Source organism: Trachypithecus francoisi, unplaced genomic scaffold (genome assembly GCF_009764315.1).
Source record: "Trachypithecus francoisi isolate TF-2019V2 unplaced genomic scaffold, Tfra_2.0 Lachesis_group17, whole genome shotgun sequence".
NCBI classification, from domain to species: Eukaryota; Metazoa; Chordata; class Mammalia; order Primates; family Cercopithecidae; genus Trachypithecus; species Trachypithecus francoisi.
Genome location: NW_022681462.1, coordinates 82,435,515 through 82,644,215, shown reverse-complemented (window position 1 = coordinate 82,644,215; position 208,701 = coordinate 82,435,515). Strand labels below are relative to the sequence as shown.

General features: G+C 41.7%; 1 protein-coding gene and 4 pseudogenes across 3 annotated transcripts; 3 read left to right on the top strand and 2 right to left on the bottom strand.

The window, feature by feature from the left end:
• Nucleotides 1-252: 252 nt before the first annotated feature.
• Nucleotides 253-162,385, bottom strand: ASXL2 (ASXL transcriptional regulator 2). 3 transcript variants are annotated; one of them, XM_033176342.1, is made up of 13 exons: nt 161,992-162,385; nt 119,447-119,529; nt 118,683-118,685; nt 77,478-77,586; nt 70,002-70,152; nt 42,114-42,214; nt 38,753-38,879; nt 37,589-37,732; nt 21,961-22,124; nt 18,808-18,904; nt 16,258-16,363; nt 12,108-12,825; nt 253-6,807 (listed from the first exon to the last, which is right to left on the bottom strand). In XM_033176342.1, exons 1-13 carry the CDS (start codon nt 162,046-162,048, stop codon nt 4,360-4,362), a joined length of 4,308 nt encoding a protein of 1,435 aa, XP_033032233.1. In that variant the 5' UTR covers nt 162,049-162,385; the 3' UTR covers nt 253-4,359. The 3 variants fall into 3 exon arrangements, with proteins under 3 accessions (XP_033032233.1, XP_033032234.1, XP_033032235.1); XM_033176343.1 differs by lacking the exon at nt 118,683-118,685; XM_033176344.1 differs by lacking the exons at nt 70,002-70,152; nt 77,478-77,586; nt 118,683-118,685; nt 119,447-119,529; nt 161,992-162,385 and adding an exon at nt 65,125-65,709.
• Nucleotides 39,036-39,197, top strand: LOC117063190 (annotated as a pseudogene).
• Nucleotides 81,382-83,327, bottom strand: LOC117062612 (annotated as a pseudogene).
• On the top strand, nt 95,040-95,765 carry LOC117062613 (annotated as a pseudogene).
• LOC117063103 lies at nt 131,791-131,891 on the top strand (annotated as a pseudogene).
• Nucleotides 162,386-208,701: the final 46,316 nt, after the last annotated feature.

The following is a 208,701-nucleotide window of genomic DNA, read 5'->3' as shown; positions in this document are numbered from 1 at the left end:
TCAAGATTCACCAAAAAACTCCAAGGTTTTTATTTTCACTTTTAATGATCTTTTACTTAATAATAAAATGAAAAATAAGAATATAGGAATACATACAATCTATATACATATATTTATTGCAAATACTTAAAATTCTTATGTAAAATGATTTTCTATATTTGTGAAAAAATATGACTTTTTAAATGGTGTTGACACCAACTTCTCTGTACATACCCTCAATTCCAATGTTAACAATTCCTTTAAAAAGGCAAAAGACACAAAAGTTTAGCATTTACCAAACCAGTCTGTACAAACCTTATAGCCAGAAGGGAAAAAAATAGCTTGTGGTAAATAAGTCAATTTTCTTTTAAAATAAAAAATAAACCCCAAAACTATTCCCCTTATTGCATTTTTCTGAAATAATCTGAGTGTCTTTAGAGTAACTTCCTTTGAAATAATTTGTGCCTTAACAGAGAGGTCCTACATCAAACATACCATATATGAGAAATTCAAAGTCTTCCACTGTCACTTTTTACAGATATTAAAATATATATTACTTAAAATATATTACTGGAAAGCTATTTTTAAAATTGATCTTCAATAGTTGTATCAAATGTAAAGCATTAAAAAAAATAAAGTAACCAAGAATCTACGAAGCTATTGCTTCAACTTTAGGAAATGTTTTACCTACTGTTCTCTTTCAATAGGTGTGTAGGTATTGAAACATGGTAGGAAAGGCCCCTGCCTATCACCATGTTTCTCAAAGTCTCTTTGGACTATTCTATAAATTTAGCTGAAAACTACCCTTGGCCAAGTTACTTACGTAGCACACTGTTGTAATGAGATGGGGAGACTTCCCTCCTCGCTATGATGTGAAACCTCTAGGTCAAAGAGAAAACTCTGGCACTGCTCACTGATAGTGAGTTCTAGAAATAAAAAGCAGTGTAATGACCAGAGAAGCCCCCCCCACTCCTCACCCCCATTACAGCAAATCACTTCACCAGAGAGTTATTTACGGCTCTCTAAGGTGGAGAAAGGCAATAATAAGCAACAGAATGTTAACTGTCAGGTCATTAACATGTATGACTTTGCACCTTCACCTGGAAGGCAATGAGGTCTTCCTTTGGCTATTTAAATCTGAGATAAGCTCTAAAACATGTACATCTGTATGCTTTCACAGCCCAATAAGTATGCTCTCTCCACCCCAAGAAAAGTTTCCCATTTGCCAGCTCTTATTCTTAGAAATGTTACACGAAATACCACAGAGAGCTTCAGTGTCTTGCGCATAGGGGTCATGGAACAGAAGTAGGACAAACAACTCCAGGCTATTTGGCTTTACTTTCTGTTTAATAGGATGGAGAATTCTAATTCTTCAAAATTAGTTAAGATTCAGGGAGACTTCTTTACTAAACAACTTAGAATCTTTATAAACAAGACTGAGGCTATATTATTAATGCTGTCTCCTGGGGTGACCTGCAGTGGAGGACATCTGAAGGCTGGAGAGGGGTGCTCGGGAGGCGTATGCATCAGGCATAATGCCTGACTAGTCACTGGAAATAATGCCAGGTCATACCCTAAGAAGAAGCTCAGCATTTATTAAAACTTTTCACATCGGGTTGAAAGGTAAAACGACTCAAAACTAAGGTAAAGATTGCTTTAAAGGTGCTGCTGGAGAACCCTACCAATAATTTAAAGGTTTTGTTTCTACTGCTTCATTCTCTAAAAGGCCAGATTGTAATGTGTGTTTTTTCTGTTGTTGGTGTTTTTAATTTTTCTGTTCAGCTTTTAAGATGAATGGCTTTCCACTTGAAACCTCTGTGTTGAAACAAACTGATAAATAGATTGGTATTCAAGTTACTACCCAACTAAGAGAATTTACCTGTTCTCTTGTCTGGTCAAGATTGAGGCAGTGTATCTAGTTGGCAATATCTGTTTTAGGAGCATTCCTAAATGCAAATATTTAGCTGAGTATTATTTGTTAAGCTGGTGAACAGCAATGTTTAGGACCTATCGAGAAGAGCCGGGGTCAAGATGAAGAGGCACAATATGGTTTGCTCTCTAAATGGACTTAAAAATCCCTGATACCTTTCCTCCTTTCCTAGTTACAGTCTGTTCATCCTTAAGTTAAGGGAAGCACAGAGGAAAACCTTTCTGACAGGAAAGGGGTAAAGCAGAAAAATCACTCTCATCAATCCAAATTGGTAACTGACATTTAGCATGGAGTCAATTCCAAAACTCTCAACCTCTTCCAGCACGCTGACCGGCCCTCAGCCCTGGCACTAAGGTGCAGTGAAGGGGTAGGGCAGGGAGAGTTATACTCAGCAACAGATCTCTTTAAACCCTTATTGGATTGCCCAAGGTACTGAATGTTTGGGAGAACCATTATTTCTGTTTTCTACCGGTTCTTGGCTTGAAGATACACTCCTTATCCCCAATCCTTGCAGCCTTCTTATCTCTTAGCTGTGTGTGTGCTGGAATAAAGGGGGAAAGATGGACAGACATATTGTACTGACTGAAGCTGGAACACAGATATTAATCCTATATTGGCCTTGGGCCACAAAAAACCCAGAAGTGAAAAGTGAAGAACAGTGAAGTGAATTTTTTATGGGGCGGAGCAGGGGCTGTGGGAAAGCATTAAAGAGTGTGTGATGTGGCAGTGGGGTGGGCAGGGGTAGGTAGTAGAATAGGGGCAAAACATAGATTATTGCCTATTTTCTCCTAATCTGGAATGTGACTTAACAAGTTTAATCTGTTCTGCATTTTATAAATATCAAATCCTAAATATGAAGGACGAATACAACTGTACTATGTTGCATTAACATTTGTACTTTACACATTCCAAATCAGGAGACTTGAAATCAATATGCAAATGATGCAAACTGACACACCCCCAATGAATACAAAATTCTGTTAAACTGCAGGTTTAATGTTCCTTAACCATGACCTAAATATTATGTACTCACAAATTCTTCAGTCACTAGAGAAGGATTTAAAAACAAAAAAGGAAACAAGAAAGAAAAAGAAACTAAAACCACCAACCAAAAAACCTTTAGGGCTCATTTTCCTTCTTTTCCAGTTGTTCCCTTAGCCATTCACTGAGGCCCCCTTGCATTAGAAATTTCTAGTGCTCAGATAGCAGTAATCCAAACAAGGGCTATATTTTCTAAAACAGGAAAAGTGTCTTGTATTGTCTATGTGTGTGCACATACACGTATGTGTAAAGTAAGATATAATAAGATGATGTCATCCTGTTCAGATGCCTGGGAGGTCAAAGCAGGTTGAAGAGAATGAACAAATGTGGCATTGGTGAGCTTTTCTACCTGCAACAACAGCTGACTATCAAGCACTAGGTTAACAGGTTGGGAGACGAGGAAAAGAGAGGTGACCTTGTTCTAGTGTAAAAATTGTTTTCCAAAGTTCTTCACGTTCAGTTTAACAGTTTCTGTGGTTTCACTCCCCTTGCTCAACAAGATGTAGCTCAAATCACCCAATCACTAACACTTTTCTGTTCATTTTATATTAGTAGTTCAAAACTGTTAGTTACCACGAATGACTAAGTGCGGGGGTAGGGTATTTTTGCTGGAACTGTTGCACTGCACAGCCTGTAACAACACAGGGGTTCCCAGAGAGGCACTCCCTTCACGCACGGACTACATTCACTGTCTCAGGGCAGGGGGTGGGATCAGGGAACAGCAGGGATCCATAAATTCCAAGCAGATTGCTTGGCAACAGTACTAGACCATGGAAGCCAAGAACCAAGTCAGGGCTTTCTGAGTCTGAGACACTACCTGTGAAATGAATTCCTTACCAAAAATTTCAATTTAAGATTCCACCTAAGGTAAAGGGACTGAGTAAAACCCTGAATCCAAGTCCTGCAAAGGCTGAATAATCTATGAACAAGCTGCGGCCAGACTGTCCAGACAAAATCAGTATGAATGGCCATGTCTTTAGACCATTCCTTCACTTTCCTTTTCCTAGCTTCCTAGGAAATGTCAGAAGGGAGACAGCTTCCTTTTACCATGCTGGCATTAAACTTTTCTCAGTCACAAGTAGTAGAACATAAATCTGAATTCAAAGTAACACATTATTACCTAAACACTTGGAAAAATGTTAAACAAAATGTGACATATTTACATGATTTTGTAAGTGCAAACTTGTCACAAATTCACAAAGTCTTGCTTGACTTAGACTTACTATACAAGGTGCTCTTCCTCTAAAATGTTAAAGATCTGTACTTCGTATTCCTGATTAAGTAACATTTGTCTCTGAAGACAACTGAAACCTACTTGTTTATTTCTGTGATTCCAAAAGGATGCAAAAAACCCAACTGGTCAACCCTTCCCTTCCCGCTCCTTTACAGTGTATCTCTTTCTAGTCTCATTACCGAACAACAAGGCAGGAGACGCACAGTTTGGAGGGGCCAATGCAATCATCATGGCAGAAAGCGCCACAGCCTTTGCACATGATCATGGCTTTCAAGCGGCAGTAACATTTCGAAGGCGTGCCCTCTATGCTGTTCTCCTCAGGGAAGGCCTGAACAGGCATGGTCTGGCCATGGCTGCTGGGATTCATAGCTTGGCTAGCAGGGATGGTAGTGACAGTCACTGAAAATGACATGACATCACCTACATTGCTAGATACCTGGCTACCTGGTACAGCAGAGTTATGGTCCATGTCAGATGAGGTGGAGACATTGATCATGCCTCTGTAGCTTGGCCCTATCTGGGTGGGGCTTCCATACAACTTCGGGGTTTGCAGGGGTGGAAGGAGTAGGGGCTGGTGGGTGGGGCTGTCTGCAGGCAGAGGAAGAACAGTAGAATTGAAAAGCTCGGGGCTGCTACGGATTGTCTTACCTCTCACTGCATGAGCCATCTGCTTCTGTGCTGCCTGAATTAAATCTCTGGCTAAGGTCTTTTCATCAAATGTCTGGCCTCTAGGGAACAGGTAATTCTCCTTACTTAAAGTGGTTTGCTCATTCACTGGTATCTCAGGCTTCACATTCTTGCTAGCTAAGCAATCACTGGTAGATACAGTTTCCCTGCTGTGGGGTGCTGAACTTGTGTCACCCTTGCCAGCACTCTGGGAAACCTGGGGCTCCTCTTTCACCATGACAGATTCCTGCTCATCACCAGTACTTTCCTCATCAGTGTCATCTTCTTTGCTGCTGCTACTCTCTCCTGTTGCATTTTTACAGTCTGTATATCCCATTTTCAAGGCTTCAGTGGGGCTGCTTAGACAAAAACGGTCTTCAGGGTTTACAGAATGGGTCCTCCTAAAGCTCTCTGAGCCCCGGCCATAGGTAGAAATATTCAGTAAGTAGTGCCCTGCCATTGCAGGTTTGGATGTCCTTCTGCCAGCAAAACCCAGCATGAACCTCTGGCTTGTGGAGATGTCTTCCAGCTGGAAACCTGAGTGAGCGAAGTTGAACTGCGAGGGCGGCACAACTGAGAGAAGATTCTGCCTCCGAACCCTCTGAATGAGAGTCTGAAGGATCTGATCTTGGGTTGCCTTACTTAGTCCTTCTTGGTATTGGTGTGTGTCAGCGCTGGAGTCCCTCAGCTCCTTAGCTGAAAAGAGCTGAAGGGGCCTTGGAACCTGGGGGAGCTGCTTACTTTGCAAGGTTTTGCCCAGCTGCTGCTGTGTAGCTGGATGGGACTGTCTCTCATTAACTTCCTCTCTGGTGCTATTTTCTGTTGTGTTGGTACCTATAAGCGCTCCCATCCCCCTTTCCTCTTGAGTAGTCAGTGGAACCATTTTCATTTCAACTTTGGTGAGAGGTTTAGGCAGAATTTGCTCCATGGGAACATCTTTGCCTTGAAGCAGCTGAGTCACTAAAGGATTATTAGCAGGAATACTAGAGGTTGGTCTTAAAGTGGGTCCATTCATGTTTAAAGAAGTTCCTGGGGTTTTAAGGCTAGAAGCTGCTGGCAAAGTGCTCGAGGGTGGAGCTGATCCAGCAGGTGCTGTAGTTGCACTGACCTGCGGTACAGGAAACTTTTCTAAAGTGGCTGTGGTCAATAAAGATGTTAAAGGGGAGGGAGTTACAGCCACTGGCACACTAGCATCTGTCTTTGATGAGGCTGAAGGGTTAGGTATATTCTTACTAGGACCTGCTTTGAGCTCGACTGTGCCATCAGCTGCAAAATGAACAGGTGAGGCACCTGAGATTAGAGCAGGACCTGTTGGAGAAGGTGCTTTCTCCTGTCTGCAACTACTGGGCCCTTGTGGATGGCTGAGAGAGGCCACTGTGGCTGTTGCCCTGGTGGGGTTCAGTTTTTCATTATTCAATTTCTCTATGTGGGCTGGTGATGGGACACTTGTGCATGCTCCACTGATGGCAGGTGTTGGAGGCACTGCGGGGGTTTGCTGTAGTTGTGCTCCAAAGACACTATGAGGCTGTGCCTGGCCTGGGGTGGTCTTGGTCTCAGACTGGGGCTGAGTCTCTGGACCACAGGGTAAAAGCTCTCTCGTACCTCCCCTGCTTCCAGTTCCTGCCAGTTCCAGTGTGGGGCCCTTTCCAGTTTCACTGACTCTGTCTGAGCCTGGACTGCCTCCTCTAGCAGTCTGCCCTTCACCACCCTCTCCTGGACCCTGTCCACCCCCTGGGCCAGGTCCTGGAATGGTCCCTCCAACTGAGGCGGCTGCAGCAGCTGCGGCGGCAGCGGCAGCTGCTGCCCTCTGTGCTTTGACCAGTTGAGCTTTTGCTTTGATGTCTGCAAGAGTTCTGGCTCCTGTTCTGTTAGGACTAGTGATGGAGACTGGAAAACGAGCCCTGGGAGAGACCTGCGATGGATGAAACGGCATGGGGGAGATTCTGGAGACCGGGATCTGAAAGAAGTAGAGGGGAAAAAACAACAGAGCTTAGTTTTCATTTCTAAGAATAACAAAACTTCGTTAGCCCTCACATTTTAAAAACAGATGAACACTACAGTACCTGTGACAAACATGGGTGGTCTATGGCCGAGAGGCCAAACCTTGGATTACAGTAACACTAGTTTGTCTCTAGAGTCCTTACATCCACTTTTTCTATTGGTACCAAAGACAACTGCTTCCACTTTCACCCCAGATCCCCACACCTCTTTTCCTATCTCAACTCCCTCCTAATGTCACTATTACAAGTGCTTATCATGATACAAAGCTTTCTAGGGCATTTGCATTTTTTTAAAGTGTATTTATGTTTGAGAAAGGAGAGAAAAGCAAGCAAGCCAGCCACCCATACCACTACTGTCTTTTAGTTCTTAGCTTTACTACCAAGGTCCAGGGGGAAAATACTTGCTCTTCTCTGTTCTACACACACACACACACACGCACACGCACACACACACACTTGGGCTGGATTATCTCAAATTACACAGGCTTCTAGATAGCACTGGAAGGAAAACAATGTGTGATGCATAGGAGCCCCCACCATGCCCACACATATAAAGGAGTATGTACATAATGTTTACCAGCCATTCTCATCTCTGGCTGGTATTATATTTACTTGTGCAACCTTTTAAAAATATATATGCTCTGGGTCCTATCCCAAAAACTACAAATTAGAATCCCCAGGACCGAGGAATTTTTTTTTTTTAGACAGGATCTTGGTCTGTCACCCAGGCTGGAGTGCAGTGGTGCGATCTCAGCTCACTGCAACCTCAGTCTCCTGGATTCAAGTGATTCTTGTGCCTCTGCCACTCGAGTAGCTGGGATTACAGGTGTGGGCCACACGTCTGGCTAACTTTTGTATTTTTAGTAGAGATGGGGTTTCACCATGTTGGTCAGGCTAGTCTTGAACTCCTGACCTCATGTGATACACCTGCCTTGGCCCCCCAAAGTGCTCAGATTACAGGCATGAGCCACTGCACCTAGTCTGAAAAAGTCTGGCCTATGGTAACTCCTGTGGGACACTCCAGCTCAAACAAACAAACAAAAAAATGTGTTACTAAAAAGCTACTTGTGAGATTCTGATGTCTATCAGGTTTGAAACCATTGATTTTCTTCTTTTTTTTTTTTGAGACAGAGTTCTCTCTGTCGCCCAGGCCGGAGTGCAGTGGCACAATCTCAGCTCACTGTAACCTCTGCCTCCCAGGTTCAAGTGATTCTTGTGGCTCAGCCTCCCGAGTAGCTGGGATTACCGGTGCCCGCCACCACGTCCAGCTAATTGTTTTGTATTTTTAGCAGAGATGGGGTTTCACCATGTTGGCCAGGATGGCCTCAAACTCCTAACTTCAAGTGATCCACCCACCTCGGCCTCCCAAAGTGCTGGGATTACAGGCGTGAGCCACCATGCCTGGCCAAAACCAATGATTTTCATACAATAAAAACAACATGTCTGAAACAAATCTGCCTTCTGTCCTGAACAATACTTTGAAAGCTATTAGAGTTACTAATAATGCATCAAGATGTGGACCCTTCTAGTAACTGGTTGAGTTTAAAGGAGCAAATAACTGTTAAGATGTTCTAAAGCATTTAATTAAAAAAAATTAACCCACTAAACCCTAAGAAAATGCATGCCATTTTTCTTAATGTTCTTAAATTAAGAACAATAAAGTCACTAAACATTTTTCATTATTTGCAATACTAATTTCTCAAAATGTCAGTAGTCCTCAAAAATTGATTATAATTCCGAAGTTAGAGCCACGGGACTTTATAACAGAGTATATGTCTTACATCAGGAAATCTACTTAATCTCTCTAAGAGCTAAATCTATTTCACATCCAATTCGAACAAGCCTAGATAGTATATTTACTCAGCACATAGTATTTTAGAGGCTGCCTACAGTAAGAAAGCAGCAGTTATTGTCCTTTATTTTTATCATATGAAAGAAACTGCAGGCGAAAAAATGAAAAAAAAAAGATAAAACTAAAAAAGTAAATACAAGAAAGGTGTTTAGGGGAATTTATATAGGGACAAACAACTTTACATAAGAATACTCTTGAGAGTAACACTATACCTAGCATAATACATGGTATCATAATAACACAATCATTAACAATAACATGTTGAAATCAAATAAGAACCATTAAAAGTGGTTAAAATGAAAGGTTTCAGTATCTAAAAATAAGTTTCAGTTACTTATGTGAATAGCCCTATTACCTGATTATGCAGAATAAATCATATCTTCTTTTTAAGTGCAAAACCACTCAAAGTTGTCCAGGCACTGATAACAATTTAATTTACTGAGAAGCCCTACCCCGGGAGAGCAGAGAGATTCAATCCTTTTCTTTTTAAGTGTACAGTCATCCCTTGGTATCCATGGGGGATTGGTTCTAGGACTCTGGAAGATATCAAAATCTGAGGATGCTCAAGTCCTTTATATAAAATGGCATAGTATTTGCAGATAACCTCCACATATCCTCCCATATATTTTAAGTCACCTCTAGATTACTTATAACACCTAACATAATGTAAATGCTATATAAATCATTATACTGTATTTTTACATTGGTATTCTTTTCCAAATATTTTTGATAGGTGGTTGGTTGATAATATAGAATTAACCTTGAGGATGTGGAACTTGCTGATATAGAGGGCTGACCGTATATGGAATGTAAAACATATAATGTGCATGTGTGTGTATATAATTTTTATAAACATATGTATGTATATAAAAGTAAGTAAGTTGTAACATTTATACTACGTTGCAAATTTTGTTTTCTACTACTACATTGTGAATTTTGTTTTCTACTTAAATTTCATTTCAAAGGTTTTGTTCTGTTATAAATTACATTAAGCTTTGTCTAAGACAGCAGTACTTGAGATAGGGTCTAAGGGAAGAGAGTTACTAAAGACACTTCTGGAAAAGTCTTTTTTGAGGGAGATGAAGAGGGAGAAGAAAGGAAACGAATGGAAAAAAGTAAAATTATATTAACTTGGTCACAGTGGATTAAAGTTTCTGTGTAATCCCTCTGGACTAGCAGAAAGCAGACAGAATATGATGTTTACAGGTGAGGAAATAGAAATGATGGGTCTTAGCAACATTTATAGCAAAACCTAAACAGTTACTCAGCTCTTAGGTCTGGAGATAAGCTGTGAATGACATTAAAGAAAAGTTTCTAATATTTTTATAAAAAAGAATAGTAAAAGTGATTAAAACAAAAATCAGAATCTCTGGCAATGCATGTTAATGGTAGAAAAAAAAAACAAAAAAACAAACCATAGATTCTTAAGTGCTAAAATCACCAATCTTAAAGAGCAATGAACTGGCTGGGCACGGTGGCTCACGCCTATAACACTAGCACTTTGGGAGGCTGAGGCAGGTGGATCTTGAGGTCAGGAGTTCAAGACCAGCCTGGCCAACATGGTGAAACCCCTTTACAAATAATTATTTTAATTACTTGTAAACATACAAAAATTAGTTGGGGGTCGTGGCTTACGCCTGTAATCCCAGCTACTTGAGAGGCTGAGAAAGGAGAATTCCTTGAATCCGGGAGGCGGAGGCTGCAGTGAGCCGAGACTGCGTCACTGCACTCCAGCCTGGGTGACAGAGCAAGACTTCATCTTGGGGGGGAAAAAAACAAGCAATTAATAAAAAAGTAATCAGAAGTACAGACGGTGGCCCATGCCTGTAATCCCAGCACTCTGGGAGGCAGAGGAGGACAGGTGACTTGAGGTCAGGAGTTTTTGAGATAGGATCTAAGGGACCACTGGTCAACATGGTGAAACCCCATCTCTACTAAAAAATAAAATTACAAAAATTAGCCAGGTATGGTGGTGCATGCCTGTAATCCCAGCTACTCAGGAGGCTGCTGAGGCAGGAGAATCCCTTGAACCTCGGAGGCGGAGACTGCAGTGAGCCAAGATTGTGCCACTGCACTCCAGCCTGGACCACAGAACAAGACTCCATTTAAAAAAAATAAAAAAATAAAAACGAAAAAAATACAATGAGAATGGGTCAAGTTCTAGTAAGTGAATCTTTCCAAGGAATACTTCCTGACAGGACTAATTTTGGTTCACCTAAGTTAAATAAAAAGGGGAAAAAGTACCTTTACTAGGCTTATTTTTCCATTTATATCCTAATGAGTATATCCAGTGCCTTGGCTCTTAAATTCCTTGGCAAGAAAAATAAACTATTTATTAAATGAATGAACTGCAAGCTGATATTAAGCAAAAGCCAAAGTATTAATAAACCTTTAAGATCAGAAGTAAAAATGTGTTTGGGTTTTAAAGGGCATTATATATTAAGATAGTCAAAGATACTGCCTAGAAGAATTTGGAAGATTTGACATGCAGCAATATACGGCTACCTGGAAGTTAATCACATGCTAAGCAGTAGAGCTTATCAAGACTATTCCATCTTATTAGTGTCCCTCAAGTAACCAGTAGTGACAGAGGATAGCCACACATATTTCCTTTAATAGGAGGGAGCTAAACGTAGTTCCTGATTCACAGAACATCAAGTCAGTTATGGTAGCAAGAAAAGGGCCAAAGTAAACTAAAAAATCTTCGTACTCTTGGTACAGAGATAGGATCCTTTGATTATACCAATAGTCTCCTCATGCTTAGTCTCACATTTCTTATTTTGTCATATCAGACAATAATTTCCATGACAGTTATAAGATTTCCATAACTGTCTTAAACTCAATAATGGTGGTTATTGTTAAAAAGGGGCCACACTGTCTGGAGGCATGCATCACAGACTCCCTGTAAAGGAACTGAAGGAAGCCCAAGACTCTTCCACCCTGGGATTGTGATTGTGTCAACTCTTCTCTGCAATATCTGCGCAAATCCTGGCCCAAAAAATCTAAGAGGTCCTGAGGAGACAGTAGGATAGCTGCTGTCAATGTTCTACAGAGGCTGAGAATTATAACTAACTTTTTGGAAGTCCATTTAAATTCTATTTGGTCTAACTCTTAAGATTCTGAGATCAGTTGCCTCTGAGCTCGAGTAGTGAGAATGGGGCTGGTTTACATTAGATGCCCAGGTACCTTCCTTATGCAAACACCAGTAAAGACCTGTATGTAGGACTGCAGTTCTAAATGCCTGTCTATCATTTTATTTGTGTAAGGCCATAGTTACATACTTACCAAATATATCCAACTGCTTCTGCATTAAGAACTACCACAAATTACTTGAAATTTAGTAGGTATGACCAAAAACATAGGGTTCACACCATCTCTCCTTTTCAATTCTCTCCATTCTCTTACCTTGAGAGGTGGTACTTTTCGCACCTGGACTCTGTCCCCTCTACTGAGAAAGGGCTGTGGTGAGACCTGAAATGGCTGCTGGTGCTGGCGATTCTCAGTGACACGTGGCCTCTTCTCCCAGCTCACAGGGGCCTCTTCTTGGGTAAGGGAAGACTTCCTCTTGAGGCTTTCTGGGCTCTGATCAACAACAGTTGTTAGAGGTTCTTTCATAGTGGTCTCTTGCGGACCTGCTTCTGCTGTGGGCTTCGTTATTGGTTTTTCAACCCCAGGACTCTTGGGTTTGCTTGGCGATGTAACTAAAGATTCTTGGCTTTCACTTTTGTTATAATTAGAAGCTGTGGTGAGATGATTCTTCCCAGATTCCTGTTCAGCAAAGGCGACTGGCTTCTGCTCCAAGAGATCCTCATCCTTTGGGCACTTGATGGGAAGAATGCTGCTAAACTCATGTGTGTTGAGAGCTGAGGAAAGCAGGGGCTCTGTAGATGTGGAGAAGTTCGGCTGCACTTCACCTTGGCTTTCACACTCTTCTCTTCTGCCTGGTGATGACATTTGCAATGCTTCTTCTTTACACTCTGACTGGGGGACTACTGGAACTATTCTGATAAGAGAGGCCTCTGACACAGGCATGGATTTTGGTTGTTCAGCTGGGGTTTTCTTTACTTTGGGATCGCTGGGAGAAGCTGTCAATTTCTTAGAATCTTCAAGGCTCAGGCCAGAACTAAAAAGGGGAAAAAAGAAATATTCTAGTTGAGAAATAGCCCATGTTGTTGAAAGCATTCATTAATAGAGATAATGGGGCCGGGCGTGGTGGCTCATGCCTGTAATCCCAGCACTTTGGGAGGCCGAAGCAAGCGGATCACAAGGTCAGGAGATTGAGACCCTCCTGGCTAACACGATGAAACCCCGTCTCTACTAAAAATTAAAAAAACAGCCAGGCGTGGTGGTGGGCACCTGTAGTCCCAGCTACTCGGGAGGTTGAGGCAGGAGAATGGTGTGAACCCGGGAGGTGGAGGCTGCAGTGAGCTAAGATCGTGCCACTGCACTCCAATCTGAGCAACAGAGAGAGACTCTGTCTCAAAAAAAAAAAAAAAAAAAAAACTAGAGATAATGGAAGATGACAATGCCTAGGAAAACCCCTGAGACAGCAGGTATTCTTCATGTATTATCTTCACTATCATTAGTAGTGAAAGCTCTGGAGTCAGAGTGCCTGGATTCAAATTCTGGCTCTGATACCTACCATCCCTGTGATATTAAGTAGATGACCAGCCTTCTTTACTTCAGTTTCTTCAACTGTTCACTAGGTTTAATTACTTCATAGTGTTGCTATAATAATTAAGTTAATCCATATAAAGTACTTACCTAACACATAATGAAAGCTCAGTAATGGTAGTTATTATTATTACTTCTGCTTATAAAGGGGCCACATTGTCTGGAGGCATGCATCACAGACTACCTGTAAGGGAACTGAAGGAAGCCCAAGACTCTTCCACCCTGGAATTGTGATCAACTCTTCTCTGCAGTATCTGTGCAAACCCCGGCCCAAAAAATCTAAGAGGACCTGAGGAGACAGCTGGCTATCAATGTTCTATAGAGGCTGAGAATTATAGCTGAGTTTTTGGAAAGCCCATTTAAATCCCACTTGGTTTAGCTCTAAAATTCTGAGATCAAGTGTCTCTAAGATATTCTGAGGGTACAGTTCCAATGAGATTCCCATAATGTGGCTTGGCTAAAAGCTAGGCTAATCTGTAAAGGTCATTAGTAACTCTTCTTAATGTTTTAGAATATTGTACAACATGTAAAATCAATGAGCCTTCTTTGGTGACTTTGAAGAGTCAGTACTATGCTTCTGAGATGGAATGACTCGGGACAAAACTGGGCAATAATCAAAAACAGTCTTTCTATAAATGCTGACAGAAATTAACAGTTGACAATAGAAAGACCCATGAACTGTTGTAATGCTCTATCTGCTTAAGAAGGAGAGATGGGCCAGGCACAGTGACTCATGCCTATAATCCCAGCACTTTGGGAGGTGGGCAGATCGCTTGAACACAGGAGTTTCAGACCAGCCTGTGCAACAGGGCAAAACCCCACCTCTACAAAAAATACAGTAATTAGCTGGGTGTAGTGGCATGCACCTGTAGTCCCAGCTATCGGGAGGCTGAGGTGGAAGGACTGCCTAAGCCCAGGAGGTTAAGGCTACAGTAAACCATGATTGTACCACTTCCACTGCACTCCAGCCTGGGGGACAGAGTGAGACCCTGTCTTTAAAAAAAAAAGAAAAAGAAAGAAAGAAAGAAAAAGAGAAAAAAAAAAGGAGGGAATGAACAAATATTCGTAGAATTACTGCTACCTGCAATAATAGTCTAAATGTACAAAACATCACTTCTATAGCTCAATGCTCATACCAAAAATGTAGAAAAATCAACTTATAGAACTCTTTTTTGAGACAGGGTCTCGCTTCGTCGCCCAGGCTGGAGTGTAACGGTGCAATCTTGGCCACTGCAACCTCCACCTCCCAGGTTTAAGCGATGCTCCCACCTGAGCCTGGGTCTACAGGCACGCACCACTATACCCAGCTAATTTTTTGGTATTTTTTGTAGAGATGCATTTTGCCATGTTGCCCAAGTTGGTCTTGAATTCCTGGGCTCAAGTGATCCACCCACCTCAGCCTCCCAAAGCACTGGGATAGAGGTGTGAGCCACCCCACCCGGCCACAGTTTATGGAACTCTTAATCTCAATAGGAGTATTTCCTAAATGACTGTGAAGGAGATGGATAAATACTACTTGGAGACAAGGAAAAGGAGCACTTAGTTTTCAAGCTGTGGTTACAGGTCTCCTTAAGAGCTGCCACTGGTGTGCAGAAGGAAGGAAGGGAGACTAACAAGTAGGAGTCCAGGTGTTCAATCCTATTTCAAACAAAACATCTCCCTTATCATCTATTTAAATGTCCTATTACAATTTCATTGTTGGACCTTTTGTTGAGGGGAAAAAACTGATTTAGGCTACAGCCTCTTTTAAACAGAATTTATATCTTTATTCAGCTATGTACATCTCCCAGAGTGCCTTTTACAGAGGACAGGCTGTTTAATTACAGGTTGGTTCTAATAGTCCACATTAAAGAATTCCTAAGATTCCTTAGTGATTCTAGATAGCTACATTTTGGGATAATTAACTACTATAAAAAGTGGACAGAAACTCAGCATTCTGACCAGGAGTGGTGGCTCACACCTGTAATCCCAGCACTTTGGGAGGCTGAGGAGGGCAGATCACCTGAGGTCAGGAGTTCTAGACCAGCCTGGCCAACATGGTAAAACCCCAACTCCACTAAAAATACAAAATTTTCCAGGTGTGGTGGTACATGTCTGTAATCCCAGATACTGGGGAGGCTGAGGCAGGAGAATTGCTTGAACCCGGGAGGCGGAGGTTGCAGTGAGTCTGAGATTGCACCACTGTACTCCAGCCTGGGCAACAAGAGTGAAACTGTCTCAAAAAAAAAAAAAACAAAAAATGAACTTCAGTATTCTTCTATCTTATAAAGTAACCAGAAGAAAAGCCAATCTTTTCAAAGAAAGGGACTCCTAATTCAAGGTTTTTTTTTTTTTTTAAATGTTTTTTTTTTTTTTTTTTTTTGAGACAGAATTTTGTTCTTTTTGCCCAGGCTGGATGGAGTGCAATGGCACAATCCTGGCTCATGGCAACCTCCGCCTCTCAGGTTCAAGTAATTCTCCACGCCCAACTAATTTTGTATTGTTTTAGTAGAGACGGGGTTTCACCATGTTGCTCAGGCTGGTCTCAAATTCCAGCCCTCAGGTGATCAGCCCGCCTCGGCCTCCCAAAGTGCTGGGATTATAGGCGTGAGCTACTGCGCCCGGCTAAAAAATTTATTTTTAAAGAAGCCATGTCACCTACAATGACAGTTTTAAGGGTAAAGGATTATGAATAATCTAATTCTGTGAATCCGTGATTCATAATAAGAAAAAATTTCTTCCAAAGAAGAATCAGTGAGACAAGAACAAAAACAAAAACAAAAACAAAAAAAAACAGAAGGAAACTGGGGCCTAGATCTTCTCTGAGGGTAATGAGATAAAGCACTATATGACATATTTACAGGAATTAACACTTGGTTTATAGAACCTGTCTTAATATTACCTCTGCCCATAGTAGCTTTCAAAGAATTGTTCTTTCCATGGCTCCACTTTTTTCTCCTTCTCAATCTCTTGTCGAATTCTCACCTGCATCTCAGGTGTAAACTCACCTGCAATGTACCCAAAAAAGGATATTCAATAGAAAAATGCTATTTGCAACATGTAACTATTTATAAATCATGAAAGACTCATGCAGGAATCAGAATACTATCACGTGAAAGTAACAGCAACTCCCCAAACCTCCTCACTGTGAAGGAGGACCTAAATGCCATTAGGTGAAATAAAAATATGTTTGCACACCACTCCATGTAGCTTTCAGTACTCAGCTGAGGCTGACACAGCCTTTTCTCTGGGCTTCCCTGTGGTACCTTCCTCACACTCCAAACATCACATTCCATACAGATTTATCTCTTACATAGAACTTCCAATTTATTTTCCACTAAAAGAAAAAGTGATGTGCTTTCAATAAACTATGCCACTGGGCATTTTTACTATTTTAAAGTTCAGTTTCTCCAAGGCAACTTAATTTTAGGCTTTTTATGTCTAACTGCATAAAGAAAAGCTATGGTCCTACTTAAAAGCATTCGAGATTCCAGTAAAAAGGTAGGGAGTTATTCTGGAGTTGTCGGTTTTCTAATTGTTCCAGAAATGGTACCAGGCTAATGCTCTAGCAAGAAGATACTCAACATGCCAAAGACCCAGCTGCTCTGAATATGCCATTTATTTGCATATACTACCAACCACCTCAATCTTTCCCACTCCATCAGCAGAGAACAGTGAATGTGCTTGGTAGGCCATCTTCAAACTTGTGGCTCAGATAGGCTGCTCCCTTTTATACTCTAATACCCAGGACATCAAGGAATAAGAGGTAGAAATGGCAGAATTTGAAGTTTAAGACCTCCTGGGGGTGAGAAGAAGGAGAGGAAAAGTGTTAGAGGACCGTGGACATCACAGTCACGGGCAAAGGATTGGGAAAAGAGGGATTTGGCTGTCAGAATCCAACCCAGAACTCCTGCTGTTGAGTCTACTGTGTATCTGAAAATGAGGAATAAAATGTACTGAACCCTGTTCACATATATACAGTGTTCCAAGTTGCTGTTCATAAAATATGATCACATGACTATAGGTACAGCAGTCACTTGTTTGCATGTTTAAAAAAAAAGTTAACACTGATAATAATAATCGCAGTATCACTGCTGACAGTGCCTACTTGCAAAAAAGTGGGGACTGAGGAAGTAAATGCTTTACCAATTTATTGTTAGTTAAAGAAAGGTACCGGTAGAAATGGTATGTTTTAATCTTTCCAAAAAAAATGGGGGTCTCTGCCCCAAAAAAATCTGTAGGAAAAAGAAAGGTCCAAAGTAATCAGAGCAAGAGATCCCTCCTACATGGAATTTCTTCTAAAAGAAGAGGATGGGAAAAGTCAACAATTTCAAAAAACAATCTAGATTATATATTAGCTCTTCATTTAACTTAATTGTTACAGAGCTGACAGAAAATAAACAATGAATAGCATTCCTAATGCGTTCCTTACAAATGTATATATTTTAAAGTCTCTCCCACTTGTTTAAGGCTATTCTTTGGTATACGACTTTTCAAGTGCTATTTTTTATTCCATGTATACTGAAAACAGATATAATAAAAATAATTCAGCCAGTGGTTTTACTTACGTCTGCGTATTAGAATCGTTTGGGAAAACTTTGAAACAAATCAACAAACAAAACCAATAAAGCTCTGACACTAACCCAGAGCAATAAAAACAAAATCATTGACAGTGGCGTCTGCACATCAGTATTTTTAAAAATACCACAGGTGTTTTTCAGCTGTAGAGGTGAAGAACTGCTAGTACTGACAGATACTACATGCAGTGCCCACACACAATCAGTCATTAGAAGCATGGCACACATGGCAGACCAGTGACCATAGTCAGTAATTTTTGGTCATGATCCATACTTACTACAATGTTCTGACTGCCAATTAACTGTCCATTTCAAAAGGCTGAATTTTATATTATATGAAATATAAAATATGATATATATGAAATATATGATTATATGAAATATAATATATGAAATATACCTTAATGAAGTGATCTTTTAAAAAGCTCTGATTGCTTTTATTGTTAGTTTTATTGAAGCTAGGTAGTAATAAACAGGTTATCTCACTGCTTACCAAACTGGGATGCAGAGCACCATAAAGTGACTAGTTCTACACTCTTATTAGGGAGCCTAATAAAATTTCAATTCCTAGGCATTAATGTAGAATTGCTGAATCACAATCTTTAGGAGCAGGGCACAAAAATCTGTATTTTTTAATTTCTTGGAAGCTTTATATCATTAAAGAAACATATTGCTGGACTCCATCTGGTGTTAACCTGGTAACATAAGCACTAGATAAAAGTCTAACAACATGTTTCACACAGGATAGTTGATTCTATCCTATCGTAACATCCTGTTGTCCTTTACCTTCCAAAACTGCTTAAATTACCTGATGAGGAAGAGAGGTGTTCTGGGTGCACACACCACCTGGGAGACATATTAGGTAGAGCACTTACCTTCTGAGAGTCTTTCCTTCCAGCCTTGGGCTGCTGAAGTGAAGAATTCATTGTTAAGGGCTGAGCCATTTAACTTCATTAAACCATCTGGACCAACCTGGGTCAAAGAATAAGCCAAGGAAAGTTTACAAAGAAAGTGAAAGGTATCATGTGGTATTTGACTTTCCTTTCATTTTAGAAAAGAATGTATATATATTTAATTTTATAGAAATATGAATATCTCATCCTATGTGCTTATTCAGGACAACTCTGTTATTTAATGTAATATCACTTTGTTCTAAAACATTGCTTTCCTATTCACCTCTCCTCACTCCTCTCTCCATTCACACCCATTCCCTAATAATTAAAAATCTACTCACAGAACCACACATAAAGTGCTGGAACAACTGGCTATCCAATCAGTAGAAAATAAAGCTGAATCCCAGATTCAAATAATGTAAAAAAAAAAAAAAGGATGGATTAAAAATCTAAATGTAAATTTTAAGTCAAAAACAAGTTTTTTGAAGAAAATTAAGAAAACGATTTGGACATCCTCGAGACTGAGGAACTCTTCTTAACCCAACTTTACTTTCCAAACCTATGTGGGTCAACATCATTTCCCCCGGCTCTACAGCAGAAAATGGTAAACTTTCTGTAAAGGGCTAGACCACAAATACTTTAACTGTGCAGGCCATATGGCTTGATTTCAGTTACTCAACTCTGCCACGGTAGCACAAAAGTAGTTATGGACAATATGAAAACTAATAGGAGTGGCTTTAAGCCAATAAAACTTCATTAATCAGGCAGTCAGCTGGAAATTGCTTAGTGGGCTGTAGTTTGCTGACTGCTGATTCATACTCCAGAGAACTGGTATAAGGGTAATGGTGTTCCTATAAAAGCAGTTTATCCAGTCTCTACTTGAGTATTACAGTGATAAGCAAGTTACTCCACTACAAGATAATATATTCTGCAGTTTAATCCTCCAACTGTGAAAAAGTTATTTTAACCCCAAATCTGCTTTCTGTATAACAAAAGTTTACCTCTTCCATATCATGGGCCTTCAAATATACTGAAAGAGAGGTGTTTTGATCCAAACCTATGTTTTTCTCTGGTCTAAATATTTTTCTACTGCTCATTGCTGGATACTCCACACAGTGAAGTATGGCTTCAAACTTTTCATTCTTTAAACACTCTAAATTTCATCTGATAGTAGTTTGTATTTCACTTAATCGAAATTCCATATTCTCTACACATAGGGACAATGTTAATCAGATTACTGTAGGCTCCAATCATGTTAACAAATGAAAAACTAGCCAAGTAACCTCCTATTAAGAATACCCGGGCTGGGCACAGTGGCTCACATCTGTAATCCCAGCACTCTGGGAGGCCGAGGCAGGCGGATCACGAGGTCAGGAGATCGAGACCATCCTGGCTAACACGTGAAACCCCATCTCTACTAAAAATACAAAAAAAAAAAAAAAAAAAAAACTAGCCCGGTGTGGTGGCACACGCCTGTAATCCCAGCCACTCAGGAGGCTGAGGCAGGAGAATTGCTTGAATCCGGGAGGCGGAGGTTGCCGTGAACCGAGATCCAGCCAATGCACTCCAGCCTGGGGGACAGAGCGAGACTCCGTCTCAAAAAAAAAAAAAAAAAAGATGAGCACAATCTCCAAGAGGTTCTCTTAAAACTGCTGAAACTTCAGTCTCCTAACTTGTTCTAACCAAGAACTGGCATCCTCAAGCTATAATTTCTACAAGAGTTATGGTAGGGAGACCAGTCACCAAGAAGAACCGGGTTCACTTCTTTGCCCCCACCTCTATAAGAATACCTCATTTATTTGGGCTCTCTGGACAATGGACTCTGAACTCCTTCGACATGTTCTGATTCATAACACTATGAAATTGTTATCAATGATGTCTAGTAGAAAGATGATTTTCAGAATTAGAAAGATTTAGTTTTAACTCAATAAGTCAATTAGCTAATAATGAATTCTGTAGCTTACTTATTCTGTTATCGTCTTACTATGAACAAGAGTGTAACTAGTTCTTTTACTGTGTAAACTAAGGAAAACATCTCCCTCTCATCATTTTAATAAACATTCTTAAAAGTTGGAGGTTAGGGAGACCTATCACATTACTTGGAACACAGTTGAGATTTTTTAAAATCTCACAAGTGAAGAAAGCTTAAAAAATCGTAATTCTTCTATCTTCCTTTTCCAGAGGGAGGAAACAGAAGATCAGAAGAGGGAGTGACTTGGTACACTGTTTTCCTTGATGAAAGCCAAAGTCTCAGACCTTTATTTCTGACCAAGGTAAATCACTAAAGTTCTCTGGTCCCTGCCTGTATGCTTGCCAGACGTTTGGCATTTCTTTTTGCTACTTTTTTTAAAAGTATAACTTGTATTGGGTTTTAAGTTCTCTATTATGGAAGTAATAAATGTTTCTCTTAGAAAAATGTAAAAAAAGAATGCAAACTGCGAACATTCTCAAGTCCACCACTGTTCATACCATGTTGCATTGTCTTTCCAGCTGTATTTATTTATCTGAACCTATGTTTTTGGCTTATTCCTGACATTTCCCACTCCACTGAGGCACTGGCCCACATCCTGTTGATACTGGACCAAGACAACTCTTTCTCCTGAAGTTTACGTTTTTTTTTTTTTCTTGAGATGAAGTTTCACTCTGTCACTCAGGCTGGTGTCCAGTGGCACCATCTTGGCTCACTGCAATCTCTGCCTCCCAGGTTCAAGTGATTCTCCTGCCTTCACCTCCCGAGTAGCTGGGATTACAGGCACCTGCCACCACACCCAGCTAATTTTTGTATTTTTAGTAGAGACGGGGTTTTGCCCTGTTGGCCAGGCTGGTCTTGAACTCCGGACCACAGGTGATCCACCCTCCTTGGCTGCCCAAAGTGCTGGGACTACAGGTGTGAGCCACCATGACCGGCCTCCTCCTGAACTTCATTCTATGGATGTCTACATCCTAATACAGTCAAAATAATTCTGTAATCTTGAAATTCTGGCAGGAGAATTTTTCTTTTTTTCCTAAGCCTTAAAAAGCTCACCTATTAAGAAACTTATGTAAAAATATTCTTACTTCTCAGTACCATTAATACCACTTTACAAGTATATATAAACAGCTATTTTTAAAATCTTAAGGAGTTCAATGACGCACCTGTCGATCTACCTCTGGGAGTAGTAGAAGCAGTCGCTGTTGGCAATCTCCAGGAAGGACTGAAAATGTGTGCTTGTTGATCAGTGCTCGCAGATTTGTATTAACCAGAATGGAGTCCGGTGTCTCAACGTCAATGTCGGCACATTTAGTTCTTTTCATTTGTCCTACAAAAATGGAAAAGGATTGTTTGGGCCTCCTTCACAAGTCCTGTTTCTATATAAACTGTAGCTTTCTGTGCAGTATAAAAAATCCACAATTGTAAGCATTTAAATATCACACTGTGAAGAAGGTAACACTTAAGATCTTAGGATTTCCTTCTAAGACTAACAAAACAAGTATTGTTCATTTATAGAGGATAAAAGAATACAATGTATCTATCTTCTTTGCATAAATAGAACAAAGTCTGTAAAAATGGGTCTTCTACCATACTAAAACTGCATTTTATGTTTGACACTAGATTATTTCCCCCAAAAAACTGAGAAAGTTTATGATAAATGATAGGAAGAATGTCTAAGAAAGAAAATCCAAATCTACAAATCATACTGACATCCTTTGCCTCTTTTCATGACTTTTTTTTTCACTGATTTTAATTTGCATTGGCTAAAAATGTTATGATTTAATAGCTTAGCAGTTTTAGGAAATCTGTCCACAACCAGAAGGTTACAATCTTTCAAAAAACTGAGTACACAAAGGATTAAAATGTAAATAAAAATTTATATATATATACAAAAGACCAACTTGGAAAAAATATTTGGAAGCCATGACAAAGGGCTGCTATTCTTCATATGAAAATAACAATTACAGCTGGGCGTGGTGGCTCAAGCCTGTAATCCCAGCACTTTGGGAGGCCGAGACGGGTGGATCACGAGGTCAGGAGATCGAGACCATCCTGGCTAACACGATGAAACCCCGTCTCTACTAAAAAAAAATACAACAAACTAGCCAGGCGAGGTGGCGGGGGCCTGTAGTCCCAGCTACTCGGGAGGCTGAGGCAGGAGAATGGCGTGAACCCAGGAGGTGGAGCTTGCAGTGAGCTGAGATTCGGCCACTGCACTCCAGCCTGGGCGACAGAGCAAGACTCTGTCTCAAAAAAAAAAAAAAGAAAGTAGCAATTACAAATTAATAAGAAAAAGACAAATACCACCAAGAGAAAAATGAGCAAAGAAAATTAAAAGGTAATTCAGTCCACTAACCTTAAGTAGATGCTAAGATATTAATATTTTTTTAAAATGCAAATTAAACCAATGAACATAAAATATTATTTGTCTATGAAATGGCAAAATATTGCAATATGGTAATGGGAATATGCAGGCGAAAAAAGCAAAAAGCACTTTCAAATACTGCTGATGGGGCTGAATCAGCATAATCTTATAAAATAAAATCTAACAATATCTAGCAAAATGTTAACCTACATAATACTCTGGGACCCATACAATCATACACCCTCTGCCTCCTGGGGGAAGCACAAACAAAAGAAAGGATTTCCCTCAGATTAATCCCATTGGATTCCTACAAATTAAAATCTAGCATTACTATTTCAGAAGGATTACCCAAAAAAATGAGAAGTTATGACACTACAAGAATCATTAGAAACTAAAAATAACAGATGGAGACCTAGAAGTACTGAAGCTATCAGATATATAGAATACAGAATTGCTATGTACAAAATGTTTAAGGAAATAAAGAATGTAATTACAAAAATAAGGACAAAACAAGAATACATAGACTTTAAAAAATGGGACATCTAGAAATGTAGAATAAAAATTGATGAAACTGATTAAACAGTAGTTTCACATTAAAGAGGGTCTACACTATATAGCCAAACAATTTACCCTCAATTTACCCAATTTATACTCTCAGAATGTAAGAGAAGATAAAATATTTTTAGAGGTTTAGCAAAAACATAAATGACAGAATGAGAAGGTCTAACAAATACGTGACTGAAGATCAAGAATGAGAAAATGAAGAGAATGGAAAAAAGGCAATATTCCAAGAACTGACAGTTGTACGTTTACAGCAACTGATGAAAACCACAAACCTAAAGCTCTAGAAGTGGAACATATTCCAAAGAGGACAGAAAGAAATCCATGCAGAGACCCAGCATAGCAAAAGTGTTTATCAAAGACAAAGAGAATAGCTTGAAAGCATCCACGAGGATGGGAACAATCACATAAAAAGGAATGAAAGAACAGCAGTAAACTTCTTAATACAATGGAATTTAGAATAAGGTAACAATATCTGTAAAATGCTGAGAAAATAATCACTAACCTACAAATGCATGTCCACCAAACGATCCTTTGAAAATGAACACGAAAGAAGGACATTTATAAACCAAAACTGAAGGCATTCACTACTCAGAAACCTGATACAAATACAGTTCTTACTGTACTTCAGGAAAGAAAATCATTGCAGAATGGGTTGAAATACAATAGAAAAGGTAAACATGTAGATAAATATATGTACACATTGTTTATATAAAATAATAGCATTCTAGTGTCTGATGTGTGAGGTTAAAAACAAAACACAAAAAAAGACAATTAATATTTATTTAAGTCCAGATATAAAAGATAAGCGCTGAACTGTTGTATTTCCACTGTTCTGGAGGAAAATCAAGATGGTTACTTTTAAGAATTAAAGACATAGGCCGGGCGTGGTGGCTCAGGCCTGTAATCCCAGCACTTTGGGAGGCTGAGACGGGAGGATCACGAGGTCAGGAGATCGAGACCATCCTGGCTAACACAGTGAAACCCTGTCTCTGCTAAAAACTACAAAAAACTAGCTGGGCGAGGTGGCGGCGTTTGTAGTCCTAGCTACTCAGGAGGCTGAGGCAGGAGAATGGCATGAACCCGGGAGGTGGAGCTTGCAGGGAGCTGAGATCCAGCCACAGCACTCCAGCCTGGGCAACAGAGCGAGACTCCGTCTCAAAAAAAAAAAGAAAGACATATCACATTTAACTAAAAAATATTTAGAACTATGATATATCAATTTTTTAAAATGTGTGGTACCATTTAAGGAATCACTAACCACTAAAAGAGAAATCGAGTGCATACCAAACTCAGTAAAGAGAAAAAAAAGGCTACAAGAGAATTAATATGAATATACCAAAAAAAAAAAAAAAATTAGTAAAGCTAAAACCTTTTCAGAAATTTAAAAAAAGAGTAAGAAAGAGACTGGGAGCAGTGGCCCATGCCTGTAATCCCAGCACTGTGGGAGGCTAAAGCAGGCGAATCACTTAAGGACAGGAGCTCAAGACCAGCCTAGCCAACATGGTGAAACTCCATTTCTACTAAAAATAAAAAATTAGCTGGGTGTGGTGGTGGGTGCCTGTAATCCCAGCTACTCAGGAGGCTGAGACAGGAGAATCACTTGAACCTGGGAGGCAGAGGTTGCAGTGACCCGAGATCGCGCCACTGCACTCCAGCCTGGGTGACAGAGCGCAACTCTTTCTCAAAAAAAAAAAAAAGAGTAAGAAAGGAAACAAGAAACATAGCGATAGGATAAAAAACTAAGACTGTAGAAACAAGTCCAAATATTAACAAATACAGTAAATGTAAATAAATAAAACTCATCAAATGAGAGCTTGTCACTGGGTTGAAACCAAAACAAAGAAATTTCAGCTAGTTATAAGCTATTTAGAGAGCGATTATGTAAAGCACAAGGACACAGAAAAGAAGTCACACACAAGGCAAAAACAAACCATGCATTTATTAACATCGAATGAAAGATTCTTTTAGTAAAAAGACTTACTGATGATTGATAAGGTAAATAAACATTCAATCCATCAGAAAGATTTTAAACATGAAAACATCCAATATAAAGTAACTTCAAAACATGTGAAATAAAAACTGAAAGAACAGGGAAAACTGGACAAACCCACTATTTGGATAGGAAATTTCAACACATCTCTCTCAATTATTAATAAATCAAGCAAACCAAAAGCAGCTATCACTCACTTAAAAAGCTGATTTCAGGCCAGGTGCAGGGGGCTCATGCCTCTAATCCCAGCCCAGCACTTTGGGAGGCTGAGGCGGGTGGTATCACGAGGTCTGGAGTTCGAGACCAGCCTGACCAACACGGTGAAACCCTGTCTCTATTAAAAATACAAAAATTAGCCAGGAGTGGTGACATGCGCCTATAATCCCAGCTACTCAGGAGGCTGAGGCAGGAGAATTGCTTGAACCTGGGAGGTGGAGGTTGCAGTGAGCCAAGATCATGCCACTGCACTCCAGCCTGGGTGACTGAGCAAGACTCCATGTCAAAAAAAAAAAAGCTGATTTCAGATTAACAAGCTTGCTCTAACAAACACAGAACTCTGTGTTGAACGACTAGAGTATACCTACAAAATTCAGTATCATTAGGTCAAAAAAAGGAGGTCTCAGTAAATTTTGAGTAATAGTAGTGCGGTAACAGCAACAACAGCAGCAGCAAACTTACACAGGGCTTCCTAAGTGCCAGACACTGTTCTAAGCATTTACATATATTCACTCATTTATTTGTCATACAACCCTATGAAGTAGGTAACTATTACGACCCCATTTCACAGATGAAGAAAGTGAGACCCAGATATAACTTGCCCAAATCACATTATTAAGTTAGTGTAGGAATTTAAACCCAGGCAATTTGATTTTAAAGTCTTTTGTTCATCAATATACCACATAGGCATAAGCATCACACAGTCCATGCATGATATCTGACCAGAGGCTTCATAACAAAAAGATAAACAAAAATCCCTATATATTTGGAAATTAACAACAACAAACCAAAAAAACTTCAAAATAACTCCTGGGCCAAAGAACAAATTACAATAAAATTTTAAATCTTTTCAAAGTGAATAATAAAAACAGTGTCTAAGAGGTAAATGTTATCTGTAAATTCAAATAGTACCTAAAGATACAAATTAAAAACAAAGGTTTCTACATTCAAACCCAACCTTCCTGCCAGAAATGACATTTTAAATTGGATGACATGAAATCACAATGTACATGTTAATCATATTTGGTTTTTAATCTCACTAAATATCTTGAACATTTTTCAAATTATCACCTACAAATTAATCTTTTACAAAAAGCTGCATCACATTCCAACATACACACCAGGGATGTCCATTTTTCTGGCTTCCCGGGGCCACACTGGAAGAATTGTCGTGGGCCACACATAAAATACACTAACACTAACTAATGAGCTGTAACAAAAAGGTAAATAAATAAAAATCACCAAAAAAAAAATCTCATAACGTTTTAAGAAGTTTATGAATTTGTGTTGAGCAGCATTCAAAGCCACCCTGGGCCACATGCAGCCTGTGGCGGGTTGGGCAAACTTGCTATAAACCATGATGAATTTAAATGGAATACCACTGATGATAAAGGTAGGTGGCTACCAGTTTTTGTTTAATATAAACAAAGTTGCAATGCCTCTATAAACTTTTGAAAAGCAACAGCTTTGTTTGCTTTTCCCATATAATTAATGGAACTGGACTGTCAACCTTTCTTGAATAACTTTTACTATTTATGCATTCATTGTACCTGCACATCACAGTCAAACTTCAGTTAAAACATTGACTTCTTTTTTTTTTTTTTGGCATTTTTCAATTTTATTATTTCACTAGTGTACAGTGGAGTTTTCCAGAGACCACATTACTTATAAGATCATAACAGAATGCAAAAACAGATATGAGAAACTAAATGTCTTCTATTAATCCAAACATTAAAGAGATTTCTTTTTTTTTTTTTTTTTTTTTTGAGACGGAGTCTCGCTCTGTCGCCCAGGCTGGAGTGCAGTGGCCGGATCTCAGCTCACTGCAAGCTCCGCCTCCCGGGTTTATGCCATTCTCTCGCCTCAGCCTCCCGAGTAGCTGGGACTACAGGCGCCCGCCACATCACCCGGCTAATTTTTTGTATTTTTTTAGTAGAGACGGGGTTTCACCATGTTAGCCAGGATGGTCTCGATCTCCTGACCTCGTGATCCACCCGTCTCGGCCTCCCAAAGTGCTGGGATTACAGGCTTGAGCCACCGCGCCCGGCCAAAGAGATTTCTAAAAGTCTGAAACAATAATAATCTTCTAATGAAATAGTTTTGTTTTGGAAAATACAGTTATTTATTATTTTTTTTTTTTATTATACTTTAAGTTCTAGGGTACATGTGCATAATGTGCAGGTTTGTTACATATGTATACTTGTGCCATGTTGGTGTGCTGCACCCATCAACTCGTCAGCACCCAGCAATTCATCATTTATATGAGGTATAACTCCCAATGAAATCCCTCCCCCCTCCCCCTCTCCATTATAGGCCCCGGTGTGTGATGTTCCCTTTCCCGAGTCCAAGTGATCTCATTGTTCAGTTCCCACCTATGAATGAGAACATGCGGTGTTGGTTTTCTGTTCTTGTGATAGTTTGCTAAGAATGATGGTTTCCAGCTGCATCCATGTCCCTACAAAGGACGCAAACTCATCCTTTTTTATGGCTGCATAGTATTCCATGGTGTATATGTGCCACATTTTTTTTTTTTTTTTTTTAGACGGAGTCTCGCTCTGTCGCCCAGGCTGGAGTGCAGTGGCCGGATCTCTCAGCTCACTGAAAGCTCCGCCTCCCGGGTTCCCGCCATTCTCCTGCCTCAGCCTCCCGAGTAGCTGGGACTACAGGCGCCCGCCACCTTGCCCGGCTAGTTTTTTTTTTATTTTTAGTAGAGACGGGGTTTCACCATGTTAGCCAGGATGGTCTCAATCTCCTGACCTCGTGATCCGCCCGTCTCGGCCTCCCAAAGTGCTGGGATTACAGGCTTGAGCCACCGTGCCCGGCCAAGTGCCACATTTTCTTAATCCAGTCTGTCACAGATGGACATTTGGGTTGATTCCAAGTCTTTGCTATTGTGAATAGTGCCACAATAAACATACGTGTGCATGTGTCTTTATAGCAGCATGATTTATAATCCTTTGGGTATATACCCAGTAGTGGGATGGCTGGGTCATATGGTACATCTAGTTCTAGATCCTTGAGGAATCGCCATACTGTTTTCCATAATGGTTGAACTAGTTTACATTCCCACCAACAGTGTAAAAGTGTTCCTATTTCTCCACATCCTCTCCAACACCTGTTGTTTCCTGACTTTTTAATGATTGCCATTCTAACTGGTGTGAGATGGTATCTCATTGTGGTTTTGATTTGCATTTCTCTGATGGCCAGTGATGATGAGCATTTTTTCATGTGTGTGTTGGCTGTATGAATGTCTTCTTTTGAGAAATGTCTGTTCATATCCTTTGCCCACTTTTTAATGGCGTTGTTTCTTTTTTTCTTGTGTATTTGTTTGAGTTCTTTGTAGATTCTGGATATTAGCCCTTTGTCAGATGAGTAGATTGCAAACATTTTCTCCCATTCTGTAGGTTGCCTGTTCACTCTGATGGTAGTTTCTTTTGCTGTGCAGAAGCTCTTTAGTTTAATCATATCCCATTTGTCAATTTTGGCTTTTGCTGCTGTTGCTTTTGGTGTTTTAGACATGAAGTCCTTGCCCATGCCTATGTCCTGAATGGTACTACCTAGGTTTTCTTCTAGGGTTTTTATGGTATTAGGTCTAACATTTAAGTCTCTAATCCATCTTGAATTAATTTTCGTATAAGGAGTAAGGAAAGGATCCAGTTTCAGCTTTCTACTTATGGCTAGCCAATTTTCCCAGCACCATTTATTAAATAGGGAATCCTTTCCCCATTTCTTGTTTCTCTCAGGTTTGTCAAAGATCAGATAGCTGTAGATGTGTGGTATTATTCTGAGGACTCTGTTCTGTTCCATTGGTCTATATCTCTGTTTTGGTACCAGTACCATGCTGTTTTGGTTACTGTAGCCTTGTAGTATAGTTTGAAGTCAGGTAACGTGAGGCCTCCAGCTTTGTCCTTTTGACTTAGGATTGTCTTGGCAATGCGGGCTCTTTTTTGGTTCCATATGAACTTTAAAGCAGTTTTTTCCAATTCTGTAAAGAAACTCATTGGTAGCTTGATGGGGATGGCATTGAATCTATAAATAACCTTGGGCAGTATGGCCATTTTCACCATATTGATTCTTCCTATCCATGAGCATGGTATGTTCTTACTTTTTTTTGTTGTTGTTGTTGAGACGGAGTCTCGCTCTGTCGCCCAGGCTGGAGTGCAGTGGTCGGATCTCAGCTCACTGCAAGCTCCGCCTCCCGGGTTTACGCCATTCTCTCGCCTCAGCCTCCCGAGTAGCTGGGACTACAGGCGCCCGCCATCTCGCCCGGCTAATTTTTTGTATTTTTTTTAGTAGAGACGGGGTTTCACCGTGTTAGCCAGGATGGTCTCGATCTCCTGACCTCGTGATCCGCCCGTCTCGGCCTCCCAAAGTGCTGGGATTACAGGCTTGAGCCACCGCGCCCGGCGAGCATGGTATGTTCTTCCATTTGTTTGTGTCCTCTTTTATTTCACTGAGCAGTGGTTTGTAGTTCTCCTTGAAGAGGTCCTTTACATCCCTTGTAAGTTGGATTCCTAGGTATTTTATTCTCTTTGAAGCAATTGTGAATGGAAGTTCATTCATGATTTGGCTCTCTGTTTGTCTGTTACTGGTGTATAAGAATGCTTGTGATTTTTGCACATTAATTTTGTATCCTGAGACTTTGCTGAAGTTGCTTATCAGCTTAAGGAGATTTTGGGCTGAGACAATGGGGTTTTCTAAATATACAATCATGTCATCTGCAAACAGGGACAATTTGACTTTTCTTTTCCTAACTGAATACCCTTTATTTCTTTCTCTTGCCTGATTGCCCTAGCCAGAACTTCCAACACTATGTTGAATAGGAGTGGTGAGAGAGGGCATCCCTGTCTTGTGCCAGTTTTCAAAGGGAATTTTTCCAGTTTTTGCCCATTCAGTATGATATTAGCTGTGGGTTTGTCATAAATAGCTCTTATTATTTTGAGGTACGTTCCATCAATACCGAATTTATTGAGTGTTTTTAACATGAAGGGCTGTTGAATTTTGTCAAAAGCCTTTTCTGCATCTATTGAGATAATCATGTGGTTCTTGTCTTTGGTTCTGTTTATATGCTGGATTACGTTTATTGATTTGCGAATGTTGAACCAGCCTTGCATCCCAGGGATGAAGCCCACTTGATCATGGTGGATAAGCTTTTTGATGTGCTGCTGAATCTGGTTTGCCAGTATTTTATTGAGGATTTTTGCATCGATGTTCATCAGGGATATTGGTCTAAAATTCTCTTTTTTTGTTGTGTCTCTGCCAGGCTTTGGTATCAGGATGATGTTGGCCTCATAAAATGAGTTAGGGAGGATTCCCTCTTTTTCTATTGATTGGAATAGTTTCAGAAGGAATGGTACCAGCTCCTCCTTGTACCTCTGGTAGAATTCAGCTGTGAATCCATCTGGTCCTGGACTTCTTTTGGTGGGTAGGCTATTAATTATTGCCTCAATTTCAGAGCCTGCTATTGGTCTATTCAGGGATTCAACTTCTTCCTGGTTTAGTCTTGGAAGAGTATAAGTGTCCAGGAAATTATCCATTTCTTCTAGATTTTCTAGTTGATTTGCGTAGAGGTATTTATAGTACGCTCTGATGGTAGTTTGTATTTCTGTGGGGTCGGTGGTGATATCCCCTTTATCATTTTTTATTGCTTCTATTTGATTCTTCTCTCTTTTCTTCTTTATTAGTCTTGCTAGCGGTCTGTCAATTTTGTTGATCTTTTCAAAAAACCAACTCCTGGATTCATTGATTTTTTGGAGGGTTTTTTGTGTCTCTATCTCCTTCAGTTCTGCTCTGATCTTAGTTATTTCTTGCCTTCTGCTAGCTTTTGAATGTGTTTGCTCTTGCTTCTCCAGTTCTTTTAATTGTGATGTTAGAGTGTCAATTTTAGATCTCTCCTGCTTTCTCTTGTGGGCATTTAGTGCTATAAATTCCCTCTACACACTGCTTTAAATGTGTCCCAGAGATTCTGGTATGTTGTATCTTTGTTCTCATTGGTTTCAAAGAACATCTTTATTTCTGCCTTCATTTCGTTATGTACCCAGTAGTCATTCAGGAGCAGGTTGTTCAGTTTCCATGTAGTTGAGCGGTTTTGATTGAGTTTCTTAGTCCTGAGTTCTAGTTTGATTGCACTGTGGTCTGAGAGACAGTTTGTTATAATTTCTGTTCTTGTACATTTGCTGAGGAGTGTTTTACTTCCAATTATGTGGTCAATTTTGGACTAAGTGCGATGTGGTGCTGAGAAGAATGTATATTCTGTTGATTTGGGGTGGAGAGTTCTATAGATGTCTATTAGGTCCGCTTGGTGCAGAGATGAGTTCAATTCCTGGATATCCTTGTTAACTTTCTGTCTCGTTGATCTGTCTAATGTTGACAGTGGAGTGTTGAAGTCTCCCATTATTATTGTATGAGAGTCTAAGTCTCTTTGTAAGTCTCTAAGGACTTGCTTTATGAATTTGGGTGCTCCTGTATTGGGTGCATAGATATTTAGGAGAGTTAGCGCTTCCTGTTGAATTGATCCCTTGACCATTATGTAATGGCCTTCTTTGTCTCTTTTGATCTTTGATGGTTTAAAGTCTGTTTTACCAGAGACTAGTATTGCAACCCCTGCTTTTTTTTGTTCTCCATTTGCTTGGTAGATCTTCCTCCATCCCTTTATTTTGAGCCTATGTATGTCTCTGCATGTGAGATGGGTCTCCTGAATACAGCAGACTGATGGGTCTTGACTCTTTATCCAGTTTGGCAGTCTGTGTCTTTTCATTGGAGCATTTAGTCTATTTACATTTAAGGTTAATATTGTTATGTGTGAACTTAATCCTGCCATTATGATATTAACTGCTTTTTTTGCTCGTTAGTTGATGCAGTTTCTTCCTAGCCTCGATGGTCTTTACATTTTGGCATGTTTTTGCAATGGCTGGTACCGGTTGTTCCTTTCCATGTTTAGGGCTTCCTTCAGGGTCTCTTGTAAGGCAGGCCTGGTGGTGACAAAGTCTCTAAGCATTTGCTTACCTGTAAAGGATTTTATTTCTCCTTCACTTACGAAACTTAGTTTGGCTGGATATGAAATTCTGGGTTTAAAATTCTTTTCTTTAAGAATGTTGAATATTGGCCCCCACTCTCTTCTGGCTTGTAGTTTCTGCCGAGAGATCTGCTGTTAGTCTGATGGGCTTCCCTTTGTGGGTAACCCGACCTTTCTCTCTGGCTGCCCTTAAGATTTTTTCCTTCATTTCAACTTTGGTGAATCTGGCAATTATGTGTCTTGGAGTTGCTCTTCTCGAGGAGTATCTTTGTGGTGTTCTCTGTATTTCCTGAATTTGAATGTTAGCCTGCCCTACTAGGTTGGGGAAGTTCTCCTGGATGATATCCTGAAGAGTGTTTTCCAACTTGGTTCCATTTTCCCCCTCACTTTCAGGCACCCCAATCAGACGTAGATTTGGTCTTTTTACATAATCCCATACTTCTTGCAGGCTTTGTTCATTTCTTTTTCTTCTTTTTTCTTTTGGTTTCTCTTCTCGCTTCATTTCATTCATTTGATCCTCAATCGCTGATACTCTTTCTTCCAGTTGATCGAGTCGGTTACTGAAGTTTGTGCACTTGTCACGTATTTCTTGTGTCACGGTTTTCATCTCTGTCAGTTCGTTTATGACCTTCTCTGCATTAATTAGTCTAGCTGTCAATTCTTCCACTCTTTTTTCAAGATTTTTAGTTTCTTTGCGCTGGGTACGTAATTCCTCCTTTAGCTCTGAGAAGTTTGATGGACTGAAGCCTTCTTCTCTCATCTCGTCGAAGTCATTCTCTGACCAGCTTTGATCCGTTGCTGGCGATGGGCTGCGCTCCTTTGCAGGGGAAGATGCGCTCTCATTTTTTGAATTTCCAGCTTTTCTGCCCTGCTTTTTCCCCATCTTTGTGGTTTTATCTGCCTCTGGTCTTTGATGATGGTGACGTACTGATGGGGTTTTGGTATAGGTGTTCTTCCTGTTTGATAGTTTTCCTTCTAACAGTCAGGACCCTCCGCTGTAGGTCTGTTGGAGATTGCTTGAGGTCCACTCCAGACCCTGTTTGCCTGGGTATCAGCAGCAGAGGTTGCAGAAGACAGAATATTGCTGAACAGCGAGTGTACCTGTCTGATTCTTACTTTGGAAGCTTCCTCTCAGGGGTGTACTCCACCCTGTGAGGTGTGGGGTGTCAGACTGCCCCTAGTGGGGGATGTCTCCCAGTTAGGCTACTCAGGGGTCAGGGACCCACTTGAGCAGGCAGTCTGTCCCTTCTCAGATCTCAACCTCCGTGTTGGGAGATCCACTGCTCTCTTCAAAGCTGTCAGACAGAGTCGTTTGCGTCTGCAGAGGTTCCTGCTGCTTTTTTTGTTGTTGTTGTTTAGCTGTGCCCTGTCCCCAGAGGTGGAGTCTACAGAGACAGGCAGGTTTCCTTGAGCTGCTGTGAGCGCCACTCAGTTTGAGCTTCCCAGCAGCTTTGTTTACCTACTTAAGACTCAGCAATGGCAGGCGCCCCTCCCCCAGCCTCGCTGCTGCCTTGCGGTTAGATCGCAGACTGCTGTGTTAGCAATGAGGGAGGCTCCATGGGTGTGGGATCCTCCCGGCCAGGTGTGGGATATATTCTCCTGGTGTGCCCGTTTGCTTAAAGCGCAGTACTGGGGTGGGAGTTACCCAATTTTCCAGGTGTTGTGTGTCTCAGTTCCCCTGGCTAGGAAAAGGGATTCCCTTCCCCCTTGTGCTTCCCAGGTGAGGCGATGCCTCGCCCTGCTTCAGCTCTCGCTGGTCGGGCTGCAGCAGCTGACCAGCACCAATTGTCTGGCACTCCCCAGTGAGATGACCCCAGTACCTCAGTTGAAAATGCAGAAATCACCGGCCTTCTGTGTCACTCGCACTGGGAGTTGGAGACTGGAGCTGTTCCTATTCGGCCATCTTGCTCCCAAAATGCTGACTTCTTAAAAGACTGGCAAGTAGCTGTGAATTATTTTCTACTACTGATTGAATTGTGTACCCTGAAGATACTTTTTTGCTTCAAAGTGGTCAGTTTAAGTCCTCTAATTTTAGTAAAGATGACTTACTCTAGTTTTTCCAATTTAGGTTGCCGTAATCTATTATATTATACTTGAAATCTGAAGCATGTTTATTCTTCTGACTGAATCTGGGATGTAAAAATATATATTATCAATTTTACTGAAGTTAATAAAAACGATACCAATGTCAGGTAGAAAGTATTTTATATAAATTAGCTAATTTAGTTTTATCATTTATGTTTTACACAACTTCTTCCGCGTGTTTTGAAAATAGTCATTGTGTGGCCGGACGCGGTGGCTCATGCCTGTAATCCCAGCACTTTGGGAGGCCGAGGCTGGCAGATCACGAGGTCAGGAGATCAAGAGCATCCTGGCTAACATAAGTGAAACTCCGTCTGCACTGAAAATACAAAAAAATTAGCCGAGCATGGTGGCGGGTGCTACTTTGGAGGCTGAGGCAGGAGAATGGCATGAACACGGGAGGCGGAGCTTGCAGTGAGCCGAGATTGGGCCACTGCGCTCCAGCCTGGGCAACAGAGTGAGATTCCATCTCAGAAAAAAGAAAATAGTCATTGTGGCTATTTTACAAAAATTTCCACACTATTTCCCTTAATGCTCATTTGCTTGAAAGAAGATGGACTTTTGCTTACTTCTCAGCCATCAGGTCAAACTTAAATAAATGGAAATGGTGCTTTCTTTTTTTATGGTCAATTTTTCCTAGTTTTCCATGAAAGTTAAAAATTCCTGGTCCATAATTTCTCAATTTTGTACCTCTACATTTCTTTTGCAATTTACTAAAATTTCAATTTTAACTGATTTTAAGTAGAATATGGGCTCCATAAGGAAGAAATACTGTTCTGTTCATCATCATAGCCCTAGGACTCTAAATCTGTGTTTGGCTTATTAGCATTCCTTCTATAGATATTTGTTTAATAAATATTTTTATTCTTAGCAGTGAAACTAAGGATCAAAGGGCACATTTGGTTTAAATATGTGATATACTACATTAAGAAAAATGTATAATCCCCTCTAGAATCAAACTAAGGTTTTTTGATTTTTTTTTTTTTTTTTTTACAAAGCATTTGTCTGAAATATTGTTACTTCTGTTCTCACACTTAATACTTTAGATCAGTCTGGAATATGTAAATGAATACAGAATAAATTTCCCTCAGAATGTGTCAGCACTGCTATACTTTTAGCTTCCATGTTGCTGCTAAGGATGTCTGTACTCCCAATTCTTGAATCTTTCTATGTGAAGTATTTTTCTTCTTTCTGAAGGCTTTTTGTTACCTTTTCATGACCCTGTATGTTTCAAGATTTTTTTAAAAAACGTGCCTTGGTATAGGTTTCTTTTCACTCATGTTAATGCCTATTACACACTTTTAATCTGGAATTCTGTGGCTTTTTATTCTAAATAATGTTCTTATATTATTTTTATCACATCCTGTTCTTCCTTTCTGATAGTCCTACTATGTGAGACATTGTACAACCTAGATTGTTGTTCCAAGTTTCTCACTTTTTCTCTCCTACTGAACCTCTTTTTCACTTTGACAGATTTTTCTAAGAAATTTCTTCAACTTTACTGAAACATTATCAAGATGATCTCTGCTTAGCTGGGAACCTATATATTTGCCTGCAGGTTTTTTTCTAAGACTATTCAATGTCTTTAGGTACCAATCCACCAATCTCAAGCTGGACCATGATGGGAGGAAGAAGGAAGTAGTGGTGTTAGAAATATGTCTTGCTAGCATTTTGAAAGCGAAGAAGGAGAATCCCTATTCAGTATTTACATTTTACTTGATTTTCCAGATTTCAGTACAGTGCCTCCTCATCTGCCCCCAGCTATGTTTGATATCCCTGAATTTGGAGTTTCTCTGGTTCAAATTTCACCTCAAAATAAACCTCCTGTCTCCTGCTGGGGTAAGGCATCAAACTGCTTCTTACTAACTTTCAAACAAAATTTCCCCCTTCTCTTCTGTAATACATCATATCTCCAATTCTTGAGCCTTCCTGGTGTTCTGCAGCTTTATGTGGCTGGTTTATCCCTGGCAACTGCTCTTCAGCTCAGTGAAAAATTCTATCCAGTTTTCATCTCTCAAAATTTGCTGACGTCTCTTGCCCAGCTGTGGTCTCCCTGTTTTCTTTGTCTGTATGGATTTGATCTTTTGTATGTCCATACTATCATTTCAATGGGATTTCAAAAGGAATAGAGAGAAGAAATTTCAGTCTGTCACATATATTTAGTTGTAAGCCCTTCTTTCTTTACACAGAAATAAAACATGAATAATGCTGGACAAAGCAACCTATTGGCAGAAAGGGAAATAAACCACAAAATGACTGATAATAGATCTTTCTCTCAAATAAAGTTTGTTAAGAGGAAGACAGGAACAACATAAATACAGTCAAGAGCTCAAAGGTAAACAGGGGATAACAGAAGAAAGACATACTAAACCAATTCTGTTCCTGTTACTTTTCATTTCGTAACAGTAATTATGTTAGCAACAACAAAAGTTATGTCTAATCTTTGCTATGTAACTCAAATCTAAGTTGTAAGTACCTAAGTTAGGTAGCTGATGAATTTCAAACGTGCAGCTGATAAATCATGGCAATGAAAACTGAAGTCTTTGTAAGCAAACTTACTGGTATGGAGTCTCTCAGATCTCTGGAATGACTTCTTCCCCAAGCCTAGCAAAGTATTTTCCACTTTAACTGAAGAAGAAAAGCTGGAGTTTGAGTTTTGAGGGCTGCTTGACTGTCCATCAGATTGCTTTCCCTCCCATGTTGCTAGGAGAAAAAAACACGTAAAGACTGGTAGCACTGAGATTATAGACAGAATCAATTAATCAATCATTCAACATTCACTAAATGAAGTTATGTATGAGGCAATGTGACCCTCCCTAATGTGTTTTGAGTTTGAGAATTAAAGTCAAAGAGTAAAATAAAACTCTGTTTTTCCTCCCAGCATACTATTTGCTTCTAGTGGTAAATTTCCTTTCTCATAAAAATGCAGTTCTGTAAGATTCAGATTGAGTCTGGCAGGCCCATAGAATCAGCTTATGGTATCAAACTGAATTATGTAATACAATACAGAGTCTGTATGTAGAAAGTTTAGAGTAGAAACAAACACACAACCACAACAAAAGATTCAAAGGCCTTACAGACATGTCCAAAATAAACTCAAAGGTTGTATGTATTCTTAGGAAAACCTGTTATTTTTACAGAAAACTGGCTAAGAATTTAGTTTGAGCCTCTTGGAAACATCAGATTTTAAGGTTGTTGATTAGAGGTTTCCAAACATTTATTTCTCAGATTAGACCATCTTGAAAGTCAGTCATTTATTTCCTTCTTACATGCAAATCCCAGTGCTAACATTTTTTTTGGAAACAGGGTCTCGCTCTGTCATCCAGGCTGCAGTGCAGTGGTGAGATCAGGGCTAATGGCAGTCTTGACCTCCCAGGCTCAACCAATCCTCCCACCTTAGCTTCCCGTGTAGCTGGGGCTACAGGTGTGCACCACCACATCTGGTTAATTTTGTTTGTTGTTGTTGAGACAGGGTCTCACTATTTTGCCCAGGCTGGTCTTGAACTCCTGGGCTCTGAGTTACTTTTTAATAACTGCATGATTATTTTGCATACAACTTCTCCCATTTATCCTGGAAGGATTTATATTGATGTTCTGGCAGTACAAGGATTGTGTAAGTAAATGTAATTTAAAAATAAATGATGTCATAAACAAATTAGGAAAACCAACACAAAAATACTGGGAAAAAAAAACTTCCATTGAAAAACTGCCCAAACTGCTTACCAGGTTTGGCAGGTACAGAGTCACTGGCTGCTTTGACAGTCTTGAGAGAGAGATGCTGGTTGGAGGAGATGGATATGCTTGGCTTGCACTGCTGCTGCTGCTTCTTCTGCTGTTGCTGCTTTAGAGCCTATAAAGATAAAACAGACTATAAGAAACAAAACAAATCAGTTTTTTAGTAATAATATAAAGTAAATTACTTCTTTTTCAAATGGCAAGAAGCATGCTGATCGTTCCATTTCTTTGAAATCTATCAAAGCAAACAAAATCCTAAATTAAGCCAACTCTCGCTTCTTGGCCTTTTGGCTAAGATCAAGTGTAGTATCTGTTCTTATCAGTTTAAATTAAAACAACTAAACAGGCCGGGCGCGGTGGCTCAAGCCTGTAATCCCAGCACTTTGGGAGGCCGAGACGGGTGGATCACGAGGTCAGGAGATCGAGACCATCCTGGTCTACACGGTGAAACCCCGTCTCTACTAAAAAATACAAAAAAAAAAAAACTAGCCGGGCGACGAGGCGGGCGCCTGTAGTCCCAGCTACTCGGGAGGCTGAGGCAGGAGAATGGCGTAAACCCGGGAGGCGGAGCTTGCAGTGAGCCAAGATCGCGCCACTGCACTCCAGCCTGGGTGACAGAGCTAGACTCCGTCTCAAAAAAAAAAAAAAAAAAAACAACTAAACACAAAGCCTAAATGATTCTTAGAGTTTGGATAGTTTTTGCCAGTATCATTCCTTTATATAAATGTGAAAAACAGTCATTAGCATTTTTTGGAACTTAAAAAAATAATTAGGCAAGCCAAAAACTTTCCAGTCTTGTAAGCAGAGATTGTATGTTTTCAATCATTTCTAGAAATGAAATTCTAAGCCTTATAACAAAAAGAGCCCTATCTGCATCAAACCTATGTAGAAATGTAAATATTTAGTTTATGCAGGCTTCAGAGGTACTATATATTTACAAAAGTTTGTAAATAACTACATCAGTTGTCTTGGGTGGCAGCAATGAGATCTGTCCCAATTATCAAATTTCAGCAATTTACAGCAATGCAATAAACAGACGGGGAAGACTAGACAATACTGGTTCTAACAACAGTGTGGTTCCTTCTGTCTACTTCAGAATATTTTGATTTCTATGAGGTTCTTAATTTATAGAATATACTTGATAATACTATTTAAAATCAACAGAAAAACAAGAAATGCCTAAATTTTAATCACAAAAACATTATGAAGGCAACTTTTAACTTAAGGTTTTTTTTTTTTTTAAAAAAGATAAAGAAACCAAGAAAAGTAATTTCAGGGAAAAAAAACTGAAGTTTGACTTTGCTAGGTTGCCAGTTTCAAGCTCTTAAGACCGTCGTGTGGAAAAGTCTGGAATAACTGGCTACTTCTGGATTCCTATTCTCTTTTCCCAATATAGTTTCCTCCTGCTTAACATTTCACACGTATCTCTGGCTATGCTATAGGCACAGTGGCAACAAATCATCTCCTCACTCTAAGTTGCCAATGCAGAAAAGCAACTGAGAGAGCTCTATGTCTCGCTTAGACTCACCTACATTTGTAATAGGTGAGGCAGAAGCACAAAGTACATAAAAAGGCTGTATTGACTGACCATTGATTATGGCTTATTCTCTCACTCTTTGCAATTAGCTCGGAAGATGTTCATAGACTTGCTGCAGATGCAGTCACCAGTATTCATTCCTTGCTCCTCACAGGACCCATGTAATTTCAGATTAATGTAAAATTTAATAGAACCACTTGATTGCAACTATTTCTGTTGTGATCGTGTACATTTATTTATTTATTGAGAACTATTTCTGCTGTGATCGTGTACATTCATTCATTCATTTATTTATTTATTTTTCAAGACGGAGTCTCACTCTGTCGCCCAGGTTGGAGTGCAGTGGCCAGATCTCAGCCATTCACCAAACCCAAGCTCCGCCTCCCGGGTTTACGCCATTCTCCTGCCTCAGCCTCCTGAGTAGCTGGGACTACAGGCACCTGCCACCACGCCCGGCTAGTTTTTTGTATTTTTTAGTAGAGACGGGGTTTCACCGTGGTAGCCAGGATGGTCTTAATCTCCTGACCTCATGATCCACCCGTCTCAGCCTCCCAAAGTGCTGGGATTACAGGCTTGAGCCACCGTGCCCAGCCCATTTATTTTTTATTATTTAATTTTTTTTTGAGACGGGGTCTTGCTCTATTGCCCAAGCTGGAGTGCAGTGGCATGATCTCGGCTCACTGTAACCTCCACGCCCTGGGTTCAAATGATTCTCTCATCTCATCCTCCAAAGTAGATGGGATTACAGGAGGTCTCTGAACTCCTGACCTCAGGAGATCCGCCTGCCTTGGCCTCCCAAAGTGCTAGGATTACAGGCGTGAGTCACTGCACCCAACAAAGTTAAGTATAGTATAATATTAAAAAATCCAGGCCAGGTGTGGTGGCTGTATACCTGTAATCCCAGCACTTTGGGAGGTTGAGGCAGGTGAATCATTTGAGGTCAGGAGTTCAAGACTAGCCTGACCAACATGGTGAAACCCCGTCTCTACTAAAAACACAAAAATTAGCCAGGCAGGGTGATGAGCACCTGTAAGTAATCCCAGCTACTCGGGAGGCTGAGGCGGAGGGTGCAGTGGGCAACAAGAGAAACGCTGCCTCAAAAAAAAAAAAAAGAAAATTAAGAAAAAGAAAATCTAGCTGTGTAATTCTGTGTTAGTAGATTAAAAGAGAACAATCTATGTGATCATCTCAATAAATCCCGAAGAAAACAAACCTGAAAAATTCAACACCTATTCATGATTTAAAAACACACACACAAACAAACGAAAGATTCTGAGCAAACTACGAACAAATTAGACACTTCAAAAATGTGATAAAAAGAGTATCTACCAGCCAGGTGCGGAGGCATATGCCTGTAATCCCAGGACCTTGGGAGGCCAAGGTTGGTAGATCACAAGGTCAAGAGATCGAGACCATCCTGGCCAACATGGTGAAACCTTGTCTCTACTAAACACACAAAAATTAGCTGGGCGTGGTGGCAGGCGCCTAGTCCCAGCTACTTGGGAGGCTGAGGCAGGAGAATCGCTTGAACCCGGGAAGCGGAGGTTGCAGTGAGCCAAGATCATGCCACTGTACTCCAGCCTGGCAACAGAGCAAGACTCCATCTCAAAAAAAAAGAGTATCTACCAAAAACTTATAACATGTGTTACAAAGAGGTGCATAAATTACTAAAACCACATTGGGCTACTGCATGAAAGTTCCACTGACAAGGGCCCAATGTAAAAAATTTTCAAAAAATATCCAATGACTGCTGAGGTGTGCGTTTTTAATATAGGAAATTCTACTTGATAAACACAGACTAGCAATGCTTACCTGCTTTAGTGCCTTCTTGCTGTGCTTCTGTGATGGAGAAATGACTTTACCTGCTGGAATGGTGGGTGATGGGCAGCCTGACTGTGGGGAGGACGATGATACTAGGGAAAAAAAAGTGACAATAAAAGATTTTTGTTAACAGAGATATCAAGCACCATTCCTTCCCCAATCATATGCTGCTACCTGGAATAAGATCTGTGACCAAACACTTTTGGGAACGATGTACTTTTTGGAGTTTTACTGCAAACAGCCTCCCTTTTCAGTTTTTTTCCTCAGAAAGTTCTAGTGAAGGATGATAGGATTGGGAAGGGATGAGTGTTAGTATTCATTACTTTCCATTTATTAGTTTTTCAATAGAATTGACTGAAGAATGACTCATCAAATCAGATAAAACTTAGAAAAGATTCTAGGGCCTTTTAGACAGTATCTATGGTCTCACAGTAAATCTAATGACAACATGATATGTTGTGGAAGGGCCTTGGGTTGGCAGTTTAAAATAAAGACATTAAGGCCATTCGACCTCAAAACTCTACCCTAGTTTTAATCCTTACATTCCTTCATCCTTTAAAGCGATAGTTACAGGTTTACCAATGTGAGAGGGCATTTTAAGATTTCTCTAATGGAAGCAATTTGAATTTGCATAGGATGTAACCACGCTCTACTTCATCACCAGCTGTTTTATATAGTCTGGCAGAGCTCAGTCAGACCTGAGTGGGTCTTATGTGAATGAGGGTTCTTTCTTTAAGAATCTATACCTCTTAAACAGCAAGTAGATATTTATGTTCTATAAAATTAAACAATATGTGAGTAGTGTTTACTATAAATACAGAAATTGCTGATTCAGTATCCTTATTAAAAAAAAACAACAAGAAATTATAATCACTACTGCTAGTGATGACTCTTGAAGAATGCATGTTTACTAAAGTCTTCCTCTATTCATAGTAGTTGGACAGAAAAGGCCCAAATAGCAAAATGATATCCCATGGTAAGGGCAGTAAGCTTTAAGATGTCATAAAAGTACATACAAGGCGGTGCGCGGTGGCTCACGCCTGCAATCCCAGCACTTTGGGAGGCCAAGGCGGGCGGATGACCTGAGGTCGGAGTTCAAGAACAGCCTGACCAACATGAAGAAACCCCATCTCTACTAAAAATACAAAATTAGCCAGGCGTGGTGGCATATGCCAGTAATCCCAGCTACTCAGGAGGCTGAGGGAGAAGAATCGCTTGAACCTGGGAAGTGGAAGTTGTGGTGAGGAGATCGTGCCATTGCACTCCAGCCTGGGCAACAAGAGCAAAACTCCGTCTCAAAAAAAAAAAAAAAAAAAAAAAGGCCGGGCGCGGTGGCTCAAGCCTGTAATCCCAGCACTTTGGGAGGCTGAGACGGGCGGATCATAAGGTCAGGAGATCGAGACCATCCTGGCGAACACGGTGAAACCCAGTCTCTACTAAAAAATACAAAAAAAACTAGCCAGGCGAGGTGGCGGGCGCCTGTAGTCCCAGCTACTCAGGAGGCTGAGGCAGGAGAATGGTATGAACCCAGGAGGTGGAGCTTGCAGTGAGCTGAGATCCGGCCACTGCACTCCAGCCTGGGCGACAAAGACAGACTCCGTCTCAAAAAAAAAAAAAAAAAATTACGTATGTACTGATAGGTAGGCTAGCTACTGGTCATAAAAATGTAGAAGCATATTTCATTGGTGTATCCAAGTTTTGGACTACGGTATTTCAATTTACTTAGGCATCCTAAGAAAGGAATGCACAGTAGATGCATTTAAAGAAGACAGCAGCAAACAAGATGATGACTTGGCCGGGCGTGGTGGCTAACGCCTGTAATCCCAGTACTTTGGGAGGCTGAGGCAGGCGAATCAACTGAGGTCAGGAGTTCAAGACCAGCCTGACCAATATGGTAAAACTCCGTCTCTACCAAAAATACAAAAATTAGCCAGGTGTGGTGGCAACATGCCTGTAATCCCAGGCACTTGGAAGGCTGAGGCAGGAGAATCCCTTGAATCCTGGAGGCGGAGGTGGCAGTGAGCCGAGACCGCACCATTGCACTCCAGCCTGGGTCACAGAGCGAGAGCCCATCTCAAAAAAAAAAAAAAAAAAAGATGCTGACTTATCGTCACACTTAGTTTAGTTCTGTATCCCAACCTTTATGAAAAAGTATATAATTTATATATGGAAAAGAGCTGATGTACAAAAAGCTTGATGTTTAAAAATGGAGTTGAATAATTCAAGACAGTTCAGATGCAAAAAGAATCATAGCCTCGGCCGGGCACGGTGGCTCACACCTGTAATCCCAACACTTTGGGAGGCTGAGGCTGGCAGATCACGAGGTCAGGAGATCAAGAGCATCCTGGCTAACACGGTGACACCCTGTCTCTACCAAAAATACAAAAAAATTAGCCGGGCATGGTGGCGGGTGCTTGTAGTCCCAGCTACTCTGGCATGAACCTGGGAGGCAGAGCTTGCAGTGAGCCGAGATCACGCCACTGCACTCCAGCCTGGATGACAGAGCAAGACTCTGTCTTAAAAAAAAAAAAAAAAAAAAAAAAAAAATCATAGTGTCAGTATACTTTGATACTGACCAATTTTTTAAAGATAGCTTTATTAAGACAAAATTTATATACTAAGCAGCTGGGCATGGTGGCTCACACCTGTAATCCTAGAACTTTGGGAGGCTGAGGCAGGTGGAACACTTGAGGTCAGGAGTTTAAGACCAGCCTGGCCAACATGGTGAAACCCCTACTCTACTAAAATACAAAAATTAGCGGGGTGTGGTGGCACACACCTGTAGTTCCAGCTACTCAGGAGGCTGAGGCAGGAGAATCACTTGAACCTGGGAGGCGGAGGTTGCAGTGAGCTGAGATCACGCCACTGTACTCTAGCCTGGGCAACAGTGTGAGACTCCATCACAAAAGAAAAAAATATATATATACACACATATATATATAATTCATATACTATACATCTTGCCTAAAGTATAAAATGTGAAGCCTACTTGAGGGTGGAGGTGGGAGGAGGGTGAGGATCAAAAAATTACCTATCAGGTACTATGCTTATTTCCTGGGTGACAAAGTATTCTGTACACCAAGCCCCCATGACATATAATTTACCTGCATAGAAAACCTGCACATGTACCCCGAACATAAAAGTAAAAAAATAAAATAAAATATTTAAACATATGCACACAGATCACAAGTGGGTAGCACAATGAGGTTTTTTATATTTATATTTTTTAAAAAAGGATATTTTAAGCCCACAGCTATCTTTTTGTGATCCCAGCCTGTCACTATCCTCAAGGATGAGCACTACACTGACATCTAACAGCAGAGGTTACTTTTACCACTTTTACACTTCATATAACTATTGTGCAGCAGAAACTCTTTTGTACATGTCTTTTGACATTCTGTAGGCTGTTTTGAATTTATATGTAGTTTTCCATGTTGCGAATCATTAGCACTGAATTCTGTTGTGAAAATATCACAGAATCATTCCACTGCTTAGGTACATGTGTTTTTCATCTGGGAATATTAGAAATAGTACTAGTATGTAAATTCTAGAAAATGCATTGATGACACATAAAAATTTGGGGGTATATATGTAGTAGTGGACTTGTGTTTTATGTTTTACATCTCTTCAGTTTTAGGTGACACTGCCAGTTTTTCAAAATGCTTGTACAAAATTTTGAAGCCACCAGCAGTATATGAGTTTTCTACATCCTTGCCAACACTTGGTATTTTCTGTCATTTTCATTTCAATCTCCTGGTTGCTGTGTTTATATCAGGCTTTTCTCAGATTGCTAAGAAAGTTGAACACTTGTTAACACTTTTTTAGTCACTGAATAATCTCTGTTTTGAAGACTGTTATTTTGCCTATCTTCCTGTGGTTTTATTAATAGCTATCTTTTTCTTGTTGACTTGTGGTAGTTCTTTATATATGCTAGATAGACGTCCTGTTTTAGTCTTCTGATATGGTTTGGCTCTGTGTCCTCACCCAAATCTCATCTTTTTTTTGCTTTTTGAGATGGAATTTTGCTCTTGTCGCCCAGACTGGAGTGCAATGGCACGATCTCAGCTCACTGCAACCTCTGCTTGCCAGGTTCAAGCGATTCTCCTGCCTCAGCCTCCCGAGTAGCTGGGATTACAGGCGCCTGCCACCATGCCCAGCTAATTTTTGTATTTTCAGTAGAGACGGGGTTTCACCATGTTGGCCAGGCTGGTCTTAAACTCCTGACCTCAGGTGATCCACCCACCTCAGCCTCCCAACGTGCTGGAATTACAGGCACGAGCCACTTCGCTGGGCCCCAAATCTCATCTTGAATTGTAATCCCCACGTGTCAGCAGAGGGACCTGTAATCCCCCATGTGTTGAAGTAGGAAGGTGACTGGATCATGGGGGCAGCTTCCCCCACGCTGTTCTCATGAGATCTGACGGTTTTTTAAAGGCAGTTTTCCCTGCTCTTTCTCACTTCTCTCTCCTGCCACCATGTGAAGTTCGCTGCTTCCCCTTCGCCTTCTGCCATCATTGTTAAGTTTCCTTAGGCCTCCCCAGCCATGTGGAACTGTGAGTCAATTAAACCTTTTTCCTTTATAAATTACCCAGTCTCAGGTATTTATAGCAGTGTGAAAACAAACTAATACACCCTCTCTCAGTCTCTTTCTCCTCTTTCTGAGAAATACTTAAAATATATTTAAATAATCTCATTTGTTATTTCTCCAGTATATTAAATATCTTTTGTTTTATTTAAGGAATCATTCTCTATCTTAAGACCACAAAGATGTTATTTTCTGTTTTCTTTTAAAAGCATCAGGATTTAGGTTTAAACTTTGGTTTTGCAATCCATTCAGAATCAATTTGTTGTGTGACTAGTGATTGAATTTTCCCTGGTAAGCTAACAAAATTAAATTTATTCTGAAAATGTTTGGGGAAAAAACATAAAATTCAATGGCTTTCAGTATATTCACTAAGTTGTACAATCATCACCCCTCAAAAAACACCATACATGTTAACTGTTACTCATTTATTACCCCATCTATGTCCGTAGTCCTAGGTAACCAGTAATCTACTTTCTGTCTTTATAAATTTGCCTCTTAGGGATATTTCATATAATGAAATCATGTATTACTGCTCGTTTATAAATGACTTTTTCAACAACGTGCTTACTTTTGAAGGTGCATCCATGTTTCAATGTGTATGGATACTTTATTCTTTATCGTAGAATAATATTCCATTGCATGCCTATGTCACATTTTGTCTATTCATCAGCTGATGAACATCTGGATTGTTTCTACCTTTCGGCTATTATGAACAATGTTATGAAGAACATTTGTGTGCAGATGTTTTAAGTATGTGCTTTTAGTCTCTTGGGTTCATTCCTAGGAGTGGAATTGCTGGGTCTTACAATAACTCTCTGTTTAACTTGAGGAACTGCCAAGCTGTTTTTCAAAATGGATGTACTATTTTTACAATTCCACCAGGAATGTGTGAGGCCACTTTCTCTATATCCTTGCCAATGCTTATTATTGTCTGTCTTTTTTACTTTGCCAATGTTTTTAAAGAAACAAAAGTAAAAGTTAAAACTATTAATATTTTCTTAATAACGTCTTGCAGAAATCTCAAGACTATATATTTCTTCGCCTACCCCAAATACTGCCTGATTACAAACAGAAAATAAAAAGCCAAAATAACTCCACTAGAAAATATAAGAATTCTACTTTGCAGCCCAGAAAAGTGACAATAAAGCTATCTGCAATTACCAGGACAAACTGCTTAGGATGTTTACCCTTAAGCCAAACACCTTTTTTAACAAATTAAACCACAGCATTTAACTAAGCCAACCAAAACAAATCATGAAAATTACAGGACCCACCAGTATAAACATTTCCCAGAGTTGACTTAATGCTAAGTACTGGTCTATTAAACTTGAACAGTACTCTAACTTTTTAAATTATTTTATGTTATTTTTGAGACAGGGTCTCACTCTTGCCCAGGCTGGAGTGCAGGGACACGATCGCAGCCCACTGCAGCCTTGACCTCGCAGGCTCAAGCAGTCTCCTACCTTCACCTCCTGAGTAGCTGGGACCACAGGTATGTGTTACCACATCCAGGTAATTTTTTTTTAAAGTCTTTTTTTTTTTTAAGAGATGGGGTCTTGCTATGTTGTCCAAGCTTGTTCTAACTTTTAAAATATTAAAGATTTAGTATTACAATCAGCAAATAAGACTTAAACACAGGTCTGGCACAGTGGCTCACACCTATAATCCCAGCATTTTGCATGGCGGAGGTGGGAGGATCACATGAGGCCAGGAGTTCAACATCAGCCTAGGCAACATAGTGAGACCCTGTCTCTAGAAAAAAAAATTTTTTTAATTAGCTCGGCATGGTGGCATAAACTTGTATTCCCAGCTACTTGGGAGGTTGCAATCCAGCCTAGGGGGTGACAGTATGAGACCCTATCGTTTTTAAAAATTAAAAAAAAACAAAAAAACACTTATAAGATTTAAACATCTCTGTTGAGAAACTTATCTCTTATAATTCCTTTTAGTGACTATGCTATCTTCGAAGACATATAATTTTATTATTAGTAACAGCAGACAAGTATCTTCTATGTGCTTAACACTGTACTAGGTTCATTTTAACAGGAGTTCATTGAACTCTCATAATTACTCTCTCTCAGGGTAGTTTTCTTTCTACCCCTACATAAACTCCTCAAATTATACTTCTAGAAATAACTAAGTAAGACAGTTTGATTGGCATCCTTATGATATTTTTCTATGCAAATAAAAATACAAAAAGTTTCAAGGCTATATATTTATATACAAAAATAAATTTCAAAGATACATATTCATCTGCATATTACGATGGTAATATCTAAGTTTTACATATCAAGAAATTCAACTAGTTTGCCAAAAGATATATAGCCAGTAAGGAGCAGAGCCAAGATGTGAACTTCATTTTCAGAGTAATGAATAGGCAACCTATAGCTGGCTGATAGGCCGGGCACGGTGGCTCAAGCCTGTAATCTCAGCATTTTGGGAGGCCGAGACGGGTGGATCACGAGGTCAGGAGATCGAGACCATCCTGGCTAACACAGTGAAACCCCGTCTCTACTAAAAAATACAAAAAACTAGCCAGGCCAGGTGGCGGGCGCCTGTAGTCCCAGCTACTCGGGAGGCTGAGGCAGGAGAATGGCGTAAACCCGGGAGGCGGAGCTTGCAGTGAGCTGAGATCTGGCCACTGCACTCCAGCCTGGGCGACAGAGCGAAACTCCGTCTAAAAAAAAAAAAAAAAAATAGCTGGCTGATAATGGTGGCCACCAAAAAGATATGTCTACATTCTAAGCTCCAGAATCTGTGAATGTTACTTTATTTGGGAAAAGTAAGTACTGGTCTATGAAACTTGAACAGTACTCTAACTTTTTAAATTATTTTATGTTATTTTTGCGACAGGGTCTCACTCTTGCCCAGGCTGGAGTGGCAGCCTGGCAGGTGTAACTGAGTTAAGGATCTTCAGACAAGAAGATCATCCTGGATTATCCAAATGGATCCTAAAGCCAATGACAAGTCTCTTCATAAGAGATGCATAAGGGAAGACACAGGCAGAGACTGGAGTAATGTGTTCATAAGGCAAGGAAGTCAGCAAGAAAAAGTCTAGAGAAAGCAAGGAGCAGATTCTCCCGCAAAGTCTCTGTAGGGAATGCAGACATGCCAACACCTTGCTTTCAGAGTTCTGGCATTCAGAACTGTGAGAATAAATTTGTTTGCTTAAGCTGCCCACTTTGTGATAACCTGCAACTTCAGAAAACTCATACAATACCTAAAATCAACAAGTTCTCATAGATGTTCACATATGTGAAATATTTAAATCAAATGCAATTATCAAAGATAGGATACTATACACCAAACTACATGTAGTGTTTTAAAAATATATATTTAGCACCCAAATTGTCCCATTTTGACCTAGTGGGAGCTCCTTCAAGTTGTAAACTGTCTTGGGGATATGGCTCCACCCATATTTGACAGCTTTTTTACTATCTGTCACAGAAAGTTGTCCCAGGCAAATCTTGCATAACTTTTGGCCCAGACCTGGATCAACTACTTCTCCAACAAGCTCTGACATCTTTAAATTGGAAATGGTACTAAAAGACTATGGTGTGCACACCACACTAGGAGTGCTCACTGTCAACAGGTTACCATTAGTTCTAGAACTTTTCAGTGGCCAGAACAAGAAGTCATCATTTAGAAAGAGAAAATGAAATTCATGCTTGGATACCAAATTTGAATTGAAGATTACAGAGCTGTCACTTAACTTTTCTGATTTTTTTTTTTTTTTGAGATGGGCTGGAGTGCAGTGGTGTGATCTCGGCTCACTGCAACCTCTGCCTCCTGGGTTCAAGCAATTCTCCTGTCTCAGCCTCCCAAGTAGCTGGAATTACAGGCGCCTGCCACCATACCCGGCTAATTTTTTTTGTATTTTTAGTAGAGACAGGGTTCCGCCATGTTGACCCAGCTGGTCTTGAACTCCAGACCTCAAGTAATCCACCTGCTTCAGCCTCCCAAAGTGCTGGTATTACAGGCATGAGCCACCATGCCCAGGCTGATTTTGTATTTTTATCCTGTTTCTTCCCGCCTAACAATCCTGGTTCCTAATATTACTACAATTATTAATTTGCTTAGTATTATAGATATAGTTTCAAAGAAACCATACAATATAATTATTGAAATTAAGACTATTGAATGAAGTTTAAGATTTGTCTCCTTCAACACCTGTGAAAAGGGAGGAAAAAAGGTTTATGTCTTGTCTCCCATACCTAAGCTACATCCCACAATAACTTATCTATGTCATTACACCACAAATTTGATATACTTATTTGTTTTATTTCTTATTTCTAGGAAGTACATTAAAAATTTTAAATTATGTAACGTTACAAATCGTATTACTTTCATACAAGTCTAGCTCTCTTCCTTAACTATACTACTCTACAGAAAATCATTTTAATAGGTTTTTGTTTGTCCTTTCATTTTTATTCATATTTTTCATTTTGTTAAAATACAGTATACATGTTTTAATACTTTTGTTTTTCCTTTTTAAGACAGTTTTGTTCTTGTTGCCCAGGCTGGAGTGCAATGGCACAATCTTGGCTCGCTGCAATCTCTGCCTCCCAAGTTCAAGCAATTCTCGGGCCTCAGCCTCCTAAGTAGCTGGTATTACAAGTGCCCACCACCACGCCCAGCTAATTTTCGTATTTTTAGTAGAGACAGGGTTTCACCATGTTGGCCAGGCTGATCTGGAACTCCTGATCTCAGGTGATCTGCCCGAATCGGCCTCCCAAACTGCTGGGATTACAGGCGTGAGCCAAAATGCCTGGCCTGTTTTAATAATTTTACTTATTTTTTTTTTTTTTTTTTTTTGAGACGGAGTCTTGCTCTGTCGCCCAGCCTGGAGTGCAGTGGCCGATCTCAGCTCACTGCAAGCTCCACCCCCTGGGTTTACGCCATTCTCCTGCCTCAGCCTCCAAGCAGCTGGGACTACAGGCGCCCGCCACCTCGCCGGCTAGTTTTTTGTATTTTTTAGTAGAGACGGGGTTTCACCGTATTAGCCAGGATGGTCTCGATCTCCTGACCTTGTGATCCGCCGTCTCGGCCTCCCAAAGTGCTGGGATTACAGGCTTGAGCCACAGCGCCTGGCCACTTATTTTTTTAAACAAAAGATCATATACCACTAACTGTCCAGTACTTCGATTTTTTTTTTTTTTTTTTTTTTTAAAGACAGGGTCTTACTCTGTTGCCCAGGCTGGAGCCACTTTGATTTGAGTGAAAAAATTCAGTGTATCCTGGAGGATATCCTAGAACAGAATATGGAACTTTTCTCTGCATTCCTTTTAATAGTTACATAGAATTCCACTGTGTATATCAACCGTGATTTCTTTTTTTCTTTTTTTTTTTTTTGAGACGGAGCCTTGCTCTGTCGCCCAGGCTGGAGTGCAGTGGCCGAATCTCAGCTCACTGCAAGCTCCGCCTCCTGGGAGCCGGGCCAACCATGATTTCTTCCACCAGATTTTGTTGATGGGTATTTTTGGGGTTGTTTCTAGTCTTTTGTTTTCATGACTACATCTTAACCAGTAGGTTCTAAAGTATGGTACCCAGAACAACATAATTACTACCTAAAAACGTACTAGAAATGAAAATTATTGGTGCAAGCCCAGATTACTGAATCAGATACTCTGAAGTGAGGCCCAGGAATCTGCACCATACTTTCTCTAGGTGATTCTGGTACAAGCTTGAGTTTGAGAATCATTGATCTTAATCTCTGCCATTTTGTATTTCTGACAGTTTATCTCTGAGGTTGATTCTTAGAAGTGAGTTTGCTAGACTAAAAGATAAACACATATGCTTCAAGAAGCATCAGAGAAAAATATTTCTTTATTCTCAGGTTTTAAAAGAAATTCACCCATGTTTGGCCGGGCATGGTGGCTCATGCCTGTAATCCCAGCACTTTGGGAGGCTGAGGCGGGCAGATCACGAGGTCAGGAGATCTAGATCATTCTGGCTAACACGGTGAAACCCCGTCCCCACCAAAAATACAAAACAGCCAGGCGAGGTGGTGGGCGCCTGTAGTCCCAGCTACTCGGGAGGCTGAGGCAGGAGAATAGCGTGAACCCGGGAGGAGGAGCTTGCAGTGAGCCGAGATTGTGCCACTGCACTCCATCTCAAAAAAAAAAAAAAAAGAAAAGAAATTCACCCATGTTTTCCTGTAGTACTTGGTTTCATATTTTACATTTATTATAACTTTAATTTCTTTCGAATTTATCCTGGAGAGTGAGAAATGAATGCAATTTCATCTTTTTGGGTATTGAGTTGTTTCAACATCTTTTTGCACGTCTTAAAAAAGTAATGCTCGGCCAGGCACGGTGGCTCACGCCTGTAATCCCAACACTTTGGGAGGCCGAGGCAGGTGGAACACCTGAGGTCAGGAGTTTAAGACCAGCCTAGCCAACATGATGAAACCCCTTCTCTACTAAAAACACAAAATTAGGCCGGGTGCAGTGGCTCAAGCCTGTAATCCCAGCACTTTGGGAGGCCGAGACGGGCGGATCACGAGGTCAGGAGATCAAGACCTTCCTGGCGAACACGGTGAAACCCCGTCTCTACTAAAAAATACAAAAAACTAGCCGGGTGAGATGGTGGGCGCCTGTAGTCCCAGCTACTCGGGAGGCTGAGGCAGGAGAATGGCGTAAACCCGGGAGGCGGAGCTTGCAGTGAGCTGAGATCCGGCCACTGTACTCCAGCCTGGGCGGCAGAGCGAGACTCCCTCTCAAAAAAAAAAAAAAAACAAAAAACAAAAAAAAAAACACAAAATTAACTGGGTGTGGTGGTGCATGCCTGTAATCCCAGCTACTTGGGAAGCTGAGGGAGGAGAATCGCTTGAACCCAGGAGGCAGAGGTTGCAGTAAGCCGTGATGGTGCCATTGCACTCCAGCCTGGGCAACAAGAGCAAAACTCTGTCTCAAAAAGAAAAAAAAAAAGAGAGAGATGCTCGGATTTTTTTTGTTGACGTTGTTAGCGCAAATATATTCTTTCTTCATTATTATTTATGCACATAGTGGCTGACTGCTACATATTAATGTTATTTATATCTATTTATTTACAATCCCAAATTCTCTTTTTTTAAGACACAGGGTCTCACTCTGTCACCCAGCCTTGAATTCCTGGGCTCAAGGTATCCCCGTCTCCTAAGTAGTACTACAAGCCACTGTGCCCGGTCTTGTTTTTTTAATTTTTTTTTAAATTTTTTGTAGAGACAGGGTCTCGCTATTTGTCCAGGTTGGTCTCAAACTCCTGGTCTCAAGTGATCCTCCTGCCCCACCCTCCCAAAGTGCTAGAACTACAAGCATGGGCCACCAGTTCTCTTTTTAATCAGTATTTATCTCCTCTGATTCTTTTGTGTTTGTCAGACGCAAAATCATATCATCTGAAAAAAAGTAGTTTTACCTAATCCTTTCTGATTCTTGTCGCCAGTTACTCAAACTGCTTTCTCTTGCTTACCTGTGTTGACAAACAACTCTAGGCCAGGCGTGGTGGCTCAAGCCTGCAATCCCAGCACTTTAGGAGGCGGAGACGGGTGGATCATCTGAGGTCAGGAGTTCGAGACCAGCCTGGCCAACATGGTGAAGCCCCCGTCTCTACTAAAAATACAAAAAATTAGCTGGTCGTGGTGGCATACACCTGTAATCCCAACTACTCAGGAGGCTGAGGCAGAAGAATTGCTTAAACCTGGGAGGTGGAGGTTGCAGCGAGCTGAGACTGCACCACTGCTCTTTAGCCTGGGCACCAGAGGAAGACTCCAACTCAGGAAAAAACAAAAAACAAAAAACACCTCTACATAATGTTAAATAAGAATGGAGATAGTGGACATCTTGTTCTTGACTCGTTCTGGCTAAAACAGAAGCCACTAGTGTTTCCCCCTTAAGACACTGGTTTCTTAACTAAGTTAAAATGTTAAAGAGGAATTCACTAATTCTCAATTTTATTGAGCATAAAATTTATTCAAAGACCTTTTCAGCAAGTATAGAAATAACTTATTTTTCACATAAGCTTTGTTAATGTAATTAATAATAATAGAATTCATAGTAGTGACCATACTTATAATCCAAAAACCTATTTATGATATTATCATTTAAATGTATACTTGGATACTATACAGTAAACTTTTATTATGATTCTGCCTCAATATTCATAAGATAATGCTTAGTATTCATAAAATAACATAATCTTTGGAAAATTTGTTTTCAAAAATAATCTAGACTTTTTTATTCTAGCTCTGGAACAGTGTTTAAAACATTAAGATTATTATCTTTAAACATATGGTTGAATTATCGCTGGGCATGGTGGCTCACACCTGTAACCCCAGCACTTTGGGAAGCCAAGGTAGGCATGGTGGTACACACCTGTAATCCCAGCCACTCGGGAGGCTGAGGCAGGAGAATCGCTTGAGCCCAGGAGGCGGAGGCTGCAGTGAGCCAAGATCGTACCACTGCACTCCAGCCTGTGGGACAGAATGAGACTCCATCTCAAAATAAATAAATAAAAATTTAAAAATAAGCATATGATTGAATTCCCCTGAAGAACATGTGGGTATAGTGTTCTTTTAAAGGGGAGTTCTATTACAGGTCTACTTCTATGGAAATGTATTTACACTTTCTATCTCTATTGGGTTCAATTTTTGTGCACTGTATTTTCCTAGAAAAGTATACCATTTCATCTACATTTTGAAGTACTGTGAAAAAGTCTGATGGTTTTTTAATTTTGTTTTGAAATTTCAACCTGAATTTATATACTCATGGTTTTTTCCTTTAAAAAAAAGTACGTTAACAAAGCTTGTCTATTATATTGATTCATTTTAAAACCAACCTTTTCTACCATTTTTCTCTTTTAATTTAGTAATTTTCATTATTTATTTTTATTATACATTATTTTCTTCAGCTACCTATTGGTTTACTTTATTCTTTTTTTTTCTAATTTTTTGAGTAGTTTGCTTATTTTAGTTTCTCCTTACTGACAGGAAGTATTCAGTATTATAAACTGCCTTCCAGACTGGACACAGTGGCTCATGCCTGTAATCCCAGCGCTTTGGGAGGTCAAGGCGGGCGGGATCACTTCAGTTCGAGACCAGCCTAGGCAACGTGGCAAAACCTTGTCTATATAAAAAAAAAAAAACATGGCCGGGCGCGGTGGCTCACAGCTGTAATCCCAGAACTTTGTGGGGCTGAGGTGGGCAGATCACGAGGTCAGGAGTTCAAGACCAGCCTGGCCAACATGGTGAAACCCTGACTCTACTAAAAATACAAAAATTAGCCGGGTGTGGTGGCTCATGCCTGTAATCCCAGCTACTCGGGAGGCTGAGGCAGGAAAATCGCTTGATACCAGAAGGCGGAGATAGGAGTGAGCTGAGACTGCGCCACTGCACTCCAGCCTAGGTGAAAAAGCGAAACTCCACCTCTAAATAAATAAATAAATAAAAAGTTAGCCAGGTGTGGTGGTGTGCTGTAGTCCCAGCTACTTGGGGGGCTGAGACAGGAGGATCACCTGAGCCTAAGAAGTTGAGGCTGCAACTGAGTTGTGATCACGCCACTGCCTCCAGCCTGGGTGACAGAGTAAGACCGTGTCTCCCAACTTAAAAAAAAAAATCAAGAAAGTAGGTGGCACCAAACCCTTGTATATATAAGCCTCCTTCAGCTCTGGCTGCAAGTCTCACTTAAGGAAGATGATTAAAATGCTAACAGAAAGATTATGGCAGCAGAGATGATAACTATTCAAGATTTTAAAAGATTTCATGAGAATATAACGTATTGAATGCATTGTATAATGAAGAATGAACTTTACTCCCTGTATTAATTCCCCAGACCTGTCATTTTAAAAAGTACACAACCTAGGTGACATAAAACAAGACACTTATTCTTTCACAGTTCTGGAGGCTGAAAATCCAAAACTGATGTGTCAGCAAGGATGGTTCCTTCTGTGAAATAAGCTATTCCATCCCTTTCTCTTAGTTTCTGGTAACATCCAGCAATTTTTGGCATTCCTTGGCTTATAGCAGCATCATTTCAACCTCGTCTCCATCATCACACGGCACTGTCTTCATGTCTCCATGTCTTCATATGACCCATCTTATAAAGACACCAGTCTTAGAGGACTAACGACCCACCCTACTACAGTATGACTTCATCTTAACTAATTAATTCTGTAACAACTCTGTTTCCCAGTAAGGAGATCCTGGGGTACCAGAGGTTATGATTTCAATATATCTTTTTGAAGGGGACACAATTTGAAGCATAACACTTGCTTTTATTTAGCCTATTTTCCAGAGCTATACAGATGGTATGAACTTAACACTGTCATTCATTGAATATAAGCTATTATTATTATTAGTTAAAAATAGGCCGGGCGCGGTGGCTCAAGCCTGTAATCTCAGCACTTTGGGAGGCCGAGACCGGTGGATCACAAGGTCAGGAGATCGAGACCATCCTGGCTAACACGGTGAAACTCCGTCTCTACTAAAAAATACAAAAAACTAGCCGGGCGAGGTGGCGGGCACCTGTAGTCCCAGCTACTCGGGGGGCTGAGGCAGAAGAATGGCGTAAACCCGGGAGGCGGAGCTTGCAGTGAGCTGAGATCCGGCCACTGCACTCCCGCCTGGGCGACAGAGCGAGACTCCGTCTCAAAAAAAAAAAAAAGAAAATAAAAAATAAAAATAAAAAATAAAACTATGTATAAACTAATAGATTTTAAAAATTAATTTTGCAATGTTGTTACATCCAGTGTCAATGTTCAGAGAGGCAATCCACCACAGGCCCTGAGTGCTGTCATGTGTACATGCAAGCAAGGCCAGCAATGTTTTAAGTCCCAGAACACTCTTTACCTGAGCCATCTTTCAGGGTTATGTTTGCAGCTGCAAGAGCAACCATGAGATGAAGCAATGTCTTTTCCCAGGCAAAATATGCTTGCTTCTGCTAAAAGCAGTGAATCCCTCAAACTAATGTTTCTTGGCTGAGATGCAAACCCACTGCACGAATAGGATACATCTGGGCCTGTATCTCATCACCTGAGTCTTAGGGTAAGTGAAAGCTGACACAAAAAGTATGCTGATAGTCATATTGCTTACTCTATCATAGGTAATATAGTACTTTTTCTATGACCCAGGATTCTTGTTTCTTCTGTTAACATCCTTGAGAGGCTAATTTGTTCACTTACAAATCAGGTAAAATCCTAGACACTTCAAAGACACAGTCAATTTATAAAAACTATATTTCTATATATCAGAAACACATAATTATAAAGTAAAAAAAGTTAAAGCTATTCACAACAGAATAAAAAATGTCAAGGAATAAATCTATTAAGAAGTGTGCAAAGACCTGTAAGACAGAAAAATCCATAGCATTAATGAACAAATTGAACTGCAAAAAATGCAGTAATATATTTTTTTAAAAGTCAATAGAACTAAAACTGATCTATAGATTCAATGCAATCCTAACCAAAATCATAGCAGGTTGATGAGAGGGGACATGTGGAAACTGACAAGCTGCTTCTAAAATTTACATGAGGATGAGATCAGTCAGAAAAGCCAAGAAAATATTAAAGAACAAAATGGAAAGAATTAAACTATTAGATATCAGGACTAATCATAAAGCTAAAGTAATTAAAACAGGGTGGTACTGTTACAAGGAAAGACAAAACACAATAGAGCAAAGCAAAGTCCAGAAACCAAACCATAACTATATGGTCAATTGACTTATGGCATAGAGAACACTACAATAAACTAAAGAAGTCTTCAAAAATGGGTGCTAGGTAATCAAACTATCCCTACAGGGTGAAAGGAATAAAATGATGATCCTCATCTCACATAATACAAAAAAATTCCACATGGTTTATAGATCTAAATGTAAAAGATAAAATAATAAAGCTTTCATTAAAATGTGCACACGCACATGCATATACATGAAGACAGTTTCCTCTCTGTGTGTATATAGTATTTTCATTGCATAAACATCCACCAGTACCCAAATTCATTTATCCTACCACTGATGAACATTTAGGTTATTTTTGTTATTACGATTAATTCTACTTTTTAAAAAAGTTTCTTTCTGTACTCCTTTCTGTTGGGTATATACTCCAGAGGAGAATTAGCTATACTATGGACAGCCGAGCAGTTTTCCAAAGTAACTGTACTAGTTGTACTAGTTTAAATTCTCACCACCAGTTTATAGGAATTCCTATACACTGACATGTTTCCCTATACATGATTTCACATGATCACTAACAGTTGGTACCATCCGTCTTTTTAATTTTGGACTTTGGTGGGTGGGTAATGGTATTACATGTGGTTATAAGTTGCCTTTCTGTGGTCGCTAATGGAATTTGACTTTTTCATTATTAACCATTTTGATATCATCTTTGTGCAACGCTTGCTCTAGTCTTTGCCCATTTTTCTATGAATTCTCTTTTTCTTAGTAACTTGTAGGAGTTCTTCATATATTCCTTTGTTGCATATATTTATTGCAAATAACTTCTTTGTGGCTTGCCTTTTCACTCTCTTAAAGTTATGTTTTGATGAATGCAACTTCTTAATGTACCCAGTATGTTTTTTTTTTTCTTTAGAAAATTGCCTAGCTTTATGACTAATCCTGATATCTAATAGTTATACTCTTTCCATTTTGTTCTTTAATATTTTCTTGGCTTTTCTGACTGATCTCATCTTCAAAATTTTAGAAGCAGCTTGTCAGTTTCCACATGTCCCCTCCCCCATCAACCTGCTATGATTTTGGTTGGGATTGCATTGAATCTATAGATCAATTTTAGTTCTACTTTTTAAAAAAATATATTACTGTATTTTGTGCAGTTCAATTTTGTTCATTAATGCTATGGATTTTTCTGAGCTTCCTTCTGGTCACACCCATTGCCCCAAAATAACCACTCTATATAGTTTTAAGAATCTGATGTATTTCTGTGTACCAGAAGGTGAATGATTCTTACACACATGCAAATAATGTAATAGCAAAAAATTATTTAAGTACGACTTGATTATATAAGTTTAAAAATTTATCTGGACATTATTCTGTTCCAGTCATGTCTTGTTTATGCTATTGGAAGTTGTTAGAGTGGTTATTTTGGGGTAATGGGTGTCACCAGAAGGGAGCTCAGGGCAATATTTTGCTTTTTTTTTTTTTTTGAAATGGAGTCTCGCTCTGTCGCCCAGGCTGGAGTGCAGTGTCACGATCTCAGCTCACTGCAAGCTCCACCTGCCGGGTTCACACCATTCTCCTGCCTCAGCCTCTGCAGTAGCTGGGACTACAGGCATCCGCCACCACACCCCGCTAATTTTTTCTATGTTTAGTAGAGATGGGGTTTCACCATCTTAGCCAGGATGGTCTTGATCTCCTGACCTCGTGATTCACCCACCTTGGCCTCTCAAAGTGCTGAGATTACAGGCATGAGCCACCGCACCCGGCAATATTTTGCTCCTTAATCTGGTTGATAGTTCATAGTACTGTTCTGTTTGTGAAAATCCAACAAGCTGTATACTTATGTGTACTTTAATGAATACAGGCTGGTCATTCCAAATCAGAAAATATGAAATGCCCAAAATCAGAAAATTTTTTAGTGCCAACATGATGCTCAAAGGAAATGTTCATTGGAACATTCTGGATTTTGAACTTTCTTAATTTGGGATGCTCAACCCAAATAATGCAAATATTTCAAAATCTGAAAAAATCCAAACTCTAAAACACTTCTGGTTCCAAGCATTTCAGAGAAAAAGTACTCACTCCATATGTATTATAATCTAATTTAAAATTTTACAAATAGGCAAAGTGACCCAAATTGACAGAAATCAGGACAGCAGTTACTTTTGAGACAGGACCAGCAGTGATTTGGAGATGACAGGATGTTTTTGCAATGCTGATGAAGCATCGTAGTAGTTAATTATTTACTAGGAAGATGGGGTTATTTTCTGTTCTGAATTTTTAAAAAAAGGGACAAGATCATCTCATATAGTTTCTCCTTTAAAGATAAAATTTGGCACACTCTCACCCTTTTTAAAAGTAAAGCTGAAAAATCATCTAAACTATTGCTGTTCAAATGTCCACAGACTGGTCTGTGATAAGATAAGCATAAAAGCAAGAACATTTAGGTACTTTCACAGAAATCTGACATTGCTGGGTCATTCTGAGTCCACAATGGACTAGAGGGAAAAAAATGGTCCTTGATGATGAATAATTTGAGAATAAACTAGTTAACTTATGAGGTGGTGGTGATATGAGTAGGAGGGGTGTGAGAAACATATGAGCAAGATTTCGTAGGACTACATCTTAAAAAAACAACAAACAAACAAACAAAAAAACAAAAAAAGAACTATTAAAAATAAGACCTTGTTTAAAAAATAAACATAAAAAAAGAAAACAATTAAAGCTGCATTTTAACTATATCAAGACCCTGTTTATAATCTTTTCTCACAAAGTGGCACTTATAAAAAAAAAATCCCTCATACTTCTCTATCACCAGTTTCACTTCAAATGAAATTAATAAATGTCACCAATTAATGTCATCCCACACCAAGGACGTATACTACCTACAACAAATGATTTTCAAAAGCAAAACAGAAATAAATTTTAGCTTATATACCAGTGATGAGAAATTGAGCTAACTTAAACACTAATGAGTAGAACAACAAAAGAAGCTAGTTTATTAACTCAGAAACTTAATGAACAAAAGTATGAAACCAACAAAAAAAAGGGTCAATAAACAGTCTTTTGTCATTTATTTATTTATTTATTTATTTATTTTTGAGACAGGGTCTCTGTCACTCAGACTGGAATGCAGTGGCATCATCATAGCTCACTGTGGTCTCAAACTTCTGGGCTTAAGTGATCCCCCCACCCTGGCCTCCCAAAGTGCTAGGACTACAGGTGTGCACCACCAAAATCAGCTGTTTTTTATTTAGAGCCAAGGTCTCACCATGTTGCCCAAGATGGTCTTGAACTCCTGGGCTCAAGTGATACTCCTGCCTTGGCCTCCCAAAGTAATGGGATTACAGGTATGAGCCACCACACCTCCAGCCTATAAACAATCTTGATCTTCCTGGTGTCTGGCTATGAAAATGTGGAAGAGTCGTCAGTGTCTCCATTCTCTCTCCTCTCTGATCTACACCTTAATTTTCCTAAGAAACTTAGTGAGGCTGGGCGTGGTGGCCCACATCTGTAATCCCAGCACTTTGGGAGGCTGAGGCAAGCAGATCACAAGGTCAGGAGTTCAAGATTAGCTTGGCCAACATGGCAAAACCTCGTCTCTACTAAAAATATAAAAATTAGCCAGGCATGGTGGCGGGTGCCTATAATCCCAGCTACTCAGGAGGCTGAGGCAGGAGAATTGCTCGAACCTATGATGGCGAGGTTGCAGTGAGCTGAGATCGTGCCACTGCACTCCAGCCTGAGCGACAAGAGCAAGACTCAGTCTCAAAAAAAAAGAAAAAGAAAAAGAAACTTTGTGCATACCAATATCTGGTAAATAATAAGACTATCACTAAAGGTTAACCGTATGATCCAAATTTCATTCCCTCCACAAATCCCCTCTCCCAGCCAAATTTATCTTCTTATGGCTTCCTGAGAACACTATACACATTCCCACCTTCTTGCCTTTATATATGTTTTCTTTCCATAATACATCCTGCCTTCCCTAGTGCTTAAACTCTCTAGAGAAGAATAGTATCTTAGGACTTTTATAGCTAATACTTAGTAATCCAGGCAAAGTTAACTTAGTATCCCTTCTCTAATGCTGTCATAACATGATAAATACAAACACATGCGATTTATGAAGTCATGTGCTAATTATCTACTTATTTTTCTATCCCTCTAGATATGCTGAGACAACTTTAAGGGTGGGGTTGACACCTCATTCAAATTTGTTTCCCAAATACCTGGCAAATAATACAGACTGGAGAAGGCATGAGTGTAACAAGTAGCTTCTTTGCTTGTTTATTCATTCATTTTTTGAGAGAGGGTCTTGCTCTGTCACCTAGGCTGGAATGCAGTGGTCCCATTATAGCACACTGTAGCCTTGAACTCCTGGGCTCAAGCAATCCTCCTGCCTCAGTCTACCGAGTAGCTGGGACTATAGGCACACCCCACCACACTCAGCTAATTTTACTTTTTATTTTTTGTAGAGACAAGAGTCTCACTATGTTGCCCAGGCTGGTCTCAAACTCCTGGGCTCAAGTGATCCTCCCATCTTGGCCTCCCAAAGTGCTGGGATTATAGGTGTGAGCCACCACAGCCTGCCTAACAAGTAGTTTAAACAGAGACATTACTTTGGTTGTTACAAATAAACTAATGCCTTAAACAACACTTTTCAGGATTATAACTTTATCCTCTAATGTGGACTGCTCAACAGATTAAAACAATTCTTAACAACACATTTTTTTGTCTAGTTAGAAACAAAAATGCTTGCTTCTATATAAACATATAGAAATAAAAGATTAACAAATTCTGATCAAAAGATCAAGTTACTATTATTTGATTTAAAAACAAAAAACAAAAATCATTACATAAAAGAAACCCAAAGAGTAATCTAGTAGGTAATTTTTTTTTTTCCTTGAGACAGCATCTCACTTTGTCACCCAAGCTAGAGTGCAGTGGCATGATCTTGGCTCACTGCAGCCTCCAAGGCCTCCTGGGTTCAAGTGATTCTCTTGCCTCAGCCTCCCGAGTAGCTGGGAATACAGGCATGTGCCACCATATCCGGCTGATTTTTGTATTTTTAGTAGAGATGGGGTTTCACCATGTTGACCAGGCTGGTCTTGAACTCAGGTGATCCGCCCTCCTCAGCCTCCCAAAGTACTGGGATTACAGGCGTGAGCCACTGCAACCAGCTGATAATTTTTTTTTTAAAAGCTTAATATCAAGTGTTTTCAGAAAAATATTTAAAACAAATTTTAGGCCGGATGTGGTGGCTCACACCTGTAATCCCAGCACTTTGGGAAGCTGAGGTGGGTAGATCACACTTGAGGCCAGGAGTTTGAGACCAGCCTGCCCAACATGGCGAAATCCCAGCTCAACTGGTGTGGTGGTGCATGCCTGTAGTCCGAGCTACTGGGGAGGTTGTGGCAGGAGAATCGCTTGAACCTGGGAGGTGAGGTTGCAGTGATCAGATATCATGTCACTGCACTCCAGCCTGGGCAACAGAGCAAGTTTCTGTCTCAAAAAATAAATAAAATAAATACAACAAAACAAATTTTAGAACTTGAGGCTTATCAGTCAGTTTTACATAGTTCACTGCAGGCTTATCAGTCAGTTTTACATAGTTCACTGCAGTAGTTTCAGGTTGCTGGATATTTACATACTGCTCATTAAGTCAAAAGGTACTACTTTTCACACACATTATTACAGCATTGATAATCTTCCATTTCAACGGATGATTACAATGTCGAACAAGGTCAAAAAGATACAGACTATTAATATTAGATGCATTTGAGTTCAAAGCTTTAGTAAATAATCTCCGACTTAAATTTTTATTTTCTCCCAAAGACATTTAATGGACCCCTATGAAGTATTAGGGAGGTATCAGAAACTGAAGGATTGATAACAAAATTGAAACTTAAGAACTATACATAGTTGAAGAACTGATTGCTGAAGGACTGGTAACAATCGAAGTTTCCAAAATGATTTTGTCCTTTAGAAACAGTTACGTTTCTCTTGAGGGAGTTTTTATCCTAACAGGTCTTTCTTTAGAGGTAATAGATCCTTTTTAGTTCTAAGTCCCTTCCTCCGACACCAAGTGCAATCTACTCCAAACTAGGCAGGCAGTGTTTCCTGATTATATTGAGTCCCCTGGCCTAAATGGGAAAGGCCACACCTGAACACTTTCCTTGCTTCTAACTATCCAAAGTCCTAACAATGTAGCCATCTTTAACACAACACAGAGCTAAAACCTCCAAGTCAGCCACCACTAATAACCCCAGAGGAAAAGAGAACATCTCCTAAAGGTCTCTCTCCTCTCCCCATCTAAGTCAACTTGCCAAAAAAAGTTTTGCCTCCAGTACACTTTTAAAAGGAGACATAATCATACCCATTCAGTAACTTAACACACATATAAATGTTAGAAGGTAGGTAGGTTTATGGTATTTTAAATAACTCCAGACACAATATATATCAAATTCCTCATTTAAAGTAGTTCTGAACAAGCAGTAAAATTAACATTAGTTCACACTAGAGGAAACAGTGATTCCTTAGAGAGAAAAGGTACACTTCATGTAATTAATTTCATTAAGACACTTAAAAGCAGACCAAAGTCTAACAAAACTTTTTCTATCAGAAGATAAAAATAATAGTCCTACAGTTGCTTCATAATTCAATATTTTGTTTTGGGGAAAAAAAGCAGAGACTTCTCTTAGCTATGATCATAAAAAAGCAATATAAGTAGTTGATTCTAGTTATTCGTTTTTCTGAAGTTATTATTCCACCTTACCTTGATTTGGAATTCCATAAAACTCTTCTCTGAACATAGTGTTTCCTGTCTGAAAACTAGGAGCCAAAACTACTAACTTTTAAGTTCTTCCACTTTACATAGAAATCAATAAACTAGTTTTAATATTGGACTGAATTTCAAAGTTCTATTCTCTGTTCCTATTTGGCTGAAAGGTATACATATATCAAGAAAGTTTCTATCGATTTTCAACTAGAAGTATCAGTTTTGCTGTCAGAGCTCTTTATTTTTGTACATAAAAGGAAGTGGGTTTTGATACTATCTCAGCGTTCTTCCTGTCTTACAATGCATTTGAAATGAAGTGATGTCAGATTGAGAGTAAAGGCCCTAAATAAGAAAAAGTAATAGGCACAATTAGCTTGCTTTACCTTTATTGATAACTAAGATTTAGAACTGCTTTGCTGCATGCTCACTGCTGGCTACATGTCTGTCACTTTAATTTGCACTGGACTATAAAAACATCCATAAATACATAATATATACCTACAAATTATACGGTATCTATACCACATGTATGACCCATGAATGACAGATGCATATTCTATGAGAGACTAAATCATTTTTCATTATCGGTAGCTTGGCATTCATTTCTTGAGAATATCAGAGCTGCTTAAACATGAATCACATGTGACATCATGCGCACCTCTCACCCCACCTTCCTTCTAGGCTTTATTATAGACTACCTGCAACCAGAAAAGAGCTTTACAGAGCATCTCATCTTATTGTAAACTGAGGACAAATAACCAATATTATGATAATTTCTAGAAAAAGAATAAATGAAAAGCAGCTCAAAAACAATTGGACCCAACATTCAATTTGATATTACCTTACTGTTCATGTCTTCTATTATTACGCAGAGTGTGGAGCAAGGTTATGCTATTCATATCTACCTATTCGGCTACTGACAACAGGGTTCTATGGTTATTTCTCGGATCTTCCTACATCTTAATACATTCACCTCAAACTCTGAGAGATAGTCATTAATAACCGTTAGTTCTGAGCAAAAGAAACACAGATACAACAGCCACTATTCAAAGAGCAGCATATGTGGCTCTTGAAAAGCAAGCGCCCCAAGTATATTCCCATTTCATAAGACTTTCTTTAATATTGACTTCCCTGTCCCAATCCCATCCAGAAAACATGAATCTTGCTAATTGCTTCCCTTACCTGATGACCTGGCTCGGTTCCTAATCTTAGATCTACAATTCCAAACTTAAAAGGAAAAGCTTACAATGGGGAGTATCAACACTTGTGAAAAGAAGAAAAAAAATTAAAAAAAAATAAAATAAAATGAGGGGAATCAGGGGATAGACAGAGACAGCCCTTTCTACTTTCGGCTACACCTTTTCAAAAATAGGTGCTTAGTGGACCCCAAGGAAAGGAGGGCCCTAGGCTACACCTCCTTTCACTACTGACAGGGATTACTTTAAAACCACACATCAACAATACTAGTCAGAAGCACCCTCTTTGTCTTGCTTTCATTCCATTTATTCCTAACGATTGAGGTCTGGGTAGCTCTCTAAGTGGTTACCAACTTAAAGGTAAGATTCTCTGATTACAAAGTTCTCTAAAATTATGAATGTAGTAGCTATAGCAGAGAGAACAGATGAGGACATCAATTATCTCAATTCTCTCCAGAAGTAGCAGAAACATTACCAGAGGGATGGCAGTGAATCAGAACTATTTTTCTCATATAGGCATAGTAACCATTCTGAAGGGACTTAAATGAATGAGTCTAGCATTCCAACATAACCTGAGCTTCTAGCTCCAAAGACAACTCACCTATCATCACTCAAATCTAAGAGGATATTCAAGTTAGAAAAAAATCTCGAATGTCTGTTTTGCTCTGGAACATAACTATAATATATAAATATATAATATATAAATATAACATATAAATATTGGGATAAAAAAGGTTTGCCCTCTTTGAATAGACTCTGACAAAAAGCTAAGAATAATTAGCAGTATTAGGTAATAGTTCATATCCTTAACTGGAAAATCCATTCCAGGGAAGCTGCAGCAACAGACATTATTCCTTAAAGAAAGATTTTTGGGTGAGCTACGAAGTAGACACCAAATGGAGTGAGAGCAAAGACCAGCAGACTAAATTCAGTGTTTGTTAGTAGAAATGAAAAGCATTCTTTTCCTAAGGAGGGTTGTTAGAGCATTAAGTGCTCAAAGTTTAGGCAAGTAAAATAAAAGCATCCTAAAAAGGCTATGAATGACTTAAGACCTTAAGAACAAATCCAGGTAAAACCTAGAATGTTGTCTGGTGTGGTAGCCACTATCCTCATGTGGCTATTTAAAGTTAAAATAAAATCAAAATTAAATTCCTAACAAGAATTCCACATGTAAACAAGAAAGGAAATCCAGATACAGGTCTCATACCCTACACAAAAAATTAACTCAAAATGGATCCCAGTCCTAAATAAAAATGAAAATTTCTAAAACTCCTAGAACATAACATAACAGAAGAAAATCGAGGGGTTTTATGACTTTCAGATACAAGACCAAAGACACAGCTCACAAAAGAAAAAAATTGATACACTAGACTTCATTAAAAATTTCTGATCTGTGAAAGAAAATGCCAAGAAAATAAAAAGACAAGACAGGCCAGGGGCGGTGGACTGGCCGGGCGTGGTGGCTCCCACCTGTAATCCCAGCACTTTGGGAGGCCAAGGTGGGTGGATCAAGAGGTCAGGGGTTCAAGACCAGCCTAGCCAAAATGGTGAAACCCCGTCTCTACTAAAAATACAAAAATGAGCTGGACGGGGTGGCAGACGCCTGTAATCCCAGCTACTCGGGAGGCTGAGGCAGGAGAATCCTTTGAACCTGGGAGGCGGAGGTTGCAGTGAGCCGAGATCGCGCCACTGCACTCCAGCCTGGGCGACAGTGTCAGACTATGTCTCAAAAAAAAAAAAAAAAAAAAGATAAGACACAGAAAATATTTGCAAAAGACATATGATAAAGGATTGTTACTCAAAATATACAAAGAACTCTTAAAGCTCAACAATAAGAAAACACACAACCTGATTTTAAAATAAGCCAAAGCCCTGGTGAGACATCTCATCGAGGAAGATATGTAGATGGCAAACAAGCAAATGAAAAGGTGCTCCACAACATATGCCATCAGGGAAATGCAAATTTAAACAATGAGATACTATTACACACCTATCAGAAAGGCCAAAATCCACAACAATAACCACAGTAAATGCTAATGAGGACATGAAGCGACAGGAACTCTCATCCACTGCTGGTGCAAATGCAAAATGGTACAGTCACTTTGGTAGATGGTTTGGAAGTTTCTATAAAACTAAACATATTCTTAAACATATGATCCAGCAACCCCACTCTTTGGTATTTACCCAAAGGTGCTAAAAACTTACGCACATACAAAATCTGCACATAGATGTTTAAAGCAGTTTTATTCATAATTGCCAAAACTTGGAAGCAATCAAGATATCCTTCAGTAGATGAATGGATAAACAAATTGTGGCACATCCAGACAATGGAAAGAAATGACCTATTGTAAATGAATACCAGAACAGAAAACCAAATATCGCATGTTCTCACTTACAAGTGGGAGCTAAATGATGAGAATACATGACACACAGAAGGGAACAACACACACTGGGGCCTTTCAGAGGATGGTGTGGAAGAGGAGGGAGAGGAGGAAGAGAATCAGGAAAAATAACTAGTGGGTACTAGGCTTAATTCTTGGGTGATGAAATAGTCTGCATAACAAACACCCATGGCACAAGTTTACCTAGGTTACAGATCTGCACTTGTACACCCCTGAATTTAAAAGTTCAAACAAAAGAGAAATAAATGACTTATCAAGCCATGAAGACAAAGGAACCTTAAATGCATATTACCAAAGGAAAGCCAACCTGAAAAGGTTCCAACTAGACGACATTTTGGGAAAGGTGAAACTATGGAAACAGTAAAAAGTCACTGGTTATCAGGCTAGGCACAGTAGCTCAAGCCTGTAATCCCAGCATTTTGAGAAGCTGAGGTGGGTAGATCACCTGAGGTCAGGAGTACGAGACCAGCCTGACCAACATGGTGAAACCCCATCTCTACTAAAAATACAAAATTAGCTGGGCATGGTGGCAGGCTCCTGTAATCCCAGCTACTCGGGAGGCTGAGACAGGATAATTGCTTGAACCCAGGAGGCAGGGGCTGCAATGAGTTGAGATTGCGCCATTGTACTCCAGCCAGGGCCACAAAAGTGGAATTCTGTCTCAAAAAAAAAGTCAGTGGTTGTCAGGGCTTAGGAGGCAGGAAGGGATGAAGAGCTAGAGTACAGATTTTAGGGCAATGAAACTATTCTGTTTGATACTATAATGGTGAATACACATCATTTTACATTTGTTCAAAGCCACAGGACGTACTCTCCCAAGAGTAAATTCTAATGTAACTATGGACTCTGGGTGATGATATGCCAATGTAGGTTAATCAACTGTAAAAAATATAGCACTCTGGTGGAGAATGTGGCTAGTGGGGAAGGCTGTGCATGTGGCGGGGAAGGGGTACATGGGAAATCTCTGTACCTTCCTCTCAATTTTGTTGTGAACCTGAAACAGCTCTAAAAAATAAAGCATTTTTATTAAACTCCTTGGTCATAATAACCATATTTCAAGTGTTCAATAGGCCCATGTAGCTAGTGGCTACTGTGTTGTGCTGGACAGTAAAGATATAAACATCTCCATCATTGCAGAAAACTCTCCTTGACAGGACTGTTATAGAGGGTAAGGGAAAGTGACGGACTGACCTGGGGTCTGGGAAAAGAGGAACTACTAACAAGGGCATTTGTCCTACAGCATTTAGTACTTTATTGAAGGATCAGGTGGATTTACCTTTCCTTTTCCACCTGCTTTTTTTTCCCTCCTTGTTGCTGCCACCATCACTGCTGCTGCTGCTGTTCTCAGAACTCTGGGAATCTGACTGACCATCACTGCTTTCTTCTGAACCTTCTGATAGCTCTTTGACCCCATCCGGCACATCTTTCTGAAAATGTAGGCATCCAATTAGGATTAATCATTACCATTTCAGCAAACAGAAATTAAACTTCTGATATGCAATGTTGCAACTTAATTGCATTAATTTTTGTTACTATAGGATTCAGTAGTAGAACCAACAATATTTTCTGAATTCCTATCATCTCTTTGAGGCAAATAAGCTAATGTTTCCAACTACATCCAAAGATAAAAATCATATAAAACATTCATATGCAGGCACAACACAGGCTTAAATTAGACAAAAATTGGGTAGATATGAGTCCAGGTAAATGATTAAATACGCTAGATTTTAAAAACTACATAATTTTATTGGCTGGGCGTGGTGGCTTACGCCTGTAATGCTAACATTTTGGGTGGCTAAGGCAGGAACAATGTTTGAGACCAGGAGTTCAAGACCAGCCTGGGCAGCATGGTGAAACCCCATCTCTACAAAAAAAAAAAAAAAAAAAAAAAAATTAGCTGGGCATAGTGGCACACTCCTGTAGTCCCAGCTACCTGGGAGGCCAAGGTGGGAGGACTAAGCCCAGGAGTTCGAGACCACCTGGGCAACATGGTGAAACCCCATCTCTACAAAAAAAAAAATACAAAAATTAGCCAGGTACAGTGGCATGCACCTGTCGTCCCAGCTACTTGGGAGGCTGAGTTGGGAGGATCACCTGAACCCAGGGAGTTTGAGGCTGCAGTGAGCTGTGATCCCACTACGGCACTCCAACATGGGTGACAGAGTGAGATCCTGTCTCAAAAAACTAAATAAAATAACTTCATTAAATATATGTATATCCATGTGTGTATGTAAGTACCATTATGTACTCTGAATTCAATTACAGAATAAGAGTCTAGACATAAGGGATAGTACATTATTTGAATCTAATTGGTTCCTGAATATTGGTTAGTAAGTAGCAAGAATTAAATAAAAAAGAAATCTTTTTTTTTTTTTTAACGAAGGTCCTTCCTGACAGAAAAAAAGAAATCATTTAACAAATCATATGAAACTCTTTGGTTTCTGTACCTAGAAAGAATGCTAATCAGGGCCGGGCGCGGTGGCTCAAGCCTGTAATCCCAGCACTTTGGGAGGCCGAGACGGGCGGATCACGAGGTCAGGAGATCGAGACCATCCTGGCTAACACGGTGAAACCCCGTCTCTACTAAAATATACAAAAAATTAGCCGGGCGAGATGGCGGGCGCCTGTAGTCCCAGCTACTCGGGAGGCTGAGGCGAGAGAATGGCGTAAACCCGGGAGGCGGAGCTTGCAGTGAGCTGAGATCCGGCCACGGCACTCCAGCCTGGGCGACAGAGCGAGACTCCGTCTCAAAAAAAAAAAAAAAAAAAAAAAAAAAAAAGAATGCTAATCAGAAAGGATAACTATGTCAGCTTAGTATGTGAGAGATATAACAAGATAGTTCCAAGACCAAAGACTAGAAAACAAGATTTCCTGGCTTTACCCTCTCCTAATTGTACAGCCTCGGTTAAAATCTTAACCTTTCATGCTTCAGTTTCCCCATCTACAAGGTGGGGATAATAGTACCTACCTTAAAAGTTCATTCTTCCATTAGCTCAAGTTAAATGAGCTAATAAATGTAAAATGCTTAGAATCGTGCCCAACATAAGAGGTCAAAAAATATTAGCTACTATGTGTTTACATAATATATAAAAATACACATGTATGGCTAAACACACTAGTGAGTGTTTGTGGTTTTTTGTTTTTTATTTTGGGAGATAGGGTCTCACTCTGTCACCCAGGCTGTAGTGCAGTAGTGTGATCACAGTTCACTGTAGCCTCGACCTCCCAGGCTCAAGCAATCTTCCCACCTCAGCCTCTGGAGGGGCTGGGACTACAGGTGTGTGCCACCATACCCGGCTAATTTTTTAAATTATTTATAAATCCAGGGTCCTACTATGTTCCCCAGGCTGGTCCTGGGCTTGAACTCCTGAGCTTAAGCAATCCTCTTGCCTTAGCCTCCCAAAGTGCTGGGATTATGGGCATGCGCCACTGCACCTAGCCTGTGAATGTTATTTCTAAGCTATAAAACTATCAGCGGTTCTTTTTTCCTCCAATAATTTATTTTCCCACATTGTTTTAATAATCATATAAAAAATAATTCTGACAGACAAAAAATGTGACCCTCCTACACAAAACTGACACCCATATGACATTATAGCCAAGACTATAAATTTTGATCTAGTTAAGTCAGCTATTTTTTATTTATGTTCTAGTGCCATTTCTCTCTGAGCTGTCTCTTATGTCATACACACTTTCTTAAAATACACACCCCATATTTTTCTATTCTTTCCTTCAAAATGCAGGACAGCTTTTACAGAGTTAGTTGTCAGCCAGACATCTTGACTTGTAGGTTCAACAAGTATCTGAAATATAAATATAATTATCTTCTTTTCTTTTTTTTTTTTTTTTTTTTTTGAGACGGAGTCTCGCTCTGTCGCCCAGGCTAGAGTGCAGTGGCGGATCTCAGCTCACCGCAAGCTCCGCCTCCCGGGTTTACACCATTCTCCTGCCTCAGCCTCCCGAGTAGCTGGGACTATAGGCGCCCGCCACCTCGCCCGGCTAGTTTTTTGTATTTTTAGTAGAGACGGGGTTTCACCATGTTAGCCAGGATGGTCTCGATCTCCTGACCTCATGATCCGCCCGTCTCGGCCTCCCAAAGTGCTGGGATTACAGGCTTGAGCCACCGCGCCCGGCCAATTATCTTCTTTTCTTAAAATTTGTGATCCGTACAGGATCAATTGCTCATGCCCCAAATTCTAGAATCATTTCAGCCCCTTTTACCCACTCCAAATGCTACGTATTTTATTTATTCCTCTAATGTCCCTTGTCTCCATCTCTTTTACTAGTCTCTTAATTCAGGCCCTGAGTATTTCTTCCAAACAACCATAACCACCTTTCTGACAAATTTTCCTGCTTCACTCTTAAATCTATCCTACTAGTTATCCTCTTAAACTTGGATTTGATTATGCTTTTCTCCTGAAAAACCTGTGACATCTACCACCCCACAACCCATAAACAAACTACTCAGTCAGGTTTTCAAAGGCCTCCAGTGTTTGATCTCTACATAACGTTTACCACACTGGAATCTTTACCACTTAAGCCCACGCAAAGATTATGGTCTAATCACTCCAATTTACTCTACTTTCAAGTCCACTCTAAATCTTTCCAACTGTGCCCTTGCTTAAGCTATTCCCATGTCCTGGAAGGCCCTTCTTATTACTTATCTGACAAAGTCCAGCTCAAATCTGAAAAGTTAACAACAACAAAAAACTTCCACATTCCTTTATTCAAAATTAATTCTTATTTCTCTATATTATCACATTATTTTTAAAAACACAGAACATTTTGAGAGTATGCAATTATTTTAGGAACTATAATGTGAACTTCAAGAGATCAGGGGCCACAGCTTAACCCTCTTTACAGCCTCTATAGTGTCCAGCATAGAGGTAATATTGTGATATAGTCTGAAATATATATTTGGTTCCTGACTACAGTTCCTGGCCTATATATTTGGTTCCTGACTACAGTTCCTGGCCTAGAGCTCTTTTTAGCTGTTATAATTTCCTAAGCAATAGTGCTACTAGTAGAATCTTCTGCTCTTATATTTGGTCTTGACCCCAGCTTCTGACACAGCGCTCCTAAGACCTCTGCAATTTCCTGAGTAAAAGGAGCATCTGACACAGCTCCTATGTCCCTTGGTATTTCCTGGGTGATAGAAGCATCTTTTCTTCCTCTTGCTGAGCTACTGCATAGTCTCAGGATGGGGGTTGGTTTCCAGGGGAACCAACTATGTGACTAGAGGGTTGGAACTTTCACTCACTCCCCAATCTCACGGAGGGAGGAGGCTGAAGGTGGAGCTGATCACCAATGGCCAATAATTTAATCAGTCATGTGTACTGAAGCTTTCACAAAAACCCAAAGGATTGGGTTCTGAGAGCTTTGAGACTTAGCTGATCATGGCCGGGTACGGTGACTCATGCCTACAATCCCAGCACTTTGAGAGGCCAAGACAGGCAGATCACCTGAGGTCAGGAGTTCGAGATCAGCCTGGCCAACATGGCAAAACCCTGTCTCTACTAAAAATAAAAAAAATTAGCTAGGTGAGGTAGCAGGCACCTATAATCTCAGCTACTCTGGAGGCTGAGGCAGGAGAATTGCTTGAACCCAGGAGACAGAGTTTGCAGTGGGCTGAGACTGCGCCACTGCAATCCAGCCTGGGCAACAGAGTGAGACTCCATCTCAAAATGAATGAATAAATGAATGAATGATTTAGCTGATCACATGGAGGTTCCTGGAGGGTAGCAAGCCCGGGGAGGGCACACAAGCTCTGTGTACCTTCCTACAAACCTCACACTAAGTATCTTATCCATCTGGCCATTTATCTGTATCTTTTGTCATATCCTTATAATAAATGGGTAAATGTAAGTAAAGCACTTTCCTGGGTTCAGTGGGTAATTCTAGCAAACTAATCAAACCCAAGGAGAGAACCCCAATTATATAACCAGACAGTCAGAAGTACAGGTCACAACCTGGGACTTGCAACAGTTGGCATTTGAAGGGGATGGGAGGGTACCGAGCCCTCAACCTGTGGAGTCTGACACTGTCTCCAGACAGATAGATAGATAGCATCAGAAAGGAGTTGAATTAGAGCAGTAGTCCCTAACCTTTCTGCATCAGGGACTGGTATTGTGGAAGACAATTTTTTTTCACAGAAGGGTTAGGGAGTGGGGGTGAGGGATGGTTTCAGATGAAACTGTTCCACCTCAGATCATCAGGCATTAGATTCTCATATAGAGTGCACAACCTAGATCCCTCACACGCACAGTTCACAATAGGGTTTGCACTCCTATGAGAATCTAATGCTGCCACTGATCTGACAGGAGACAGAACTCAGGCAGTCATGCTTGCTTGCCCACCAATCACCTCCAGCTGTGCAGCCGGGTTTCTAATGGGCCACAGACTGGAACTCTAATTGTTAAAGGACATTCAGCTGATGTCTGCTGGAGACTTGCTTGGTATGTGAGGAGAAACATCCACACATCTGGTGTTAGAAGTATTGTACTTAATGGTGTATGAGAATAGGGAAAACACTTTAGTATTTTTTTTCCCCAATCTCTACAATAGAATAGGCATTTAATAAATTTTTTAAACAGTATAGAAGGTCTAGAACAGCTAAAACCAAAAAGAAATACAGAAAGGTCCATATGAGAACAAAGCCCTGTAACCCTACGAAGTTCAACAGAGTATATAAAAAGGAAGCAGGTAGGTAGGTAGGTAAATAAGTTAGATCTTTCTAATGTTAGGCTCCACACAACTACTGGACATAGTGATGACTACAGCTCAAAGCTAAAAAAGTAACACACATATACATGGACACAGTCACTGTATACCAAACATTCATTCCCCTTTAGCTGATAAATTTCCTTTGGGGGAAAACTCACTCTCCTCAATTCACCCGGCTTGAGCAAGCTTAATCTCAACCACATCTACAACTGGCCAATCACAAGACTACATACTTTTGACAAGCATGATAATTCAGCTATACTCATGTGAGCGAAGCCAAACCAATTAAGCCAAATCAGAATAAAGTCAGAGGCTCCTGCTTTAGTTCTTATCTCTTTTCAGATTTACAGCTTGCAGAGTGCAGGTTGGGGGTGAAGTTATATATGATGAGGAGAGACTGACTGAGAACGAAGCCAAAAGAAAGTGGAGACACCAAAGCCTGATGATGCCAACTGAGCTTCTGGATCCAGCCTGGGTTTCCTTAGAATTTTCAGTTACATAAACTAATAAATTGTCTTACTCAAACTCATTTGAGTTCATTTTACAGTTCGTAAGTGAAAAGTTATTGATAAGTAAAGGTCCTTTCTCAGTGCAGGAATTTGAAATTAGCAAGCCTGAAGGCCGGGCACAGTGGCTCACGGCTATAATCCCAGAACTTTGGGAGGCCGAGGCGGATGGATCACCTGAGGTCAGGAGTTTGAGACCAACCTGGCCAATATGATGAAACACAATCTCTACTAAAAATACAAAAATTAGCTGGGCACCTGTAATCCCAGCTTCTGGAGAGGCTGAGACAGGAGAATCACTTGAACCCAGGAGGCAGAGGTTGTAGTGAACTGAGACTGCGCCACTGCACTCCAGCCTGGGCAACAGAGTGAGACTGTCAAAAAAAAAAGAGAAAGAAATTAGCAAGCTTGTTATGCTAGAAAGAATATGGACTTGAGAATTCAGTCAGATCTGGGTTCCTATACTGGTTCTGATACAATATGGGCAACACTGGGCAAGAAAATCGAATATTCTGAACTTTGACTTTCCCCATTATAAAAAAAGGAATAATAACCACAACTGTGAATTGTGGTAAAGAATGAACTGAGAATGTAATGTGAAGCATCTAGGCAGAATGCTCCAAAGAAACAATTATTATACAAATGCTGTGGGGCTCTCCATTATAAAAAAGGAATATTTATCATCTTTACTAGAATTTCAGGTATATAATAATCTATAGAAAAATATACATGTATTATTTTCCTAATTGTAATCATATTTCTTTTTCCTGTATTTTTGTACTTATCCAACAAAACAAACAGCAATAAAAAATTATGAAATGGTATTCACCCCAACTGTGAATTGTGGTAGAGAATGAACTGAGAATGTAATGTGAAGCATCTAGGAAGAATGCTCCAAAGAAACAATTATTATACAAATGTTGGGGGGCCCCTTAAAAGGTCACTGGAAGTCATTTATTTATTTATTTATTTATTTAATTTTATCTAATTTTATTTTTTGAGACAAAGTCTCACTCTATTGCCCAGGCTGGAGTGCAGTGGCGTGATCTTGGCTCACTGCAACCTCCGCCTCCTGGGTTCAAGCAATTCTCTTGCCTCAGCCTCCCGAGTAGCTGGGACTACAGGCACATGCCGCTACGCCCTGGCTAATTTTTTATATTTTAGTAGAGATGGGGTTCACTGTATTGCCAAGGCTGGTCGCAAACTCCTGAGCTCAGGCAATCTGCCCACCTCGGCCTCCCAAAGTGTTGGGATTACAGGCATAAGCCACCACGCCTGGCCGGAAGTCATTTTAATTTCATTCTTTCAAGATAAGATTATCATCAATAAAAAAAATAAAGTTACTTCTCTGATCTACCTATAGTTATAGTTTTAAAAAAATGTACTGGGTGCAGGTTTCAAAATATTACCTCTTTCTGAAAATAGGCTCTTCAATAACAGAATTCTGTCCCTATGAGTCAAATATTTATATGTGGTCACTTCCTGTTTTTTCTTTTTAAATGACTCCCCAACAAAATATTTACCTTCAAAGTATATACTCCCATTCTACCTGGAACCTTATAGAAGATGCCCTCTTCACCTCTGGAGTTTGTGTGAAGCATTGCATTGAGGCATGCAAGAGGAGAAGTCCCACTGCAAAACAAAGAGGAAATGTGATGAGGGACGCAACTATTAACTTCTGTCTCTGAATATCCTATGTAACACTTACTCAAGATAAAATTAATTAGTCAATACTCCTTTGACTTAAACATGTCTTATAACCTATAAAAAGTCTACCAATATAGAAAGCGGCTGCCATGGAGAAAATGGATGTAAAAATCATTCCCATGTATCTATAAAATAGTAATTCCTTAATGCTGATCCAGTATCTAACATTTAAGTCAAGAAAAATACAGAAGTATTACAAACATATTTTGTAAACATTCTATTTAGCACAAGCTTTACAAATGTCCAGAGGTAAAATGAGAAAAAAGAACACACACAAACACACACAGATTCAAACAAACAGTATTAATTCCCTTGCATACTGCTGCACCAGACTGAATCTTAGTTGTGAAACTAACACATTGCCATTGTCTCTTGTATTCAAACCTATCATGAGATCACTTAAAAAGGTATTAAGTATGCTTCTGAATATTTATTTTATATGTAGCAACTTGGTTAAATGTTTATTAATTCTAATATATATGTATCATCTTTACTAGAATTTCAGGTATATAATAATCTATAGAAAAATATACATGTATTATTTTCTTAATTGTAATCATATTTCATTTTCCTGTCTTTTTGTACCTATCTAACAAAACAAACAGCAATAAAAAATTATTAAATGGGTATTCTTGATTTGTCCCTCTGCCTTTTTTTTTGAGACAGGGTCTCACTCTGTCACCCAGGATGGAGGACAGTGGCATGAACGTGGCTCACTGCAGCCTCAACCTCTTGGGCACAAGCATCCTCCCACCATGGCTTCCCAAAGTAAGTGGATTACAGGCGTGAGGCACCATGCCTGGCCTGTGCCTTTCTTAAGAGAACAGCACCAATATTTCACCACTGAGCCCAATGTTGGGTTTTTGTTTAAAATAATTAGTCACATATTAAGAAAGAGGAAAGAGAACTATAAATTAGATGCATGCTTTCTGACATACACCAAATGGAATCATATGCATTAAAGAGTTAGTATAGGCCAGGTGCAATGGCTCACGCCCGTAATCCCAACACTTTGGGAGGCTGAGGCGGGCGGACCACCCGAGGCCAGGAGTTCGAGACCAGCCTGGCCAACATGGCGAAACTCTGTCTCTACTAAAAATACAAAAATTAGCCAGGGGTGGTGGTGCATGTCTATAATCCTGACTACTTAGGAGGCTGAGGCAGGAGAATCACTTAAACCTGGGAGGTAGAGGTTGCAGTGAGGCAAGATCACAACACTGCACTCCAGCCTGGGTAACAGGAGACTTGGTCTCAAAAAAAAAAAAAAAAAAAGAGTCAGTATAAAATATCAAATTATAAATTGACTAGCATAAAATTAATTAAAATGTTTATCTCTGATAATTAACCTTTAGTTTTTATATAACAGGAATTACAAAAAGACCAAGAAGTTGGCCCGGACAGCCTGGAGGACAGAGTGAGACTCTATCTAAAAAAAAAAAAAACCAAAACAGTTGGATAATATTTAAATAAGAGTTTTAGAATAAGAGCAGTATTAAAATATAGAACACAAAAGTACAGCAGTAGGAAAAATATTGTTAAAAATCAAGTATTAGCATAAGATTAAGAGCTGTAGTATTAGGTTGGTGCAAAACCACAATTAATTTTGCACCAACCAAATATTTTAAAATAGCGCTATAATACTAAAAGATAATGTTTCTACATCTAAGGAAAATAACAAAATCATTAGATAAAATATTATACTTCACGTAAGAAAAACATTAGGTAGCAAGCAAACACAGAGAAAGTTCATATGGAAGCAATGAAATGGAAACAGTGGTCTAGAGTCTCTGGAGATGTGGGGCATCCTTAAATGGTTTTTAAAAATTTCTCATAATACCTGAGGTTTAAGGCAGTTTACCCTCCATTTCCAGCTCTTTTCCCTCTCAGTTATCTGTTGATGCTACTCAATAACCAAAAATAAGCCTACTAGAAGAGGCTGTTGGATTCTTAGTCTATCTAAAGAGTTTGCTGGGGAGAGCTGGGACATGAGTCCACTGTCTTTTGGTACTGTGAAAGTGTCCAGGATCGAAAACTACAGAGAAGGTTTTCATCCCCCCAAAACACTGGTGAACAATAACAAAGGAAAGAAAAGCCTTTTGCAGAAGAAACTGTTGAGCATTTCCAAGCTGATTTCCATAGTCAACGTTTATCTAACTTGGATTTCCATGTTAAAAATATATATAATGTAATTCCAATCAGGATCCCAAAGTTTGTATCAAATAAATACATAAAAATTGCCAAGAAATTTCCAGGAAAAAAAAATGATGGGAGACTTACTTAAAATATATTAACATGTACTCTTAGCAACTATTATTGAAGCAGTATGTTTCTGAGAAAAAAATCACCAAATGAATACCCTCATAGACTGTTGGTGGAAGAAAACAGAAAATGCAAAAACAGATCATAATTTAAAAGGTACCATTTATGTTTAGTAGAAAAAACATGAGGTCATGCCATAGTCCCCTGTAGTTTGACTACCTGGTATCTGTTCCCTCTTCTTTGGAGATGGTACCTAAAAATTTCCTGTGAAACAAAACTTTTCTCACTTTCAAATCATGTGGTTGAGAGGGACTTAATCCCATGCCCATCCCAAGGGTAAATCCAAACTGGTTTAAATTAATCAGCTTTTACACACACACACACACACCCCACTCTCCACCCCAAAGAACAGATACATGACTTAGGGCCAAAAATCTACGGAGCTATTTACTTGGGTATGGGGGGGGGGGGACTTGTTCTCCAGGGAATCTTCAGAAAGGGATCCTTTTTCTTCCCTTGTGTGGTATTAGGAAGCAAGGCCTAAAACATTCACAGTCATTGCGTGAGCACAAAGGAAAAATCTGGAATTAGAATGGAACAACACACAAGACAGACTGAGGAGTGACACAGTACGAATCATAAGGAGAAATCCAACACCAAAAAGGGCAGAACTGAGAAAAGTCAGGAAGCAAATTTGTTTTTGTTTTTGAGACAGAGTCTCGTTCTATCCCCCAGGCTGGAGTGCAATGGTGCAGTCTCAGCTCACTGCAACCTTCGTTTCCGGGGTTCAAGAGATTCTCATGCTCAGCCTCCCGTGTAGCTGGGATTACAGGTGCCTGTCACCACACCCTGGTAATTTTTGTATTTTTAGTAGACATGGGGTTTCACCATGTTGGCCAGGCTGGTCTCAAACTCCTGACCTCAGGTGATCTGCCCACCTCAGCCTCCCACAGTGTTGGAATTAGAGGTGTGAGCCACTGCGCCTGGACAAAATTTTTAAAGTAGTATTACTTTTGCCTGTATCAAGCCTTTTTTGTTTTGTTTTTTGGAGGGACCAGTTCTTTATTTCAAAAAGACACTTGGGCCAATATCTGGTATCAAAAGAGTTGCACTATTGATTTGTCTTTCTCCCAATTGGCCCCAAAGAGACCACATCAAAGGAGTGTACATTTTAAGCCAAAAAGCTGCAGGATGTACCCCTAACAGACCTCATTGAAACCTTACCAAAAAATGGGAATTGGGTAGGGAAAGAAACTTTAAAAGATCAGCAAACTGCCAGCCCACACACTGCACAGGCTGTCACAGCCAGACAGGGTGGCCACGGTGCCACAAACCCAAAGAAGCAAAGCTTCAAAATAATAAAAAACTTTAAAAGTTTTGTACATAACCTATTCAAGTTTTCTCCGATACAAACCACATTGAGACAGAACTTTTAGCGAGAGCAGCTTCAAACCCAGAAAAGGATAATGAGATAATGAGATGAGTTTCATAAGGCTAAATCAGTGGCAAAACATAATCTTTCAAGAAGGGAGGATAGCAATTAAGTGGTCACCTCAACATAAGGGGCACATGATCCATTCTGCAGTCAGTTGAGAGTGGGTAGAGATGGGACAAAAATTTAGTTTCAGAGGTCTTACCAATTTAATTTTCACTTCTAATGGAAAAAAAAAAAATACAAATAACGTCCAAAGATATCTTAAAGCTGAAAACCTGAAAAGCACATTTTTGTTTTGTTTTTGTTGTTGTTTGGCTAACTCCTCCTGGAATCACCTTTCTGGTTTGGCTGGTACTTTTTACAGAGCAATGAGGTTTCCCATAGTGGATTCTTTCTCTGGGCTTGTTTGGTTCTCAGTAAGGCCTTTTCCTCTTCTCTATGGAAAGGGCAATATGCATCAAGCTGAAAAATCACTTTCCAAAAGTAAGAAAGGAATAAATTGCTGCTTTGGAGCTATGGAATTATTTGGAATGTTTTACAAATGGTTGCCACAAAACAACAAAAAAGGTATTACAAAATGTGTACATCACAACATGCTTTTAAAGGCATTATGCATTGTGCTCACATTCCCTTAAATGTTGTTCCCAAAGGTGTGCAGCCCCTAGTCCAGCTGGAATCTCTGAGAAGAGGCAGAGACAGTTTAGCGAAAAAGACACAGGGGAGGTGGGGGCAGCAAAAGGAGAAAGCAGCCTTCCAGTTAAAGATCAGCCCTCAGTTAAAGGTCAGCTTCAGGCAGGCTGGCCTCAGACGGAATCAGGGTCAGAGGGAGGAGCAGCAGCAGGGTGGGACTGGGGTGCTCTACATCTCATTCAGGTCAAGCAGAGTCTGGTCCAGCATCCTTTGTGTACAGAGTGCTCCTCTTTGTAAACATTTTCAGTTTATCTTCCAAGTCATCAGTTGTCTTTTAGAGCTTGGCTACCGATCTCTCAGCAAACTCAGCACAGGTCTCTGCCTCCTTGAGTTTATCATTAAGAATCTTGATCTCTTCCACATATTTGTCTTTTTCAGAGTACTCTTCTTCAGCAGCACTCAGACACTTCAGGTTCTGGTCCATCAGTCTGATCTGCTCATCCATCTCTCGGCAATGGGACTCTACCAGCTCAGCTGGTTCCTCTGTGCATTCCAAGTCTCCTTCAATGATCACCAATTTACGAGCCACCTCTTCATACTTCCTACCTGCCTATTCTGCAGTATGCTTGGCTTCTTTGAGTTGGATTTCCTCGAATTCCATCTTTTAAGGTTCAGTTTTCAATAACCTTCATATCTCTCTCACTCTCACCAGGAGCTTTTTTTGCTTCTTCCAGCTTTTGCAGGGCAGTGGCCACGCGCTCCTAAGCACAGTCCAGCTCCTCTTCAACCAGCTGGATCCTATGGTTCAAGGAGGCCACCTCAGCCTCAGCCTGTTCCCGGGCCCACCTTTTTCCCTCAACTCCTCGCTGGAGGCGCTTGGCTCTCTCCTCTGCATCATCTGCCTGCTGCTGCAGAACCTGGATCTTGTGCTTCACCACCTCAATAGTGGTGATCCCAGCCATGGTGCCTACCCAGCTACTGCTCACACTCTGGATCCTGCCTCCTCTGCTCAGCGTTGCAGCTGCTTCTCACCATTATATCAAGTCTTGCCTTGAGCCAGGACTACCTTTGGAATTTTGTTGAGATTTAAGTCACAAAAAGCTGAAAAAGTCCTAAATAAAACAGTTTAATAAAGTGCTAGAATATCTCATACATCTGGCGGGGGAGGAGTGCACACAGTATATACAACAAAAACATATTCCAAATGAATTAAAAGCCAAAGGCAAAATATAAAAGATTAAAAGAAAATAGTATAATCCTCTAGGCATGGTGGCTCATGCCTATAATCCAAGCACTTTGGGAGGCTGAGGCAGGTGGATCACTTGAGCCCAGGAATTCAAGACCAGCCTGAGCAATCCGTTTCTACAAAAAAAAAAAAAAAAAAATCAGCTGTGCATTGTGGCACACGCCTGTAGTACCAGCTACTTTGGAGGCTGAGGCGGGAAGATCACCTGAGCCCAGGAAGTTGAGGCTGCAGTGAGCCATGATCACACCACTGTACTCTAGCCTGGGCAACAGAGTGAGACCATGGCTTTAAAACACACACACACACACACACACACAAAACAGTATAACTTAGAAGACAGAGAAAGCTTTCCACCAAAGAGAAAAACCCAAAAACTACAAAACAAAGAAATATATTGACTGTACAAAAATGAAAATTTCTACACAGGAAAAAAATAAAAGCAACAAAACTATAGAACATATATGAAGCTAGAATAATTAACTGCAAAACATATGGCAGACAAAAGATTAATAGTCCTAAGAAGATATTCTTTTAGGAAAACAAACAGCTCATTAGAAAAAAAAGGAAAAAGGACGTGACAAAATGATTCATAAACCATAAATGTAAATTACCAATAAAATGTATAATAAGAAGCTCAAACTTAATAGTGGTTATAAAAAGGCAAATTAAATCAAGATGCCATTGGTCAGATGGAAAGAAATAAAATGATTCAAGCCATAGTTAACAGTTTTATACCAATTGTCAATTTCCTGGTTTGATATAATATGTATTTATATTTATTTTATATTTATTTATATATTTTTTGAGATGGAGTCTCACTCTGTCGCCAAGGTTGGAGTACAGTGGTGCGATCTTGGCTCACTGTAACCTCCGCCTCCCAGGTTCAAGCAATTCTCCTGCCTCAGCCTCCCGAGTAGCTGGGATTAGAGGCACACACCACCACATCCAGCTAATTTTTGTATTTTTAGTAGATGGGGTTTCACCATGTTGGATAGGCTAGTCTTGAACTCCTCCTGACTTCAGGTGATCCACCCACCTGAGCCTCCCAAAGTGCTAGGATTACAGGTGTCAGCCACAGTGCCCGGCCTGATATTGTACTATATTTACATAAGGTATTACCACTAAAGGAAACTGGGTGCAGTGTACATGGGATCCTATGTACTATTTTTGCAATTTTCTGTGAGTCTACAATTATCTCAAAAAAAAAAAAAAAAAAAAGGCTGGGCGCAGTGGCTCATGCCTGTAATAATAATAATAATCCCATAACTTTGGGAGGCCGAGGCAGGTGGATCACCTGAAGGTCAGGAGTTCAAGACCTGCCTGGCCAACATGGTGAAACCCCATTTCTACTAAAAATATAAAAAATTAGTTGGGTATGGTGGCAGGCGCCTGTAATCCCAGCTACTCGGGAGGCTGAGGCAGAAGAATTATTTGAAACTGGGAGGTGGAAGTTGCAGTGAGCCGAGACCGCACCATTGCACTCCAGCCTGGGCAACAAGAGTGAAAATTTGCAAACAACAACAACAATAACAAAAAATAGATTGATAAAATCCATTGCTGACAAGGTTGTGGGCACATAAGCACTCTTATAGACTGTTGGACAGAAAGGACAGAAAACTGCTGCCTTTTCTCACATTACTCAATTCTGCCTTAGGAAAGTAATATGGAAACATCCATTAAAACTAAAAATATGGCCGGGCGCGGTGGCTCAAGCCTGTAATCCCAGCACTTTGGGAGGCCGAGACGGGCGGATCACGAGGTCAGGAGATCGAGACCATCCTGGCTAACACGGTGAAACCCCGTCTCTACTAAAAATACAAAAACTAGCCGGGCGAAGTGGCGGGCGCCTGTAGTCCCAGCTACTCCAGAGGCTGAGGCAGGAGAACGGCGTAAACCCGGGAGGCGGAGCTTGCAGTGAGCTGAGATCCGGCCACTGCACTCCAGCCCCGGCGACAGAGTGAGACTCTGCCTCAAAAAAAAAAAAAAAAAAAAACTAAAAATATTTGGGACCACTGATACAACAATCCCACTTGAATCTGTCCTACGAAACCAAGGCCAAAAGACCTAGGGACAAATGTGCAAGGATTTACTCCATCACTGAAAGCATCAAAGCACTGAAAAATGACCTCAAACTCCATTAAGAGAACGTTGACCATGATAATAAAGTAACCAACAGGATAGAAATCAACAACAGTCATGTTGGCAGCTAAAGAAGTGCTAAGTTCCAGGAAGCATTTTGGTTAGTCCTCACAACAATCTATGAGGTGAGTAAAATTATTACACCATTTTTACAAATGAAGAAACTATAGGTTTTCAATAAACTGTTCAAGATATTATTAATAAATGGTGAAGCCAAGATTCCAGTAACAAGAAGGAAAAGAGAAACATAACTAGAAAGAGATTACTTTAAAAAGGAACATATAACCAAGAAAAAAAAACATTTTCAATAACCTACCTGGTAAATTAACGGTATTCAGTTCCAATATTAAGTACCTACTCTGTTTAGGGCAGTAAACTAGGATCAGTGGATCCATAGAGGGAAGCTTTCTTAGCTCAGAATCTAATAGAGAAGACAGGCAAGGGAGCAAACAGCCACACCACACTGTGACCAGTGCTATTAATATAAACACAGGTCCACAGTCCCTGATCTAAAACACTAAGACCAAATGTTTCAGACAAGAATTTTTGGGATTTTAAAAAGGTAACATGATATGCCATAAATGATATGACACTGCCATGGAGATTAGGGACAGCATCCCATAACCAAACACAATGAAACATATGAATACTCACTCACACTAAGTGGGATAAACAAAGATTATATACAGTCTCATGTCAGTTCAAGAGAACTGTTGTTGTCAAGTGAGTCTGGTGCTAAATGTATGAGGAAACTTAGTTTTTCAACCATTGTGGATACTGTAATTATGGATAAGAGACTGCAAAAGTGTGTACATAAAGTGCTTTAAGTCAGAGAGAAAAAAAAAATCAATCTAGTCTAGGCTTAGTACTTAGAACAATAACAACAACAAATAACAACAAAACAGTTATTAAAGTGAAACCTATAAAATGAAAGTAAATGTCACACACATCTGGTGAAAAGATGTGGTAAGAATAACTACAAACTGTCATAATATTTTCCTTGGCAAATCTGGATATAATTTTCTTTGAAGGAAACAAAGTTTTGGAAAACCTACAAGACATATAGGACACAGTACCATTTAAAACAAAATTTAGACATGATCTCAGGAAAACACAAAAAGTCAAAGAACCCTGGCAGTTTATTTTTACGAATAATAAAGCAATTAGAGAAGCAAAATAGGACACACTATCCATGATGGCTGGAATATATTTTCATGGGGAGGTAGAGCTCCAGAATTCTATAATTAGATAAATATGACTGAATGACCTGAAGAAATAAGACATAGTACTGAGATTAATAGCAACTTTAAAGTTCAAGTAAATTCAATAGGGTAAGTACTAACACCTGAAGCAGCTGTAGTAAGAACCACCTTAAAGATTATGTAACTATCACACAACAAGTCCGCTTCTAATTTTTCCTGTCCATGCTCAAGAAATTGGGGTTGAAGAGGCAGGGGTTCTTTCAAGGAAAAGAACTGTGCTATAATTTTATGTGGTAAGCACGTAAGCAAACATACTAATATGTTTTGAACATAAGGCCCAAAGAACTAAAGTGACTTTGATCATAATGCCAATGGCCCTTTTTAGTTCTCTCTGTATAAAAGCTAGCAGTAGCTAGTAGGGCTAAGAGAGCAGAAGTCAATAATCGCACTGCTTAGATGAAGCAAATATAGCAATTGAAAGCAGTCATCACTGCATAGTAAAACAGCCAGATTTAATGATTCATACCAATCTGAATACAGACCTGACCGTAGCCTGGGCAAGTCATTTTAAACACCCTTAATTTACTCATCTGCAAAATAGAGGTAATACTGCCTACTGTGTAACTCGATTGTGCAGATCACAGATCATGTACATGTATATGTATATGTCATAGAGTCAAGATTCAGTAACTACAGCAGTTACTTTACGAACTTACTACCCTACCCTAGTTAGGCAGTGTCCCAGTGTTCCCTATCTCAAGTGATAGTAATCTCACCCTTACACACAACCATTCTCCACTCTGAAGCCAGAGTAACCTTTTAAAAATAAATATGATCATACTACCTCCGGTCCAGCTTAAAATTCATCCATGATACCATTATGTTCTTAGGATAAAGTACAAAATTATCAAAATAATCTGACCTTGACCATTCTGCTATACACCCTCTTCTGTCAGCCTACTCTACCTTTCTTTTCATTTGGTAATTTAAAATTCTTCTGACTACTTGACCCGACACTCTGCTTGCAATGATAAGCCTCACCTCCTTTTCTCCTAACAACCTCCAATTCAACTTTTCAGATTTTAGCCTTAATGTCTCTTGCTAAAAGAAGTCACTTCTATGTTCTATAGAATCCTATACTTCCCTGAAACACATATTTATAACTGCATATACTGCAAGGAAAAAAATCGGACTCAATTGTAAGCCAGCCAGACTCAGTGATGAGTGATTTTAATGTCTCTGAAAAGCAGAATCTTCTCTTCTACAATTGAACCCAGAATATCCAGCTCTAAGGCCTGTGAGCAGTCATCTTGCAATTATGATGGATGAGCCTACTGAGAATGGAACAAAATTGAAGGAAGCAGAGCTGAGATACTGATGAAACTGACTGGAGCGCTTGGATAAAGTTTTGCCTGTTTTTTTCACTTGCATTAAATGATGAGTTTCCTTCAGTGTTTAAGCCAGTTTACACTGTGTTTCCTGTCATTTACCACTAGAAGTATCTTAACAGATACAAAGCACCTACATAAAAGCAATCAAATTTACAGAGATATGAAAGGGAAACAGAAGAACAATACAGGAGAATATTCACAGGTAAACCACTCTCTTCTGTAAATGAGAAAAGATTACCCTTATGAATCAATAATGTATATCACATGATAATGTAAGAGGCAAGATGCTATCCAAATCTGTACAGACTAACCCCAAGTACTCAGATACTCAGAAACATCTAAATTTTTCTTAAACCTTGTCTGGGTGCAGTGGCTCACACCTGTAATGTAATCCCAGCACTTTGAAAGACCAAGGTGGGCGGATCACAACCCCAGAGGCAGAGGTTACAGTGAGCCACTGCACTCCAGCCTGTGCGACAAAGTGAGCCTCCATCTCAAAAAAAAAAAGTTAGTATTTTCCTAAATCTTAAGCGTCAAGGATAAAGAAAGAATCAAACCAAGTTCCAGGCATTAAAAGCCAAAGTGGCAGCTTGAATTAGTGTTTCTATTTCATCATTCACACCATCGTGTGACCTTGCAGTACATCAGAGTAAGTGAAATATATTTCCCTGCCACAATGATGTTGGTCTTCGCCACAAGACTTGATTTGATCAATGAAATAAGAGACATGACAGAAGCAGAGGCTAAAATATGCTTGTTTGGCTGACTCCTGTGATTGCCATGAGAGCAAGATTCCAGCAGAAGAAGAGAACAATCCACAGCCTACAACAAAGTCTAGCCAACAATATCTAAGTCCCAGTTAACCTAAAGACATGAGAAAGAAAAAAAGTTCTTGTTGTTATAAGTCACTGAAATTTTAAGATTATACAGCAAAATATTGACCAATAAAGCAAGCACAGTATAATGAAGGAAACATTTGCTTTCTTAGCAATACTCACTGCCAAAGACAGCAAACAAAATTCGTAAAAGTATGAATGAAAAATTTTATATCTAGCCTAGATGGCATTCAAACAAAGAGGCAAGAGAAAACATTCTTGGCTGGGTGTGGTGGCTCACACCTGTAATCCCAACACTTTGGGAGTACAAGGTTGGCAGATCACCTGAGGTCAGATGTTTGAGGCCAGCCTGGCCAACATGGTAAAACCCAGTCACTACTAAAAATACAAAAATTAGCCGAGCATGGTGGTAGGTGCCTGTAACCCCAGCTACTCGGGAGGCTAAGGCAGGAGAATCGCTTGAACCCAGGAGACGGAGGTTGTAGTGAGCCAAGATTGTGCCACTGCACTCCAGCCTGGGTGACAGAGCAAGACTCTGTGTCAAGCAAAACAAAACGAAACAAAACAAAACATTCTTAAGCCCGCAAGAACTCAGGGAAAAAGATCATCCATAAATGTAAAAATTCTGATGATGAAATCCAGTCAAAAAGAAATGCACCAAAGTAAACAAGAATTGGACAAAATATTTTCTGAAAAAAAAGTGGAATACATTTGCAATTAGGCAATACATAAGAAATGTAAATGTTTTCTACTTTTTTCAACTTTTATTTTTAAAATGACAATACACTTTCAGAATTTTTCTATTTTCTTTTTCCTCAACTTCAGAGATCATTTAGGAATTAATACTACCTCACAGTGAAGAAACTAAAGCCTAGCAACTTTCTTGGTTTATTCAATTAAATGCAATAAACAATGGTTATTCCTATTTAAGAGTTTTTCAAGATATTTCTTCAGTATACATTTTTTTCACTGATTAATTTAATTTGGGTAGGGGGTTATCAGGCATCATTTCTACAGGAAATGTTGAAGTAAATAGTCCGGAAATATACAAATAAACTATTAAAACAAGGAAACTTCTGAAAGACAGTAGAGCTCTTTTTCAAAATCATTTTGTCACAGGGCATGCTATTAAAAACAAAACAAAAACTAGAATAGCAGGTAAGAGGGGAAATTGCATACAGATGGAAATGAAAGACTTTCACTTAAAAAGACATACTGAATAGCAAGGTACTTGTTCACCAAGTGCAAGATGATATACTGACAGAGAATGAGAACCCCAGATGCCCACAAATACAAAGGGGATGAAATACATAACATTCAAAGATCAAGAGACAAGCCAAAGATGAAGCTGAGAAAACCAATGGTTTTAGAAAGAGTGTTTTCAGATCATATCACCAAAACTTTTACTCATTTAAATTACATGGTAATGATTTTTAGGGGAAAAATTAGCTCTTCACTTAAAAAACATTAATATAAAAGTATTTTTAGCATTTTGATGGTAACTTGAAAGTCTGCTACATCAGAGTATATTTTCAAATAGAATTTCAAAGGCTTTGCAAACCTGTGATAGAATGGCTCACCTGCTAAAATGTATCTTTCATCTAGAGTATATTTGACAAATGACTTATTATACCTCAAATCCTGTTTAGAAGTCCATGCTGGGCCACGTGGTGGCTCATGCCTGTAATCCCAGCACTTTGGGAGGCCGAGATAGGTGGATCACTTGATGTCAGGAGTTCGAGATCAGCCTGACCAACATGGCAAAACCCCGTCTCTACTAAAAACACAAAAAACTTAGCTGGGCATGATGGCAGGCACCTGTAATCCCAGGTACTCCGGAGTCTGAGGCAGGAGAATTGCTTGAACCTGGGAGGCAAAGGTTGCAGTGAGCCGAGATCATGCCACTGCACTCCAGCCTGGGAGAGAGAGTAAGAGCTCATCTCAAAAAAAGAGAAACCCATGCTAAAGACTTCTCTAAATGCTGTTCTTAGAAGGATTAAACTGTTACTTATCCTAAAGCAATAAATGACTATAGTAGAAATAACCCAAAGAATAAGAATCCATGAGTTCATGCTGATAAGATTAAATGAACAAATCAACGAGTGGGGGAGAATTACTTGCAGCAAAATTTCAACAACAAAAAAAATATATACCAAGAATGATAGAATTAGAAAATCACCATATGGGGCAACAGTGACAGTAAGTTTCAGGTAAGATTACTGGATGCTGTGGTAGACAGACCTAAAACGGCTTCCAGTAATCTCTGCTTCCTGGTACTCATGGCCCTACATAATCCCTTCTGCTGTAGTGTGGGTAGGGCCTGTAATCTGCTTCTAATAATCGAAAAAGAACAAAGGTGATAGGGTCTCACATAAGTGACTATTTCACGTATCACTGCAGTGTTCTTGCTTGGTGACTCTTCTTTGCTAGCTTTGAGGAAGCACGTGGCCATGCTGGGGAAGGCCACAGAACTCAGGACAGTCTCTAGCCAACTGCCAGCTAGGAATCTAGACCTTCAATCTGATAACCCACAAGGACTGAATCTTTCCAACAACCACATGAGCTTGGAAGCTGATCATTGCTCAATGAAGTCTTCAGGTAAAAACTCAGCCCTGACCAACACTCTGTTGCATTGCCGAGGATCAGGTAAAGCCATGCTCAGACTCCTGACACATAGAAACTGAGATAATAAATGCATTGTTGGCCGGGCGCGGTGGCTCAAGCCTGTAATCCCAGCACTTTGGGAGGCCGAGACGGGCGGATCACGAGGTCAGGAGATCGAGACCATCTTGGCTAACACGGTGAAACCCCGTCTCTACTAAAAAATACAAAAAACTAGCCGGGCGAGGTGGCAGGCGCCTGTAGTCCCAGCTATTCGGGAGGCTGAGGCAGGAGAATGGCGTGAACCCGGGAGGCGGAGCTTGCAGTGAGCTGAGATCCGGCCACTGCACTCCAGCCTGGGCGACAGAGCCAGACTCTGTCTCAAAAAAAAAAAATAAAAAAAAAAAAAAAAAAAAATAAATGCATTGTTTTAAACTGCTAAATCTGTGATAATATTGTTAAGCAGCAATAGATTAATAACAACATGCTAAAATTAATGGGCAAAGGTACAATAAGAAACAACATGTTTACAGAGTCTCAGAGTATCTTCACCCCAAAATACTTATTAATTACAAAGGGGAAAAATGGTATCTTTACAGTGAAGAAACTTGGTAGACATTGCATAAACCAAGTAATCACAGTTACCATCACCAATACTGTGGTACACTGAAATCATGGGCCTCCAGATATATTGTGGTAAAAATGTCCTTTCAATCCTGTGACATTCCTGCCAAAACTGCACAACTTAAATCTAATCATGATTAAACACCAGAAATAAAAATTGAGAAATAATCTGCAAAATAGCTGGCCTGCACTAAAAAAAAGTCTAGTCATGAAAGATAAAGACTGAAGTACAATTCCAGATTAAAGAAGAGTAAAGATACATGAAAACTAAATGCAAATACAATATGTGATCCTGGATTAGGACATCAGTGGGAGAATAACCAAATTTGGATAAAGTATGATTAAATAATAATATTTTGACAATGCAGATTTCCTGTTAACTATTTTACCCTGTAGTTACATAAAAGAATGTACTTGCCTTTAGAAAATATATTCTGAAGTTTGCTTGCTTGACTTACTTATTAATTAATTAATTTATTTATTTAGAGACAGGATCTTGCTCTGTCCCCCAGGCTGGAGTGCAGTGGTGCAATCATAGCTCACTGCAGGCTTGAACTCCTGGGCTCAAATTTAATTCTCCTGCCTCTGCCTCCAGAGTAAGTGGGATTACAAGTGTGCACCACCACACCTGGCTAATTATCTTATTTTATTATTTATAGAGATGGGCTCACTTTGTTGCCCAGGCTGGTCTAGAACTCCTGCACTCAAGCAATCCTCCCACCTCAGCTCCCGAAGTGCTGGGATTACAGGTGTGAACCACTGCATCCAGCCTACTCTGAAGTATTTAAAAGTGAATGGGGCATTATATCTACGATTTATTATCAGACATCTCAGAAACACAAATTAGATAGATGTTAACATTTGGAGAATCTAGGTAAAGTTTATATAAAAATTCTTTGGACTACTTTTGTAACTTTTCTAAAAGTCTGCAATATATCATATAAATAAAATTAAAGTTAAACAAATGCATATGATTTTTTAAAAAGTATATGAGAGAAGTCTATACAACAATATGGACCAATGAAAAGAAAGAAATACTGATCAATGCTACAAACATGAACAAACCTTAAGATATCACATATTATATGATTCCAGTTATATGAACTTCCAGATATGGCCAAACTAGAGACAGAAAGTAGACTACAGGCTGTCAGGAGGAACCAGCATTATCTGTATCCAGTATGAGAGATCTCACTGGGGTGATGAAAATATTCTAAAACTGGATTATGATGCTAGTAGCACACCTCAGTAAATTTACTAAAAACCATTGAATTGTGCACTGAAAATGGGTGGAGTTTCCCGCCTGGTATGGTAACTCACGCCCAAAATCCTAACATTTTGGGAGGCTGAGGCGGGAGGATCACTTGAGCCCAGCAATTTGAGACCAACCTGGGAAACATATGTAGAACCTGTCTCTACAAAAAATGTAAAAATTAAGAAATCAGGCCGGGCACGGTGACTCACATCTCTAATCCTAGCACATTGGGAGGCCTGGGTGGGCGGATCATCTGAGGTCGGGAGTTCAAGACCAGCCTGACCAACATGGAGAAACCCCGTGGAGAAACTCCGTCTCTACTAAAAGTACAAAATTAGCCAGGCATGGAGGCGCATGCCTGTAATCCCAGCTACTCAGGAGGCTGAGGCAGGAGAACAGCTTGAACTCAGGAGGCAGAGGTTGTAATGAGCAAAGATCACGCCATTGCACTCCAGCCTGGGCAATAAGATCAAGACTCTGTCTCAAAAAGAAAAAATTTAAAAAATAAATAGAAAATTAGCCAGGTATGGTGGTGTGTGCCCATACTCCCAACTACTCCAGAAACTGAGGTGAGAGGATTGCTTGTGCCAGGAGTTCAAGTGTACAGTGAGCTATGATTGTACCACTGCACTACAGCCTGGGTGACAGAGTAAGACCCTGTCAGGAAAGAAAGAAAAAGGGAAAGGAAAGGAAGGAAAAAAAGAAAGAAAATGAGGTGGATTTTGGAGTTTATGGCATGTAAACTACACCTCAATAAAGTTGTTTTAAAAAGAAATAGAGGGGCCAGGCACGGTGGCTCACACCTGTAATCCCAGCACTTTCAGAGGCCAAGGTGAGCAGGTCACTTGAGGTCAGGGGTTCGAGACCAGCCTGACCAACATGGTGAAACCCCGTTGAAACGTGAGCCACTGCGCCCCGCCTGTTCCCATATTTTCTATGGACACGTATATATTCTCCCAGGGTCAAATAAAACAAAATGTATCCAGAAAACAAAGCACTTGATCACCTGACCAACCAAAGGAAAAGAAAACCATTCCAAAACCATTCCAATGGTTCCAAAACCATTCCAGTACCATAAATATCCACTTATCAAATAAGAAGCAGCAAGAAAATGAAAACACTGGAACAACTTAAGTCTTTCTGCTTTATTTAGAGTGTTCATCTTCCTGCTGTTCCTGGACCTGCACTAAGATGGACCGACACTAATGAATGGATTAAATATGGCACAAACTGATCTACCATCTAAAGAGTACAATAATGCCACTGCCACTCCTAGAACATCTCCTGCTTATCATGCAATGAGTTGCAAGTAATTCAGGTTATCTGGCGAACCAAAGATTTGACGGACTGAATCTCACTGGCAAGAAGCCTATCAACATTAATACTAAAAATGGAGATGGGGAGAATTCATCTTCCGCCTTCACACAGAAATTTTGAAAGCCCAAAAATGATTATAAAAGGTAAAAGAAACTTGTAGTTAACTCTTTACTCTGCAAGGTTTTCTCTACATAAAAATACAATAGGTCCTCGGGCCCCTTTTCCTACACTTTCCTCTTCTCTCCTACGGGAGGGGCCGCTCTTTCTGCGGAGTGCATTCGCAGTCGAGGTCGAGCCCGCCCTGCCGCCACCGCCTGAGGGGAGCAAGAAGAGGCCGCGACTGGGGAGAAAACGCAGCCATCACCGGAGAGAAGTCACTCCCTAGCAGCAGCCGACGCCAGAGGCCCGCCCACCTGTTCGCCTGTCCTCCTGCCCTGTTCACAATGCAGCCTGCTTCTGTAAAGTGGCACAAAGGGACTATGTCTTCATCGAATTTTGTGTTGAAGAGAGTAAGGATGTTAATTTAAATTTTGAAAAATCCAAACCTACATTCAGTTGTCTCAGAGGAAGTGATATTTTAAATATTTAAATGAAGTTGACCTTTTTCACAGTATTGATCCAAATGATTCCAAGCATAAAAAATGGACAGATCAATTGTGTGTTGTCTACGAAAAGGAGAATGTGGCCAGTCATGGCCAAGGTTAACAAAAGGAAGGGCAAAGCTCAACTGGCTTAGTGTGGACTTCAATAATTGGAAAGACTGGGAAGATAGTTCAGATTAAGACAGGTCTAATTTTGATCGTTTCTCTGAGATGATGAACAACATGGGTGGTGATGAGGATGTAGATTCACCAGAAGTAGATGGAGCAGGTGATGATTCACAAGACAGTGATGATGAAAAAATGCCAGATCTGGAGTAAGGAATATTGTCATCACCTGGATTTTGAGAAAGAAAAATAACTTCTTCGCAAGATTTCACAATTGAGAGAATTTCTGAGTTGACAGCTCTAAAGGCAGATGCTGTATTTGCCTACTTTCACCCATTTTCCAACCTGTTTGTTTTTTTTAAAGGCCTCACTAAGGGTTGATATGTACCATTGTATGGGGCAATTTTAAGTCAGCTAAGACAATAAACCTTATGCATGAACATTTCCTAGACTTTCATGAAGCTGCTGAGTGAGGTCCTAGGCAACTGATGCAGCAGTTGTGATAAATAAAAACATCTCACCTAAGTCTCCTTTTCTTCGTAACATAGATATTGACATGATAGGAAGCTCTCAGCTTAGGGAAAGAGAACTAAATTTTAGATTATAGAACATGGATTCAAAAGTGGCTGGAACAAATTGGCTGACACCTTACTGGTAAACTGCTATTCCTCTGGTGTTATACTTCTGGATTTTTCCAAGTTTATTTTTCAAAAAACTTACTTCACATTATTCATATAAGTGATTACTTGCCAGTGTTCCACATGTATCTTAGCTAAAAGTAGAGAATGCCCTAACTTAGATGATTTTTGAAGCCTATATATTTGGTATTGTTTGACCCTTAAGTGTTTTTACATCTCTTAGCATGGAAGACGAAGAAAGTTGTACATTGTTGTTTGAGAGTCTGTACATTTAGACCAGATTTGTATTTGCACTGTCAGTATGGCAAAAGAGTGAAAAATGTTTAATACAGTATTGGATTTTTTATTTCTTTTTTTGATTAAGCTTATACCAGGGCTTAAAACCTCAATTTATGTTCATGACAGTGGGGATTTTTTTTAATGTTCACATTCTTTCTAATAAACTGTTGGAAGACTTCTTGGCTGTCCTTTTAAGTGTCTGGCTTACTGTAATTTTTATGTATTTACCACTTCCTGAAATGGAGTTTTGATTTTTAATTGAGGAAAAATTTGAGATTATTCCTCTGTTTGAAAAAAGAGGCTTGCTGTAATGTCACAGGAAACCTTTTTAAAGTGGATCTGTAATAGAATATCGTAGATGCATTTTGCAGCAATTGGAAAAGAAAGTGTTGTGATTTGATTGAAATAAAATTAAATGTGTTGTCCTCCTCTAAAAAATATATATATAATATAGCAATAATTAGTAGTTATGATGCTGAAATTATTAATTTGAAACTATGTTTACGTATGGAAAGAATACATTTATAATGCTGTTTTGAACCAAGGGTTTCAATGTAAAAGAAAAAAGATACAAATATAAAATCAAATAATATTAAAACTCCACAAAGTTAACTCAGGAAAAAAAAATATGGAAAAGAAGCTGTCTTGGTTTCTCATTCATTTAATATTTACAAGGACCTATCATATAGCAACGCAGTGGTATGTGCAGGTGATATAAAAGAGGAAGCGGAGGTTTCCATAAGAAGGAAGTACTCATTCTTAAATTTTAATGTAAAAATAACTGAATAACTGAACTAGAGCTGAGCTGAGCCAAATGACACAGTCTCTTTGCTAGTGTGTACGTACAAATACACGTACACACACACACACTTGCCCCCAGAAAAATACGGCACATAGGTAGAAGTTTAAAATGTATACTATCTAAAAACTGTTAGCCATATTTGCAATTTTGCTATCAATTCAAGAATCGAACAAAATCAGAAACTCAGGTTTAGAGCTTATGTTTTTTGTCAGTCTCCACCCCCCTGGTTTACAAATAAGAGTATATTCAACTGTAAATGCAGCAGCACTTGCAGCAAAATTATGATTCTTAATGTTTCCTAATTGTGTACTTTTTAAAAAAGAGATCTCTTCCCAAAATTAACTGATAACTTTTCCCATAACTAATGATGTCTAATTTCCCCACTGAAAATCATGATATTTTCACTGTTCTTTCTTTCATTCTTAGTTTCTTTCTGGGGCTCAAAGACACATGTAAATGAAGTCCAGAATAAAGTTCAAGTATTCATGGCCCATCAACTTTCAAAGTTAAAAGTCTCAGCTTTAGCTTGCTTTGTCTTGTCTATAACCCTCCTCATTCTAAAGGCTCTTGCCAAAACTCTAAAACTTACTTGTTTTACCAATTCTGAATCATCACATTGTGAGCAGAAGCTAATAAAAATCACATTCTTATCCTTCGCTTTCTTAACCACCCATCACTGTCTAGATTTTAAATTTAACAAGGTAAAATGAACATTAACCTTCTTGAAAAAGTTAAAGGCATACCTCTGCTCATTCTCTTTACCTTAGGCAAATGCTCTCTATTTCCTACTAATATAACATGACGGCTGTTTCTCCTACGTTAGATTAAATTGTGCCCCATTCAAATAAATGCAAAATCCTACATTTTTATTGTGGTAAAATATACATAAAATTTACCATCTTACCTAAGTGTACAGGTTCAGTAGTGTTAAGTACAGTCATCCTGTTGAGCAACCTTTTCATTTTACAAAACGGAAACTCTATACCCACTAAACAACAACCATCTTCCCCTGCCCACCAGCTCCTGGCAACCACCATTCTTTTTGTCTCCATGAATTTGACTACTCTAGGTATCTTACATAAGTGGAATCATACAGTATTTGTTATTTTTTGTCTGGCTTATTTCACTTAGTACAATGTCTTCAAGATTCACTCATGCTGCAGCAGGTGTTGATTTCCTTTCTTTTTAAAGCTGAATATTCCATTGAATATATATGCTACATTTTGTTCATCCAGCCATCCACCCATCAATGAATATTTGGGTTGTTTCTTCCCTTTGGCTACTGTGAATCATGCTGCTATGAACACTAGTGTTAAAACTATCTGTTAAGTCTCTGCTTTCAATTCTTTTGTGTATATAGGCAGAAGAGGAATTGCTGGGTAAAATAAAATCCTACAACTTTTGATCATTCTTTACTTAATCCTCAGTTTACACAACTTTCTGTTTTCAACACCTACTAACAAGAATCAGATAAGATATAGGTTGACAAGGGAGCTCCATAGGTGACCTAGTCCATTTACCTACAGGTACTTGTACCCCCTCTAAAGTATCTAAACAGGTAATCATCCAAAGTCTTATGTAATCATACAATGTGGTGAATGGGCACTATGTCCTCAAGCATTTCCAATTATTCACAAATTCCTTAAGCTAAGCTAAATACTCTTCCTACAAGTCTATTTACAAGTCTACCTTTATGATGGAAATCAGTAGTATAATGCTGGGGAAATCGGGGGGGGGGGGCTCTTTTGTTTCCTCTGCAATGTTTGAATTTTGAAACTGATTTTGCAACAAATTATCTTCGAAGGGGGGGAGTGTTTGACATTATTTCTTACCATTCCAATGACAGTCATTCAAGCATTTTAAGACTTCATGAATTCTGAAATCTACTCCTTTCCAGATTATTTTTGGTCTCCTCACTGGCATTCCCTGCTGCACCCAATCCAAAGAATCTTTAATACAATAAGCTTATACCATCCATCCTCAAAATTCATCAGTGTCTGCCAATATTTGTTATCCCCATTTCAAACCTTTGATAAACAGGTTTAAGGGACACCATTAATCCAATTTATTTGATAGTAGAGATAATCTCTCTTGCAATAACAAGTTACTGCCTAATTCCGACTTTAATCCCCAATCTCTTATCCATTTTTTCCGTACTCCTTCCTATTAAGTACAATTGTCAAAACTTGGTAAGGCCACAATGATTAATCATCTTCCCTCTTCCTGGCTGAACTATACACAATCTATATTTATCCTTCAAAGCTCAATCCCTTGAACTTCAATAGGATTAAATAATAGACTCAGACTTTCAAGGTTAAAAAAAAAGAAGAAGAAGAAGAAGAAGTAATCTAGACCAGATGCTTAAATGCCCTCACTTCAAGTCGATTTTATTTATTCATTTATTGAGAGACAAGGTCTCACTCTGTAACCCAGGTTGGCTCAATCACATTGTAGACTTGAACTCCTAAGCTCAAATGATCCTCCCACCTCAGCCTCTTGAGTAACTGAATCACATGTCTGCACCACCACATGTGTGCACTCGGTAATTTAGAAATTACCGAATTAATAAATAGTCTTGGTAGATTTTAGACTTAAATTTAAATTTTTGTATTCCTGTACACTTTCAGTAAAACATTTTTCCTTCCCTTGATCATATTACCTACAATTCCACCAATGATTGATTCATTCAGATTAACAACTAATCTGCTTTTTAAAAAGAAATAATATAAATGTAGCTTTTAACTTTGATTTAAAAAGTAACATTTGACTCATTCATACTTTAATGAATTTGTTTCTTCATACTGTTTTCCTCCCCTAAACACACCATCAAACAAATGGGAATAAAAGCACTAAAGACATAAGGGAAAGGGTGTGTAGGAAAACTTTTAAACAAGCATTTTGGGGTAAGTAGATCTAGTTGGGGCCCCAAAATGAGAGGTTCTAGGTCAACAGAGCAGCAGATGGGCATAGAACAAATAAGGAGAGTGGTCGAGGAATCGCCTAGAGAGGGAGGTCATAGCAATAAAAGATTCCTTGGAAATTTTTTGTTGTTTGCTTTATCTTACACTTAACATCTAACTATAAACCTTCACTCTATCATTCCACTGTTGTCTTCCACTAACATCTTCTAAAAAGCATGGCTTTGTCCATTAGCAGTAACAAGTGGGTAAAACAGTTTCAAATGAAAAAAAAAAGGAGTCCAGTAATTCTACGTTATATATATATATATATATTTTTTTTTTTTTTGAGGCAGAGTCTCGCTCTGTCGCCCAGGCTGGAGTGCAGTGGCCGGATCTCAGCACACTGCGAACTCCGCCTCCCGGGTTCACGCCATTCTCCTGCCTCAGCCTCCCCAGTAGCTGGGACTACAGGCGCCCGCCACCTCGTCCGGCTAGTTTTTTGTATTTTTTTAGTAGAGACGGGGTTTCACCGTGTTAGCCAGGATGGTCTCGATCTCCTGACCTCGTGATCCACCCGTCTCGGCCTCCCAAAGTGCTGGGATTACAGGCTTGAGCCATCGCGCCCGGCCAATGTTACATTTTTAAGTAAACAAATGAAATAACAAGGTTCAATATTATAAATATTATTTAGATTAGATAACTACAAACTCTTGCTATAGAAGGGCCTTAGAGAACAATCTAACTTTTTACCTAAAGAGAAATACAAAACAGTTCATTAAGATCCTTGTCCAGGCCAGCTGGGCGTGATGGCTCATGCCTGAAATCCCAGCACTTTGGGAGGCCGAGGCAGGCAAATCACCTGAGTCGGGAATTCAAGACCAGCCTGATCAACATGGAGAATCCCTGTCTCCACTAAAAACACAAAAAATTAGCCAGGCATGGTGGCGCATGCCTGTAATCCCAGTTACTCGGGAGGCTGAGGCAAGAGAATCATTTGAACCCTCTGGAGGTTGTGGTGAGCTGAGATCGCACCACTGCACTCTAGCCTGGGCAACAAAGAGCAAAACTCTGTCTCAAAAAAAAAAAAAAAAAAAAAATCCTTGTCCGGGCCGGGCACAGTAGCCAATGCCTGTAATCCCAGCACTTTGGGAGGCAAAGGTGGGCAGATCACAAGGTCAGGAGTTCGAGACTAGCCTGGCTAACATAGTGAAACCCCATCTCTACTAAAAATACAAAAAATTAGCCAGGAGTGGTGGCGGGCACCTGTAATCCCAGCGACTGGGGAGGCTGAGGCAGGAGAATTGCTTGAATCCTGGAGACGGAGGTTGCAGTGAGCTGAGATCGTGCCATCGCACTCCAGCAGGGCGAAAGTGTTAGACTGTGTCTCAAGAAAAAAAAAAAGAAAGAAAAAGAAAAAAAAATCCTTGTCCAATCTCCTGAGTCCTACTCAAAAGTGAGGCAGCAGAAATAGTACTTATATTTTAGACTCACAGATGGGGATTCAAGTTCTATCACTAATTGGATATGTAATTTTTCACTGATTTGATGTGTTTATCTATGAGATAATGATTTCATAAGGCTTATTTAAGATTAAATAGACCATGTGAATGGACTCCCATCTTAGTCAAGGCCATTTCACTACAGCATCAGGCTTTTCAATCTTATGAGGAATAGGTAACAAAAAGTAGGCCAGATGTGGCAGTGTACACCTGTAGTACTACCTACTACAGAAGCTACAGTGGGAGAATCACCTAAGCCCAGAAGGTCGAGGCTGCAGTGAGCTATGATCACACCACTGCACTCCTGCCTGAGACAAACAGAGAGACAGAGACAGAAACACAGAAAGGGAGACACATACACACACCCCCATACAGAGAGAGAGAGAGAGAGAGAGAGAGAGAGAGAGAGAGAGAGAGAGAGGAGGGTATATTATCTCAGGTAAAAGGAGTATTAGTGAGGAAAACAAAATACTTATGAATGAATATAAACTAAGAGCATGGTTCCGAAAGAACTCAGCTGGAGAGAGAGAATAAAAATCAACAGATTCAATTAAGTAAACCAAAAGACAGAAATTTTGCAATTTTATACCTTTGTCCTACTTGGTATTCTTATTGATTTAGCAAGCAGAGCTTGGATATCTAAACAGCTAACACTACTTATTACAATTATTTTCTGCTTTGAACCAGAGCTATCAGTCCAGATGTAGCCATTTATATTGAGATTCAGAGTTTTGAAGTAGTTGGTTGACCCATTAATTTTACCAATTCCTGGCATTTCCCAACTAAGAGAAGTAACTTAGTTATGGTAGATCTTAGGAGATTATTAAACGACTTTCGTTGCAAGTTTACGTTCCCTCAAGTCTCAAAAATAAAGACTAGAATAGGGGAGGCCAAATGGCACCAGCAAGTGGGAGAAGATCACAAAAAAAACAGTCCAGCCCAGGAAGCCTCTTTGTCCTTGTGGGTCTGAGACTACAACACCTCCCCCTCACAAGATGCTGAGCAGTCAAGTAGCTCAAGCAAACGGGAACCTGCCAGGAAGCCTGTCTGTCCCCACAGGCTGAAGACTCCCTTTTGTCCACATCTACAGGCATCAGGCAGCCCAGCCTGTGAAAATTTCCACCCCCTCAGACAGAAGCAACAGAGATCAATAAGAAGCAGCAGAGGTCAATGGGAGCCTCTGTGGCACCAGATAAAATAAGCAGACCCAAATACCATTGCAAAGGATCTGAAAATTAAACTTGTTATTGGAACCACAATCCACTAAAACAGTACAGGACCTGCATGGTAAACCTAAGTAAATACAGTGAATGCCAGCTTAAATAAGACTGGACATCCCCTAACATGATAGCCAAAATATCCAGGGTTCAATGGAAAATCACTATCTGAATCAAAGAAGACAATTAAAGGACGCCAACACTGAGACAGATGTTAAAATTGTAAGAAAAATTTTGGAGTAGGCGGAATGCAGTGGCTCACGCTTGTAATCCCAGCACTTTGGGAGGCCAAGGCAGGTGTATCACCTGAGGTCAGGAGTTCAAGGCCAGCCTGACCAGTATGGTGAAACCCCGTCTCTACTAAAAGTACAAAAATTAGCTAGGCATGGTGGCACATGCCTGTAGTTCCAGATACTTGGGAGGCTGAGGCAGGATAATTGCTTGAACCGGAAGGTGGAAGATGCAGTGAGTTGAGATCATGTCACTGCTCTCCAGCCTGGGCGATGGAGCAAGACTCTGCCTCCAAAAAAAGTAATAAATAAACAATAAAAATTGGAATAGCTCTCATAAAAATGCTTCAAGAACTACTTAAAATTCTCCTGAAACAAATATATAGAAAATATCAGCAAAGACAGAACTTATAAAAAGAAATCAAATAGAAATTATAAAAACAAAAAATACATTAAGATATTTGAAAACTCATCAGTAAGAGAGTGGAGATGACAGAGGATAGAATCAGTGAGCTTAATAACGGGTCAATACAATTTACTCAATGTTAACAGACAGAAAAAATAACACCAAAAAAAAATAAACAGAATCTCAAGGCACCGTGGGATAATAACAGAAGATTCAACATTCATATCATCAGCATTCCAGAAATAAAAGAGAAAAAGAGTAGGGTGGAAAGAGTATTCAAAGAATTGACCAGGCACAGTAGCTCACGTTTGTAATCCCAGCACTTTGGAAGGTCAAGGTGGGTGAGTCACTTGAGGTCAGGAGTTTGAGACCAGCCTGGCCAATGTAGTGAAATCCTGTCTCTACTAAATTAGCTGGCTTGGTGGCGCACACCTGTGATCCCAGCTACTCGGAAGGCTGAGGCAGGAGAATTGCCGGATCCTGGGAGGCAGAGGTTGCAGTGAGCAGAGATCACACCACCACACTCCAGCCTGGGTGACAGAGTGAGACTCTGTCTCCAAAGAAAATTTAAAAAAAGAGTATTCAAAGAATTAACAGCTGAAAACTTCTCTTATTTGGTTAAAGAAATAAACACAGGATGGGCACAATGACACAGGCCTGTAAACCCAGCACTTTGGGAGGGCAAGGCAGGCAAACTGCTTGAGCTCAGGCATTGCACTGGGCAACATGGTGAAACCCTGCCTCTACAAAAAATGCAAAAATTAGACAGGCATGGTGGTGCACACCTGTAGCCCCAGCTACTCAGGAGGCTAAGGTGGGAGGATTGCTTGAGCCCAGGAGGCTGGGGCTGCAGTGAGCTGAGATTGCACCACTGCACTCCAGCCTGGGCAACAGAATGAGACCCTGTCTCAAAAAACAAAAAACCTGAAGATGTAACAGGATTTAAAAAGAAACAGAAAAAGTAATAAAGAAAAATGAAGAAATAAATGAACAGATTCAAGAAACTCAGCGAATCTAAATAGGATAAATCTAAATAAGTCCACCAAGATACATCATAATTAAACTCCTGAAAACTAAATCCAAAGAAAAAGTCCTGAAAGCAGTCAGAGAAAAACAATACATTACTACAGGGAAACACCAATTTAAATGACAATAGATTTGTCAACTAAACCCACATAGGCCAGAAGGAAATGGCATGACATTTCACTAGTGCTGAATGAAAAGAACTGTCAATTGTGAATTCTGTGTCTGACGAACCAGCTTCAGACTAAGTAAAACTAAAAGAAGTAGTTGACTAAGAGGAGTAGAACTATTCTTAAAGAACGACTAAAGGAAGTCATTGAATGGAATGGAAATGATAAAAGAAGCAATCCTGTAGCACCAGGAAGAAAAAACAGAAAGAGCAGGAATAGGTATATACCATAGACTATGCTTCTCATAAATTTTATAAATCACATTTGATGACTGAACACAAATTTTAATACCATCTCATACTCAAGAATCTAAATGGAAGTACGGTTTCCACACTTCACTTACAGTGGTAAAATGATATCAGCAGACTGTGATAAATCACATGTATATATTGTAATACCCAGTTGAAACAGTTTAGAAAACTATGTAAAGAAAGAAATACAATACTATAAATATAAATCAAGACAGAATCCTAAAATATGATCCATGAGGAAGTCAAGAAAAGAGAAACAGAGGAATGAGAAATAGAGGAAACAAACAGAAAACAAAACAAAACAAAAATGGCAGACAAACTCACCTATCAATAATTACTTTAAATATAAATGGTGTAAACACACAAATTAAAAGTCAAGGATTGGCAGCATGGACCAAAAAAAAAAAAAAAATCTAAACTATATGCAGTTTACAAGAAATTCATTTAGTTTCAAGGTGTCTTTAAAATTAAACATGCACGGCCAGGCGTGGTGGCTCAAGCCTGTAATCCCAGCACTTTGGGAGGCCGAGACGGGCGGATCACGAGGTCAGGAGATGGAGACCATCCTGGCTCACATGGTGAAACCCCGTCTCTACTAAAAAAATACAAAAAACTAGCCGGGCAAGGTGGCGGGCGCCTGTAGTCCCAGCTACTCGGGAGGCTGAGGCAGAATGGCGTAAACCCGGGAGGCGGAGCTTGCAGTGAGCTGAGATCCGGCCACTGCACTCCAGCCTGGGCCACAGAGTGAGACTCCGTCTCAAAAAAAAAAAAAAAAAAAAAAATTAACCATGCACTTACCACACAACCCAGCAACAGCACTTTCTGTACATTTAACCCAGAGAATGGAAAATGCATGCCCATATAAAAACATTTACACAGATGTTCATATAAGTTTTATTTTTAATAGCCAAAGCCTGGAAACAATTCAGATATGCAATGGATAGTTAGAAACTGTCGTACGTCCATGTCAAAGAATACTACTCGGCAATAAAAAAGAATGAACTATGAACACAATAACTTGGAGGACTCCCCAGAGACATACAACGAATGAGGGTTGCGGGGGAGCCAATCCCAGATGGTTACACACTCTATGATTCCATTAAACACTTGAAATGACAAAATTATAGAAATGTATGACAAACTAGAATAAGGGGGGCAAGAAGAGGTACTAGGGAAGTACATGTGGTTTTAAAAGAGGAACACAAAGGATATTCGTTGAAAGTATTCTGTATCTTGATTGTGGTGGTAGGTACATGAATCTATACACATGATAAAACCACATAGCACCCCATACACATACACACACCTGGGTACCAGTAAAACCAGGTGGATTATATCAGACACAGTATTCTGGCTGTGACACTGCACTATGGTTTTGCACAATGTTACCATTAGGAGAATCTGCATAAAAGGTTACTTCCTACAACTGCTTATGGCTTACATTTTTCTGTTGTACTTTAATTTTCTATAGGGAGCAATGGACAGCTGTTGCTTCTTCCTGGCCAATATCCATTCCCTCTTCTTCTGTAAAGAATGCTCAATTTTGGCTGGGCATGGTGGCTCACATCTGTAATCCCAGCACTTTGGAAGGTTGAGGTGGGTGGATCACTTGAGGCCAGGAGTTTGAGACTGGCCTGACCAACATAGTGAAACCCCATCTCTACTACAAATACAAAAAAGTAGCTGGGCGTGGTGGTGTGTGCCTGTAATCTGTTACTCAGGTGGCTGAGGCAGGAAAACTGCTTGAACTCAGGTGGCAGAGGTTGCAGTGAGTAGAGATTGCACTACCGCACTCCACCCTGGGCAACAGAGCAAGACTCTGTCTCAAAAAAAAAAAAAGAATGCTTAATTTTACTTTGGGGAACTATGCCCTACCCTACTGGAAACAGTCTCAGTAAGACTGTCCATTAAGATATCTCACCATCCCTGGGCACTAGGCCAACCAAGTTCACTCTTCCTTGAAGTTTAACCTTGAGCAGAGTAGACAATGACTAATTTAGCCCAACTGGAGTGTCTTGATGAGACTATGCATTAGAAGAAGTTGCCTTCCTTCTCCTAATTTCAGAGCCTGTTTCTTGCTTTTGAGTCTGAGTCTTGCCTCTGCCCCCATATTCTTCAAATAAATGTCATTTTGCTTAAGTTATTCACATTTGGTTCCTATCACTTGCACTTAAAGAACCCAATCAATGACCAGGCGCGATGGCTCACGCTTGTAACCCCAGCACTTTGGGAGGCCAAGGCGGGCAGATCACTTGAGGTCAGGAGGTCAAGATCAGCCTGGCCAACATGGTAAAACCCCGTTTCTACTAAAAATACAAAAATTAGCCGGGGGTAGTGGCAGGCGCCTGTAATTCCAGCTATAAGGGAGGCTGAGGCAGAAGAATCACTTGAACCTGCGAGGCAGAGGTTGCAGTGAGCCAAGACCATGCTGCTCCACTCCAGCTTGGGTGACAGAGTGAGACTTTGCCTCCAAATAAATAAATAAATAAATAAGAACCAATCAAATATACGCTCCCTTCAAACAAAAATAACACAAAACAAAATTTATCTAGTTTTTTAATTTTTTAATTATAATTTTAACTTTGTAAGACCTTAATTAAGCTTTCATCCACAAACTCTTGCTTACAATAAATAGGTTCTTACAAATGAACTTAATGGACTACAAATATAACTAGAGTTAAAAAGACTAATTAAGCTCTAATTATAACTCAAGCATGCCATGTCCAAGTCACATTAAAATACATGGACATGACTGTTGCCCTCAGGTCTCACAGGCATGTAACACGGTAACTGCTACAGTGGGGGTGAATCTAAAAGGCCACGCCCACACACAAAAATCCAATTCAGTAAAGGATCCAGATTAAGATTTTTAACCCATTCTGCCCTGTTTTTAAGTATCATGCCCCTAAAGGATTTACCAATTTTTTTTAGACGGAGTCTTGCTGTGTTGTCCAGGCTGGAGTGCAGTGGCATGATCTTGGCTCACTGCAACCTCCGCCTCGCGGGTTCAAGCAATTCTCCTGTCTCAGCCTCCCGAGTAGCTGGGATTATAGGTGCCCGCCACCACATCCGGCTAATTTTTGTATTTTTAGTAGAGATGGGGTTTCACCATATTGGTCAGGCTAGTCTAGAACTCCTGACCTCAAGTGATCCACCCACCTCAGCCTCCCAAAGTGCTGGGATTACAGGCGTGAACCACCGTGCCCAGCCGATTTACCAATATTTTATCTAAATTAAGAACATAAACATACATTTTGAATCTTACAGCCATAAAGCAAATGTTAATATACATGTTTCCAGTCTACTAAATATTTTCATTATTAATCTGCCTAATACTTGGCATCCCAACGCTTTTATAAGTCAAATGTTGATTTTAATAAACCTTAATGTAGATTGGATTTCTAAACTTATGATCAAACAATAAATACAAACTGCAAGAACCAAAAAAGCACACTTAATGAATAAACATTAACATAATAATATCAATATTACTTAGTTTCTGGACTAATTATTTAATTTTATAAAGTAAAACTCAAGCATTCAAAGGTAAGTTAAATTAAATTTATAAGAGTGTGCTTTATAATTGCATAATACTTCTTTAGAATAAAGTAATACTTCTTACCTTCTGGAGTTGGAATGCAGTGCAGGAAAATGAAAGAAGGGAAAAAAAAAAGCTTTTAATTTTTCTTACAAAGCAACAATAAAACCAAAAATTAAACTGTCCCTTCCCTTCCCAGCAATATCCACAATTCCCCAAATTAGCAACCCCCTCATTAACTTCTTCATTAAAATTTACAAGTTAGCAAAAAATATTATCAAAATATGTCTACAGATATACAAATTTAGCTAAACAGTCTAAACTACTTCAGAAAACAGTTGCAGTAATTTGATTGTGTAACAGAGTAAAACTTAGGGCAGTTTCGAATTAAATGTTGATACAATGAACACTACCCATTCTTTAATATTCTTCCCATGCATTTCAATTTCAAGGAGCCATCACAAAGCCATCAGCTTAAGGTTTATTAGCTTCCCTGTGATCCATAATGGAGCTCTTATGGATCTGAATTACAATAGATAAGAATACTCTTTTCTGTCAATACCCAAACATTTTGTTGTCATTTTTTTCATTACTAATCCTTCTTGACATCCCTATCAGGTTTGTGGGCTTGAAAGCAGATTGCAACTAACAGATAGGGAAGATGGCTGGGCACAGTAGCTCATGCCAAGGCCAAAGCAGGAGGACTGCTTGAGCCCAAGAGTTCAAGATGAGCCTGAGCAACATAGTGAGTCCTCATCTCTACAAAAAATATTTTTTAAATGTTTAAAAAGAAGAGGAGGAGGAAGATGCCGGCTTAACCACAAAGGTATCATCCAACCTTAGATATAGTATCAATACAATAAAAAATGTTCTTCATTCTAAAACTAAGCTGTTTCTAATGAAATCACTTCAAGGCAATTCAGCTTAGCAAATAATCAGATGATCTACTCTGCAGGGGTAAGGATTTCTGCTGAAAAGTAGTAGAGAATATTGACTTTATTTCCCTTGCTATATACTTTTGCATGGGAGAGATATGGGAAAAAATAGGTGCTCTGATTGGTTTTAAATATAATGTAAGCTAAAACATATAACCTTCAATACAGTATGAAAGAGATTATTTTCTTCATAAACAAATTGGTACTAATCAGATGTCATTAGGACTCCCCCAGACAAAGAGGTAAAAATCTCAATCTCTAAAATGTTTATTGAGCATAACCTTTGCTGGGTAGTTCCCAGAGTTCTTTACAATCTAGGCAGTTGGCCACACTCATTCATTAGCTATATAACTTACTCACCTATATTAATGTTATAGTGTGAAAGATTCAAATTCGCCAAAATTACTAATTATATATCATGAACCCTTGAGATCACTCATGAATGGTCTAATTCAGAAAATGCCAAATTTGTGGACGATAAATTCATGAACAAATAATCTTCCTATTTCCCCTCTTCTATTCATGAATGGAAAGACAAGAAAAACTAGTCAGAGAATAGGGTCTCAAGAACTGAATACTTTACTATTTTTCTCTTCTTTCCTAAAAACTCTATTTCTTTATTAGCTGATGTAAGAGTCAAGATAATACAGTTAATAAGATGAGCAGGCCAGACGCGGTGGCTCAAGCCTGTAATCCCAGCACTTTGGGAGGCCGAGACGGGCGGATCACGAGGTCAGGAGATCCAGACCATCGTGGCTAACACAGTGAAACCCCGTCTCTACTAAAAAAATACAAAAAACTAGCCAGGCGAGGTGGCAGGCGCCTGTAGTCCCAGCTACTTGGGAGGCTGAGGCAGGAGAATGGCGTAAACCCGGGAGGCGGAGCTTGCAGTGAGCTGAGATCTGGCCACTGCACTCTAGCCTGGGTGACAGAGCGAGACTCCGTCTCAACAACAACAACAAAAAAAGATGAGCAAAGCAGGTTAAGGAAACTCCAAAGGGGGAGGGGGTGGGAAGCACTAAAGGCAATAGCTACTTCAGAAGGAAGGCATTAAGTCCGACACTTAATGCTATAAAAGCACATCTGTAAACACTAATGGCAGCCACAGCTGAGGGAGGGGGAAAACCTACTGTATATCTAGCGTAAGCGTAGGAATAGTAATGAGTAGTAACAGTAAAGAATTAACAGGCATGGTTTCAAAGAATATTCAGGGTATGTATTCTGTCAACAGTGTGTAGGCTTAATGTGTAGATTTAATTGTTCTATTTTTTGTAAGCCAGAATACCTAAATTGCACACAACCAGTCTCAAGTTCTTATCTGTTTGATATATACTGACATATTCTTGCAATAAAATTACTGCAATTTATTTCAGAACAGCCCAGGGTATAAAGACTATTTACAGTTTATGATGGAGGATGTATACTTTTGTTTTTAGAATTCTCCAAAAGTAAAAATTTATAATTCAAAAAAGTGTCTTCAAACCAGGTACTGTGGCTCACATCTGTAATCCCAGCAGTTTGGGAGGCTAAGGTGGGAGGATCCCGTAAGCCCAGGAGTTTGAGACTAGCCTGGGCAACATAGAGACCATGTCTCTATAAAAAATTTTAAAAATTAGCCAGGCATAGTGGTGTGTGCCCGCAGTCCCAGCTACTCGGAAGCCGGAGGTGGGAGAATCACTTGAGGCTGGGAGGTTGAGGCTGCAGTGAGCCGTGATTTAAAAACAAAACAAAACAAAATCAAGAGGCGGCCAGGTGCAGTGGCTCATGCCTGTAAACTCAGCACTTTGGGAGGCCGAAGCAGGGGGACCACTTGAGTTCAGGAGTTCAAGACCAGCCTGGGCAACGTGGCAAAACCCCGTCTCTACAAAAAAAAAAAAAAAATTAGCCAAGCATGATGGTGCACGCCTGTGGTCCCAGCTACTTAGGAAGTCAAGGCTGCGGTGAGCCATGATAGTGCTATTGTACTCCAGTCTGGGTGACACTGAGACTGTCTCAAAAAGAAAGAAAGGAAACGAAAGAAATTACATTCACTCATGTGTTTAGCTGTACCTGTATATTTTTACCTATTACATAAATATGTAGTAGCTAATATTTATTCCCCAAAAGGTGGGACAGGTTCCCCAGCAGGGTACTTTTCAGCAAAGCTCTTCTAGTACCTAGTAGGCAGTTTCCTGCGGCCACCTCAGGCTACAGCACCAATGAACTTTGTCATCCGCTGAGCTAGAGCCCTGCTTTCTCTTTACCTTTCAATAGTTAATCCCTGGTTAATCTGTTAACAACTTCCAGTTAATAACTTTCCTGTTCAAATTACTGTGTACTTTCTGGTCTTCTGATCAGACCCTAAGAACTATAGAACTGTATAGCTCAGAGACTTACACAGAACATTTAAATAAACTCTTAACTTATCAATGCCCAAAATCCCAGAAACAGTTCCATGAAGCCATGTGGGAGTAGCCATGTGAGCATATTTGGGAGGCTGGAGTTTGAATCACCTCTGACACTTCCTGAAAAATGGCATAGTTTGTAATGACAAGAAGAAACATGGGCTCAAGTCAGGAGAAACTTAAAAACAAACTGGAGCACCAGGTGCTCTTTGTTTCTCTGCAAACTGTAAAATCAGCATCATCAGACAAAAAGGAAAGCACTTTTTTAAAAAGGCTATTTTATATACTGATGGCTAATGACAACCATTTTACTTTCATTCAAGGTAAAATAAAATTCTGAATTCTTTCCCTTAGTAACTGAAGTATATCGTCAAAATGTACACAAAAATGGACACATCTCTCTGAATCTTTGGTTTTATTTCTAGTGTCTCAGGAAGGAAACAAAATACCTAACCATTCCTTCAATATTTAGATTCATACAATGCACAGTATAATCCAGAATCAACACATGCGCTATAATAATGAGAATAGGGGCTCTTTAAACAAACAAACCCAGTAAACAAAATCTCTACCCAATGAATAATATAGATTTTTAAAAAGCAAACTGTCTACAGAAAAACAAATGAGTAACAGCTTACAAAATTGTTTTAAAAGTTCTAACAGTACTTCAAATTTGGAACAAGCAATTCTGTGCTGAAGAGCTCAACCCTAGGAAACAACTGCCACATTATCATTGGCATTTATGTAACAAACAAATTAGGTTATATTTCAGCCACAGAAAATTGAACAAGGAGGTTAGACATCTCAACAAAATTCTTTTTACTATTTTTGATTTTATGAAAAAACTGTTTATTGGTAAACAGTATGGGAATTAACTTTTCTCTATTTACAAATGACCAGATATCACAGCTACAGCATTTATCTATAGTATCAATAACTTTTCACGTCTTCTTGTTTTAACTGTTACAAAAAGAACTAAGCTAATTTAAAGAACTCCACAATGCCTTTGCTATCAACTCTGACTATTAAGCATAACAGAAACAGTTCTTGACCTCTCCTGGCCTAAGTCATGTCCTCCCATTTCACCTGAAACATCAAAACTTTTTTCTTCCCTATTACTCCTATGGGAAATTCTATCTTTTTTTTTTTTTTTTTTTAAGAGGTAGGGTCTTGCTTTGTTGCCCAGGGTTGGAGTGCAGTGGCCCAACCATGGCTCACTGCAGCCTTGACTTTTGGGCTCAAGTGATCCTCCTGCCTCAGCCTCCCAGCATATTTGGGAGGCTGAAGTTTGAATCACGTCTTGACACTTCCTGAAGTGATTATTATTAATATATGAGATACTAATAATACCTCATATATTCATAGGACATATATTCATGGGACTATAGGCCTGCACTGCCATGTTTTCTTTTCTTTTTTAATAAAGACAAGGTCTCGCTATCTTGTTCAGGCTGGTCTCAAACCCCAGGCCTCAAGTGATCCTCCCGTCTCAGCTTCCCAAAGTGTTGCAGTTACAGGCATGAGCCACCATGCCCAGCCTAAACTATCTTTAAAATTAGTGCTTTAAGGCCGGGCGCGGTGGCTCAAGCCTGTAATCCCAGCACTTTGGGAGGCCGAGGCGGGTGGATCACGAGGTCAGGAGATCGAGACCCTCCTGGCTAACACGGTGAAACCCCGTCTCTACTAAAAATACAAAAAACTAGCCGGGCGAGGTGGCGGGCGCCTGTAGTCCCAGCTACTCGGAGGCTGAGGCGGGAGAATGGCGGGAACCCGGGAGGTGGAGCTTGCAGTGAGCCGAGATCGCGCCACTGCACTCCAGCCTGGGCGACAGAGCGAGACTCCGTCTCAAAAATAAATAAACAAATAAAATTAGTGCTTTAATGCATAAAAACAACATAATGGAATATAAAAAGTCACAGATCATGGTGAGGGGAAAAATTTAAGGGCCTTTTTCTTCCTGTATTTTCTAAAATGCTGCTATGCTTTATAGTTATAAACAGGCATTTAATTTAAACATTGTACTGCTTTTGTAAAAAAAAAAAAAAAAAAAGGAATTCATGTTTCTAATTAATTTCCAGAATTCCATACTTTGGATAAATGATTTCCAATCTTACTTACCACCCAACTTCTTAAAGGGGCTAGTACTTGAATCTTTCACAGCTAGGAGCCAACCACTTCGTTTTTGTTTTTGTTTTTTTCTTTTGAGATGGAATTTCACTCTTGTTGCCCAGGCTGGAGTACAATGGCACAGTCTCAGCTCACTGCAACCTCTGCCTCCCGGGTTCAAGCAGTTCTCCTGTCTCAGCCTCCTGAGTAGCTGGGATTACAAGCATGTGCCACCACACCGAGCTAATTTTGTATTTTTAGTGGAGATGGGGTTTCTCCTTGTTGGTCAGCCTAGTCTCGAACTCCCAACCTCAGGTGATCTGCCCATTTCGGCCTCCCAAAGTGCTGGGATTACAGGCATAAGCCACTGCGCCCGGCCCACTTCTTTTCAAATATCTTATTGGTTGGTTGCGGTAAAACCCACATAACATAAAAGTTACCATTTTAACCATTTTTAATCAGTGGCATTAAGTACATTCACAATGCTGTGCAGCTGTTACCATCATCCATCTTCAGAACGTTTTCAACATCTCTAACAGAAATTCTGTACTCATTTAACAGTAACTCACTATTCCCCACTACTCTGGTCTATGGTAACCTCTATCCTACTTTCTCTCTATGAACTTACCTATTTTAGGTATCTCATGTAACTGGAGTCATACATTTGTCTTTTTGGGTCTGGCTTACTTTACTTAGCATAATGTTTTCAAGGTTCATCCATACTGCAGCATGTATCAGAATTTTATGTCTTCTTAAGACTAAATAATACTCCATTTATGCATATACCTTATTTTGTTTATTCATTAATCTGTTCATAAATATTTGTTTTTAATAAAAAATAAAATTTAATAAATTTTAAAATCAAACAAAAATGGTATTGAATAACCTAGGCAAAATTCTTCAAAATATGGGAGCCAAAGGAAAAATATAAAGGGAGAAGAGCTCAAAGTCATGTACTGAGGTCCGAGGAATGAAAATAAAACAGTAAGCAGTCACACACTTTTGAGAAGCATAATACGTGTTTCATTCTGTAATCTTTCTAAAAAACTTTTAAGAGTATAAGACTACCGGCCGAGCATGGTAACTCATGCCTGGAATCCCAGCACTTTGGGAGGCCAAGGCAGGAGGATCACCTGAGTCCAAGAGTTCAAGACGAGCCTGGGCAACATGGCGAAACCCTTGCCTCTACAAAAAATACAAAAATTAGCTGGGCATGGTGGCACATGCACCTCTTGTCCCAGCTACTCAGGAGGCTGAGGTTGTGGGACTTCTTGATCCCAAAAGGATGAGGCTGCAGTGAGGTAAGATTGCACCACTGCACTCAGGCCTGGGTAACAGAGCGAGACCCTGTCTCAGAAAAAAAGACTACCATTTGACACATCACTGCAGCAAGAGAATAATCTATAACTAAATACTAATATGATCTTCCAACCAATAATACCTCATATATGCATTAACAAGTAGGTTTTAAATACTTGTTATGCACCATATGCTGAGGGGTGGGGAAAGATAATGTCACTGCCTCTGGAGCTACCTTAAAAATGTAAGGTACAGAGAAATTGTATGATTTTTTTTATAACCACAAACATATATAATTTCAAACCTTAATGCTATGAAGAACACAGAACATGACGGGCACGGTGGCTCATGCCTATAATCCTTCCACTTTGGGAGGCTGAGGAAGGCAGATCATTTGAGTTCAGGAGTTCGAGATCGGCCTGGTCAACATGGTGAAACCCTGTCTCTACTAAAAATATAAAATTAGCCAAGCATGGTGGCACGGGCCTGTAGTCCCAGTTACTCGGGAGGCTGAGGGAGGAGAATCACTTGAACCTGGGAGAAAGTGCAATGAGCCGAGATCACGCCACTGCACTCCAGCCTGGGCGACAAGAGTGAAACTCTGTCTCAAAAAAAAAAAAAGAAAAAAAGAAAAGAAAAGAACACAGAACACTACAACCAACTAAAATAGGAAGGTATGATCAAGACCAGAAAGCCAAAATTCTCTCTGAAAAAGAGGTATACAAATGGAGACCTAGAAGACTTAACTGTCCAACAGCTGAGTGAAAGCACATTCCCAGCTAAGGGTGGTCAGCATGTACTGCTTTGTTGTCCTGTAACTGCATTACCACAACACAGTTTAACCAGGAAAAGCTACTTTCAACTGTCACTATGTGAACCAGAAGCTATCCGATGATTCACATACTTTACTACCTTTTTAAAAAAACTCTTCCATTTTTTCCTGCGGTTTGTTTGTTTGTTTTTACTAATCTTTATTTACTATTCCTGCTTGCTCCCTGGAAATGATCATGGTAAGTTTAAAGTCCCAGAGCCTTACTATGTTAGAGCTGGATGATACTGACATTAAGACCTCCTGGCCTCAAGTGATCTGCCTGCCTCGGCCTCCCAAAGTGCTGGGATTACAGGCATGAGCCACTGCACCCACCCACAAAAGGTACTTTTAAAAGTTAATTCTTCAAATGTGTATACATATATATACACACACAAGACTGTATATATATGTATATATGTGCATGTGCATATATGTATATATGTGTATATATGTGCATATATGTGCATATGTGTGTATATGTGTGTGTGTGTGTATATATATATTACACACAAGACTCGACACAGCGAGACTCTGTCTCAAAAAAAAAAAAAAAAAATAGAGACAGGGTTTTACCATGTTGGCCAGGCTGGTCTCAAACTCCCGACCTCAGGTGATCCACCCATCTCGGCCTCCCAAAGTGCTGGGATTACAGGCATGAGCCACTGCACCCGGCCTTCAAATGCATTTTTAATTAATTTTAATTAAAATGTTTAATTTTAAAATGTTTACACTCCATTTTTCAGGGCTATGTTATATAAAGTATATAAATATATATATATATATAGTTTTTTGTTTTTTTTTTTTTTTGAGACAGAGACTCGCTCTGTTGCCCAGGCTGGGTTGCACTGGTGCAATCTCAGCTCACTGCAACCTCCACCTCCTGGGTTCCAGCTATTCTCCTGCATCAGCCATCCAAGTAACCGGGATTACACACACGTGTCACCATGCCTGGCTATTTTTTTTTTTTAATAGAGATGGGGTTTTGGCAGGGCACGGTGGCTCACGCCTGTAATCCCAGCACTTTGGGAGGCCAAGGCGGGCAGATCATGAGGTCAGGAGATTGAGACCATCCTGGCTAACTCTGTGAAACCACGTCTCTAATGAAAATACAAAAAAATTAGCCAGACGTAGTGGCGGGTGCCTGTAGTCCCAGCTACTCGAGAGGCTGAAGCAGGAGAATGGCGTGAACATGGGAGGTGGAGCCTGCAGTGAGCCGAGATCGCGCCACTGCACCCCAGCCTGGGTGACACAGTGAGACTCCATCTCAAAAAAAAAAGATAGAGACGGGGTTTTACCATGTTGGCCAGGCTGGTCTCAAACTTCCAACCTCAGGTGATCCGCCCACCTCAGCCTCCCAAAGTGCTGGGATTACAGGCGTGACTCACTGCACCTGGCCTTCAAATGCATTTTAATGTTTTAATTTTAAAATGTTTACATTCAATTTTTCAGGGATGTGTTATATAAAGTAAGGCAGACTAATTTATATTTTACTTTTTCATGTCAATGAAGCAAACCTAATTTATTTCAGCCTACTGAAGTCTGACTATAAATCAAAAAAGAATTCAAACTGCTTTAGAAAGGGAGAACCAATAAAAAAAACCTCAACCAGAATTTCATGTCAAAGAGAAGAAAACAAGTGCCCATAGTCCCAGCTTCAGGAGGCAGAGATGGGAGAATCACTTAAGGCCAGGAGTTGAAGGCTGCAGTACGCCATGATCATGGCTGTGACAGCCACTGTACTCGAGGCTGGGCAACATAACGAGACTCCATCTCTTAAAAAAAAAAGAAAGAAAGAAAGAAAAAATGAGAAATAAAATTTAGAACATGCAATGGCTACTCAGCACTTTGGGAGGCCGAGACGGGCGGATCACGAGGTCAGGAGATCGAGACCATCCTGGCTAACACGGTGAAACCCCGTCTCTACTAAAAATACAAAAACTAGCCGGGCGAGGTGGCGGGCGCCTGTAGTCCCAGCTACTCGGGAGGCTGAGGCAGGAGAATGGCGTGAACCCGGGAGGCGGAGCTTGCAGTGAGCTGAGATCCGGCCACTGTACTCTAGTCCGGGCGACAGAGCGAGACTCCGCCTCAAAAAAAAAAAAAAGAAATACAATGTCCATTTACAAATATTTGGGCATAGTTTACTGTTTCTCAATGGGAACGCAATTGGCACCTGAGATGAAAAACTATTCAACGTGAAGCAATGTCCAGCACAACGCAAGACATTTAGCATTCCTGTTACCTGCCCGCTAAATGCCATTGTGTTCCCCTACCCCAATCACTGTGACAATCAAAAATAGCCCCCCAAAATTCTAAACTCTTTCTCTAAGAGTGTTACACAATGCCACTCATAGTTGAAAACCAGCAGTAGTTTGAAAGCACTGCAAACTTTTCCTAACTTAATGAAAATCTAACATAGACTCCCAAATTTCTGTCTTAATATACAGAGCATACCTAATATAATTTTAACATTTCTTGATGATAGAGAGTCTTAAGAACACTGACTATTGGCCAGGCATGGTGGCTCACACCTGTAATCCTAGCACTTTGGGAGGATGAAGCAGGCGGACTGTCTGAGCTCAGGAGTCCGAGAGGAGCCTGGGCAAAATGGTGAAACCCTGTCTCTACTAAAAGTACAAAAATTAGTCAGGCATGGTGGTGCGTGCCTGTAATCCCAGCTACTCAGGAGGCTGAGGCAGGAGAATTGCTTGAACCTGGGAGGCAGAGTTGCAGTGAGCCGAGATCATGCCACTGCACTCTAGCCTGGGAGACAGAATCAGACTCTGTCTCAAAAAAAAAAAAAAAAAAAAGACTATTAAGTATTATTGTAATTTTTTTTTTTTTTTTACAAGACAGCATCTTGCTCTGTCACCAAGGCTGGGGTACAGTAGCACCTTCTTAGCACTCTGCAGCCTCAAACTCCTGGACTCAAGCAATCCTCCCACCTCAGCCTCCCAAATAGCTAGGACTATAGGAGCACACCACCACATCTAGTTCATACAATTTTTTGTAGAGATGAGGTTTCACTACGTTGGCCAGGCTGGTTTCAAACTCCTGGCCTCGAGCAATCCTCCCACCTCAGCCTCCCAAAGAGTTGCGATCACAAGCATGAGCCACCATGCCTGGCCTGTTACTATAATATAATAAGATTCTTGGAAATTAAAGACTGTGTTATCTTCGATCCTGTATTAATGACCCAAGTCTATTATATTTGAACATGATAAGACTATTATTTGACATATACACTGCTTTACAGTTCTTTTTCATTTTATCCTTTTGAGCCAGCATTATTTCTTCTGGGACCATCTGTCTACCTCTAGGATTCTCCCTATATGAGAGTAATTTTTATCACTAATGACCAAGTTTATTAAATCAAAAAGCCTGAAGTGACAGATGAAGTCTTGAAGATGGCTCCAGGTCTTCCTAAAAATTACAGTGCATGGGCTTAAAGATAGCTACCCTCTAAGAATTTAACTTACTTTTGGTTTTAAAACTATGTAATAACTTAAAAAATTCCAAAGATCTGACAGCTGAATAAATCAGAACAAAGCATTTATTATTAAATAATTAATCTTCAGGACTAAAGTACACTATTATATATTACCAAATAGTCTGATCAAGTATTATAATTATTACTAATAATATTTAAATAACTCACCTGATTTCTTTTAGTCCTTCTCTCTGGATAACTTGAAGAATTTCTTTATGACTCATGGGTGTATTGGGGTATTTTTCTAAGACCTGAAAAACAAGCATATAATAATAAATTATTTCTTATCTCAAGTTCTTATAATTCTATATATATTTCTTATGTCTTAATAATTATATCCAGAGCATACATAGCCAGAGACTTTTCATCCCTTATATTTCAGAATAAATGAATAATTAACAATATATATCAGATCTTCTTTCCCTCAGTCATAAATAGTAAGTCAACTCCTGAAGCAGAAATTGACCAAAAAAGCTAAAATTAACAACCCAATTATTCACTACTAATAATATGCAACTGTTTACTTTCTACCTCCATCCCCACATCCCTTCACTACCTGTGACTTACTGCAAGCACATTAAGATTATCCATTTCCTGGTAAATGTATAGCAAAGCCTAGTAAATCACAGGAGCACAATAAATTCTTAACCAAAACAAGTAAACAATATGATTATAATAAAATTAAAATAATATCTGTGTTCTGGTTCTGGTAAAGACAGAGTTGGCATTAGTCCATTCTGTCTCTCCCACTGAATGCAACTAAAAACCTGGACAGAATGCATGAAGCAGCTCTTTGAGGACTCCAAAAATGGTAGCAGGTGGCCTAGGGAGGAAAGCATAACTAGGAGTACCACTAGTCCAGCAGTGAGTTTCCTGATTTTGTTTCCCTCTGGTAGCTCCCCTGAGCCTGGACTTAAAGGCAGCCCAAAACCCGGAACTGCAGGCTAAGTGCAGGCAGAAAGTGCTCTAAGAGAAAAATCTTCTTTGGTCTGAGGCACAGTAAAGAGGGCATTTCTAAATGTTGGATAGAGGGAGAAAAAATTCTCTGGGTCCCTCCCCCCACCCCGCTTTTCTTTTTCTCTGCCGTTGCCCCAGGCAATCGCATGGGAGCAGCTGTGGTAATACTAGCAGTAGCTAGACAGGGACCTAAAACTCCAAGAAAGCAGAACCTTGCAAGTGGTCCTACAAGCATGGAAGGAATTCCCATGATTTATCTCGGCCAGGCACAGTGTTTCATGCCTGTAATCTCGGCACTTTGAGAAGCTGAGGCGGGCAGATGACTTGAGGTCAGGAGTTCAAAACCAGACTGGCCAACATGGTGAAACCCCATCTCTACTAAAAATACAAAAATTAGTCAGGCATGGTGGTGAGTGCCTGTAATCCCAGCTACTCAGGAGGCTGAGGCAGGAGAATCACTCGAACCTGGGAGACAGAGGTTGCAGTGAGCTGAGATTATGCCACTGCACTCCAGCCTGGGCAACAGAGTGACACTCCATCTCAAAAAAAAAAAAATTAGCGGGGCATGGTGGTGAACCTGGGAGGCAGAGGTTGCAATAATCCGAGATTGTGCCCCTGCACTACAGCCTTGGCGACAGAGCCTGTCTCAAAAAAAGAAATAATGTCTAATAAACAATTCAAACTTACTCAACATAGGAATAGTAAGGAAATCAGCAACTCACAAGAGAAAACATAAGCTATATACAATAAACCTAAGGTAACAGAGATGTTGGAATTATCAGACAAAAGTAGCTATTACAACTATGCTTCAAGATATCTGGTGAATATTCTTGAAACAAATAGCTAAGAGTCTCAACAGATATATATGTATATTTCGTATATGTTTTATTTTGTTGTTTATACTTACATTTACATATGAAACAAAAATACAATAACCAGTAATATTTCCAAACATAATACAGCAAGATAAATGGCAGCCAAAATTCAAATCCAAGTCTTGCACCACTATAGCACACTGTGTCCTGTGTTTGTAACTATTTTCTCATTTGGTCAGTCATAAAATCCAATACATATTTCTGTGTATCATGTTCCTTGATCTCTCTGCTACATCTGACATTATTAACTGTTCCCTTCACAGACTTCACTCTCCCAGACTTTTCTTTTTCCCCAAAATATTTTTCTCAGTTTTCTTTGTAGATGTCTTTTTCTGTGCCCATCCCTCAAATAATAAATATCCATTTACCCCTTTTACTTTTCACTCCACCAAAATTTCCCTGAATAACATTAACCAGTCACCAAGCTTTCACCAATCACTCACATTTTGATGAATGAAGCGGCAGTCTGTTAAAAACTATTAAAAACCTGTAAAAATTGGATATCCCATAAGCATTTCAAATTTCAGATGTCCAAAGTTAAACATATTGCCTTCATCCAAGTTAAGGCCGATACAGAAAACTGAACCTTTATTTACTTATTGTCTATATACTAAAAATGTATTAAAGTACTGAAAATAAACAAAAATACGCCATGGACCTGGACAAATAACAGTTCACAAAAGGGTTAATATAACTGGATAATAACTATATGAAAAAGAATTTGCACACTGAAGTATTTATGGTGAAATCATATGATGTCTGGGACTTCAAAAAATATACAAGAAGTTATGGGTTTAAATATAGCAAGATTGGCCATAAATTGATAATTACAGAAGCTAAATGATGAACACAAAGATATTCACTATATTATTGTCCACTTTTGCATACAAATTCAATATCCTATAAAAATTTATGAAGCAAATGAAATACAATATTTGACTTTACTAGCAATCAAATATAATACATTTCAATGTGGGTTTTTTCCTGCCAATTTAAATGGCAAAAATGGCTACGTTTGCACATATACATCTGTCCAAGGAGCTAGAAAACTGAAATAAATATTTCTAGAGCGCCATTTCTCTGGCATATCAAATCTTAATTGAAATGTGACTATTAAATCATTATCAGAATGAGTCACACTCAGAACTGAAAATATTTGTATTATTCATGGTAATGGTAAAAATTAGTACTTTCTAATATATTCTGCAGAACAAGAAATTGAGTTATTTTAATATTTTAATGTGTTTGAAACATCATAAGACATTAAGCTATTAGAAGCGGAGACTGGTTGGGTGTGGTGGCTCACACCTGTAATCCCAGCACTTTGGGAGGCTGAGATGGGCAGATCACAAGGTCAGGAAATCAAGACCATCCTGGTTAACACGGTGAAACCCCGTCTCTACTAAAAATACAAAACAATTAGCCGGGCATGGTTGTGGGCGCCTGTAGTCCCAGCTACTCAGGAAGCAGGGTAACAGCGTAAACCCTGAAGGCGGAGCTTGCAGTGAGCGGAGATTGTGCCACCGCACTCCAGCCTGGGTGACAGAGTGAGATTCCATCTCAAAAATAAACAAATAAATAAATAAATAGAAGTAGAGACCAAAAATTGTGTCTTTTTAGTAAGGATTTCACCGATTTCCAAGATGTTCTGTACTTTAATCAAACAGAGTAAACCAGTTGGTTAAAACTACTGAAGGAGGCTGGACACGGTGACTCAGGCATGTAATCCCAGTACTTTGGGAGGCCAAGGCAGGTGGATCACCTGAAGTCAAGAGTTCAAGACCAGCCTGGCCAACATGGTGAAACCCCATCTCTACTAAAAATACAAAAATTAATGGGGCATGGTGGCGGGTGCCTGTAGTCCCAGCCACTAGGGAGGCTGAGGCAGGAAAATCACCTGGACCGGGAGGCGGAGGTGGCAGTGAGCCAAGATCGCGCCATTGCGCTCCAGCCTGGATGACAAGAGCGAAACTCCATCTCAAAAAATATATATATATTATATATAGTATATATATTATATTAATTATAATTTCATATGTGTATAAATTATATATAATTATATATTATATAAAAGAAAAATACTCCTATATGTATAATATATATAATTACATATATAATATGTATTATATATATAATTACATATATATAATATATTATATATTTGGAGTATTTATTTTCTTTAAAAAAAAAAAGTTTATCACAGGTTCCTTTAAATGCTAGGTATTTAGAACTAGTTTTTTTAAGGCCAGGTACAGTGGCTCACACCTGTAATCCCAGCACTTTGGGAGGCCGAGGGCAGATCACTTGAGGCCAGAAATTCAAGACCAGCCTGGCCAACATGGAGAAACCCTCTCTCTGCTAAAAACACACGCAAAAAGTTAGCCAGGTGTGGAGGTGGGCACCTATAATCCCAGTTACTCAGGAGGCTGGTTCAAGAATTCAAGAATCACCTGAACCCAGGAAGCAGACACTGCAGTGAGCCAAGACAGCGCCACTGTACTCCAGCCTGGGTGAAAGAGCGAGACTCCATCTCCAGAAAAACAAAAAAAAGGTTTTTGTTGTTGTCTTTTTTGAGACAGGGTCTCACTGTATTGCCCAGGTGAAGTGCAGTGGTGCAATCACAGCTCACTGCAACCTCCGTCTCCCAGGCTCAAGCTATGCTCCCACCTCAGTCTCCAGAGTAGCTAGGACTACAGGCATGTGCCACCACACCTGGCTAATTTTTGTATTTTTTTGTGCAGACAGGGTTTTGCCATGTTGCCCAGGCTGGTCTTGAACTCCTGGGTTTTTGTACTTTTTGTAGAGAAGGGGTTTAGCCATGTTGTCCAGGCTGGTCTCAAATTCCTGGGCTCAATGTTCCACCTGCCTCGGCCTCCCAGGGTGCTAGGATTACCAGTGTGAGCTACTATATCTGGCCTAGAATTAGTTTTAACATAGAAAAGTACTATACTAAATTTTCTCAGACTGCTTAAAGCTATAGTTTGGGGGAGAAAGAAAAATGTTTTTCAATTAAAGACTTACGTAGTACACTTTTAAAACTTTTTATTATGGAAATCTAAAAATATTCACCAAATTAGAACATTACAATGAACCACCCCATACCCATCACCCATTTTCAACAATTATCAACACACGGCCTATCTTGTTTCATCCATACCTTCAGCCACCCTCCGTCCACAAACTGGGTTATTCTGAAGCATGCCACTGATATTTCATTCATTATTATTGTGATATATATCTCTGACAACAAGGACTTAAAAAAAATTTTACACCTCAGAAAATGACTATAATTCCTTAATATAAAGTTATTTAGTCAATGTCCCAAATTTACAGGAAAAAACCACTGCTTTTAATACTTGATTTGTTCAAATCGATAGACTTACATATACTGGATTTGGCTAACACATGTCTTGAAGTATCTTTTAATCTACGGATTTCTCTCATTCTTTTTTCTTCCAATTTACTTACAGAAAAAAACTAGTAAACTACTGTAGTTACACATATTCTGTATCTTGCTAATCGTATGGTCCTCTGTCCCTTGCATTTCCTGAAAATTAGAACCGAAACCTAGAGGCTTGCTCAGATTCAGATTTTATTTTAGCAAGAAAACTTCATAGGCTTACGGTATACTTCCTACCACGCCACATCAGAACACACAAAATATCTATGATCTCTTTTTTGAGATGCTAAGATATATCAGTGGGATAGATGTGGTCTACCTGATCCACTTATTATAAAGCTTCCTATCAGCATTTCAATCTAATTGTTTTAGCAGCCACTGATGATCACTATCTCCATCACTTTATTTAGGGGTTGGAAAGTGCTGATGGTCCATCGTTCCTTTTTCATTTAAAAGCCAGAGCCCTTCTAAAAAGAAATACTTTCCACTATCTATTTGGTTACCCCAGGTACAATCCATATTGAAAAACCAGAATAAAGCTGCACACGGTGGCTCACGCCTGTAATCCCAGCAGGCCAAGGCTGGTGGATCACCTGAGGTCAGGAGTTCGAGACCAGCCTGGCCAACATGGTGAAACCCCGTCTCTACTAAAAACACAAAAATTAGCCGGGTGTGGTGGCGCATGCCTGTAATCCCAGCTACTCAGGAGGCTGAGGCAAGAGAATCGCTTGAATCCGGGAGGCGAAATTTGCAGTGAGCGAGACTGCGCCACCGCACTCCAAACTAGGTGACAAGAGCAAAACTCCTTCTCCAAAAAAAAAAAAAAAGGCAGGATAAGCAACTTATTTTTGTATTTACTGTTTTCAGAATAATTAGCTGGTTTTCTGGCATGCTGCAAAGGTGACGTTGGTTTTTGTTTGAAATACCACTATTATGAGTATCATTTTATAAAGTACCATTATGCATTTAAATATATTTTTGTGCTTTAATTACTATATTTCCTCACTTGTGAATTGGCTATTGATTGGCTATTGTCCACTGACATACCATTTGTGAGAGCTCTCTAATTTACATTAAATATATTGAAACATTTACTGTCACATTTATTACAAACCCTTTCTTCCAGTTTATACTTCATCTTTTTATCACTATTGATTTTCCATGAAAGTTTTTATTAATTTCATGTATTGTAACTGACTGGTCTTTTCTATTTCTTTAAGCATGTTTACACTTAAATGTAGTTTCCCTCCCTTTGATAACTTAATACTTTTTCTGTATTCGTTTACATTTAACTCTTATAATTCATATAAGAAAAAGTGCATGGGCCAGGCTCAGTGGCTCATGTCTGTAATCCCAGCACTTTGGGAGGCCAAGGTGGGCAGATCACTTGAGGCCAGGAGTAAGAGACCAGCCTGGCCAACATGACCAAACCCTGGTTCTACTAAAAATACAAAAATTAGCTGGGTGTGGTGGCACACGCCTGTTATCCCAGCTACTCGGGAGGCTGAGGGACAAGAATCTGAGGCATGAGAATCCTGAGAGCCAATCCCTGGGGCGGGGGGGTTGCCATGAGCCGAGATAGTGCCACTAGACTCCAACCTCGGCGACAGAGTGAGACTCTGCCTCCCCCACCAAAAAAAGAAAGAAAATGTGCATAGATAGAAATGAGAAAAATGTGCAGACACACTAGAAAAAAACCAAGAGGGAGAGAATGAGGGGAAAAAAACCCTGTCTTGGCCACATATATTACTGAGCAAACATGCTGTATGAACCATTACATTATCTTACCACAAGTGGAAAAGACTACAGTAGTTTTGCAAAACTGTTAGCTTACATTAACCACAGGAGGGCAGTGTTTATCAAACAAAACCTCATTCCACTGCTGCTCATGGAACTTCAAAGTACAATTTTTAGAAACTACTTTATGACTCAGAATAATTAAAATCAACACTACATAGATTTAAAGCTAGATTTTTAAAGGGTGCTTAATATATTTACTTCTTAGCTTGCAGATTCCCAATTCAGTTAATAAAAAGGATTTAAAAATTTTATTTTCTGAACACTCAAGAATTGAGTTACCTCTAAGATTCAAGTTTGATTCTAGCCTAAATAACAGGAATATTTCAATTATTGTTGCATTATGAGTTCATTCCAGATATACAGATGTGCAGAGTCTGAATTCTGTACAATCTATATGACTGTTACATTTTAAATGTCCAAATAAGTAACACAGTGATCTTTATATAGAGTTCTATCAGTGTTAGAAGGCTCATTTACTGCCCAAAAGCTTTATTTAGGGTAACTTGTGCCATACCAGTAAATCAAATCAGCCAACAATAAAGAGTGAGAAGAGACGAGAGCTTATGCTATAGAACAATATATCAACATTTAAGAGCCAGAGAAGAACAACTAGGAAATAAACTAAGTGACCAGAGGGTTAAGAAGAAAACCAGAAAACACTGCTGTTTCAGAAAAGACAGAAGTATTCTAAGGTTTAGGTGGCCAACAATGTCAAATACTGCCTAGAAGCTGAGATAACAACAGAAATGTATCCCCTGTATTTGGCAACAAAGGGATCTTTAATTAGCTTTGTAAATTCGGATTCCACTTAATGCAGAGGGAAGAAATCAGATGTGAGAGGATTTAGCACTGACTGGGAGTAGTAATAGGGAATTAAAACAACTCTTTCTAGGACAATAAAGAAAACAAAATGTGGAATTGAGGAATAATTGTTTCGTCAAATGAAGTTTCACTGAACCAGGATAAAGGGAGACCCAAACATCCCTAGATATCCCATATTCCCCCTTTCCACCATGAGAGGCAAGTAATTTCAGATACATTTTTTGACAAATCCCTCATTATCTGAGCTTGAGGTACTAGTTCTGATTTGACACTCAAGAACAAAATGAATTCAGAGGATCTGGTTTCCCTCAGTTACTAAACTCATGATACACTCACCTGAGTTCAGGAGCTCAACACATGAGAGTAACAAGGAACACATGGTATTTAGACAGAAATGTTATCTAAAAGAGCCTTCAGAGGAAAGAGGGAAAAAGTCCTTACCTGGCTGTTTAGCAGTCTGTTGATCACTACCTGTGTCCTGAGATGCACTTTTCTGTTCAGCTTCTGTCACACTAGACTCTCGTGGTTCACTCTACTCTACCTCTCTACTAGCAACTTCCTCATTGTCCAGTCTTTTAATGTTGGTCTTCTTCAGGATTCTTTTCTCCTCAGTGTTTACTCGCCTTGGACATTTTCATCCTCCCATGGCTTCAAAAATAGCTATGCTCCTATAGCAGCACCCTAATACATCCCCAGTACTGCTTATCACAGTGCACCAGTTTTTTGTTTTTGAGACAGGGACTCACTCTGTCGCCCAAGGTGGCGTGCAGTTCCATACCTGGAGTACATGATCACAGCTCACTGCAGCCTCAAACTCCTGGGCTCAAGGAATCCTCCTGCCTCAACCTCCCAAATAGCTAGGACTACAAGTGTGAGCCACCATGCCCAGCCTTATTCATCTAGTATTACTAGTGCCTATTATATGACAGATCTAAAACACTTAATGGTTGGCTGATGGAATTAGGAACATGGGTGGCAAGACTAGCTTTAGACACTAGTAAAAATGCCTCTTTTAAAAAAAGGATAAAAGGTGAGGGAAGGCCAGGTGCGGTGGCTCACACCTGTAATCCCAGCACTTGGGAGGCCGAGGTGGGTGGATCACCTGAGGTCGGGAGTTCAAGACCAGCCTGACCAACATGGAGAAACCCCATCTCTACTAAAAATACAAAATTAGTCAGGCATGGTAGCGTATGCCTCTAATCCCAGCTACTCGGGAGGCTGAGGCAGGAGAATCACTTGAACCCAGGAGGCAGAGGTTGCGGTGAGCCGAGATCTATACAGAGAGGCACCTACAGATATACAGAGAATATTACAGAAGCTGACTTTATAAGCTCATGGGCATAGTTTACCTAGGGGTCCCTCAAATCTGAACAGCTCTATCAAGTCACTTTGGTTTAGTCTTTCCCCGCTTGGATTCTTTTAATTATCCAAAAAGTCTGGAGGTTATACACACTCCCTAGTTCAAGAAAAAAAAGGTCTCAACCAAACTCTCTTCAAACTCTGAAGAACTAATAACACTAACAGTTAATACTTATTTAGCATTTAATTGCCAAGCAGTATTCTAAGTGATTTAGATATGTTAGCTTATTTAACCTTTACAATAAACCTATGCAGTAGATACTATCAGCCCATTTTTTTCAGATGTGAAAACTGAGGTGCAGAGAAATTAAATAACTTGTCTAAGGTTTCATCAGCTAATTAATGAAAAGAGCCACTGCTGCTGCTGAGTTGCCCAACTTGTCATCAGCAAAATCCAACTCTCAGCACTCTATGTTATAATTCCTCAAAAACAAGAACCAACCATTTCAGTGGCTCTGAAGGTGACAACAATTTGTAGCTTAACCTAGTAGGTGCTCCTTGGTGCTTCCACATCTAATGATAAAACGCAAGTGCAGCATATGACAAAGGCACGATAAGGAAAAGAGAAATAGGGGCTTAGACTCCTCAGGAATGATGGCCTCAGGCAAGCAACCTTGATCAGCTGCAGTCTGGCCATGAGTGAGGGAAATCTAGACTAGGCAGTGGCAGAGGGAGATGATGAATATCAATATGGCCTCGGAACCAGCTGCTGCAGCAGAGACTATGACCTATTCCACTAATCCTCTATAGTAAGCCATTTTAAGAGACCGCTGCCAGCGTCTGTCTTGAGGAACTAGTGTCAAGAACAGGCTTACTATGGAGCACAAGCCATTAAGAAACACATCCAAATAGAACCTTACAGTGTCCTGCAACACACACGTCCCTCAAGAACCTCCTCAGCTCTGGCAAACAGTGCCTCTCACACACTGTCAGCATGCCACCTTCGCTCATGCTGCTCTGTATCTGACATACCTTCCCTACTCCTTTTGACAGATACCTCAAAGTTTATCACTTAACAAAATAGCAAAGATTTTTAAACTGATAATATTAAATTCTTCAAGAGTTGAATAAGACAGGCACATACACACTAAACAGTGGAGAGGGTAAAATGATACACCTTTATAGACAGTAATTTGGTAATAGGCCAGGCGCGGTGGCTCACATTTGTAATCCCAGCACTACTTGGGAGGCCGAGGTGGGTGGATTGCTTTGAGCCCAGGAGTTAGAGACCAGCCTGGGAAACATGGTGAAATCCTATCTCTACTAAAAATATAAAAATTAAGCTCACACTTGTAATCTCAGCACTTTGGAAGGCCAAGGTGGGCGGATTCCCTGAGGTCAGGAGATTGAGACCAGCCTAGCCAACATGGCAAAACCCCGTCTCTACTAAAAACACAAAAATTAGCCGGGCATGGTGGTGTATGCCTGTAATCCCAACTCGGGAAGCTGAGGCAGGAGAATAGCTTGAACCCAGGAGGTGGAGGTTGCAGTGAGCTGAGATCATGCCATTGCACTCCAGCCTGGGCGACAGAGTGAGACTCTGTCTCAAATAAATAAAAAAAATATATAAATTAGCTGGGCATGGCAGCACACACCTGTGGTCTCAGCTACTCAAGAGGCTGAGTGGGTGGACTGCTTGGTCCCAGGAGGCAGAGGTTGCAGTGAGCCGAGATCGTGTCACTACACGCTAGCCTGGGTGACAGAGTGAGACCCTGTCTCAAAAAAAAAAAAAAAAAAAATGGTATTAACTTCTACAGCCTTTCAAAGAGTGACACCCTCTTACCCAGTAACCCTTCTTCTAGCAAATCTGTCAAAGCAAAGTAACAGAAATACATGAGGCCTAGGCACAAAAGTGTTACTGCAGTATTATTTGTAACAAAGTTATAAAAATAAATAATCTAAATAAACACCCAATACTAAGATAATCAAGTAATTTAACTCCCCTTCCAAAGAGATCGATCCTTAGCACATGAGCAAAGAGAGAGCACAGGCCTCTTTATCTTTGTGCTCCTCAAATTAGACAATACCCAAAACGTAAGAGAAACCCAATAAATTATTCCTAAATTGAAAATATATTGTTATTAAAAATGCTTTTGAGTTTCCAAAGATAAGGAAATGCTTATGAATGTAAAATTGAATACACAATAAGATTTCGATTAAATTTTAAAAACAGGATTAGGAATATGCAAATATTAATAATATGACGTTAGATCAGAGTGTTAATTTATAATTCAGGCCCACAGTATAAACAGGCTTCAGGATTCCATGAATCCCTTTGGAATCAGATATAGTATTTTGTGTTTATATCTTTTTCTGGGGAGAAGATCTATAGCTTTCATCAAGTTCCAAAGGGACAGTGGGCGCCTGTAATCCCAGCTACTTGGGAGGCTAAGGCAGGAGAATCGCTTGAACCCAGGAGGCGGAGGTTGCAGTGAACCGAGATCCTGCCATTGCACTCCAGCCTGGGCAACAAGAGTGAAACTTCATCTCAAAAAAAAAAAAAAAAGAAAACCTCAAAAAACATAAAGTGCCCCAACTTACTTTCTGATTAAAATGCAAGAAAACCGGCAAGGTGCAGTGGCTCACTGCTGTAATCCCAGTACTTTGGGAGAGAGAGGTGGGCGGATCATCTGAGGTCAGGAGTTAAGAGACCAGCCTGGCCAACATGGTGAAACACAGTCTCTACTAAAAGCACAAAAATTACCCAGGCATGGTGGCACACGCTTGTAGTCCCAACTACTTGGGAGGCTGAGGCACAAGAATCGCTTGAACCTGGGAGAAGGAGGTTGTGGTGAGCTAAAATTGTGCCACTGCACCCCAGCCTGGGTGACAATGTGAGACTCTGTCTCCAAAAACAAACAAACAAACAAAAGGCAAGAAAACCATAAGTTAGCAATAAAAAAAAATCCTTATAATCATTTTTCATCTCTACCCCCAGAAAGTCTTGGAACAAGAAAAAAATCACGACTATGGTATCTACCTAAGAGAAGAAGTAAAAGAAAGGTACAATTATGGAAAAGGAAACAATTTATTATTTGTAGATGTCTTTATGATACTCTTAAAATAATTGATCTTTTTACTATAGTTGATTTGAACAAATATCTAAGCACCTACTACAGCTGCATTTCCTAACAAATCATCCAAAATACAGCTATACTATGACTACCCAAACTTATACTCTACTATCCTCAATATATTAGCTCCACAAGATTAAGTTAGTCCAATTCCAAGGTCCCTCAAAAATAAGTCTCACATATGCCTTTGGTAATGAAGCTATCCTCTGTTAAAATGCCATTTTTGTGCTCCCTTCTGCAGCACACATACTAAGAACATGCAGAGAAGATCTGCACGGCCCCTGCACAAGGATGACATGCAAATTCATGAAGCATTTTGTATTTTTAAAATATAATAAATATTTAAAAAATAAAATGCCGTTTTCTCCCCAAACCCATTATCAATGCATAATCTTTTTTAAGGGTCCAGAATGACAGCTATAAAGACTGTTATAAGAGAAAGGCATAATTTTTACTGTTAGTTGCTGTGGGTCCATGAACTCCACAAAGCTTAAGGTAGATTTGTTTCTACCATTCAACATTCTTCTGCTAAAAAGGCCCTGATTTTCTTTTGGAGATCCATCCCCTACTCCACTCTAAATCCACACAGTGGAAACCAACGCTAGCAGTAACACATGAAACCCAATTAGCACTTCCCATCCTCTTGACCACAGTCAATGGTTTACTAATGGGAAGAAGTCTCAAGCCAAGGGTAAAGCGCAGAATAAGAGAAAAATTAAAACTTTGTTAACTCCAGCAACCACTAGAGTTAAGTCTGCATGATGTGAGGCTAAAGCTAACAGCTTTCTTGCTCCACAGAGTTTGAGGATCAAATTAACACCCCAAACACAAAGAGAAACACAGCCGGGCGCAGTGGCTCACGCCTGTAATCCAACATTTTGGTAGCCCGAGGTGGGCGGATCCCGAGGTCAGGAGATCGAGACCATCCTGGCTAACACGGTGAGACCACGTCTCTACTAAAAATACAAAAAATTAGCTGGGCTTGGTGGGCGGGCACCTGCAATCCCAGCTACTTGCAAGGCTGAGGCAGGAGAATGGCGTGAACCTGGGAGGAAGAGGTTGCAGTGAGCCGAGACAGCGCCACTGCACTCCAGACTGGGCGACAGAGCAAGACTGTGTCAAAAAAAAAAAAAAAAGGCTGGGCGCGGTGGCTCACGCCTGTAATCCCAGCACTTTGGGAGGCCGAGGCGGGCGGATCACAAGGTCGAGATCGAGACCATCCTGGCTAACGTGGTGAAAACCCATCTCCACTAAAAATACAAAAAAATTAGCCGTGGGTGGTGGCAGGTGCCTGTAGTCCCAGCTGCTCCGGAGGCTGAGGCAGGAGAATGGCGTGAACCCACGTGGAGGAGCTTGCAGTGAGCCGAGATCGCACCACTGCACTCCAGTCTGGGCAACAAAGCGAGACTCCGCCTCAAAAAAAAAAAAAAAAGGGAGAGAGATAGAAACACAATCTTGATAATGAATGTATTTATTTATTTAGAGACAGAGTCTTGCTCTGTCAGCCAGGCTGGAGTGCAGTGGCGTGATCTCAGCTCACTGTAGCCTCCATCTCCCAGATTCAAGCAATTCTCCCACCTCAGCCTCCCGAGTAGCTGGGATTACAGGCACGCGCCACCACATCTAATTTTTGTTTTCTTGTTTTTTGAGATGGAGTCTCACTTTGTCACCAGGCTGGAGTGGAGTGGTGCAATCTCAGCTCACTGCAACCTCCACCTCCTGGGTTGAAGCGATTCTCCTGCCTCAGCCTCCCGAGTAGCTGGAACTATAGGCGCATGTTACCATGCCCATCTAATTTTTGTATTTTTATTACAGATGGGGTTTCACCATGGTGGCCAGGCTAGTCTCAAACTCCTAACCTCAGGTGATCTGCCCACCTCAGCCTCCCAAAGTGCTGGGATTACAGGTGTGAACCACTGCGCACCTGGCCTATACCTCTTTTTGTTTTTTGTTTTTTTTTTTTTTGGTTGACACCAGTGTTTATTTCAGGAAGCAGGACCTCTAGACCTGGGTCTGTCCAGTGGAGTCCTGGAGCCTCCAGCTTCTCACTTGGCCTTTGGGTTATGAAACTTGTATCCAGCAAAAACAGCCTTGTCCCCAAGAGCCTCCTTGATCCTCAATGAATTGGTTGTATTTGGCCAGATGCGCCAAGGGGTAGGGGGTGCCAGTCTTGATCTGTCCTGTGCAGAGTCCCACCACAAGGTCAGCAATGAAAATGTCCTCAGTCTCCCCAGAGGAGTGGCTCACCATCACCCCTCAGCCGTTAGAGTGAGCCAGTTTGCACACCTGGATCTATTCGGTCACCGAGCCAATCTGGTTGACCTTCAGCAGCAGACAGCTGCAGGCCTTCTTCTCAAAGGACTGAGCAATCCTCTTGGGGTTGGTGACTGTCAGGTCATCCCCCACAATCTGGATGTCCACCCCTGAGAGGAATGAGGTCCAAGTGGCCAGTCAATCTGGTTAAAGGGGTCCTCGATGGAGACAAGTCTAGGTGGCAGCTGGGACAGTGTCCTATACCTCATTTTTACTACTACATAGGCTACAAGTTATAGAATAATGCCAAATAGTAGTAATGATAGAAATTTCTTCATCACATGTCTAATTTTTTCAAATACTTGTTTCTAGCAATTTGCCATCATTCTGTTATTGGCTGTTAGTTTGATTTTTTGGGGGGAGGGAGGGGAGATGGGCAGCTTTTCTCAATAAAGCAATTCAAAAAACAAGGCTCTTTCCAATGTGGTAAGCCATGTGGTAAGCCATGTGGTGAGCCATGGAGTTCTTCTGTATCCAACCCGAAAAGAGAACACATAGAAAAAGCACACCCTATTCTTGAGTACCTTGGCTAGGAAGTGACACGTATTACTTCTGCTCACATCCTACCGCAAAAATAGTCACTTGGCACTATCTAGACACAAGAGAGTCTAGGAAATAAAATCCTTGTCTGGGTAGCTGGGACAAGGATTGTACCTATATGTACCCATCTCTACATACAGTTTTCATCATTGACTTAGTAATTTAATGAATCAATAATTTTCTAATAACAAAGTAGCTTTGCATTTGTGGAATAAACTTCCAATTAATCATAGAGCTATATTGGCCACCTCATCATCCTAGACTAAGGCAGGCACTCTCCTGCTTCAGAATCTTTGCACTGTTTACTCCGTCCATGTAGAATGCTCTTTTCCTGGATGTATGCAAAGCTTCACTGCCTTCATGTTTGGTCAAATGTCAACTTCTCAGTGAAGTCTTCCCTGAATATCCTATTTAAATTACGAACTACTTCAAAACCAGCCCAGCATTCCCCAGTCATCCAGCTTTCCTTTTCCACACAGCATTTACCACTAACATACTATATACTGTAATTTATTTATTTACCATGTTGTCCATCTTTCATCCCTACCTACAAATCTGTTAAATTCCATGCAGGCAGGAATTTATTTTATTTTATTTATATTATTATTATTATTTTTTTTTGAGACAGAGTCTCTCTCTGTCACCCAGGCTGGAGGGCAGTGGCGCGGTCTCAAATCACTGTAATCTCTACCTCCTGGGTTCAAGCAATTCTGCAGGCAGGGATTTTATTTCTCCTCATTTTTTCACTGCTATATCCACAGATCCTACAGCAGTGCCTGGCATATAGTAAGTGCTCAATAAATATTTAACTTCATTCAATGTTGAATACAATGAATCTCCACATCTATGACACTGAGATTTAGCGTTTGCAAATTGATCCTACTCTAAGCCAACCTAAGACAATTACTAAATAACTGCTCCCTCCATTAGCTTACAGATGTAAACAACTGATTCTTTTAAATTGACAATATTTATAACATTTCCCCTGGTCTGTCTAAATCTCTTATCCTATATAGCAAAAGCCAGAAAAGGTTTCAGAACAAAATGACAAGATGGCCTCTCCATCACAACCCAGGGTATATTAGTTTGGTGTCTTCCTTTACTCCATAGCAGCCATGTCCTCCTCATCTCCATTGTGTCTACATTAAAAAAAAAAAAAAAAAAATTTGGCCAGGAGCAATGGCTCACGCCTGTAATCCCAGCACTTTGGGAGGCTGAGGCAGGCGGATCATGAGGTCAACAGATGGAGACCACCCTGGCCAACATGGTGAAATACCATCTCTACTAAAAACACAAAACTTAGCCGGGCGTGGTAGCGCACGCCTGTACTCCCAGCTACTCGGGAGACTGAGGCAGAAGAATCGCTTGAACCCCGGAGGCGGAGGTTGCAGTGAGTCAAGATCACACCACTGCACTCCAGCCTGGCGACAGAGCGAGATGCTGCCTCAAAAAAAAAAAAATTTAAAGCCTAATATACAGAGGGAAATTAATAAAGGGAAGAAATGGTGACAAATAAAGTGAACATAAGTAGATATCTAATTTTTTTGTTTTTTTTTTGAGATGGAGTTTCACTCTTTGTTGCCCAGGCTGGAGTGCAATGGTGTGATCTTGGCTCCCTAGAACCTCCGTCTCCTGGGTTCAAGTGATTCTCCTGTCTCAGGCTCCTGAGTAGCTGGGATTACAGGCGCCCACCACCATACCCGGCTAATTTTTGTACTTTTAGTAGAGACGGGGTTTCGCGATGTTGGCCAGGCTGGTCTCGAACTCGTGACCTCAGGTGATCTGCCTGCCTCGGCCTCCTGAAGTGGTGGGATTACAGACGTGAGCCACCACACCTGGCCTCTTCTTTTTGAGATAGGGTTTTGCTATGTTGCCCAGACTGGTCTTGAATTGCTAGGCTCAAGTGATTATCCCACCCCAGCCTTCCAAGTAGCTAGGATTGCAGGCACACACCACCACACCCAGCTAAGAAACCTGAATTTTATGTGAAAAACTTCAGACTGAAATATATATTTAATTACTTACATTTTATACTTTTCTAACCATTTAAGGCAATATTATTTAATTATAGCTGAACTTCCAAGCTGTCTTATAACTTTTAAGCAGAAAGTGTTACCCTTAAAATATATCCCTTATGTGGCAAAACTAGTGATTTCATACATTGCTGGTGGCATTACAAATAGGTATATACCTTAAATAAAGCAACGTAACAAAGAAGCAAATTACAAGTAACAAGTAACCGTATCTCTTATCTCTCCAAAAGAAATACCACAAAATACAGGGATGAGTTCCAATTCTTAAGATGGACTAAGCATATTCCACTCTGTCACTCCCACTGAATGTAGCTATACAACCTGGACAAAACACAGAGAGGAGCTGAAGACTCTGCAAAGTAAACAGACTTTTCTTAAGCTCACGTGGAATATCCACCAAGACAGACTACATCCTGAGCCATAAAATACACCTTAACAAATTAAAAAAAAAAAATCATACAATGTCTGTTCTCAGAGTACAGTGGAATTCAACTAGAAATCATTAAGATAGTTGGAAAATCCCTAAACATTTGGAAACTAAACAGCACACTTCTAAATAACACATTGGTCAAATAAGAAATCTCAAAATAAGTTTAAAATATTTTGCCAGGCATGGTGGCTCACCTGTAATCCTAGCACTATGGAAGGCCAAGGTGTGCAGATCGCTTGAGCTCAGGAGTTCGAGACCAGCCTGGGCAACACAGCAAAACACTGTCTCTTAGAACAAAACAAAACACCAGGCACAGTGGCTCACACCTGTAATCCCAGCACTTTGGGAGGCCGAGGCTGCCGGATCACCTGAGGTTGGGAGTACTGACCAACATGGAGAAACCCCATCTCTACTAAAAATACAAAATTAGTCAGGCATGGTGGTGCATGCCTGTAATCCCAGCTACTCCAGAGGCTGAGGCAGGAGAATCACTTGAACCCAGGAGGCAGAGGTTGCAGTGGGCTGAGGTCGCACCATTGCACTCCAGCCTGGGCAACAAGAGCAAAACTCCACCTCAAAAAAAAAAAAAAAATTGAAATAAATAAAAATACATATATGACATCAAAGCTTGTGGGATACAGCAAAAGCAGTGCTTAGAGGGAAATTTAAAGACTGAATGCACGTATTAGAAAAAGAGATCTGGATGGGTGCGGTGGCTCACACCTGTAATCCCAGCACTTTGGGAAGCCGAGGCAGGCGGATCACGAGGTCAGGAGTTCCAGACCAGCCTGGCCAACATGGTGAAACCCTGTTCCTACTAAAAATACAAAAATGCCAGGTGTGGTGGCACACGCCTGTGATCGTAGCTACTCAAGAGGCTGAGGCAAGAGAACTGCTTGAACCCAGGTGGCGGAGGTTGTAGTGAACCGAGATCATGCCACTGTACTCCAGCCTGGGCGACAGAGGGAGACTCTGTCTCAGAGGGAAAAACAAAGATCTATGCTGGGTGTGGTGGCTCATGCCTGTAATCCCAGCACTTTGGGAGGCCAAGGCTGGTGATCACTTGAGCTCAGGAGTTCAAGACCACCCTGGGCAACATGGTGAAACTCTATCTCTACAAAAAATACAAAAATTAGCCGGGCATGGTGGTGCATGCCTGTAGTCCCAGTTACTTGGGAGGCTGAGGTGGGAGGACTGCCTGAGTCCAGGAGGCAATGGTTGCAGTGAGCTGAGATCACACCACTGCACTCCAGCCTGGGTGACAGAGAACTAGACCCTTCCTCCAACAAAAACAAAACACAAAAAGAACTAAAATCAAAACTTAAGCTTCCATTTTTAAAAACTAGAAAAGCAAATTAAATCCAAAGTAACAGAAGAATAGAATAAAAATTATAACAGAAAACAATGAAATTGAAAACAAGAAATCAATACGAAAAAACTAACAAAACCAAATGCTGCTTTCTGGAAAGACCAATAAAATCAATAAGCCTCTAGCCAGGCTAAGTAAAAAAGAGAGAAGACACAAATTAGAAGTATCACAAATGAAAGGAGAAACATCACTACAGTTCCCATGAACACTGAAAAGATAATAAATTTTGAACAATTCTATGCCCACATACTTGATAACATAGAAGAAAAGGTCAATTCCTCGAAAAACACAATCTGACAAAACTCACACAAGAAAAAACACATAATCCTGAATAGGCCTATCATATATTAAAGAAACTGAATTAATCATTACTAACCTTTCAAAACAGAAACTCTCAGGCCCAGATAGGTTTATTAGTGAACTCTACAAAACACTTAAAGGAACTATACCAGTTCTCTACAATATCTTCCAGAAAACAGAAGCAAAAGGAATACAAAAATTCCCCAATTACAGTGATTTGAGTTTTCAAGTTTATGTTGCTGCAAAAGCCATACTCATTCAGTAGAAACCATACTTGTGATGCTGGACAGCAGCAGTGAACCCAAGCTCCCAGTCAGCCATGTATTTTCAACTTAGGATATCTTCAATTTACAATAGGCCTCTTGGGACATAACCCTATTGTAAATCAAGAAGCATCTGTACTTACTAACTCATTCTATCAGGCCAGTATTAAAAAACTACAGACCCACGTCTCATGAACATAGATGCAAAAATCCTCAACAAAACCCAACAAATCAAACTGAACAAAGTAAATGATAGCAGGCAGACCGGGGAAGATCAGACTCCAAAGTACTGTACTGTGTCAGATGGTAGAATGATGAGGGATTTTTTTCCTCTATTTTCCAGTTAAAGTCATATTATTCCTATATTTTAAAAATTCATTTAACTTTTGTGAAATGGAGGAAATCTATGCTACACATTCTCCTAACTAAATTTTAAATATCAGTATTAATAGAGTGAAAAAACAATGCATTAATCCTAACTTAGAACCAAGTTTCACAAACACTGAAGTGAAGTAAATCTATGTATGTCTAGGACATTAATAAGGAGGGCTAACAAAATGTTTGATTGGATATAATTAAGAAAATACCTAAAACGGATACAAAACAAAACAAACACATTTAGAAATTACAATGTTTTAAGGCACTGAAAAACTAAGGAGCTTCACTTATATTACAATGGCATGTATCAGGATATAAACAATTACAAAAGTATGATGGTACATTATACTTTTACTGATTCCATTCTCCAACCACTTAATCAATCTTCAATACATTAGACCTCCAAGATCTAAATATCCAGTTCCACAAGAAGGGGAAAAATTAGCCAAAAAATACATTTCAAAATAATTTGACAAGTATTTATTAAATGCCTATTATGTGCATACTACACAACAATTGTTAAGGATAAAGAATAATTTGTGAGGTTTTTTGTTTGTTTGTTTTAGAATCCCGCTCCGTCAGCCAGGCTAGAGTGCAGTAGCATTATCTCAGCTCACAGCAACCTCTGCCTCCCAGGTTCAAGTGATTCTCCTGCCTCAGCCTCCCAAGTAGCTGGGATTACAGGTACACACTACCATGCCCGGCTAATTTTTTTGGTACTTTTAGTAGAGATGGGGTTTTACCATGTTGGCCAGGCTTGTCTCGAACTCCTGGCCTCAGGTGATCCACCTGCCTCGGCCTCCCAAAGTGCTGGGATTACAAGTGTGAGCCATCACACCCAGCCAAAACATAAGATTTTTAGAAGACATTAATTCTTGCCCTCAAAAAAGCTCTTATTTTGGTAGGAAAGACAGATGGACAAATTCATTACAATACAATATTTTTAAATACAACCAAATTTTAAGATGCAAACTAAAGAAGCTCACGGCCAGGCATGGTGGCTCATGCCTTTAATCCCAGCACTTTGGAAGGCCGAAGCACGCAGATCACAAGGTCAGGAGATTGAGATCCTGGCTAACACGGTGAAACCCCATCTCTACCAAAAAATATAAAAAATTAGCCAGGCGTGGTGGTACGCCCATGCAGTCCCATCTACTCAGGAGGCTGAGGCAGGAGAATCGCTTGAACCCAGGAGGCAATAGTGAGCCAAGAGCGTGCCACTGTACTCCAGCCTGGCGACAGAGCGAGACTCCATCTTAAAAAAAAAAAAAAAAAAAAAAAGGCCGGGCGCGGTGGCTCAAGCCTGTAATCCCAGCACTTTGGGAGGCCGAGACGGGCGGATCACGAGGTCAGGAGATCGAGACCATCCTGGCTAACACGGTGAAACCCCGTCTCTACTAAAATATACAAAAAATTAGCCGGGCGAGATGGTGGGCGCCTGTAGTCCCAGCTACTCGGGAGGCTGAGGCAGGAGAATGGCGTAAACCCAGGAGGCGGAGCTTGCAGTGAGCTGAGATCCGGCCACTGCACTCCAGCCTGGGCGACAGAGCGAGACTCCGTCTCAAAAAAAAAAAAAAAAAAAAAAACTCACAGCAGGAAGTAATTAACAATTAACTTATCTGGACATGACTTCTCTGGAACTTAAAATAAAAACAGCGGCCAGGCGCAGTGGCTCACACCTATAATCCCAGCACTTTGGGAGGCCGAGGCGGGTGGATCACGAGGTCAGAAGATCGAGACCGTCCTGGCTAACATGGTGAAACCCCATCTCTACTAAAATATACAAAAAATTAGCCGGGCATGGTGGTGGGCACCTGTAGTCCCAACTACTCAGGAGGCTGAGTCAGGAGAATGGCCTGAATCCAGAAGGCGGAGCTTGCAGTGAGCCCAGATCACGTCATTGCACACTCTAGCCTGGGGGACAGAGTGAGACTCCACCTCAAAAAAAAAAAAAAAAAAGAAACAAAAACAGGTCGGGTGCGGTGGCTCACACTGTAATCTCAACACTTTGGGAGACTGAAGCGAGGAGATCACTTGCGGTCGGGGGTTCGAGACCAGCCTGGCCAACATGGTGAAACTCCATCTCCACTAAACGTACAAAAATTAGGTGGATATGGTGGCGGGCCACTGTAATCCCAGCTACTCGGAAGGCTGAAGCAGGATAATTGGTTGAACCCGGGGGGTGGGGGTTGCAGTGAGTTGAGGTCACGCCACTGCACTCCAGCCTGGGTGACAGAGCAAGACCCCATCTCAAAAAAATAAAAATTAAAAATAAAATAAAATAAAACAGAAGTGAACTCAATCAAGTGAAGAAAGGTGTGGGAATTTCAGAAAAAGTAAACAACAAAACAGGTATGTCTGGCCGGGCGCGGTGGCTCAAGCCTGTAATCCCAGCACTTTGGGAGGCCGAGACGGGCGGATCACGAGGTCAGGAGATCGAGACCATCCTGGCTAACACGGTGAAACCCCGTCTCTACTAAAAAATACAAAAAACTAGCCGGGCAAGGTGGCGGGCGCCTGTAGTCCCAGCTACTCGGGAGGCTGAGGCAGGAGAATGGCGTAAACCCGGGAGGCTGAGCTTGCAGTGAGCTGAGATCCGGCCACTGCACTCCAGCCCGGGCGACAGAGCGAGACTCCGTCTCAAAAAAAAAAAAAAAACCAAAACAGGTATGTCCAGAAGAAATGGCATGTTTCATGAACTACTCGTTAATGGTGGAGCACTGGGCACAAGAGCAGCAACAGTAAAAGAAAACTGAACAGAGAGGTAAGGGTAAGATCATAATAAAACACTCTTAATGCCAGGTAATGAGCCTTCAATTTACCTTACTGGCAGGTGAGGAGTTAGCAAAAAACTAAGGAAGAAACATTACAATGAGACTCATATTTTAAGATTATTCTAACAAAAATAGGGAGGTCAGATGGATTGCAGAGCTTTAACACACAGGTAATGAAATCCAGTTTCACAAACTACAGCAACTGAGGCACAGGAATTGGAAATGGAAATGAGAAAAGAGATTTCAAAAATCCATAAGACTTTTAGTGGCACGTGACCTTAAAAACACAGATGATGATTCTAGGTTTTTAAAATCTTGATAAAAGAAAGGAAAATGAAATATAAAAGGAAGAACATGTTTTGAAAAGTTAGATTTAGTTTTGGGCACAGGGTAATCTTTTACTTAATCACAGAAAACAACAAGTTAAAGTAGTATATCTCAAACTTTAGTAGCATTTAAAAGAAAAAAAATCTCAGGGCTCACACCATACCAGGTTAAGTTACAACATTTTATATGAACATACACACAAATGATACTAAATTATACTAGGTATAAATCTCTTAGGCGTATTGCTCTCACACAATTACAAAAATAAAACATATTTACAATTTACAATTTTTTTTTTTGAGAAGGAGTTTTGCTTTCATTGCCCAGGCTGGAGTACGACAGCACGATCTCAGTTCACTGCAACCTCCACCTCCTGGATTCGAGCAATTCTCCTGTCTCAGCCTACCGAGTAGCTGGGATTACAGGCGCCTGCCACCGCGCCCAGCTAATTTTTTGTATTTTGATTAGAGAAGGGGTTTTGCCATGTTGGCCAGGTTGGTCTTGAACTCCTGACCTCAGGTGATCCACCCACGTCAGCCTCCCAAAGTGCTGAGATTATAGGCGTGAACCACCGCACTGGGCTAAAATTTACAATTTAAATCCAATATCGGCCAGGCATGGTGGCTCACGCTTGTAATCTCAGCACTTTGGGAGGCTGAAGGGGGTGGATCACTTGAGGCCAGGAGTTCAAGACCAGCCTGGCCAACATGGCAAAGCCCTGTCTCCACTAAAATACAAAAAATTGTCCTGGTGTGGTGGCGTGTGCCTGTAAGTCCCAGCTACTTGGGAGGTAGAAGCATACAAATTGCTTGAACCTGGTAGGCAGAGATGATAGTGAGCTGAGATCATGCCGTTGCACTCCAGCCTGGATGACAGAGCGAGACTCTGTCTCAAAAACAAAATAAAAATAAAAATGATATAAAAAATTTTAAAAATTCAAATATAAAACAATGAGCTTCCATTTTAAATAAAAATTAAACTAACCTTGGACTGTTAACTACATCACAATGGTCTTAACTCCAACTGCATGAGACCTGAGATGTGCTCTGTGAACACATGTAACCACATTTTCTTATTTAAACTATGGTGAAACTTTCATTCCATTAATGCACCATGATGACAGCTGTGATCTTTGCTTGGTACAAATGCATCATTTCCCTACTGTCTGCCTACTCCATCAAATATGGATACCAAAATCACACAGCAAGTTAAAAATATACAATTTTTAAGACTGTCATTAAAGCTTAAGACTTCAATTTCTTGTCTTTTTTTTTTTTTTTGAGGCAGAGTCTCGCTCTGTCACAAGGCTGGAGTGCAGTGGCACCATCTTGGCTCACTGCAACCTCTGCCTCCCGGGTTCAAGCAATTCTCCTGCCTCAGCCTCCCAAATAGCTGGGACTACAGGTGCGTGCCACCACGCCTGGCTAAGTTTTGTATTTTTAGTAGAGATGGGGTTTCACCAGGTTGCCCAGGATTGTCTCAATCTCTTGACCTCGTGATCCGCCCACCTTGGCCTCCCAAAGTGCTGGGATTATAGGCATGAGCCACTGCGCCTGACAAAACTTCCATTTTCATAGACAACTTTCAGAATCAGCAAATGCCCTACAGGAGGTCTATAAGAAATCTAGTTTGAAAAAACATTTTATGGCCGGGCGCGGTGGCTCAAGCCTGTAATCCCAGCACTTTGGGAGGCCGAGACGGGCGGATCACAAGGTCAGGAGATCGAGACCACCCTGGCTAATACGGTGAAACCCCGTCTCTACTAAAGAATACAAAAAACTAGCCGAGCGACGAGGCGGGCGCCTGTAGTCCCAGCTACTCGGGAGGCTGAGGCAGGAGAATGGCGGGAACCCGGGAGGCGGAGCTTGCAGTGAGCTGAGATCCGGCCACCGCACTCCAGCCTGGGCGACAGAGCCAGACTCCGTCTCAAAAAAAAAAAAAAAAAAGAAAAAGAAAAAACATTTTATTAAAACTTTGTCATTTACTACCTTTTATCTGCTAGAAAACAGAGCTGAAAAGCACATATGAAGCAATCCAATACTAAGACTGGGAAATGCTTGCCCCTTTTGCCCCCCACATCTGTTCTCAAGATATGACTTTTATATTCCAAACCAGTAACAGCTTTTCACCTGGCAAAAGTATCCTTAATTTTTGTCAGAAATAAATATATCAATATTTACTTTTTAAAAACTGTTTGAGACAGAGTCTTGCTCTGCTGCCCAGGCTGGAGTATACAGGCGTGATCTCGGCTCACTGCAACTTCCACCTCCTGGGTTCAAGTGATTCTCCTGCCTCAGCCTCCTGAGTAGCTGGGATTACAGGCACACGCGCCCACATCCAGCTAATTTATTTATTTATTTATTTTTGAGACAGAGTTTCGCTTTTGTTGCCCAGGCTAGAGTGCAATGGCGCAATCTCAGCTCACCGCAACTCCACCTCCCAGGTTCAAGCGATTCTCCTGCCTCAGCCTACCAAATAGCTGGGATTACAGGTATGCACCACCATGCCTGGCTAATTTTGTATTTTTAGTAGAGACGGGGTTTCTCCATGTTGGTCAGGCTGGTCTCGAACTCTCAATCTCAGGTGATCCACCTGCCTCGGCCTCTCAAAGTGCTGAGATTATAGGCGTAAGCCACCGCGCCTGGCCCTTATTTTTGTATTTTTAGTTGAGACAGTGTCTATCTCAAAACAAACAAACAAAAAAGAATGAGAATTGTATTGTGATGTGGACTATTCCAAGACCTCTTTTATGTGTGGAAACGTCAGGAGGCTGGCAGAAAAGTACAAGGCCAGGCGCAATGGCTCACATTTGTAACCTCAGTGTTTTGGGAGGCCAAGGAACAAAGATAGAATGAGGCCTGGAGTTTGAGACCAGACTGGGCAACATAGTGAGACCCTGCCTCTACAAAAAAACAAAACAAAAAGATCTTAAGGTGTTGAAAAGCTGCAAGTGGCATAAGTATAGGTAAAAAAAGGTATGAAATGAGAAAAATGTGAAAGACAACAAAAGAAAGTTATCTCTCCTCCCACCAGTCCTTCCTGCCCTCTACAATTTCCACAAATGTCCCAATCTGCTTAAAACATATACATTATTATCTCCTGCCTAAAAATTCTCTATTACTCCTAGAAAATACCTGTCAGCCCAACTTCTACAACCCTTCGCATTTTGGCCCCAACCGACCTTTTCTGATTTTGTCTTCCATTATGCTACATGACACTCACAGGTTAATTAGCCATGCATTGAACAACCTGCATTTTTCAGTCTTTTCTCTTTTCAGCTCTTCCCTCTGCCTGGAATGCCCTTGCCTATCATTCACTTGTAAATACTTTATCCATCATCCTAGAATACCCAAGTCAAACCTTCTTTGAGACAACCCTGCTCCAACATACTCCCAAATTTTAGTATTACTATTAGATTGCTATTATGTAGCTTCAACAACACAGATTCATTTTATTTATAAGTTTTATTATCAAACAGAATAAAACAACACAAATTTATCTCACAGTCTCAAGTGTATCAGGATTCTGGGTACAGGTTAGCTGGGTCCTCTACTTAGGCTCTCACTAGTCTGAAATTGCAGCATCAGCTAAGGCTGTGAATTCACCTGAGTCTTGGGATGCTCTTCCAAGCTCACCAGTTGTTAGTTGCTGGCAGCTTTCAGTCCCTTTTGGATGCAGGACTGAGGCTCTATTTTCTTCTAGCTCTTAGACAGGAGTCACTCAGCTCCTAGAGGCTGCCTGCCATTCCTTGCCACATGGTCTTCTCCACAGACAATTCACAACATGGCTTGTTTGCTTCAAGACCAGAAGGAAAATCTCTCTTGCATCAAATTTCTCTTCTCTCTGACCTCTAAATTGTGTTTTAATGGCTTGCCTGACTAGGTCAGGTTCACCCTTTTGATTAAAGTCAGAGTATAGTCACTCCTCGATGCCCAGGAGGATGTGTTCCAGGACCATCTGCAGGTATCAAAAAACTCAAGTCCCAAAGTTGGCCCTATGTAACTTGTAAATACGACAAGTACCAAAAGGCAGCCCTCCATATAAACACAGTTTTCACATCCCTGGAATACTGTATTTTCAATACGCATTTGGTTGCAGATGTGGAACCCACTGATATGGAGGGTTGTCCATATTTAATGAAAAGAAATCCACCCATTAGTGGACCCATGCAGTTCAAACCAGTGTTTCTCAAGGATCAACTGTAATTATCTCTGCAAAACACCTTTATCTTTGCTGTAAAACAACCAAATCACAGGAGTTGTTATATCCCACTGTATTCATAGGTCCTGCTCATGCTCGAAGGATGGGTATTATACAAATGAGAATATTCTGGCCATCTTAGAATACTCTCTACTAAAACTAAATTCCCATGAGATTTACATATACACGTGTGTGTGTGTGTGTGTGTGTTTTTACTTGAGACAGGTTCTCGCTCTGTAGTCCAGGCTGGAGTGCAGTGGCACAATCTCAGCTCACTGCAGCCTCAACCACTTGCGCTCAAGCTATCCTCCCACCTCAGCCTCCTGACTATCTGGGACCACAGGCATGTGCCACCATGCCAAGCTAATTTTTTTATTATTTGTAGAGATGAGGTCTCACTACATTGCCCAGGCTGGTCTCAAACTCCTGGGCTCAAGTGATTCTGCTGCCTAGGCCTCCCAAAGTCCTGGGATTACAGGTGTGAGCCACTGTTGCCAGCCTATACATTTTTAAAAGACAGAGTCTCGCTACATTGCCCAGGCTGGTCTTAAACTCCTGAGCTCAAGAGATCCTCTTCCCTCAGTCTCCCAACTAGCTGAGATTATAGGAGGGCACCACTGCACTCAGCAATGTATTTTTTAAAATATTTTCATAAATATCAGTAACAACCCATTAAAAGTATAATGGAGGCTGGGCACAGTGGCTCACACCTATAAACCCAGTACTTTGGGTGGCCAAGGCAGGCGGATCACGAGGTCAGGAGTTCGAGACCAGCCTGACCAATATGGAAAAACCCCGTCTCGACTAAAAATACAAAAAAAAAAATTAGCCGGCGTGGTGGTGCGCGTCTATAATCCCAGCTACTCAAGAGGCTGAGGAAGGAGAACTGCTTGAACCCAGGAGGTGGGGGATGCAGTGAGGCGATCACACCACTGCACTCCAGCCTGGGCAACACAGAGAGACTCCCTCCCCATCCCCCCACAAAAAAAGTATAATGGAAAACAGTATTTTTAGTAACTAAAAACATAAAACTTGTATAAATCATCACCTCTTCTGTAAACCATTATTCTGCCTTCTCTTACATTGTGAACTCCAAGATGGCAAAGATAGTGTTCTTCATGTCTCCCATAAGCACCGACATATAGCACAGAATGAGTAGTGAAGTATTCAATCAACATAAACGGATGGGAATAAAATGAAGTGCAGCTGACCCAACAGAAGACACTCTTTTAAGTTCAAAAGCAGAAGATGAAAACAGTATTTTATTATTTACTCATGACCAAAATAAAATAATTTTAAACAAATAAGAAAATGCAGTTAGATTCAGCTGGGTGCAGTGGCTCACGCCTCTAATCTCAGCACTTTGAGAGGCTGAGGCAGGCGGATCACGTGAGGTCGGGAGTTCGAGACCAGCCTAACGTGGAGAAAACCCGTCTCTACCAAAAATACAAAATTAGCCGGGCATGGTGGCGGATGACTGTAATCCCAATTACTTGGGAGGCCGAGGCAGGAGAATCACTTGAACCTGGGAGGCGGAGGTTGCCATGAACCAAGATCACGCCATTGCACTCTAGCCTGGGCAACAAGAGCAAAACTCCATCTCAAAAAAAATAAATAAAAAGAAAAAAGAAAATGCAGTTAGATTCACACTCAAACATCATTGCTAAAATGGTGGCAGAAGGTAGAGAAGAAAAGAGGAGCTGAAGATACTTGTGCAAATAAGGGGAAGATCTAAGGTAGAGATGTCTGCAATTGAGATGTAAGGCAGGAGAGTGGGATTATGTACAGAATCTCCTGAAGGCAGCTGGGTTAAGTCTCTGTGTGATTCCACATTGACTCTTAGTAACAAGCAGCAAACGAGGCTTTCTTGAAATATAACAGGTTTTCATCAGAACTGTCTCAAACCTCTGCACTTGTTTGCTGCTAAGAAATAACATTGCTCTCCCTCTCTCATTTTTTTAAAAATACAGATGGTGTCGGCAGGCTCAGCGGCTCATGTCTGTAATCTCAGCACTTTGGGAGGTCAAGGCAGGTGGATCATGAGGTCAGGAGATTAAGACCATCCTGGTTAATATGGTGAAACCCTGTCTCTACCAAAAATACAAAAAATGAGCCAGGCGTGGTGGCATGCGCCTGTAGTCCCAGCTACCCAGGAGGCTGAGGCAGAAGAATTGCTTGAACCCGGGAGGCGGAGGTTGCAGTGAGTCGAGATGGTACCACTGCACTCCAGCCTGGGAGACAGAGTAAGACTCCATCTTAAAAAAAAAAAAAAAAAAAAGACTTCGTCTCAAAAAAAATAGAGATGGGGTCTTGCTTTGTTGCCCAGACTGGTGTCCAGCTCATGGCCTCAAGTGATCCTTCTGTCTTGGCCTCCCAAAGTGCTGGGATTACAGGTGTGAGCCCCGGCCCAGAAATAACATCTTTATATATTTAGTTTTTCTACTCAAAAGCATGAAATAAGTCCTTTTTTTTTTTTGGAACGGAGTCTCGCTCTATCACAGAGCTGGAGTGCAGCAGCGCAATCTCGGCTCACTACAACCTAGTGAGAGGCCTTCTAGATTCAAGCGATTCTCCTGCCTCAGCCTCCCGAGTAGCTGGGACTACAGGCACACACCACCACACTCAGCTAATTTTTTTTTGTATTTTTAGTAGAGATGGGGTTTCATCATGTTGGCCAGGCTGGTCTTGATCTCTTGACCTGTGATCTGCCCGCCTCGGCCTCCCAAAGTGCTGGGATTACAGTTGTGAGCCACCGTGTCCAGCCCCCATTTATTAATTTTTCAGTAATATTAAAAAACAGAGCTTACAATATGCCAGGCATTGTACAAAGAATTTTTTATACATTTTCACCTCATCACTTAACACCTCAAATGGAAGATTTTATTACTGTCCCATTTTAAAATTAGGGAAATTGAGACAGCTTAGAAAATGTAGTCGTACAACTCCAAATATGTTCCTTGGACCACAGCACCAGCATCACCTGGGAACCTGTTAAAAATGAAGACTCTGGCCACACCATAGACCTACTGAATCAAAATCTGTATTACAACAAGATCCCCAGATGATTCTTATGCACATTAATGTCTGAGCCTGGTTTAAGTAACTAGCCCAAGCTAACACAATAAACAGTAAAGCTAAGATCAAATCCAGATCTGTGTGATTTAAAGTCCATGTCCTTAATCACCAGCTAATAATTCATTTTCTCAAATAGAGTCCACATATTTAAAGACTATTCCCAGCCAGGCATGGTGGCTCATGCCTGTAATCCCAGCATTTTTGGAGGCCAAGGCAGGAAGGTCACTTGAGCCCAGGAGTTCTAGACAGCCTGGGCAACATAGTGATAGGGCAACATAGTGATAGCCTATCTCAACAACAACAAACAATTTTTTAATTTTAAAATTAGCCAGGCTTGGTGGCACGAGCCCGAGGTCTCAGTTACTCTGGAGGCTTAGGCGGGAGGATCTCTTGAACGCAAGAGTGTGAGGCTACAGTGAGCCATGATCATGCCAGTGCACTCCAGCCTGGGCAACAGAGCAAGACATTGCCTCATTAAAAGAAAAAAACACTTCACAAGTTGCTATTAAAAACAGTCCTTTTTCCATTATGTCTTTCACGCCTTTCAGTATAAAAACTATTTTTCTATTATCTTTGTCTTGTAATCCATTCCTTTTTACATTTTTACACAAGCATAAAATACACATGAAAAAAGAAAATCTTTCATAGCACTAATGTATTTCATGGTTACATCCGTTTCTTACAAAATTTGTCAGAATCTCTCAAATCAGACAGGAAACTAGTCACTATAAATCAATAGCAAAACATTTAAAATGTTGTATACCATTTAGAAATAAGTAACTAACACCACTGAACACTTATTCGAAATTGAATATGGCTAAGCCAACTACTGAATAATTCAAACATCAGTGAGTTAAAGATTAAAGATGACATGGGCCATCCCAGGCTGTGAACTCCAGTGAAAGGCCATTCTAGTATCAATTGCTAATTAATGTCAGTAGCCAAAAAATTTTCAAATGAAAAGTCTCTCACAACATCATTTTTGCCAAAGGATGGATCAACTTACTCAGAGGATACTATAATTAGCAAGTTTTACAATGCACTCTGATGTCCAAGATGAACTAACTACACGCGTATTTACTGTTAACCGATTTTAGTTTCTGTCAAGCAAGGTCAGACGTAAGAATTGTTACAGACATTTCCCAATGTCCAAATGTAACTCCAAAGAGTCTTTGGATGCAAATATCTTGGTGTGTCCTAGCATAATTTTTTTTTCACAAAGGGAGATACTCAACCAGCTTTCATGGCAAACAATACTTAATATATTTGACTAGCTTTATTCAAATTATCCTCTCTTAAAAGTAAGAATAGGCTGGTAGCAATGGCTCACACCTGCAATCCCCGCATTTTAGGAGGCCAAGGCGAGAGGACTGCTTCAGCCCAGGAATTCAAGAGCAGCATGAGCAACATGTTGAAACCCTATCTCTACAAAAAAATACAAAACATTGGCCAGGTGCAGTGGCTCATGCCTGTAATCACAGCACTTTAGGAGGGCGAGGAGGGCAGATCACTTGAGGCCAGGAGTTCGAGACCAGCCTGGCCAACATGGTGAAACCCCGTCTCTACTAAAAATACAAAAATTAGCTGAGCGTGGTGGCAGACGCCTGTAATCCCAGCTACTTGGGAGGCTGAGGCAGGAGAATCACTTGAACCTGGGAGGTGGAGGTTGCAGAGAGCCAAGATCGCGCCATTGCACTCTAGCCTGGGGGACAAGAATGAAACTTCGTCTCAAAAAAAAAAAAAAAATTAGCCAGGTATGGTGGCAGTGCCTGTAGTCCCAGCTTCTCGAGAAGCTGAGGTGAGAGGATCACCTGACCTTGGGAGGTCAAGGCTGCAGTAAGCTGAGCTCCACCACTGTACTCCAGCCTGGGCAACAGAGTAAAAAGCTGTCTCCAAAAAAAAAAGAAAAGAAAAAGAAACTTCTCTTTAATCTCCAATTTTAAAATGGTACAAAAAAAAAAAAAAAGATTTAGCATTCCTATGTTAAGAAACTCAGTTAAGGTCTGCAAGTAAAAACACTTTAAAAGAAAGTCTGTCTCAAAGGAGCACAAAGTCCTACTGGCATAGACAGAATTTCCTCCTTCTTATCCACAATAAAAAAAGTATTTCACAGCTGGGCACAGTGGCTCACGTCTGTAATCTCAGCACTTTGGGAGGTCAAGGGGGGCGGCCGCGAGGTCAAGAGATTAAAAACATCCTGGCCAACATGGTGAAACCCCGTCTCTACTAAAAATACAAAAATCAGCCGGGCATGGTGGTGCACGCCTGTAGTCCCAGTTACTCAGGAGGCTGAGGCAGGAGAATCGCTTGAACCCAGGAGGCAGACATTGCAGTGAGCCAAGACTGCGCCACTGCAGTCTTGCTCTGTTGCCAGGTTCCATTTAAAAAAAAGAAAATTGGCGGCGGGGTGGCTCACACCTGTAATCCCAGCACTTTGGGAGGCCAAGGTGGGCAGATCACAAGGTCAGGAGATCGAGACTATCCTGGCTAACATGGTGAAACCCCATCTCTACTAAAAAGTACAAAAAAATTAGCCAGGCATGGTGGCGGGCAACTGTAGTCCCAGCTACTCTGGAGGCTGAGGCAGGAGAATGGCGTGAACCCGGGTGGCGGAGCTTGCAGTGAGCCAAGACTGCGCCACTGCACTCCAGCCTGGGCAACAGAGCGAGACTCTGTCTCAAAAAAAAAAAAAAAATTACCCTGGTCTGGTGGCACACCCCTGTCGTCCTGGCTACTCAGGAAGCTGAGGTAGGAGGACCGTTTGAGCCCAGGAGGTCAAGGCTTCAGTGAGCTGTGACTAAATGCCACTGCACTCCAGCCTGGGTGACAAAGCAAGACTCCACCTCAAAAAAGAAAAAAAAAAAAAGAAGAAGGCAGATATTAAATATACAAGTAATGACATGAAAAGATATCCATGATATTCATAAAATAAAGTTATAGAATTTCATGTAAAATAAAGGTATACCTGTTTGTATACATGAGGTTAAAAAAAAAAAATCCAGAAAGCCATATGTAACTATCAACCAGGGTTAATTTCAGTATGGTAAGTAAATATTTTCAATACTTCAGTATGCAGACTTTCACTTAATTCCCATTTTCAGTATACTGACTCATCTAGAATTAACTCTTTACATACTTGTTTTTTTAAAAAATAATGAGCCTATATAACTCGAAGAGGAAATAAATTTAAAGCAAATAACAGTTTTTAAATCATATTGAGAGTTCTAAAATTTAGTTCATTCAACAACCTTTTAACAACAGTAAAAACATAATAATCCACACTGTACTAAAAATACTAAATTATAAAATACCATAAACTATGAAGATGGCCTCTATGAGATGTAAAAAGAAAGAATACAGAAGTAGAGGGGTATTCAGAGTTTTTTTGTAAACAGGACAAAGATAGCAAGTTTAGTTATATCTTCACACACTGGCCTCCTTCCAGACAGCTTTTGTAGAGGGGGGGAAAAAAGTCCCACAGCAAAACTGTCCAGCCTCTCAAGAGTAGATAGAATCTGTGGATGGGGAAGCAGAAAGGACTTTTGCAAACCTGAGGTTATTTTCTCAACGCCTTTCAGAATTCTACAAGAGATGCAGGAGTAGCAGCAGCAGCACCACCTTTCACAGAAATTTTTAATTTAAGTGTTCAAAAAAGATTCTTTTTCCCCAAACTTCAACAAACTAGGAGGTTTGTGGGCTTTCAGGATAGAGGAATAAAAACAGGACAGAAGAAATTATGAAGTTAACACAAAATTTTATTTATTTTGGTTTTTGAGATGGAGTTTCACTGTTGTTGCCCAGCCTGGAGTGCAATGGCACGATCTCAGCTCACAGCAACCTCCACCTCCCGGGTTCAAGTGATTCTCCCGCCTCAGCCTCCTGAGTAGCTGAGATTACAGGCATGCGCCACCCATACCCAGCTAATTTGAAATTAACACAAAATTATGCAGGAGAACTTTAAATAACATGGCAAGAAGGAAGATCAATCAAGCAAAAAGTGTTACATCAAGTCACCTACTACTAATAATAGACTTGCAGAAAGTAATTTCATGAATGTAAACACACAGTTGTTTTGAAAATTATGCATTCAAGGCCGGGCGCGGTGGCTCAAGCCTGTAATCCCAGCACTTTGGGAGGCCGAGACGGGCGGATCACGAGGTCAGGAGATCGAGACCATCCTGGCTAACACGGTGAAACCCCGTCTCTACTAAAAAATACAAAAAACTAGCCGGGCGAGGTGGCGGGCGCCTGTAGTCCCAGCTACTCGGGAGGCTGAGGCAGGAGAATGGCGTAAACCCGGGAGGCGGAGCTTGCAGTGAGCTGAGATCCGGCCACTGCACTCCAGCCTGGGCGACAGAGCGAGACTCCGTCTCAAAAAAAAAAAAAAAAAAAGAAAGAAAGAAAATTATGCATTCTGAAATAAATTACAGAAAAACAATGAGTGAAAATTTTGCATAACAGATCTATGGGATTAATGTAAAGCAGAGATCAGAGGAAAATTCACAAGACCAAAGAGCTACATAAATTAAAAATTAGCAGGGCACAGTGGCTCACGCCTGTAATCCCAACACTTTGGGTCCACTGCGAGAGCCAAGAATTTGAGACCAGGCTCGGCAGCATGGCAAAACCCCATCTCTACAAAAAATACAAAAATTAGCCAGGCATGGTAGCGTGTGCTTGTGGTCCTAGCTACTTGGGAGGCTGAGGCAAGAGGATCCCTTGAGCCTGGGAGGCGGAAGCTGCAGTAAGCTGAGATCACACCACTGCACTCCAGTCTGGGCAACAGAGCAAGACCGTGTCTCAAGGAAAAAAAAAAAAATTAAAACTTAAATAAATTCCCAACTCAAATAGCAAGAAAGATAACAAAGGACACCAAAACAAAGCCTAAGAGTAAAATTGTAAAGGTATAAGTGAAAACTAGTAAGAACAGAGAACAGGCCGGGCGCGGTGGCTCAAGCCTGTAATCCAGCACTTTGGGAGGCCGAGACGGGCGGATCACGAGGTCAGGAGATCGAGACCATCCTGACTAACACGGTGAAACCCCGTCTCTACTAAAAAATACAAAAAAACTAGCCGGGCGAGGTGGCGGGCGCCTGTAGTCCCAGCTACTCGGGAGGCTGAGGCAGGAGAATGGCGTAAACCCGGGAGGCGGAGCTTGCCGTGAGCTGAGATCCGGCCACTGCACTCCAGCCTGGGCGACAGAGCGAGACTCCGTCTCAAAAAAAAAAAAAAAAGAAAGAAAGAAAATTATGCATTCTGAAATAAATTACAGAAAAACAATGAGTGAAAATTTTGCATAACAGATCTATGGGATTAATGTAAAGCAGAGATCAGAGGAAAATTCACAAGACCAAAGAGCTACATAAATTAAAAATTAGCAGGGCACAGTGGCTCACGCCTGTAATCCCAACACTTTGGGTCCACTGCGAGAGCCCAAGAATTTGAGACCAGGCTCGGCAGCATGGCAAAACCCCATCTCTACAAAAAATACAAAAATTAGCCAGGCATGGTAGCGTGTGCTTGTGGTCCTAGCTACTTGGGAGGCTGAGGCAAGAGGATCCCTTGAGCCTGGGAGGCGGAAGCTGCAGTAAGCTGAGATCACACCACTGCACTCCAGTCTGGGCAACAGAGCAAGACCGTGTCTCAAGGAAAAAAAAAAAAAATTAAAACTTAAATAAATTCCCAACTCAAATAGCAAGAAAGATAACAAAGGACACCAAAACAAAGCCTAAGAGTAAAATTGTAAAGGTATAAGTGAAAACTAGTAAGAACAGAGAACAGGCCGGGCGCGGTGGCTCAAGCCTGTAATCCCAGCACTTTGGGAGGCCGAGACGGGCGGATCACGAGGTCAGGAGATCGAGACCATCCTGACTAACACGGTGAAACCCCGTCTCTACTAAAAAATACAAAAAAACTAGTCGGGCGAGGTGGTGGGCGCCTGTAGTCCCAGCTACTCGGGAGGCTGAGGCAGGAGAATGGCGTGAACCCGGGAGGCGGAGCTTGCAGTGAGCTGAGATCCGGCCACTGCACTCCAGCCTGGGCGACAGAGCGAGACTCCGTCTCAAAAAAAAAAAAAAGAACAGAGAACAGAAAAACAATTCATAAACAAAATCCATTTATTTGGGGGAAAACAAAAGCACCCACAAAATAGATAAATCACTAGCAAAATTAATAAAGAAGAAAAGATAGTAATACAAATATACAAAGTAAGCATTGATAAGGGAGAAATAACTATAGAGAAGAAAAATTTTAAATTATAAGAGATTATTTTCCACAGTTTTAGGCAATTAAATTTGAGAATCTCTATTATATGGATAACTTCATGAAAATACAGTTTACTAAAATTGACCCTAGTAGAGAGGATGCTTAAGCAAACTAAGTTCCACAGAATAAACAGACAAAATTATTAAGGAATTAGCTCACAAAAAAACACTGAGCCCAGATGGTTTCTCAGGAGAATTTTTTTTTCCCAAAAGTCTATTGGCTCTTGGAGGGTTGTAAGTTCTTTTTTTGTTTTTTTCCCCAATGGTTTGTGGTAGTGTTTGGCTACATGGATAAGTTCTTTAGTGGTGATTTCTGAGATCTTGGTGCACCCATCACCCGTGAGGTGTACACTGTACCCAATGTGTAGTCTTTTATCCCTCGTCACCCTCCCACCCTTTCCCCGCCCAGAGTCCCCAAAGTCCGTTCCATTATTCTTATTCCTTTCCATCCTCATAGCTTAATTGCCGCAGTTTCTCTATTTTTAGCCCATGCCAATGCTTTCTCACTAATGTTTATGTAATCAATGAGCCAAGACTCTGCCCGTTTTTACTTTCTATAATTCGTATTATAAAAATTGGCCAGGCACAGTAATCTCAACTACTAGGAAGGATGAGGTGGGAGAATCGCTTGAACCCAGGAGGGGACGCTTGCAGCAAGCCGAGATTGCACCACGGCGCTCCAGACTGGCAACAGAGTGCCAGTCTCTCAAAAAATAATATTTCCATTTTCTACACTTCCTACATCAAAGTAATTAGCCTACCTTTAACAGAAATTTTCTATCTTCCATCTTATTTTCTAAAGTTAAATAAAGATGAATCATCTAAATATTTGATGACACCCTGAGGATTTTAGCAGTGACAAAAGTTGTAAGTGACAAAAACCAAAATCTTGTATACATTCAAAATAATAATTAACCAATGAATGAAGTCTATATATTTAAAAAAAAAAAAATACTATGCAGCCATAAAAAAGGATGAGTTCCTGTCCTTTGTAGGGACACGGATGCAGCTGGAAACCATCATTCTCAGCAAACTATCCCAAGAACAGAAAACCAAATACCACATGTTCTCACTCATAGGTAGGAACTGAACAATGAGATCACTTGGACACAGGAAGGGGATCATCACACACCGGGTCCTATTGTGGCGAGTGGCGGGAGAGGGATAGCATTAGTAGATATACCTAATGTAAATGACAAGTTAATGGTTGCAGCACACCAACATGGCACATGTATACATATGTAACAAACCTGCATGTTGTGCACATGTACCCTAGAACTTAAAGTATAAAAAAAAAAAATTAAAGCAAAAAAAAAAAATCTTTTTCTTCAGTCTACAAATTACATCCCAAAGATCTACACTACAGGTTATGTTCCTCATCTCTAACACCCACACCTTGGTTCTCAAATTTTTTTTATCATTTTCCTCCCAAAAAAAAACACCCAATGTCCTTAAGTGTATAATCTCTAAAGTCTGCCTCTCTATCCCTTCCACCTACAATCACACACACATTTGTCCTTTTGGGACTCTTTTGCCTTTTAATGCTTCCCTACCCACGGGTAAGGAGAGAAAAGTCAAAAAGCAAACAAGATCAATAAGACTGCTATTTTCAAAGTTCTGCTTTGCAAAAACTGCTAAAATCCTCAGGATGTCATCAAATATTTACATGGTTCATCTTTCTTTTTAATGAGCCTAATTTTGAACATAGTTCTAAAGTCAATGCACGCAGGGTGCAGTGGCCCACATCTGTAATCCTAACACTTTCGGAGGCCAAGGCAGGCAGATCACTTGAGTCCAGGAGTTCAAGACCAGCCTGGGAAACTTGGCAAGATCCTGTCTCTACAAAAAAAATTTTTAAACTTAGCTGTGGTCCCGGCGCAGTGGCTCACACCTGCAATCCCATCACACTGGGAGGCCGAGGTGGGCAGATCACTTGAGTCCAGGTGTTTGAGACCAGCCTGGGCAACACGGCGAAACCCCATCTCTACAAAAAATAAAATCAGCCAGGCATGGCAGCGCATGCCTGTAGTCCCAGCTACTTGAGAAGCTGAGCCAGAAGGACTGCTTGAGCCCAGCAGTCAGAAGTTGCAGGGAGCCAAGATCACACCACTGCATTCCAGCCTAGGCAACCAAGTGAGACCCCGTCTCACACACATACAAAAAAAATTAGCTGGGTATGGTGGCACATGTGTGTGGTACTTAGCTACTCCATAGGTTAAGGAGGGAGAAGCCCTCGAGCCCAGGACATGGAAGTTGCAGTGAGCCCTGATCACAAGACTGCACTTTAGCCTTGGTGACAAAGTGAGACCCTGGCTCAAAAAATAAAATAAAGTCAATGTAATCGTTCTCAATATCCCTGGTTAGCTACAAGTTTTTCAATTTAAATTGTACTAAACACTACACTATTTATCTCTCACTTAAATAATTCATTACCACCATCACTACTGCCCTTAAAATTTAAAACATGCAGCTGAGTATGGGGGACCACACCTATAATATTAGCACTTTGGCAGGCTGAGGCAGGAGGATCACTTGAGCCCAGGAGATTGAGATCAGCCTGAGCAACATAGGAAGACTCTGTCTCTACGGAAAAAAAAAAAAAATTTAATCAGCTGGGAGTGGTGGCACACGCCTGCAGTCCCAGCTACTAAGGAGGCTGAGGCAGGAGGATCGCTTGAGGGGTTGGTTGAGGTTGCCATGAGCCGCCATTGTGGCAGTGCACTCCAGCTTGGGCGACAAGAGCAAGATCCTGTCTCAAAAAAAAAAAAAAAAAAGTAAAACATGTGAAACTGCTAACTAAATACTAGAATGCTTTTTATCACTAGCATATTTAAATAAGACAAATTTAAGATCAACAGGGAGGCAGTCCAGTGTAGTGAATGCGCATTCAAGATCAGCTGAATCGCAGCTCCATCACCTTTCCCTGGTGTCCTTAGTTACTGGAGCCAGTGTATACATTCAAGTTCATTTTATCAGCCTTTTGGCATAATCTACTATTATATAATAATTATGAAGCCAGGCACAGTGGCACATGCCTATAGTCCCAGCTACTTGGGAAGCTAGGGCAGGACGATCACTTGAGCCCAGAAGTTCAAGGCTTTAGCGCACCACAATCATACCTGTGAAGCCACTGCACTCCAGCCTGGGCAACATAGCAAACCCCATTCTAAATAAATAAATAAAATTATAATAATTATTATTATTATTATGAATCTTACTATTTTGTTTAGTTTATAGTAACCTTACATCAAACCATGTAGCACTCCCACATATATACACACACCCCGTATCATCCCAGTATCACATACCAACATTTAATGTGTTGAATATATCTATTGCTATATTATTGGTCAGGAGAACAACCCTATTTTAATAGTACTCTCTAAAACATGATAGCTCTACAATGGAGGTACCAAAAACACATGAAATAAGAAACAGACCCTTGCTTCCTTGTTGAAACTGTTCCTCAAACACTTGACATCCTAATGCGTAAGAAGTAAGTTTAAGCCTTAAAATCTCTTTTCCTATTCCTTTAGATCTAAATACTAGCATTCTTATTTAGGTCAAAGTTACTTTCATTTGTCAACTCACTAATTTTCTGATTTCATTATTCTGCAGTCTGAAACATTACAAATGTACCTTTGCCCAGTCCTTCTTTTATTTTCATCTATTTATCCTAAAAACATAAATATTTTGACCACCGAGATTTAGTTTAATCCCCTTACTTATAGGTAATAAAATAACCCTCCAAAACTAAGAACGTTTTCTAGATTTTGGCTACTAGAAAAAGAAAAACTTTAGTGTCATCATTCTCTTTCTAAAACACATTTTCACTGAGACTGGGGCTTTATGTATGTGCCAGAATCAAAGAAAAATACCAAGCTACTAATATACTGGTCCCCTCAGGAACTCTACTAATCAAAGTAGTCTTTCCATCTTTTAAATACTATTTTTCACTTAGCTAGCTAGGGCATGAAATGAGCAAATATACTAACATAGGAAAAGCTAAGTAGTTGCAAAGTGATTTTTCCTATTTGTCACAATCTCCCATGACTATTTTATCAAAGGAATCATAATGCAAAAACACTCTTTAAGAGTCTAGAAACGGCCGGGCGCGGTGGCTCAAGCCTGTAATCCCAGCACTTTGGGGAGGCCGAGACGGGCGGATCACGAGGTCAGGAGATCAAGACCATCCTGGCTAACATGGTGAAACCCTGTCTCTACTAAAAATACACAAAACTAGCCGGGCGACGTGGCGGGCGCCTGTAGTCCCAGCTACTCGGGAGGCTGAGGCAGGAGAATGGCGTGAACCCGGGAGGCGGAGCTTGCAGTGAGCTGAGATCCGGCCACTGCACTCCAGCCTGGGTGACAGAGCGAAACTCCGTCTCCAAAAAAAAAAGAGTCTAGAAACTTCTCTAATATTAGTGCTCTGAGAGGCCAAGGCAGGAGGACTGCTTGAGCCCAGGAGTTCAAGACTAGCCTAGCCTGGGCAACATAGCAAGACCCTGTCTCTACAAAATATTTTTAATAAAAAAAAAATTTTAAAGATCCTAGGAACTTAAAATTAATTAGCATAAATTAGGGTCTAGGTCTGCTTACCTATAATTAAAATTCATCTGCTTCTTTCATTAACAGAAAGAAGTCTTGAGGTATCCACCAAGTAGAGAGTAAAATAGTCCTCTGTGGGGAAGCAACCTCTACACCATCAAAAAAAGTATAGGAGTCTTATCTTTTAGAGAGAAACTTCTAGCACAGGAAGATATACCAAGATACACTGTAAGTGAAAACACCCAGAAAGTAAAATGTGCTATTATTTCTTAACTTTTTTACATTTCCAACTAAGAGAAATAAACACTGAAGACTCATCAACCTCCTAATGCATAAAGTTTACAAAACAAATGCACAAAGTTTACAAACAAATGCACAAGACTGAATAAACAGTATGACCTAGATTTGAGGAAATAAATAAAAGAGACTAGATGGTAATATACCAAATGTTAGCAGATACAGACGAGGGGTGAAATAAATGTGATTTTTTTTAAATTTTCTTTTTTATAATTTTCCAAATTTCCCTACAGTGAACATTACTTTCATATTAAAAAAAACCTCATTAAAAAATAAACCATATGACATAAGGGTTCACTAAGAAGGGCTATGTTGTCGAAGTATTATTGACATGATTCACCATTAAAAGGGTGAACACCTCTCACTTTCCACAATTAAAATGCTGTTTAACGCCCTATTACTTTTCTGCTGCATCCTCAACGATGGAAAGAACTTCACTATCTCCTACCATTTCATTTCTGCATACAACTTGCTTTTAAATTTTTCTTCTTAAAATATGGTAAAAGTTCTCACTAATCCTCAATAGTCCACTTTTTAAAACCTACCTCTAAATTTCGTCACAACAGAATTGGGGGAAAATTTGTTTTACCCACTAATTACAACTTCATTAGGCCACCATCACTTTGGCTAGGGAAAAGTGAAGGCCGGGTAAACTACACGTCCCACCATGCATTGCTGCCTTGTTCGGAGTAGGTCTCTACGGAAACAGGAAAAAAAAAATTCTACAAGTCCCACCTGTTACTTCGTTTCTAAACACCTCCTGCACTTTCGGCTCCAACACCAAACAAAAACAAAAGCCTCGTGATCTCACGTCTGCTCCGGGAGCCAGACAAGCAGGGGGCCCAGGGTCAAAGGCATGTCCACTGTAACGGGTAAATTCTATCCAGCTCCAGCGCTCCCCTCTCCTTTCCGGGGCTGGATGCACGCACAAGCCTTCTATCTGCATCCAATGGGGGCTCTCCAGCCGCACAAGGGAGAAGAACCGGTTACCGTGCAAGCACCACAGACTTCCCCGTGACGGGGCGGGGGCTACCACAGAGCAGAGGTGATAGCGACGTGACCCCAAGAGACAGCCTCAAAACACTGAGGACTCGCCGCAGACGCCGAGAGAAGCCACGGCCCCGCGGCTATCACGTTCCGCCGGGCGCCTCCATTCCCACAGGGATCGCAACCCCAACACTAACCGCCGCCCTCTCCGCGCGGTTTTGTGCCCCCTCAGCCGGGTCGCTGGGCCAGTGACCTCCCTTCCCCTGCGACTGGCGGACGACAAGGGAACGAAATCCTCCCGGCCTTCCCCTTCGCTCCCTCCCCCTTACCGTCTTGGCGGCCTCCGCCCAGGTCCTGCCCTTCTTCCTACGTCCCTTTTCCCTCATGTCGGGTCTTGAACTGACTGGGAGGTTCCCGTGTCCGGGCTCCGGCCGCCCTCCCTGCCTGCTCTGCCCTGCGCTGCTTTTCCCGCGGTGCCGGGAAAGGTGGGAGAAAAGGGAAGTCAGCCCGGGGGGGCACCCAAGCAGAGGAAGCGGCGGGGGTGGTGCGCGGGGGGGTCTATGGGGCGGCCGGTCCTCCTGCTGCCGTTGCCACTGCTACCGCCGCTGCCATATTGGGTTCTTACTGTACAGGCTGCCGCTACGGTCATGTGACCGCTCCCGCGCGGCCGTCACTACTGTACGCAGTCGGCCGCGCGAACGAGCGCGGGCGCGCCCCCGCCTCCCAAGCCCGGCAGCTGAGCGAGCGAGCCGGCGGTCTGCGGTACCTCGCCACTCCCCCACCCTTCCGGTCTCCGCCTCTCCGCAGGAGCATGCGCGCGAGGGAGGCCCCGGCAGTAGCTGGCGTCTGACGCTCGGCGCTCATACCTACAGCGAGTATCTGCCTGCGGAAGCGGAACTTGTTCCATCCGGGAAAGCTTATTGAGCTGATCCCGCCTCGTGCGAGGCGCTGCATGGGCTGTGTAAACTTGGGGAGCTGACCTCTTACGTCAGTGGGTGACTCTGCCAACTATCCCTTTAGATAAGCCCTGCGTTTGTGTTTTCTCATTTATTTGCATTTTTACAAAGGTTATCTTTTTGAAGATAGGCAACAATTCTCATCTACCTATTAACCCCATTCGATAGGCGAAGCAACTGAGATTGAGTGACTTGCCAAACTCACAAGTCTGGGATGTAGAGACACCAAATATCAAATTGCCAGCTCAGAGCCCTTTCCATCTCCCCAGAAAGCCTCAAACTTAGGTGACTGTTTTTAAGGTCCCTGGTAACTGCATCCACACTTTTACATGTGAAGCTACTCATCAATGACAGAAATGGTGTCTTCTTTATTTCGGTGAGCTCAGTTCCTAGCATAGTGCCTGTACATATCAGGCGCCCAGTAAATATTTGCTGAATGATTCAGACATTTCTGTGGTCAGAGACCATTATTTGTAGTATCCATAACAGCCTTCTGAAAGATCCAGAATGTGGCATCTTCTCTTACATCATCTATGCCTTGATACTTTGCAAAGTAAGAAGCATGTGGTAATACCTGCTGATCTCACCAATCCACCTGCTTCCAGAAGCTGCTTCCAAACAATCTAGTAAATTTACTATAGTGTGAAATAGGACTGAGGATTGGATTGCCTCTTGGGAGGAAAGACAGATGAGAGCACTGCTTAAAGTTTGTGGATGCATTTCAGAAGTTCATGGACTCGCTAAAATTATGAACTATGTTTTGTGTGTTATATGTGAATTTTTTGAGAAGAGGATTCATAACTTTTCCTCTATTTTTCAAAAAGGATCTGTTGTGCCAAAAAAAAAAAAAAAGGGAGTTTGAGAGGCCATCTAGAAGTATCTAAATACTTCCTTATATTTCCCTTCAGTCATGGATCAAACAGCCAATTTCAGCAATTGATATGGATATATTTTCTGAAATGTCTTTGATAATTCATAGCCCTATCCATTACACATGTAGCATGTACCACCTCCCTCCAAAGCTTATGTCTGTAGTCTAAGAAGGCCTTCTCGCCAGGTGCAGTGGCTCACGCCTGTAATCTCAGCATTTTGGGAAGCCGAGGTGGTCAGATCACTTGAGGCCAGGAGTTCAAGACCAGCCTGGCCAACGTGGAGAAACCTTATCTCTACTAAAAATACAAAAATTAGCTGGGCACGGTGGCATGCGCCTGTAATCCCAGCTACTCGGGAGGCTGAGGCAGGAGAATCACTTGAACCTGGAAGGCAGAGATTGCAGTGATCGTGCCATTACACTGCAGCCTGGGCAATAGAGCAAGGCTCTGTTGCATAAAAAAAAAAAAAAAAAAGCCGGGCGCGGTGGCTCAAGCCTGTAATCCCAGCACTTTGGGAGGCCGAGACGGGCGGATCACGAGGTCAGGAGTTCGAGACCATCCTGGCTAACACAGTGAAACCCCGTCTGTACTGAAAAATACAAAAAGCTAGCCGGGCGAGGTGGCTGGCGCCTGTTGTCCCAGCTACTTGGGAGGCTGAGGCAGGAGAATGGCGTAAACCCGGGAGGCGGAGCTTGCAGTGAGCTGAGATCTGGCCACTGCACTCCAGCTCGGGCGACAGAGCAAGACTCCGTCTCAAAAAAAAAAAAAAGAAAGAAAAAAAGAGAAAAGAAGATCTTCTCCATCCCTGACTGTTGAGTTGAGTACAGCTTACCATCCAGTCCTGTTGTTTGGTCCTGGAGCCCCAACTGGTTTTCAGACCCTCCTAGGCCAGATAATCCAACTGTCCTTACTTTGCATTTCAGGAGCTCTATCCCCAGGTTTTCATTTCAAGGGTGGGGATTGTAATGTTGTGGTTCCTACTTCTTAATCTTCCACAGATACAGATAGTTTATTATTATTATAAAAGTATAATTCCCCAGAAAGTATTTTGTCCCCATGTCTATTGATTGAATTTGTTATGTGTATTTGCATCTCTCTCATCATCCCCACCCTCCTTCTGGATTTCCTTAGATATTCTGTTTCTATTCTCACTCCACTCAAGCCCATCCTACAGGGAATGCCAAATCTATCTTCTTAAAACTCCACCCACTACCCTACTAAGATATCCTCCCTAGTTCTTGATTGAGTCACAGTTTCTTAGCTTTACAGATACAGTTTCTATAATCAACTTAGTTATCCTTTGATTTATCTCTGGTTACTTCCATCAGCATTTGCTACTCCCCTGAATACCCCTACCTCTACTTTTGCCTCTTCATTTAACTAATAACATTGCTTCATATATCATGTAAAAATTATTGGCCACCAGTTGCATTCTCACCTTGCCTTCAATCCCTAAATTTACCCTTAAGTTCGCACATTCTAACCACCTCCTCCTCCTTACCATAGCCTAATCCCTCCTTTAATATACTGTATACAGGACACTATCCCTTCTCATCTTCCTTGGAATGTTGTTCCATTTGTTTCATTATTTTCTAGTTCTGATACCCCTCCATCTCCTTCTACAAGCATATTCAAGACACTTCCAGCTTAAAGAAGTCTCTTTACCCTACCACCCTACCGTACCAAATTATTTTTCCTGTCTTTCTTGCCCATAAATATCTTGAATGTGTGACCAACACTCACCATCTCCACTTTCACAGCTTCCACTCACTCCTCTGCCCTACTAAGTGTAACAATGCTTTACATCTGCAAATAAAGGTCTGACTCTTTTGTGGTAAAGTGAATGACCTGCTTTGACAACTTTAGCTTAGTGTACTACAGAAAATGAAATCAAGGATTTTTAGGCTACAGATATTCAGCCCCAACCCCTTCGAATGCTTTATGTTGGAATCCACATGAGATTTTTATTTTCACCATAAAATTCACCTTTTTTCATCCTTACCAAACTGCTCATTGTAAAAATTTTATAGATATTTGTTTTGTCTGTAGAAGCAGAGACTGAGCTTTGACTTCTTGTGCAAGTTATATATTGGAGTGCTCTCAGAAGAAACCTGTAATGTTGTGAGGGAAGCATCATAGAGAAGGGAAGAAGCTGGCCAGGCACAGTGTCTCATGCCTGTAATCTCAGCACTTTGGGAGGTCAAGGTGGGCAGATCACTTGAGGTCAGGAGTTCAATACCAGCCTGGCCAACATAGTGAAACACGGTCTCTACCAAAAAATACAAAAATTAGCCGGGCGTGGTGGCTCACAGCAGTAGTCCCAGATACTCAGGAGGCTGAGGTGGGAGAATCACTTGAACCTGGGAGGTAGAGGTTGCAGTGAGTTGAGATCACGCCATCGCACTACAACCTGGGCCATAGAGTGAGACTCTGTCTCAAAAAAAAAAAAAAGAAAAAAAAAAGAGAAGGGAAGAAGCTAAGAAAAGCCTACCCTCAGCCTCACAACTTGGTTGAGCATGAATGGCCCCTCGTTAAGTATGTCTCCTCTGTAGAACCAAACTTTTCACTCAGATGAGATAGCATCAGGTCTAGACTTGGCAAAGTTTGGGACAGGAAGCGCTAGCAAGCCCATTTGGCCCTCACACAGAAGCTGTTTTATCTTCAACAGTTTTATTATGAATGTGATATTTTTATCTCCATCTGCTTGTCTCCTCTAGATATCTTTCCATTTTTTGTGAAACTTGGGCAAGTTGACACCCTCAAACTCCAACATATAGCATAATTTTAAATAGTTACATAGCATTCCATTGTTTGGATTATGTACAATAATTTTATCTAGTCTCCTGTAGTTAACATTTCAGTGCTATTATAAATAATCCTTATATACAAGGGTTGCCACTCACTTGTGGAAAGAGATCTAAGGAATATTAATTAAAGTGAAAAAGGCAAGGTATAGAATCAAATGCATAATAGGGTTCCTTTTGATGAAAAAAATGGAGGCGTAAGATAGACTTTTTTTTTGGCTACAAGTATCCAAACCCCCTTCCCATATTTGGGAATTTCCCACCCACTACAGAAATTGAAAATACCTACCCTCCCTTTTGGGTAGGGCATAGGAACATGCCCTAGGTTCCATCAGTCATTTACTTCTGCCCTAGACATTGAATCAGACATTAGTAATATTCAGGATCAGTGATGTCAGGGATACAAGTTGCAGAGCCTTCAAAAGGCCTGCTCTGCAGTGGTATTTTGGCCACTATTTCTGTTAGTGGTAATTTCCAAGCTAGGATCACTAGATCTCCTACAGATTCTGTAAGCCATCTAGTTTTTTGTTTTGTTTTGTTTTGTCTTTTTCAGGCAGAATTTTGCTCCTGTTGCCCACACTAGAGTGCAGTCATGCGATGTCAGCTCACTGCAACCTCTGCCTCCCAGGTCCAAGTGGTTCTCCTCCTCAGCCTCCTGAGTAGCTGGGATTACTGGCACTTGCCACCACGCCTAGCTAGTTTTTTCGTATTTTTAGTAAAGATGGAGTTTCACCATGTTGACCAGGCAGGTCTCCAACTCCTGACCTCAGGTGATCTACCTGCCTTGGCCTCCCAAAGTGCTGGGATTACAAGTGTGAGCCACTGCACACGGCCTAAGCCATCTAGTATTTTTTTAAAAAGGCCAGGCACAGTGGCTCACACCTGTAATCCCAGCACTTTGGGAGGCCAAGTCGGGCAGATCACGAGGTCGGGAGATCGAGACCATCCTGGCTAACACGGTGAAACCCCGTCTCTACTAAAATTACAAAAAATTAGCCTGGCATGGTGGTGGCGGGCACCTGTAGTCCCAACTACTCTGGAGGCTGAAGCAGGAGAATGGCGTGAACCCGGGAGGCGGAGCTTGCAATGAACCAAGATCACACCACTGCTCTGTCTGGGCGACAGAGCGAGACTGTCTCAAAAAAAAAAAAAAAGTGTGTAGCACTGGGGGTTGGGGGACTAAGGGAGGGATACCATTAGGAGAAATACCTAATGTAGATGACAGGTTGATGGGTGCAGCAAACCACCATGGCATGTGTATACCTACGTAACAAACCTGCACGTTCTGCACATGTATCCCAGAACTTAAAGTACAATAAAAAAATTAATTTTTTTAAAAGTGTACAGCACCTTCCCCTTCACTCTCTTTTCCTCCTGCTCCAGCCATGCTTCCCCTTCACTTTCCACCTTGATTGTAAGTTTCCTGAGGCCTCCCCAGCCCTACTTTCTGTACAGCCTGTCGAACTGCGAGGCAATTAAACCAATTTTCTTTATAAATGAATTTCTTTATAGCACGGTAAGAATTCAGAATTTCTTTATAGCACTGTGAGAACAGATTAATACAAGGTGCAAGATGAAAATGGACTTCATCTGCCTTACAGTCCCATTCACGAATAGCTTTGAACGGCAGGAGTGAAGGGACACCCTTCCAGTGTGCAGAGGTTCAGGCAGTGTACTGGATTATCTACTTTGTGTGGAAAGAGAAATGGCCCAAGGTCAGAATATAAACAGATTCACGGTAGGTAGAGACTAGCTCAGCCAAGTGGTCAGGGTCATGCAACAAAAAAGACTATAAGATCAGAGGTAATGAGGTTGGGATAGAGATATGTGGATGAACCTATGAACACAAAATATAAAGATCTCATGTTTAATGCTCATATTAATACTCACTAGAAAGCATAGAAGAACATTGGCTGAGTATGGTGGCTTACACCTGTAATACCAGCACTTTGAAAGGCTGAGATGGGAGGTTCGCTTGATGCCAGTAGTTCAAGTCAAGCCTGGGCAACATAGCAGGACCTGTGTCTGCAGAAAATAATGTGTGTATTTGCTTTTTTTTTTTTTTTGGAAATGGAGTCTTGCTCTGTCACCCAGGCTGGAGTGCAATGGCGTGATTTTGGCTCACTGCAACTTCTGCCTCCTGGGTTCAAGCGATTCTCCTGCCTCAACCTCCTGAGTAGCTAGGATTATAGGCACATGCCACCAAGCCCGGCTAATTTTTGTATTTTTTGTAGAGACAAGGTTTCACTGTGTTGGTCAGGCTGGTCTCAAACTCCTGACCTCGTGATCCGCCTGCCTCAACCTCCCAAAGTACTGTGATTACAGGTGTGAGCCACTGTGCCCAGCTGAAAATAATGCTTTAAAAATTAGCTGGGCATGGTGGCATGCACTTGTGGTCCCCACTACTCAGGAAACCGAGGCAGGAGGATCACCTGAGTCCAGGAGGGTGAGGCTGCAGTGAGCCATGATCACACCACTGCATTCCAGCCTGGCTGACAGAGCAAGATCCTGTCTCAAAAAAAAAAAAAAAAAAAGCATAGAAGAAGCATGAAGCAATAAGCAAACAGGCAGAATGACTCAGCCAGTTGACATCAGGCAGCCTCTGTCATTGACCACTCCAGTAGTACATAATTCATCTATGAACATAGTAGACGTGGTGGCAGGGATGGAGGCTGCGGACAGACACAACATCATGGGTTCCCACTCACCACTGAACTTTTACCTTCTACTGCTACTCAATGTCCAACCTGCCAGCAAGAAGGATGAAAAGCAACCCTCTGATGTGACACCAGCCTTCAAGTACACCCATCAGCCACTTGGAGGTAAGTTGCCTACAGTAGACACCTTCACCTTACAAGGGGCAGCAATTCATTTTAACTGGAATATGCATATATTTCAGGTATCAGTTTGCCTTTCCTACTAATAGAGCCTCAGAGTGGTGCTCAGCCAGCACCACTTTCAAGAGCTTACAAAATATCTGATCCATTGATATGGGATCTCATATAACAGTGCATCAAAACAAAGAGACTTTTTAGTTTTTTGAGACGGAGTTTTGCTCTTGTTGCCCAGGCTGGAGTGCAATGGCGCGATCTCGGCTCACTAGACCTCCGCCTCCCAGGTTCAAGCGATTCTCCTGCCTCAGCCTCCCTAATAACTGGGATTACAGCTGCATGCCACCATACCCAGCTACTCTTTCATATTTTTAGTAGAGAGAGGGTTTCACTATGTTGGTCAGGCTGGTCTCGAACTCCCGACCTCAGGTGATCTGCCTGCCTTGGCCTCCCAAAGTGCTGGGATTACAGGTGTGAGCCACCACTCCTGGCCATAAAGAGCCCATTTTATTTATTTATTTATTTATTCATGATTAATAGACTATTTAGGCAGGAATACCTATAGTCATCATTGCCAGACTTAATATGAAAGGTTAAATGTTCCATCCAATTTTCCTTCCCGGATAAGTTTTTCTTTCCTATCTGTCAGTTTTGAAAACATGATACCAGAAGAAGAGGGGCCTAAATCCACACAGAGTTCCCAAGAGTGGGTTTTTAGGAGTGGGTCTGAAATTAGAATAGACATTTGCTGATCTTGGATAGGTCCAACGAATCAAGGCAGGATCTTCGATGACCCCTCAGCAGTTGGGTTCGTTGTACTGAAGCAGGTACTCTCATTTCAGCCGAGAAAGAGCCCATTTTATAACAAAGAAGATATGGCAGTGCACACATGACTTTGGGATCTTCTGGTCCCGGGGGCTTTATTTTTCAAAAAGCATGTAATTCTTTAAGTCATACAGCTATCGAAGATATTAATTGAATTTACAGTAGTCTACTGTCATCCTAACTACGCAGAAACTTTTGGCCTGATTAAGCAATGCCATGGCCCACTCATGGCACACTGAGAAACCAGGGCAGAGATGTACCCTGTAAGGATAGACACCACCCTCAAAAACACATATAGCTGCTCTAAATCAATGACCAACATACGGTGCTTTGTCCCTAATAGGTAGAATACATGGGTCTGGAAACAAAGGGGTGGAAAAAGAAATGGCTCGGCTTTATGCATCCCTTCCCCTCAGCTGTGGGCTCTATGAGTTTAGAAATTCTGATTTCCAAGGGGACTGTTTCCACCAAGAGGCACAGCAAGAGTCCCACTGACGGTTACTGCCTGAGCACTTCAGACTCCTGTGTCAAGGGACCAGACAACATAAAGAGAAGTCACCACACTGTCGGGGTAATTGATCCTGATCTTCAGGAGGAAGTAGGGACCACACATGGTGGCTCATCCCTGTAATTCCAGAACTTTGGGAGGCCAAGGCGGGCAGATCACTTGAAGTCAGGAGTTCAAGACCTCATGGCCAACATAGTGAAACCCCATCTCTACTAAAAATACAAAAATTAGCCAGGCGTGGTGATACATGCCTGTTGTCCTAGCTACTCAGGAGGCTGAGGTGGGAGGATCACTTCAGCCAAGGAGGCAGAGGTTGCAGAGAGCTGAGATTTTGCCACTGCCCTCCCGCCTGGGCAACAGAGCAAGACCCTGTCTCAATACAGAACAAAACAAAACAAAAACAACAACAAAAGAGGAAGTTCGGATTCTGTTACATAACAGAAGCTGAAAGGACCCTGTTAGCTGTCCTGAAGGGATCCCCTGAAAGGATCCACATAGCTGTCCCTTAGTACTCTCTTACCCAATTTTGTTAGTAAATGGTACATCAGCCACAGCTTTAAAAAGGATTGTTGACTAGGCGCAGTGGCTCACACCTGTAATCCTAGCACTTTGGGAGGCTGAAGTGGGTGGATTGCTTGAGGTCAGGAGTTTGAGACCAGCCTGGCCAACCTGGTGAAACCCCATTTCTACTAAAAATACAAAAATTAGCTGGGTGTGATGGCAGGCACCTGTAATCCCAACTAGTCAGGAGACTGAGGCATGAGAATTGCTTGAGCCCAGGAGGCAGACGTTGCAGTGAGCCAAGATTGCGCCACTGCACTCCATGATTGTTAGCAGGTACTTAGACCCTTTGGTCATGAAAGTCTGGGCTGCATCACCAGGCAGGCCACCTAGACCAGCAGAGGCACTAACTGAGGGGAAGAGGAATCTGCATTTGGATAGTATAGGAGGGAGACAATGAGTAGAGTTGCAACCTTGAGATCAACTGCAGTGGTGGAGGCTGTCTTTCCCCCACTCTCCTCTCCTTATAAACTTCCCTCAGGGGAAGAGGCCCACCAGAATCCAGGAAGAGCTGCTCCCAGAACCCACACAATGAGTAGTTCCAAGTGGACTGTATGTAAAACTCGAATTCACTTCCCATCCTCCCCTTCAGGACTGAAATACTTACTCCCCCAGCTGTTGGGAATTTTCTCTGAGGCCTTAGCTGAGGAGAGTCACTCTGCTTCAGATCACTTCTCAGGGCAGCTTGTATCCAATATGTTGGAGTATAAAGGCCTAGCCACCTCACCTTGTCTTAGGATGACCCTGAGGTGCTAGCCTGGCTTCAGAGCTCCCCACAGAGTTGGCTGAAACATTTGCTGAAAGCGTAGCAGAGCCCAGCTTCTCCATCTGCCCAATCCCACTTCCTTCACTTCCTCCACAGGTGTTGATCCTGAAGGCACCCCTAATGAACTTCCCACACACTAGCCTACTCTGCAACCATGCTGGTGGGTGTAAATAAAATTTCTGGAAGGATGCACAAAATAATATTAGAAGTAAGTATCTAAGGGTAGTGGGGAGTTTGGAATTATGAAAAGAAGACTTTTTCTTTTCTTTTCTTTTTTTTTTTTTTTTGAGACTAAGTCTCGCTCTGTCCCCTAGGCTGGAGTGCAGTTGCACGATCTCAGCTCACTGAAACCTCCATCTCCTGGATTCAAGTGATTCTTCTGCCTCAGCCTCCCGAGTAGCTGGGACTACAGGCACATGCCACCAGGCGCAGCTATTTTTTTTTTTGTATTTTTAGTAGAGATGGGGTTTCAGCATCTTGGCCAGGTTGGCCTTGAACTCCTGACCTCATGATCCACCTGCCTTTGCCTCCCAAAGTGCTGGGATTACAGGCGTGAGCCACTACACCTGACCGTGATGGTCAATTTTGTTATATACTTTTTACCACAATTAAAAGTTTAAAAAAAAAAAAACTTTTTAAAGGCTGAGTGCAGTGGCTCACACCTGTAATCCCAGCACTTTGGAAGGCCAAGGTGGGCGGATCACCTGAGGTCAGGAGCTTGAGACCAGCCTGACCAACATGGAGAAACCCCATTTCTACTAAAAATACAAGAAATTAGCTGACCGTGGTGGCACATGCCTGTAATACCAGCTACTTGGGAGGCTGAGGCAGGAGAATCGCTTGAACCGGGAGGCAGAGGTTGTGGTGAGCTGAGATTATGACATTGTACTCTAGACTAGACAACAAGAGTGAAACTCCATCTCACACACACACAAAAAAAACCACCACCAACAACAAAAACCATTTTAAACCATTTTAAAGTATACAGTTCAATAGCATGAAGTATATTCACATTGTTGTACAATAGATCTCCAGAAGTTTTTCATTTTGCAAAACTGAAACTCTATATCCATTAAAGAACAACTTTCCATCTTCCCCTATCTCCAGCCCCTGGTAACTTATATCATTCTATTTTCCATTCCATGAGCAATTTTTCGATCAGTGATTAGTAATGCTTACTTAAGACCTTGACAGTCTTAGAGCCTATTTTGTGAGGGCAACATAGCTCCCATAGAAGTCCATTTTCTCACATTCACAATCAAGATGAAGCACAGTACCTATTTTGTAGTCTGGTTCCCGTTTGGATTCAAGGCTGGTATCCATTGCCAACATTCAAGAGTAGGATGCTATATTACTGACCATTGTCTTTTTAGCTCAGTGAAGAATACCTGGCGCAGTGGTCCACAAACTTCTGGATGTCATGGACAAATTAATTCTTTTTTTTTTTTTTAGTCAGTAGTAGTGACGTGTGCCTGGAGGCCCAGCTACTCAGGAGGCTGAGGTGGGAGGATCTCTTGGGGCTAGGAGTTTGAGGCTGTAGTGCATTATAATCATGCTGTGAATAGCCGCTGCACTCTAGCCTGGGCAACATAACAAGACTCTAGCCTAAAAAAAAAACACACACACACAAACACAATTTTTTTTAATAGACAGATGACTGACATAAGATGTTCAACTCTTTATTCATATAAGTAAGCATATTTTTTGTTTGGTTTGTTTCATTTTGAGATAGGGTCTCTCTCTGTCACCTAGACTGGAATGCAGTGACAAGATCAGAGCTCACTGAAGCCTTGAACTTCTGGGCTCAAGTCATCTTCCCACCTCAGCCTCCCAAGTAGCTGGGACTACAGATGCACGCCACCACACCCAGCTAATTTTCCTTTTTTTTTTTGTAGAGATGGGATCTCACCGTGTTGCCCAGGCTGGTCTCGAAATGCTGGCCTCCAAGATCGTGCCACTGCACTCCAGCCTGGGCAACAGTGCAAGACTCCATCTCAAAAATAAATAAATACATAAATAAATAAATAAAATAAAAAAGAAATCCTGGCCTCAAGTGATCCTCCTGCCTCAACCTCCCAAAGTCCCAAAGTGCCGGGATTGTAGGTGTGAACTACAGCACCTAGCCAGTAAACACATTTTAAATAATTGACTCCAGTCTATGATCTTCATAATTTTTAGGAAAGGAAAGACATTTAACAGCAACCAGCTAGAATAAAAGTTAGAAGAACATAAGCTCAGACCAAAAGACAATATGTTGTTTTTTCTCCCCTTCTCTCTCCAATTCTGTCTGATGGCATTGCAAAGACAATTTCTTTTTTAAGGAAAATTTTAAACCCTCACAGATAGTAGAACCAGTATCAATTCCAGGGGGACATTGATTGTTTTAAAAATGCGATATTGGACGGGCATGGTGGCTCATGCCAGTAATCTCAGCACTTTGGGAGGCCGAGGCGAGCGGATCGCCTGAAGTCGGGAGTTCGAGACCAGCCTGGCCAACATGGCAAAACCCTGTCTCTACTAAAAATACAAAAATTGGGAGGGGGGAGGAGGGAGGGATTGCATTGGGGAGTTATACATGATATAAACGTCATGCACATGTACCCTAGAACTTAAAGTATAATAAAAAAAAAAAAGAAAGAAAGAAAAAAAAAAAAAAAAGAAACAGCAATAGAACTAATTCTAAAAAAAAAAAATACAAAAATTAGCCAGGCATGGTGGTAGGTACCTGTAATCCCAGCTACTTGGGAAGCCGAGGCAAGAGAATCGCCTGAACCAGGGAGGCAGAGGTTGCAGTGAGCCGAGATCACACCACTGCACTCCAGCCTGGGCAACAGAGCGAGACTCCATCTCAAAAAACAAAAAACAGGCCGGGCGCGGTGGCTCAAGCCTGTAATCCCAGCACTTTGGGAGGCCGAGACGGGTGGATCACGAGGTCAGGAGATCGAGACCATCCTGGCTAACACGGTGAAACCCCGTCTCTACTAAAAAAATACAAAAAATTAGCCGGGCGAGATGGCGGGCGCCTGTAGTCCCAGCTACTCGGGAGGCTGAGGCAGGAGAATGGCGTGAACCCGGGAGGCGGAGCTTGCAGTGAGCCGAGATCGCGCCACTGCACTCCAGCCTGGGTGACAGAGCGAGACTCCGTCTCAAAAAAACAAAAACAAAAACAAAAACAAAAAACAAAACAAAACAAAAATGCAATATTGGATGGGTGCGATGGCTCACACCAGTGATCTTAGCACTTTGGGAGGGTAAGGCAGACGAATTGCTTGAGCTCAGGAGTTCGAGACCAGCCTCCTATTTAATAATAAATAAATAAATAAGCAATATTAAGCAGCATAGTATGAATATGCCAGAGCACAAGGCTGCTGAGGCCCTCATTAACTCTGCCCTGGCCACAGACTTTAGCTTTGATCAGTTTACCATCTCACTCCTGCCTTAAATTATGTCATGACCAGGAGACAGACTGTAGGTGGGCCCCATCCAAAGTCCTTGTATCTGATCCCCTATGGTTCAGTGACCACACAGAGTAAGAGGTGCTAGAATCCGACTGCCTGGGCTGGAATTCCTTCTCGTGAGTATATTCTACCTATGAAAACTTGGGCAAGCCACTTCTTTCTTCCTTTCTTTTATTTTATTGTATTTGAGACAGGGTCTCACTCTGTTGCCCAGGCTGGAGTGCAGTGGTGTGATCACAGCTTACTGCAGCCTTGACCTCCTGGGCTCAAGTAATTCTCCCACTTCAGTCTCCCAAGTAGCTGTGACCACAGGTGCATGCTACCACACCTAGCTAATTTTTTAATTTTTTGTAGAGACAAGGTCTCATCATGTTGCCCAGGGTGGTCTCCAACTCCTGGGCTCAAGTGATCCTCCCATTTTGGCCTCCCAAAGTACTGAGGTTACAGGCATGAGCCACCACACGTCGCCTTACTTAACTCCTTTAAATCTCAGTTTCCTCTGCTAAGTTTGTTGTGGCGTCTGAATGAGGTAGTACATGTAAAGTGCTTGGTATAGTGCCTGGTATATTGTAAGCCATTGGTAAATGTTTACTATTGTATTTTTGTTGTGGTTGTTGTTGTTTGTTTTTTGAGACAGAGTCTCATTCTGTCACCCAGACTAGAGTGCAGTGGCATGGTCTTGGCTCACTGCAACCTCTGCCTCCTGGGTTCAAGCAATTCTCATGCCTCAGCCTCCCAAGTAGCTGGGATTACAGGCAAGTGCCACCGCACCCAGCTAATTTTTGTATTTTTAGTAGAGATGGAGTTTTGCCATAATGACCAGGCTGGTCTCGAACTCTTGACCTCAGGTGATCTGGCTGCCTTGGCTTCCCAAAGTGCTGGGATTACAGATGTGAGCTACTGCGTCCAGCCTGCTATTGTATTTTATATATTACACATAGACAGAAAAGAAGGCAAAAGTAGACCTTCTCTTCTTCCCTCCTGCAGAATGTTTGAATACCTGGCTGTCACCATTTCTCTGCTGAACTGTTATCATTCCTCTACTTTTTAATTTTGTATTAATTTTTTTCTTTTTTAGAGATGGGGTCTTGCTGTGTTGCCCAGACTGGTCTGAAACTCCTGGGCCCAAGCATGCTCCTGCTTCAGCCTCTTGAATACCCGAGATTATAGGCACATGCCACCAAATCTCACCATTTTTCTACTAAATGCAACAAGATTTAGCTTACTTGGTGACCTGGCCAGCAGAAGCCTGGAGGAAAAGAGAAGAAAGCAATTAACTACTGAATGCCTGGCATATACTGGACAATTTATATGAGGACATGAAAATTGAGGAACTTCTCAAGAAACATTTCCTTTAGGGACAATTTCTCCCAAGTAGTACGATGACCTTCAAATAATCAAATCAAGTCAATTAAACAGATTAATTTAGTGTCTTTCTACCTTGAGCCAAATACCAAAGACCAGAAAGGAGTATAAGACTGCAAAGCGGTGGCCAGATACAGTGGCTCACACCTGTAATCCCAGCACTTTGGGAGGCCAAGGCGAGCGGATCACGAGGTCAGGAGTTCAAGACCAGCCTGATCAACATGGTGAAACCCCGTCTCTACTAAGAATACAAAAATTAGCCGGGCACGGTGGCACGCACCTATAATCCCACCTACTCAGGAGGCTGAGACAGGAGAATGGCTTGAACCCAGGAAGTGCAGGTTGCAGTGAGCCAAGATCGTGCCACTGCATTCCAGCCTGGGCAACAGAGTGAGACTCCGTCTTAAAAAAAAAAAAAAAAGAAGAAATGACTGCAAAGCAGTAAGTGCAGGGACAGTGTCTGCCATGTTCATTATTGTATTTGCGGTGCATCTTGTGATACTTGCCTTTTTTTTTTTTTTTGAGATCTGTCTCTCCAGCCTGGGCAACAGAGCAGACAAAACCTCTTCTCTACCAAAAATACAAAAATTATCTAAGCATAGTGGCTCATGCCTGTAATCCCAGCTACTTGGGTGGCTGAGGCTGGAGAATCACTTGAACCCAGGAATTGGAGGTTGAGTGAGCTGAGATCACACCACTGTACTCCAGTCTAGGTGACAAGAGTGAGACTCCATCTCAAAAAAAAAAAAGACAAGGTCTCCCTCTGTTGCCCAGGCTGGAGTGCAGTGGTGCAATCTTGGTTCACTGCAGCCTTGACCTCCCAGGTTCAAGCAACCCTTCCACCTCAGCCTCCCAAGTAGCTTGGAACTACAGGTGTGTACCACCATGCTGGGCTAATTATTCTAATTTTTTTTTTTTTTTTTTGAGACGGAGTCTTGCTCTGTTGCCCAGGCTGGAGTGCAGTGGCCGGATCTCAGCTCACTGCAAGCTCCGCCTCCCAGGTTTACGCCATTCTCTCGCCTCAGCCTCCCAAGTAGCTGGGACTACAGGCGCCCGCCATCTCGCCCGGCTAATATTTTGTATTTTTTTTTTTAGTAGAGACGGGGTTTCACCGTGTTAGCCAGGATGGTCTCGATCTCCTGACCTCGCGATCCGCCCGTCTCGGCCTCCCAAAGTGCTGGGATTACAGGCTTGAGCCACCGCGCCCGGCCTAATTATTCTAATTTTTATAGAAATCTCGTCTCCTTATGTTGCCCAGGCCGATCTCGAACTCCTGGGCTCAAGCAGGTAGCCTGCCTCGGCCTCCCAGACAAAGCTCAGGGATTACAGGCGTGAGCCACCACTCCTGGCCTCCTGCATTCTTATTGAATACTATTGGCAGATATGAACCAGTCCGCCTCATGGGCGTGAAGGGAAAATCAGAGGCTGTCTGAAACTGTACTCTAGTGCAGGTGGCCAAAGGTTCAGAGACTGCAGGAAACAGGAGGGAAGGCTGAGGAGTTGGAGGCCAGCCAGGAGCAAGCTGGGAACAGCCGGGCTGTGCTGCTCCTTAGTTACCACCGGCTTTGTCCCGCCAGATGTCCTCAGCATCTCCTTGGTTTTTGGCCTGAGGAATTTGACTATTCATCCCGAAGTTGTCTTACATGCTCTTCACACTCACAAATACTCCTCAGAGGCCAAATCCATTTTTACATAAATGGGGATATAGCCAGACCTAAATAGACTTAGGTTTATCCCGACTTTGTTATTTACTAGCTGAGCGAGCTTAAGCAATTTATTTGGATTCTCTGATCTTCAGTTTGGGAATAATTTACTTAATACTTTTTTTTTTTTTTTTTTGAAATGGAGTCGTGCTCGGCAACCTCTGCCTCCCAGGGTCAGGCAATTCTCGTGCTTCAGCTTCCAGAGTAGCTGGGACTATGAGCGCATGCCACCATGCCTGGCTAATTTTTGTATTTTTAGTAGAGACGGGGATTTCACCATGTTGGCCAGGGTGGTTTCCAACTCCTGACCTCAGGTGATCCGCCCTCCTCGGCTTCCCAGAGCTCTAGGATTACAGGCATGAGCCACCATGCTTGGCCAATAAATCTTTATTCTTTTTTTTTTTTTTTTTTTTTTTTGAGACGGAGTCTCACTCTGTTGCCGGGGCTGGAGTGCAGTGGCCGGATCTCAGCTCACTGCAAGCTCCGCCTCCCGGGTTCACACCATTCTCCTGCCTCAGCCTCCCGAGTAGCTGGGACTACAGGCGCCCGCCACCTCGCCCGGCTAGTTTTTTGTATTTTTTAGTAGAGACGGGGTTTCACAGTGTTAGCCAGGATGGTCTCGATCTCCTGACCTCGTGATCCGCCTCCCAAAGTGCTGGGATTACAGGCTTGAGCCACCGCGCCCAGCCAAATCTTTATTCTTGTATGCCTATTATGTGACAGACTCAGACTTGGGTGTTGAGAATACAGAATTAAATCAGGTAAGGGAGGCCCTGCTGTCATGGAGCTTGCTTTTTTTTTTTTTTCTTTTTTTTTTTTTTGAGACAGGGTATTGCCCTGTTGCCCAGGCTAATCTCAAACTCCCAGGCTCAAGTGCTCCTCCCCATCTTGGCCTCCCAAAGTGCTAGGATTATAGGCATGAGCCACAGTGCCCAGCATGTCATGAAGCTTTATTCAAGTAGAGATGAGAGAGAAATAAATAGAAAAGACAATATAGGATATTTATAAATGTTTGGAAGATAGTAAAACAAGCTGATGTGAAAGACAATGACTGGGTGGAGGCATCTTTAGATGACAAGAAAAGCCTCACTGAAAATTTGATATTTGAGCTGAGACAGAAGTAAGGAAGACAAAAAGCAATTAGCCCTGTGAGGATCAGGATGTGGAGCATTCCAAGGAGAGGGAAGGGGAGTTTCAAAAACCTTAAGGCATAGGAGAGAGTCTGGAATGTCAACGGAATCTGATGAAGATGCAGAATGGAGTGAGGTGGAGAGGGATCTGGGAAGATGTGGGAGAGGTAGGCAGGACTGAGGAAGTGGAGGAGGAGGTGGGAGATTTGCAGAGAGAGAGAATGTGTGAAAAAGTTGCTTTGGAGAATGGAGGAAAGAATGTATTGGGGAAGTGTAGTGGGACTGCTTGGCAGCGTTGACAGTCCTTTTGAGCTGTGTGGTCCTGAATTTAAACTAGAACTAATTGGCATAGTAGATGTTCTGAGGATTAGGTAAAATGAACAGGAGGTTTGGATTCATAGTTGATGCTCAAAAATGTTAACTATCATAAGATATAGAAAATATTAGAATGAAGGAGAGGAAACCAACCCATTTATTTTTGCTACCATTTGCAACTCAGGAAAGGTAGATAACATGCTGTGTGTTCTGATCTTAGATTTAAGACTAAGGTTTTCTTCTAAAGAGAGATTTTTGCTTCTGAATTTTTATATTATTATAATTTTTTTTTTTTTTTTTTTTACAGACTCTTGCTCTGTCACCCAGGCTGGAGTGCAGTGGTGCAATCTCGGCTCACTGCAACCTCCGACTCCTGGGTTCAAGCAATTTTCATGCCTCAGCCTCCCTAGTAGTTGGGACCACAGGCACACACTGCCACACCCAGCTTATTTATTTATTTGTTTGTTTATATATATATATTTTTTGAGACAGAGTTTTGCTCTGTTACCCAGGCTGGAGCGCTGGAGTGCAATGGCGCGATCTCAGCTCACTGCAACCTCCACTTACTTGAACCTCCCAGGTTCAAGCAATTTTCCTGCCTCAGCCTCCTGAGTAGCTGGGATTACAGGCGTCCGCCACCACGCCTGGGTAATTTTTGTGTTTTTAGTAGAGATGGGGTTTCATCATGTTAGCCAGTCTTGTCTCAAACTCCTGACCTTGTGATCTGCCCGCCTTGGCCTCCCATACTGATGGGATTACAGGCATGAGCCACTGCGCCTGTTGTTGTTTGTTTCTGAAGACGGAGTCTTGCTCTGTCTCCCAGGCTGGAGTCCAGTGATGTGATCTCGGCTCACTGCAACCTCCACCTCCCAGGTTCAAGCGATTCTCCTGCCTCAGCCTCTGAGTAGCTGGGATTACAGGCGCACACCACCATGCCTGGCTAATTTTTGTATTTTTAGTAGAGACAGGGTTTCACCATGTTGGTCATGCTGGTCTCGAACTCCTGACCTCGTGATCCACCCACCTTGGCCTCCCAAAATGCTGGGATTACAGGTGTGAGCCACTGCGCCTGGCCTTAATTTTTATATTTTTAGTAGAGGCAGGTTTTTGCCATGTTGGCCAGGCTGGTCTTGAACTCCTGGCCTCAAGCAATCCACCCACTTCGGCCTCCCAAAGTGCTGAGACTGCAGGAGTGAGCCACCTCACCTTGCCTGCTTCTGGATATTTTTAACCTGAGGGTTTTTACATACCTAATGCAAAATGCTGTGATTTTTGTTCTTGTGGTCTTAATAAACTGGAAGTGAATATCTTTTTTTTTCTTTTTTTTTGAAATAGGGTCTCTCTATGTCACCCAGGCTGGAGTGCAGTGTTGTAACCTTGACTCACGACAGCCTCAAAGTCCTAAGCTCAAGAGATCCTCCCACTTCAGCCTCCTGAGTAGTTGGGACTACAGTTGTGCACCACCATGCCTGCTAATTTTTTATAATTTTTTTTTTTTTTTGAGATGGAATCTCGCTCTGTCTCCCAAGCTAGAGTGCAGTGGCACGATCTAAGCTCACTGCAACCTCCGCCTCCCGTTTTCAAGCAATTCTCCTGCCTCAGCATCCTGAGTAGCTGGGACTACTGGCGACTGCCACCACGCCCAGCTAAATTTTGTGTTTTTAATAGAGACAGGGTTTCACCATATTGGCCAGACTGGTCTCGAACTCCTGACCTTGTGATCCACCCACCTCAGCTTCCCAAAATGGTGGGATTACAGGCGTGAGCCACTGTGCCTGGCCTTAATTTTTTATAATTTTTGTAGAGACAAGGCATTGCTTTGTTGTCCAGGCTGGTCTTGAATTCCCGAGCTCAAGGGATCCTCCCACCTCAGCCTCCCAAAGTGCTGGGATTACAGGCATGAGCCACTGCACCCAGCTTGGAAGTGAATTTCTTTGATCAGTCCTTTGTCGAACTAGTTCCTTGCATTCCAAATACAAGAATTTGTTTCATTTTAGTAGATACACAAAATTTGCTTCTCTTTAGCTTTTTCAGTGCTCAGACAAAATAAAGATGTCTGCTGGTAAACTTCTAAGATGTTTTGAAATGTTAATTCACAACATTTGGTACCTGGGAACAACGCTGCAGCCTAGGATATCACATCCATTGCAACTTTAAATATAATCTCCCTCACAATGCAGTAATGGAAAAAATCACACCTGAGATTTCCTGTAATTTCATTTCACTGATGAGATCTTTTTAGACAAATCCCTTTTTGAGCCTCCTTAAGGTTTAATAGTTGTGATATCAGAAAAGCACTTCTTTTGGAGCAGAAAAGCAGAATGAACGAGAGTTGAACAGAACAGGACCTGGAGAAAGGCTTAAGGATAGGATGTTTTATCACTGGGGATCTGGGGAAGAGGGGCTGGGAGACAGGTAGGTGCTGAGAGGTGAGAATGACAACTGGTTGGCAGGAGCCTAGTGAGGAGTTCAGCAAGGGGTAAGTGGGTACACCAGCCAGAGGGCACCAGGCAATGGCGAGAAACCTGAGAGCAAGCAGTGTGTGGAATTCTAGGCACAGAGTCTGACAGCAGTGCTTAGATGGTTCCAGAGGTTGAAATTAATAAGAAAGGTCCCCACTGGGCATGGTGGCTCATGCTTGTAATTCCCAGCACTTTGGGAGGCCAGGCAGGTAGATCACCTGAGGCCAGGAGTTCGAAACCAGCCTGACCAACATGACGAAACCCTGTGTCTACTAAAAATACAAAAATTAGCCACGCGTGGTGGTGCACACCGGTAATCCTGGCTACTCAGGAGGCTGAGGCACAAGAATTGCTTGAACCCAGGAGGCAGAGGTTGCAGTGAGCCGAGATTGTGCCACTGCACTCCAGGCTGGGTGACAAAGGGAGACTCAGTCTCAAAAAAAAGGTAGGCCCCCAATTTCAGAGTCTCTGATAGCCCCACCTCTGTGTTGTGCAAACTCTTCCCCTAGGTGGTATTGTCTCTCAGAGGCACCATCCACTCCAAAATTCTTGCTTCCTCACAAAAACCTCCTCTCCATCTCCCCCACCTCCATCCCACATAATATTTATAAATCAGAGAAAAAGAGGTTCTGACGTAGCAAATGCTGCTGTCCCCTGTCGTATCCGCCCAGCACTCGCTGTTTCTATATATGCTGACAGCTTCTTCCTGCAAGCGTCTGGGACTCTCTGCCTGGGAGTTTTCCCTGATCACTGGAGCAGGCTTGACTCATGAGCAGGGCGGACCAGAAAAGCCAGGGTGTTCACGTCCCCAGGAGCAACTGCCAAACAATGATTGACTGGAGTTGGTGTATATTATTAATATATGCATTTCAGTTGCCTATTGCTGGTAACAAACCACTCTAAAATCCTGTGGCTTAAGACAACGATTTGTTATTTCTCATGATTCTGTGGGTGGGCTGGGTGATTCCCCTTTGGTCTTGTCTGGGTCACTCATGGAGCTGCTGCATTCAACTGCAGAGTGGCTAGGCTGAAAGGTCCAAGCTGGTATTGCTCGCATGTCTTACAGTTGATGCTGGCTGTTGGCCGGGGACTCTTTTTTTTTTTCTTTAGACGGAGCCTCACTATGTTGCCCAGGCTGGAGTGCAGTGGCACAGTCTTGGCTCACAGCAACCTCTAACTCCAGAGTTCAAATGAGTCTCCTGTCTCAGCCTCCCAAGTAGCTGGGATTACAGGCAGATGCCATCACGCCCAGTTAGTTTTTGTATTTTTAGTAGAGATGGGGTTTTACCATGTTGGCCAGGCTGATCTTGAACTCCTGGACTCAAGTGATCCTCCCATCTTGGCCTCCCAAAGTGCTGGGATTACAGGCATGAGCCACCACACCCAGCCCACTTTGGTATTCCTCCACATTGCCTTTTCTCCTTTATGAGGCTAGTCCTGCCTCTTTACGTGGAGATCTGCACATTATCCTTATGTGGAGGTGGCAAAGCATCTCAAGGCCCAGGCTCTGAAGCTGTTACAATATCACTTCTGCCATTTTTACTGGTCAGAGCAAGTCACAAGATCATCACAGAGACTACTTCCATTAACTCACCTCTATTAATTTTGTTTAGATATTGTCACTGACTACCACCTTGAAGAGTCAGTAACATAATGGACTTAATGCGGGATACAAGCAGATGAGAGTGGAACAAGGTATATTGTACCCTGCACACCTTCCCTTGGCATAGGACTCCTCACTCTCATGCCTTTTTCCTGCCAGCACCTGTAATCCTTTGCCTGGTGGCTTTCTGTAGCCATAAATACTTTTTTTTTTTTTTGAGATGGAGTTTTACTCTTGTTGCCCAGGCTGGATTTCAGTGGCGCAATCTCAGTTCACCACAACCTCCGCCTTCTGTGATTTTCCTGCCTCAGCCTACCAAGTAGCTAGGATTACAGGCATGCGCCATCATGGCCAGCTGATCTTGCATTTTTAGTAGAGATGGCATTTTTCCATGTTGGTCATGCTGGTCTCCAACTCCCAACCTCAGGTGATCCGCCCGCCTCGGCCTCCTAAAGTGTTGGGATTACAGGCATGAGTTACCGTGCCCAGCCGGCCATAGACACATATTTAGCCCACACTTGAGGCAGACTGCAATCACCATGAAGTTAATGTGCTTAGAAGGAACTTTCCACCAATAACTAAAAGGATTGGTGTATAGTAAATACCCCAACTTATTTATTTATTTTTTGAGACAGTGTCTCACTCTGTCTCTAGGGTAGAGCGCAGTGGCATAATATCAGTTCACTGCAACCTCCACCTCCTGGGTTCAAGCAATTCTCCTGCCTCAGCCTCCTGAGTAGCTGGGATTACAGGTGTGCACCACCACGCCTAGCTAATTTTTTGTACCTTTAATAGACGTGGGATTTTGCCATATTGGCCAGGCTGGTCTCGAACTCTTGGCCTCAGGTGATCCGCCCGCCTCAGCTTCCCAAAGTGCTGGGATTACAGGCATGAACCACTGTGCCTAGCCTATATATTTTTTACAGTTTTTAAAAATCCTGTTCTATTTCTTTAGTGATGTAGATTATTAAAAATGGCTGCTAGTAATTTGAACAATGAAATAAATAACCCAAAGTATAAAATAAATATCCATGAGTCCATAGTGATATAAATGACTGAAAAATAAACAAATGGGAGAAGAGACAAATTTCCTGTGAAAAATAATTCCAGATAATTTATTAGATGATCCTTCACCCTTATGGAGGTGGAGCATAGCTCCCACTGCTTATGTGGGCTCCTCTAAAGAGCACAGTAAAGAAAGTATTTTTAAAAAGAATAAATTTTGGCTGGGCGCGGTGGCTCACACCTATAATCTCAGCACTTTGGGAGGCCGAGACAGGTGAATCACGAGGTCAGGAGTTCGAGACCAGCCTGACCAACATGGTGAAACCCCGTTTCTACTAAAAATTAGCCGGGCATGGTGGCAGGCGCCTGTAATCCCAGCTACTTGGAAGGCTGAGGCAGGAGAATTGCTTGAATCTGGGAGGCGGAGGTTGCAGTGAGCTGAGATTGCACCACTGCACTCCAGCCTGGGTGACAGAGTGACATTCCGTCTCAAAAAAGAAAAAAAGAATAACTTTACAGTGGAGAAATCTAACAATCACTACCTCAGCCAGGTGCTCAACATCAGCAGTGATAAGTCATGTTGATAGTATGTATATGATGTGATGAAAATGACCACAGAGGTCTTCTTCCCAAAACCTATAATGTAATCATGATAAAAAATCAGCTAAAGCCCAAAAGGAAGAACTTTTTTTTTTTCTGGAGTCTTACTTTCTCTCTTGGGCTAGAGGGCAGTTATGGGGTCTCAGCTCACTGCACCCTCCACCTCCCAGGTTCAAGCAATTCTCCTGCCTCACCCTCCCAAGTAGTTGTGGTTACAGGTGCATGCCACCACACCTGGCTAATTTTTTGTATTTTTAGTAGAGATGGGGTTTCACCATGTTGGTTAGGTTGGTCTTGAACTCCTGACCTCAGATAATCCACCCACCTTGGCCTCCCAAAGTGCTGGGATTATAGTCATGAGCCACCACACCCGGCCAGAAAGATATCTGGTCAGTACACCTCAAAACTGTGAAGGTCATCAAAAACAAAGAAAGTCTGAGAAACTGTGATAGTCAAAAAGATCCCAAGGAGACGTGCCAACTATGTGGAATGCAATATTCTGAATAGGATCCTGGAACACAAAAAAGACAATCAGTAAAATCTAAGGAAATTTGAATAAAGTATGGCCTTTACTTAATCATAATGTAATTCATTCGTTGTGACAGATACACCATACTAACATAAGATATTATTATTATTATTTTTTTTTTTGCCGGGCGCGGTGGCTCAAGCCTGTAATCCCAGCACTTTGGGAGGCCGAGACGGGCGGATCATGAGGTCAGGAGATCAAGACCATCCTGGCTAACACGGTGAAACCCCGTCTCTACTAAAAATACAAAAACTAGCCGGGCGAGGTGGCGGGCGCCTGTAGTCCCAGCTACCCGGGAGGCTGAGGCAGGAGAATGGCGTAAACCCGGGAGGTGGAGCTTGCAGTGAGCTGAGATCCGGCCACTGCACTCCAGCCCCGGCGACAGAGTGAGACTCTGCCTCAAAAAAAAAAAAAAAAAAAAAGATATTAATATGGGGGGACTGAATGTGGTATATGGGAACTCTCTGAACGATCTTCACAATTGTTCTGTATATCTAAAACTGTTTATACATGTATATTATATATACACATATACATATACATACATTTATTATATATATTTATATATATATAAAGGATATATGTATATCCTTTTTTTTTTTTTTCGAGAGATGGATCTCACTATGTTGCTCAGGTTAGACTCAAACTCCTGGGCTTAAGTGATCCTCACACCTCAACCTCCCAAGTAGCTCAGCCTCATCACCACACCCAGCCTTAAAGTTTTTTAAAAGAGAGAACAATGGCTCCCTGTGTTCATACTTCTTTTTTTTTTTTTTTTTTTTTTTTTTTTTTTTTTTGAGACGGTGTCTCGCTGTGTCCCCCAGGCTGGAGTGCAGTGGCCGGATCTCCGCTCACTGCAAGCTCCGCCTCCCGGGTTCCCGCCATTCTCCCGCCTCAGCCTCCGAGTAGCTGGGACTACAGGCGCCCGCCACCGCGCCGGCTAGTTTTTTTTTGTATTTTTAGTAGAGACGGGGTTTCACCGTGTTAGCCAAGAGGATCTCAATCTCCTGACCTCGTGATCCGCCCGTCTCGGCCTCCCAAAGTGCTGGGATTACAGGCTTGAGCCACCGCGCCCGGCCCATACTTCTTTATAATATATCTTGTCACTCCTCTCATCAAAAGATAATCTGTTTTCAAGCTCCTTAAATATAAGCTGGCCTTGTGAATTGGTTTAACCAATAGAATGTGGTGGAATTGATGGCCTGAGACTCCTAAGTACAGGTCTTAAAAGCCTCTATAACTTCCAGTTTCATTCTTGGAAGCCTGCTGCTATGTAAGAAGTCCAGCTAACCTAAGATCACCACGCTGTGAGGAAGTCCAAACAAGCCAGAGGCAGAGGCCATGGGGAAGAGAGGCACCCCAGCACGCAGCTGAATGCAGTTGTCTGAGTGACTGCAGACAAGACAAGAACCACCTAGGCAACCTACAGAACCATGAGAACTAATAAAGTTTTGGGGGTAGCCTGTCATCCAGCAATAGTTCACTGAAACATTTAGGTAGGAACTTTATTCTGGGAGTTGAAAAGCCTAAGTTCAAGCCCCAGAGTAGCTATTAGACCTTGGTGGGTCGGTAGGGGAGGAATGAAAAAAATACTAATCACTAATGTAGAGGCTTGTCATGAGGACTGAATGAGATAAAGCAAATGAAAATGTTTTGTAAACTTCCAAATGTCACACAAATTTAAGGCTGGGTGTGGTGGCTCACGCCTGTAATCCCAGCACTTTGGGAGGCCAAGAGGGTGGATCACCTGAGGTCAGGAATTCGAGACCAGCCTGGCCAACATGGTGAAACCCCCGTCTCTACTAAAAAAACAAAAATTAGCTGGGCGAGGCAGGAGGATCGCTTGAACCTGGGAGGCGGAGGTTGCAGTCAGACAAGATTGCACTACTGGGCCAGACGCGGTGGCTCACGCCTGTAATCCCAGCACTTTGGGAGGCTGAGGCGGGTGGATCACGAGGTCAGGAGATCGAGACCATCCTGGCTAACACAGTGAAACCCCGTCTCTACTGAAAATACAAAAAATTAGCCGGGCGTGCGGGCGGGCGCCTGTAGTCCCAGCTACTCGGGAGGCTGAGGCAGGAGAATGGCGTGAACCCGGGAGGCGGAGCTTGCAGTGAGCCGAGATCGTGCCACTGCACTGCAGCCTGGGAGACAGTGAGACTCCGCCTCAAAAAAAAAAAAAGATTGCACTACTGCACTCCAGCCTGGGTGACAGTGTGAGACTCTGTCTCAAAGGAAAAAAATGGTAATTGATAAGAGAACATTATATTTCCCCTCTTGTGACTTTTTTTTTTTTTGAGATGGAGTCTCGCTCTGTCACCAGGCTAGAGTGCAGTGGCACAATCTCGGCTCACTGCAACCTCCACCTCCCAGGTTTAAGCAATTCTTCTGCCTCAGCCTCTTGAGTAGCTGGGACTACAGGCACGTGCCACCACTACCGGCTAATTTTTTTTTTTTTTTCTTTTGAGATAGAGTCTCGCTCTGTCGCCCAGGCTGGAGTGCAGTGGCACGATCTTGGCTCACTGCAAGCTCCGCCTCCCAGGTTCAGGCCATTCTCCTGCCTCAGCCTCCCCAGTAGTTGGGATTGCAGGCGCCCACCACCACGTCTGGCTAATTTTTTTTGTATTTTTAATAGAGATGGGGTTTCATCATGTTAACCAGGATGGTCTTGATCTCCTGCCTCGTGATCCACCCGCCTTGGCCTCCCAAAGTGCTGGGATGATAGGTGTGAGCCACCGTACCAGGCCACTCCCAGCTAATTTTTTGTATTTTTAATAGAGACAGGGTTTCACCATGTTGGCCATAATGGTCTCAATCTCTTGACCTTATGATCCTCCTAACGCGGCCTCCCAAAGTGCTGGGATTACAGGCGTGAGCCACGGCGCTGGCTCCCTCTTGTGACTTTTAACACCAAAGAGATACTCTCTAATGGTGATATTTCCAGTCTCTATAGTGTTGAAGGAAGTTATTTTGGTAGAGAGGGTCTATTCAGAGGCCTCTCAAATTAGCCAAGAGAGTATCATCTATTCTATCTCTAAAGAGCTATCTAATAGAACTATCTAACATTCAGCCTTGCTTAGGTATTACAGTTTTCCACTGAGGCTTCTTTTGGACAGAAGCAATGATTATAGTCTATATTCACCTCCTTCCATAGTCCTTTCTTGTTTTGCCTAAATGATACATCCTAAGGCCTAAGAATCAGGAATAAGGAGTTTCCCCTCCTCTATGCTCCACTAGAATTTCCCTGAGGATCCTTCTCTCACTTGAGGCCTGTGTCCTAACTATACCTATGTGTGGAAGACCCCCAGAGTGCTGCTTGCTAGCCTGCATGAGTTCAGTCCTTGTATAGGAATGCCTTGGCTTTTTGTATGTGACCCTCCAACATTCATCTATTGGGCCAGGTGGGATCACAGCTGTAATCCCAGCACTTTGAGAGGCCCAGGTGGGCATATCACTTGAGGTCAGGAGTTCAAGACCAGGCTAGCCAACATGGTGAAACCCTGTCTCTACTAAAAATACAAAAATTAGCCAGGCATGGTGGCACATGCCTGTAGTCCCGGCTACTCAGGAGGCTGAGGCAGGAGAATTGCTTGAACCCAGGAAGTGGAGGTCTCAGTGAGTCGAGATTGTGCCCCTGCACTTTAGCCTGGGCAACTGAGTGAGACTCTGTTCCCCTCAACACACACATGCAAAATTCATATATTGGAACTTAAACCAGTCTGTACTCATTACTCAGTTCCAAAGCTACTCTACTTTTTTAGGTATTTGTTATACCAATGCCCCACTTCTGGAACTGATTTCTGTCTTAGTTCATTGTGCAGCTAAAACAAAATAGTTATTTATAAATGTATAAAGAACAGAAATGTATGTCTTGCAGTTCTGGAGGCTGGGAACAGTCCAATGTCAAGGTGTGGCAGGTTCAGTGTCAGGTGAAATATTCTCTCTCTGCTTTCGATATGGCACCTTGTTGCTGTATCCTCATATGGTAGAAGGTGGAAGGGCAAAAGGGCCTAGGTAGTTCCCTTCAGCCCCTTCATAAGGGTACTAATGGGATCACCTTAATCACTTCCTATAGGCCTCACCTTTTAATACTATCACATTGACATTTAAGGAACTTTCACACTTTTGCATTTCATCATGCAAGGAGAAAGCAACAAGGTACCATCTTAGGGGCAGAGATTGGGCTCTCACCAGACACTGAACCAGCTGGTACCTTCATTTTAGACTTCCCAGCCTCCAGAACTGTGAGCAATACATTTTTTTTTTTTTTTTGAGATGGAGTTTCGTTCTTGTTGCCCAAGCTGGAGTGCAATGGCAGGATCTCTGCTCACTGCAACCTCCACCTCCCAGGTTCAAGCGATTCTCCTGCCTCAGCCTCCCAAGTAGCTGGGATTACAGGCATGTGTCACCATGCCTGGCTAATTCTGTATTTTTAGTAGAGATGGGGTTTCTCCACATTGGTCAGGCTGGTCTCGAACTCCTGACCTCAGGTGATCCACCGACTTCTGCCTTCCAAAATGCTGGGATTACAGGTGTGATCTACCATGCCCAGCCTACATTTCTATTATTATCATCATCATCATCATCATCATTATTTGAGACAGGGTCTCTGTTACCCAGAGTGGAGCGCAGTGGTGCTATCTCAGCTTACTGCAACCTCTGCTTTCTGGACTCAAGCCATTCTCTGGAGTACCTGGACTACAGACACACGGCACCAGGCCCAGCTAATCTTTTGTATTTTTTTGTAGAGATGGGGTTTTTCCATGTTACCTGAAATTAATGGAAATAGTAATTTCTATTATTTGTAAATTACCCAGTTGATGGTATTTTATTATAGCAGCAGAAACAGACTAAGACAGAGCAAGGTCAACCCTGAGGAGGCTGAATTTTATGCCCTCTGTGAATCTAGGGGTTGGAGCTGCAGCTCAGCCCTTATCAAGTAGATCTCATCTCTCAGGCTGGCCTTCAGGATTCCTGGGAGATAAACCGGCGCACATTTTGAGGGCCAAGAGCCCCTCCCATGCAAATTCATAGTGAAAGACTTCTCTTGTGTCTTTGCTTCAAACTGTGGGTAACACAATACCGACCAGGAAGCAGGGCTCAGCATAGGAAAAGCATCAGGTGGTTCACTCAGCTTTTCCCTCCAACTTGTGTCTGTGAGTGGTATGGTGATCAAATCTAATGACACATCAAAGAAAGCCAGAAAAGAAAATGTTTATTGAATGCTTGTTATAATGGTAGCTACCGTTCTAGGCAGTGTTTCTCTTTCTCTTTCTTTCTCAACTTTTTCTTGTTAAAAGTTCCAAATATAGGCCAGGCACGGTGGCTCACGCCTGTAATCCCAGAACTTTGGGAGGCCAAGGCAGATGGATCACGAGGTCAGCTGTTCAAGACCAGCCTGACCAACATGATGAAATCCCGTCTCTACTAAAATTAACAAAAATTAGCCGGGTATGGTGGTGCATGCCTGTAATCCCAGCTACGCAGGAGGCTGAGGCAGGAGAATCGCTTGAACCCAGGAGGCAGAGGTTGTAGTGGGTCGAGATCAGGCCACTGCACTCCAGCCTGGACAATGGAGCGAGACTCCGTTCAAAAAAAAAAAAAAAAAAATCCCAACTATATACAGAAGTATAAAAAGTAGTATAATGGGCTGGGCATCATGGTTCACATCTGTAATCCACCACTTTGGGAGGTTGAGGCAGGTGGATCACCTGAGGTCAGGAGTTTGAGACCAGACTGGCCAACTCATCACTACTAAAAATACAAGAATTAACTGGGTGTGGTGGCACGTGCCTGTAGTCCCAGCTACTCGGGAGACTGAGGCAGGAGAATCACTTGAACCTGGGAGGTGGAGGTTGCAGTGAGCCAAGATTGCACCATCATACTCCAGCCTGGGCAACAAGGCGAGACTCAAAAAAAAAAATTGGCCGGGCGCGGTGGCTCAAGCCTGTAATCCCAGCACTTTGGGAGGCCGAGACGGGCGGATCACGAGGTCAGGAGATCGAGACCATCCTGGCTAACACGGTGAAACCCCGTCTCTACTAAAAAATACAAAAAACTAGCCGGGCGAGGTGGCGGGCGTCTGTAGTCCCAGCTACTCGGGAGGCTGAGGCAGGAGAATGGTGTGAACCCGGGAGGCGGAGCTTGCAGTGAGCTGAGATCCGGCCACTGCACTCCAGCCCCGGCGACAGAGCAAGACTCCGTCTCAAAAAAAAAAAAAAAAAAAAATTAATAATAATAATAATAGTATAATGACCTGCCATATATCATTACCCAGTTTCTTTTTTTATTATTTATTTATTTATTAAAAGTAATGTCGAAAATACAAACTTGGGGAAGGCAGAAAGATCACACACAAGGCTGTCACTTCACACTGGAGGGCATTACCCAGTTTCAACAATTATCATATATTCATGACCACCCTGATTTTATTTTTATCTCTGCCCTCTCCTGCTCCCTCCATATTATATATATGTATGTATGTGTGTATGTGTGTGTGTATATATATATATATATATTTTTTTTTTTTTTTTTTTTTTTTTTTGAGACAGAGTCTTGCTCTGTCGCCAGGCTGGAGTGCAGTGGCTGGATCTCAGCTCACTGCAAGCTCCGCCTCCGGGTTCACGCCATTCTCCCGCCTCAGCCTCCGAGTAGCTGGGACTACAGGCGCCCGCCACCTCGCCCGGCTAGTTTTTTGTATTTTTAGTAGAGACGGGGTTTCACCGTGTTAGCCAGGATGGTCTCGATCTCCTGACCTCGTGATCCACCCGTCTCGGCCTCCCAAAGTGCTGAGATTACAGGCTTGAGCCACCGCGCCCGGCCTTTTTTTTTTTTTTTTTAGATGGAGTCTCACTCTGTTGCCCAGGGTGGAGTACAGTGGTTCAATCTCAGCTCACTGCAGCCTCCACCTCCTGGGCTCAGGTGATTCTCTGCCTCAGCCTCTCAAGTAGCTGGGATTACAGGCGCATGCCTGGCTAATTTTGTATTTTTAGTAGAGACGGGGGTTCACCATGTTGGCCAGGCTGGTCTCAAACTCCTGACCTCGGTGATCTGCCCATCTCAGCCTCCCAAAGTGCTGGGATTACAGGAGTGAGCCACCACCCCCGGCCCCCCTCCATATCATATTGAAGCAAATTCCAGATAATCATTTTGCCCAGAAATAATATTTCAGTACATATCTCCAAAAGATAAGGACTCTTTTACAACATAACCACAATGTCATTAACATATCTTTTTAAACTAACAAGAATTCCTTAATCTCATCAAATAGCCAGTCACTATTCAAATTTTCCTAATGCATATATAGATATATATACTATATATATGTGTGTGTGTGTGTGTGTATGTAAATTCTTCACTTCTCTTAACCATTTTTTCAACCCATCCTTACCCTTTTACATCTCTGTGCTTCTCAATTTGTCATCCCTTCTGCCTAGATTGTCCTTCCTTTCATGCCTAACCGACAAGACACAGCCTTCCAGATCTGTTCAAGTATCACCTCCTCCAGGAATCTTTCCCTGGCAAAACTCAGGAGTTAGTCATTCCTACAGCGCTAACACTCTGCACTCTGCGCTGGTGTTTATCTGTTCTGCAGATTTGAGCTCCTTGGAGACTTGAACCATATTCTTGTGGCCTTTGAGAACCCCAAGTACCTAGCATGGTGCCTGGCCCTCACTATTTGCTTCAAGCCAGCATATTATTTCTAAGGAGGGGCTCCCAAGGTCTCTTCCATTGTTCTTGGTGTTGATTTATCCTTTTCTAAAATTCAATGTCTTTTGCAAAGATAATGTTCTCTCCACTTTTCCCATTTGAGCTGGGAGTTGACCAAATGTTTTCAATTTGAAAGCTTTTAGAAGCCACTGGAGGCAGAATTAATTGGTTTAGAGGTGGTGTTTTTGTTGTTGTTTTCTTTTTTAAGATCTCAGGATTGATATAAAGCAGAAGGACTGAGAAAGAGAAAGCCACTTTGTCAATCAGCAGTCACTCTGGGATTAATGTAGTAAGAGCTGTACAGAATTTAAAAGAAAAAACATTGTCCTCATCCTCTAATTGAACACAATCCACAAACCTTCTGATTCTCTGAGGAGGACCTTGGAATGTGCTTGCAGTTTCCAAACTGTAATTAATAACCGTTTAAATCATAGTTTTCAAGTGTTTCTTTTACCTCAGAACCCCTTCCTCAGTTTTATCTGCCTGGAAAATCTGCTACACAGTTAAAAGCTCTGGTGGGGCCAGGTGCAGTGGCACATGTCTGTGGTCTCTGCTTTTTTTTTTTTTTTGAGGCAGAGTCTTGCTCTGTCATCCAGGCTGGAATACGGTGGCCCCATCTTGGCTCACTGCAACCTCCACCTCCTGGGTTCAAGTGATTCTTCTGCCTCAACCTCCCAAGTAGCTGGGATTACAGGCATAAGCCTCCACACCTCACAAATTTTTGTATATTTAGTAGAGACGGGGGTTTCACCATGTTGGCCAGGCTGGTCTCGAGCTCCTGACCTCAAGTGATTCAACCACCTTGGCCTCCCAAAGTGCTGGGATTACAGGTCTGAGCCACCACGCCTAGCCTAGTCTCTGCTATTTCACAGGCTAAGGTGGGAGGATTGCTTCAGCCCAGGAGTTCAAGTTTGAGGCTATAGTGCACTCTGATTGTGCCTGTCAATAACCATTGTACTCCATCCTGGGCAACATAGCCAGACTGTGGTGGAAAGGTGGTAGACAGGTCCCTGGGACTCAGTTTTATTGGACCATCTGGTATAGATCCCAGAGCAGTTGCTCAATCATTCATCAGTCTCAATTTTCCACCATACAATGGTTTATAGAGTGCCTGTTATGTGTGGTATTGGAGGGACTGTACTGAACAAGACAGATGACTTCCATTTTCTTGGAGTTTACATTCTAGGGCAGTCATAAGAGAGAGAAGAAATAATCACTAAACCAGTGCCATGGTTTGAATGTGTCCTCCAAAAGTTCATGTGTTGAAAACTTAATTGTTATTGTAACAACATTAAGAGGTAGGGCCTTTCAGAGGTGATTATCAGGCCATGAGTGCTCTCCTCTCAGGCATGAATTTTTTTTTTTTTTTTTTTTTGAGATGGAGTCTCGCTCTGTCACCCAGGCTGGAGTGCAGTGGCCGGATCTCAGCTCACTGCAAGCTCCGCCTCCCGGGTTTACGCCATTCTCTCGCCTCAGCCTCCCGAGTAGCTGGGACTACAGGCGCCCGCCATCTCACCCGGCTAATTTTTTGTATATTTTAGTAGAGACGGGGTTTCACCGTGTTAGCCAGGATGGTCTCGATCTCCTGACCTCGTGATCCGCCCGTCTCGGCCTCCCAAAGTGCTGGGATTACAGGCTTGAGCCACCGCGCCCGGCCCTCAGGCATGAATTAATGCTGTTATTGAGGAAGTGGGTTACTTATGGGAGTGGACTCTTGATAAAAAGGTTTGGTTCAATTTCTGCACTGTCTGTTTCACATGTTCACTTGCCCTTCTGCCTTCTGCCATGAGGTGACCCTCTTCAAATGCCAGTGCCATGCTTTTGGACTTCCCAGTCTCTAGAACTGTGAGCCACATAAACATCTATTGTTTATAAATTACCCAGTCTGTGGTATTCTGATGTCACAGCAGAAAATGGACTAAGAGTGGCTCACGGCTGTAATCCCAGCACTTGGGGAGGCTGAGGCAGGCAGATCACAAGGTCAGGAGATTGAGACCAGCCATGGCCAATACGGTGAAACCCCATCTCTACTAAAAATACAAAAATTAGGCTGGGCACAGTGGCTCACACCTGTAATCCTAGCACTTTGGGAAGCTGAGGCGGGCGGATCACGAGGTCAGGAGATCGAGACCATCTAGCTAACACGGTGAAACCCCGTCTCTACTAAAAATACAAAAAAATTAGCTGGGTGTGGTGGCAGGCACCTGTAGTTCCAGCTACTTGGGCGGCTGAGGCAGGAGAATGGTGTGAACCTGGGAGGTGGAGCTTACAGTGAGTGGAGACTGCTCCACTGTACTCCAGCCTGGGTGACAGAGCGAGACTCCATCTCAAGAAAAAAAAAAATTAGCTGGGTGTGGTGGTGTGTGCCTGTAATCCCAGCTACTTGGGAGGCTGAGGCAGGAGAATAGCTTGAACCCAGGAGGCAGAGGTTGCAGGGAGAGAGATTGTGCCACTGCACTCCAGCCTGGGCGACAGAGCGAGACTCCGTCTCAAAAAAAAAAAATAAAATAAAATAAAAAGAAAAAAAAAGTAGAAAGAAAACTGATCATGGCCGGGTGCGGTGGCTCAAGCCTGTAATCCCAGCACTTTGGGAGGCCGAGACGGGCGGATCACGAGGTCAGGAGATCGAGACCATCCTGGCTAACACGGTGAAACCCCGTCTCTACTGAAAATACAAAAACTAGCCGGGCGAGGTGGCGGGCGCCTGTAGTCCCAGCTACTCGGGAGGCTGAGGCAGGAGAATGGCATAAACCTGGGAGGCGGAGCTTGCAGTGAGCTGAGATCCGGCCACTGCACTCCAGCCCTGGCAACAGAGCGAGACTCTACCTCAAAAACAAAAAAAAAAAAAAAGAAAGAAAGAAAACTGATCATGGAAAATCTTGTAGGCCACTGTAAAAACTGAGCTTTTAAGGTACAATGTAACACCACTGGAGGGTTTTAAGCAGGGCACACATATGACCTTATTTTACATTTTAATTATTTATTATTAATTTATTTATTTTTGAGGCAAGGTCTTTCTCTGTTGCCCAGGCTGGAGTAGGGTGGCATAATCACAGCTCACTGCAGCCTCTACCTCCTGGGCTCAAGTGATCCTCCCACCACAGCATCCTGAGTATCTGGGACTACAGGCACATGCCACCATGGCTGGCTAATTTTTTGTATTTTTTGTAGAGACAGGGTCTCACCATGTTGCCCAGACTGGTCTTGAACTCCTGGGCTCAAGCGATCCTGCCTTGGCCTCCCAAAATGCTCAGATTACAGGCATGAACCATTGTGTTTTTATTTTATTTTATTTATTTATTTTTTTTGAGACAGAGTCTTGCTCTGTTGACCAGGCTGGAGTGCAGTGGCCCAATCTCAGCTCACTGCCACCTCTACCTTCCGGGTTCAAGTAACTCTCCTGCCTCAACCTCCTGAGTAGCTGGAATTACAGGTGTCCCCCCCCAACCCCACCTGGCTAAGTTTTGTATTTTTTGCAGAGACGGGGTTTCGCCATGTTGGCCAGGCTGGTTTCCAACTCCTGACCTCAAGTGATCCGCCCGCCTTGGCCTTCCAAAGTGCTGGGATTACAGGCATGAGCCACCACACCCGGCTTTATTTTACATTTTAAATATTAATTCTTTGCTATAAAATATCTTTTTGGCTATTGTGTGGAGAGTGTACCATGGAGGATGGTGGTGCTGAGGGTGGTAGGGTGTATGTGAAAGCAACCAGAGAAACTGAGAGACCAGTTAGGAGGCTTTTGCAGTATCCTGGGCAAGATTTGATGAGGGGAGGGGAAGTGGCAATGGACATGGTGAGAAATGGTCAGTTATGCAACAGTGAGGACTTGCTAACAGAGAGCAACATTTAGCATAATGTCTTACACATTGCAGGTATTCAGCTAACAGTCATTGAATGAATGAATGAATGAATGAAGCCCCCTTCCTTTCTGAAATGCATGATTATAATCCTTCACTTTACTGATAAAGTGAAGAATATTGTAAATTATTCTCCAAATTGGATTCCACTGTCTCGTTGGTAACAGTGGTTTTGTATAGGTGTGGGTGGGTGGGTGTGCCTCTGTTACTTGAATTTTTTGGGATATAATATTCCCTTCTACCCTCTAGCTCACTTATTAAATATTTCACTCCTACCCCTTCCCTTTTTTTCAGATACAATGCAGGTTTCCAACAGCTTGCTAAGAATTATTTTCCCTTTGTAAAGCAAATTGACTGGGGGTGGCTCCAGAGCTCGGCAATTCTCTTGGGAGGTGGAAGCAGTTGGTTGGTCTCCAGGGGCTCTGGTTGCTGGAGAAGTGAATTGTGAGTGCTGGGAGTGACGAGCAGCTCTTCCTAGTGCACTGAGGGCTATAAGCAAGTTATTCCTTTAAGACTATCTAAGGGAAATGTTTTTATTGTTTCCACGGTATTTCATCCCTACTGCAACCAAAGGCAATCAACATATGGGTTTAATTTGACAAGGAGAAAGGGTCACAAACAACTGTAAATTGTCAAAACTGTGGCAGATGACAGCCCTGATCTCTGCAGTAACAAAGATGAGCCAAGCAGCCTGCTTTTGCACATCAAAGGAAGCTGTCACACTGCTCCACTGACGACGCTGGTTAGGTGTGGAAGAAAATATTTCAAACACAAGTCGTCTCATCGAAGGCTAGCAAGACGTTTAGAATTCCCCCGGGGAAATAAACCATTGTTTTAGCACAAGTTTCAAAAATTAAATAATAATAAAAGCAGAAAATCTGTTTTTTTCTTTGCAGAGATGACATTGAAATCCTTCCACCAGCCAAGAGGATTCCAAGGTCGGTTTTAACTTGCTTTCCTGCCGGGGCCCTGGAGGTCTGTGGAGCACAATGAGCCTCCTGCTGAGCCTCTTCTCAGTCTCTCTCAGCCACTGCCTTTCTCCCTGCATGTTTCCTTTCTGAATACTGTTTTCTTTCTTTCTTCCTTTCTTTCGCAGGGTCTTGCTCTGTCGCCCAGGCTGGAGTGTGGTGGCGCAATACTGTGGGACCACAGGCGCGTGTGTCACCACGTCCGGCTAATTTACTTTTATGTTTTTATAGAGATGGGGGTCTTACCGTGTTGTTCAGGCTGGCCTCAAACTCCTGGGCTCATGTGATCCGCCTGCCTCAGCCTCTCAAAGTGCTGGGATTACAGGAGTGAGCCACCGCTCCCGGCCTCGGAATGCTATTTTCTAGGTGATGTCTCAGGATAGGTTTTTCACTTACGTCTTTCTTTCTTTACCGCTTTCCTGCAAACCCATTTATTCTGTCTCCCCCTTGTATATGTATGCATTATATATCTTTTTTTTTTTTTGAGACGGAGTCTCGCTCTGTCGCCCAGGCTGGAGTGCAGTGGCCGAACCTCAGCTCACTGCAAGCTCTGCCTCCCGGGTTTACGCCATTCTCCTGCCTCAGCCTCCCGAGTAGCTGGGACTACAGGCGCCTGCCACCTCGCCTGGCTAGTTTTTTGTATTTTTTTTAGTAGAGACGGGGTTTCACCGTGTTAGCCAGGATAGTCTCGATCTCCTGACCTCGTGATCCGCCCGTCTCAGCCTCCCAAAGTGCTGGGATTACAGGCTTGAGCCACCGCGCCCGGCCTGCGTTATATATCTTAAACAGCACAATGTAAAACTAGCCAAGCTGCACAACTGAAGTTGTGATGGAGTCTTGAGATGGAGTCTTGCTCTGCTGCCCAGGCTGGAGTGCAGTGGTGTGATCTCGGCCCACTGCAACCTCCATCTTCCTGGTTCAAGCGATTCTCCCACCTCAGCCTCCCAAGTAGCTGGAACTATAGGCGCGCACCACCACGCCCAGCTAATTTTTGTTGTTGTTTGAGACAGAGTCTTGCTCTGTCGCCCCAGGTGGAGTGCAGTGGCACCATCTCAGCTCACTGCAACCTCTGCCCCTCTGCCTCCCGGGTTCAAGTGATTCTCCTGCCTCAGCCTCCTGAGTAGCTGGAATTACAGGTGCACACCACCATTCCTGGCTAATTTTTGTATTTTTAGTAGAGGTGGGAGTTTCACCATGTTGGTCAGGCTGGTCTCAAACTCCTGACCTCAGGTGATCCACCCACCTTGGCCTCCCAGTGTGCTGGGATTACAGGCGTGAGCCATGCACCTGGACTAATTTTTTGTATTTTTAGTAGAGATGGGGTTTTACCATGTTGGTCAGGCTGGACTCGAACTTCTGACCTTAAGTGATCTGCCCACCTCAGCCTCCCAAAGTGCTGGGATTACAGGTGTGAGCCACTGTGCCCACCATTATCTATTATGCTTTTTTTTTTTTTTTTTTTAGATGGAATTTCGCTTCGTTGTCCAGGCTGGAGTGCAACGGCACTATCTCAGCTCATTGCAACCTCTGCCTCCTGGGTTCAAGTGATTCTCCTGCCTCAGCCTCCCGAGTAGCTGGGATTACAGGCGCCTGCCACCATGCCCAGCTAATTTTTGTATTTTAGTAGAAACAGGGTTTCACCTTGTTGGCCAGGCTGATCTTGAACTCCTGACCTCAAGTGATCCACCCACCTCAGCCTCCCAAAGTGCTGGGATTACAGGCATGAGGCACCATGCCTGGCCTACCCAATCTTAATAGTCCCAAAAATACATGGATCAAAATATCGAAATTATTTATCTGGTATTATTTAATTTACTATGTTTTAATATATTTCCTAGTATTTATATGCATTTTTTTAATTTCAAAATTTTTGACTTGGCATATCTTACAATTATTATTATTATTATTTGAGACAGGGTCTAGCTGTTCCCAGGCTAGAGTGCTGTGGCACAATAATGACTCACTGTAGCCCGACCTCCCAGACTCAGCCTCCCAATTAGCTGGGACCACACATGCATGCCACCACACCCAGCTAATTTTTGTATTTTTTGTGGAGACAGGGTATTGCCATGTTGCCCAGGCTAGTCTCCAACTCCTAAGCTCAAGCAATTTGCCCACCTCATCCTCTCAAAGTACTGGGATTACAGGCATGAGTCACCATGCCTGGCCTATGCCATTCTCTCTCTCTCTATATATATATGTATATATATGCACACACATATATACGTATACACACATATATACGTATATATACACACATATATATACGTGTGTGTGTGTATGTGTGTGTGTGTGTATATATATATATATATATATATATTTTTTTTTTTTTTTCTAAGAGACAGGTTCTTGGCCAGGTGCAGTGGCTCTTGCCTGTAGTCCCAGCACTTTGGGAGGCTGAGGTGGGCAGATCACCTGAGGTTAGGAGTTCGAGACCAGCCTGACCAACATGGAGAAACCCTGTCTCTACAAAAATATAATAAATTGGCCGGGCGCGGTGGCTCAAGCCTGTAATCCCAGCACTTTGGGAGGCCGAGACGGGCGGATCGCGAGGTCAGGAGATCGAGACCATCCTGGCTAACATGGTGAAACCCCGTCTCAACTAAAAATACAAAAACTAGCCGGGCGAGGTGGCGGGCGCCTGTAGTCCCAGCTACTCGGGAGGCTGAGGCAGGAGAATGGCGTAAACCTGGGAGGCGGAGCTTGCAGTGAGCTGAGATCTGGCCACTGCACTCCAGTCCGGGCGACAGAGCGAGACTCCGCCTCAAAAAAAAAAAAAAAAAAAAAATACAATAAAATCGCTGGGTGTGGTGGTGGGTGCCTGTGATCCCAGCTACTTGGGAGGCTGAGGCAGGAGAATTGCTTGAATCCGGGAGGTAGAGGTTGCAGTGAGCCGAGATCATGCCACTGCACTCCAGCCTGGGCAACAGAGCAAGACTCTGTCTAAAAACAACAACAACAACAACAACAACAACAAAACAGTTTCTCGCTCTGTTGCCCAGGCTTGTGTGCAGTGGTTTGGTCCTAGCTCACTGAAACCTCAGTTATGTGCCTAATTTTGTTTCATAATTTTTATCATTTTGCTTAATGAGAGTCCCTCCCTGGTCCCACTTCCCCCAAGTCCCACAAACCTTGGCTGCGCTCCTGGCTGAGATGCTTGGACTTTGCAGAGAGACCAGAGCCTAAGTATTTCAGGGCATGCACTGTGAATAGGAACAGGGCCAGTGCATACAGCTGTGGCTAGAAGGCACAGGCTAAAGTGCAGTGGTGCTCTCACAGCTCGCTGCAGCCTTGGCCTCATGGGCTGAGGCAATCCTCCTACCTCAGCCTCCCAAGTAGCTGGGATATCAGGTCTGTGCCACCACACCCAGCTAATTTTTTAAATTTTTAGTACAGATGGGATTTCGCCACGTTGGCCAGGCTGGTCTTGAACTCCTGACCTCAGGTGATCCACTAGCCTCAGCCTCCCAAAGTGCTGGGTGCTGGGATTACAGGTGTGAGTCAACGCACCCGACCGATATAAATTATTATTATTGCCAGGCACCGTGGCTCATGCCTGTAACTGCAGCACTTAGGGGGGCCGGGGGGGGGTGTGGATCACCTGAGGTCAGGAGTTCGAGACCAGCCTGACCAACATGGAGAAACCCTGTCTTTACTAAAAATACAAAATTAGCTGGGCATGGTGGCTCATGCCTATAATCCCAGCTACTTGGGAGGCTGAGGCAAGAGAATCGCTTGACCCTTGGAGGCAGAGGTTGCAGTAAGCCGAGATTGTGCCATTGCACTCTAGCATGGGCAACAAGAGCAAAACATCATCTCAAAAAAATTATTATTATTATTATTATTATTATTATTTTGAGATGGAGTCTTGCTCTGTTGCTCAGATTGGAGTGCAGTGGCACGATCTCAGCTCACTGCAACCTCTGCCTCCCGGGTTCAAGTGATGCTCCTGTTTCAGCCTGCCAAGTAGCTGGGTGTGTACCACTACGCGTAATTTTTGTATTTTTAGTAGAGACAGTGTTTTGCCATGTTGGCCAGGCTGGTGTCTAACTCCTGACCTCAGGTGATCCGCCCGCCTTGGCCTCCCAAAGTGCTGGGATTACAGGCGTGAGCCACCATGCCTGGCCCATAAATTCTTTAACAAATAAGAAGAGAAAGTTGTTGCCAGGCGCTGTGGCTCATGCCTGTAATCCCAATACTTTGGGAGGCTGAGGTGGGCAGAACACCTGAGGCCAGGAGTTCAAGACCAGCCTGGCCAAAATGGCAAAACCCAGTCTGTACTAAAAATACAAAACTTAGCTGGGTGTGGTGGCGGGTGCCTGTAGTCCCAGCCAGTCGGGAGGCTGAGGCAGGAGAATCACTTGAACCAGGAGGCAGAGGTTGCAGTGAGCAGAGATCATGCTACTGCACTCCAGCCTGGGCAACAGAGGGAGACTGTGTCTCAAAAAGAAAGAAAAGAAAAAGTTGTTTCTTACAAGTTAATGCCAATGAATATGTGTAGAAGAAATAATGGAATTTAAAAGCCACCATTTGGCAATCATCATAGCAGTAATTAATTCACGCAAGAAACATCAATGAATGTTAAAACCAGTGGGTGGAATTCAGAGGATGAGTGGGCATATTTACATAGTTTCATAGTATCTCCTCACAAAATGCTTATTAATGAAAAGAGACAAATAGTAACTGTATAATAGAGAATCCTGGCAGACACCATCTTAATCAAGTGTTGAAAAGTTAACATCGTCAGTAATGGTTCAAGGCGATGTCATCACGTACACCTGACGGGATACTGACGTGATACCATGAAAAGACCACAGCATTCGTCCTGTGCATCATCTGAATCTAATCATGGGGAGACTGTAGACAAAACTGAACTGAAGGATTGTCTACAGGTTAACTAGCCTGTAATACTAAAGACTGTTAAGAGCATTAAGGTCATGACTAGATTGCGGAACTTTATATAGGAGACTAAAGAGATATGACTATTAAGTGCAACCTATGATCCTGGGTTGGATCCTTTTGCTATAAAGGTCATTCTTAGGATAGTTGGCAAAACTTGAATGAGGTCTCTAGATGAAGAGTATACGCAAGTTCTTAGTGCAGTGTGATTCCTGCAACTGTTCTGTGAGTTTTATTTATTTATTTATTTATTTATGAGACGGAGTCTCACTCTGTCGCCCAGGCTGGAGTACAGTGGCACGATCTCAGCTCACTGCAACCTCTGCCTCCCGGGTTCAAGCAATTCTCCTGCCTCAGTCTCCCGAGTAACTGGGATTACAGGCATGTGCCACCACGCCCAGCTAATTTTTGCATTTTTTTTTTTTTTTTTTGAGACGGAATCTCGCTCTGTCACCCAGGATGGAGTGCAGTGGCCGGATCTCAGCTCACTGCAAGCTCTGCCTCCCGGATTCACACCATTCTCCTGCCTCAGCCTCCCGAGTAGCTGGGACTACAGGCGTTTGCCACCTCGCCCGGCTAGTTTTTTGTATTTTTTAGTAGAGATGGCGTTTCACCATGTTAGCCAGGATGGTCTCGATCTCCTGACCTTGTGATCCGCCCATCTCAGCCTCCCAAAGTGCTGGGATTACAGGCTTGAGCCACTGCGCCTGGCTTTAATTTTTGTATTCTTAGTAGAGACGGGGTTTCACCATATTGGCCAGGCTGGTCTTGAACTCTTGACCTTGTGATCCGCCCGCCTCAGCCTTCCAAAGTGCTGGGATTACAGACATGAGCCACCGCACCCAGCCCTGTTCTGTGAGTTTTAAATTATTTTAAAAATAAAATAAACACTCTGCTGGACGCAGTGGCTCACACCTGGAATCCTAGCACTTTGGGAGGCCAAGGAGGATGGAATGCCTGAGGTCGGGAGTTTGAGACAAGCCTGGCCAATATGGTAAAACCTGGTCTCTACTAAAAATACAAAAATTAGCCGGGCGTGGTGGCAGGAGCCTGTTATCTCAGCTACTCCGGAAGCTGAGGCAGGAGAATCGCTTGAACTTGGGAGGTGGAAATTGCAGTGAGCTGAGATTGCGCCATTGCACTCCAGCCTGAGCAATAGAGCAAGACTTCATCTCAAAAAAAATTAACAATAAAGTAAAATAAAATAAACACACAACAAAAACCATAAACAGTGTGTCTGACTCATCAGTCCTCATGCCTTCCAGGCCCATCTTGCCTGCTAACCATTTGTATGACTTTCCAGAATCACTTTCCTTTTCTTGGCCTACTTTTTCTTATTGCAAAATAAAAGCTTTGGATATTAACAAATAATCACTCTAGGCTGGCATGGTGGCTCATGCCTGTCATCCCAGCATTTTGGGAGGCTGAAATGGGGAGCTTGCTTGAGGCCAGGAGTTTGAGACCAGCCTGGGCAACATAGCAAGACCCCATCTCTACAAAAAATACAAAAATTAATTGGTCATAGTGGCATGCACCTCAGTCCCAGCTACTTGGGAGGCTGAGGTAGGAGGATCGCTTGAGCCCAGGAGTTGGAGGTTATAGCTGTGATCGCTCCACTGCACTCCAGCCTGGGTGACGGAGGGAGACCTTGTCTCAAAAATTAATAACAATAATAATCATCATCATCACTTTGGTTTCCTAGCCCAAAGAGGGAAGCACCTTGCCCCTCCCCCCACCCTGTTGTGAAGAAGGGAAAAGCGGCTGAGCACTGGGGTGCCTTAGAGCGGCTTTGTGCCCTCTTTGTGCTCTACTACCCCGGAGCTCAATCCTTGAGTCACACAAACAGCTGGCCCCAGTGCTGGGCCTGTCGAAGAGCAGGCCCACTGTGAGGATGGCTCAGAATAACAAAGGGCTGGGACTGAGATTCTCACATGTGAGTGAGTGTTCACAGAAATCACCTGGAGGGGCCAGGCGGTGGCTCATGCCTCTAATCCCAGCACTTTGGGAGGCCGAGGCAGACAGTTCACCTGGAGGTCAGGAGTTCAAGACCAGCCTGGCTAACATTGTGAAACCCTGTCTCTACTAAAAAAATACAAAAATTAGCCAGGCACAGTGGTGCATGCCTGTAATCCCAGCTACTCGGGAGGCTGAGGTAGGAGAATCCCTTGAACCCAGGAAGTGGAGGCTGCAGTGAGTCAAGATCTTGCCACTGCACTCCAGCCTGTGCAACAAGCGCGAAACTCTATCTCAAAAAAAAAAAAAAAAAGAAAGAAAAAAGAAATCACCGGTCGGGTGTGGTGGCTCATGCCTGTAATCCCAGCACCTTGGGAGGCCGAGGTGGGCAGATCATGAAGTCAGGAGTTTGAGACCAGCCGGGCCAATATGGTGAAACCCCATCTCTACTAAAAATACAAAAATTAGCCAGGCACAGTGACGTGAGCCTGTAGTCCCAGCTACTCGGGAGGCTGAGGCAGGAGAATTGCTTGAACCCAGGAGGTGGAGGTTGGAGTGAGCCAAGATCACACCACTGCACTCCAGCCTGGGTGACAGAGCGAGACTATGTCTCAAAAAAAAAAAAGAAAGAAAGAAAGAAAAAAAAAGAAATCACGTGGAGGTGCTCATTTAAGTTCAAGGTTGCAGTGAGCTATGATTGCACTACTGCATTCTAGCCAGGGTGACAAAGCAAGACTCTGTCACAAAAGAAAAAAAAAAGCACTTATCATTATCCAACATGTAATATGTTTTCTTGATTAAAGTCTTTATCCCAACCCTAGAATGTAGGCACCATGAGGACAGGGACTTCTTTATTTTTTCATTTTTTTTTTGAGACACTCTCACTCTGTCACCCAGGCTAGAATGCAGCGATCTTGGCTCACTGCAACCTCTGCCTCCTGGATTCCAGAGATTCTCCTGCCTCAACCCTCTGAAGCAGCTGGGATTACAGGTGTACACCACCATGCCCAGCTAATTTTTTTGGTATTTTTAGTAGGGATGACGTTTCGTCATGTTGGCTAAGCTGGTCTTGAACTCCTAGCCTCAAGTGATCCACCTGCCTGAGCCTCCCAAAGTGCTGGGATTACAGGCATGAGTCACCACACCCAGCCAGGGATTGTCTTTTCTGTTCATTGCTGTATTCCCAGCACTTAGAACATTACTTGGAACATATAGGTAACAAGTGCTCAATAAATACTTGTTGAATGAATGAATGAATGCGCTTGCAAGAGGTGCGTTTGAGTTCCAGGCGGAAGAAGAAAGCAGAAGAGGAGAAAGGATGATGTCTATATCAGGAAAGCAAAAACTCTTCCAGAAATCCCTAGCAGATTTCTACTTACATCTTCTTAGCCAAAACCATGTCACATGGCAACCCATTGCTATAAGAGAGTCTGGGAATATGAGTATTTTTACCTGGGCACACTGCCCTCCTTGAACAAAATTATCTTTTAAGGAAGGAGGAAGGGAAGAATGGATATTGGAACGGCAACCTGTAGTGTCTACCAATGGGTTTATCCTGGACCTGATCAAGCAGAATCTGAAGATGGTAATTTCTTTTTTTTGAGATGGAGTTTTACCCTCATCGCCCAGGCTGGAGTGCAGTGGCGCAATCTAGGCTCAAAGCAACCTCCGCCTCCTGGATTCAAGCTATTCTCCTGCTTGTAGCTGGGATTACAGGCACCCACCACCACATCCATCTAATTTTTGTATTTTTAATAGAGACCGGGGTTTCACCATGTAGTCCAGGCTGGTCTCGAACTCCTGACCTCAGGTTATCCGCCTGCCTTGGCCTCCCAAAGTGCTGGGATTACAAGTGTGAGCTACTGCGCCCAGCCAAGGATAGTAGTTTTCATCCAGGTAACTTTTCGACCACATCGTAAGAAAAATGGCCAGGGTAGACCGGGTGCGGTGGCTCACGCCTGTAATCCCAGCACTTTGAGAGGACAAGGCAGGTGGATCACCTGAGGTCAGGAGTTCTGGATCAGCCTGGCCAAGATGGTAAAACTCTGTCTCTACTAAAAAAAATACAAAAATTAGCTGGGCATGGTAGTGGGCGCCTATGATCCTAGCTACTCGGGAGGCTGAGACAGGAGAATTGCTTGAACCTGGGAGGTAGAGGTTGCAGTGAGCCGAGATTGCTCCACTGCCCTCCAGCCTGGGCGACAGAGCGAGACTCTTGTCTCAAAAAAAAAAAAAAAAAAAGAAAGAAAGAAAAAGGAAAAGGAAAAAGAAAAAAAAAAAGAAAAGAAAAATGGCCGGGGTAATAAAATGAGCCCAGACTGAAATTTTCTTTTTTTTCTCTCTCTCTCTTTTTTGCGATGGTGTCTTGTTATGTTGCCCAGGCTGATCTTGAATTCCTGGGCTCAAGCGATCCTCCTGCCTTTAGCCTCCTAAGTAGCTGGGATTTCAGGCATGTGCCATCATGCCCGGCTCCAGATTAAAATGTTCTAAAGTCATCCTCCTGGGTGATGGACACACTGGCGAAGAACATCTGTTGTGCTGGCTGCCCAGAGCCCATTCGACTCCACTCCTACTCCCATCATCTTTTTTGAGAAATACTTTTATTTCCACCTCATCCCTCCCCCATCTGCATCGTTACAGCCTTGGGACTCTCGGAGGTTTTGTTTGCACATCATATTCCCACCCACCTGACCCAAACTGCTAAATCAGAGTCCCATTCACATGAATTTGGCATTGGGACCGAGATGCTAAGTCTCTCCGGATGGCTGGATCATGTACCCAGAGAGCTGCTAGCAGATGTATTTCCTACATCACGAACTGGAGCAGCTGAGGACAGAGTGCGAACCCCACACAGAAGGAGTTGTGGTGAAACAGAGAGGGTCTTTGTGGTGTTTCAGTCCCTGGTACTAGGTCATTCCTGAGACCTGGGTCTGTCCTTGCCCTTGCGTGCGACAGCATGCTTCTGGGTCAGGCCAGGTTCAGTGATTCTTTAGTGGTGGCCAAGAATTCTAACTCACACTCACCCCATCCATCCTAAGCCAAGGGGACAGAGGGTAGTGTTTTCTACACCCCAGCTCTAGGTTCTGAGAACAAAAAGAAGCAACTGTGTGGAGAGCAGGTGTCCAGGTTTGGAGGAAGAAGTGAAACATGGCAGTTTCCTTATCAACGAACTATCAACAAAAGACCAAGAGGCCTGGGTCAAGGGAGAGTTTCTACCCCTGGCTGTTTCTGTGGGGCTCAAGAAAACCACCTGCTGTACAGGTGATCCCACTCCTAACAGAGGAGTGAGTGGTGTTTTTTTTTTTTTTTTTTGAGACAGAGTCTCACTCTGTCACCGAGGCTGGAGTGCAGTGGCA

Bases quoted from the DNA above. Each gene is read 5' to 3' on its own strand.
- ASXL2 (XM_033176342.1), bottom strand. From the start codon at position 162,048: ATGAGGGAAAAGGGACGTAGGAAGAAGGGCAGGACCTGGGCGGAGGCC. The intron at 42,215-70,001 runs GTAAATCCACCT...TTTTTTCCCTAG, and splicing joins AAGCAGGTGGAAAAGGAAAG to TATCATCGTCCTCCCCACAG. The intron at 6,808-12,107 runs GTAAGAGAATGG...TACTTCTTTCAG, and splicing joins GAAAAGTACCACCTCTCAAG to ATCCCGGTCTCCAGAATCTC.